This window comes from Hippoglossus hippoglossus, chromosome 7 (genome assembly GCF_009819705.1).
Source record: "Hippoglossus hippoglossus isolate fHipHip1 chromosome 7, fHipHip1.pri, whole genome shotgun sequence".
NCBI classification, from domain to species: domain Eukaryota; kingdom Metazoa; phylum Chordata; class Actinopteri; order Pleuronectiformes; family Pleuronectidae; genus Hippoglossus; species Hippoglossus hippoglossus.
In genome coordinates, this window is record NC_047157.1 from 7775126 (window position 1) to 7982076 (window position 206951).

Consider the following 206951-nt stretch of genomic DNA (forward strand, 5'->3'; position numbering starts at 1 on the left):
CTAATGGGGACCAAAGCCTGGTCCCTAAGGAGACAAAACTTAATAAGCGAGGTCCTGGTTAAGGTTAGTGGTAATATATGAACTGTGGCTAGGTTCAGGTTAGAGTTAGGTATGAATTGGTCATGGTTAAGGTATTGGTTATAGGCTGTCCACAATCAATCAACATTCAAGTCCTAATAAGGGTAGCTCCGAAAACTTCTGTGTGTGTTCGTATGTGTGTGTCAGTGTGTGTGTGTGTGTGTGTGTGTGTGTGTGTGTTGACAGGTGACAGGTCTTCTGGGCCAGTGAACTTGTTTTTGTTACCTCCTTTGGACCTTTTCCAGCTTAAACCTCATGGGGACCAAAGCCTGGTCCCTAAAGAGGCAAAACTTAATAAGTGAGGTCCTGGTTAAGGTTAGTGGTAATATATGAACTGTGGCTAGGTTCAGGTTAGAGTTAGGTATGAGTTGGTCATGGTTAAGGTATTGTTTATAGGCTGTCCACAATCAATCAACATTCAAGTCCTAATAAGGGCAGCTGCCCAAACCTCTGTGTGTGTTCGTATCTGTGTGCGCATGTGTTTGTGTGTGTGTGTTTGTTGACAGGTGACAGGTCTTCTGGGCCAGTGAACTTGACAGACAAGAACACATCACTGTCACCTCACGGCTGGTCTGACAGGCAGCCAGGGCGGCCATGGCAGGCGTAAGTAACACGTTATAGCCTGGATGCTAACACACTGTGACATATGCTCCCGAACACACAGGCTGCCCACTCACCACTCACAGTTATTATCCTAATTATAGGCACCACACAGTGTTTTTCAGTGACATGCCAGCGATTTGGATGAAACTCGGTGGTGAAGCAGGATTGATTGGAAGCTTCTAATGTGTTTACTAAGATGACAAATGAAGAATAAGAGGCAAAAAGATCTTACAAGTCATTGGTTTCTGTTAATCAAGTTTCAATTTCGGGAAGAATAGGCCTACGTGCTTTTATTGTCGGTAACCCAATCAACAAGCATAATGAGAGCTAATGAGCCTATCATCATGCAAATGCAAAATAAGGCGATTGGAAAACACAAACAAAACTTCCGCCGTCACATTGTTTTATTCACTTCTGGGCATCATCAATCTATGGTGTTTAAAATGTGCACAGAGTAATTTACCAATACTGTTCGTTCGGATCGTACCCGCTTTCCTTAACCTGCCTTGTTATTCTCCGACTTCACCCACATTTCCCAGAATAACTTTTATTGACGAACATATATCAAACGCAGGCTTTCCATCTTTTTTATAGGAGCATGTAATTTATGTGTGTATAGTCGTAACCCATCCATCAATCATTGAACAAGGTCCCTGTACATACACAGCAACACAATGTAGCAACACAATTCATGCAATACAAGTATGATCAAAACTGAAAAGAAATATTAGTAAACCTCATTTTGCCTGAAAAACCTGTAGCAGCAACAGTCATTAAAATGGGCCGAGGAGTGTGAGGAATATTTCTAGTATAGCTGAAAGCGTTGACTTCTATTACTCATCAAAGGTTTTGACTGAGTCAACAGCACATCTCAGGGACAGATGTGCTCGCTCAGCCTCTAAACTCTAGTAATTCATTCATTACTTGGCCATTGTTTGTCCGCGTTCGCAAGCTGTTTCAGTGCCTCGAGCGCGCACCGAATCCTATTCTGCACAAGTTATTTATTTGATGCCATAAAATATAATTTTTTTCCCCTAGAGCATAAACAATACCATCGCAGCCATCTCAGCCACTCATCTTCGAAGCATCCCACACACTGTTTATGTCAGAATTAAGCTATTCTTTACTAAAATGTACACATCTGAAGTGTTTGACAACGAGGAGATGATACCTGCATTTAAACAATAAGGGCCAACAGTTAAATAGTTACATTTTCAGTTTTGTACAACCAAGAAGGCCACTGTGAAGAAAATGTCTCCATTCGATTTTACAGAAATTAAGTATTCTGGATAGGATCATTTGCGATAATTGTGAGTGAAAAATGTTGTACGATTGTAGCTTGTAAAACCAATTTCAAGTGAAAACACTGACTCATGCATACACAAGAGGCATCCTGCTGTCTGTAAAGAAGTGTGTACAAATACATAAACACACATGGGATTGTTACGAGTAAACATGAGGTAAAATGGAAACACACACACACACATACAGTACACACTGTGGATACTGTGTTTCCCATCTGCTTGTGAAGCTGTTCTTCCTACAAAAAAATAAATGCAGACTTTAAAAAATGTTTGTTTTGTTTGTGATGAGACTAAATGAGCTGTACAGCTACAAACTATGATAATTATTTGAAGAGTGCTGTTCCCGTGGGTTTATTGTGGGTCTGATTATTTCCATTAGTCACAAACTAGAGTGGCACTCAGCACAGTGCATATCTGCTCTGAGGCTGAACAATCCTAAACATGAACATTATTCTTGTCGTGGAAATTTAAAAGAAGATAGGAAGTAGTAAAATAACCTTAATTATATATTTGTCTAATAACATATTTAAATAGACTGACAAAATGTATCTGCCCATTAATATGCATCTGCACAGAAAAAAAAACACAGGTTAGTGTAAACTAACCAGCTTACCTGACAGTTCTGTGTGTATTTAGGTTACATTTCTATCTTTATCCATTTGTCTGAATTATGGTTATTGGTCCCAGTTGAGCTTCAGTCTGGTCTGCCATCCTGCTGTCAGCCATTTTCTCTGTATGAAAAACAACTGTTGAGGAAACAAAAAAGATAACTGTCAAAGACTGTTGACAGCAACGCTACACAACATGGCAGATACCAGATAGCATCCTGTTCTCTTACTGATGGTGTCTTCTGTGATAAAATATAATGTGACTCGGAGGTGACACAATATAATCAGCAGGAAATCTTGTCATGAGCATGTGACAGGGAAAGTCAACCTCATTCAGCTGATCATTTTACACTATCACCTAGTTATATTCTTTACCCTTCATTACATAAATTTACTTTATTATTTATTCATTTAGAGTCTTAAAACCCTTTTTTTCAAATGCAAATGTAGCCTGGAAATAATGGAGTCAGCTACCTTTGGTGGAAACAGGAAGTGCAGCAGGTGGGGACAGGAAGCAACCATCATAAATAGGGAAAAGTACCGGAAACATAGGCTAGACTTTATAGACATCCCCTAACTTTCCCAACGTAAAAAGAACCAAAATAGAAAAGGACGAATGTGGACTCCGCAAGATTCACCACAAAAAAGAAGGATCTTCTTCAGTGTGCTTCGGACAGGCTCGGGTTTGTTTGAACCTAAAAATCGTTTGTACTGTAGAGGACTCCAGTGGCTTTCTTTGAGTACTTCTTGGTCTCCAGTGGATACTGAAACAGCAGTACTTTCACACAGTGCAGGGGGAGGACTCAGGTGCTCATTGGCCCAGCCCTGGAACTCTACGACCCAACACTTTTCTAATATGAATATATGTTTTTTTTTAGTGGTATTTCAGGCCATAATCTTACAATCATTAATGTTGATAATGACACAATGTTGATTTGTGGCTGCTATTTTATCCCATCAGACTTTATAGCACTCTCACCCTTTTCCAGATCTCAGCAGTTTGTTTGTTGATTGCAACATTATTATATCTGGTAAGAATAAAGACCAAACTGTTAAGATAAGACCCACATTGGCAATAAACCTCAAATATTCTTTAAGGTAAGTGAGTTATATCTTTAGCCCTTACCAGGCCTTTTGTCTGATCACACCCAGACTAACTTTCAGTTCCTTTCCCTGCTCGGAGGATCATATGAAGACTGTTGTCTAGTTGTGTTTTCCATAACTTTACTTTATTACATTTTCTGTCCATGACTCACTGCTAAAAAGTGCAACCCTATGCTTCTCCTTCATTAAGCCTCCCTGGAAAGCTGTAAAGCGCAGCAGATTATATCCAGATTACAGTTTGTTCAGGATTCTGCAGCCACTTTCCATGATGGCGGCTAAGGGGAGAAGACAGCCTCATACCCCAATTAAGCTTCACTTCATTGGTTACCAGGGCAATTTAGGATTGGCCGTAAAATTTTATTGATCAGCACTTGCTGCACTTTTCTCCTCTTAGAGTAGCAAAATAAAACCACACACACACACACACACACACACACACACACAAAGTTCAATGGTTGTTGTCTAAAATCACCATTTAAGCTGCATTGTACAGACAAACAGACACATTTTGCAGATATGATCTACTGTCTGATTGTGTCCTCTCACTCACATGGCTCTGTAACCTCTGACACACAATTTGGGTCGTCATTCTCACAAATGAATACACCAGCCTGGCTAACGCTCATTATTATCTCCTTCTTCCTCAGTCTCACACTCACGAATGAAAAGCCAATGTCCTGAATATTTTATAAGACCTGCCTTGTGCCATTATGCTGTGGGTCACCCCAGTTTTAGCCTCCAATTGCCCATTATTGCCGAAAAAGTCCAGAAATGCAGCGATTACCCTCCATGTGTACTATTAGGACTGGCCAGCTTTGCTAGCAGACAAACAATGGTAAAAGTGAGGTTTGTCATGTGCTGGCCAGCAAGCATCCTTAATGAGTGGATGAGATGAAACGTGGCACAATGACTTGCATTCCTCTGAGGCTCGGCAAAGTGGTACCACGGGGACCCTCCGTACTGTCATCGCCCGGGCAGCCTCATCCGAGACGGTAATCGCTGTTTGGATGAGCACTGGAGTGTTACCTATTGTGAGCATTGTTTGTGTACATGTGCGTGCATTACCCATCTGTTTACCAAATGTTGATCAGTGACAAAATAAAAGCAACATCTGCAACACTCTGAGAGGTATTTTAACGAATGTACTTTCCTCTTCATCCTCATTAGGATCTGACCTGATGCTGGGTCAGATGGAAGGAGAACCAGGTGGCCGTCTGAATGTAATAGACGTATTTGGGATCGTAAACCATCAGTGATCAGAGTCCGGATCATCAGAGGAGATGATGTGACTTCAGTGAAAGCTGTCTGCTCACTCGGCTCCACATCATTGAGGGGGGAAATGACCATGTATCTTACATGATAAAGTCAGGGGGCAAGTAAAACTACTAATGATGGACTTCAAATTAATGTGAGCCAACATTTTGAGAGGATCAGTCAGAGTCCAGACTTCAAACCAAAAAAGGTAAAAGATTATTGCAGCTTTAAATGTCTTAAAAGTAACTTAGCTAATGCCCCATTTTAGCTAAAGCATGCCCCCTTTATAGAAATTTTAAAAAAGCTTCAAAAATGTTCAAAACCAAACCATGAAAACCCTTAGTTTAAATAAAATAAAACAAAAATGGAATATGTAGTGTTATTCTCTGTATTTAAACACCTGTTCTCAGAGAGATAACATGTTTCAATCATTGTAAGGTTTGTTGATGAGGCTGTTCTTTTTGTTTGAATTGGGATCAGGGACTTTGCCTTTAATACAATAAGATAAGATCTTGGTTTTTCAAGGTGATGCAGGTCTGCAGTATTTTCATTGATTTTAAAATTAAAATTTGACAGTGTTGCAGTGAGTTATAGTTGAATGAGCAGGACAGGTAAGGAAATGAGAGAGATGACTTATGTTCTTTCAATGAAGCATGAAAAGGTTTTGCAGAAGTCTTTCTGTTACTGTTTATTAATTCATGTTGAATTATTTTAGCCTCTGCATTAGAGGGGGGTTAAATAACATTCAATCTAAAACTAACACAAATTAAGTAAAAAAACATATTTTTTGTCATTATGTTTATCTCCTCGTGGCATTGCCGTATCAGCTGTATTTCTACTTATTGGACATTATTGGGGTCACCAGACACAGTTACTTATATCCTGTCTAGTTTTATCTCAGCTCCTCTATACCATCTTTGTCTCTTTGTGTAGTTAAAAAAAATAAAGCTGCATAAAATAAAAGCATTAAACATCCAGCGATTTTCTCAAAGCATTCCCTGCAGCATAACTCAAGGGTTCTGCACCTCATTATCTCCTGTACATTCTCACACTATGTGCTGGAACTGATGCAGTGCTTTCCACATGTTGACTCTACATGTACAAATATGAAATGTGTGCATGTCCAAATATACTGCAACTGATTAAACAGCTAACGCTTTAGCATAATATAAAAATGTACAGTATATACTGTAGAAGTAGTATAAATAGCAACTACAAACATGTTTATTTGCTTCACAGACAGGTTCCATGCCTCGTTGGCGAGTCTCTTCCATGTGGAAAACTCGGTTCCTCCCTCTTGTTTTCCAGTGTGAAGAATGGATGTAGCCTACATGCTTGACTGGTCCCGTTCTAGTGGGAATGCTACCAATATGAAAATGTTAATGCCATGCTCTAACATTCTCTAACTCAGGCCCATGGGACAAAGTATGGAAATTTCTCAGCAGAAGACTTTGGGCACCCATTAATATCATTATCATCACCACGACATCCATTTGCATGCTGGGACGGTGCGCTACAGCTTTTATGGAATAATATCAGTTCACCATACTTAGCGATGATGATGATAGTCTGTCGTGTGTCAGAAACTGGTGAATATATGAGCGAAGAGTCTCAGTTGTGACTTCCTCTGACAATAGTTTCAGAGGTTTTTGGATCAACAACACCACCCAGTGCGTCATGGCGAAGGTTGTGTGTGTGTGCATGTGTGTTTTGCTGCATTTGGATGCTGAGTGTATGGGTGTTCCAACCAGCCGTCCCTCCCCGGAGGTCACTTTGAAATGGAATAGATTTTTCTAGATCTCAGCCAAGGCTGTATGGTAGGTCACTTCATTAATCACAGCTAAATGCCACTGTCTGCCCATCTCCCTTCTGAACCAAGTAACACCCACAGATAACATCATTGATTAATACTAATAATTAATTCTCCTTCGGTACAGAACGACAGAGAGTATCATTCAGTGGGGAACCTTTAATTACTATGTAAAGACTCATTAGGTTAATGCCATCGTCTGCTCCGGTGGCATAGGGGGCAAATGGATGTCTTCCTCCAGCCGTGGCCTTTTGTGAGACAAGCTGCTCTCCCCCTTTCTCTCCTCCTCTCACTTCCTGTGTCTCATCAGCAGCGTCCATACGTGCCAACCTACTTTCTCTGCTGATTCAGTGTTGGAAAATGTCAACTCAGATTTTGCTTGAGAGGATTTTGGCAGATGGGTTGAAACACAAATGATGGGGGGGGGGGGGGGGGGGGGGGGGGGTGCAGTGAACAGACATGCAGCCACAGACCATGTGACTGCAAGACTGTTGGTGTGTATTCTGCAATTATGTGTAAATATGTACATGTGTTTGCCTTTGTCTGGAGTCACATTAGTGCCACAAGTCATGCCAGCCTATCTGCATCACAAGCAAGAATAGAGGACATGCCATCTTGTTTCATCATCTACCAATCCATGCTGTGTATGCTGATGCATGGTACCACCCAAAGGCTTGTACTTAAAAAAAAAAGAAAGTGACATGTTCACATAAATAAATGTGTCATGCGCTACTATCTCATTCAGTCTCTTTGTTTCAGTTTCATTATTAAAGCAGAGTATTGATTTGACCTATGAAGGCTTTTACATTTTGCTGTTTGCAGCCGTCAGTGCCTGAAAGATCTTCCCTGGGATGAATCCTCCTGCCCACAGGAAGGGATGCATTTTTCATGTCTGATTCATTATAAATAAAACAACTTGGTAGTTAGTATAAGCAGTGATAGTCATCGTTCCTGTAAGAGAAGAGCAGCAACTCCAAAAACTCAAAATGCATTCAAATAAAATACCAGGAAAAGATGGACTTCAGGATCAGCACCATAGTCAGACACAAGAGTCAGACATGCTTTGCAACGTTAAAAACCCAAACATGAAGATTATTTTATTTTCTGAACTGTTAACACATGAAGGAATAGGTTCACATGTGCACATAACCAGGCCTGCACAAAGCTGCAGTGGTCCCTGATCTGATTAAATAGCCTGACTGCACCACTCAGCTCATCGGGAAGCTCTCTGCAGGACGTCAGTGCCATCTTGTGGGCCGCATTTCATCTTTTACAGAAAATGTTAAGCTGCAGCATCAAAGCAACAACCTTCACGTTTCCACATTCATCGCTTTTGTTCACATGGCCATGGTCAGCTTGCGTTGGATTGTGTGTAGTAGGATCAGGAGCGGCTGAAGGCATCAATCTGCTATATTTTTGCAAAAGTAGCATTTCAGCACAGGCTTAAAGCTCAAAGCACATGTGGTGGGGCTTAGCAGGCTTTAAGAATATGTGATGACAGTTTTGAAAATGGGATCATCATCTCATTGTTTAAGCAAAACATAAGTCCACCTAGATGCTGCTGTTTAGAATACAGACTGTTTATTTCAATCACTGTGTGGGTAATACTAAACACGCATAAGCACATCATCATTTCACTGAATCTATTTTGCTTTACATGATTGGCAAATGGCATGAAAATCTATTATTTAATATAATTGTATAATAATATATGGTTAGCACAGTTCCCTCACAGCAAGAAGGCTCCTGGTTCAAATTCTTGTTTCTTTGTGGGGTTTGCATGTTCTGTGTTTGCCTGGGACTTCTACGTTTCCTCTGGCTTCCTCCCAGACATGCTGATTGGAGTTATGTTGTCCCTGTGATGGGCTGGCGACCTGACCAAGTTGTACACCACCTTTCACCTAATGTCAGCTGGGATTAGCTCCACCCCCTTCGACCTTCAAAGGATAAGTGTTATAGATAGAATAATATATAGATAATAGATTGATGGAAATGTTATGTTGTGAAGAAAAGGCAAATTCATTCAATTCAGGTAAGTCTGTCATACTCTCTACAGCAAGATGGATACTTACATGATGAAGTCAGATAAACTGAAGTAATTAATTAATCTGAACGTAATCCAAATCATTTATGTTCATGTTCTGGGTTTCTCACATTTGGCATTTTACTGATATTTACCCAGATGGAGCGAGTGACAGTTTTTTATTTGCCTGGAGGTACAGCGGGGTCCAGAAGTCTGAGACCACTTTTCCTCTCACTTGAAATGTAAAAGTAGTCTTGACCTTTTGGAAAATTCTGACCGAGAGTATGTAAAATAATGGTATAGAATAATATAGAAATAATCTGCTTGAGTTGTACAGAGAAGCATAAATCAAATGCACGTCTCCCAAACTCCACGGGACAGAGGGGCAGTGTGGCTGCCAGAATATACTTAAAACTCTCCAGCTTCTGGTCAAGGCGAAGGAAACTTTTAGCTCATTCAGCTCATTTTATAGTGAGACCATTAAAGTAAACCAGTGCCAGGTGATAAAATGTACTGGAGTGGGTTGTGTGCCATGAGTGGATTGTTATTCTAAATGTTACTCTGCAGGAGAAATTCCATCGTAAAAACACAGGCACAGGGATATATCGTGACACTTGGCGTTAACATGCTTTATACTGAGGTGCGTCTGTTGGGTAATGGTTTTTTAAAGTACTGAAGCTGTACGGTACTGTACTATAATGTGCTCTACTGTACCTTACTGTGACTCAACAGTTACAGCAGTAAGGTCCATAGGGTTTGAATGTCAGATGAGAACTTTAAATTTGGAAATCTGTTTTTTGTGCTGGGGTTTCCTCAGGGAGCCTCAGCTTCATCCCACATCCCTTATGTGGCTGCCTGTATGTATTAGGAATAGCTTTACTATAGAGTGAATATACCACCAGAGGTTGGATAGATTTTGTAATGTTTATACAGATCATTGGTGTATTTGTGTTCTTGTAAGTATGTTCTTCAGTGTGGAGGTGCATGTATGTTAAATAGTTAGTCCTCCAAAGATCTGATACACATAGATATTCCTCCAGACAGATTTCTCCTTTTGCAGACAAAGTCAAACTTGTGCTGCGGCTACAGACTCAGACTGGACTCACTGCACACTATTTTTAGCCTTGCTAGCTGTGTGGCTCCAGGGCCCCTGGTCAGACGGTGCATAGGATTCTTCAGACTGAAATATCAATATATATATCTATGGATGTAGTTCAAAGAAACTAGCATTCATTGTCCCCAGAGGGATTACATTGGTGATTCCTAACCTTTCCCTCTAGAGCCTGCAGCAGGTCAATCCTGTGAAGAATCTCAAAATCTACTGATGACCCAAAAGTCTGTGTTAATCCATGCATGAATAACAGTGAGGGTCTTTGCAAACCAGAGATGTTATTGAGACATAGTGGCACAATTTAACCAAGCTGCTGTGACAGCTACATCTGCAAATGAAGACCTCCAGTTTGAGTGACAGATCCGCAGGTTGTAAGGGCTGTCAGATGCAAACAATACACAGCAGGTTATAATAATCACAGACAGAGCTCAGAATTTAGACAAGTTATAATGGTGCCAAAAAGTTATCTCTCTTTAAAATGACTACAAGATAAAGTACGCTGTTTATGACACAAGCAGCAATAATGTGTGTATCCAAGTATTTAACTGGCCAATGCAGTGCTGTGTTGCTGGACCAGCCCATTTCAAACTAATGAGGGGGCTGAGGTTTTTTTTTTACACAGAGCTGCCATTTCAAATGCAGCCAATTTGGATCAGAAATAGATAAACACAAACACACACACACACACACACACACACACACACACACACCGCCCACTGACCAATCAATTCCTTAGAAACATGACATCACCATTCGAGGATCCCGCAGAGCAAAATAAATTATAATATGGAGCTGGGTGTTTATTATTAGAAGGTCTCTGAGGAGGACTAGTGTCTTCAGAGATGATGAGTATCTTAATAGAAGATATGGATCTACAGAGGGAATGATAAACCTTTGACAGCTGCTGGAGCCGAACTGAACCAACCTGACACCTATAGAGCAATGTGCTCACAGTAACACAGACTGTCTGCATTGATCTACATTTCTTTACTTGTGGGAGTCACTGATATTGATGTCGTGTTAGCGGCTGGATAACCAGACATAGTTTTATACTTTTATCCTTCACGTCAAATAGGTTTATCCTATGAAATTAAATATATATTTAATGGAATGACATGGAGGATGGCCATGGCGCACAACAATAGGTCCATATGTGTATATTGACTGCAAACGTTTCCCCCACAGTGTGTCCTCAGAGTCAGTGCAGACAGTGTGTGTCAAACTAAAGCTCATTATAGAGGATACATCATGTTAATAAGTGAAACATTTCATCTCTAATCCAAGAGGCTTCAGTTTAGTTCCACAGGTCTTGTTAGTAAAGAACAGAGTTATTTATCTCGTTCCCACCCGTTATTATGTCTAGTAACGTAATATATTTTTTCCCCAAAATGTCACCAGGGGGCTCCATAACTTACACATTCACACAATTCAACAATGTGTGACTTAAGCTATAGAGCTAACAGTAAACAAGGACAGACTTAAACATGTACCTTACTGAATCAGGAACTGTGCATGGATGTTTCACATACAATTGGCCCCTCTGTGTAAATTGTGACTCCTTTATGGCCCCACTGATTTAGAAAAATCTTAGATCCACCCCTGTTATACTTTTGTGTTCAGTGCTAATTAGCAAAAACTAGCAAAATAACAGGCTAAAACGCGAACATGGTAAACATCATATCTGCCAAATACCAACATGGTCACAGTTCTTTTTGGTGCTGTTGGATTCAAACCTAGCTCAGATGTACATCTGCCAGTTCTACCTGTCTAAGGTCTGATGTTTACAATCTGCTGTTGAGTGGGAAAGTTCGTGCTTGACCTTAGAGGCAGTTCTCTGATAAAACCAAGGTCCACTTGTTCTTTTTTCTGAGGCTTTCAGGCATCTCTCTTTGCTCAACCAAACAATCTCTAGCCACTGATTAAGTCTGTGACATGTAGGAGGGGAAACTATAGGGGAAAAAAACTGAGACTAAGCTTCAGCTGAGATAATTCTACAAACAAGTTATTCGTAGTGAGTCCTCCTTGTCACACAGCCCGTTTTCTTCTTCCTTAAGGCTAGCCCACTAATCACCTGACGAAACCGAGACTAGATTACGTCTTGAAACTCCAGGTGGGGTGAGGGCTGTTATCTCTCCACAACAGAGGACAGGATGGAAAGTGATTTCCAGCAAGTTCAGCAGCTGGCCAAGTAAAGGCTGAGTCATTGCTATTGATCCATGACCCTTTCAACCCTCACAGATATATAATGGTCATTTTGTGCCATCAGGCAGTAAAGATCGTACTTATTGCACACTTAAAAAATAGTCACCTCATCCTTTTCTTTTTACTTTAAGTGCTGCCACCAAAATATGGAGCCTGCATTGACTCAACTCACAAACAGCCATTACACATCAGTAACATAATGGGATTTTTGTATTGTTTTACTGTATAATCATTTAATTGGATTTGGACTTTTGTTGTTAATATCTTCCTTACGATCTCCTGTTACACATAAGTCTGTTCCGAAACGCACAGACTTATAGTCTCCTCCTCATCTAACTACGTATTTCATATTATTATCAGGTTGCATTTTGTATAGTTATTGATGGATCTTGCCAAAGATAGATATAGGTATAGATATGTATATATCCATAGGCCTACATGTATTGCACGGACATTGATAAATGCAGTCCTGATAACGGCACTACCTGATAGTTTGTATCATTGAAACAGGACACTCTTTCAGATGGAGAGGAAACAAACAAAAAACTAAATGCAGCTCACAAGGTCAGTCTTTTATCAGCTGTCATGGGAGCAGCACCTGAGAATGTATCATGATGACAGTGTTGATTGTAGTGTTGATTTGATTTTCTGTCTTCTCAAGGGAAACCCGTTGTTGTGGTTTACACAAGCGAGCAAAAATCTGTGAAAGATATTTATAACATCTAATTATATAGATATTTAAACATTTGATAATGGGTGTAGTACATGTTTTTGCTCCTCTCCTGTAACTGTGAATGTCTTGCAGTAGACTGTCGTGATTCATAAACTCCAGGCAATGTACAGTAATTATTCATCGCAAGTAACACCTACTGTGTGTGGGTGGGAGCAAATGGAGTCATTGACATGTTGGAGCAGGCAATTCGTCAGATTTTTCACACCAGGGATTTCATGGTTCGTTAGGTGTTTACGTCATTTATTTATTTTCCACTTGGTGGATAAAGCTTTTTTTTAAGTGGAATGTGTTTCTGAAAACTGAGTCCTGTATTGTACTACATGCTGATTGGTCCTCAAGCTGCTACAGACAACATGTTGTCTGCTGGAATAGACTAACTGTAGTTTACAACAGTACAACACTGTGACGATTATACCGGACGTTTTCTTTTTTTCTTTTCAAAATAAAGGCTAGTGCCATGACTAATAAAGCTATTGGCCCAGTAACAAGAACATTTAAAACTTAGTATTCAGGTCCATTTTATTCCAATAAAGTCAAATCATATCAGAAGCTATCTTGGGGCCTTGTCATATAGAGCAAGTCTGCACCATATTCGGTATTATAAGGTGAAGAAGAAGACTATTGATAAAACTACTAGTAATAACTGCATCAGTGTGTGTTTAGCAGGATCATGGGGAGAGTGGATTGTTTGCAGCTCTAGAGGCAGAAACACCTGCAGAAAACAACAGGAGGTGGCAGATGAGTAAGCTATGAGAAAGATACTGGCGCGAGAGGACGTGGAGTTAGTATTGTGTATCAATGGAATATGAATATGCATCAAGGGAAGTGTGCAATGAGCTCTTTCAGACATGATGGTGCCTGACCTTTAAGGGTATTGCGTCTGAGGAGAAGGGATTTAAATTCTATTCTGAAATTCAGGATGCCAGTGTGGATACACTACCCTTATACCACAGCCTGTTTGCTCGCTTTTTGTTGACAATTCAGTCCCAGCTGAGGATCAGAGGTTAACCCTAACCCCACATTTGTATAGGTGTGCTTTCTCCTAGTTCTGAGCTTACCTTCTATTTTAATTGTTGTTTTATTTTTACCTTGTTTTTTACTCTTTTCTTATGTATAACACTTTTTCGTGGTTGGCTTTCACTTTTTCAATTTCAACTTGTATAGCACCTTGCGCCTGTGTTTTGAAAGGGGCCATATAAATAAAGTGCATTATTACTTATCATTACACGTCTCGCGGACATGATTTTGAAAAGCCACAGCGGAAGTGACATGTGCTGTTCATCACCTGGCGCTTGAGCCGTGTTTTGCTTCATGGTTTTTGCTGAACGTCGTGAACGAGCGATCAGGAGGAGAGAGGAGAAGTTTTCTTCTTCGCGCGCCACCTTCTCACCTTCGCCATGGAGGCTCACTTCGTCCGGGAGGAGATCAACAGCACGGTGTGGGAAGTACCGGAGAGATTCACGCGGCTCAAACAGATAGGCACCGGGGCGTACGGCACAGTGTGGTGAGTGTTACAGCCTTTACTCTACAGTGTGTTTGTGTGTGTGTGTGTGGGGGGGGGTCTGTGTGTCTGTGTGTGTCTGTGTGTGTGTGTCTGTGTGTGTGTGTGTGTGTGTGTCTGTGTGTGTGTGTGTGTGTCTGTGTGTGTGTGTGTGTCTGTGTGTGTGTGTGTGTGTGTTTGTGTGTCTGTGTGTGTGTGTGTTTGTGTGTGTGTCTGTGTGGGTGGGTGTGTGCGTGTGGCTGCTGCTGAGCCTGAGGTGGGCCCAGGTTACATCCTGGACTCCAACACACTGTCAACACTCATGACACTGTAGTAAGACGTAGAACAAGTTATTACACGTTCTTATTACACAGGCCAGCAGCGTGTCACAGCCTCATAGCATGTAGCTCTCATACATGCTTTATGTACCATAACAGGGGATGTAGCTGTGTGTTAAAGATGGCCTCTATGCACTTACATCTCCACATGCTGTTATATACAAGCTCCGATGGTGAGAGCCACAGAATCAGATCATATATATATCTATAATGATAATAAACTTTAATAATCTAGCACCTGTGCTTCACAACTTAAAAATGAAATGAAAGCAATCTGTAGATCACACAGCAGCAGAGCACAGATACAGAAAGTAAAGTTACACACGAGGAAATAGTAAAACAAAGACCAAATAAAACATAATAGAATGATTAAAATAGATGATTAGGTCAAAAATGTGTCTCGTAACACCTATGCACATATATTTGTACGTGAACACATATAACATCATGTATATTTTACACACTATGTCTCTACATGTATTTGCTTGTATTTAGTTACATGAAATTAAACATAATTCATATTACATGATATAAGTGATCTATTCATGCAAAGACAGCATCACTCAGCGATATTGGTTTACAGGTGCCATGTTGTTAGATAAATAAAATCAGTGTGGGACGAAAGTTGGCATTCACACAACTCTGCAGTCGATTCATATTAACATTATCCAAATGCACCTCCATCCTATAACCTATCCACGAGCGTATGACTACATGCCCCCCCCCCCCCCCCCCCCCCCAACAGAACCCTACCAACCAAAGGGCCAATCTCTGTAAAACTATAACTTTCTCTGTTTCCTTAATTAATTCATATTAATTTGCATTCAAAGCTGTCCTCATTCTTTCAAGTATGTTTTTATAGTGGAGGGAAAATGAAACCTTCTTGTTTCAATTGGGATTTGCCTAAAAATAGAAAAGTCTAAAAGAACATTCGGAGAAACGTGGTGAAAGGGAGAAGTTAGTTTTTTTTTTCAAAATATTGAAATGGTGCAAGATCTATCATCGTGGACTCAGACCAGCAGATAATGACTCGCTGACTTTGGTTACCAGGGTTTTCAGCTTTGTAATGTGGGGGTTATGGTCGGTTTCTCAGCTTTAAATGTCTGACCTTTAAAAGATGCACCATCTGAAGAACTGGGATCATGCCACCACCACCATTATCTGTAATTTTGCCAAATTGCACATCTCTCATAGAAACATCTAGTGAGAAACTGCAGATGCAGGAGGAGAAGGAAGTAACACACAGACACGTATTTGACCATTTCATTGTCCACTGTATGCGTGAAATGCACTGTGTTTGTTTTAGATGTTTATCTGACGTGGATCATCTGTTGCATGTAAAACTGAATGTTGTATCCTATGAATGTGTCAGTGTTGTCAACAGCGCTGTGCATAAGTGATGTGTGTACAGTGTGTTGGTGGATGCGGCTCCAAATAGCCTAACAAGCCTTTCCTCCTACGATGTGATGCCCTGCAGATCACTGCAAACATCATCAGCTGCCAAACATTTACATGTTGACACTCAATAAACCACAGACCCACACACACTCACACACATAATCAGTTAGCCAATGAGTCCCACATACAGTAGCTCTATCTGAGAGCATCTTTTCTGTGTCATATGAATTCATGCAGAGCTTCTTCTTACCAAGAGTGAAATCTGAAAAAACGGCCTCTGTCATTTCCCCCCACTGCTGCGACTTCAAACGAGTGGAATCACAGTGAAAGTAGCAAACGCATGCAGACTCAGCCTGCAGAGCCTGACTTATTTCATTATTCACCACAGCTCAGCAATAAATGAGAAGACTACAGAGAAAGTGGCCATCAAGAAACTCCACAGGCCCTTCCAGTCAGAGATCTTTGCAAAGAGGGCCTACAGAGAGCTGCGGCTGCTCAAACACATGAAGCATGAAAATGTGAGTAGAACGAACCATATTTCCACCTTATTTCCTATTTCTGTTCACAGAGTGGCAGTTCTTGGGGGTTTGTTTTTGGCCTCACGATTGCACAATCATTGTGAGTTTTAGATCCAATAATCTGTTCTACGTTCATACAAGCCTGCTCCCACGTCTCTGTAACTGTCACGTCTCTTTTTCATTCCAACCAGGTGATAGGACTTCTCAATGTGTTTACATCTGCCCCAGGCTTCAATGACTTCCAAGACTTGTGAGTATCTTTCAGCATATTAGCACACCCCCCTCAGGCAGAGTCAGACAACGCCCCTCTGATGCATAGTGTTCACATTCAGCATTGCCGACAGGACTGGGAACAATGGTTGTTCTCTGTTTTGGGCTTAGCTTAACAATAAGTGAGTCTCTGATAAGAGAAAAACTGACTTGGGCATTGTCATTTGAAAGAAGAACTGGCTTTACCTAAACTGTTGCCACATGGAATCACTCTAAACTATCACTGTATAGCATTGAGAACTAGTAGAGCGCATACCTCCACCAAGACCCAACAGTCCCCCTAAGAAACCACATTTAAATTCACTAGATCCAGATTTTTTTTTATTTTAGTCCCCTAAACATGGCTGATACACATGAATTTTTCTCTGAGAAATCAACAATCAACATCTCATATTGATAAAGGATAATGGGTTTGTCCCTGACCCATACAACATCCTTCCACCAAGTTTTGTGGTAATCTGTCCAGTAGCTTTTGCTTAGTCCTGTAAACCAACAGACAAACAAACGCAGACGAAAATACAACCTACTTGGCGGAGGTAAACATCCTCGTAGCTTTGAGAATTCCTCAACAGGAGGTAAAGGGCCCAACAGCCTTAAAACCGAAGCAATGAATACAATCCGCATACTTAAGACCCTATAGCGCAACTGAAAGTGTCAAACTGCATAAGAATGAATCACTATAGAGGGAACAAAATCCATTAAATACCTAAAATCAGGATAGAACTTTGTGTCTTGATGTTGGAACTTCAGGAAGTCCAATCACAAAACTCTATGGTCAGTCAGGAGCTTGCCAAGAAACTGACCAGTGTGTGTGTTCAGTCAGGATTTCTCAACAAATGTGTCATGGTTGTCATGGTGGTACAATCTTATCTTACTAGTATTGAACAATAAGCTTTAGGTTCACTGGGGAATTTTGATGTGTGCTTCCTGACATAGCACACACTCTGTCAAATTATACAACATAACAGACAATTATTGAACTGAATGATTACTTTAAATGTATTACATTTTTTAAAGTTTAGTGAGTTAATAAGACATATGCATAGAGCTTCAAATGTGGACTGAAGCACATTAAGAGAATACAATAATTTGGAAGAATCCTGTATATTGAGGCCTACATAAACATACACAAGCACCCTAAGCTCATTCAATGAAAGTATGAAAACACATGGATTACAGCATTAATGGTGTGTAAAATAACAGTGGGACGACTCACTGGGTAAAGGATAGCTTCGTTTTATGCTTAGTTGTGATCTTTGACTTGACGAATGTGAATTATCGTGTTTGGAGTTTTTCGGCAGAGGTGATAATTTTAATCTCTTAATGCTCTACCTCTCTCTCTCACTCTTTTTCCTCAGCTACCTGGTGATGCCTTACATGTTTACTGACCTGTCAAAGGTGCGAGGTCACCTCACAGAGGACAAAGTCAAGTTCCTCGTCTACCAGATGCTCTGTGGACTCAGGGTAAGCGAAGGAAGCCAACCTTTCAAAAAGTTTTTGAAAGGTTTTTATTGCGAAGGTATCAAAGGCCTTGTTCAGACCTGGTAATAAGATCCTGATCTTAGAGATCCGATCACAAGTTCACAGCGATAAGTTCGTCGTGTTTCTTCTGTGACCATTTGCGACCCGATCCCTTTGCTGCTCTATATGCAATAATCTCGTAGGTCATTTATGTTTGTGAACCAGTTTGTAGATGGGTCAGATGTCCTTGTGTGTGTGTGTCTGTTGGTGCGAGCGGTAGAGAGAGGGATCAGGATGGACTGAAAGAATGTTGTGCAGCTATGAAGACAGATTTGAGCAATATAAGAAAAGTATCAATCATTATGTGGTGATTTGTGTTGATACTGTGGCCAAAGAAATCAATGCATGGTCACTGAGAATCGTAAAAATATGTTTGACTCATTGTGAAACAGTAGTGGGTCAGAGGACGTCAGCTGAGTAGGTCCTTTATATGTGGCTCACGATCCATTTGTGTACATACAATGAAAAGAATGTGGCCACATGTGTCCCAGACCAACTCAGCATTAGGTGCGTTCCGACCAGAGCTGGTCACTCAGGATGTTAATACCAGGTCTCAAAGCTGGCTGATTATGTTTTATGGTAATCATGTCACACATATATATATAATGAGAGGTACAGGTACTTCTTGTGCCTTGTAAGACAAAATCATAGTGAATGCTATATAACTATAGCAATTATAAGTTATTTAAGAAAGGAAAGAAGTATAGATGTATTCTTAAGAACAATAGTTTATTTTCTACATGTCATGAGCCATAAAAATTCTCTAAATGAAACTCCACTCTGTGCGAGTTTGTTGTCAGGAACTTACTTTGGTGAACTTATGCATTCAGCCATTCTACTAAAACCAGCCTTATTAAAAATACACCAAATGATAAATCATAGCATTACATTTGGATGTGAATGCAATATTAATCAATGTCTGCCTGCGTTGTCTCTCCCTGTCTGCAGTACATCCACAAGGCTGGAATCATCCACAGGGTAAGTACACGTCAATATGCCAATGAGCAGAGCTGACGTTAGAGCTTAGAGAAAACTAGAGTGGCACTCAGTAGAGCAGATTCCCCAGCCAAGGTCCAACAGTCTGCTTAAATTCAATCATACACACTCGTAGATAACAGTCCACTAAACACGCCTGATTGTGTTAAAAATTTAGATCCATGAACTATTCACTTGGCAATTGGTAAAAAGAAAAGAAAATGTTAAATAAAGTGAAATAAAATTCCTGGCCCACAATTGCTTCTTTCTTGGCCCATGTCCCCTTCTTCCACTAAGTTCCGTGGATAGAGTAGTTATTGTGTAATTCTTCGCCTGTGCACATATTCACGTACCTAAGAAGGACATGCAAGAGTAATGTTGATCTAATTCATCATCACTATCAATGTGAGAATAAACCCTGCCCCAACAGGTAAGATGAGTTGACTCACCTCTGATGTCTGACTGCATGTCTGGAGCTGTCCTCACACCCTGCTGCACCAATGCCAACAGCTGTGGGTGTGTGTGGAGCAGGGAAAGTAGAGCTACTCCAATGAAGCACGAACATAACATCTTAGGCAGCGCCGTTAATACAACAACAAAGAAATCATATCCCACCTCCAAGACAAACGTTGTTATTTAATGCAGGAAAATAATCAATTCAAATGTGCATAAAATAATAAGTGGTAGATGCAAGAAAATAGTAAATTAATATTCCCTCTGTTACAAATACTTGACAGTAAATGAGCAGTGTTGCGTTCTTAGCTTTTTAATCTCAACATATTTATCAGCTAAACTTAATTCTCATTGAGCTGCTCGTGTGTGCACTTGTTAGTGATCAGGTCATTGTGTGTTTGTGTTTCGTCTGCAGAAAGCATGGTTGTGCACACCCTGGCTCGGTCCTCTGTTTGAAGTGTTATCCTGCTATTAACAGCAGGGATTCCTAAAGCAGTGAAGGTGTTATCAACACTCACTAACAGTCCAATACTTATCACACATTATGTCACAGGGTTGTGTGACTGAATCTGCACAAATGCCACAGCAGGACTGAGACAAAGAGCTGAGCCGTGTGAGGCTACAGGAACTACAAGCGCTAAAGCTCTTCCCTTGGCGTAGTTCTGAATCTGCACAGTGCCAGAGCTGTAATTTTCTGTTAATCACTATGTGCAACAAGTAACCAACACTCAGCTCATTCTGTTTTACAGGACCTTAAGCCTGGAAACTTGGCAGTGAACCAAGACTGCGAACTGAAGGTTGGTACTTTGAAGGATTGGACAAGAAAAACATAAACAACATGAACACATTTAAATGACGGTGCAGCTGCAATAAAAGAATGTGATAAAATACATAATATATCATATGAACACATTGCACCTGTTTTATTGTTTTCACACTGGCTCCCAATTTGTTTTACGTTTGATTTAAAAATGTTATTGGTTGATTTTATTGGTCTTCATGGTCTGGCCCCAGGCTGTATCTCTGATCTTTTAAATCCTTATTTACCTCAGTGCAGCTTGTGGTCTTTGGGGTCTGCTGTCGGTTCCTCAATCTAGGCTGAAAACTAGGGGGGGGCAGAGGGTTTGCCATCAGGGTCCCAAGGCTCTGGAATTAATTGCCTGAGGAAATAAGGCTGTCTGAGACAATGTCTTCTTTCAAGTCTCAGCTAAAAACACACGTTTTTCAGAAGGCAAATTCCTGAATTTACTAGGCTATTATTGTTTCTTTTACCTCTATTGTTATTATATCACCAGTATTATTCATGTACTTCCTCCACTTTTTTAACCTTTTTTCCTGTTGTGCAGCACTTTGTATTAGCCATTGTTTTCTTGTTGTGCAGCACTTTGTATTTTAACCAAGAATCGAACACGTTGTCTAGCGGTTTATAAACTTAACAGATACCTACTTTACACTACTTTATTCAGGGTTTTTGTGCCGGTGGTGATCAGAGTTTGTTTCTACTGCAGATCCTGGACTTTGGTCTGGCTCGCGGGGCTGATGCTGAGATGACAGGCTACGTGGTGACCCGTTGGTACCGGGCCCCTGAGGTCATTCTGAACTGGATGCACTACACCCAGACTGGCAAGACAATCATAGCTGTTACATATTCTCACCCGCGTCCTCCCCACTGTCGTCTCAGTGTTCAGTTGGTCTGTCGGTGCAGTGACTGCAACTGTTTCCACTGTGTCACATGGGGATTTCTGTCTTTTATTTTTGGCTTTTATGTTACTTTAGAGATCAGCAGTTTTTTAATATTAATGTCACTGGTGCATGAAATCCATCTGACGTCGCATGGGTGTCCTTCTGACAATAAATCTTATTTTTTCCATTGGGTCTGACAGCAGCCTGATAGACTGAACGACTGAACTGTCACTGAGATGAAAGTGACTTTCCCAGGATTTATGTTTATTTAGGGGATGTTATAGGAGGTTTCTCATTTTGTAAACTATATCTACAGGATGGAATGTGGCACAGAGAGCCTCTCTGGCAAGTTTACACCCTTCATAGGATTGTATTACCTACTGAGTGTTCCCAGTGTAAACAGCACAATAGATTCTGCGCTCTGTTGAGAATAGGAACTTTGCTCTACCATTTAAATGCCACCTTCCTCATTTCTGCTCCACTGAGCTAAACTGAAAACACTCTTGTGTTGATGTGACGTGGTTCCTGCTTGGATTTTCACTGATGTTTTTTTTCTTTGGTGTTTATTCTAGTGGACATCTGGTCTGTGGGCTGTATCATGGCAGAAATGATCAATGGAAAAACTTTTTTCAAAGGAAAAGACTGTATCCTTTCACCTTTGACTGGACATGAACTTTTGAAGCTGATCTCATGTTAAGTAATGACAAGTTTCAGTGAACGCCAAAATAACCTCACATAAAGATCCATCAAATCATTGTGATAATAAATGAGATTGAAAGCCTCTTGATTAAACAGCGACAGCTTTATTTGATGGTGAGCATCATAAATCAGGTGCAACATGGAAGGAAAAGGAGTTACAGTGAATTACATGCAGCAAAAGCAACAAATTTCCTCAGGCAGCCTCCTGTGCTGCTTTTACTGCACTATTACAAACTTCTTCTGCATGTTTTATGTTTGCTTTTTATGTTCTATTTGGCACCTTTTGCACTTCACTGATTTATAGCACCGGTTCGCAAATAAAGCTGCCACTGTCTTATCAAATGACTTTAATTTTGCTGCTTTATGGACCTGCTTGGAAGCCCATACTTCCCACTGAATCTGTGTGGACACACACTTACTGAAGCACCAGAACTCGCCAGGTTTTTAAAATCCTTGATCGTAACCCCAGACATGGACCAGCTGACTCAGATCATGAAGGCGACTGGAGTGCCGGGACCAGAGTTTATCCAGAAGCTGGACAGTCCAGAGGTAGGATAAATTACTGCATGTGTTCATATATCTCAAATACAGCATGTCATGAAACTGCAGTATCACTCAGATGTGTTTTCAAATTATGCTTTTTATTGTTTCCATACAAAATAAAACAACCTCAATCAAAGCCGGCATGATTAAGTGTACGTATAAAAACACAGAGTCAAATACAGGGTGTACAGGATAATGAAAGTCAAAGTATTCCAAAAACAGAACAAACAAGCAAAGGGAAATGAATGTATACATACATACATGTACACATTTAAGGCACATTAAAAATAATAATAATATAAATACGAATAAAATATAAGATAAATTATATAAATATTGCAACCATAATCCTCAGGAAAGAGTACTTTGCCATTACTCACTCAGACAGGTTTTTAAATCCCTGTAGTGAATAATATTTTGTTAATATTCATCACATTTAAGATGAGATTAATGTCAAACAGAATTAGATAAATGCTAAGGACTCATTTACAAATCATACTTTTCACTAAATCCTTCCTCAAGACCCATGAAAACTACATTAACAAGAATAAAGTCTCACTAGCAGCCCTTAGAGGCTGCAGTATATATTTCATACCAAAATACTGGCATGCTGAAGATTTAGAATTTGTCCTGAGGGTGGCACTAGAGAAAAGGCAGTGCATCAACAAAACATGAAGGAGGATGTGTTCTATAAGGTTAAAGTTAAGATGTGTAAATAATTTTAAAATTAGGAGTTTTATCTACCAGGTACCACCAGTAACACGTCTTCACCACTCACTCTACCAAACTCAATAATAACAACCTATCTACTTATTGTTACATTTTAGGCTCATGAGTTGCTTTGTGTTAAATTCTGTGGATTGCAAAAAAAAAGGTATATTTTTATCTTTCTCAAGATAACTCACTCTAAATAAGCTGTTTTTGATTTGTGTTTTTTTTTTTTTCTCTATCAGGCTAAAAGTTATATTAAGGCTCTTCCCCGCTATCCCAGAAAAGACTTCTCAACATTGTTCCCCAGAGCCAGTGCAAACGGTAAGTTGAAATACATCGACTGGCACCACACGACTCATCCACAAATGTTTGTATTTACCCTTTACCGCACACAGAGACTCGACATGACCAGAGTCTTCCACCAGCGCTGGCCCACCAAAGGAGGTCAGGGTCGGGAGTTTGTTTTCACAGTAATCGTGTGTTTCGTTTGCTTATTACGTCTGTTTAGCTTCTCTCTGTCTCTGAGTGATGTAGCGAAATAATGACTCCCCCTGCACGGACTGTCAGTGTGAGGCAGATAGAGCACAGGAGAAAATCTATAAGTGAGATATTTTACGTCTCTAGCAGCAGAAAAATAGTGTGTGTTTTGCTCTGTGTGTTTTGTCTGTATTATTTAATCTTCATCTTCTGGAAAGCTGCAGCAATCTGGCATGTGGCTAATGTCAATAAAAACGTTTTACACATTCACTGACATCTACAGTTTGATGATTTTTATGTTCAGACTGTTTTTGTTCCTCTGACCATTTGCAGGTATCGACCTGCTGGAGAAGATGCTGGTTCTCGATGGAGATGAGAGGCTTACAGCAGAGCTGGCTCTGGAGCACCCGTACTTCGACGGCCTGAGGGACCCAGACGACTTTCCTGAGCCTATGCCTTATGATGACAGCCATGACAACGCTATATTGTCCCTGGAGGAGTGGAAGCGTAAGTGAACAAACTATAATTTAGCATTTATTAGAAAGAAATAACCATCATGTAACAATTTAATAAAATTACTTTTTGGGGTTATATGGCGTTAAATGAGAAAGATGTGAGCAGAATTAATATGCTTGTGTCTCATAAGCTGTTTTCAGACATGAACTCTGGAAAATTGGGTTGGGTGTTTGCATTTTACACTTGAAGAATGCAGCAGGAGATTGTCCGAGTCGGACACGTTCACAACAAGGCTGTTGAAATCACTGTTTTGGTTTACAGCACATCAACGCTGCAGTCGGCCCTTATGGCCAAAAGCTCTGTAGTATCGTTGTGTTTCCAAGTTCACATCTTGTTCGGCGTGATTTCTGTGTATGGCACCTCTTTTTCATCCTGAGATATTCACCTCCACCAAGGATGTTTTTGTTTTCACACACCCCCTCACCGTTTTCATCATATTCCCAGGGAATAATTCAAGGATCTTGCTGTGAATTCTTCTGGACATTTTCACCCTTGGTCTTAGTCTGACTTATTCATGACATTTTACTTGGCTGTTTGCAGGAAATTTCTGAAAAATGTCCTGAGCAACAGATTCGAACATTGGCTTTCCCCTCTGGGGGGGGCTCTACGTCTGAAAGCAGCTATAGTGGACACAGTAAACAGTGGAACAGTATTACCAATGTGCTTTTCAAATGGTCCAAGTGGACATTTTCTTTTAAGTGTCTACCATGTTGGCCACGTTGAATTATTTACACCTATACAAACATTCTAATGCAGGGCTTCTGTTTATGTGGTAATGAATAATTAATGTTAAAACACCATGCAATATGTCCTCAACTTATTTTTCAGTTTTAATCATTGTGGACATGCAGAAAGCAAATGGTTTTCCCCTTATTGTCCACAGGGTTATGTTTCAAAGAGGTGAAAAGCTTCGTGCCGATCCCACGGAGGGACTCCAAGAGGAAAAACACCCTGACCATGTCTCCGTGACCTGATGAATTCTCAGCCACTACCAACACAGAATACAGCCACCGGTGCCCTTGTACATTCTCACCATGGATTCACTCTGTACCTTCTGGCCTGGATATGTTTAGATTCATGAACGAGAGTTTACATTTTTTCTTTTTGTAATGTGCAATTATTTCCTGAATGTAAATTGCTCTCTGTGTCACATCAGTGAAGTGTCTTGCAAATGTATTGTGACTGAACGTCACAGGGTTTACTGTAAGATTTACTGTAATATTGTTTTCGGATTAAAGTATAAGACTCATAACCAACTCAAATGTTGTGTCATTCAAATTAATGCTGTCATGTGTAATATCGCATCTCTGTATGTTAATTAGCAGCCATGGGGGTTTATGTAGCACATTGAAGTCACATGTAACGAGTGTGATCATGACAGTGTGTGTGTACGATGCTGAGAGCCACTACACTCCTTTGATTCATGACTCTGTTTTGATGACTGGTGATTTCATTCTTCAATGCTGTAGTGTCTGCCATATCAATGTGACACACACAAATTTAAACTCAACCCATGTGGGTCTTCTCAATGTTTAGCAGCATTTGAACATATCATTCAATGGGCTGGTACATTTAGAGGCCGCTGTGTGATGTTAGATATAATATTGTGCAGAAGTCATTCTTAGTGTTAAAAGGTCATTTTAATTTACTGTGTCATCTGTTTAAATGATGATCCAGGTCAAGACATCTTTCTGCCAGAGAGACTGACTTTAACCATGTGATGCTTGTCTGGCACCTTTCCCTGAATAAGTGGCGTGTGTGTGCGTGCATGTATGCAAATAGAATAAACATGAGCATGCATGTGTGCACAGATGTTTTGTGTACATATGGATGACACAGGACAGGTGTCAGGTTTCCAGAGCGAGTTAATAGCACCGTGCTGAAACCACGTGTTCAGAGTACACGGAGCTGTTAATGAGATCGATAGAAACTATACGATGTGTTAAATAGCTTGCGCGCGAAACATTATGACCGTGTGACGTCACGAGGGCGGGCTAAACTTCTATTAGTCCGCTGTCGTCAAGGTAGCCCACGGGCGACCACACAAGCGGAACAGAAGCATTTCCTCATCAGAATAAAATTCAATAATGTAAACATGAATAGCAAAACTGATTTTCACAACTCAATCGATCACTCAGGATTGAAAATCAAGGTTCAAAACCTATATGTTATTTTAAAATAATGTATCACTCATGTCCAATGAACAGAGATAATCAGCTGAATTTAAACCTATAGTTGTTCCATCACTTCAAAACAAATCTCATATTTTGAAAGGCTGACCATTACACATACTGTGTGAGGGGGACGTTGGATGTAAGAGGATCAAACATAACATTAAATGTTACAAATGCTAATTGCCACATTAAATCATATGAATTGAAAACTACAGGACGGCATGGACTGAATGGTAACAGAAAACTGCAAAACAAATAATTATTTGCTAGATGTGATTAAAATCGGCCTCACGTTAAACGTAACCACTTTGAAACACATTATACGACAGTGGGGCTTTTATTGTGAAAGCAGTTTTCGGAGGTCCCGTGTTTTCTCTTCGGCTAACATCCATGTAGAACTCACTCCAAACAGCTAACCTGCTAGCCAGCTAGCCGAGGGAGGCAAGTAATTCTGCTTCTCGTAAAATTGGGTCGACAGTAAGTTGTTTCTCGGGCTATTGATGCAGAAATGCTGCTCGTGTTCTCGGTACATTTTCGGGGTTGACCGCTTGCCCCCCTAACGCAGTGTCGTGAAGAAACGGATGCGTTATAAAATGACGAAATATACCGGCTGTACCAGCGAAGTGTAGCAGGCTAACGCTGTTAGCTGTTAGCTTCCAGAGTGCAGCCAGTGGAGCGGCTGGCTGGGCAACCATTACTGTAGAGGCGGCTTCACACCGCCGGCTGACGAGCTCCGTGGGTCAGTCCGTCGCAATAATAGGTAAGATGGCTTCTGTTTGACATCTTTTCTTGTGAAGTGGGTTTAAACTATGTTCTCGTTGTTAACCAGCACTGACACAAGTCTCTTCTTCGTCTTGTCAACGTTGTAAAATTAGCAATCGTCAGTACTGTCAGTCTGTTAAAGTTAGCAGGCTAGCTAGCTGATATCTTCACTTTGATGTCCGATTCCCGGGTAAGTGTCAAAATACTGCGCCTTTCTCAAACCACGCGGACAAGATACTTCAGCGTGACACATTAATACTGTGATTAAAAGTGTAGAAGAGCCTTTCACAGCGTTTTGAAACTGTAAATATGGCTGACATTTTGCTCTCGAAATAAGGGCACTGATCTGCTGAGACCGTGGTGTTCTTGATGCTGATTGGCTCTGCTGTGGATCAGTCAACCTTCCCTGAGAGCGGATTGGATGTCCCCGCTGTGTTGTGGTTAGCCCTGAGAGTAGTTGTCAACAGTTAAATGAGATAAAGTCGAGAATAATCAAAGTCTTCATAACGTCTCTGTAATAAACTGCACACAGTTTTTCTTCTTAACTCGTGTGTAGACAGGGAAGAGCAAAGCTTGGCAGCTGATTCACTGGCAACATACGTAGTAATGATGTGTATAGTAATGACGTTGAGAGTTGTGTGAAGGAATGTTTACGCTGCATGTGATAGCCCTGCCTAAGAACACTGGACAGTACACTACAATGCATGACATTTAAGATTGACTTAGCATGTTTGTCATTTTGGCTTTGGTTGTAACAGTAGTGGCAGTAGTTTGCTTAGTTTAACATTTTTTATATAATGATCACAAGAAAAGTTGAGAATAAATACAAATACAATAGATTTATGTTTGATGATTTCCTCTAGTCTTGCTTTAGTTCAAAAGAATACCAATCCATGTATGTTCAGCTTCAACTGTCACTTCAGAGGTCTGGTTAGATATTGCTGTCTGTTCTCTTAAGTGCCCCGAAAATGACACTGTTCGTTCATGACATGTACGCCACAGCCAAGGTTTACTCAATGTGATTTTAGTAAGTTTAAAAGGGGAAATAATGGCATAATAATATTTTCATATTCTGTTGTTGCATCATCAAATGATCAATCTTGTGCGATATACAGTATAAATTTTGTGCTGCCTATTATTTACAGTCTTATTTTCTATTTCACCAACAGAAGGGAAAGTCTAATCAGTGGCCAATGAGGAAGCCACGTCGAAAAGCCCAGGTGGCGGCAGGAGGTGAAGGAGATGTCAAGAAGTCCAACGGGACAGTTGGTGGGCGGGGGCGTGGGCGTGGCGGTGCCCGACAGCGATCGCCGTCCCCTTACAGCCTCAAAGCATCTCCAAGCCGAGAAACCCTGACCTATGCCCAGTCTCAGAAGGTGGTGGAGGTGGAACTGGATGGTAGGCTTCACCGCATTTCGATTCATGACCCCCTGGAGGTCATTACTGAAGATGAGATGATGGCTCAGGACATTAGTGAGTGTAACAGTAACAAGGAGAACAGTGAACAGTCATCACCTCCCGCCAGCAGTGCCCAAACAGTCCGCAAAGCAATCACACCCAGAGGCCGCAGAAAAGACTCCAAATGCCCCTCTATCAAATCGCCACCTCCTTCTAAGAACCACTGCTCTAATTCCCACCCGCAAACACCTGAAAAGCAACACACAACAAACCATCACCACATAACGCTCCCCGAGCCTACGTTTCGTGTGCTAGAAACCTTCACACCGGTCGAGGCAGCTCCTCTGCCCGCGGCCTATTACCGTTACATGGAACGCTCAGCTGAGGAGCAGGAAGCTGAGGCAGAATATGATATGGACGAAGAGGACACTGCCTGGCTGGAGATGGTCAATGCTGGCCGGACATCAGAGAGTTACTCGGCTGTCTCACAAGACACCTTTGAGCTGATGGTGGACCGGATGGAGGAGGAAGCTTACCGGGAAGCCCGCAGCCGGGCGCCCTCTCAGAGTACTGTTGACGATGATGCCTTCTGCTGCGTATGCCTAGATGACGAGTGCCTCAACAGCAACGTCATCCTCTTCTGTGACTCCTGCAACCTGGCTGTGCACCAGGAGTGTTATGGAGTTCCCTATATCCCAGAGGGCCAGTGGCTGTGCCGCTGCTGCCTTCAGTCCCCTCAGAGACCTGTTGACTGTATTCTGTGTCCAAACCGTGGTGGTGCCTTCAAGCAAACGAGTGATGGCCGCTGGGCGCATGTAGTCTGTGCCATCTGGATCCCTGAAGTCTGTTTTGCCAACACAGTGTTTCTGGAGCCAGTGGAAGGGGTCAGTAACATTCCCCCAGCACGCTGGAAATTGACCTGCTACCTGTGCAAGCAGAAGGGCCGTGGTGCATCTATTCAGTGCCACAAGGCCAACTGCTACACTGCATTTCACGTCACATGTGCTCAGCGCGCTGGCCTGTTTATGAAGATAGACCCTGTGCGAGAGACGAATGTCAACGGGACCATGTTCTCCGTTAAGAAGACGGCATTCTGTGAGGCGCATTCACCTCCAGGACAAGAAACTGCATCAGATGAGGAGGGTGAAGGAAGAGTGGTGGGCAGCAGAGGGAGGGCTAGTAGAGGACGGAGTGCCTACACAGCGGGTCCAACAACACCAAAAAAAGGCAGAAAGTCTGATGATGATGTTAAATCGGACAAAAAGAAAGGGAAGAAGAGCCCAGACTCAACAGCTCAACAAACTGCTTCACCACAAGTGACAGTGCATCAGATACCCACAAGCAGGTCAGATTCTCGTATTTTGAAGAAGCTAACATGTTGTGCTTCTGTTGCTCATGAAAATTCAACTGCAACTCTTTTTTGAAAAACAATTTACAGATAGTTTTTATCATATGTCAGTAATGTTCACAGATCAACCAACGTTTATCCTTCACTTTTACAGGTTGAACATCATCTGCAAAGGCATCATTTTCCAGAGGAAAAGCCAGTTCATGCAAAGGCTGCACAGCTACTGGTTACTGAAGCGTCAGGCGAGAAACGGTGTGCCGCTAGTCCGGCGTTTGCACTCTAACATCCCAACCCAGAGGAATACTGAACAGGTCAGGGAAGGAAAAAGAATGGCAGCCCCTGTGTTTTTTTGTGCTATTATTCTGTGTATGTGCTTGGTAATTGTCTCACCAAGCTATTGCTAAAAATCATTGATTTGCTTTCGATACATATCTGGTACCGTGTACGTACAGTGGATTTCTAAAGAAATATGTTGTACTTTGTAGCCTCCGGTGGATGAGAAGGTTTCTGCAGCAAGAGAAGCACTGAGATATTGGCAGAAGCTTCGGCATGACCTTGAAAAGGCCAGGCTGCTGGTGGAGCTCATCCGCAAGAGGGAGAAACTCAAACGAGAACAGGTAACAAACAAAGAGTGTCGAATGCTCACAGGAATTTTAGCCTAACTGGGTGTCCTATTCAGGCTAATCCATTTTACGTCTTTGAATGCACAAAGACTCTCACTTTCCTTAGCTCTTCTTCTACATCAAGATCTTGGAGGCATTACCAGGATGAAAACACACTAATAGCTTTGAAAATCCATCAGGATTGACAGTTGTCCTTATGATCGACAGGACAACCAGTGGTCTGTGGATGTTAATATCTGACCAGATGAGGACTGAAAAATTATATTCTGGTTATCCATGGACATCTTTGTAGACTGATTTAGATATTAAAGTGTTCTCATGTTCTCTGCATATTATTAGTTACACATCACACAGCCCCTCATTAAAAAAAACTTAGTGTTCCTTCACCTCATTTGAACCTTCTAACTTGTCTGAAATCTTAATGGATTCACGTATGTTGACATCACACGTGTATCATTTAACAATCACAGGTCAAAGTTCACCAGGAGGCTTTGGAGATGCAGTTGACCCCAATGTTGATGCTGCTCCGCTCCACTATGGACCAACTACAGGAGAAGGACACAGCCCAGATCTTTGCAGAGCCAGTAGACATCAAGGAGGTCAGACATGTGACTGTTCATATAAAGATGATTGGAAGAGCCTGCAGATTTATTCAAATATTTCTTTCAATGACATGCACATTGTTATTAAATAGAAAAACACAGGATTGTTCCAGATAATGTAATGACTCTACAGGTTTATGTTCATACCACCAGTTTCAAGTATTTAAATTTTCTTTTTGGTGAAGCAGAGGATTCACACACAGAACAAACACATTTTCAGACTGTAGTCTGGATTTCACATTTTCCCTGTCTGCACAGCTCTGCAATATGTTTATAATACTATTTACAAGACATTGTTGTTATGTTGCAGCACAATTTTCAACAATTTCACAAATTTGCATTTATTGTTTCCATTCTTGTCGTTAACATTTGGAGCTTTGTCTTGTCTTCAGGTCCCGGATTATCTGGAGTTCATCAGCCAGCCCATAGACTTTTCCACTATGCGCTTGAAGCTGGACAGTCACATCTACCGCTCAGTGGCTGACCTGGAGGCCGACTTCAACCTTATGGTGTCCAACTGCCTCCTCTACAACTCCAAGGAGACATTCTTCCACCGGGCAGCACTGCGTCTTCGAGATTTAGGAGGGGCTATACTCCGCCATGCACAACGACAAGCCACCAACACCGGCCTGGACCTGGACACTGGCATGCACCTCCCAGTGTCGCCACAGAAAAGAGACTTTTACAGCTGCACCTGGGATGATGGTAAGACACAGTGTTGGTGCTCTAAAGGAAAATATGATCACAGAAATGCCCTTAGTTTTTTAGTTTGCAGGATGGTGCTGCTGCTGGTCACTGTCTTACTATCTTATTTTTCATATGTGACTCAAGATTCCGTGTGTGTGCTGTGTGTGTGTAGTTCAGACATGTGTGTTTTGGGATTTGAGAGGTAACAGATATCCGTTCCTTCAACCTTCTCTCCCTCCCCCTATACTGCTTATCCTTTTAAGGGGTGACTTTTTAAGAATGTGTTTGAATCTTGACAAATTTGTTGTAGTCTGACTCGTATTAACTTGGCGGCTGAGGTGGTGAAGTTGGTGGTTCGATCTCGGTCCACATTTGAAAGTGTCCTTGGGCAAGATACCGAACCCCAAATTGCTTCTGATGACTGTATCGACAGTGTGATAGAAGGAAGGGCTGCCTATAGGAACACTGTATGGGTGAATGGGTGAATGCGAATTGTACAGTAAAGGTTTTTGAGTAATCAAAAAATACTGGAAAAGTGCTATATAAATGGGTTGCTGCTCAATCACCCTTGTAATGTATGTGTTAGCTTTGTTGAAGGTAGCTACAGTAGACTGTTGAAAGTGCAGATGGCTGTGCAATACTTATGGATCTCATTTGCAAGTACATTGCATGTCAGCTAACATAAGCTTCAGTTTAAAAAATTCTGTTTTAAACTCTAATTTGTCCTACTATGTGGAACATGCATGTATACGTTGTGTTCGGCTAACTCCTTTCTGTTGTGTCCAGTTGACAGTGTGCTGGATCCGGACAACCGGCTCCATATGTCAGTGGAGGAACAGCTAAAGGAGCTGCTAGAGAAGCTGGACTTTGTCACCTCCATGCGATGCAGCGGCGCCCGAACTCGCCGCATGCGCCTGCTTCGCCGCGAGATCAACAACATCCGCTACAAGCAGGGCCAGCACCCCCGCAACAGCCTTCACAACGGACATCTGAAAGAAGAGGACGACGAGGATGACGACGAGGAGGAGGAAGACGATGACAAAGAGACCAAGGCAGATAACGGCATTTCGTCTTCGGGCAAAGGTGGGCGATGAAAAGCACTGACGCTCCTACAGTATGAAATTGCCAATGCATGTACCTTTATTTAAAAGCCACTTTTTTAACGATGAGACCAGTTGTGAACATGAGCTAATGAAACATTGTCCTCAGGTTATTGAGCCAGGGTCCCCCCCACGCACCAACCCCAACCACCCCACTGTCTCCAGTCTAGTAAGTAGGGGCCCACAGAGTCTCGTTAGCCATGGCTGCCTCACAACTCCTCTCTCCCAGTGCACTCTATGTCTGCACCTCTTCAGTACATCACTCATGGACTCACCACTCTCCATTGGCCACGTACTGTCATGCCATATCATCCCACCTACTGCAGGGCAGTCCAGTCCAGTCAAGCAGTTTCCTGCCACTGTAGTGGGGGCAGCGGAACACCTGGGATTTGTGTCAGTTCAGTCATAAAATGCTGCCATGTTACCATGTTGCTGGTTCACAGTTGTGAGATCAAAGTTATTGATTCACTCGTCTTGACAAGGTCGTCCATGTCTGCAGAATGGTTCAACTCCCTTTGGACTGTGGTTAGACTGTAAGAATGAAATGTCAATCATTTTCCAGTGTGACTACTACACCACCACATCACGCTACATACTCAATGGGCATTCATTTCAAATCAATGGTAAATCAAACAGAATTTCATTTTTCCCCTCTCATCTTCCAGAAGACCTCAAATCCACTTCGCCACCAACACTGGAACCTACAGGGCCGGCTCCTCCTCCACGACGGGGGGATGCACAACTGGAGCCTCCCACCCTGCGGCCAATCACAGGGGAGCCGCTGTCCCCCAGCTGGCCCTGCAAGCGCTTAAAGATGGACAGTGACCTCTCAGACAGCGCCACAGAGAACATTAATTGCACTAAAACACAGGAACGGCAAGCTTTGTCGCCGCCTGTTTTGCACAGTGAACGGCAGGCGGTGGCCAATGGTCTGCCAGAGCCCGGCGCCCCCCCACGGCCCACCACCGGGGGAGTGGGACGACGAACCTCTGTGTTGTTCAAGAAGGCAAAAAATGGAGCAAAGCTTTTCAGAGACAGAGAAAATACCTTGCTGAATGGAAAGGGGCTGCAGGACGACAAGGCAAGCAACAGCCCCACAGCACCCACCTCTGCAGCCAGCACCCCATCCTCCACACCTTTTTCTACTCCTTCCAAAACACCACAGAAGAGCCCAGGACCCCCCACCCTGAATGAACCGTGGACCCCAAGTCGAGACATGTGCACAGATAGTGAGCTAGAGAGAACACCAAATCATACACTGGAAAGTGGTGAGTAATTTCACATGGTTACTAACAACAGACACATCTTTACCTCAAGTTTCAGGGCCTCCACTCTGGCTGGTGTTTCAGAGCCGTCTACTCTTGGCAGTGAAGACGCTGACTAAGATGTGATCACACAGGGTGCAGTCTGGAATCAGAAATGAACTACCAGTTGACAATAGTCATGTCACAAATTCACAAATAATGACAATGTCAGACAAAATGATTTGAAGGAATATAAAGGTTGGAGTGGAGTTACAGATGTTGTGATGTCGTTATCCTATTCTTTAAAAACAAAAGAACAGTCAAAACTACAGATCTAAATGTATTGTCACTTGGTGGAATGGTGGGGTATGAGCCAAGGAAGAAACCATTAACATTGTGAAAAGGGGTGTTTTTTTATCACTGATTTAACCTAGAAAATAATTCATGGATCTTGATTTAAAAAATCTGGTAAATGTTGGCAACTGAGATCTATGAGTGTGTGTGAAATTTGTTGCAGTTTGATTGAATTTAAAGAGACAACGCCATTCTAGTCCAGTTTGTTTCCAGCTCTATCTGTTTATCTCTTCAGGTTAGTGAGGTAACACAGATTCCATATTCTAAACATTTCAAACTATTTAATTTAGCTTTCATATATTCTTTTCGGTTAAATAAGGAAAACGGCTCATGAGCTTGTTTCTTCCTATTTCAGTCTATAAATCAAACAATGCCTCAGCTACCCTCTACTCTTATTATCTATGTCTATTAATGGGTGCTGTACTCCTTTGCACAGAATATGATCATAGCACTGCATTGATTTGCTGTTTTTCGTTGTGACTGAGATGAGACTAAATATAGATATCCTTTTTTTTAGCTCTTTTACATATTTTCTCTCTAGTCTTGCTCTGGGTCTTGTCATTCAAGCAGGAACTGTTCTGAGATTTATGTCATTTGATTTCAGGACTCACCAACGGCTTCAACAAGCATAAAGACGGTGGCTCTGACTCTGAGTACAGCCCCTGCCCTGTCCTCCAAAAAGAAATGTAAGACATGGTGTCTCTGTGGTCGTCGCTTGTCTGCCTTTAGTCATGATGCACAATACACTGACAAAACCACGTGTTGTCTTACAGCAGCTCGCCGCCCAAACGAAGCCTCGGGAAACCAGCTCTTTCCAAAGTTCCCTACTTGGAGATACTCAATGGAGACTCAGATTACACTGGTATGTCTCTGTTTTTGACAGAAAATGTAATTTAATGTTTTTTCCCCTTCAGCATAAACAGCAATCTGATTATCTATAGGAAAATTATATTTGTATATTTGTTGGTCACATGAATGCTCCCTCTGTCTGAGCATTAAACCAGTCAGCATGTGATTCATTACCTGTCCGTGCAGATAAAGAACATGTCTGCATTCAGCCAATACATTTTTCCTGGAAGATGAGGAAGCAAACCAATGATTTTAAGAGTCTGCTGATGTCTTGCAGGGAACGTCAGCCAAAAATCCGAGGAAGTGGCAGAGCTGGAGCCTCTAGATCTGGTTTGGGCAAAGTGTCGTGGATATCCCTCCTATCCTGCTCTGGTAACCCCCTATTTCATCTAACACTTGGGCTGTCAACAGGTGGTGGAGCTTTTAAATAGGCAGCTTTCACCAAACCATTTTTTAAGAACTACTAATGATACGATTTCCTGAGATTATATTACAACAGTATGAGAGTACAAAGCTAAGAACAAACCTTAAGTCCCTCTTTGACTGACTGTGTTTGTACCAGATCATTGACCCAGAGATGCCTGAGGAGGGCCTGCTGCACAACGGGGTGCCCATCCCCATCCCACCCAAAGACGTCCTACACCTGGGGGAGCAGAGACAGGAGGAGGCCAACGAGAGGCTCTACCTGGTGCTTTTCTTTGACAACAAGCGAACATGGTGAGTTTCACACAGTGTGTGTTCACGACACTTCAGCTGCCTGAATTAAAACCAGTAGGCGATGAGTTAAATTTTAAAAATCCAATTCAGTTTCAATTAAAATGACCACCCTGCAATCCACTCTCAGCCTAATCCCATCCCCTATGAGAGAGAGCTGCATGTGCAGATAGAGTTTGGGTTTGCAGGTGAACATCCATCCTATAGTTAATGTTACTAAAGTAAATCACTGGATCCGCAGTTTATTTTAAACCCTGAAATCAAATGGCATTATAAAAAAACAGGAGGACGGCTCTCTTAGTGACCATCAGCAGCACCCGGAGTTAAAACATCTGTAAAGATTTTACCGTCTTCGGCCGACAGGATTCAGCATTAACTTGGTAGATACCACTTTTGCGTTCAGGACTATACAGTTCTCTACAGCAAGGGTATTGTCCCCCACACATCCAACACCCAACCGATCAGCTCCAAAAGTTATTCATATTGAGATACCAGGTAATATTCATACCAAGTCGGTGAAGATCCGTCAATGCATTGTTGAGTTATTTTACTCAACAATATCACAAAAATCTTCCTAAACACAGTCTGCATGTGTGTCTGGTTTTGCAGGCAGTGGCTCCCCCGTGAAAAGGTGACACCCTTGGGTGTCGACGACACAGGGGACAAGCTGCGTATAATGGAGGGCCGCAAGTCCAGCATCCGCAAGTCTGTCCAGGTGGCGTACGACCGGGCTATGATCCACCAGAGCAGAGTCAGCCACAGCCAAGGCTTCGTGGCCTCCAACTTCCTGTAGAGGGCGACAGTGAGCCCCCCTGTGCACCCCCACCATCAGCCACTATGCATCCATCGTTGGTCTTAAAGCAGCGGCTGGGGCGAGTCCCACTGCGGGTTGAATTTATATTCACACTGTGCTCTGAAGAGGTTGCCATGGCAGCACAGAATCCCGACTGTAGTAGATTACCAAACCACTAGTGTCAGACACGGAGAGTGGTTGTGTTTGCCTTGTGTTGAGGATGTGGAGCTTCAGATGATGAGGATGATGGATGAAGTCACCTTCAGGTCCCAGGTCTCTGAGGGTGTGGAGGTTTCTTCTCTCTCCACCTCTGTTTGATGAGGACTGTGTGTCTGGATCAAATGTAAAAAAAGTTCCCTCTATTTTGTTAAATGCTACTGCCAAGGAATCAAATTGTCAGAAAAGAGATTTGACATATTTATATGAACCACAGAAGACAAATGAATGGATCACTGCCATCTTTTATACAATAGCTTTTTACATTTTAAACTTTTACAAAGACACTTGTATATTATAAAGGCACACTTTGTGTACATATGTATGTGTATTATCAAAACTCAATTTTAATTTAACGTTGCCGTTTTTAAAATTGCGTATTTCAATCAACCCACGAGGGGCAAAGTGAGGCTGTGTATATTTGTGGAGATGAAATAATTCCTGACTTGCTGCAGTGTACTTAGGTTGTTTGATGTAATGTAATTTTGTTGTGTGTGTATGTGTGCGTGTCTGCGTGTGTCCGTGTGCGTGCGTGCGTGTGTGTACATTGAGAGCATACAACAAAATGAACTGTTCTTTATATTTGAATTCTCTTTTTTAATACTGAGAGAAATAATTTATTTATGGAAGACAGAACTATAGAAATAAAGCTATATTGGTTAAAAGTTGAGAATTAAATTTTATTTAAAACAAATGGAGTGAGGTTTTAAAAAATAAAACATACAGCAAACATTTGAACAGATTAATTCATGTTTGGTTGATGATTTGACTCAATCGCCATCATTCATTCACCGCCCCCCCAAAGTGTCTATTTATTGATGAGAGCCCCATTTTGTCAAATGGACAAATACACCTTCATAAGCTTGTACTACCTGCATATTTTACCTGCTCTCCAAATATTTTGTCTGAACCGGTATTTCCTCCTTTTGGAAAATAAATGCTGAATTAAAAACATTTTGTGATACTTTAACTGCAGTTTTGTGTTTTTCTAGGGAAAGTTCAGTAAAAATTACATTTTAGTTTTATTCTAACCACACTGAGCGAAGTGAGAAGTACATGTCGGCTAAAAACAGTTGTAAAAAGACGTATAAACATTTCTTTGGTCAAAAAACTAGAGCAGTCCACAAGCACATTCAGTCCCACACTGGGCTAAGATTCAATATTGACTGTTTGACTGAAATCATGTGAGAAATCAATAGAAGTCATCAATATCAGATGAAAGCTTTTCCAAAATATCACATCCTCCGAGGCAGTTTTTGTCCAATTCCTCAGCTCAGACGTGAGCACTAAGTGCTTTTAACTCATGAAACTCTCCAGAGGTGACGAGGGGAGGGTGACGAGGGGAGGGTGGGGGGGGTCGTCTCTCCGTCAGGGTCCAGGCTGCTGTCTGGTCAGCAGGAGGTAATTGTGACGGAGGGTGCGGAGCTCCGTCAGTCTGCCCAGCAGGCGGCCAAACCGCTGTGGTCCCCCTCGCGTGGCTCCGGCCTGGGCCCCACACACCCTGGACAGCAGGTCCAGGATCAGCTCCTGCATTTTCTCAACACAGCTGGTGATGTGCAGGGACGCCCGGTCTGTAGGACAGGGACACATGAGCGCTGACTCTTAGCGTTCATATCGTAACACTGATCTGACAAATCAAACTTGCCGAACAGCCACAGTCGTCTGTTCCAGCTCTGATAAAATCTACAGGCACACTCTGAGTGAATCATTGAGGCTTGTATTTGACTATCTGGACCTGCTGAAGAGCTGCAGATAGGTTTATACTGATTATTTACACTTAAACAGAGAACTTCCATGTCCTCACTTGATTGGATTAGTTCAAACCAAACACATTTTTCCTGCTCTGACCTGAGCAGAGCAGAGCTGTAGCAGTGAGCAGGCTGTACTCCGCCTCCGTCACCCGCAGAGTTTTCATGCTGTGGAAGAAGGTGGGCACCGGGCCGAAGAGATCCTCGCTGCTTCCTGTTCGCACAAACAAATGGGAAATGCCAAAATGTTCATTTTCATTTGTCTGTCAGCATAGAAATTACTGAACCAAACTTGGTGGAGGGATGGGGGTATGGAGCAGGAGGGACTTGTTAAAGTTTGTCTAAAAACATGGATCCAGGAATTGCAAGTTATTGTCTGAGGGAGTGTATTTCTGAACTTACCTGAATCGACCAGCGTCCTACTCTGGAGGTTTTCCTTCGATTCTACATTTCTCAGCCAGTTGTGTGTTGATGTACTGAAAACCTGCAGGGCTGATAAGAAAAAGAAAAAAAAATTTGACTCACTGACTCAACTTTAAGTCATAAATGTTGATTTTCTGAAATGCCATGTGTGATATGTTTTCTGATTTTGTCTCCTGACTGTGTATTTACCTGGACTGGGGCTTGTTGGGTTATTGGAGAACTGCTGAGCTGAGAGCAGGAACATGACCTCCAGCGAGGAGACAGACAACAGAGAGCTTTGGTCGGAAAAATCCAGGAGCTCAAAACCTGGAACAAAAACAACACAACTTTACTGCTTCTGATATAAACATAATGTTAGCATCACACGCTACACACAATGGTTATGACAACAGGTGGCACTGCATTCAAATATACTGCATTTCTGTGTCCCTTTTGTTATCAATGTTTTGGTAGAAAATTTAAGTTTCTAAAATGTTGAAATAGCTTAGGTTGGTTAAATTGGCACAACCGTCCTCAAAAAAAGAAAAACGCATTTTTAAAGGTCACTGGTCTTTCTTTTTTTTTTTACAAGTGAAAATCACCAGGGCTTTATTTCACAAGGGCTTTTTATTTTCATGAAGCTCATAGGTTCTCTCATCTCTTTTATCTTCTTTAAATATTAAAATCTCACCCTTAATAGGGTAATAAACCAAATATAATAGAATTTGAGGGTCAGATATTATTGTCTGTCGTACCTGGTACTGTCCTGGCAAACTGCAGCAGTCTGTCCAGGTGTGGTGACACCACATGAGACAGACCCTCCACTTCTTCTGTGTAAGGCCACTCGAACAACTGAGCACATACACACAAGAAATCATGAGGACAACATGAAAGCTGTTGATTTGGAAGCGTTAGTTCCCACACTGTGACCTACCCTGCTGTGGCTGCTGCTCTGAGCTCTGTACAGGCGATGGGCCTCCACCATCCGGTCCACTATGTATTTCTGTTCCTGGGTTAAACTGGTGGACAGAGTCTGATGGAAGTTAACACAACATGAGATTAAACCAGTGTCTTTAATCTGACATCACATCTCTATGGTAAATCTGAGAGGTAGGAAGATTTGAGATGGCAGATCATTGCTGTCATGTCAATTTGACACCGGCCTGGGGGAGAAGAGTTTACTCTTGTTTCGTTGAATCGTCCAACAGGCTGACAATCGCTAACTTATATCAACCATCCAATGAAGCAAAACATAAACTAACAAATGACCATACATCACATGAATCACCCAGTGATTTCACTCACCAAGCACCAAAACAACATGTTGACCGAGCTCATATGGTCAATGGTTTGTATTTATATAGAGGTTTTCCAGTCTTATCGACCGCTCCATAATTTCTATAGAAAGCGCTTTAACGCACACTGGATGAGCCGGGGATCGAACCTTGACACTCTGTATTTCCTGAGTCACACGTATGTGCCCTCAACCATTGAGCTAATCAACCACATGATCCCCAGCAACAACCATTCAACAAACAAACAAACCAAGGTTATCAGCGATTCTGCCATTAAAGGGTCAGTGTGTGGCATTTAGTGACATCTAGTGGTGAATTTGCATGTTGCAGCTGAACACCCCTCGCCTCAACCCCCCCCCCCCCCCCCCCCCCCCCCCCCCTCCAAACATGAAAGAGAACCTGTGGTAGCCTTCATTTGTCATAAAAACTCAAAAGGTTTTAAGTTTGTCCAGCGACTGTAAAAAACATGATGGCCTCTCCTGATGTAAATATAATGTATTTAAATAAAGGTTAAAATGTCACAAGGATTATTTCATATACGATTTCTGCCAATAGATCCCTTTCACCTAAATCGTACACACTGGGCCTTTAATGTTCAAGCCATGGTACATTCATTTAATTCTGTATTAGGGAATTGTGGGCAAATACTGGATATTCAATTAGATTGGCTTAAAAGAAGAATTTATTAGCAGATTTTTGAAAGTTAACCACCCATAAAATAATGCTTAGATTTAAAGGGCCACGCCAACGTCCTTCAAACCAATATTCAACGACAACATGACTAACAATGCTAAATGCTACTGTAAGCATGCTAATAATGACAGTGCTAGCCTGCAGATGTTTAGTTTAAGCTTTTAAAATGCTAAAATGAGCTAACTAAGACTTATTCATAAAGAAAAGCTGAGGCTGATGGGAATGTGTCTTAAATGATGCCTCTAGTTGTTGAGATAGCTCAGTCTACAAATGACCAACAGCGCCACCTCCTGAACTATCATGTCATGACCATGGCTACATCCTCTCAGACAAGCAACCAGTCACAGACAGTGGTTCCTGCTGCACCTGTCCAGGTAGTCTGCTGGTGGAGCTGACCCTCCTGCTGTCTGTCAGCTCCTCCTCCTCCTGTCCTCTGCCTTTACCTCCTTTCCTCAGTCGCTTGGACTGACACTGCACCTCGGTCAGAAGGCCTGGGGAGAGATATATACATATACAAATCATTCAAATACATTTTGTTTCAGGAGATTCTCCACCAATCTTTTGCTTCTATCATGTTAAGTTAAACATTTAATTTGATGTAGCTCAACATGTGATAATAATAACAAACTGTATTAGTATAGCATCTTATAAAGCCAGAGTTACAAGGTGCAAATATAGCAAATCATAGAAAAGCCAGATCATACTCAACAATAAAATTAAACAAAACAGGTAAAAGAACAACAATAACACAGTCAAATAAAAATAATAAATAATATGTTTAAATAATATAAAAACTATTCACAATAAAAAGTCTATACATGTGTTTTTAACTAGTTTTTAAAATGACAGTGATTCTGCTGATCTGATGTTGAGTGTGTTTCACAGCACAGGAGTTAAAACCATAAAAGCATATGATTCTTACACTCAGCCAGCATTCCCACAGCGCGGCATTTCCTCAGCCGGCAGTCTTGACACTTCCTCCTCATGTACATGTCCATCTCACAGGCCCCCCCACTCTTACAGTGGTACACAGCCTTTTTAGTGACACTACGCCTGAAGAAACCTGCGACGAAAAGGACAGAGGGACCCGGTGAGGTTGAAACAAAGAGTAAATGACTCTGAAGGCAAAGACGTTGAGGTGAGGAATACCTTTGCATCCCTCACAGGTGAGGGCGTTGTAGTGATACCCCGATGCTTTATCTCCACACACCACACACAGCTCGTCCTGACCTCTGCACTTCCCCACCGACCCAACCCGCGTCCTCCGCCCCAGAGGCAGCCCGACTGCTCCGAGTCCCTGAACCAGGCCCCCACAGTAGGACTCGGGGCTGGGGTCACAGGGGACCTCCAGGCAGTGAGAGCTGTAGTGGTACGGGGGATGGCAGAGCTGCGAGGAAGAAGTGGAGGACGGTGAGGAGGTGGAGGAGGGCGGCGAGCCGTAGAGGGAGAAGGGCAGGTTTGCAGAGGCGTACTGTTGTTGGCTGTAAGGGAGCAACTGGAGGTCAGGGTCCTGCAGGGGGTAGCCCAGAGGGTCAGCCAGCATGTCTGAGATGGAAAAGGATAGAGCAAATCTGTGTTAATCTGCAGCTGAAAATAATATTAACATCTGTTTGAGTCACGTTTGCTAAAAACTCCAGTTTCCAGGTGTTTCAAGAAAATACTGAGCCTGTCTCTTTAAAAAAAATGAAACAGTATATGTGTGGGACCTGTATTTAAAAATGTACTTCTTCAATAGGAACAACTGCAATTGGAGCTGGGACACACAAACTTGTATGTTAGTAAAAAATGACAGACTATTATGCTGTTGGTTTAAAGAAATAGAGTTATCCTTTAAGATTGATATAACACCATATCGTGTTTTTTTTTCTTTATGTACATCCTGATTTAAAAGAACATACAACAACTGTATTTAGGAACTATTATCATAACTTCATAATTTAATCAAGCTGTTATTAACCTAAACTCTCATTTATTGTGTCCCACAGGAACTGTGAACAAGCAGCCGTGGTATGTAACAAAGTACATTTACTTTGTCACTGTACTTACCGTATACTTTCATGTATCTATACTTTACTTAAGTAGTAACATTCATAAATATCGGTACTTTCTCCTCCACTACATTTTTAGAAAGAATTGTGTTGCGTCGTTTCTATCTTTTCAAAAGTAATAATGAGAGGGAATTGGTTCACTGATCCTATCAGAGCAGTTAGGTAATATTAGACCCCGCCTCCTTCGAAGAGAGCAAAGTGTACCTGCTGGAGCTGAAGAAGAAACACTGCCGGGAATCAGCCAGAATGATGTAGTAGACATTGCATACAGGCTACACTCAACAAGTATTTTAAATTTTAACATTTTAAGTATATTCAAAAGCAAGTACTTTTTTTTTTAATGGGGTACTTTTACTTTCACTCTCGTACATTTCTGTCTATTCATTTGTACATAAACTTCAGTCAAATGTTTGAGTACTTCCTCCACCACTGTAAACAAGTGCATAACTGTCATCTTAGAAAGTTGCGGTATAGGAAGTATCCCTGGTAGTGAATCCTGTCATTATTTGAGCTACAGGAGGAAAAAATAAGAATGGAGGGAGACATTGACAGAAATGTGAATTCATATTTGAAGTCAAAGAGCATGACGGGAATGTGGTGTGACTTGACTCGTGTGACTTTGGTGCCTTTCAGAACTCTTGGGGGATACAATAAAAAGCCAAGAGCAGAGTGAGACCTTGTGAACTGGTCCAGAAACAGGATGCAGCTGAGAGCTCCCACTGCCATTAAAAAAAAAATTTCAATAATTTTTTTTCCTGGGCTCGTCATTGGGTCTGTACTGGTCGTTAAGTGTTGTGACAGCATTAAAACATCTGAGTCCCGTCTCTGCTGAGAAAACATGTTTGACCACTGGCAGCTTTCTAATGTACAGCTGGGAATGTTGTGGGATCTGTTGTGTAAAAGGAGAGCCCCCCCAATTGTCTTTGTGAAGAGTAAAACAGTTTATAACATGAAGGTGAGGGCTGATAATAATACTCTATCAGTTATTATCTGCAAAATGTATGTTACTGCATTTTACAAGGTCGAAGAATTCCTTTAAAGCTAGGGTTGGTAATCCTGGAAAAGCTTCACTTTGAAAAAATGCAACCGATTCCACCACCCCCCATCGGCGCTCTTGTCAAAGCCACGCCTCCAAAACACATGAATGAGCAATGACTGACCCCTGCCACAAGCCGACTTCTCGTGACTCGCTCGCTAACTTGTGACTATCTGTCATATAGGTCTCTCTGGGATTGGTGGCTATCGGGTTGTGAAGAGGATTTCTCAACAAATAAAAATAAAACATCTTACCAACTTTACCTTTAAGCTCAACTTTCTTGTGTGATTTGATAATTTATGTCCATAAAGTCAGGGGAATCATGACTTTGAGTCAGGATTCAAAAACACTGTATCCTACTCTTCCCATGATGCAACTCAACACCAGTTTTAGCTCAGATCTGCCCATCTAATAAGTGCCCAGGTACTTGAGCCTCTACACCCGTCGTTCATAAGACTGCTTTCTGGTAGAAAGTCACAAAGCCCAGGTGGAGTAATGGTGGAGTAATGACCACTGATGGATTACTTAATGTTGTTGTTATGAAGCTTCCTCTCTCTCTCGTCACCTTTAAGATTTGCCTGTATTTGACCATCAGCAGTGGTTTCAGGGGATGCTGCGTCTGTGAGGTGAGGCTCTGCACCTAGACTGCTGCCTTTTATATAAGGTATATACTGTATATATATATATATGATCTTTTATAATAACGGTGGAGAAATGGCTGAAATGTTCTCCGCTGTGACTTTCGGGTAAAATAAAAAAGAATCTAAATCATAATGCTGAAGTGACCTTTAAAGTGTCTGTGCACGCCACTGTCACGATGAATCAATCATTAATGACTGTTACAGTAAATAATCATTAAAAACAGATACATTTGATTCCAGAGTGCCGAACTTTAGAGGATTTTGATGATGGACAAATTGATGTGGATTGACAACCCTGCTCTCATCCAGAAAATAATCATGGAAACGTGTTTAAATGTCACTCATTAACCTTTCTTTTGTCTCCTCTCTTTGGTTTTCTCTCCAGATGTTTCCCGTCCTCACCAGACTGTGACAGTGATTATTTGGTGGGAGGAGGAGGAGGAGGCAGGAGGGGGGGTCCTTGCTTCCTCGGCGTGTGACAGAGCTGTGGCTCGTACTGTTTGTAAACCATTCGAACGCTGTCTAAACACTCCTCAGCCTCCCCTCCATCCCACGCACGCAAGGAAGCCAAACAACACCCGCAAACCACCCCTCATAGCCCCCCCCCCACGCCTCACCCCACCCCTAGAGGCCAAGAGGGGAGACAACAGGGGGGGGATTTGTTGATGATGTACATCAGTATCCTCCCATCTATGAATGCTGCGAGCCGGCTCAAGAAATATTTTCTCCATGACATGAAGTTCTCAAAGGTGGTAAGAAAAACTTTTGGCAATCATATTTAGTCCCAGCAGGTCTGTTTACCAGATTTATTACAGATTCATGTTTTATTAATAAAAAAATATTTTCTCTCTTAACACCAGCGGTATCTAACATACCTATAGCATATGCAGTCCTGTTGCCCAGGTAACCCAGGTAAAAACTGTCACCAGTTTTAATTGTGTCTGCTGTGGATTTATTATAAATTACAGAGACACAGATTCTAGAAAGAGATGTTTGCTTTTGAATGTTTTAGATGCGATGCGTTGAAGTTGAGAGCTCTATGACAGAAATGTAAAAAAGTTAACAAGCTCCGAGCTGTTGCTTTGTATTTTCTGTTCATTTGTTGTATTGGAATAGAGTTAGAAACTAGAATAAGGACTTTATTAGAATATCTTGAAGAACGTGGACAGATTCAAATGAGGCCAAGTGAAGTAAGTGAGAAAACTGTGATTTTAATTTGGGTGAACGAGCCCTTTACCACAGTAGCAAACATGAGCAAGAAATATCAACCTGCCAGTGAAACCAATAAAGTTACACAGAATCATTTGAAGTCATTCACCACAGATCTATGCACGAGCTACATCCCGAATACCCAGTCTTTCATTGAATTTAAATATAACTGTCTGTTAACATTGCTATCACAACACTCCAGTAAAGACAGAGCATCATTCATTCTCATGTCAGTCGTTAATGTGTCTGTAACTGACGTCACAGCAGAGAAGTGAGAACAGAAGGATGAGGAATATTAAAAAGCACAAGAGAGAGAGAAGTGGACTCACCGTAGTACTGGAGCTGCTCGCTGGAGCAGTAACCATCCGAGGTGGAGAGAAACCCCCCTGCTGAAAAGCTCATCTCCAACTCTGTCCACTCTCTCATCTGGACACAAGATCCTCTCTTCAGCTACTAATACGGGATCTATCTCTTTACAGACACACACACACACACACACACACACACACACATACACATACACAGAGACAATTACTCACACACATTCACACAGATATGAAGGATCTGGGAAGTGCAGAGACATTCCTTAATCCCCAAGATGCGTGCAGGTCTCTTAGCTGTCCAGCCTGATATCCCAGCCTATTTTTAAAAAAGCAGAGAGGAAAGAGTGCAGCTGAGGCTCTTGGTCAGTGGTGGACGATGCGCTGGAGGAGGTCTCAACAGTCCCCCGGGGGGGGGCGAAAGGGAAAGCAGGGACACCCAGGAAGGACAGGGATGGGACTGTGGTCCAAACAGCTGGACCTGGCAGGGCCTTCACAGATCATGAAGACAATGGGGATGGATGGAGTGTGTGTGTGTGTGTGTGTGTGTGTGTGTGTGTGTGTGTGTGTGTGTGTGTGTGTGTGTGTGTGTGTGTGTGTGTGTGTGTGTGTGTGTGTGTGTGTGTGCGCGCGCGTGTGCGCGCGCGTGTGCGTGTGCGTAACATCCTGGGCAAAAGACACATTTTTTCAATTTAATCTGATGAGTTGTACCATAAAAAAATCTTATCATGAAGTGAATTGAAATAATTTTTATGAGCATTTAATTCATTACATGCTGCTTGTAAAGTTTTTTTTTTAACTTTCTGGCGTGTTCAGTCCAGTTGAACAAACTGTATGACTTCTAATGAGCTATTTTCTATACATGTGTGTGTCTGTCCGTTTGCCCACCAAGCCTTGGGAGTGTGTTTACTCTGCCTTTTGTTTACCACTGGTCTGTTTGTGCTGCAGTTAATATTGGACAGCGGTTAGATTTAAGGGGCCCGGGGACCTCGGCCTCCCCCACAGACGGTTAACCAGGCCGGGCAAAGAGCGAGAGGAGTCGAGGCTCAGAGGATTGACCTCAACACTGGCCCGTGCATCTCTGAGCGGGGTCGTCCCACATGCAGCATGCTCGCTGAGGATTAACTGCGTCCTCCCACCCGCACACCATCGCTTTCACTGGCTCATTATGGGAACCAGTGCTGACCCGTGGATAGCAAAGTCATGGTCACTGAAGCTGTAGCCTTAACTGAGTGATAGCGATCGATCGTGATGACAAATAAAACAGGAATTTAGTTGCTAGCTGCACTGTGTGTGTGTGTGTGCGTGTGCATGGTGCATGCGTGTGTGTGTTCTAGATAATGTCCAAAAGGTAAACTGGTGCAAGTGTGGCCACAGTTCACAATGACAACTCTGCTTCAAGTCACTATAGAAGAGGAAGAAGCAGAAACCAAAAGATGGTATCTCAACTTAAAACCACACATTTGCAAAAGAAAAAAAGAATAGAAAATGAATTTCACACATACATATATATATATATATATGCAATACCCTTATGTTGAATGAACAGCCCAGTATCATCTGCGTAGAGCATGATTGCATCACGATTGCATCACAAACAAATGCTGCTATAATAGATTGATCGTTTTGTGAAGAATGGCAGGAATCCACTGAAGTCTGCTGTTGTTTCTCAGTTAACAGCCACAGGTCTCGTAACCCGTCACCACACATGTGGCAAAACGAGCCATCGGCCATTCCTCCGACTCTCTCTGACCCCCGAGGAATGGAAGGAGAGCAGAGAGCAGGCAGCAGCACTGAGAGTGACACTAAACGATGGGGACAATATCTGAGAGCATGCAGATGTCACCATGGATCTTCTGGAGGTGTCACACTGTTGGACACGGGCCTGGCTGCGAGGGCTCGCTACGGGGGGGGGGGGGGGGGGGGGGGGGGGGGGAATGAGTGTCATAAAAGAACGATGGGGAGGAGGGGGAGGTTTTTGAGCACATTCACATAAAACATGGTTACTTCAACTGGACTCTGGTTCCCTGAATCCGTTCTCTTTGCACCAAGAGGCCTGATGATATGTGCTTTAAAAAGAGACTCAGTACGATGAGGTGAACACAGGGGAAACAGTCAAATCTGGTGTTTCCACTCAACACAAACCTAAACAAACCAAACTTAAACACACAACTAAGTCAACTTTTCCTATGTGGATCAGACCAAAAAAAGCCAAACTGGTGGCATGTTCAAGCTCTTGGACCCATTAGTCCTGAATCACTCACAGAACAAAGCCTGGAGATAAATTCAGCACATCATAAATCCCTTCAGGACGCCGTCTCCGTGTGGCCAGCTCCTCTCTGTTATCAGGGAGCTGCTGGCTGGTAGCTGCAGCTCGATAATGGCCCACACTGTTTACTGATCCTCGCAGGAAACTGACGCTCACATTAAAGTGGCCTCGGGATTTTGTGAGTAAAGTCCACAGTTCATTTCTGAGCATATGCGGATGAGTGCAGTCACGGGGTATCTGGCTATCATGAGAAGGAATGTAAATATCCAGTGTTAGTTATGTCCACTTAAAGAATTTGTTCTGTCGGGGGTTATTGAGACATTGGAATTTCAAATTACATTGTTTGGCCATTTTCTTCTCTGTTTATACATATATAGATATATACATGTAGGTTATGTGTGATTGATTTATACAAATACTTTAAATTCTCGAGAAAAAACATTACTGGATTGCAATGCAGCATGTAAAAGGTGTATAGTAGTTCTTGTAACCTTATTCAGCTGGTGTGAATTGCATTTAAAATAAGCCCTATAAGTGGTATATAAGTAGTATAAGGTGGATATTATCCCTTTTGAGTCACGTCTTTACTAATTTTCCATTTGTAATTGTTTGACAGTTTATTGTTGCAGTTGTTGTGTGTCTGATTGTTTTCTCTCTGTATGTCGATATCAAATACAAAAGTATATATAAATAAAAGTAATACTTTTCCCTTGATCAGTTTTGTCTTTAGGTTTCTTTTCTAATTGAAATTCCTAACAGCTAAATTGCAATGTCAGTTAAGTGTTGAGGATCCACACCAACATTCTGAGACAGAAAAATGACAAAAGGTTACATTCAACACCCTTTTGTTTTTTTAAACGTCTCTTGGTTTGATCAATTACTCCCAATGGAACATTGGTTCAGAGTTCATCTTTATCATGATCTTTGAGTCAGCATCACTTAACAACACCTTCAGCTGTGTTAAGTGAGGAACAGAGGCTGTGGACTCACCGCTGACGAGCCTTCCCGCTGTGCAGAGCGTCTGGACGTCCTCTCACGTTGTCCAACTCTCACTTTTTGTAACGTTGACTGCGGACCAGCCTCCATTCTCTCTCTCTCTCACACACACACACACACACACAAAGTAAACAGAACCTTTCAAATGAGACAGTTGCTCCTCATGTGTGTTTAGTGGGGCATGCAGCACCGAGACCAAAGATCTTCTACTTTTCCTGTAAATGTTCACATGTTCTCGTGCGGGACAAAAATGTTTCAGTGAGAAAAAAAGAGATAATTCATGGACATTTTATGGGAATGAATTGGAGAAACGATTAATAAAAAAAACAGCAGGGGGACAAAAGCAATGTGTGTCACCACATATGTAAATGATGGAAAACTGCACATAACACAAATCTACCATCAATATTCCCAGTATGGGGCCCTTTAGTTGCACCAGGGATTTGAACCATCAACTTTTGAGGATGCCCTTGCCTCCCCCACTAGAAGAAACTGGAATCATCTCATTAAGACATTCCCAGTATAGAGTGTTTATAAACAGGCTCTTGTTCATCCCTGGTGATGGATGTGTGCTCCCTATCACAAGCTCTTCCCCCTGACTCCCCAAATCCTCTTTAACAATCTCACTGCCACTGTTTCACAACCACACACTGCAACACACATACACACACTTACTGAACCCTCCATATTTTCAGCATTGACCTTTCTTCCTCTGTGGGTGGGCCCTTGAGTTTATGTGATTGCATTATTTTTAATAGTGAGAGAAAATGTGTGTGTGTGTGTTATGAGGGAGGAGGGTGCATCTGAGAGGCCAGTGTGAGTCTGCTAATGAAGAAAAACAACATGGCTGTCAAGGCCTCCCACGAGCAGGTCAAACACAGTAGCTGGAGGGGTCGAGGTCAGAGGGGGGCACAAGGTCAAAGGTCAACCTCAAGGCCAAGAGTAGGCCACGACCTCTGCTGAGTTGCAAAAAACGTGGGAGGTGCAGAGTAAACTTTTGTGGAGGGAAAGTGTCTTTCTTCTCAAGAGGAGCCATCAGATCAAATTCATAAGTCAGCTGAAGTCAACGAAGGGAGCTGGTAACGACTGAGACAGATGAAAAGTGTTGTTTATTTGTTTGTTTTAATGTTTACAGTACACTGACCCACCGCACATATTTAACATTTCTCAAAGTACAAAATAAACCATCAAAATGGCAAAAATTGTGAAAATGAAAATGTGTAAATTAAACTAAGTTGTTTGTATTTTAAAAACAATAAAAGATTAAAAAAATAAAACAAAATGAGATTGTATGATTACAATTAAAAACAGCAATAAAATGCACAAAAAACATAAATTCTCAGAAATACTTTTGGATCATGGCTGGTATATGTATTTACACGTCTGTTTTACGAAGTTACAAAAAAAATATTCCCCCCCCCCAATATGACGTGATATTTCGTGCATTTGTCGGAGAGCCCCCGAAAAACACCAGATAAAACCCTGTAAATAAAATCTGTCACAGCTTCATACAAATGTATATTTCATAAGGGTCCGAGTTTTTGGCAACTTTAAAAATAAAATACTCTAATAAAAACCTCTGTGTGGACTGTTCGCTCTCAACAGCAGGTTTCTGACATCAGGTCTTTTATCCAACTGATGTTGACCTAAAATCAAGAGGAGAGGAGGCTGACAGGAGTTTATATCAACGTCTGACACCTCAATCGTCCCTTTTAAAACTAATATTGAAGCAGCAATCTCAAAGATGTTCATTTAAATCGATGTCAGTTACGTCTCTATCTAACACTGAATGAGGTAACACACGGTGACTGAGCCTATTGCCATGTTCATATATCTACATCTATTGGAAACTATAAGAGCAGTGTGAGTCACATCACTGCAGCTGAACCCAAGTGAAGAATCTGTGGCTTCACTTAGCTGATAAAAACACATACTGTAAACTTTGTAATAAAAGAGCATAATAAATAAAAACAATGAAATTAAACTAAAATGTACAGTTTGGTTCTCCTCTTGATTTTGTGCTGTAAATGTGATTTGGAGGGTTCTCGGGGAGAGCGAGTGCTCGTGTCCCTCCGGTTCACCCTTTGTTTGTCCATTCAGCTCCCGATCAGAGGCGACGTCTCGTCATAGCCGCCGTCCAGCTGCCCTGGAGCCTTGCGGTAAATGATGAACTGGAAGGAGATCTGAACCAGAGTGTCAAGGAAATCAATAGAAATCCTGGGAAAGAGTCTGTTGAATGCAAGAACAGTTATTGACTGGACAAAGTGGGAAAACTGCCAAGGGGCCTCACCTTCGTCAGAGTTCATTGTTTTTTGTAACTTAATTTGTATATTATCTTCTAAGTTGTATCCTGCATTGTAGCCACACCTCAGCTTTATCTCACCAAGGGGACTTGTGCAGAGGTGGAAAGTAACTAAGTACAAATACTTTGATAATGTACTTCAACTGATTTTTCAGATATCTGTAATTTACTTAAGTATTTATTTTTCTGTTGCCTTCTTACTTATACTCGCTACATTTTAACACAAATATCAAAACAGGCTTGTTACTTTCGTTTCACTGCATTTAAGGGGAATTATGAATTTATTATCAATGCATAGTAGTTTTTGGTGCTCACAAATATTTTCTAGCTTTAACCCCTCGGTTAAATATTCTTCAAACTATATTAATGTGACATGAGTCTCAAATTGTTTTGCACGGATACAGTCGGTAGAAACGACCTTCAGAGGGGAAATTCTTACTTTTGTACTTTGAGTAAATTTCAGAGCCTGTGCTTCTAATGTTTACTCGATTAAAGCAGATGAATGTGTACTTTTACTTGAGTTGACTTTAAAACAAGAATATGTACTTCTACTTGAGTAAAGATTGTGTGTAAGTTTGTTACCGCTGGATCTTTGTCAAAATTAGGTCATAACACCTTTGTTATTTCAGTTTCTGTTGTGCTCGCATGGTGCATATTTCTTGATAAAGTTGCGTTTGGGAATATTCTGCTGGTGAGCACTGTGCTTAACATTTTGGGAAAAAGGCTTATTTACCTACTGACAGAGTTAGATGAGAAGACTGACACAAGACCACTCTTGTGTTTGTACAGTAAATATGAAGCTGCAGCCAGGAGCTGATTATTTTAGCTAATCTGGAAACAGGGAAAGCAGCTCTAGACTCTGTCCAAAGGTACAGCAGCGCTGAGGCTTAATACTGAACACGTCCCTCTTTTAGTTTAATTCACATACCATCAGGGTTTTCGAGGCCCTGTGTGCTGGATTTCTTTGCTAAGAATAGTGATTTCCTGGCAGCTCAGTTACTGGTTAGCACAGCTGAAACTTCATTGATGTGTAAGTAATTTTTAAGTGTATTTTAAAAAAATTCTATTACATTGAGCTATTCCTTTGATAAGTACCAGGGACAGGTGGGTTTTACCCCAGGGCCTGCTGGTGGGTCATGTAAACAGTGGACAATCTGATGTACTGGACGAGGAAAAAACACACAACCCGACATCATCGAGTCACAGGCATCTGCATCATCTACATCTTCACTGAAAACAATGAGGGACGCAACTTTAGTCCACCACTAGCGTTTGAGGAGACACATGTCCTCCAGGGGCCACTGATCTAAGTTTTATAGTCTTGTTTCTTTCCTGACAACGAGCTAGATTCCCCGTGAGGACCTTTGAGACTGTATATTAAGTTTTTACACACACAGGCACGAGATCATAACCATCTGAGGAACCTCCCTCTGTCAAAGCTCTGCACTGGCTGATATGTATCATGTACATGGGATTAAGGAGAAACAGGCAGCAGGCCCCATGCCTGTTTAAAGAGAGTTGTTTAAAGGATACAAGGACATCTAGAGAGAGGGTGCCGAGGCTGCCGATGAGCCAGGGCAGGTGATGGATCATGTAGCTTTTCTCGCCTTGGCCGTCGTCTGGGTTCTTAAGTAGGACACTCAGGCCGTATGTGGTGTTTCCCAGGATGACCAGCGCGAACAGGAAGTAGGACACTCCCTCTGTCGACTTCCTCTTGAACTGTGGGGAGGTTAAGTGGCAAGAACAGAAACTTTATTTTAAAAAAGCAATAGAAGCTGTTTACAGCTGCCACATATTTTCCACCAGACTGATGCATTCATGTATATGTGAAAGTGCAGAAGCAAAAAAAACTCCACTTTATCAGCATGTTAGTTTCAATAGAGTTTCACCCGCTCAGTTTTCAGGTACATTGAATTTTTGGCTTTGGCTTACATTTTTTAGTTTGTGCATTTTTAAATATACAAAAAACTTGTAATGCCTTAACAGCTTTTTTATATTAAAGGGATAGTTCACTTAAAAAAGGAAAATGTACTCTATTTACTCACCACTATGCCGATGGAGGGGTGGGTGAAGTGTTGGAGTCCACAAAACACTTCTGGAGTCTCAGAATTAAACCTTGTTGCAGCAGAATCTGATACAATTGAAGTCAATGGTGACCTACACTTCAGATGTAATAAAACAACAGAAAAAACATAACATGCCTCCATATTCTTCGTGTGGTGTCATCCCAGTGTCCGCAAGCCCCGACATTCACATTCGACTCGAAACAGGGTCATTGTCACTGTGTTTTAAACCTAAAAGTCTGCGGATATATTCCTACGAGGTGCATTCACGGACCCTCTGAAAAACTACATCTGCTAGTTTAGCCACTTCCAGTGGACATTTAGGTTCAAAACACAGAGAAAATGACGCCATTTCGAGTCGAATATGAATGTCGGGCTTGCGGACGCTTGGATGACACCACACGAGCAGTATGGAGGATTTTCTGTTGTTTTATTATGTCTGAAGTCTAGGTAACCATTGACTTCAATTGTATCGGATTTGGATGCTACAAAGTTTACTTCTGTAGACTCCAGAAATGTTTTGTGGACTCAAACACTTCACCCAGCCCTCCCTCAACACAGTGGTCAGTGGACGATGAGTGCATTTTCATTTTTCAGTGAACTATCTTTTAATGATTAATATACTTTAATATTATTCTTAAATGTGTCACCTCTTACATTAATTTATCCTTATCCATACTCATAAATATCGACATTGTTAACTTGTAACCCATCGGGTAACCATGGATACCTGACCCAATATAAGACTCTACCGCCACACAAAACTATCTGAACCTCATTATTTCCATTGGATGTGGTTTAAACAATATAAGTGTGATAATAAAACAGGTGTAACCAGTTATAAAAGGTAAACATAAAATATTAAACTTTGCATGACACAGTTATGCAGAAGTAATATTGTAATTATTATAATTGCTCTAATTATCATTATTAATGTTATTAGTATCAGTCAATGTCTGTCTACAGTTTGCAGCAGTTTGTAGCAGAGTCTGCTTTGTCATACTTACATTAGTGTACATCTGAGGAAGTCTAGAACACAGGTAGAGCACCGATGACACTGAGCCAATGGAGAAACCAATGATCTCTTTGGGGGTAAAAGCCTGAAGCGACAGAGACACAAAATTATTAGGGGAACAAATCCTAACTAATTCACATTCCTTGGGTTCCTTATTAAACAAATGAATAGGACGCACCTTGACGTGGCTAAGGGTAGAGGTCGAGAGCAAGGTGCGACTTCTGAACCCAGAGGAGATAACTTCCTGTTGGGCAGCCAGCCCTGGGAGGTGGATGAGGTTTGCTGTGAAGCCCAGGGCGCAGGCTACACCCACCACGTTCAAAACCCTCCTTCCTGGAGAAGAGACGGCACCTGAGTTTATTTGTTAATACTGAGAAAGATCTCTCAGCACATTCCCACAGTCCTCCAGACAGGGGTTACTGTGTCAAAGGTGGTGAAGGCAACAAACACCACAGCGACATGAGACATGTGATGACATCATCACAGGGAACAGGAGATTACACTCTTCCTCTCTCTGGACTGGTGCTGGACCATTGTTCATCAGCATTTATGTGAGATGTGTAAGATAAAAGAACTGAAATAATCAGTGCTGTGATGGTGGCTGGATCAGTAAAGAATGTGGCTGCAGTTTTAGCATTGAGGGTGAAATACAAGTCGTGGGGTTTTTCATGTCTTTACCACATTTTAACAAAGAGCAGGATACCACGCAAGGAGCTAGAATCCAAATAAGGCAAATAAACAAATACAAATTAACAAAGCAAAACACTCACTGTCATTCACTCTGTTGTTTAACTTGTAGTAAAAGTACATGGCCAGCATCAGTAAGTCAGCAAACACGTAATAAACGGCCGTGTATGTCTGAAAGAGAAGAAGAAAGATGTGTTATCAGATGTGTTATCAGAACATGTTATCAGAGAAGAAGGAAACATTGGATTTTCTTCACAAAGTCTTTGTCATGGAAAAGATGTTTGTATCAATTGGGGCCCATTGTAATGTTGACACACTTTGTCAAGTCATCGACATTTATCATCTTAGTCATTTACCAACACATGAACTCTAATTAGCAGGTAAAGGCTCTGATAATACGACAATGTGGTTTCCTCTTTACTGATAACATAAAATACACACATTTGTTTCTTTAAAACTGTCTTAAGATATAATTTCTGCTTTAAAGAACTTCTGATGAGTACTTTTCATTGCTTTTGGCACTTTACAGATCAATCAATTGATTAAAAAAAAAAGTTATAGATTGACTCGCAGCTCTACTTCACGATGGTGAAAACCCTGAGGCAAACATTTTATCACAAGTCACCTGAAGTGGAAGCTGGTCTGCCAGGAAGGAGCCCACCAGATTACACATGTCACCTCCCAACCACAGCAACAGGAACCAAATGGAAAGGGCGCTGTCCATATTCCCCGTTTTGCACGAGCTGTAGTACTGTCTGCAAATGCAACAACACACAAATTACACACTTAGACATACGTTTAGATTTTAAAAAATCATTACCCTTGAGAAACAGATGCCAACACATACGGAAGTGAAGACACCATGAAGCAAAGGATGGACAGGAGGCCTAGGTAGATGCTGGCCATGTCCCTTGCATCCTGGGCACATTCTCCAAGACCATTCCAAACCCACTGGGAGCCATTAGGGCACAAAGAGCTGAAGTTTCCTTGACCGGCCGATCCAAAGGGACCCCGTGTGAGGGCTGCCTTTGTCCCCATACTCTGCTGGAGAAAAAAAACATCGGTAAATATCCACTTCTCTTTTTGCATTAATGTTTCAAACATTGATACTAATGAATGTTCCAAATGTTGTTCTCTCTCTCGCTCTGTTACAAGCAATATCTCTTGCACTGCTGTACATGCTGAGAGAGGGATCCTCATCTGTTACTTTCTTTCTTTAAATTCAGATTTCTGCGTTTAACTTTTCCCCTGTTAAAGGGTTTTGGGAAGTTTTCCTCACACTGATCGAGGGTTAAGGGCAGAGACATTGTTAAGACATATGAGGCAAACTGATTTGTGAATATGGGCTATACAAATAACATTTGATTTTATCTGTTATTATTATTATTATGACAACAAAACATGTCTAGTCGCACATATGCCGACATGGCGCAGTTCACACGGTTGAAACGAGGTCAAAGGTTGTTGTGGACAACAACAGAACAGCCGGTTTCTGTCCAGACTCGGATATTGAGCCGCTGATTAGATCAAGACAGGGTTGTTTGAATAAAGTCGCTTTAAGAGTGGCTGCATTTCTACACAGGCCGACACAGGAAAACATATGGTTTCACCCAGGGACAATAAAGTCAACAGAAAGCAAGGGACGAATAAATCAAATGAATGCAGTAGAAGCTAGTTACGACAACAGAATAAAACATGTCCGGAGCTCGACAGGACAAACACGTAGAAAGCAGCACACAGGAGAAGAGGAGAGCGTCGTGTTTATCTTGCCTGAATATCTGCTGACATGTCGGTGAACTCCTCAGCACAACAACGGAGGAGCAGCCGCAGACTCTACACAGGAACAACACGGAAGCTGCAGATAAACAAGTCTGATCTGGGGCTGCGAGCTGATTGGTCGCTGCGCTGAAACGTCACTAAAGGAAAACAGAGTCGCCTTCAAAATAAAAGCTTCACGTCCAAACGGCTAGTGATACATTTATACTGTAAAAAAAAAAATTGAAAATTACAATGTAAATTTAATGAGATTCAATAAGACGGTCTATGGCGTGAGAAAAACTTTATTTTACTTTTGCAATCTAATGGTAATTAAGAGAGTTTTATTATTCCATCATACAGGAACTGTAATGATGAAACTATGAATTAATATATGTTATATATGATTAATACATGTGACAACTATTTACTTTATACTTGAATTGCTGCAGGATCTTGTGAATTCTCCATCCATTGCAGTTTTTATTACAAGGTCATTATTCTATTTTAATTTTATAATTTTAAACATTTCTACTCTACCATCTTATTTGTATTACTTTTCTTCCTTCAACTTATTTTTAAAGATTTTTATACAGATGTCTTATTTTTATTTCTTTGACCTGTTTTAATCTCTCAACCTCTCCTTTTTAATCTATTTTACTTTGCCTTATGAAATGTGCTTTAAAAATAGAACTGCCTTGCCTAGTAATAGATTGATCGCTCAGTCAGATACAATGGTACAAATTAGGGAAAAGCATCGCTTATTACCGAAAGGCGCAAGAGATGTGAACTGGTAGGTTTCTGGGAGCCTGGGAAAATAATGAAACTGCCAAGTTTAGTATAGGAGTCAATAACAGCCTATAACCCCGAGGTTAAAGCTGCCATGACATCATGATCATTAGAAAAATAATATTTTTGAAACATGTAATTCATCACAGCCCTGTCTTTCCCTCGGATGACTTGTTCAGACTGTGAAGGTTGAGAAGAAAATTCTTCTTCTCCTCTACACAGTCGAGGATCTAAATAAACACTATTCCATGGTGGAAACTGTCCAATAGTAGAATATTTATTAAGGCTGAGAACAAGCTCGTAATATGCTTTCACATTAACGCTACTTTTTTTAAGCAATGAAAAAGGTTAGTGGTGCAGATCTGATTCTCCAGCTTGCAGACATTTTCACATTCTCTCATCACATATCAACAAGCCTTGCTAAATCTGGTTATTTCACTCTCCGGGGTAAATCAGTCATTAGTCCCGAGGCCCCCTGCATTCTTCAACAAGCTTTGCATTTTAGTGAGCAGCCGTGAAAAACAATATGATATCCAGGTCCATAAGGGTTAAAACCACAGACTCGTATGCAAATGTACTTACCCAGAGATGTTGTAGACAACTGTTCCTTTCTTTAGTTATAGGCGGAGATGAGGAGATGTCTCTATTTCCCCAGAAGAAAAAGTTTATGAAGTCAGTCTTCTTTGTTGAAAGCTACACAGGATTCCATTACTGCCAAAGAACAATTATCAAGAGTAAACATCCTACCTGGAGAAGACAATCAAATCCAATGTCAGACTTTAGATGAAAGGGAAAGAGAGAGAAGACTTCACTCAATAAATGATCTGAGGTGATTAACAAACTGTGTCAGCTGACCATCGGTCAGACTGACGACTCAGCACCTCAACACGCTGACGTCAGCTCCTGCAGTTTTATTTCCGTGTCTGCTGCAAGTTTCCACTGTTGTCACGTGATTGTGGTCAAGTAAGCAAAATTTAAGTCAGCTGACATCTGGATTTTGTTGTACATTTCCTCGTGCACTTACGGTACTGGTGCTGAAAGGTGAATGTGAACAAAGCACAAACAGTGCACGGCATATATGTTTACACAGAATGAAGTGGAATATACAGTATGTTCTTTAACCAGGGACATGGTTATTATTTGTGACATTATAATAACAATTCCCCGCAACTATAGTTGCATTAAACTAGAATAGCTGTCAGCAGTGTCTACTTCTGCCAAGGTCTAAAATTCCCACATCTAAAAACCACATTTAAATTCACTAGATCCAGATTTTCATTTGGATCTGCACAAAATTGTAAACACTCATTAATATCAGTCGCCCTAAATATACCAGTTTTATTTTAATCAAGATCCATGATTCTCCTTAGAAACAATCCCATCTTGCAATGCTAAAGAAAGTGAAACGAATTCCTGGATCCACACCAAAATTCAATGGGTTTTTCCGTGATCTGTCTGTCTGCCAAGTTTCGTGGTAATCCCTCCAGTAGTTTTTGTGGGATCTTGCTAACTAACAGAAAAAACAGAACCTCCTTGGTGGAGGTAACATGCAGTAATCCGCATACCTCCACCAAGGCCCAACAGTCCCCTCATTTAATCAAGCTGCACCAAATTCTACACACTCGCATATTAGTCCCCCTAAATATGCCTGATTAGATACAGTTATTCCCTGGGAAACTGGTGAAAATGTGAAAGTCCTATTTTGCATTGTTAAAGAAAGTAAAAAAAAAAAAATCCTGATACGCCCCTTTATCTTCATCTGTGTCAAAAAAGTATTGGGTTATTTCTTGTCACATGTTCCATCCTTACACAATGTATCCTGGAACTCTAAAACAAACAAAAAACAAACTGACAAAGACATTTCTTCAATACTTTGTATAAACCGTTAAATAGATACCTGTTCAGAATGAGCATTACCTTTTCCAAACAAACACATTTTAATGAATTAAACTATACAAAGTTTGGAAGACTTAAACCTTAAATCAAAATGCATCTTAATATTTGGATAGTTTGATTCCTCATATTAAAACACACCACTTTCTTTAGGGTTTGCTGGTATATTCACTGGATTCTTGCTCAGTGAGACTATTACCATATTAAATCTTAAGTGGACTGAATGGTTCTAAAGTAAATTTAAGGAAAAATCACTCCCAAAATCAAACTGTATTCAAGTGCTTGGATAATTTCGCCATATTCAAACGAAATAAACAAATCAATTTATAGGTTTGTTGATATTTCAGACAGACTGATCGATCAGAGCTTTCCACATGGTCAGATACCATGAGGAACGTGTGAGAACATGTTTTTTGAGGGGACCTGCTCCCTGGAAACCCCAAACCTACTTCACGCCACACATTTTCTTTGATATATTTCAAGAACAGGTTTTATTGATGACGCACCCAAACATCTATACTGTAGCTTCAGTGGGCTAGATTCTCTTATTTACATCATTCTTCCACAAAGTCATACAAATACTCAATAGGTTTCATGTCAAAGGATATATATAATACATTAAACAGAACACAGGGTTTCAATTTTTCATAAAGCAATTGTCACAACAAATCTACAAATGAAATGGATGATAGAAAAGAAAAAGGACAAATCGTTAACTACTGCAAAACAAGTCCTACTTCAAAATCTGTACAGGTGAGTCAAGAGTCCATGAAATAAGGAGGGAATGCAGCTCCTCTATGTTTTTGTCCTTAAGAGTTCTGATGAAGGCAGACTTCATACGTAGTTGATATTTCTTTCAAAAGGCAAGGATCAGATAAACCAAGCAGCTTATACAGCGAATCGTCCTTTTTGTTTGCTGCATCAAACAATGGAAAAGTGGGAGGACACGAGGAAGACAGTTTTTCACCTCTCGTTTTTTGAATTGGTTGGTTCTCACTTGATGTGGACCACTTTCTCATCAGTTTTTAATCGCTTGCGTCTGGGCTGTATGAAGTCCTCATCATTGTCGTCTGTGTCATTGTCCTCTTTCTCCTTCTCTTTCTCTTTCTCCTTTTCTTTCTCTTTCTCTTTCTCCTTTTCCTTCTCTTTCTCCTTCTCCTTCTCCTTTTCATCTTGGGGATCTGGCTCGGGCACTTCTGGGAAGCTCTCCCCCGGAAACATCTCTTGTAGCTTCTCCTCAAAGTACAGACCCACCGCCTTCCCGGAGATCGCCATCTCTGATCCCACCTGCCAGATGAGGAGGAGATGGGAGAGCAATATGGAGGGAGCAGGTGTGAGAGCATGATATAGTGGGAGGAGGAAGGAATGGGGGGGAAGCAGGGAGGATGAACAGGACAATGAGGAGACAAATTAGATGTGGTTAAGACTCCTGGCAGCAGGGTGGCCCCGGCTCAACCTTGTTGTACAGAGCAGAGATATCCTGCCTCCCTGTCCCACTGTGGTTCCAGGAAGCATTTACACAGTTCACAGTTAAGTGGCAAAATGTCAGTGAGGCTGGTTTATGATACTGAGAACAAATTTCAGGTTTCAGGGAAGAAATGAATTATGTGCAAAGCTTTAATGCTACTCAGAATATTCGAATACCACTGACATTAAAACACTCCTGTGTAGAAAAACCTAAAAGCCCATCCAACGCCCACTGACTTCCCTAGTTTCTAGAAAGCAATTAACTAAAAACTCTGAATTTAAACATATTTTCTGTTGTCAGATTAACTCGGTGATTCAACACCCACCACCCTCGCTATAAGAGGATGACCCGTCTTAACTCTACTGGCACTAAATGATTTCAGAGCTAATTTCCTGAAAGGAAGATTTTAACCAGCCGGAAACAAGCCCCAAACCCAGGAGTTCACTTGTATGAAGAGAAACTTAGTCTTGAAAAACATGTTACATCAAAACAAAGTCTACACTGAGGCCACTGTGCAGCTGTTTGCTTATAACTCTCTGAACTTAAATGAACAAAATACTGTGAGAGGTTGTAAAAATAGAATCCTGCATCGCTAATAATTTACCAAATCAATTAATTTCCAAATCACAAGGTCTCGATTCAATTTCCAATTTGATTCAATATTGATTTGCTTTGGGATATTTGAGCTACAATACAATTTTGCTTGGATATGAAAGATATTTGCAGAAAACTTGTGACCCAGTGCTCTTGTATACCTGGTGTATTATTAATAATAATATCATGGATTTAATCAGGAACTGAGCACAAAGCCATAACATTAATGTACTGTTTATCTAAATTGATCAACTAGTGACAAAAAGATCAATATCTGGATCTATGAATTGATAATGGCTCATTCAATTGAATGAAGAAGAAAAAACTACCCTGAAGATTTTACTTGATAGGAAAGTTGTTTATGCTTTTCTCCCTAGTGTCTTCAGCAAGATAGACAATAACATTGTTGAGCTATTTGAACTGATATAACTTTTCCCGCAGATGTGATCACTTCAACATGAACATTGACAAAAAAATAGGTGTGTATGTATATGTAATATTGTGTGTATGTAATATTTACTTTGTATAAAGCTTGCTGTGACAGTTGAATAAGAAAAAGGGAAATAAAAAATATGTTTGTTATAATAGTAAAGAAATGAGAGCTCAACAGACTGCATCTTTAAGAGTGGCTGCGAGTTGGGGTATCGTGCTTCCGTCTTGTTGCAGTTTCAGTCTTTGATACAGAATTGATAAATCCCTAATAGCTCATGTGATCCCTCCCTCACAATGAATCTGATTAATTTTCTTCTCAAGTAAATTTAACCAAATGAGACATTATGATGGAGACATTTAAGGCTATTCCAGAATCTCTAAACCCCTGTAATCTGTCATTCTTTCATTTAAAACTAAATGAAAATAATCTGATCCATATTTTCAGCCAGTTTTGTAAATATATTTTTTCAGTTTGAAACCGTTTGAGTGCCCAAATCTGAAGCTCGTGGATTCTCTATTCTCTCTGGGATGAAGACTAAAATGCTTCTTGGAGCCTCAGTGGGAGGAGACAATGCATCTGTACTCTATTTGAAACGGCTTACCTGTGTATTAATCTGTTTCTCCTCATCATAAACCTGGATTATTCGAGACATCTAAAAAGGGGCAATAACATTACAACAAAGACAGTGAAGCAGCAGGGGGAAGAAAAGAGTTCACAGCACAGGCAGGTTATTTGATAAGATCAGAAATCTGCTTACAGCCTACTGTGCTCGGGCCTACGATGTGTGAATCACCAAGTCGTTACTGCACAAATTAACAGCAAGTAAAGGTCCATACAGTCCCGCAGGCTGTGGGACACTACAGGCTCTAATGTAATAATTTCAGGTCATCAAGAGTTTATAAGACTATAATATAATTATTCTGCAGTACATTTACTACAGCACCCTCTCTATGATGGTTCATTTAGTGCACTTTCTGGAAGGGACACATTCCCTGTTTGACCACAAGTCACTCTTTCATGCTTATTTATTATTTGATATTAAGGATTTAGAATGTTATCTTTGCAAGTGATATAATAACCGGAATTTATCATGGATTATTTAATCATATCGGAGTTTATTCAATCTGCCTCTGCTTTTTGTGCTCTTCTACAACACTCTGCATCCTTACTTCTTCACCCTTAGAAAAACATTCTTATATGTATAATGCATATAATTTAGTGCCATCTAGTGGTACGGATTCATATTGCAACCAACTGAACACCCCTTCCCTCACCCTCTCTTTCCATGTGTGATGTAAAAAGGTGAAAGGGCCTCTCTAGAGACAGTATTTGGTTTGTCCTATCAGGGCTACTGTAGAAACATGGCAGTGGAATTCAGATGAAGGAGCAATCACTCTCTGTATAGATATGAAGGGCTCATTCTTAGGTAACACTACTCTACAGTTTGTTGGTAGCTTTCTCTAATGCAGATATTTAGAAAATATGGATCTTCACATATTCAATGCGTATAAAAGTTCTCATTTGAAATATATATATATATATCTTATAATGCCACTTTTTGTTATAGATTAAATAATTATGTAATCCTACAAATTCAGCATAATGTGACAAGAATAAATCCAAAGAGCTTAAATCGATCTTAAAAATCTGGACATGTGTTGCCATGGGCTGTGCTCTAAATTACTACCTAGAAACTACTACTACTACTACTCAGCCAGTCATGACTAACTACTTACTTTGAAGTTCATGTAATCTAATCACATTACAATGACAATGTGCAGCTGAAGAGTCTTTCACTATATTGTTTACTCATGCAAATTAAATTGATATATCTTACATTACTAACATCCCTGTCAAGTGGAGACCCTACTTGCTGTTAATTTGGTTTGCATGACAACAACATATGTAAAGTGAGGGGATCCTTTGAGGCTCTGTTCCTTTACGATCACTATCAGCCGAAAGAAGTCACTGGGTCTTTAGGACTGTAAATCTTCTTGATAAGATAGCAGCTCCCCCATGTGGTTTTCAAGTATGATACATGTGCATACACAGTGAACATATGTGTGGGTACATGGTATCACAAGCACTTTAACTGATACCCATACAGCAGCAACCCAATGTGAAGAGTCAACAAAAATAACAACTTCAAAATAAGCGACAACAGCCATCCATTAAAAACAAACTTGTGATATATCACAGTGATGCTGACAGTGTTAACAGGGTTCAGACAGTGTTCCTGAAGCCAGTGTAAGAAAACATCCTCCAACAGCCAGTGTTAATAAAAGAAACAACGCACAATGCAGGCTGAATGCACAACTTCCCAGTTCCCTTTTCCAATCTTCACATTAAGGTTAGACAAATGTATTGGACAACTTTGACTTTACTGAGAATATAAATAATACCTAACGGTAATGTGTTTTTGTCAATGATTTATCAACTAAAGAGCTTATGTATTAGTCTTTTTGTTCTTGGATAAGATAATGGTCAAATTATTCAGTCTATACGTTTGAATATGCTGGACGCTGTTTAAAATTCAACCCATACCAGTCTAACCATTGACAACATGCACACACACAAGCAGATGTCATTCCCCGAAGCAGGCTAAACACTCATGCTGCTCACCTCATTGTACTTTGCACAGTTGTTGAAGATAAGGCGCATATCGGACACAAACTCCAGAATGGAATTGTAGTACTCGGAGCTCCGTAACTGCAGCTTCTTCTTCACCTTCTTCAGGTCCATGGGATGCTTGATAATCTTGTAGTAATTGGGCACCTACGTTAAACAAAAGTGGGTTAGACAACAACTTTAACCATTTCAGAGGATTTTTAAAAAGTTTGTATTTGCTGTGAACATGAGAGGTGGAGGGAAGTGGAGCTTGTAGTTTGTGAAAAACAACAGAAACAAAGAAAGCATGGATCAGCTCTAAAGGAAAACCTGAAAAATAGAACATCTTTTTGGTCCCTATCAGGACACCACATGTGGTGGTATGCATTACTCACTGGTTGTAAAAAGGATAAATAGCTATTAAATCTGGCTGAGGCTCTAGTGTTGACGGGTCTCTCAGACAGCTGGTAACTGGTTAGACCAGTTACAGTCCCTTAAAAAAAAATAGCATTTAAAGCTACAACAGGCACTTGAACAGCATCCACAACAAAAATACACCCAGATTAATTAAGTCCATCTGTCAGAACTTATTCGATGAAGGCTACAGCATCATGATGTGCAACTGAGCTGTATAATTACTTGTTATTGTGCAACCATGAATTCAACTTTTAGTGTTGTCAAGAAGTAATGGGGGAAATCTGAACTTATCTGCCTTGGGGAAGATCTTTAAGTTTGGGAGTTTTGGAGATCCTGGTAATATTAGAGCTGGAGAAAAGAAATATGACCCACAACAGTTTCTAACATCAGCAGAGTGAGGTGACCCCGGAAGAGTCACTTATTGTTAAGCTGATTTCTCTTTGGCATTTCTGCCCTCTTTTGGTAGCTTGATATTTGTGACATAAAGATGAGGGGAGAGTAAAAAAAATAGCTCCCAGGTGTAACTGAAGTGGAAAAGGTGCAGCCACATGGCGTGTGCCCCCACACCATGAAGTCACAAGGACTCTACCCTACTGAAACCTCATTAACGTGATTGTGATTGACAGCTAACTAATTTGTCAACGTGCAAGCTTATATGAAGTTATGTTCACTTGTATTGCGTTTCATTAAAAGCATGTCTCGGGGATGTTATGAGCTCATAAAATAAATGAGCCTACCGAGAGCTAACTAATAAATTATTAATCACATAGAAAATTACACATTATGCAATAAAACAAATGAAACAATATCAGCGCATAGGATGCAAATGAGGTACTTTCAGTTTTATTCCAGTGTATTTCACATTTATTTCTGGTTTGCAAAATGTATGAACTACAATAAAACTAAATTCAAAAGTTGCTGTGTGGTCTAAAATAAGTTTAATTTCTTACCTCCACCAATAAGATTATGTTTTCTTCAGTGTTTGTTTGTTTGTCTGTTACTTAGCAGCATTACCCAAAAACTCTTGGACGGGGAATGAGTACCATTCTAGTTTTTGGTTTGAGATGCCAAATTTTTGGTTTGAGATGCCAAATAAAGCCTACTAAATGATGCCTACTAAAGCCCAAAGTGGAAAGACGAAACTCTGAAAACAGGAAAGGATATCTTTTCATACAATCAGGAATGAGAAAGTGGAATGATGGTCAGTCAACTGATAGTGAAACAGGCTGAACTGTGCACACGAGTGTGTGGTGATGAGTCACTTACAGAGCTAGGAACAGGTTCCCTAAAGCCAACGCTGAGCTCATGACAGAAGATGTACAGCAGGAGGCGCTCACATCTCTGCACAGAGAGGAAGAGAGAGAATTAGCTGCTGTGTACATATCACAATGAGGTTCTCTGAGGAAATGGTGGATGTACTGACCCTTTGGTCCTGGGGATTCAGGTTCTGCTCCCCTTTAATTTTCTTACTGTCATCACAGTAGTCAATCTCAGGGCTGGATAGGCTCCGGCAAAAAGTGCAGAGGAAGTCGCCCCTGAGACACAAAAATCACAGGAGGACATTGTGTCACAATCACATTTTCTCGAACCTTTAATATGCTGTGTCAATCATCAGCAGCCAAGGCTAAATGTTTCGAGGAACATTCAGAATAAAAGAGTGTGTTGTCTAGACCCCGACTCCCAAATTTATTTTAAAAATGCAATTTGTTTGATGTCACAAGTTTGACATCATCATTGACTTCAATGAAATCACAGTGACATCACAGGGTATAGAGAATCCAATATGCCCATCAGGAAATGTTTTGTTACAATGCCACACACCTTTGGGAATAATGTTGAACAGGCACTGAAGAAGAACTGCACTGCAAGTTGTTCTCCAAAGAAGGGATCAACTTTGTCTATTGTTTAAAACATGTTCTGGTTTTACTCGTTTCTGTCTTTCTCAATGTGTGTGAGTTTTACGAGAGTTCCACAGACAGGTTTTACTACCATTAGAAGAAAAAAAATAAGCTGCTCGGAGCACTTACTTTGGGAAGATTTTTATGGTGGGTACATGGCATTTCATGTGAAACACTTTGGGACAGTGGTCGCAGCACAGCAGGTCACCACCGTTGATACAAACAGCACACCAGTCTTCATTGGGATCATCCTCTTTCCCAGCAGGATTGCCTGTTCCAGCAGACGCTGTGCTCTCTTTGCTCTCCGTTATCTTGTCTACATTTCCATTAGTGAGCGGAAGGCCTGTCGTGCTGCTGTTGTTCTCAGGGAATGAGGTAGTGGAGGTCATAGTGGAAGTGGAAGATGATGATGTGGCTGCATAGGAGCCATTCGTTTCAGAACAAGCTGTCTCAGACTGGGGTTCTGTTTTGATGAGGTCCGCCAGCGACTTGAAGGTATCTTGGACTGCGAGTCCTAATGGAGGGAGGGGGCTGTTCTCAGGACTGCTCATCTGGGGAAAACACACAAAAATATTAACTAATTTTAATTTGGTGTGATAATCTTTCCATTGTATTCTTATTTTCACACATTTTACTTAGTCAAAAGTCGAACTGAATGCAATGATAAATCTCAATAAATTGAACTTATTCACGTCAATTTCACTATTCCATCATCCATATACTCTTATTAAAAGGGGCAATATTGTAACAAAGTGTATATACAAATAATCTGTGTCCTTAAAATAATCTGCAAATATGAAAGTCTTCACTTAAATCTCAGACAAGCTTCACTATTGTATTAAATGCTAACCCTAACCTGCTTTGGCAGAGATCTGTATATACTTCGAGGTAATGCCTTATTTTGAAAAACAGATACAGCATTGTGTATGTCATGAAAGTCAAATGTAAAAAGAAGACATTGGAGCCAAATGCTGACTTTTATAGGTATTTAAAGATCTACTGTAATTATGCATTTACGACCATTCAAGGCGTGTCACCCTGTGACAGGGTGAAACATTTTGTTATAAAAATCTGACCATCAGCACCATGTAGTACAGATAACCAGCTGCAGGCAGATAATGACATCTTTCCAGTTTTAAACTACTGGATGAAGAATAGTGCTCATACCATGCAGGCACTCCTCCCGCTATCTTTGCTGCGCTCTGTTTTCAGAGAAGAAGATGAACAGCTGTAGCTTTCTTCGGTACCCGGCTCCTGCTTCACCCTCACCTGGTCCGCAGCAGCTCCGGTGCCTGGCCCTGCCCTCCCTGCAGAGCTACAGCTTAAATAGACGCAAAAACAAATAATGGAGAAAATCATCAATCATTAAATTAACATTAAACCAATTAACTGCTTATCATGATTTAGTTCAGTAAGACGGCAGTGACTCCAGTCCCTATATCAAGCACAGGGCAAACATCTCTATTCTAAGCTAAAAGATTTTGACTAATGTGTTAGTGGACTCTAAAAATAAACAGGGAGTTTTGCTTCCATCTTATATTCTTACCTGCCTCTGCTCCCTGTGCTGGATGTACTTGAAGGTCGTGCTGGTGTGTGGGCATTGGACAGACCTGCAAACCGAGATGAGACAGGAAACAGATCATACAGCAGCAGTAATCACTTCCAATTGATCCCTATCGCGACAGTGGATAGTCTGAAAAAACCCTGTCATAACATCACTGATGATGTCACCCCATCATAAGGGTTTCATAATAAATGGGGGTTAGGGTCAGGTTCTCAAAAACCGCTCATCCAAAGCACTTCATAGTAAACACTGCCCTTCCTGGCTTCCACAAAATACACCCACCATGTTTGAAATCGATCATAGGAGCGGTTGACAGACAGAAAGAAAGAAAGAGACATTAAGAAAGAAAACTAGAAATTTCCTAATTTATTAGTAGAGTGACAGTATTTTACAGTCAGAGCCATCAGCTACGCAGAGCACTGAGAGTGACTGAGTGAGACTGAGAAGGCTTTGTGACATGGCTACATAAAGCCTGTGATGTTATCAGGAATCTGATTAGGACACCTTTAGTAAGCCGAAAAAATAATAGAACGATTTTAGATGAGAATATGAGTGTACCTGAAGATCCAGGAGAGTGTGTAGACAGTCCAGGTGAGGGATTCATGTCTACTGAGCCCAGCTGATGCTGTGTGCTGGCTGTGATGTAGCGAGACAGGAGGTTTCCAAGGTTGCTAGAACCTGCATCCTCTAGCTAATAGAGCCAGAGAAGAAAAGTGATGGGGACAATATCAGCTGTGACTCAAGGTGGTCAAAGGGAATTACAGATTCAATAAAGACTTGATTCTCAGCCAAGGTAAGTATAAACAGCAACAGACAAAGAGTGGCAGTTGTGGTTGTGTGACTCAAGACTTCTGAGTAGATCTTGTAGAGACTTGTAGATCTTTCCTCATAACTATGGCACATTTTAGACATTTCTATAAAATCACAGTTTCTTTTTCATTCACGTTTTAATTCACTTTCATTCATCTACATTACATATATATATATTTCAAATTTCACTAAATATTCTTCTTCCCAAACTGTTCAGTTATTCATTATAACACCACCTTTTTTTTGGCAGATATTTTGACATGACACAGTAGGAATAGCACAGGTGTAAATATCAAACAAATGCAGGCTGAATTACATTTTAGGTCCTGGTATTTCACTTGCTGGTTCACTGTCACAGTTACGTCACGGTTATGTCTTCTACTTGAACTGAACAGAGCTATGGTTAATATTATCAGTAACACCAGTTTATGTCATATTGTCTGATGTGAAAAAGGAATGACTATGTAATATTTTGAAGAAATACAGTTAAAGTTTATAATTTTTTTTTAGATATATTGATCATTTTAAATGTCTGGCTTTCACTGACATTTAAAGATTGATTTGGCCGATAAAATACTAAAAAATGAAGAATTGTGGTTGAAACAAACATGGTAAGAATGTGCGCACCTGAATGGGTGGGATCTCAGGTAGGCAGGGCAGGTTCTCAGGATTTGTAACGGAGGGGATGAGCTCGATGGGACCTATGACGGGGCTGGCAGGCCCTCGGTGAGCATGGGCACCCGCCATACTGGCACTGGTCGGACTTGTGGGGTTGGCATTATGGAGGGACGCCACCGGGAAAGGTCCTGCGTGCCCTGGGTTGGAATGCTGCACAGAAAAAGGGAGTGAGGGATGAAGGAAGAAAGGGGGGAAGGAAAGATAAAGACAGAAGAGAAGAAAGAAAAAGAAAGGGTATAAAGGAAGGAAGGACAGGAAACAATGAGGTAGGTCACTCACTCAATTGAAAAACTGAAAAAACTTTGTTGTGAAAACAACATTTTTGCATGATCATGCATTTGGGTGACAACACATGCTGCACAAGACACAAAAATGACAAGGTAGGAAAAAAGGTGCCAAACCCCTGATTGTAGTAAGAAACGAAACCTTGGGTGGCTCATCTCAGATTCTATAGACATCTGGACACAAAGAAAAAGGGGCTGGATATCTGGAGTTTCTCTTACCTAGTCTTACATGCAGGCAATGAATGCACATGTTAATACTGTACACAATACTTGACTTGAGAAAAAATAACCAGATGTACTGCATGTCTAGCTACGTTGGTGACGCAGTGTTAAGATAAACCAAGGAAACCGTAAACAAATCAGCATCTGTTCTGGGAAAAGTAAAAACAGGTCTGTTAAGGTTAAACATCGTTGCATTAGTTCGCTCACCTGCATTTTGTTTATGGAAGTTCAGATAAGCTAAACTGCCATTTGTAAATTTCAATTTACTCATGGTCCAAATAATATCAGTGCAGTCCCAAGTACAATCCTGCCATAATTATAATGAATAAAATGAAGAATGCATTTACTCTTTCAACTGACATTATTCTACCAAAACCTGAAAATGAACAAACAAACTGGACCACAGCATTTACATTTAAATCAAGTTGAAGTTGAAGCTCAGAGAATGAAGGCAGCCTGAAGATCAAGTACTTCTAACAATATTTGTCATCCAGCAGAAATGAAGATGAAGACACAACAACAATGCAAATTGTTTCATCACATTTTTTATTTTTGTAGACAGGCTAATTCTGGAAAGATTAGCACATATTTGTAGTTGTGCTTTTTTTACTCTGAAGTGAATTAAAGTCTAACTTTCACTCTATTGTCTCTACCAGCCTCAGAGATATGTTTTGAGCAGTTAAAAGCCTCCACTATCTATAAATGAAAATGAGTTGAAACTTGCTATAAAACCCTACTAAGCCGAAGGAGCATCTGACTCATGTGATAAATCTATGAGCGACCATTTCACATTGTTGCACTGTTTTCACATTGTCATCATTGTCATGAAAAAAGTGATAAACCATGAGTAATTTCCAGTGGTGGAAAAGGACAATAACTGGCAGAAATTGACCCATCAAGAAAGCTCATAGGCCTCTGATCAAAGTCAACACCTGGACAGAAAAAGGTCAATTCCACTGTCAATTTCATTGGTTATTTTTGTTTTTAATTTCATTTGGTCAAGTATTTTTGTTGTATTTGTATATGATGCACATACAAATAACTTTCACTATAATTCAATGTTTTGATTGTGATACTGGCACCTCTGACCTAAGTACTATGAAAAGTCAGAATCAGCACCAACCTTTTTAAGAACATACATCTTCTCATTTCACATACAGTCGTCTATATTACTCTAATTCACTTCAATGTAATAAATATAGTCTTAAATTAAAAATTAACTGCTTAGTGTTCTCTGTTGGATCAAATATTGGCCTCAACATTATATTTGGCATTCCTGTACTCCTGTCTGTAATACTTCAACTGCTTCCACACTTGAAATTACATTTTGGGTTTAACAACCTTTTAACAAATCAACACGGTTTCAGTTAATCCAACAGTTGCAGCATTGAACGTGTTACAAACACACAAAGGCATTCCTTATAAACCAGTCACAATATGCTATAAAAGTTACATAATTTCCACATTGTGAGATCAGGGTGATTGTACTGACCTGTCGCTGTAGCTGAGGCTGCATCATGGGGGGATACTGCTGTCCGTTGAGTCTCGGCTGGGCTGTGGGCATTCGGCCCTGTGGTGGACCCGGTAGGCGCATGTGGTGGGAGGAAGGGTACATTGGGGAACCTGGTCCACCGTTCATACCCCCGGGCCCTCTTGGTAGCTGCTGCATACTAATGAGCCTTGGAGGCTGTTCAAAAATCATACATACAAGCAGTGGGTAAAAATCAAAAAGTGTGATACAAACATGGGAACAAAATATATAAATTATGTTTATTCAAAGATTTGTTGATTGAAAACCTATGCACTAAATATCTGCTAATATGAGAGGAACAGGAATTCAAGGAGACCATGACATTAAAACCATGACATATACATGGTCGTCCATGATATGTAAATAAACACATGTTCCAAGTGTATGTTCATCATGGATTAAGTCTATCACCAAATCATCTCACTGCTCCTTTAGTAATAATTCTAATCTTGTACAAGGTAATTTCCATGTCAAACCTTCACACTTATACACCATAGGACTCACTAATCACAAGGAATAATTCTTAACTAGCTCAAGAGCCTTTACACAGACCAAGCAAAAAAAACATTCCAAACGGGCAGGTTTACAATGGGTACTGCACTATTTAAAATAATACTACTCATAATATTAACCATAGCAATAATAATCATAATAATAGTCAGTAGAATTAAGACTAATATTAAGGTAAGCTTCAATAAGCCTCAGTCACAGAAGACATTTTAACATGTCATGACAGTAGGAAAAGCACAGATGAAAATAATGAAATGAATTACTGGGATCCAATATTATCAGTAAGCCCTGTGCTTCCCCCACTGTGACATGTCAATATGGCCCATCACTTGTGTTATCGATTGGAGGACAGATCATCACTTTCTTTCTTGGTTCGTACCTGCTGCTGAGCCATGGGTGGACCGGCCTGTCTGGCGTGCTGCTGGGACATTTGGGAGGCGATGCGCATCTGTTGTTGGATCTGCTGTTGGTGCTGCTGCTGCTGCTGCTGTTGCTGTTGCTGTTGCTGTTGCTGTTGTTGGTGCTGCTGTGGGTGCTGCTGTTGGTGTTGCTGTTGGTGTTGCTGTTGGTGCTGGTGGTGCTGCTTCTGCTGTGCATAGGCTGCCTGCTGCATGTGCTGCAACCGGAGCTGGGCCAGGTTGATCTGTCCTGGGTGTTTGCTGGGATGAACCTGGCCTGGTGAAATAGGCGGTGCTCCTACCAACACATTGGGCGGTTGCGCTGCTGGAGGTGGTTTCTCAATGACCAAATTACCTAAAGTTAGAAGAAGGTATGAATTATTCCTTTTTCTTTTGGTTTGTCCCACAGCTTCTAGTTTTATCACTAGTTGCTATTTTGTGGAGAAGAAAGTTGCTAAAAGGGGTCTGAAAAGCAACTGTGTCTGTAATCGATATTCAGTTATGGACATTTGTATTTCTTGAGTCAGTCTCATGGTTGCAATCTCACCTAGATTCACCACATTTTTGGCCCAGAAGGTGGGGTCACAGAAGAAGCGCACAACTCCATTGGCCTGTGGTGCTGGCTCCAGTCTAGCTTTGAAGAGCTGTCGAAGCTGGAACAGTATCTACATACACACAAAAACATATACATGTTCTTAGGTTAGTATGCCTGGCTACATCAGGGCGACAAAATGCCCATTTGTCAACTTGCCCTTTAAAAAAACATTACAATCCAAAAATAAAGTTATCTCAGTTATCTAATTTGCTGCCTGTCTTGTGGTAAGTAGTTGAATACACGTGGCAGAAGCATCCCTTGTTTGTGCCAATGTCCACATAATGTGGGGGGAAAAGCTGGTTTTGCAACTGTTCCAATAAATCTCAAAAAGGTTGGGCCAGCAGAATACTCCAAACAAAATGCTGTGTGCTTTGCAGCTAAAAGCAAACCTACAAGGCAGAATAATACTATCCACGCCACATCTCACAGATAGGTCGCAAGCAGTTAAAACTCCAATCACTTCTTGTTTAATATTCTAATTAAATAATAAAACACATACAATAACATTTGTAGCCGAACTATCAGCATTCCCACAACCTCCTAAACATTGACTTCAAGGACTTTGAGGATTTTTCAGACCCAATCTGCTACAATTCAAGGATCCAAAGCAGAATAGTTTGAAACAGGGATCAAGATTTATTACTTTTACAACACTAAGAATTTGAACATCGAGAATTACTTGACAGACGCTAAAAAGGGAGAGCCTTGAATGTTTTGTAATGTTACTTTGATGTACTCCTACAAGTTGAAGAGAAACAGCATGAGACCTATTTTCAAACGTTTTGTAAAAAAAGGTTTAAAAGATTCAAACGCTTTTCAATTCAAGCTTTGATTAACCTTTCAAATCCACACATGTTCAAGGACTTTGAGGAGCCATGGGAACCCTCAACTACGGCCAAATGCAGTGCTTCTTTGGTCGCAAACCAATCTTCTTGTATCTGTGATGCAAACGCCGTTTTGAGTACACTGGAGGCTTTCGCCCCTCAAACTGCTGAACATCCAGAGCTAATGTGAAACCTACCAGCCTCTTGCTGTAAAGCAGAGCTGTGCTGCTGCCAGTTGTGATCGCCCAGTGGCAAAAGGTGAGCACATGGTGGATCTGTTGGGCAAGCTGTGTGGTATCCTTATGCTGACCCATAAGCCTCATAGTGCGCTCTTTGGATACACTCTAGACAGAAAAGGAGAATATTTTTGGTTAGGAGTCTGCTACTGAAAGAACTTGAACACCAGTGTTAAACAGTTTGACAAAAATGTTGGCATATGTTAAATACAAGATGTATTAGATAATTTGGGGAATATTCAATGATTCTGATGGGAGTTTGGGTTACTACAGAAGTCCATATAGATTGCAGCAAACAATAATAAATGAATAGGATTACATCGAATGGGAAGCAAGAGACGTATACAACATTATATGAACTGGTTTCAGAGATTGCAGGTACAAGCAGTAGTTGAAAAGCAGGAGACATCGTGATAATTATGTCTCATGGTATTTGTATGTATAGATACATTCAAGAGACACCAGACACAAGAACTATACAAAACATTTTTGTTAGAGATATATATATATATATATATATATATATATATATATATATATCAGTCAATTATCTTCTTACAGTGACCTTGTAGGACAGTATGAGATTCTTGGTGAAGCTGACTATCATGAATATTCTCTTACCTCCAGCTGCTGCAGCAAGGACTTGCCCTTCTTGTTGATCTCATTTATAAGAGTAAACACTGCAATTTTGATTTCATGCTCCACCTTCCTGTGTGTCTCATTCAGCTCTTTTAACCTGGATGAAAAAAAACAGAGTGTACTAAGATACAGAAACTGTCTCAGAGAGTTGCACTGGAGAAAAATGTGGAGATGACAAAGTCGCACCTGCTTTGCACCTGAGAAACAGAGTAATGGACGTAGTTTTTCTTTTCCTGGAGCTTGGCTATACTGGTCTCAATGATGCCTTTCTGGTTCTGGAAAGCTTCCTCCAGGAACTGGTACCTGAGAACAGAAGAGACACTCTAATAGACTTCAACAATATTCAACAAACTGACAAACCATGATTTTTCTTATGCTAAACAAAACTTAAAACTAAATACTGTTTCTACGGGCCATTAACAGTTCACAAATTTGACACGAGACCCTTTCAATTGCACTTTTAATCAATCAGTACTTAAGAAACATGAACAAAGGCAACTGCAGTCACTCTATCTATTTGTGTGAGTCTCTCAGTAGGCAACTTCTTTTGTATTTTATGGTGGGGAAAAACAAGTATTCGTTTTCAGTGCTACCAGGTATTATAAAAATAATCGATATTCAAATGTGTATTTTCATTTATTCTATGAATGTGTCTGCTCGGTGGCACTGGGTGAGAGAAAACTGGCCATCAACTGATGTTTTCATGTCTCTAGGGCTGTGACAGTATGTATTTTTTCTCAGTGTACCGCCAATCCCCCCTTAAAGAAATAGTTCATCCATAAATGAAAATTCACTCATTATATACTCACCCCTATGCCGATGGAGGGGTGGGTGAAATGTTTGAGTCCACAAAACACTTCTGAAGTCTCAGTGGTAAACTTTACAAGAGCAAAATCTAATACAATTGAAGTCAATGGTGAGTCCTTCTTCAGATGTAATAAAACAAAAAAACATAACTTGCCTCCATACTGCTCATGTGGTTTCATCCAAGTGTCTTCAAGCCCCGACATTCATCTTCGACTCGAAACGGCATCATTTACACCGTGTTTTAAGCCTTAAAGTCCGCTGATATCTTGTGAAGAGGTGCATTCAGGGACCGTTGGAAATGTCCGCTAGCTTAGCCACCTCTGGTGGACATTTAGACTTAAAACACAGGGAAAATGACCTCGTTTCGAGTCGAATATGACTGTCGGGGCTTGTGGACACTTGGATGACACCACACGAGCAGTATGGAGGCATATGGCATTTGGCTGCTACACTGTTTACCCCTGAAACTCCAAAAGTGTTTTGTGGACTCAAACACTTCATCCACCCCCCCCCCCCCCCCCCCCCCCCATCGGCATAGGAGTGAGTAGATAATGAGTGAATTTTCATTTCTGGGTGAACTAATCCTTTAATAAACTAAACATTCTCTATCTCACACACACACACACACACACACACACACACACACACACACACACACACACACACACACACACACACACACACACACACACACACACACACACACACACACACACACACACACACACACACACACACACACACACACTTTTGTTAAATGAGTAAAATCTTTCTAGCTGTGCACACTCTGCTCGCTCTCTTTCTTTCGCCTCTCTCTCTTCTCTCACTAACACCCACTCAGCTGATGTCTCAGACCCACTACACTTTAAACGTAGATTTGTTTGAAATGACACAACAATATCAACACTGATCATCACATAATGATCGATACATTTCTTAAATCCGACACTAGCACAAACAAACACTGTCATCGGACACGTGTAAACTCCAACAGGGTAAAAACCACAGAATTTGCGAATTAGGCCATGTATGGAGAGCTGGAGGAGATGGCAGGGCACGCTCTGTTTGACTCGATTTGGTTGGCAGTGTGCAGTGTGAATGATAGAGACACCAAGTAGTGCAGTAAATCACTGACAGAGCTGTTACAAACGTTAAAAATAACTTTTTAACGGTTTAAACATGTGTGAAAAGAACCAAAATAAACACTGTTAACAGACTTAGTGGAGCTGTGCAGGGCTCCCTGGGTGTCTATGCTGGGCTTGGTGGCGCTGAGGCTGGGCTGTGCGCCCTCTGGCTTTGGCAGTGGAGCTGTCCTGGGTCACGGGGTCCCTGGGTCCGTGCCATGGTAGGACTGGGACAATAAGAAATTTGACTCCTTTTCAGGCAACCCTTTTCACGCAAAGCACCAGACCTCTAATTTTGTAGGCTAACCCAATTTGTTGATGTAACGGTTTTCAGACTAGTAAACAAGCAGGCAGCGCAGTAACTCACTGCCCTTTGCCGTCTTTTGAATGACAACAATCTCAGGTGGTGAACTTTGTGAAGTGAAATTAGTCTGTGGAAAGTCTCTGTTATTTTGTTGCTTGAATTAAAGTTTTTCTTCATTATAGGTTTTGACATATTAGTCACACAGTGGTAATGAGAAATTTGGACAATTTTTTGACCATCTGTTTCGGAAGTGGAGGCTGGCTTGACCACAGTCCTTTACTGCTGTACAGTGCGAGTGTCACTTGACTGACCTGGTCCCTTCTTGGTGAACAGGTTTTCTCTTCCTAATTCTGTCCCTCTCTGCTCCGCCTTTTCTTTTCTTCTGACCACAATCTTCTATTTTGCCGGGGACTTGTTATAATACTTTAAGAAGGGGGAGCATGGCTGCTACACCGATTTAAGATAGCAGAGATGTAATATCATTCGGCTGCTATGCACGTCGCCTAGAGATATGTCACGTCCTGCCTGGGGCATTGGAGCTGTGGGGCATTGGAGCTGTGCATTGTCTAAATTATATATATATATATATATATATACTAAGGAATAGTCTTACTCCATGTGATCATGAGCCACACAATTATTATCAGTAAAGTTGCTGACCTTTTATAACCTTTACCAAAGAGATGACTAATGTTACCTGTGTAAAGCTGTTTTAATGATATGTATGGCAGGTTGAAATTTGATGCATGTTTCAAAACACGACAACTTATAATATATATATCATCATAATATATATCATCATCATCATGTCATCATCTGTACTGTAATGAGCTGAGCTTAACAGGTGCCTTAGTGGTAGGCAATCAATTCAAATCTTATTGTGTGATACTGGGATACTGTCACCAGAAATGTAAAGTCTATGCTAACTGTAGATAAAGGCTTCATTACCTGTGCTCCTTGTGCTCTTGCAGCTGGCAGTCCCTACAGGTTAAAGTGTCACAGGTCTCACAGTAAAGCTTCAATGGCTCCTGCTTGTGAATGGGACAGAAAACAGGCCTCTGTCCTGACATACAAACAGACTCTGTGAAAACACATCAAACAAAGTTGAGTTTTAAGTAGTTAGGACAGTTTGCAAACAGACAGAAAAAAAGGACTAAAAAACCCTGGTAATAGCTGCAGGGTGCATGGTCTCCCTAGCTGAAGGTACCATCTAAGCAACAAGACTCTGCAGCATTGTTACCATGGCAACAGCCTATCAGCAGCACTCCATGCACAGTACTTCAACTACATTTTGTCCTATTCAGGCTTTTGCAGTCTTTTCTACAGTAAATATTGTCCTGCCCTTCACTTTGAAGGTCACCCATCTTACCAGAGGAGGCATCAGCATCCTCCTTTGTGCGAATCTTGTGGTCCTTGGTAATTTTGACCCTCTGGTGGGCCTCCACGCAGGTCTTACAAAGCCATTCTCCACATTCCATACAGAAGCCTATAGTTCCTGCGTTGTCCTCGCAACTTGTGCACACCTAGAGAAGATAACATTATTTAATATCTGAAAGAACTCTGGAGTGAGTCACAAGTCTGCTCACAGTCATCAATCATCAAGAAATGTTGCGTTGATAATGACACTGTCCTTTGCAGCATATTGAGACAGAAAAAAAACATTTTGTTTTTTTGACAGTAATATTTTGAGAGATTTTTCTGTAACTGTTCAAAGCATGATGTTAGTTTGGGCATATTTAGTTTCACATACATCATTGCTGAAATGCTTTTACATCATGCAAGATGATTTAAGTGTAAAGTGTCATGGTCAATGGTAACATACAGCCACTAACATCTGGCTTTTGTCTGCAAATGGAATTGATACAAATGGATACAATAGGCATTCATTCGCAGTTCAAATGACTCAGCAGTAGACACAGATTTAATTGGCTTTGATCAACAGTGGTGGAAACGTGACACCTGGGTGAATGCACTAATTTGGCGAGACAACGAGATGAGAGAGTGCCTCGTTTGTGAAGTTGAACATAACACTCAGAGACAAACTTCTCTACTGACACTGGGAAAAGGAGTCTATCACCTTAAAACAGGTTCTACCCACATTTAAAAAACCATTTGTAGTGGAAAAATAACTAAGTGTGGTTGAAACCTATTTTGTAGTTGAAAAGTAAGTCTTTGCAGACCTGTCTAATTACTTTTATGACCTGCAACCTGTATGACCTTTTTATTACTTATTTACACTCCAAAGAACTGAATTTCTGTCTGCTTTATCTCCAAAGGAAACATATGTAAATCAGTTTACTGTGTCTTGATTCCTGTCTCAAACTGCGCCTACAGAACCAGTCTGAACTGGCTCAGACAAACAGCCTTAGTTCTCCTATATAAGATCCTTGCATTTGACTGTTCTGCATCTTCACTTTGAGATCCATGTGACTCTCTGTGTTGATCCTTTCTGCAGAAAGCCCCTATTAAAATACACAGACAAATTTGGTGTTCCAACCTCTTGTATTTTCAGATTTCCATCACACCTGCTGATGATCAGTACTCTAGTATACTCTCCCATCTGTATGAAGTCCCAAAATTGTCATCCTATCAACACAACATTTGGTACACCGCATAGTGAGACAGAAATACACATTTCTCTTATAAATGAGCTGAATCGGTCAAAAAACTGCAATTAACCAACACATTTTTGAAAGGGGAGAGGCTTAACAGGTCATTGGCCATAACTCATCAACATTTGGTCCAATCATCATCATCAAACTTGGTAGATATGTTTGTGTCGTGTACAGGAACAGGCGGAGCAAAGCATTTAGAGTTTTGCCCATAGGGGGTTCTAAAATCTCCCAAAATCTATAGCGCAGTAACCACTAAACCATATTCACCAAATTTGAAAGGGATGCTCTAGGGGCAACTAGAAATGTACATATAAAGTGCCGAATTGATTGGCGGAAGTGGGCCTATCCAAAATTTACATATTTTGGGTGGTTTCTTCGATAAATTTTAGGCTAGAAACATAAAAATTGGTACATCCATTGGGAATGTTGTACAAGTAATGCACAATAAAATTGAGCCCAATCAGCCACATGGTGGTGCTATTACATTTGACAGGCCACACGCCTCACACAGTTTGTCCGATTGACCTAAAATTTCACATACAAGCCCAGCTCAATGTGTTCTACAAAAAAGCCTCCTGGACCATAACTGTCCGCCATTATGAATTTTTGCTAATTTGCATAAATTAAAAAGCAGTAATGTCAAATCTCCTTTTTGTTTTTTCAACCAATCAACACTAAATTTAGTATAGAGCATTGTGAGACTGAGATACAAATTTCTATTAAAAATTATCACGATTGGTCAACAATCACAGCTGTTAACAACCATAAACTTTTGCCAAGGGCAGGGCTTAGAGGGAAATTGGCCATAACTCTTGATTGACATAAATATTGACATATTTGTCCAATCACCGTGAAAATATTGAAATAGGTTTATATCGTATGGTAAAATAGGGGTGTTTAAGAATTTTGCGTTTTGCCCATAGGGTGCACAAAAAATACCAAAAACCTTCCTATTGCGCAGCTTCCTCTTATTGAGCTACTTCTTCCTATTGAGCTGCTTCCTCTTATTGAGCCGCTTTTCCCCCATTGAGCTACTTCTTCCTATTGAGTTACTTCCTCTTATTGAGCTGCTGCTTCCTCCTATTGAGCGAATTAAGGCTCGAACCTGCTCATTGCCGTTTGCCTCTATATTTTTTTATTCAATTTCTGCTAATAGATCCCTTCACCTAAATCTTACACAATGAACCTTTAAGTTATATTGGTGCCACATCCATAGTATGGGTTAAATACTTTGTGTTCGATGATCTGAGACTGTCTCGATCCAGCACTGTCATTAAAACTGCAAACCATCCATCTCACATGTCTGAATTCAACCGTCCTCATTAAGATGCGCCTCCATCATTATATAAAGAAATAACTCGGGCTATCACATTTCCAGCCTCAAGAAAAATGTGCGACATGAAGAGCTAACCTACTAATAATTGTAGTTCAATAGCACCTATTCGTTATTACAAGTGTACTGTATGAGGTAATTACCATTATAGTATATTTAAGTATAAATTGCCTATTTATTAAAGTCTCATAATGCTAAGAAAACAATATAACACTTAAAATAGTCCATGGAGTGCAGTCCACTAAGATCTATTAGTATAGCTGTGTTTTCACAGTCAACACTTTACCTTGTACATGTACTTAGCGAGTTTTGTTTGTATTGTATTATTTCAGGGGTCGGGAGTTACAGTCTTTAGTATGGAGTTTCTATTCTATTTTTATTAAAAGAAAGTCAACTTAAATTTTGAGATTGCCATCTTCACGTTAGATTCTTTAATGCTTTTGCCACAAAACCTGAGCGCACACCAACATGACTCAAAGTGAAACACAGGACGTTTATGCAGTGGCAGTTAATCTATGTATTATCTGTGTATAAGTGTAGACAAACAGTTTTGAACAGGAGCATAGAAAATGTGTACATGAGCAGGAGCTATGCGAAAGAGAGGGCAGAGGTGTAAAGAGAAAACATGAAAATAAATCTCATTGTGAACTGAAGAAATAGTGCTGTTAAAATGAAAGATCACGATCTTCAGGACAGACCCTATCTCCATATGAGTGAGACTAAATAAATGGCCATGGGTTTTCTCAACAACTCAATTGGGTCTGAGGAATGGGTCAAAAGATACATGGTCAGGGTTTATTAGTGCCGCTAGAGAAAAGCCTTTGAAATCAAAATAAAAAAAGCTTCTTTCTCTGGACGGCGTAGGTATGCAACTATGCATTTACAATTCAATTCATTTTGTGGATCCTTTGAAGTAAAGGAGCAATCTTCTTATAAACAAGACAAACAAGATCTATGACTGAACAACCACAATGCTTTCTCTATGTTTTAATCTGTTTTAGCCACAGGTTTTTAGGCGGAATTTGTAATGTAGGTGCTGTGTCTATCTTTGCCATTGAAACATATAAAAAAAAAGTATTTCTTCACTATATCGAGGTCAGAGATTGTTCTGATAAAAGGTTTATCAGTTCAAAAGTCTACAAACTTAAACTATTTCAACAAGAAATGGGAGAGTGAAATGTCTGAAGATGACTTGAATAATATGAATAAGAGAGACAACTTTTAATGCAACAGAGAATCCTTTTCGAACCTATTCAAGACAGATAATAGCTCTCCAGGACAGACCTATTGCTATTGGCAGGATGGTAAAATTGCAATAAAAATGATTGCTATGGTGTTCCAGACATTTTCCCTGAGCATAGACCAAGACAATGACTTGTGACACAAAATGGACATCTTTCTTAGTATACTCTGTTGCAGCTATCAATAACGTTTGCCCTCCCACCAAGACTGGCTGGACAACATTTATGAAATACTGAAAAAGAATATGTTTTATTTAAATACAAACATTGAAACACGTATGTACGTTGCCACTGGGTTCACCATTATGACATACCTGTGCAGACTTTTCATCAGATGTGCTGGTTGCTTCTGTGGTATCTTTGACAAAGTAGTTTTCAACAATGTCACTCTGTTTGTAGTCCTGGTGGCACACTGTACACCGCATGACATTCACTGAAGACAGAAGAGACAGAACATGAGTCAAACATGGTGCAAAGGAAAATGGAAACAAAGCCAAATAAACCAGCACTGTGGAGAAAAAGCACAATTTTAAACTACAATTTGAAGGCCTCTAACGCCTGAAGCTAAGAAGTGTCCTGTTTCAAATAAAAGATAATTAATAAAAGGCCTTCAGCAAGATCTTCAGCTCATTTCCATAATTTCCTTTAGGTCAATTCCTGTTATTAAAAATTCCTGGGACACCAGCCGCCTATTCGTGGTGGCTAATTGATTTAGCACTTATTTCCAGAAGATTCAATCTTGTCATCCCTGGCATTTTTATTAGAATATTAAATCACACAGCCAAACAACGACGACTGTTTCACTTAATCACTTTAGTTGGGACTTTTTAAATGGAATTACCGCTGTAATCATACAACCCGACCAATAATGAGTTCAGTGAATTAAATTTGCCACTTGTTTCCTAAAGTCTTAATATGAGGCACAAGATTAAACTTCACATAAATATTTTAGTCAGCATTATATGTTGCCCCTCTGGTAACTCATAAAGCCATAAATTCAAGCCAGCCAGCGGAGGTAAAAACCAGTGTAAGCTGGTTTTAGCCAGTCTACACTGACTCAAGCAGCACACAGCCGGTTTGTGTGAGCTCCAGCTGCTACACACACACACCAAAAAAATGGATCGCACATCTGTCACTTTGAACCCCCAACCCCACCCCCCAACAAACACCTACAAAAAAATGCATCATACAGCTGTCACCACACACACACACACACACACACACACACACACACACACACACACACACACACACACACACACACACACACACACACACACACACACACACACACACACACACACACACACACACACACACACACACACACACACACACACACACACACTTTAAATTAGGTTATTGCTTTTCCAAATATTCACTATCACTCATTATAATATGAAAACCACAATCAAGCTTTGGCTTTAATAAATATGCCTAAATATATATATGTACATTTAAAATGAAATGGCAATTTGGGGATAGCAGAATATATCTCTTGGTTACATTTAATTGCCCTTACACAATAAAGTCACAAATAATGCTAAAATAAAAAAAGACTTGTATTTTTCAGGTTAACACACACATGTCTAACACGTGTGCTGCAGATGAAACATTCTTAAGACACATGTGACTTATATTTAAGAAGAACAACGTGTTGCACTAGAAGCTGCCACAAATGAAAAGTAGAGAGGAGGAATGAATGAATTATGAATTTCGTCAGTCTGAGAAGGAAACAACAAAGTTGTTTCATGTGACGGTTAAGAACTCAACAAACTCACCAGGATTTTAAATTTTCATAATTTAACAGCACTCAAACTGATCATCTATTCTGTGTAATTAGCATTGTTTCAGATAACATTATTAGACAGCCTTCCTTTGACCAGGTAGAGCACAGGGCTTGACACTATACCCTGGCTAAATTGTGACAGGGGTCAAGATGACATCATTTGTAATCCTTTATGAAAATCAATGATACAAATCTAGTTACTAACAAACCTTTTGGAGGATATAAGTGTTGACGTAGAGGTGGTAGATTTAAAAAAAATATTTAGTTTAAAAAACTGAGGAGAGTCATGTGGAAAATATGTTGAGCAGTTCATTATTACAAGAACCGAGAGGCACCCTCTACCAACAACTACTCATTTATTAAAGGTAAATTGAAAAATCCCCCTAGAACAGAATATATTCCAGTTTTACCCCAAAAACTATAAAAGTTATCTAAATACAATTCAGACCATGTGACACTGAATCTCTTCTGAGACCAAAACTAATGCGGTTCCTGAAAATAGCTTTGAGAGCATGTGTAGTAAAACTGTATATTAAGCTTTGTGGCAGGTACTTCAAGGAGGAAAAACTCTACACAAGTAGCTAAAAACTGGAGAAACAAGGGGTAATATGAGACGTCACCACGAGAGCCCCTTCTTTGAACTTGAAATACGACACAGATTTGTAGACTGATAGACTGCAAGTACTCAGGTCAGTTTTCAAAGGATTTTGTGGTGCAGCCCGCAGTAAAATTATTCTGCTGTTGTGGGTCACATAAACATGAAATTAGTCCAGACACCTTCCAGTATATCATCAGTAGAGCTCTTGCCAGGTATCTGACAATTAGGCTTTCCAAAACTGTACTTACATAACAGCGCCTACTTGGCAGACTGTGTGATATGTGCATCGTTTAAAGAATTTGAGGTAGCCAACATATTGGTAAGACAGGTTTATGTATCCACTTTCACAGTGTTGGAAATTATACTGATTGGCATTCACAAAAAACCTAAGAACTTTAGATCATATCTTGGATTATTACTTTCATATCCCATAGTTATCACTTTTGTTATTAATTTCGCTGTAATGGAATTTGAAGATCAGGATTTTATACGTACAAGAAAAGATCCCCTAATAACAAGAAAATCTCTAAAAATAATTAGGACAGCAACATCCCAGAATTGTATTTTAGTGCCATATAGACACATGAACAACATGCTGTTAACCATTATTTTTTATATTTCCATGTGTTTATATTTTATGTTTACATTTCTTTTACCGATGTGTATGTTTATTATATCCCTCTTGTTATTGTAACACTGCAGATTTCCCCATCGTGAGACAAACTTGCACATTATCTGTGTAACGTATACCAATCATATAATTCCACAAGTATGCCTCTAATTGTGAATTCTACCCATTTATACATATGCTTACAAACCATCTTCAAATTCATATCATACCGAATACTAATGTGAATTAGTCCCTTTTTATGTATAGATACATTTTTATATAGTTATATTGAGTATACTGCTTTCTTTAAACAACACTGAATTCCTACCCATTTATGTATATGTATATAAAATAGCATTTTATACTCGTTCATTTTGCATATCATACCTACCGATATACTTTAAAAAGTATATATATATATATATATATATATATACACATACATATATATATATATACACATATATATATACACACATATATATATATATGTCTATTTCACTATCTCCTTATACCAATGCACAAACACAGTATGCATCATTGTGTGATCATCCTGTGCCTATGCATTTTACTCAAGCAAGTACATTTTCTCTACAAATAATATTTAAAACCGTAGTGACAGGTGTATATTATGTACATATTCTCTGCATTTTTCCTTGATTTCATTTTGTATTTAATTTGATTGGCTATCTTATTCTCTTATCTACCTCATTCTTACTATCTTCTGCTGTAACAAGTGAACGTCCCCTGCGTGGGATCCATGACGTTTATCTTACCTTACCTTATCGTAAAGGATCTACTTTTCTTATCTTACGACATGTGGATCCATTTGGAATACTGAATTACTTTGTGTCTCCATCAATAATTACTTTCTACAACAGTCTAGCTTTTCAGGGGGTTCATAGTATCTTTGCAATATGCAGAGGTGTATTATCAGTTTGACTAGTTTTATGAGCAACCATTCATGTTCATGTCATATAGTTGATAATTTACTGATATGTGTTAAAGATAATTACAAGACATATAATACTATATATCTTAGTGTGAGACCCAGATGGACAAATTTAGAAGGCACTGAAAGTCTGTCAATTTAATATTGGCTGCCTATATTGACCATGGCAACTATGATAAATTACAATGTGATGTCTGTTACAAATGGTTTTGACCTATCATTGCTCAGTTTTTATACATTTCACATTACCAATAAAGGGAGCATGGCCACTTAACACATTTGCTAGTAATAAAGCTCTACATTTGCATTTAATTTAGAACATCTACACATATATATATTTAAAGTTAGATTTATATTCATATATTCATTCATACATAAGATAATATATGAATTTGTGCTACTGCAGAAAACTACTCTTGGAAATGTAATGAATTATTTAACATGAAAGTTTGAAAGACTGACCATTGAAAATTGTTTTGTTACATTTTGCAATTACATGTGTAGAAACTGAGCAGGATAAAGACCATACAACGTTTTACAAAGCGCGCTCCAAACCCCAGCAGTCCTTTTCCCAATCTAACCTAAGCAGATAGAACTGGTATAGGGTGCCAAATGTGGGGGGATTGTGTGCCCTGTGGTTGTGGGCTATCTGCATATTACCCAAATATTTAGCTTTACATTCAGGGAGACATTTACATTTATATTTAACATTTACATTTATATTTAGATTTAGATTTCATATTTAGATTTAGATTTCATATTTAGATGTAAAATTTTACATTTACATATAGATATAACATTTAACTTATATACAACATGAATTTCTGTCTTAACTATGAGGAGAATTAGCTAAATGTGAAGAAAGTGATCTAAATATTTGAAATATACCAGCGAAATAAATTGTGGATTAATATTTACATTTGCCCCCCCCCCCCATCGTGTGGATGCTGTTAGTCTCTGTTTATGTGCATTGGGGAAGAAGTGATAAACAGCAGCACCAATGGCGGCTTACAGGGGGAGGTGGGAGTGTACAGACACCTTCCTCTGTGCGATGCTTCCTTGTCGGTAAGCAAGTGTGTTTAGATTCTAATATCAACACCTCCAAGTGTCACCAGTTCCCTGAAGTCATCTCTGCGCCCATTAAGTCAACTCTGACCTGATCACACTAATTGATGCAGACTAACATGGGGTGACAGAGCAGAGTTCCTGCTCACAGGTGGATCCAGCTCTTAAAAACTCACCTATGTGCGTGTCTGTTTGCCCGTGCGGACCAGGGACCTGCACGCTGATCTGTCTCTCCGGTTGCGGGATACATTTTAGGCAAAACGAGTGAAGACAAGGCAGAAGTTTGGGTTCACAGTCTCGGCTCTGGAGACTTTGTTTACACACTGCGCACGTATCCAGCAGATTAATGGGAGTGGATACCGGCGTGGCCGCTGGAGCGGTCGGAGGGGGGGACATTTCTGTAGCGAGTCCGCCGGAGGAAGCATCCCCGGCGGTCGGAGCTTCAGCTGCCGATGGCTCTGCGCTGGAACCGTTGGTCCCCGTTGGACTCGCGGCGTTGCTAGCGCGACCGTTTGATTCGGCTCCAGCACTAGCGCCGCTGCTAGCGTCTCCCCCGTCGCTGGTGGGTGTCGGTGCCTCCTTAATGTTTTCATTGGGCTCTGTTTCCTCGCTGCCCTTTACGTCCGCCTCTATGACTATCACCGCGTTCTCCTCCTTTGTCTCCGGCTGCTCGTTGTCCTGGGCTGAAGGCACTGAGTCCGAATTACTGGAGGGTTTCATATCCTCCTCGTCTTTGTTGTCCGCCATCTTCCTTCCTCTTTGAACCGCTGCACGTCCTGCGTAACTTCTCGAGCCAGGAGTACGTAGGCTTACGTCGTGACGTCAGCTATGACGTCACTTTGTTTATTTGCTCTGCTTGGTCGTTTTTTAGTTGTTTTTTTCTTTTCTCTCCTCTTATGTTTATTTTATACATTCTTTTTGACATTAAATATAAAGTTACTATTTTTTAAGAAAATTGTATTTCACTGTACTATTGTATTTAACTGTAGTCACCATAGCTGGTTATTTTCTGTGTTGAGCCCATATCTGCAATGTTTGTTTCACATGATTCAGCTAAAAGCTAATGTATTCTTAAATAAGACTGAATTATACGTTCAGTTTGTGTTGACATTACACAAGTGTTGAGTTGTATCAATTTTTTTCCCAATTTACTATACCAGAGATGTTAAAATACATATTTATCTATGTTATAGGATAATTGGTCCATGCATGAAGTGTAATATTTCATTTGTCATGAAGAATGAAGATGTGTGATGCAATTCAGCACAACTCCGAGTCAGTTTGTGTAGCCTGGTGGTGGGTGTTTATTGATTTTGAATCAATCAATCAATCAATCAACAAATCACTCAAATTGTATTTGTATAGCCCATATTCAATGGCTCCACATTGTAAGGAGGTGTCTGTATGGAAGTGTCTGGACAAGTAAAATAACACATTTTGGGACTTCATACAGATGGGTGTACTAGAGTACTGATCATCAGCAGGTGTGATGGAAATCTGAAAATACAAGAGGCTGGAACACCAAATTTGTCTTTGTGTATTTTAATAGGGGCTTTCTGCAGAAAGGATCAACACAGACAGTCACGGGGATCTCAGAGTGAAGATGCAGAACAGTCAAATACAAGGATCTTATATAGGAGAACTAAAGCTGTTTGTCTGAGCCAGTTCAGACTGGTTCTGTAGGCGCAGTTTAAGACAGGAATCAAGACACAGAAAACTGATTTACATATGTTTCCTTTGGAGATAAAGCAGACATAAATTCAGTTATTTGGGGAGTAAATAAGTAATAAAAAGGTCATAAAGGTTTCAGGTCATAAAAGTTCAGATCATAAACAGTTCAGGTCATAAAAGTATTTAGCCAAGTTATATATGTATTTAGACAGGTCTGCAACCTTTCAACTACATAATAGGTTTCAACCACATTTAGTTTTTTTTCCACTACACAGGTTACTGTGTGGTTTGGATGGACATGAAGAGAATAATAAAGATGATACTATCTATAACAGAAGTTAAGAGTGTCTGTCTTTCATATGAGTCAGTTCATGAAAGAGGATTAAATTAGATAATACCCTCTTAAAGTGAAAAACAACTTGAACAAGTCGAGATGTATTATACTTCATGCATGAACTGCATGACTTTTAATGCTATATTGGAAAGACTGTCTGGTGAACAATATTGCAAAGTGTCAAGGACAATACAGTTCAACTGCGAATTGAGAGAAAAAATTCATTAAATAAAATATAATGAATAAACCGAGAAACCATTGAAAAGACCTGACAGGTATATGGGATAAAGCTGAATTAGCATTTAGATTTAACATTTAGATTTAGCATTTAGATTTTAATATTTAGGTTTAACATTTAACATTTAGATATGACATTTAACATTTGGATTTAGAGCAAAAAAAATATCTGAGTCCACATGCACACTTTGAGCACATGCAGAGGCATCTAAGCACAAGTGGGGGCTATTTGAGTATGAGTGCGGTGAAAGCTTATGTTCAGATCGTTATATCTGAACATGAAATCAATAAGTCCTGTTTTCAAACTGAAAGACCAAACTCTCGAATAAATATAAGGAAAAACATAGGGGTGTAGTCTTAAACAAACAGGGCAGAAATATGCTGTGAGCAAAGAGAGCACAGAGAGGCAACATGATTCTGCCAAATGTGAAGAAATTCCCTAAGGCTGTTTCTGAGATATCCAATCCAAGAAAGGCATGGATGTGAGGTCACTGTTAACTTGACCTTTGACTTCTGCCGCCCATTTCCTAATCAGTTCTTCCTTCAGTCCACGTAAATGTTTGTGTCAGATGAAACTCCCTCAAGGTGTTCCTGACATATTGCATTCACAATGATATGAGGTCACCCTGACCTAACCTTTGACCCCTGGAATCTAATCTCTTCATCTTTGAATCTAAGCGAAGACTGGTCAGAATTTGAAGAAATTCCCTAAAGGCAGATTTGAGATATCATGTTCAAGAGACCAAAGACATTTGTGTCTGGACTTACAACCCTTAACATAATCTCTCTGGCCATTGGCTGCTGCTGGCTTAGAGGCATAAAAACTAATATAATGCAGTAGAGAAAAGGGAATAACTGAAAAAGCACAATGTTTTTCCTATAAAGTACCCACCAGTGTATGATTGACGGAGTAAAAGGTTAAAGATGAGCCCAATACAACCAACTACAACATACAGAACCACTTTATACATCCATTATAATAATCCAATGACTGCATTTACTTTTGATACATTGGCTACGGTTTGTTGCTCATACTTCTGTATTTTTTCTTAAGTAAAATATTGAATGTATTACTGAATGGAGTGGTTTTATACTATGATATTACTACTTTATTCAAGTAAATTATTTAAATGCTTACAGTTTAAGCAAACATTTTTGTGAAATAGAAAAAGAGGGAAAAAGATTAGCAGCTAAATGCAGCAGAGGAAACTGCTGACAACACAGCAGCCAGTCGTAACACCATGAATTACCATAATGAAAGCTGACTGGTTGAGAGGGAGAGCTCACAGTCCAATAGTGAATATTGGCCTTGGTGCCCTCGCACTGTGTTTTTTTGCCACATGTGCACTTTTTGTAGTGATGTCAACAATGGTGCATTACGGTGCACGAGACTTCAAGGATGCATGGATTTCAAATTTAACCTTTTGACCCCCCCAAAATGGGAGCAATAAAAAACAATGAAGAATTTGCTACAGGAACTGATGATGTCCACATGCTACCCACCCAAAAAGACTTGTCAAACACAGATGAGTCTTTTAAAATATCCATCCATTAACCTAAGAGGTACATCAGGTCAGTCTAACTACTGTTTTATTTTCTCTCTTTAAGCTCAAATGTCATAATATTAAGAGTTATATGAATACGTTAGATAATATATCATCCCTATAGACCTGGACACAGCTGAAATAGAAACATTTGTTGAAGGTGCACATGCATTAATACATTATTTTCCTTCGATTTACAATTCCAACACAAAATACAAGTTCTAGTCTGTAAAGAAACATAGCGTCTGCACATTTCATGATCAAAAAGGATCAGGGAGATGAGGAATTTTACATTACCGATTCCATTTCATCATAAATCCCACTGGTTTACCACATATAGTCTTCTAGTGCTTTTAACTGCCTTCTGTGTGTGCTTCTATGCAAACATAAACACACACAAACAGCCTATACAACAAATGAAAAATACTAAAAAATAAACAGCACTCATTAAGCTCATATCATTCAATGTTTTGGTCTTTATTTATTAATTAATTAATTAAACAACATTTAAAATGATTCCCAGAGAATTCCACAGTTTGATTGCAAATATGGTGTTTATGTTGCTTTAATGTTTATCGACATTTAAGAATAATGCAACTTAGTACAAAGCAAATACCTTCACCACAGTATCTATATCTACACTGTAAACTAATTTTCAACCCATTTAACTATGCAATTACTCTTTGGTGTCTGTGAAATTCAATGGTTCATGTGCCATCCATCATGTTCATTCTGTTTCACAATATTTAATCATGTTTATTCATTATTACTTCTACTGATGTCTATTTTTCTGTCGTCTTTGCTACTGCAACACAGCAAATAGCACAATCGTGGTATAAATAAAAGGATCATTTTATTTTATCTTATCTTATCTACCTAATTGGTTATTTTCAGCTTTGCACCTGACTGCACTTCCATTCCACGCCACTAGATGTCACGAGTAAAAATCTCAAGGCCTTTTCAAATACGGATTTTATTTTGAAGGTCGGACCGGAAATCCTGGCTGTTGTTAGTTAGCTGTTAGGGGAAGTGTCTCAGCTAAGAGACGTTTTATAAGTTCAATAAACTCTACAATATAGACTAATTGGTAATGGCCGGGACGGCGTCAGTCGCTGGTGAAGTGTTTGTCGATGCTTTGCCATATTTTGACCAAGGTTACGATGCAGCAGGTGTCCGGGAAGCGGTGAGTAAACCGGGACTTCCTTTGAATCAGACCGGGAATCTGCTCTATGCTAACCGCAGCATGTTAGCTTAGCCAAGCATGCTATACCCACAGATGGAAATGACACACTGAAATTTAACTTTTTAATGTGTCATTCTGCAAATAAAAACACATTTAAATAAGTACTATGTTTTATATATTGGATCTATTCCGGCTAGTAGTGTTTCACTGAAGCTTACAGCTCACTGGCACCAGGAGTGGAGATATATATATATATAAAAATATAAAGTGAGTACAGTCAGTGAAGAAGAAAACTCATTAGAAATAATGACATAATAACAGTTAGTTAGTCAGGTTCCTTTTTATGATAGAAATCAACGTGGTATTGATTCTTATTTGCTTTTGTAATGTTTCATGTACTAGTAAATAGAGGATGCTTTCAAACACTGAGCCATGAAGAGTTTTAATGTATTACTCAATTTCAACCTGAGCAAACATAGACAAATCTCATAATAAACTAATACTCTGCACATGTTTTATTATCCCAGAATGATCTGACTCCAGACTCCTGTTGAGATCAGGGCTCTGTGGGGTCAGATCATCTGCTGCAGGACTCCTTGTTCTTCTCCCTGTAGATAGTTCTGTATGGGTATGGGAGACCAATCAGATCCCTCCGGCCATGACTGTATGGTGTGATAGACGAGAACCTAAGTTTTGACACTGCACTGTAAACTAGGGCTGAACGATATGGCCATAACTGATAAAGATAGAAACGTTCATATCAGTTCAAAGCAATAATTATCATGATAAATTCCACATTATTATTTATTTTAGGTTTAAATACCGATTTTTGCTCCTAAGTGTAGGAGTGAAGGTTTTGGTTTTAAAATTCTTTACGACCAGAGACAGCCAAACATTTCTCACATCTGAGGTAGATCAATAATGTGTTATAACTCCTCACTGTGCTTGCACGCTGCATAAGCAATATATCATTGTATATTGAAAGTTCTGTTATATTCCTATAGATGAAAATGATATAGGGGTAATTATTGATATTGTTTTGTTGTCCAGCCCTACTGTAAACACAGTGTCTTTGGCTTTTGTTAGGCACCGGCCCTCACACAGATCTTTTTCACAGCAGACATCCTTTATTACCTTTGCACATAAAGCATTTGTGTTGTTAATAACATTAATGAAGGCTTTTGGATTTATAAGGAGGCACACTGCATTCAACAAAGGGGAAGAAATTAAACTCTTATCTCGGAATTATGACTTTTATATCCTAATCATGTATCATGGTAATGCATCCTAATAGGCCCGCATGCTAAGAAACAGAGCCTAGGCACCTCTACGAATGCAGCAACCAATAATTTTATGTTACTAATGTTAATTTTGTTTTTTCTGCCATGACATGGCAAAAATGTTTGGCTATGAAAAAAGGCCCATCAACTCCATTCAGATATTTGTCAAATTAATGTGATTTTAGTTCCTACCAGACAGTCACCTCAGAAAAGGACTTCAGAACTTTTATTAATGCTCAAGTGCACCTACGATAGACAATTCTTTTTCTACTCCAAATAAGTAATGTAGACTTCAATCATTGACACATTTTGATGTGCGAGCTGAAATACTGCAGGTTCCTTTTCGATGTGTCAATAGACTACACTATTCCGCTAGCTTCTTCAAAAGCAGTGAGCTGGTGTTGATGAAAGAATGATGTTCACATTATGCAAATATTTATGCGTTGCTGCACACATATCAGTTCCTTGTCACATTGATATAATTTAAATTTATTTAAATTATCTCACTAGAGACCAGATCCCTTCAACAGAGTTTACTATCACCCAACATTATATGCCGTAAAAGAACAACATAGACTTCAAAAAGAGCACCAGAATTGGGTATTAAGATAGTTGACTTTATTTGAGATACCACTAAACTCCTATGACACTCCCACAGCAATGCAGAGCACAGTATACAATGTCTGTGAAGATTTCTTCTGTCTTAAAAACAGAATGTGTCCGAGTCTTTCGGTTCATGATCAGGCTTGTTAAGTTTGGATGCCTGTGTTAGGCGGAGGTGATTGAGTCGCATCATTTGAAAAGGGTTTACTGAAGCAGCACATTGACGCTCTGCAGTAAGCTGTTTCACTACCAATTGAAAACAGTGGGTGCATTTGTCAATTTAGTGTGACGCACATCATATTCCCTCTTTATTCCTCTGCTCCTCATTACTCCCTTCGCCTACAAAAATGATAATAAAAATGAAGTCCCTCACTCCTGACACCTCCAATAGACATCAACATCATCAATGACAGCGAATTAAAATTGTCTTGAAAACTCCATAAATAATCCAGGTTTATTATTTCAATACCACATGTATCATCATGTCATAAATCTGTCATGGTAATAGCCTCAGGCTGCATCTTCCCTTATGTCAATAAGAGTGTATAAAAACCAAAAGTTAGGTGAAATACACACTCTAGGCTGTCGTATATTACCTTCTGTGGTCTTAGTCAGGTGAAAGAAGTTATGTGTGCTAAAAGAGTCCCTTTTCCCAATTAAAGATGACATGACTGTGATGAGTGTACTTTCAGTCAGACAGATATAAAACCACGAGTAAAATTAGCTTGTGAAGCCTTTTTATAATCCACTGACCATAGGCTCTATATAAAGATGGACGACAGGGCTGCTACCCAAAAGTGTAATCAAATCGTCTGGATTGGTGGCTGGCTGCAGTATAGGTCATGAATCTTGCCTCCTCTATGTTGACAGATGGGACATGGAGCAAAAGGTCAAAGTACACATCAAATACATTCTTTTTAAAGATGATATCTGTCATTTTATGTAGTTCTTATCACATGGATGTGATTGGGTTTAATTAGTTGTGATACAAATAGGATGAAACGTCATGATTGACAGCTGAGAGAGACTGACTTGCGATTGGTTGATTGGGTTTATCTTTATATATGCCACAGACTCTCAGGACTGCTTGACACATCACATCATTGCCTGTGTTAGGCCTTAATGCTGTTTCAGAGAATTTGCCAGTCTGCCAAAATATAAGATTATGGAAAATGTTAAAAATCGATTGGTAGTTAACCAATTCATTATCTGCCCTTCAGCTTAAAGGGATAGTTCACTGAAAAATGAAAATTCACTCATTATCTACTCACCACTATGCCGATGGAGGGGTGGGTGAAGTGTTTTGAGTCCACAAAACACTTTTGGAGTTTCAGGGTTTCAGTGTTGCAGCCAAATCCAATACAATTAAAGTAACTGGGAACTCCTTCTTCAAACAGAAAAAAACATAAACCGCACCTGTCCTTTTAAGTTTGAAAATCAGCTGTACCAGTCAATGTTGAGTTTTGGTACAAAGGGAAAAAGTTAATTTTCTGGAAGCGCCAGTGCTTTTCCTGTGCACAGTCTTGATTCTCCTTTGGCCTCTAGGCTGCAGCGTTGGTTGAGGAGGAGACCAGAAGATACCGACCTACCAAGAACTACCTGAGCTACCTGTCCACCCCTGACTTCTCTACTTTTGAGGTGACAAGTCCTCAGACCTCCCAAACCTTCTCCATGGCTTTGGTCAGTGCTTCGACAGAAATAAACAGCCTTTCTTTTGTCTTGTCACCCTTCAGACAGAAATCATGAGGAATGAATTTGAGCGACTTTCGGCTCGACAGCCCATGGATCTCCTGAGCATGAAGAGGTAAACCTTACACACTGCAGGGGCCTGTGCTGGGGCCTCTTTATAGTTTGGACAAGAGCTGTGCTTTTTCCTTTTGACATACAAACAAATTATATGTGCACTACATTGAAATATACTACTTATTGAGTTGCTGCAATGTTTTTACTGACATATTTTCAGGGTTTCTGTTGGGTTATAAAAAGTCTAATTTGAATAAAAAAAAGTTGTAGATCTGTTAAAATATTACGTACTAAGTATAGGTAGGTTTATGTTAATGTTCATATCATGCTATTTCCATTGCCCTCAAATGTTTTAGTTGCGTGCATAGTTTGAAATGTATCTGTGTGTTCTTTCTCAAGGATACAGATATACTAGCACGCTGTAATCAACTACAAAAAAAGACCTATATGGAACTGAGTCTATGGATTCTTACCGTCTGCCTGTAGTTTGACAGATTGTTTATTGTTATTGTTTTGAGGGTTATTCTCTGCTTGGCTACTTCATTTTGTAATTCAAATTTTTTGTGGTAAATCTTCTCTGTGGTTGTGGAAGTGATTTCCTGCCAGTGCTCATTGTAAAAAAACAATATTTGAATACAACTTTAAGTGACACATTATATGATTTCAACAATAATTGATCGATTACAGCTTCAAGTATAACTCCACTGTATTGTAAAGCAAAGAATAGGTCTCTTTTTCTATCTCATTCACAATTTTTTTGCTCTGTGGCTCCAGATGTTGATGATTTCATGACTTTTTTCTTCCCTGTGTAGATATGAGCTGCCAGCGCCCTCCGCAGGACAGAAAAACGACATTACAGCGTGGCAGGAGTGCGTCAACAACTCGATGGCTCAGCTTGAGCACCAGGCCGTCCGCATTGAGAACCTGGAGCTCATGTCACAATATGGAACCAACGCATGGAAAGTCTACAATGAGTATGTGACAGCGGCTTTTTATCACAGACTGTATCTCTGTTTAGAATTAGTCTAAATCTGCTCATGTGTTATTTTATCTTTCCCCTGCAGTAACCTGGCCTTCATGATTGAGATGGCACAAAAGGAGCTTCAGAAATTCAGGTTAATGATGACGGGAACATGTTTTGCATGTTAAAAATAGAATAAAACACATTTATTCACATTTTGCAGGATTTAAATTAGTTTTTTGGTCCACAGGAAGCAAATTCAGGATATGAACTGGCAGCGTAAGAATGATCAGTTGGCAGGAGGAGCCAAACTGCGAGAGCTCGAGTCCAAGTATGTTTTTCGAAGAGCTCACATGGTTGTATCGCTCTATGTAGAGAATACGCAGGTTGGATTTCCTTCTGTAAGAACATCTGTATCTGTCCCTCAACAGCTGGGTGTCTCTGGTCAGCAAGAACTACGAGATCGAGCGGGCCATCATCCAGCTGGAGAACGAAGTCACTCAGCTCAGACAACAGCAGGGGGATGAGAATAAGGAGAACATCCGACAGGACTTCTAGAGTGGCTGGAGCAGCTTGCATCTCCATCAGTCGCACAGATTTCCCCTGGTTTTATGAGGCTCACTGGACTGAGAACACAGAGGAGGGAACGTTACCTGTATGGAGGAGATCTAATGTGAAACCTCACCATCTAATAACTTCAACACTCAGAAGGATCTGCCCCGAAACCTTAGTGACAACACACATTTTACAAGACCTCACACTTTGTATTCCACCTTAAAAACAGTGATGGGATATGGTATAATGCAGCTTCTTTTTTCCAAGAAACACAGCTGTTCAAAGGGAGATTATATCTCACATCAATACACTCTGGTTTTGCTGCTACAGTACAGCCAGTAGCTTATCGAGGCTAATGTTCTTTTCTTTGTGTGTTACTGTTGCAGCATTAGCATTTATGTGTGTAACAGTTCAGTAAAAGTTACATAGTCTCTCTTTAAAATGTAATTTATACAAACATGTAGGTTTCAAATATTGTACATAGTTTCTGAATCAAATCTCAGTGAGCCCCACCTTGACTTCAATTTATGTATTTTTTTATGCTGTTTAATAAAGTGAACATTTCTTAATATGTCTTAGTCTGTGAATTGGATTTTTTCTCAAATAAGAAGTCATACTTCAACTATACATACTATAACCCACCTTCAGTGTATATATGTAATTCTGTTTATGCAGAATCAGGGGCTGGAGTCAGGCTTTTTTTAAATCACTTTCTGCAACGTGAGATAGGGCATTTTTACACTTGATTCCTGAGGGATTCATTCATGGATCCTGATGGAAAAGAGTCACATTTAGGGAACTGATATCTATGAGTGTGAGAAATTTGGTGCAGCTGTTGGGCCTTGGTGGAGGTATGTGCTCTCTGAGGGCCACTCTGTTTATGTCAAATCCTCATCAAGACATGGATTACAATTGTTTAACATTTTTACTGTTCTTATTTTAAAGGAGCTAAATCAAGCATGAAAGTGCAGTACATTCAAAATAACATCCTATTTATGATAAATAGCCTCTTATTCATTGGACTGAGATATAACACTCGCTAAACTCACCTACTGGCAGTGACCTACAGCACAATGCCTGGTGACCTGTTAGGAAAAACACTACTCACGAACTCTGCTGTTAAATCATCAGCATCATTCTCCAGTGACACAGCTACCAGACCCACTACACTGGTGAGAGTCCCAATGGTGACGTTTTCTGTTAACTAATTACACATCTACAGTCAGTTTGACCACAGCCAGTTGAATATTAGATTGTATGTTCATTGATTATAAGAGTAGATGATCTGTGTAATCTGTAACTCATCAACTACAGTAAGTGAGTGGTTCTTTTGTATAAAGAGGCAAAATAATATGAACTACTTCCAATTATTCAGTCTTACACAACAGCAGAGCCTCAGCTGCTGTTTGATCAGGAACTGGAATCAACACGTCTCTGCAGGAATAACAACACCTGAGCTTCACAACACAACTGTGGGCAGAGATATATTGGATCATACTAACATCCAATGGACAGGGATTTTTTCTTTTCTCAATGCTCAAGTTTCAAACATATATACGATTTGCTAACTGTTTCTGATTCATACCCATTAATGGTATATTACAGGACAAGCTCATGACACCGTCATTATCCTTAAAAGGTCACCATGCTCATGTCCTTCTTAACATAGACTGACAATAGGATAACTCATTACACAAGTAAACATGTAAATGACTAACATCATAAGTAACCTATAATGCATGTGTGTGGAGTCCATGTTTTTTGCTGTGTTTGTGTTGTTGTTTTGTGAGTACATATGTTGATGATTATAGGTCAATTGCTGGAATTTCACCCTTGTGACATAGGGAGGGGAGGGGGGGGTGAGCTTGTGTTTTTGTTTGTTTGTCTATTACTTAGCAGGATTATGCAAAAACTACTCAACCGATTTCAATAACATTTTGTGGAAGAACCCATTAAACCTTGGTGTGGATCCAGGTCACAGGGTGGATCGGGGAGTTTATTTTTCAATTTCCTTTTTTTTTCTCCACTTTCTTTTTGACATAGGGCATTTTTTCCTCCCATTTTGTTGATTTCTCAGAAATAATTAATGGATCTTGACAACAATCATGCATGTTTAGGGGACTGATATTTATGAGTTTATGAATTTGATGCAGATCCATATAAAAAAAACAGATCTATTGAATTAAAAGGTGGTTTCATGAGAGTTGGGCCTTGGCAGAGGTATAATAATAATTACTTCATTTGTATAGCACTTATCTTAACAAGGTTACAATGTGCTTCACAAAAATCCAGGGCAAAAAGATGAATGAACTATAATAAAAGGAATTCAATTCAGTTAAATTTTAAGATGCAAATCATGACATAATAAGGTCAAGACCTTAAAAATAATAGAGAAACCCAACAGTTCCCACAATGAGCAGCACTTTGGCAACTGTGGAGGGACAAAGCTCCCTCATTAACTGGAAGAAACCTCTAGCAGAACCAGACTCAGTGCTGGCGGCCATCTGCCTCGACCGGTTGGGGGAGCATAGAAAATTGGGAAGAGAGGAGAAAAGAGAGAGAGGGATCGGGGGAGGAGAGAGGCCAGGAACAGTTGTGTAAAGCCATGTGGCTCGCTCAGTAGATCAGACGTCATTACCTCTATGCCTTTTTAAACTAAACTAATACCTACTCTAATAGGCAGCAGAGTCAAGAGCTGTGAAATGAAAGTAGGAGCCAGCCCATGTTGAGCTTTGAAAGTTATTAAAGAATCTTAAAATCAATCCTGAATTTAACAGGCAACCAGTGAAGGGATGCAAGGATGGGTGTGATATGAGACCTACGGTTTGTTTTAGTTAAACTATGAGCAGCAGCATTTTGAACAAGCTGCAAACGAGTTACTAAGGTATAAAGTGCATTGCAATTCAGTTGGGAATCGAATGTGACACTGTTAAGACTACAATCTATGTTCTATGTGTGTGTCTGTGAAGATGGCAATGAAACTGAACTCTAAACAAATGCAGTATGTTAGACAGGGGTGGGGGCAGGGGCAGTTTGGGCTGAATATGTGGAGAATGTGTGGCCTTCACATAGTGACTTTTAGTAGCCATTGCTGGCTGGTTTTAATCTTGAAGTTGGTTAGTGTGTGTGTGTGTGCGTCACATCGCAGTTCAGTCTCGCACCTGTCTGATAATGCCTGTTGTGGAGACTACATCTGTGGCATACAATACACTGTACTTTAACTTGTTCTCATACCTAACTTACTATATTACAGCCTAAACTCCATTAGTTTTTTTCAACATCACACATACATGAATGCACTGTGCTCATTAAGAAACTGTGACCTACCCTTAGAAAGAATTCAAGCAGCTGCCACTAGGTTCTGAAGGACAGATAGGAAAGGCGTTGTTTTGTCGAGAAAATGCGCATGCTTACGCACACAGAACATACAGCCGATAACGCAGGAACGCATGGTTTCTCACTCCAATGAACAACAACACCATATCTGCAAAAATACTGAAGACCCACAAGGCTTCAGCTGAAGGCCTGTCTGTAAAACATGAAACCAAACACTGTCAGAATGTGAAGATTTTCCCAGCTACTGTCAAAAGAGGGGCGAACCTGGGAGCGGCTCCTCATCATTCACGGATTCCAGTGCCAATAGGCTGGGGACCACGCCTGCGCACCAGCAAGGGATAGCCAAGGTCTAAACCACGGTGACTCCCCCTCATTATAAATATTGCACCCGCCGTCCGTTCGGCGCGACTCTAGACTACCCCGTGCTATTAGACGGCCGGGGCTGTGCGTTGAGTGCCCATAGCTATGTTGTAGCTTTTCATTGCTTTTAAATAAATACCGAAACCGGCTCTTCTCATACCTCGGAACAAAAGAACACGACAAAAATTGGTGACCCCGACGTGATCCTGAAGAGAAGTTTTGACCAGAAAGACCGGAGACCCAAAGGTCCAGGCCGCTCCGATCAATTCTCCACATACTCACAAGGCGCCAAACTAAAAGGTAAGCAGAAACCTGTTAAAACAAATTCTGCATTAGTTATATAGGCATTGATATAGATTGTGAGTGTGCGGAGAGGAGAAAGGAGGTAAAATAATAACATTCTGTGTTTTTTTGGAAGCAATGAAAGGCTATGTGAAATAAAGGGAATGAGAAAAGGTTGTTAAACCCTGTGAGAGATCTGGGACCCTATGAGAGGTCTGGGACCCTGTGAGGGGTCTGGGACCCTGTCTTGGCGCAACAGAAACAAGGTAAAAAGTGAGGTCTGGGTCCTGCGCGGGACGGGCGCCACACTTAAAGTCTATGACGCACGAACCCTTAAGACTAATTCAGATTGGAGAAAAGACAGACGATTCATGCAATAGATTGCATCCGTGCAACCTAATCTGGGATTAGGGTGTGAACCTGGAGGAAGGGGCGACCTGCACTGACGAGTGAGGAGCTTAACTAGCCAGACACACCGTTGCTTGAATCGGGCACAAATTAAAAGACGCCGAGGCCATAAGAATTCTGTTTTCACCAAGGGTGAATGGAAGGCTGTTACGAATAAGACTGACGGAGATAAAAAAGACTGACTGAGATAAAAAAGACTGACAAAGACCAAAAAAGACTGACAGAGAAGAAAAAAAGAGAAAAATATACGATTTTAAGAGGTCTGAATGTGTGAATATTACTAAGTTTCCTATTTGCTCCTTACGATAGAGTTTTGGAGATTGATTGAAGACTTAAGGTAACTAATATTTAAAATAAAAACTTGAAATTCTTAAATGAAAAACGTGATGATTTTGGGTAATGGAACTGATCTGAGTAGTCCTAATATGAACTTCATGTGAAGGAACTATGGTGACACAACACTAAGTCTGATACAAGTGTGAAAGAAAGAGTGTGTGTGGAAAACGAGAGAGAAGGTAATTAGGAGGAGATAAAAAGAGGAAGGTCACCCGGCTGACAGAGACAGAATAAACAAGGAAGTGATAAGAAAGAAAAAGTCAGGCCAGAAAAGTATGAGGAAGTAAGAAAAATAGAGCGAGGATAAAAATTTATCCGCCATCTGGTGGCGGATAAAAGAAAGTACAACTAGCGGTGTACGCCGGCCATCTGGGGGCTGATAAAGGGTATTACAGCTAGGGATAAAACAAGGACGCCACCTGGGGGAGACCAAAGGACATTACACCTCGGGTTACAACTGGTTTGACATCATTGGATTGTGTTTTTTATTTATTTATTTATTTTTTTCCACTAAGAGACATTGGGGGAACTTTTTCCGTATATCACCCCCAGTCGCAAGGATTGGTAGAAAGAGCAAACCAGACATTAAAAAGGAAGATAGCCAAAGCATGTCACAACACCTCACTCACGTGGGTTGAAGCACTGCCCTTGGCGCTCATGTCAATGAGAAGTTCATCCAATGGTGTCACCCATCTGTCCCCACATGAGCTTCTCACAGGACGGCCCATGCCAGGGCCTCCTCGAGACCCTGGGTATGGACCCAGGTTGGATGTATGTCAGGAGAAATTGACTGACTACATGAAAGCTTTAACTAACCTTACCGAAGTCTTGTCTGCACAGGTCCAGGCGGCCGCCAGACGTTCTGACGAGACCCCCAAGGAGACTCCTGTTCCAGTAAAACCGGGTGATTGGGTGAGGGTCAAAGTTCACAAGAGAAAGTGGCCCGACCCTAGCTGGACAGGACCTTGGGAGGTAACAGAGTGTACCTCACATGCGATCCGAGTAAAAGGAAAAACAGGAGCAATTTGGCACCACCTCACACATTGTGTACCCACTGACCCACCTTCTCGGTCTTTACGAGAAGTAGCTACTGATTTGGCCGACTCCTCCTCAAAATCTTAAAGTAATACTTTGACCACAAAAGGAGGGTCTATCTGTATGTCTTGTCTTGATTATTTCCAAATATAAGCTTGTATACTCTACTTTAAACTCTCCCCCTGAATCCACCTCACCACTACCATCCCCACCCAGCTCCCCTGTATTACGACAGCAGTACAGTATTACGACGCAAGTACCGTTGAAGATGTGGTAGAAATAGAGACTGGATACACTGATGAAAACATATGGCTAAAATGGGTCCACTTTACCGCCCGTTCCCAAAACCTCACTAATTGTATAGTCTGCAGTCAGCCCCGGCCCCCCTACTGATAGACTCGGATCGACCCAGTTTTGATTGCATGTATGGCTTACACATGGAAGCCAGTCCCGCCAACTGTTCTACTCTCAGTCATCTCTTTCCCCCGGCGCCAAACAACACGCTGCCCCCTATATTTACTCCAGTAAAGGGAAATTACACGTGTCTGACTAAAGAAGGTAACTCATCTCACAGAGAGATGGGTTCAATACCGTCCTCCTGGTGTTCTAGAAACATCAATGTTACCGACTGGCACAACGCCACACAGCTGGAGTGGGCCCGCAGTGACCTCTTCTGGTACTGTGGAGGGAAACGCTTGAGGAACCGCTTTCCTTCAAACTGGAAGGGTTCCTGCACACTTGTTCAATTGGCCATGCCCCTGACTATCTTCTCTCCCCGCTCAGCACAACCCACTAGCACCCGCCGACGAAGAACTACGCACTTTGACTTAAATAAGGACTCACCCACATACATAGACGCCATAGGGATTCCTCGGGGTGTTCCAGACCAATATAAATTAGCGGATCAAGTTGCAGCGGGATTTGAGTCTATCTGGATATGGGTAACTCCCAACAAAAACGTGGATCGGATTAACTACGTCCATTTCAATTTCCAACGCCTCACCAACCTTACTCGAGACGCCATAACAGGCCTATCCGAACAGCTCGCCCCTACGTCCCTTATGGTCACACAGAACCGAATGGCCCTAGACCTCCTACTGGCAGAAAAGGGTGGTGTGTGCACTATGATAGGAAGTTCTTGTTGTACATTTATCCCCAGCAATACCGCCCCTGATGGCTCGGTGACCAGGGCCCTCTCCGCCTTACGCACCATGGCACAGAACATGGCCGCAGACTCTGGAATTAACAACCCCCTAGGTAGCTGGATGAACACTGCATTCGGCAAATGGAAAGGGCTAATTGCATCCTGCCTCCTCTCCCTAGCTATCTTTCCAGCTATCCTAGTCACCTGTGGCTACTGCTGCATCCCTTGCTTTAGGACCTTGCTCAACAGACTCATCACCACGGCTCTGACCAAGGAAAACATGCCCCATCGCCCACCCTATCAGTTGCCTTTGTTGAGTGGTGATGATGATGAAAAGGATGAGGGGTTTGCATTGGATGAGATGGAGGTTGGGGAGTTCGTGGATGATCCCCAGTAAGTTGTTCACACCATGAAATGGTGTGAAAGGAGGGATTTGTTAAGACTAAAATCTATGTTTTTCTTTGTGTGTGTGTCTGTGAAGATGGCAATGAAACTGAACTCTAAACAAATGCAGTATGTTAGACAGGGGTGGGGGCAGGGGCAGTTTGGGCTGAATATGTGGAGAATGTCTGGCCTTCACATAGTGACTTTTAGTAGCCGTTGCTGGTTGGTTTTAATCTTGAAGTTGGTTAGTGTGTGTGTGTGTGTGCGTCACATCGCAGTTCAGTCTCGCACCTGTCTGATAATGCCTGTTGTGGAGACTGTACATCTGTGGCATACAATACACTGTACTTTAACTTGTTCTCATACCTAACTTACTATATTACAGCCTAAACTCCATTAGTTTTTTTCAACATCACACATACATGAATGCACTGTGCTCATTAAGAAACTGTGACCTACCCTTAGAAAGAATTCAAGCAGCTGCCACTAGGTTCTGAAGGACAGATAGGAAAGGCGCTGTTTTCTCTAGAAAATGCGCATGCTTACGCACACAGAACATACAGCCGATAACGCAGGAACGCAAGGTTTCTCACTGCAATGAACAGCAACACCATATCTGCAAAAATACTGAAGACCCACAAGGCTTCAGCTGAAGGCCTGTCTGTAAAACATGAAACCAAACACTGTCAGAATGTGAAGATTTTCCCAGCTACTGTCAAAGGAGGGGTGAACCTGGGAGCGGCTCCTCATCATTCGCGGATTCCAGTGCCAATAGGCTGGGGACCACGCCTGCGCACCAGCAAGGGATAGCCAAGGTCTAAACCACGGTGACTCCCCCTCATTATAAATATTGCACCCGCCGTCCGTTCGGCGCGACTCTAGACTACCCCGTGCTATTAGACGGCCGGGGCTGTGCGTTGAGTGCCCATAGCTATGTTGTAGCTTTTCATTGCTTCTAAATAAATACTTGTTGAACCAAACCGAGACCGGCTCTTCTCATACCTCGGGACAAAAGAACACGACAACACCTATATTTTTAGCTGTTGTTTTAATAATGGTTGCCAGGGGACCGAGAAATGGTATGAGTTTGCCTGCTAGCTGATCGGGACGGAAGATGATTATTTTTGTTGAAGGAAGTTAATTGACATCCATTGCTTAGGCACTCTGTTAGGACACTCACACAGCTGACGTTGTCTGACTTACAAGACAGGTCGATTTGGGTGTCATTGGCATAGGAATTACATTACATTTCATTTATCTGACGCTTTTATCCAAAGCGACTTACAATAAGTGCATTCAACCACAAGGGTACAAACCCAGAACAACAAGAATAAAGTAAGTACAATTTGCTTCAAAAAAGCCAAACTACAAAGTGCTATATGTTATATGCGATATTTCTTATTTTTATCCAAGTTGTGGTTGGAAGAGATGTGTTTTTAGTCTGCGGCGGAAGATGTGTAGACTTTCTGCTGTCCTGATGTCATTTAGGAGCCAGGACAGCAAACAGTTGTGATTTTGTTGAGTGGCTAGCTCGCAGTGAGGGAGTAGCAAGCCGATTGGCAGATGCAGAGCAGAGTGGACGGGCTGGGGTGTAAGGTTTGACCATATCCTGGATGTAGACTTGACCCGATCCGTTCACAGCACGGTACACACTGGCAGCCACTGGTAACCAGTGAAGGGAGCGGAGGAGCGGAGTAGTGTGAGTGAATTTAGGTTGAAGACCAGTCGAGCTGCTGCATTCTGGATGAGCTGTAGAGGTCAGATGGCACTAGCAGGCAGACCAGCCAGGAGGGAGTTGCAGTAGTCTAGGCGAGAGATGACAAGAGCCTGGACCAGAACCTGCGCGGCCTCCTGAGTGAGAAGGGGACGTATTCTCCTGATGTTGTGCAGCATGTATCTACACGAGTGGGTTGTTGCAGTAATGTTGGCAGTAAGGGAGAGTTGACTGTAGAGTGTCACACCCAGGTTCCTAGAGGTCTGGGTGTGGGCTACCTCGGAGTTGTCAAAGGTAATAGTCAGGTCGTGGGTGGGAGAGCCTTTCCCTGGGAGGAATGATAGGATGGAATGATAGGATATCCCATTAAAACGGCTGATGACGTGTCCTAATGGGAGCATGTACAGCAAAGAATAGAACCTTGTGGTACCCCGAACATCAGTGGAGCTGACGATGAGATGTTATTTCCAATGGAAACAGAAATGTCTCTATCTGAGAGATAAGACTTGAGCAATCTGAGGGCAATTCAAGATATGCCGACGCGCTGTGTCAGTCTATTGATGAAAAGGTTTTCATCAATGGTGTCAAATGCGGCAGTGAGGTCAAGGAGCAGTAATATGCACTCTGTGAGGTCCATTCTGGTTCTGAATATGCGGTAGCCATCTTTGTTTTGTATAAAGTGAAACCTCAGTCTCTCCAAAATGTGACTTATGTCTGTTTATGTTCAATGTGCTGTATTGAGGTTATTTTCTCCAACACCAAGGGAAATAAGTCAAGAGGAACTATCACTCTAGATAATATGAAATACATAATCTGATGCACATGACCAGCAATTTTATAATTTATTTAAGTTTTATTGCCACATTCCTTACACAGTGTGCATGAACATAATTCAACTTTCGCCCCTTACGTTATTTTATACTTTGGTCAGATCATACAAACTGAATGATCTGAACATCTGAACAAACGTTAACCCAAATCTGTGGCAAAACCAAAAGGCCCGGCTGCATGAAATTATCTGTATGGTTGCCGTGGAAAGCCAGAATTCCAGCATAGAGAGAGAGGGGATAGGTAGCGTGGAAGGTAGAACAGCTCTGAGGAGTTCCAACATAAACCAACACCAACCAGGTATTGAACCTAGCAGAAACACTGATTGTTCCTCTTTCACTTTTACATCCTTCACACACAAACACACACACGCACACACGCACACAGATACACACACACAAGTTTGCAGGCACCGTTATACTGTTTGCAAAGAAACTATAGGGTTCTCTTTAGGAAAAGTCATCCACTGTGACAATCAACTCTGACTCTATGTGCAAAACTTTGTGGACAGCGTCAGCCACCAATAGCTAGAGTAGCAGTAGGTAATTTTGGCGATGCTCCAGTCTATATACTGAGAGTGTTGAGAGCTGGTACTAAAGTAACAGATTCCGGCAGGTTCTGGTTCTGATCCTGGCTTCCATTGCTCTGGAGAAACTTTTGCCGATGCCTGTCCTCCTGACGCTTCTTCTTCTCTTGCCTCTGCTGCTCCTTCCTCTGCTTGTTTGATACCTGGGGACAATGAAAACAGAATTGTGTTTTTAAATATGTAACTTCAGCCACTAGGGGTCTCTCAATCAAAATGATAACAAAAGACCTATTTTGATGATGCGTGAAGCAGTTTGGGATCATGGGAGTTTTTCTCTTTACTACCACGCCACGACTAAGGCACGAATCATGTTCACGGCTGAGGCAATGCATCAAAGTTATATTCACGTTACACAGCAAACGGCAATGAATAATCGCGATTCATTTTGAGTGACAAGTACAAACAGAGGTAGGAAATAAAACGCCAACAGGCTAAAGGCTAGCATTGTGTTTTGCCTTCTTTATACTTCGTTAGCAGAGTGGGACAAAGCCAGGGGTCAAGTGGATATGACACAATTAAAAGGTGACCTAAATGAAACGTCCTGTTACCGTGATTTAATTGTGGATTTCTCTGGGTTTGAACGTTGTTGGAAACATTTTGGATAATGTTAGTACACAAGTCAGCAAAAATGTATAACATAGGTATTGTTTTTAGACATCTTAATGAAGATATATCTTCACTGAGGTGTTTTATTAAAAACAATCAGTCTAGACAGGCTGTGAAAGTAAAATGGTAATCCACAGGAATTTCCAAAAGAGAAATATTTTATGTCAGTTGGCAAATCCCTCTTGTAACTCCACCTTAGGTTTTTGTAGGTTGCTGCCCTCTGCTGACTGCTTGTGCTCGCTGCAGTCTGTGGCTGTAGCTCTGCAGGCTGAGCAGGATCCTGAGGAGCATTGGCCCTGGCAGGACTGACCCAGCACCGAGCCGACAAGCCATTCAGCATTGATGGTGGCTGCACTCAGCTGGAGAAGGTTCTCCTCATCAACTGAGGAAGAAAACACACATAAACACTCAAATAGTAAAGAGTCAATGTGATGCAATGGTCACTGTTAAGATAGAGAAAACTGTCTACTGAAAAACAGGCTGATGTCTGTATAATATTGATGGAGGAAATGAAGCAGAAGAGATAAGCTTGAATGCACCATAGTTATGAAGTCTGTAGGGAAGTTTGATGCCTCGTTGTTCTCTTTTGCTCTGACAGTCTAATTCTTCCTGCAGCTAATGAGTCAAATGTAACTTCTGACCCTGGATTCCTCGATTCTTGATGGAGCTCAGGATCACGTTGTCCTCCTCGAAGGCTGTGGGGGAAGGGTTTTTGTGTCGCTCCCTCTGACCGTCCCCAAACTCACGCTGCTGGCCTGGCGAATTCTGCATATTCTGATGATAGCAAAGCGAGAAATTATACAAACACATCGGTAAACGTAGTATTACAATACTTGAGCTGGGAATGTTAAACACGACATGATGCATTCTTTACATCTAAAGAGGCAGGTGTGAAAAATACTACATGATTTCAGCTATTGTAGGATGAAAGGGATAGCAGCGATTCTTCCTTAATACTTGATGCTCTTTGTATATGACAGTATTTACCTCTATGCGGAGCTGAGCAGGACTTTCAGAGTTGTCTCCGACCCGCCTGACACTGTCATAATGATCTCCATAGCGGTAGGCAATGTGTAGCTCTCTGCACACCTGCTTCTCTGCACCATTTATCTACAAAGAAAATACAACATATAATGTGTGCAAAGTAGCAGAAGGATGTTAGCTATCACAGATCAACAGCACGTTACATTACATTGGAAATCCTTTGTCTGTCCCTACCTCCCACAGTGGTGTGTTCAGCTGATGGATGACCACTTTCACCTGTTGACTGCGAGCAAAGGCTACAATAGCGTCATTGCCAGCAAATGTACCGGGCTGAGAGAGGCTCGACACTGGGTGGAGAGAAACAAAAAGATATTTTTTCCTATTTTTTTCCAAGCTCCAGAGAAGCAAAGAATGGAGTCAAGTCTGAAAAACTAAATAATCTTTGTTGCATCAATATGTCTTGATGATCTTCTTTATTTACTTATCTATTGCAAGCAGAAGTGGGGACCACCATGGGTCAGTGCCTAGTTCCTGGTTGCTGCATAGAGAAACTACCATGTAGAGTGCCATCACTAATCAGTTCACTGTGAATGAGGCACTGGCTAAAGTTACTATTTCCGTGGTCAAGTTAGTCCATGTCTCATACTGGGTAGCTTTCTTACAGTGCTGTGTGAAGGGCACATCATCTTCGACGAAGGGTTCAAAGTCTTGTCGATAGGACGTCATATACTGGACAGTCTCCTGGCGAAGCCGCAGGTGACCCCGGGAGTGACCCTCTAACTGGTCGCCTAAAGCTCTGAACAGGCAGTTTCTACAGGGAGAAAAAATGAATGTTTCTCAGTGGCAATGTTGTCAGTAAGTTTGAATCAACGCCTTGATATTTCTCAAGAGTCTTTGTTAGAGTTGGTATAAGCTGGCAAAGTCCTGGGTTTCGGACAATAACAATGACTTAAGTCCTGCAAGACACAAAATTCCTAGATCTGCAGCCATGTAGTAAAACATGATTGATGAAGAGCGACAAATTTTGCTTTTACTACGTAGCAGCCATGCAGCTTTAAAAACCTTGTAGTTTAGACAAAAATACATTTTAACTGACTGTGAGAGAAATGAACACAGAGGCTGGAGTGTTCCTCCTGGTTAGTAAGATTTCTTTATATTAATATTGTTTAAAAGACGTGTAAAAGACAAATGTGAAAAGAATCAGCGATGGTAAAGAACAACAGAGAGGGAGACAAAGCACAACTAGACGCCACAATCTCTTTCTGGCTCTTACCCATCCCCGGGGACTTCTCTCAGCTTAAGTCCCAGTGCCTGGAGCTGAATGGAGAAACTGGCAAACTCTGCTCCTTCATCACCATCCTGAGGCCGGTTCTTGCGGTCTTTCACAATGGCCCGGCGAGCTGCCCGGTCATCCCTCTTGCGTTCCAGTTCGCTCTTTTTATTGCTCCGCACAGGTTTTGATGTCTGTTTCCTTGACATGCTGGCTGCAGTCGTGCCTCCAGGCCTACGACACCGAAGTATGTCTTCTTACAGTACTGAGCATCAAGCACTGCCACACATCAGGAACCTGATTAACAATACACAGGAGCAGAGGTGAGTGTGCGTACGTGCACACCAGGGTTGTTTATCCAGCGTGTATTCTGTAACTTTGCACAAGAACGGCCTCCATGGTCTGTCCCAGATGAAGACATTATAAATTATGATAGGAAATTTGGCAGGCATTTTTAAGAGGGGATTCTCAGACCATCAATATGAACAATATGGAGGAAACCTTGAGCTACAACTTCTGTCTGATTCTCTGATTCATTGTGGCAAACTGTAAATATAAATAACGTATTGAGCAACATTTTAATCCACTGTCACTGTCAGAATAACTCTGTGATCTCTTGAATGAAATGGTGTTTGGAGTAAATCTTGACCAAAGTGAAGACTGACTACAAAATAAAAGGAAAACGGTGTTAAATCTTTCACTTTCATTTTTTAAATAAATGTGATATAACGGTTTTTGCTGAATATGAATTCGCCCAGTTTCGTTATAAAGCTAGTCAACAGTGCTAAACTTACGTTAACTAACTACAACTAGTTTGCACTGTCTTGTAACTAGTATAGGTTAGTACTAGGTAATGTTACTTTAGCGGACTCAAACGGAATATTATCCGCGTCAGGTTTGCCAACATGAAGTTCATCAGCTAGCAGCTAGTTTGCTAGCGAGCTAACATTCACAGCTGAATATTACGTAACGCATCATATACTCTCGCTTGTAGCACTGGATACAAATCGAGTAAGTGAAGAATTAGACGTAGTTAAAACAGTAATACTTACGTTTAACAAGATATACTCCAAGAGATGTGTATTTATTTCGTTTTGAATTGTCTCTGAGGAGAAATTATGTGATTGTCGTTTTTGTTTACAAATGAACTTCCGCATACGTACGTCAGTGTACGTCAAATCCTACGGAAGGGGGAATGGGCCATGCATAGGGCTGAAAGTGATGGTAGGTTTATTTAACGAATCCACAAAACTACATTATATTATATTATATTATATTATATCATATTATATTATATTATATTATATTATATTATATTATATTATATTATATTATATGTAATTATATGTAATTGTGGGTCAAGGATTTCTGAAGTATAAATAAAGCTTGTAAATGCAAACAAAAAATCCATGTGACTTAATTCATTAGTGTGTTTATGAGTGTTTATTCAAGTATTATAGTATTATATTATTTTATCTATCTATCTATCTATCTATCTATCTATCTATCTATCTATCTATCTATCTATCTATCTATCTATCTATCTATCTATCTATCTCTCTGATAATTGCATGAGTAGAGGTGTATGAGTCATATTATTTTGCAGACTGTGAGTCAGGACAAAGTAGGAGGTTACAGTTACAACTCTGAAAGAAATGTTTGCATCTCCACCTCTCCCCAAATCGGAGGAAATCTACTCACCACCACCAACTCCTCCTGATGACTCCACACAGTTGGTGCGTGTGGGGGATGAGTGGGCTGAGAAGCAATAAACAGGATGTTTGCAATGTAAAATAAACCAGCAGACGCACTGATACAAAAAGAAAATAGCCCGAAGACATAAAACTGCATCAGAAAACAGGAGGACGTCGTAAGAGTATTCCATTTCCTATAAAACCAAATACACATTTGCACCACGCCAGCTGGTGTAAAAGAAAGAGGACACACATCTGCAGATGTGTGTTGGCATGTGGTTCATTATAGACCTTGGTGAGTAATGGCATTGTGTGTGAGCAGATGTAATGGCCCGGAGGTCATCCATGCATGTGCTGCAATCAGCGTCAGTCACCTGAGTGGAACACAGAAATCAGCCAAGCATGAACGACATATCATTTATACTGTACATGTACAATATGTTTGTGGGTGAATGAGAGTCGAACAAGGTACTTCAAATCATTATGCTATAGGAAGGGCCTGAGGCTAAAATAGACACTAATATAGCGGAAAGTCCTTTACTGAGGTTGCATATGTTTATACTGACATACTTTTTTATAAGAAACTACTTTGCATCTTAACTGACATGCTCATATATTTTCTTTGCCATGGCACAAGGTTATTTGTATACCATCTGCAAAACTGTGGTTATTAATCATACCTAATTTCCTGATTTGTGCTTATATCCAGCATGAGGAAATATCATGGTACACTGAGAAACCTGAGGGCATTTACTGCAAATACCCACATGAAAAAAATACTTTAAAGGGTTAGTTCACCTTATTTAAAGTGAAGCATTTTCTCATTTCCTGATATCTATCCATGAAGGTAGTTACAGTACATGTTTCATCAGATATCTAAAAAAAATCCTGTCGAGATTAAGTAAACTTCAGTTCTCAAATTAAATTAAAATATTTCAAAAAACTCAAAGTGTCTCTCCAACAACAAATCTCTGAGTTACTGTCAATAATTGACAAACCTCATCACGTTTTCTCTCGGACTATTTCCTAAAGTAGTTCCATGGAAACTGTTCATGTGGTTTATTCCAGAGTATACAGAACAGTTTTTGAAAAGAAAACTTGCACCTGATTTTTCAAAAACGTCTAATATTTCAGTCAATCATATTGAGTGGCAGCAGCAATATAAGAGACAAATATCTGGCTATCTCGAAAAATAAACCTGCATGTTTAGATACAATCCAGTAAATAAACCTGCCCTTTTAATGTAAACCTAATTATTATTGCAAGCATTGCCACAAAAGTAGCCTTATCAGCTTAGATACCCTTTTCTGTTTGATTGTTTGTGCAGCTACTTGGAGCGCTGGCCACTTTCATAACTGAGAAACACTGTAAACCCACTATCAACCCTGTGTCTGTAGCTGCATGTTATTGCTCTGGTTTAAAGTCCCTTTATTACAATCAAACATTTGCGTTAGGTTCATTCTACCCCCTTTCGATTTGTAATGAAATTCTGTTACACTGGTGCCGAGCTTGGCTGTGTTTTCTTTACTGGAGGAGGTAAGAACAACTATAGGGGGTCTGTGGGTTGCAACAGCAGATGTTTTAGAATTCTGCAACCCCCTCCCGCCACAAAAATAAAGAATAGAATTTGAGTGGTTATTGAGTTTGTTTGTTAAAATGTTTCCATGTTGATAGTTGCAAGTGAAATGTTATGGATTTGAAAGAGAGTCAGAAAATGTGTTCCACATTAGCAGGCTGGTTTATGGGTGCTGTCCATGGTGCTGAGACATATGTAAATCACTGTTCATGTCAGAAATATCGTGAATTAACGTGAATTAACAAGTACTTCCATGTGTTTAAACCAATGTTTATTTGTGAAAAAGTTTACCGAGGCTGATTAGTTTGCTTACTTCAGGAAGTTTCCGATGCTTGTGGGAACTGTGGGCCTGAATTTGATCTTGACTGGCAGGTTCACAGTTTATAGGATATTTATTTATTGTTAAAATGCAGAAAAAGAATCCCCAGACACCCATGGCACTGGGTAATCCCTTCAGCCAGGGTTTTGGGACCATTATCTCCAAAAAAGTTGACCTGCCTCAGTGAGCTTTGTTGTCTAATTATCATGATTTTCAGGTTTGATTGGGGAATTTCTGCCTGACAACACCAGTTTCAAAGTCTTCACCTCTGTCTCTGCTTATTTAAAGAAACAACTCATGTGGGTTATATTTGAAAAAGAAGAAGGGGCATGGAATTGCGCAGAATCAGAAGGTAGAATCGGAGGTACTGCAGGGGGGTTGCAAAATGTTTGGTTGATTAGACAATTTTTTTAATTTTTTTAATTTAAATTTGTTTTTTCCAACCAATTTTATTTCCACAAATTTAAATGTCTTTAAATACACATTAACATGAATCCAACATATTGTAGCGAACAGATAAATGGAGGCAGAAGACGCTATCTTTCAGTTAGCAATGCACACATTCAGCGACACACAGGAGCTCTCTCAAGCAGGGCACCGGTTCACTCACAGCACGAGACTAGCCTAGACCTCCAAGCCTCCTGTACACAAAGTACAAATTGTGTATAAAAACACAATTTTATACAATATATAGTAGGGGGTCCCTGCTCAATCTCTCCATCAGTTTGAGGGTCCTTGGCCTGAAAAACGTTGAAGACCCCTTCTATAGACCTTACAGAGTGAGGACATTTTGACATTTTTATTACTGACCCACTTTCAATTGGCAGATTTTAGGGTTAGGTATATATTGGTAAATGTTAAGGTTGGGGTAAGGGGCGAGGGAATGCATTTTGCCAATTGGGTGTCTTCACTAGGATAAAAGAACAAGGTTGTGTGTAACTGGGGGATAAAAGGGGTTAAGTCACTGCACAAAGGAGGTTGGATCATCATGAGTAGTACCATTCATGAAGCCTGCTCCAGTGTATCTACAGGTATCCACTATAAATAATGAGCCTATAGGCCAGTGCCCCTCCCTCTCTCTCACACACGCACACACACACACACACACACACACTTTCTCCCTCCCTCCTTCTCTCTGACACACACGCACGCGCAGACACACGCACGTGCACCAGGGGTGGGAGTGGATGCTTGTGTAGCTGCTGGGAGCCAGGATGGGATAATCATGCGTGTCTGGCTTCGGGCATTGATGCAGCTGGATCCGGAGTGGACTCGGAGCGAAGGGTGGGTCTAGTTCTGGAGCGATCCGGACCTCAGGTCGATGTTAACGAGGGCGATTGCCGAGAGAGGAGTTGGTGCCGCTGTGTGAGACGTCCGGCCCGAGAGAAATCCACCGTGTTCGCCCATGGAGGAGGAGAGAAATCGCCGGTACGAATAAAAGCGCAGCCCCGGTGTGGAATAACTTGGAGCAGGACGGAGAGGATACCGAGGGGAGCCTTTTAGAGGATATATAGAAGGAGCTAATCTCTTTTTTTCTTCATGGGTTTTTAACCGGGATAGAGATCACAAGGCGCCTGGAAGAACGGATCACTTTTGCATCGGTAATTAGAGGACTGCCTCCTCGGAGCGAGCGGCAGCCGCAGCCGACACACCGCGGGGTGGGTGGGGGGAACCCTTGGATGGAGAGGGCGCAGTGAGGGGCTGAGAGAACGGCTCGATCGCGGAGGGACGGAGGGGGAGCGGGCGGTTCGAAGGGACCCGGGGAGCCAGGAGCGGTGCAGCGGCTCCATGAGCGGCTCCTGCCGGGACAGAGAGCCCAGAGGAGCCCTGCAGCCGGAGCGTCTCCGCCGCCGCGGGTAAAAAAAACCCGGGCCAAAGGACGGCGGCCAGTTTGGAAGTTTTGATGCATATGATCACAACCACCATGATTTTTATGATTCTTGGTGCTTCAGTTGTAATGGTAAGACACGTTCACCACCTCCCTCGGCCACAGTGTGCTTTTTCTAATTCACATCACTGAGGCTAATATTTAATCCGATTGATACAAATGTGCCATAAATGCATCACATTTTGGCGACACACCGCCTTCCAGCAGGCCTATCAATGACATGTGGAAGTAGGTTAGCTCACCTATAATTACCTGCTGTCATCAATAAATAATCTAATTCCGTTTTGAGGCAAAAGTCCCCCCTCTTAGAATCGGGAGGATCTAACCCAGGATGTGTTTTTCTGTCCCTTTCTTTATGATTTTCCCTCCCTGTTGTTGTGTATCTTGATAATCCTGAGAAGAAGATTGATTCGCTGTCTGTAGGAACATAGCCTTGCATATTGCTTGACATGTCCCAGCTGACTGGCATGGTTCTTTGCAGGCGATAGCCTGTTTAATGGACATGAACGCACTACTGGACCGCTTTCACAACTACATCCTACCGCATCTACGAGGGGAGGACCGCGTCTGTCACTGCAACTGTGGAAGGTAAATGCCATCATCCTCGAGCAATATTTGGATAAACATGGTGGTGGTGTGTGTGTATCTGTGTGTGTGTGTGTGTGTTTTTCCCCGCTTTCCCCGTCAATTCTTAATTGCTGAAGAGGCCTGGACGATTTGTGGCGGTGAAGCCCCGCAGAGGCTGAGCCTTTACAGCGACTCGTGTTTTTATCATCGGCTCCAACACACGGTCCGATGGCTCGTTTGATCGCCCTGTGTATTTTTATATATGAAATATATATATTCGTAGCAATGTGTCGGCTGCGAGGGCTTCGGCTTCTGCAGCATCCAGCCTGCGAAGGTGTGTGTCGGAGCCATAAATAGGTAATGAACTATGAGCGATACGAGGCCGTTCAACAACAATCTGAGCATCAAGTGTGCGATTCATACAGGTTTACAGTGTGTCGATGGGAATTGAAACCAATGTTGCTCAAATGAGAGCCGGAGCGAGGTGGTGGTGTGGCTGGAGAGGTGCTACGGGGCTGAGGTACAGTCAGCAGCCTACCTGCTGTTTGCTGTCACGGTGAGAGCAGGTTTGAAGTGGAGGGCCAAAACAGCAGCAAGACCCTCATTAATACATTAATTCTGATTCAATTTGCATTATTATGCATTTTCCCATCAACAGTTTGTAGAATACAGCAGGCTGCAGGGTGTGTGGATGAGCACTGATGCAAGCGGGCCTCCTTTCTCCACAGTGCCTGAGGGTATGGCGACAATGTTGGGAGAAGATTTAAAGTAAGAGCCCTTTTAGCCAATAGATTCACCCTCTATATTGTCCTCAGATGTTGGATCCTGATTGGCCCTTGTCCTACAGGCAACCTAGCTACAGCCACCAGAACAGATCAGTGGTTCAGGGAAGGGAAATGTCACTATACCCGTGCTGGTGCAAAAGCTGGAGAGATGCACATGAAACCAAAACAGCAGCCTGTGGTGTGCTTACTGCAGTGTGGGGGTAGATGAAGCCTGCTAGCAGTTCATTAGCAGCATTAACAGGCCAGTTCCACTGTGGGTCTTTTAAGCCTTAAAATCCAGAAATCCTTCATCATCGGGTGCTGTTAGATTATCAGCGAGGGGGAGGTAATCTAAATTAAAGTTTGAAAAGGCCTATTGTACACCTGTATGTACCTGATGTACTAATCAAGACCAAAATAAAAGCATGTTTGGAGAGGGCGGTTATGATGAGAGCAGGCATCACTGATATTGTGATATTGTGATAGTCATTGTCACGCTGCTGATGAAAGAGCCTTGATTGGGAATATGTTCGGAATTTTGAAAATGCAAACAAGTTTAGTAATATCAGACTCATTAAGCAGTGATTATTTTATTGATAATGAAGTAATGATCATTTGTCTCCTATATAAGCATTTGTTTGATCAAATTAAAACATCCCACTGGAGAGTATGCACAGTTCAACCTCTGCTCAGCTTCCTAGTCTTTAGGTTACTGTATAACCACATTGTCTTTCACTGACCTTAAAACACTCCTGAATAAGTGTTAGTTATAAGTCTTCACATAAGCAGCGGAAACGCAGGATAGTAGGATGAATAGAGCAAAGCTTGGCCTTGACACGTGTAGTCTTTCCATCCCTGAGACATGGAGGTGTCATGACGCCCACAGCGCTCACCTTATCAGCCTTGAGGACACAGCCAGTGTCGTTTTATTTGGCAGCCTCGACACTCTGATTTGGATGCAGTTGTGGCTTCTCTGAAAGGCGAAAGCCTGACCTGCAATATCTGCCTCTGTGGCAGAGAGGAGATCAAGAAATGGACACAGTGTGTTGGTGTCATGGTGTTGATTTGAGGCAGCATGAGAGTTATCAGAAGATGGTCTAAATGCTCCTATTGAGGCATTTCCATCCCAATATTCTTGCAGAATGATTCTCTTTTTTTTTTTTTATTGAAAAGAAGACACACATTCAAAGATTTGTAGGGCACAGGTGAACAGGACTTAAGTCAGTTTAAAGATAGACAGTCAGGCAGCATTAAATAATCCTTTACTTTATTTACTGGTTTAGGTGCAAGAGCCTACCTCAGGGAAAAAGAAAGAAATCCCGAGGAAGATTTTGTCTTATCTTGTCACATAGCTTTGCTTTATTGTGAAAAATGTTTTGGCGTTAATGGACCTCAGTGGCAGCGTAGCTCAGGTCAGTCAGGTTTAATAGAGGGGTTTGATCCCCCATGTGGCCATACTTCTTCAGTAAGATGCTCAGTTTTTTTCTCCACATTAATACAAAGTGCTGCTATCTACATTTTCCAGAGATCATCTGTCATTCAAACAATGTACTTGGATTTTCTGTTTATGAAGTTGCATTTTTGTAGGGGGAGATTGACTCTTTGTTTACAGCTGGTCATGATTCTAACTTCCTACTCACTTCAAAACGGAAGCATTTACACATACTTCCAGGTAGCACGGGTGAAGATAAGCAACACAGACAATTTGAATAGATTTGAAATGTGTATGATAAACTTGAGGTGTGGAGTTTTTGAGCTGTGAAGGCTGGGAATGTCTAATGAAAGACGCTATCATGTTGCATTACAGAAATTAAATTCCGAGCATACATTTGTTCTAATCTGTCTCCTGCAAGGCCTTCAATTTTCAGAAGTGCAATACTCGATTGCTTGAGTACTCTTTCATTATGAAAAGTTTTGGTAATGGCCTTCGAAAACCTGCATCAGTCCAAACCTGTCAAAGTAATAACCCAAAGTGTGTGTGTGTTCCCTCACAGACAACTGCCTGTGTTGTAGTTTTTGTTAAAAGCTCTCAAAGCTCTTTGAGGAGAGCAGGTTATACCAATAAAGTGAGACTTTTATATCAACAGCATGTATTTGTTTTTACATTGGAGCTGAGTCAGTAATCGACAACATGAACAAAGTGAATGTAAGTTGAGCAGTGGCAACAGTGGATACTAAAAGCTGCATGTCATGATATCATGCATGTTGTACGTGAGCTGTAACACAGCCAACCAGCATATTTTCTGATACACTGAAAAAAACAGGTGTCTTTAAATTGAAATAAATTCACCACAGTACTTTTTCCTCATGTATGGTAAGTCACAATCACACACCCTGTGGATTTGAGGAAAACAATTAAAATTGGCTTCATATTGATTCCTTTCACATTTCTCCTATTTTGAGCCAATCCAACACGACTATCTATTCTTATTTCTTATTTAAAGGAGACATATTATGCTCATGTTATGATTCATAATTTGAATTTGGGGTATTGCATTCTCTATTGTTCAGAAAAGGCATCACTTTCATTAAAATGTCCATTGCTGCAGCTCTTCTTTTAAGCCTCTGTCTGAAACACTCGGGGGAAGCTCCTGTCTCTTTAAGGCCCCCCTCCCGATAAAGCCCGGTCTGCTCTAATTGGCCAGCTGGTTCACTCTGTCGTTATTGGCCAACTGCTTCTGGCATGTGTAGGAAAAGTCGGCCATAATTCCATAATGACATGAGGAAGATGAACGCCACTCTGACAAAAAACCTGTGAGCTATAAGACAACTTGAAATATACTTTCACACTTAGTGCATTTAAGATATATTTTGTTTCTATTGAGAGAGTCCCTGTTTGATATGGTTAATGTTTAATCATTTCTTTGCTGAAAGGCCCCTCAACAGGATCTACCAAAGGAGGTAGCAAACTATCACTCAATCTCTTTTCAGGCCATGAGCTTTTCCACAAGTAGACCATAAACTTCTCTGCCTAAAGTGCAGCCTGGAGACCCCCATGGGTCCTTGAGAGGGCTTCAGGGCGTTTCCGGCAAAGTGTGGATTAGTGCAATCTGATTAAAATGTCTATATTTTCAGGTACCATCTGAGGGAGAGGGAGTGTGTAAAATACTATAGAGTATCTAGTCCAATGCTGTCCATGGTACTCATGGTTAAAGAAATTTGGAAAAGCCCCTTTTCAAAGTAAGGATATAAAGACAAGTGGTAAATTAAAGGAAACACCTGAATAAATGAATGGAGAGACGTAACAAATGCAGATGCTTTTGAGATGGATTAGTCAGTAAGATTAAGTGAGTAAGAAAATGATGTGAATCATACGTTACAGCCTTCACATTCACCAGATCTCGATGAAACCAAACTCTTTGAGAGGATTCTGGAGGAAGTGCTAAACAGAGCTCTCCACCAGCATCGTCAAAACACCAAACGTGGGAAAATATTCTGTAACAATCCTCGTCATCTCACCAGGAAAGATCAGAGAACAATGTGCACAGAAGCTGTTGGTTTTTCCTTTGATTCGTTCACCTTAGAGATGTCCATGGAATGTTAATGTGTAGCTTTAATTCAGATAATTAAATAATGCTTTAAGGACACAAAATGGATTTAGATCTTTGCATTTATACAAACAGTATATCTAACTCACCCATCACCTCTCCCTATCTGTCCTCCCTCCAGACATCATGTCCACTATGTAATCCCATATGATGGGGACCATTCCTTGGTGGACTCATCAGAGAACTACTTTGTGAGTGACAGCGTGACCAAGCAGGAGATGGACTTGATGCTGGGGCTGCTGCTGGGCTTCTGCATTAGCTGGCTGCTGCTGTGGCTGGACGGAGTCCTACACTGTGCCGTCAGGGCCTGGAGGGCGAGCCGCTACTACGGTAAGCTGGACATCACTGCAGATACGCAAACTCTAAAATATCACAAATCTTTCTCTGTTGATTTCAGTTTGAACAATCTTAATTTGTATGAGAGAGATAAAGTTTAATTCAGAGGAAGATTTGCGGGGACACATCTTAATAGCAAAATGCTTGCATGCAGAAAGCCATTGCCTGTTGACACAGCAGTTGGTGGAACTCAGGTCAATGACCTTCACCCCTTCGCTTGGCCCATTTTTGGCTTTTCTCACTTATTTATTTACTCTTTATTTAAGACTGTGACTTAAAACTTCAAAACCTATTTCCCTGATAATCCTCTTTATTTGAGTTAGGGAAATATCCATGTTCATAAAACGACAATCGGTGTAGTTACAATCTGAATATATTAAACAAAAAATTATCTTCTCAGAAAAATAAAATCCTACATTAATGAAAGCGACAATAGTGCAGACCCCCAAAAGACGTGTTATAAAACAAACTTGATTGTAAAGATCCTTTTAGGGTAGAACATACGATGCTAAAATCAATAACAGATAGAACTACTTCAGTACATTGTTAAATAAACTGTGATACAACACTTAAAGGTCCAGTGTGTAAGATTCAGGTGAAAGGGATCTATTGGCAGAAATTGAATACAAAATTATCCTACTGATGTTTTCACTAGTATGTTTCATATAAATTGTATGAATTGTTGTTTTCTTCACCCTAGAATGAGCCCTTTATATTTAAATACTTTATATTTACATCAGGAGCGGGTCCTCTCTTTTACAGTAGCCCAAACTGGATAAACTAAACATCTTTTTAGTTTTTATGACAACTGAAGGTTACCACAGGTTCTCTTTCATGTTTGGAAGGGGAGGGTCATTTGAGGGATGTGTAGCTGCAACATGCAACTTCACCACTAGATGTCACTAAATTCTACACACTGAACCTTTAAGTGTTATCGATGTACTTTACTGCTGCACTGGCAGCTTTTTTCGGGATGAGCTAAAATAGTGTGTTAGCAACAGAAAAGTAGGTATCCTCATGATTTGTTGTCAATCACAATCACTTCCTGGCATGTTTCGGTTGATTCACCTGTCAGCAATGGTTTATTATCATCCTTAAATTTTTCATGCTTGATCTGACACAGTTCTCTGCTGGCTTCTGTGCACCGCTATGCTAAATACCAAGTCAAAGCTTTAACAGTCTCACTGGGGACACTGCAAAAGAGCAGAGCAACGCAGGAAAGTGAAATACAAATATATATATAGGAACTGAAACAGAGGAGATTTTATAACCTTCAATTAATACTTGGTTGAGTCAAACCTTAGCCTACAAGTTAGCTTACAATCCCTTCAATTTACATTTGTAATCGTAGCGTTTATTATTGGACGCCTGTCTCGGCTAGTAATATTACGAATTTTGAAGTTCTGTTATGCATGAGTGTATGTGAAGAATCAACTTTTATATTGCACTGCATAAAAAAATCTGTAAAGTAATTAACTTTATTTCTAAAATGAAAGTAGGAGAATGCAGATGATAAAAGTTAGTTTTGAGGAAGGATTTTTTTTTTAAACAAACACAGTCTATGAAAGCCTAAAAGCCTTGAGTAAGGACTTTCTCGGCTAATGGGCCTGGAGTTAACAGGTCTCCCATGGTGACGAGGAGATGGATCATTTGAAGGGCCTCTGAAAGAGGATCTCAAGCAGCAGTCAGGCTTACATGGGGTTGACAAATCACACAAAATCTGTTCTAAAATTGGCAGGCAGGCTGTGGAGGGGAGGATTTAAATGATTTGGCCACTTCTCTCAGTCAGACAGTGATTAGCCTCTGTGCAGAGTTTTGAATTAACTGTAGTATGTTGATATTTCTCTTGCAAAGACCACAAGTACGTCACAGCAATCAAGCCTGGAGGAGACAAAAGCATGAATGACCTTCTCCAGGGTACCAAGGAAAAGAAGAAAATCTCCTCCTAATGATTCGCCTAATTTAACGAAGCATAAATTCGGGTGAATTCGGGTAATCAGGGATTTTTCTTTTCAATTTCGATTATGGCAATTTATTCCGATATCTGTTTTACACCTGAGATCAACATATTATACCTTTCTGTAGTCCTTAAGGTGTTTTCTCACCATACATGAAGAAAGATTGGAGATATCATATTCACAGGATAAATGGCACAGCTCTTAGTGTTCTTTGTGCCAAAAAAGACAATTCTGCAGGAATTTGATAATCTGGGACAGGTCACTTTGTATCTGGCACACTTGTACCTAAATCGCATTTCTTAATGCATGTCAAGGTCAATATGAGCAATTTTTTAAAAATAAATGGAAAAAATTACTAAGAAAATTAAGAAGAAAATGTATGTTATTCATAGAAATTTCATTAATTCATATTACCATGCAAACGTCATATTCTTTTCATAAAGAACCCAAACCTAAATAAAGAAACTATGATATCCATTGAAAACTTTCTATTAAAGGTGTATCACATTTAAAAAAAAATCTATCAACAGCAAGTAAAAATACAAATTGCAGAGTATTCATTCTGTAATTTGCTGTGTATTTTAGTGCAATTCAGGGACAAACAGTCCTTCAGTGGAGAGTCATAATCATTGATCACCGCTATCTTTTCATGGTTCCATGGTGTAATGGTCAGCACTCTGGACTTTGAATCCAGTAATCCGAGTTCAAGTCTCGGTGGAACCTGACTTTCACTTTGCTCTTTTTTCTATTGCACAACATTGAACAGATATTCAACTTCTCCATCTGTTTGGTGAAACCAATGGCTGCAGACCATAAGACGGACTCTTCTGTGCTTTTTGGATCATCTCTGTCCTAGAGAGCAAACTAAATATGTGCTAGTTAGATAACCAGACAATCAGTATAGGGACAGACTGTAGTTTCCATTAATTCCTGTCTGACAACTGCAGATCTTTTCTTTTCTATCTAAAGCAGGCTGTCCCACATTATCAATCATGTTTGATAAAGTGGCTAAAAACTAACTTTAAAAAAACTAAAACACATTTTAAACAACTAAAACACATTTTAAACAACTCAATGCATATTTTGTTGCTTGAATACATCACAAAAAATGTGATAACAATTTGGGACATTGTCTTATTTATGACAGATTTATATCCTTAACATTAATCTTTTTGAGTTTTGGACAGAGAGTCCAAAACTCTTTTTTAGAAAACAATTAAGCATATTGACAAAAATGTCCACCCATATTCATATACTTATTTCAGAAACCGGTTTTGATCATTGGGCAGTAGAGCTGAGGAGTGTAAAACGTGCACTGAAGACGAGGAGCCAGGACGATGTGCTGACCCAATTTTACACAGACAGCTAACTTGGATTTTGAGCCCTTGCTTAAGTCAGAGATCGTCTTATATAGTGTGTTACACATAACCTTTTCACAGGAGACATTTTGGACTTGTCATGGTATGAAGAGCTCAGGTGTTACAGACACTCACCCTGAATCTCTTCTAGTAGTTCTATAACTGTTGCAGTGTGTCCTGACAGTGACATGGAACATCAGGACCCTGAAACTGAGTCAGCCAAATGGAATTCAGCCGTAATTAATTGTATTATTTACGCCTGTGGTTTTTATACTGTGACATGTCAAAATATCTTTTTGGGGGGAAAAAAGCCTTTTCTCTGACACAGCTTGCACATCATCACTCGTGCCGATTAGACCTCCTCTCAGGTTGACGGTGGGTGGAGCCATGTTAGGATTTAAACTTTAATCACAGTGTTTGTAGAAAACCAGAGCCACTGATACATGAAGTGTCTTAGTGTGTAGATGTATTTAAATATAAATGTATATTACCACAGTGCAAATCCTGTAACTGAAAATTAGTCGTCGGATTGGGAAACTCTGGTCAAGCTGTCAGTTGTACAAAACAAACATTGCTTTTGTGTGATAGTAGCAGTTACTGAGACTTGTTCAAAACCAAGCCTGAGACACAGAGATTGAGAAATGACTGCACTGCCACCATCTGCTGTGCTCTAGTGAAAGCTACATTCCCACATACCATGTGTTTAAATCCAACTGAGTGTGAAAGTTGCTCCTTCATTTCCTGTCTATTGTCAGCAACCTCTCTCTCTGAAATATCTTTTTCATTTCTCGTACCATCTCCTCCTGACAGATGAAGGATGCATGTTACTCTTGTACCAAAGAAAGGGCTCCCAGCAGATTTAATGAGGCAGAACAAAGGGTGTAATGTTCACACGTGTCTTTGGCTTGTGTGGCTGTTGCGGACGAAAGAAAAGTAAATACATTAAATGTGAGATTAAAAGTGACATCTACCTAGCAATTCCACACTCACTTGGTATGTCTATTCTGAATTGCCTGAGAAAGTGTAGCGCAGAGTTTGGCGTGATTTGGACATGCTGTTCAATAATAATTGTATAAACAGGCGACCAGCGCTCTGTAGCAGTCAGTGTGGGCAGGACAGTGCATGATTTCAGTCTGTGGACCGAGTTGGACATGTCTTCTACGTCCTCAGATAAACCACAGCAGCGATCACCAACTGGGTCAAACCGTAGGTCAAAATCCTCGCCACATCATTTCAATATATATATATTTTTTTACCATATCAAACTGGCACTGAGAGACACAGGTGTCGATGGTGCTGATCTCTGTCATAGCAACAACATTCATAGCATCATTACCTCTTTAGAGAATAATCTTTAAAGTAAAAACACATTGTACATTTTTTTGCAGTACAGTTTTATATTTAGCGGAATTATAGAGCAAGTTAAGCAAATCGATCAAGCTTGTATATAAGCTAAACACGTAAACAGTAATAAAGAAAATTCTCTTTCATTTTATGACTAACATTAACTATAAAAGGTTCACTGCAGACAAACCAGGTAGGATGAACCCAACGTTTTCTAACTTCCCTCTGCACCACAGACTGTGGATAAAACAGTCAGGTTTAGAACTGCCACTGCACAAGTTCAAGCTAATCAGATAATAGATGCATGTGCTGAAGAGACACCAACTTCAGACAATGCAGAGGATTGGCAAGATGCTCTTTGATGAATTGAGTATGAGCATCATGGATTTCACTGTTTTAGTGCCACAGGCCTCTTGACCCTGTCAGCATTAAATTCTAGAAGTTTGTTTGTTTCTGCTGACACAAATGAGCTAAATTCAGAGATACTGAATAGAAGCAAATAATTTAATAAGTGGATTTGGAGGCTGAATATTGTATGCTCTAGGCTGTTAGGTGCTCAGTGTCGGGCCCGTATTGCGGTGGTGGCCTGGATCCTCAGTTTTTAAAGAGCGAAAGTAGGTGATATGTGACCTGGATACTTGGAGTGCCATGGAAAAGCTCCTCAGGCAAGGATGGGAAAGTCTCAAGCAGCAATCAGAGAATGATGGTTATTATTTCTACATCATCTGAAGGTTCACAAACATGGGTTTGTCAGAGCAGGAAAGATATCAGTGTTTTGGCATTTTTCAGGGTGTTTTTTTTAGATGCTGCTACAATAAACAAGGTGCCGAAAATGTAGAAGCTTTGATAGCTGCAGGCATCTGCTTTGCACAGAGGTGTGGAAGGTTTTTGCAGCAGCGGGTGAGACACTGCTGTTTTCTCCAGTGCTTTAGTATAACAGTGTAAAATGCATCATCATAAAAAAAAAACTCAGAGAGGAGGTAACATCCATATTCATTAGCAGCAGCTATAGAGCAGGGGATATAGGCTTATTCTTTTGTACTGTGAGGGAATATCCCCCGTTTGTGTGTGTGTGTGTGTGTGTGTCAGATCTGACGATGCTAGGTCAGAGTCGTTTAGCCTACCCGAGATGAGGAGTGAAGGTGAGGCTGACAGAGCAAGAGGAAGGGTGTGTGTGTGTGTGTGTGTGTGTGTGTGTGTGTGTGTGTGTGTGTGTGTGTGTGTGTGTGTGTGTGTGTTGGGGGTGCAGGGTGGAGATGCTGTCATATCCCCACCCCCCACTTACACACATTCTCCTCACCAGAGCTATAAATAGATTGAGAGAGAGCAGCTGGAATGGCAAGTGAGAAACCCACACACACACACAGATACACACACACATTGAGATGTACGTTTATGCCTTTTTTCCCCCTCCTAATTTCATCTCAAGCGCCCCCTCTCTCACTTATTGAATCTACCCTGGTCATTTCCTTCACAGTGCTTCCTGTTGTGACTCCCACATCTCCCATTTAGCAAAGACACATTGGAAACGTAAAGGAATAAAGTGTGTCAAAAAAATGGAGAAAATGATGACTTGGCGTTCAGCATTAAGCCCCGCCTCTCCTTTCCCTCATCTCTAAACAGTTGCGTCTTCGCCTCCGATTTTCTGCCGCTCATTATCATTTCTTCCGACTTCATCTCCATCCTTTTATTCAAATGAGAGAAACCTGTCTTCATTGCCCCCTTTCCTTTGGATACCCTTCAGAGCAGTCCTTGTGGACAGCATACTCACTCACAGCTATAAATAACTCTGTCTCTCCTCCCCTCCACCCAACATCTCGCCCCCTCTTCCACTACCACCACCAACACCACCACACCTCCACGCAGGGGCCATTTGCCACTGGGTTTTGCCGCTGGGGCTCTCCCCTCATTTCTATCTCTCTCTCTCTCTCTCTCTCTCTCTCTCTCTCTCTCTCTCTCTCTCTCTCTCTTTCTCTGCTGTCTCTGTGGACCTCGCTCCGCCTCGCCGGCTCCAGTTTATAACCCAACAAGCACGAATGTCTGCTCTTCCGTTCCCCCTCTTCACACTATATGCCACACATTCATGAAAGGCCACTTCGTTTCCAGACGGCCACTGATTTCCGAGCAGGCCGGCCTTTCTATTGTGTAGTCTGTATGAATACAAAATTAAACACTCTTAAAAATGAATGTTCAGCCTTAATCTCACCTCCGTTTGACTGTACAGAAATAATGTGTAGTCACATGTGCAACAGCTAAACATGAATGTAGAAGAATCAAGGGCAAGGCCGCAGTGCACTTGAAGAGATTGGTGTCATCAACCATTATCATTCAATATTTCAACGTCCTGAGCTTTTATGTCGTCTCTGTCACTCTGTCCTTACTGTAAAAAGTTACCCCTACTTCCCAGGATTAAAGGTTGTCTCATCTATGATAGAGCTGGTGGCTAAAATAAATATTAAACATCAGCTTGATTCAATCTGGAGTTTGTATGGAGCCCACAACTCACTTTTATGCAGTGAACCATAGAATACAAAACAATTAAGGCATCTGATTCTGGACCATTTTTTGGTCTTTGTGTTGGAAAAATAAGATACCCAACCCAACTGGATGGCAAAAATAAGAGTATCAACATTTCAAAAATTAAAAAAGCCTTAATTAAATATTACTTGAATATTGAGAGGAAAATGTCAGAGGACAGCAACAAAGGAAAACTATTTCAAGTTTTGTTGCACAATCTGCAAAGCTTGGGAGCATAGAAAGAACTGCAAATTCACCCAGCATTCATAAACTGTAAGGAAAACTTTATCTGCAAAGGGACTTTGTTGTGTGCACGAGATAAGTGTGTACATGTGTGAGGCAGGAGATGCAACATTACCTGTGAACACAACTGCAAGTAAATTATGGTTGAGTAACTTAAATAGTTTAAATCATCTTTTTTTTTCTTTCCATGATTTTCTTTAAGATTATGTGACATGATGAAATTTGGTTTCTTTTGCTTTTTTCACACTCAAGAAAATATTGAGTGTTGCATGGAAATGACTTGCATTTATAAATTTACACATTCTGCATTTTTGCTCAGAACCCTTGTTAAAGTAGAAACTTGGTATTTAGGCCGTCATGAAATTGTTCATCTCTCCACTGAAACAGAGCATATCATATAAAAAGCATCATATCAGAGAATGATAAACCAATATCTGCGTAGCTCTAAATTATTCATTCATATTCCAAAATAAACTGAGCCAAAAAGGGGTTTTGGGGCTTGGAAAAGTGCAGTTCAGAGCGCAGACATTATTTGTTGCCGTCTCTTTGTTACTTTAACTGGATTTAGATGTATAAAGCCAGACTAAGAAGGATTTTACTCTATTGTGTTTCCTGATCTCATGAGTGTGTTTTAAAGCTGCTCTACTCTTGTGTCTGTGAAAGCCTGCGTTCAGTTGACTTTGCTCATCTGCACAAGTGAGACAAGATTGTTAAACAGTAAATACATACTGTGGTGGCACATCCTCGTGTTTAGTTGTGAGTAGAAGTAGGGAAACAGAAAAAGAAATAATCAATAGTGTTATGTGTTTTGATTTTGATAAAATATCGATACCCACAATTCTTTTGCAACAGACATTTGAAGTCTGAAATTCTGCTTTCTGCTAGTTTAGTGTGAAATACCGTCAATATGGGATAATACTGTCCCATGACATCCCCAGTTTGTTGGTTGGGATGAAGGCAGGAGGCCAAAAATAACAAGCTCATCACCTCATCAGGGCCGTAGCTATGCATTTCTTTATACTTTCAAGGCTTATGCTTGCACTTTTTATAACATTAAAAATATTAAAACATATTATATATTCAGGAAACTCTGTGTTTTTATAATCATGCTACAACCCTGGCACTTTTAAATCACAATTGTCTTTTTTAAATTGGAATAAACACACTACAGGTCTGATTCCTGGAAGGAGGGACATTTTTATTGTGTATATCTTTCTGTTCAGGCTCATTTATAGTGTGTTTGAAGAAGCTAAATGGTGTGGGGGGTTTTCCTATCTTTATTCAAGAGTGTGGTCTTTCAGTTTGTGAGCAGGACTTTTGGATTTCCCCTTCAGATTTTGTAATGCTCTCACTCAAAACCCTGCGCTTGCACTCAATCATACCCTGCTTATGCTTGGCTATCATGTGCTCCAGCTTCATAAGAAAAAAAAACCAAAATCCAATACCAGAAAATAAAATCAAAGAGCAGAGGAGAGGAGAAATCCGAGAGCAGATGTTTCACGAGTGCGAGGAGAACAGCTGAAGTTGGAGTGCAGCAAATCTAAGTACAAGCAGGGTGTATGTGAGTGCGAGCTCAGGGCTTGGAGTGAAAGCATTACAAAATCTGAATGTGAAAGCAAGTTCTGGTCTCAAACTGAAAGACCACGCTCTATGAAAAAAACAACATTTAAATGTGTATTATCCAAGGCTGGCAAGTGAAAATGTAAAGTGTAACAAAATATAATTTTAATATCTTAAATATTATTTATTTTTCAGTAGATTTTTTGGAAGCTTTGTGCAGATTCTTCAGTTTATCGACGAAACAAGTTTGGAAACAATGGGCTGGGGTCACCTCATTTTTGCCTGGAGTTACCTTGTGATTCTTTACCTTATTTTGAAGAATCTTATTGTATTTATTTTAAACGTACAGCAAATTATTGTAACATCTGCCTCCTCTTGACAGCTATTTTGCCTTTCAACCTTTTCCTCCAGATACCCCGTCCTGGTCATGGCTGCCTCAGTTCTGCAACCTCCGAGACCTCCGTCGCCGGGCCCAGCTCCGGAATATGGAGGACTCCAGTGGCAACATGGTCCACATCAAGCAGAAGCTCTACCACAACGGCCACCCCAGTCCCCGCCACCTTTGAATCTGAAAAACTGAACAACAAAACCAACAAAAAAAAAATTAAACTAGATCCTTTTTCCCCAGCACACCTTCTCCCTTTCCCCTCCGACACCCCTCACCTCCCTTCCCCAAACAGCCTATTGGCCAGCTATTGCCTCAGAGACATCTGGAAAACTGCCCTCCCACTGTTCATAACATGGCCCCCTTAAACCCCCATGACAGGACTTTCTTAGGACTAAACCTGGCCCCTGTCGGCACTCAAAAAATCCCCAAATGGAGCAAGATGACGATTTATTTGTTGCCACTGAAATCTTGTCTTATGTCCATGTCCACCATTGTGGGAGGAGGAAGGAAGAAAAAAAACATTTTTAAGGGTGTTTTTTCTGTATAGAGACATTTTCTGTGTTCATTGTTAAACTTGGCATGCTCTTTTAGAACAGGGTAAGATGTGGGCAGTGTATGGAACCGGGTGGCGAGACTGGTGTCATGATATTTTTTTTCTGATGGGTGGGATGGGGACTTTGTTGGTGTGGGGAGGGGCGAATGCGACTGACGGGTGGGCGGGTTTTTGTGATAGTTAGATTGCTGCTTCTGTAAATAGTTATAAATAATGGGGAAAAAAAGGGGGATTTGACAGTCTTTATGAAGGGGGTGGGGGGTGGGCGTTTGTGTGAGTCGGTCATCAGTAGAAGACCTTTGCGTGGGTAAAGATTGTAGAAATGGGACAGAAAGACAGAGTCTGTTTGGGAACTTGGATGTGAAACATGTGATTTCTGCTAAAAACACAGATTAATTAGCTTTGTTACTTAGTGAATTAACTGAATGTATTAATTTTTTCTGTAAATATGTGAGGGGGAGGGGAGTGTGTACAGTTGTGGTCAGGGTTCTCTTCGCTGTATTACCATGCTATGGAAGACAGGAGGGAGAAATAAATGCCAGCCAAGATGAGTCAGTTCAACACACACGCACACACGCACGCACTCACACAAACACACAGACAGCCCTCTCCATCTTCCCCCACACTGAGCTCAGCAGCACAGTTCAATTTTCTTTATCCAATTCCCTCTCACTTATCAGGAGCAACCAGCCTATCAGCAGAGGGAACCCTCACCAGCCCCCCCTCTCCCTCTCTGTCCAGACATTGCTGTTGTGAGGATGAAATGTCTGTTTTATTAAAAGTGCCATTGAAGCACAACAGTGACCTCTGATGTTTGATTGTGTCATTCCAGTCACATGAGCGAAGATGAGAGCACATTCTCATAGCGAAGGGTTGTTTCAGAGCATCGACAACAGACGGATTATACAGCGAGGTCCTGCCGACAACTCCTGCTCTGTTTGTTATACATTCAAATTGAAATTTCATGAGCGCTGAGTAATGACACTTCTGAAATGACTAACAATGCCAATGACATTCTAATGCTGCTGAGTAAAGCCCTCTACTGTTATCACCCAGTGGTGACATGTTCCAGAGGCAGAGAGGCCATTTCAAAGAAATCTTCCACCATGGTTGGAAAATGTTATTCTTTTGATATGTAAGCTACAGCTGAAACTATTTCATATTTTCATTACCGATAAAGAGCGATTAGTAAAAAGCCTTTTTGATCTATAAAATGAGGTGACAGCTTTGAATTGCTTCTCTTGTCAAACCATCAGTGTGAAAGCCATATATAACATTTAAGAGAGTTTTTGTTTTTAAATCTTGACCTTTGACGAGATGAAACCAGTGAATATTTGTTAATTTGAGCATGAAAATTTACTTCAGGGAATAATTGACAACCAAAATAATTGACAAACAAAATACCTTAAAACTGAAAAAGTAAAAAAGAAAACACTTTGACAAATACATTTCATCAAAATCCTGAGTGAAATTTGTTTTGGATGAGACTTGGCTTGAGGTTTGTAGTTGGCATCACTACAGATTATTTATTGAAAGAGGCATTTGATTTTGACTTCCTCAGCTTCTTCAGTCTTGGGAGTCTGACACCCTGTTCAGACCTGGAATTAACATCCGTCCTGAGAGATCCAATCACAAGTGGACAGAGTTAAGTTTGTCTTTTTGCCTTTTTTCACCTCTGATGTTTCAGACTCACTTTTCACTACAGCCTCATTTATGTCTTCACTTTCCATCACTTCAACCATGACTGCTCGTCCTCCATCTCCTCTGCGATGGTTGCTACGCCACCGTAGTCACATCAGCTGCTTTTGTTTATCTTCTTTTACAACCTTTATCAATGACTCATCTCAGCTTCATTGCTTGCGGTTTCCACCATCTATGCAGCATTACTTGCTACTTCTTCTACAGTCTTCAGCTTCTACAAAATCAACAGAGGCTGCTGCTGACTCATTTTCCTGGACAACAGTTTCCTGGGGAGTCTGACTAGAGTCTGACCCCACAACCACGTCTCTTATTCCTTCTCTGGGACAGCAGCAGAGACTTTCTTATCTAAGTGGGCCACCTAAATTTCCTTCTTGACTACTTCTATTGCCTATGTCTCTTGCATTAGTTTCTTGTGTTTCTTCTGTGGTGGTATTCTGGTATCCCCTCAGCAGGCTAAACAGTATCCTGTTAACCAGTAGCGGTGTGATGCAACAAACGCAACGCAGGAGCCTTGTAGCAATGCCCTTGGCAAGGAGCAAGTTCATTTACCTTGACAGGCATGTTAAAAATATTCTTCAGGTTGGTCTCAACAGTACAACAGTTCCCTATAGCTCACTGCTGTGCCTAGAGTCTTCACAGTTGTGTCCTTGATGGCCTCAACCTCCGGCACCAACGGGACAATCATCTCAATGATGGTTCTGTTGAAGGTTGAACTTCCTACAGCTTCTCTTGAAAGCAGCAGCCTCTTTGTGAATAACATCTGTCCCTACATCTCTGCTGCTTTTGCCCAGGCAGCATTGCTCTGAGCTGGGGAAGGACTTATAGTTTCCTGGGCTATGACTCCTGCAGCCATTTCCTTAGGGAGGAGCACTGACCTTGTCAACCTCCTTACACCTGCTTCCATCATCTATTTTCTGTGCATGCTGCTTGATGGCATCATCAGCTCTTGAGTCGATCAAAACTCCACATTTGGTGGAGTAGAGTAGATTCATATTTTGATTCAACAGGCTGTTCTACTTCACCTGTCATTCCACACCATATTTGATATTTCATGACCAACTATTCACTCAACTTGTTTTTCAATTTCTACACACCTCTGTCCAGTCTCCAGCCTGGTCTGTACAGTAAGTGAGCCTTCTGCTTAAATCGCTTCCTATCATTGATTATCTGGTTTGAACTCGTCGGTGCACTCTGCTTGGGTGTGCACTACTTCATTAGGACTAAAAGACCATTTCATGAAAGCAATAGGTTATACAGATATCAATTTGGTTTCAGGACTGAAGACATTAAACACACAATTATGCAACTTGAGCTTGCAAGGCAACCTCTTAGGACGAATGCTCTCCTGTGCAGTGGTAATTCACCTCTGCTATGGCGCAGAAACAGTAGACGTTATTTAAATAATATCCGTATACTCACTGTCTCCCTGTAGTGGTAGGACCCAGCACAAGTTTGCAAATTTGTGCAACAATGTTTCCCCTCTTCTCCAGACCTGGTAATGCATAGTTTTATATGTCATTAATGCCATTTTAATGGTACAGTTGAACTTTTCTGGCTGGTTACTGGCCAAAATCAGCATGAGACTACTAGGACCTGGCCAGTGACCTTTTCAGTCATGGCGATGATCTTTTCAAGCGCAGCCATGCACAGTGAATAATGAAAGACATCAACTTGTTGCTCTCCTCCCCGGAGCAGTAGAGGACTGCATCGAAGGTAGCTCCGAGGTCCTCGCAGACTTTCTCCTGCAATGCAAAACTCATGACTCATGGATATGTGATGAAACCACAGGGCATCATCACCATATGTATGGCAATGCAGCTGAACTCACTGAACGCAGTGGCTCCATCTGCAAACTGCAAGAGGCTGCAGTTGAAAAGAGCAAAGCCAATTACCTTAAAAACTGCCTTTTTATCTGAGGCCAATAATGTAAGGGTTAAGTGAAATTATTTGCTGTATGTAACATGTCTACATTACTGAACGGTCAGAGTCAACATTTAATAGCTAGAATTAGAGTGCTAATTCAGTGAGTGTTAAAGCAGCAATTTAAAGTGCCCTGGACCCTCGCCTGCTGGAGCTAGCCCACTCAAACAGATTGTGCATCGCAGTAACAGCATAATGCCCCATGGGTGCCACATCTCCACCTGTCATGATGACATAGTCCATCCCTGAATGAACAGGGAGAGTTTCTGAAAGGTAATGGGAAAAGACCTGTTCAGAAAAGAAAAGAAACAAAGAATATAAAAAGGAAATGCACAAATGTTAAGGAGGAACACAAGAGGGGCAGTCCATAAGATGCTCAAAAGATTCAGTGAATGTCCCTTGTTTATTGTTTTGTTGTCTGAGCCATAAAATGTTTTGCAAAGTTTTTTATGATTTAGCTATTTTATGTTATTCTGAAATTCTCTCCAATGCAGTTCATTTGGCAGGATTATCAGTATGTGTTGTAGATGGTGCACTGTAAATACACATATACTTAAATACATGCTATTTCTTGTCAGAAAATAAATACATTTAATGCATTCTTGCTTCACTTCTCTTTAAAGCATTTTTATATTTACATCAAAAACTACCTCATTATTATTCAAGCATATCTCATTCCAGTGTGAATGATGTGAGCTGGATTTTTAAAGAACACACAATAAATAATAAAATATGAAAATTTGGATCTAGGTTGACCAGTGGCAGATTGAGGACTTTTCTAAATCAGGGGCCATAAAATGGCCACAGTAACATGCACAATTACTGTAAGTCATTCCTTGTTTAGGCCTACTGTTAACTCTATAGTTTTGAGCAAAGACACACATAATTTAATAGATTTTGAAAATTGTTCCTTGTTCAATCCCATTGTTTACTGCAAATAGCTTCGAAAAAGAATTCTTAACAAATTGTCATATTTATTATAAGGACAGGGCAAAAACCCCAGCTCCATGCTTGGATCTGCCCCTTAGGTGGACCTTGATTGGCTGTTTCATGGCCTTTGCAGCTGTTAACCACCTGGAGGCCGCTCAGACTGGTGTGGGCTTACAGAGACGAGCCTTGAAGTAGCGCCCTGTCTCCGCTGTGGCCTTCCTGGCAGAGTACACTCCTACTGTCAACAGGGCCAACCCTGTGACCTGTGTGGAAAAAAGCAAACCCACATTTTCAAACATAATGTACATTATATCAATTATGAAGACGACCATCTCCCACAATCCTCTGCATTTCTCCTGTGGTCAAAGTGTGACAACCCGTGATAGGTCTGACATGGGTTTACCTGTGGCTGTGAGTTTGATCCAGTCAGGGATGAAAGCTCAGAATCCTTCCCCAAACACTGCTCCTGCCTACCTGCCAGGAAAATAAAAACACAATTAACACCTCGACTGCCTCCACTGTGGCAGCGACACTCACTGCCGCCCTCTGGGGTTTTTGTTTAACAGCTACTTACAGCTAAGAGCGATCGCAGACAATAACATACCAGTTACCCTGAGGATTAAGGAGAGTGGAAAGTCATTCCGCCTTCACCTTATAGATTCAAGGAAAGTTCGTCTGTGTTCAGCAGCTTTCAGGCAGATCTGTTTCAGGATCAGGTTCACATCCTCCTCCTCCAAACGAGTCACGAACTTTGGCCTCTGCGTCAATACAATCACTAATCTTCACATCTCCGTTTCATGTTCAGTTGTAGCTGGGAGGAAAAGAAGCAGATATTAATAACTATGTGGTTATTATCACGCCTGACAGCACTGTGGATTTGGCCTACTTTAAATCAGCTTGGTTTATTATCACACCAAGCTAAAACTGGATTCAACTGATTCAAAGATACAGTTCCTTTGTAATTATGTAAACCCTATAAATTAATGCGTAACAATGTAGTTATAGACAACATTTTTTCTATAGAGATACATATTAATCAAATGAATGAGTCATTTGTAATTGTACCTTGTTAATTGTCTCATATGTAAATTCTTGAGCAGATGGTGATAGTCACTTGCCAAAGGCTTGAGCCACTGTTGCCTTTACAATATTAAAGGTTACAATGTTCCCTCTGTGCACTTCACCTTCAGGGTAAACTGGACACCCCAATTGGAAAGTGATGAGATGACTGGGCCGGGGCTAGCCAGTTAGCATGCTAAATTTAGTTGGAGGAAAGAAGAAGCAACCCAAGGGTGAACACTGTTGCTGCTTTCCAACCCTGTAAAAAATCTTTAAAGTAAAAGAATGAAATTTGATTTGATGCTGGATTCCTAAAAAAACAGCTATTAAACAGCTACGTTGGTAGTGTCGCAATAGCAAAAACGTACATGTAGCCCCTTCAATGTTTTTGCATCTGCTCCTGTTTTTTCCTCTATTTTTCCTCTGTGTAACTGCAGAGTGTTGTTAAGCACATTCTGTGTACTTATACTGTCTATCTTAAGGTAGCATTTATATTCTTTGCCATTTTTGTGGAGTAGAAAAATGTAACAATAAACTCCACTTTCTCACTTTCTAGCCCTACCACACACAGCCTGATTGAATAGCCTCACTATGAAATTTTAATAGAAATAAAATAGACTATCGAAGATGTCACCTTGGGCTGCGGAAAACGTTTGCACCATTTCTTATATTTTATAGACAAAATGAATAATTGATTAATCAAGAAATAATTGATAACTGATATTCATTGATAATGAATTGATATTTACAATAATTGTTATATGCAGCCCTGAGAACAATAACATTATTATTTTCTGAATGTCTTGAAACTCCGCTGGGTTGGGCCTCTGTGCTGTGGGCCACAAATCTCCCAGAGAGTCATGTAATCACTGAGTCACTGGTACTGGTCAGCAACCTTATTGATCCCTGCAGATATATAGCGGTCATTCTTTACTATGGAGCAGCACAAATCCTACTGCATCTTTAAGTAGGATAATAAAAGAGTTTTTACATGACATCATGAGTGGACGGGTAATGTGTACACAAGGGTGCATTTGGGTTTATTTTTACTTTTCCTCACAGCCTTTTTCTTCAGAGCAGATTCCTCGTTTGTCCTCATGGAGGAATTGTTTATTATTAAAAACATTTGATAAACGCTCAATTCAGATACGAGTGATACTCAGTTTCAGGTGTTTGTTCAAAGGGTTTATCTGTTACTTGGGTTCATCATCACATATCTATCTGGCAAGTTTGTCTGAACACAGCAGCAGAGGATCATAAAATCCCATCAGAGACCTGTCACTTGGACCAACGCTTATAAGTGAAATGAGAAGATGAATGAAGAAATTATGACTGATTTTGAAAAAGATTATACTACTACTACTACTAGTACCAAACATAATCAGAATCTGAATTTCTTAGGCTCAAAGGGATAGTTCACCCCCCCCAAAAAAATTCAGTCAATATCTACTCACCACTGTGCTGATGAAGGGGTGGGTGGAGTGTTTGAGTAGATACTGAGTTAATCTTCATTCTTGGCTGAATTATCCCTTTAAACAAGAAGGGCTTTCCAAAGAAATGAGAGTAAAATTTTAACTCAGAGGTCATTGTAGAGCATATACAAATCTGGAACATGCCAGCATATTATTATTGTTATCGTTATCTATTAAGTTCTGTCATCAAATAAGAACAACTGGGAAATAAGAAAGAATTTGTATGATCATTTCCCAGCTACTGAATCACACTTACAGCATGGTACTGTATGTTAAGTGATGTATATGTGTATGTAACTGACCCTGGTTCACAGCAATGAGAGTTGTGAAAGAGACTCTTACATATGGTGCCTTCAAGTGCTGTCGGACAGCAGACACTATGCGCGTATAGACGACGTATTCATTTACAACCTAGTTCTATAAAAATAGTGATAAAACAAATGACTGGTTCCATATTAATGACCAGATTTAATTTAGCTGTCGCTCCACTCCGGCGGCAGAACTGTTGTTTACAGGCTACATGTGTGTTAGCTGTGAGCTCAGCGGTAGATCGTGAAGGCAACGTTGGTGACGCAGGCAGAGGGCGGGGCTTCACGTCACAGAGGTTAGTATAGACAACAGGCAGCTGAGTGTGTGAGTGTGTGTGTGTGTCTGTATTGTGTTCCTGTGGCAGTGTTAGTGACACAAACACATCCAGTCTCCAACATGTCGGCGATCTGTGTTTCCCTGAGTCGAAATCTTCTGGTTGCCAGGAGCTGTGGCTTCATGGTGGTGAGTACAACATCATTCACAACAAACTCATACCTGATGGCAACTCTGAGAAATGTTGTGTTAACAACTGGTGTTCTAGTGTTAATGTATGGACCATCTATCTTATTGTAGGCTACACTGCACTGTATCATCATCTAAAAGAGTGTGTGACACTGTGAACGACCTGTGGTAACACACCCTGCTCCCACACCCCGTGTGTGTGTGCGTGTGTGTGTGTGTGTGTGTGTGCGTGTGTGTGTGAATGCCAGAGGACATACAGCAAACACACTGATCTGTGAAGTAATTTAATAGAAGTGTTCGTTTACATTCCACAATGAATACATCACAATGCTTGTTGAATAGCTAACCTCTCCATTGGGTATGAGCTGAGCTGTGGTGCAGCGCCTCCCTCATGTTAAAGACTGATGAAGCAGATCTGGATCTTTTATTTAAGCAGTTAAGCTTCCTAAATATCTTTATACTTCTTTCATTTTAGCAGAAATATCGATCTTATTGTGTTAAAGTACGTCTTTCATTGTCCTGTAAAGTCAGTTAGGTAATCAGAGATATCACAGTGATGTAACACTGTCATGCCAGTTCATCCAACCTACCACTAGGGGGAGACTCAATACCGTCTTATGCAAACAGAGTACACAGTATTTATATACACTAGGACGCAGTGTATATAAATTGTCTATGATTCTACTCAATAACTGGCCATATAATAACGTGTAATAATACTTAGTAATGTCATCACAGTGAGCCTCCATTATTCTGTTTTATTTTCAGACGTTTTAAACATCATGATTTTTAATAATGATTGTATGTGTTTTTTTGTAAAGCTTTCAAAAGAAAGCTTTTATTAATTGGGTATTCGGATCTCATGCTGTTCTTTTGTGTTTGTCACTTCATTGTGGGTTCTTTTAGAAATGAGCAATAGAAATTAAGTGTCATTGGTCTTTATATAATTTGAAGTAACACTACAAGTAAAATAGTCTAGTGTGACAGGATATGTGCTTAATTTTAGCCTTAAGATAAGATATGATAAGATATAATGTAGCTTTATTTATCCTCCATAGAGGAAGCAATTTACACAGCAGCACAAGGAAGTAGCAGGGAAAGGAGAAAAATGAAGTAGAGTGATAATAAGGAAATACACACAATATTATAAATAATTGCATATTTATAGTAATAAAAGCTACAATAAAATCTCATAATATATTTATACTATATAAAATAAAAATGGAAGTTCTTTTTACAAGACTGTTAATGATAAAGGTTGTGCAATTTGTCCAAATTCTTACATTATACAACATGTGCAGCCGTATAGAGTATATGGATATTTGTGTTTGACTGTAGGTGCTGTGTCGATGTGCAGTTAAATTGTATGACCTGCAGCGTGGTAACATTGTGATGTTTTTTGTACATAACTCTTAATTGATACTTGGGTTTGAGTCTTATGTACGGCTTCTGTTCATTATCTGTGATCTAGATGGGGCGGTGCGTTCAGACAGCAGCTGCTCCGGCTACTGAACCCAGAATCAAGAAGTTCCAGATTTACCGCTGGGACCCCGACAGCGCCGGAGACAAACCCCGAATGCAGACTTATGAAATTGATCTAAACAGGTAAATCATGACCAGGTCTATTATTAGAACATTACTAAGCTGGATTTTAGTTTTTTAATGATAGTGTAGCACATGTCATAACTTATTGACGTCTTCCTCTTAATACAGATGTGGCCCAATGGTTCTGGATGCCCTCATTAAGATTAAGAATGAGATGGACCCCACGCTCACATTCAGACGCTCGTGCCGTGAGGGTAAGAAACTAAAATCACCTGCATTCAACTTTTAAAAAAGCAAATGAAACATGGAGACATGACCCTTTGTTTCAGATGTCAGTGACCCACTGACTGTGTGTTTCCTCAGGTATTTGCGGCTCATGTGCCATGAACATTAATGGAGGCAACACGCTGGCGTGTCTTAATAAGATCGACACAAACACAAGCAAACCAACCAAGATTTACCCACTTCCACACATGTATGTGGTCAAAGATCTGGTGCCTGTAAGTACTGCAAGAGGAGAAACAGAGTTATATTCAATGGGCATATTTGAAATTGCTCTAGCAGATTGTCAGAGCATAATGACGACTGACGTGTAAAAATGTCATGAATTTTAAAAGGAATATTTCATATTTAGAACATTGTATGTTTGAATGTCGGTCATGACTTTTTTTGTAAAATTCCCACCAGGATATGAGCAACTTTTATGCACAATACAAATCCATTGAGCCCTACCTGAAAAAGAAGGATGAAGCTCAAGAAGGGAAGGAGCAGTATTTCCAGTCGGTGGAGGACAGACAAAAACTGGTAAATAAACCAGCTTTTCTACTGTGAGAAAGACAGAAGGTTACACGGCCCTGGGCAGCCATTGTGCAGGTTGTCATATCTTGGCCCTGGCAGATAACAGATGTGCTGACCTGTCTTTCATTCACTTGTCTGGTGTGTTACATTCACAAGGAAATGTAGCAGAACCACATTTGTTACGATCGCATTATGGCGTGTTGTAAAACACCACAGAGACTCAGAGTAAGCTGTGGTACTTTACCCAACAGGACGGCCTCTATGAATGCATCCTCTGTGCTTGCTGCAGCACCAGCTGTCCCAGCTACTGGTGGAACGGAGACAAATACCTGGGACCTGCCGTCCTGATGCAGGTGGGTTGAAGAGAGTCTCAGAACATCTATCTTTTCAGACACTAACTCCGGAAAATGTGCAACAATTGACAATTCTCCGGACTTTACATTTCACACACTCTTTTACATCCTGTTTGTTTTGTAAGGTCATTTGTTAGGTTTTTGGGGCTTTTTATTTCAGTTTTGCATCTTATCATGTGTTGGAAACATCATCAACCACTCGCCCAAAGTGAATTCTTCCCATTTTCCTGCTGTATTCTAACAGGGGCTCACTCGGACATTCTCCGGACATTTTACTAGGGAGCTGGCACAAAAATCTCCGGAGAATGGCCTGAGCAACCGACTCTGGATAATTTCAGTGCATGTCAGAAAGCAGCATAAGACACATTTAACTATGAGATTTGTGTCCCAATAATAGACTATTTAAACGTGTTTACAAGAATAAAATACCAGTTTAGAAAAACTAACACTCAGCTTTCATTAGTTTTACCAGTTCTGACCTAGAATTGTTATGTTCATATCAAATATTGGAAGGTAACATTGGCAATATTCCACAATTTACAGTCCAGGCAAACACAACTTTAGTAACGAGTTTAACATGATATTGTGTCATGAACTGAATATTAGATATGTGGTTAATTTAAATTGATAATGGACAAAGTTTCTTTCTTTTTTTTCTAGTTTACCAGCATTTCTATCGCTGTGAACATTAATATTTTCCCGATGGAGTAAACAACACACTGTTACTGTCCCACAGGCGTATCGTTGGATGATTGACTCCCGTGATGAATTCACTGAGGAACGTCTGTCTAAACTTCAGGACCCCTTCTCTCTCTACCGCTGCCACACCATCATGAACTGCACTAAGACTTGTCCCAAGGTATATATATACACACACACACACATACAGTAATACAGAGTTAATATAATTTCTGTTTCTCACAGTCTGTTTGACACACTGCTCCACAGGGACTCAACCCAGGAAAGGCCATTGCAGAGATCAAGAAAATGATGGCGACTTACAAAGAGAAGAAAGCAGCAGCATTGTGAAAACCATGCTCACTAAAGATCCACGAAGAATACCTCAATATAAGTTAACAAGAGAAGAGCAGAAAAGCACCTTTCATCATTTTAATGAGTGTGATTGTGAGGCAGAAGGAAACAGGAAAGTGTTAGTGTTAGAAAAAGGTGATGGAGTCTCAAGCTAAATATTTTGAGTGATGGAACATGGACCACATATCTGCTATTTGTGTGCATTGGGGGAAAAAAAGATCTGTTATTACTCACAAATATCTTATTCAGGCTGTAAATATTTGTATATGTGTTCATTAAAGATGTGCTGAGCTCATTATGGAAGTCCAACCTATGTTTTTGAATGAGGAAAGAACACAGTACACTTTGTCAATTGTCTTTGCAAATTACATTACAATAAACAAAATACTGAAGGATGTAATGAGACAGTTTCTATGTCCAAAAGGCCCCACTAATGTACCAATTCTTCTATAAACCAACCCTCACCTATGGTCATGAGCTGTGATGGAATGGGATTGTGAATACATACAGCAGAAATCAGTTTCCTCTGTAAATTGGCTGGGTTTACACTTAAAATAGATAGAGGAGTAAATAAATTAGGAGCTCTGCAGGTTGAGCTGATTTTCCTATTGGAGGTTTTCTGGGCACAGCCACCAGGTGAGAGGCCCTTGGAACGCCCTGGGATCCCAGAGGGGAAAGATGTTGCTGGAGAGAGTTGTCTGGATTACCCTGCTTCAACCTGCCACCACTGCAAACTGACTCTGGGTAGAAAGGATTAAATGGATCCACATGAAAATGAACAGCTATCATAACAAGACACTAACGTATCTCAAAGATTATGAATGGGCTGTCTAATTACAACATCATACCACAAACCTTACTTTGTCATTGCAAGACAATTTGAATGTTGTCAGAGCAATAATGTTGTCACAATAAGAACAAGGTACGATCATATAGCCTTGAGAGAAGATGTAGTTGTGTGCTTACATACCAGGCTGCCTTCCCAGTGGGAATTATAGTTTTAACAGTGGAGAAAAAATACAGGCATTGCTAATAACGTCAATAATTGTTAAGTTCAAGTGTGACATTAAGCCAGAGCAGCTAAATTTAATTTAGCTATCAATTACTTTATATGCGTGTCTTTTTAGTGTGACATGACAAAATGTCTTCTGTGAAAAGAGCCCTCTTCCCCCAGCCTGTGAATGCATAACATGTTTTGTAAGCAAGAAAAGCACAACAAAACAACAATGATGGCTGCATTCCATTCAGGTGAGCTGGTCCTAAGATAATGTTTCTAATCTTTTTCTTAAATATACTGAATCGGTAATAGAGCCTCCATTTGAGACATAATATCCGGCATACAACAAAAAAGTCTTCCCAACTTCCTACAGAAATTTCCAAGATGTAAACACAAAGGCAGGTTTGCTTGACTGGATTAAGTAGCAAAGAGACATCTGATCACCTCATCCTGAATTCCTGAGTATTAACATGCAATAGTAACATAAAAAATATGGTAGGTTCAAAAAACATATACATGGTAGTGTTGTGTTAAAAAATTACTGACATCCAGGTTAATGTCAAATAAGGACCCTTTGGCATGCAGATGGGGAAGACTGGGATTGCTATTGCTTTTCGTTTGATTATTCAGGAAAATTAATCGCATTATTGACGGCTTGAATATACTCGAAAACTCATCAAACTTCGCTGGTGCGTCAAGCCCAATGAAAATGTACGTATTCTGGAGTAATTCGAAATGGGCGTGGCAAAATGGCTCAACAGCGCCCCCTAAAACGCAGCAATTCCGTCTGGTTTAACCCATCTTCACGAAATTTGATTAATGCAACAGGAAGTTGGCCATTTTGGATTTTGTGGCCATTTTGGCCGTTTTACACGTTGTGTATTTTAACAAACTCCTCATAGAGCTTTTATCAGATCAACTTCAAATTCAGTGAGTGTCATCTTGACTCCTTGGAGATTAAAACTAACTCAAATTTTCGGTTTTCGTCGCACAGTGTGATCGTGGCGTGGCCTCAAATTTGGATGAATCACCATCAAAACACAAGGTCGTTGTATGTCGGACATATATGGTCCAATTGACTCCAAACTGGACATACATGACAAGAGTTCCAGCCTGATGACATCTACTCAGAAATCATGACTTAAAATCACAGCGCCCTGGTTTTTTGGACTTCTTCCACTTTAAAGTACACCTCCTCGTCCTTTGACTACAACCATCTCAAATGTTGTCAGAAGGGCCTCAAGACATTGATGATGAAGTCTTATGGAAACTGTGAGTTTTTGTCGAACAACGTTTTAGTGGCGTGGCTTCAACTTTCAACAAAGACATTCATATGGTTTTAAGGAAGAGGCATGGCAAAATAGCTGAATAGCGCCCCCTAAATAGCAGCCCTAGCACCATGATTGACCGACATGTACAAAAATCGGTAGTGTCATTTCATTACGAACCAAAAACCCACTTGGATCGATATGCTAGACCGAACAGGAAGTCGGCTATTTTGAATTAAGTGGCCATTTTTGGGTCCTCCTAGAGCTTTCATCAGATCAACTTTAAGGAGATTAAAAGTTATTAAAAATGTGTGTCATGGAAGTGATATGTTTTATACTTTGATGCTAATTTGCTTTAATGTCACAGTGTCAGTGCTCACAGATTCCTTCGATGTCTTCGACTGTTGCAAAGGTAAAAGATGTATACGGTCCGAAGAGAGACAAGAGAGTGTTTTTAACCTGAACAGATCTATTAGTCTGTATGTAGTGATAGTGATAGCACCACCTACTGCCAAAAGGAGGTAAACCTCGTCTTACAACTTTAATTCGATTTACATTAAATTTTCCCCTAGTGGTCTACACTTGATGGCATGGACCGTACTGTGTGACTAGTGGGGGTGGTCCAGCGCCGCGTGACAGACGCAGGAAGTGACATGTTTATCCTTCCCGTGATGCACAAAACGCATGCAACACGGAGCTGTTTCGCCCAGTCCCTGTTCGCCCTCCCCGGTGGCCGCATCAGGTCCCGATATCGCAAGTGCTCGGGTCTGCATAGTGCTCCTAGGTTTTTTAAATCTCACTTAATTTTACCTCCAGCCAATTTTATGTTGTGTGTATTTTCCTAAGGCTTTTACTTTTGCGCTTGTTTTGCTATTTGGCAAATTATACTTTTTCTTCATGTGTTCACTTCTTAATTTCTTGTGTATTTTCTGTACTTGGCTATATTGTAAATGCGTTCTCTACCTACAGGCATTCTTTGAGGTAAAATAAATGGATACATTTCAGATCCAATTATGGATGTGAATTTTACCATCCAGAATAATTGGGTTCATGATAAAGTCAATGCTATAATTCGCAAACATACATTTTTTAATGATTACAGTCATATCTAACACTAAGATTCGATTTACACAACATATAATCCTTGGACACAGTTCAAAAAGCAGCTGAATGGATCAGTGACAAAATGTTGGATCAGCCTGGTGGTGTCTCCACACGTGGGCGCGCTTGTGACTGTTTTGGTCTCCTTGGCTTTCCGTAGAAAGGAGTACTTCACAGACCGGGACAGATACATGTTTCTCAGAAGCTCAGTGTGAAGAAGAAGCTTCTCATTCACACAACAGGATAATGTGGAGGCTGCCGTCGTGACCACAAACATGGACAGACGTGGTAAGATCATTCAAATCTCTGCTCACGAGCCGTTTCATCCACAAAAACGCGAAATAACCTTTGAGCTACACAGATGTGTTTGCTAACATTTGGCTAAAAAAGGCTCTGAACAACCTGTCCTGTGTTCGAGTTGATAACAGTTCACAGAGGGAAATTAAAACTTCCACTTCCTCTTACTACTCTTCTTTATAACTCAGCAACCTCCAGTGTTAACATATATATAAAGGTTTGTTTAAGAGCTGAGGGTGAACTGATGCTTCAAACCCTTCACAACACATCAGGCTGTCCATACACAGTCATGTGATATATTCTCAATATAGAAGTATTGACAGGAGAGCAGATCTCAAATGTTTTTACGTGAGTATATCTGTCTGAGAAGTGTCCAGGATCTATCAGTCTGCAGTCAGTACATGTATGTTGCAGCTGTCACTACTTGTTTAAGTGCTTCTGTTATTTATCTTTACTTTTGCTGCCATGACAAATGTAACACAGTCACACACAGTAGGATTTAACAGAGCCACACAGCAAACAGATGAGTGTGTAGGGGACATGTTTTTTGCATCCTCAGCTCAGATGACTAGCTTGTGTCTTCGTATCTGTTCTAAGTCATTTCCCTTTTTTGACGACACAGAAAGTTTTATTTGGTTTAATAGTGTTATATTTAGGATGAAACTGAAACAGATTTTCTCCAGCTTGATCAGATCTGCTCATTGAACAGAGCAGGGCTCATAAAGTCTTATTTTGAAATGCATGATAATTGCTTGTGGATTTCAACAGGGGTATTGATTGATGCCTGGGACAACGGGTAACTTAAAGCTCCATTATGCTGATGTCCGGACTCTGGGTCTATTTAGGTGTGGTATGTGAATGAACTGGTTACTCGAAACCAGTTGAAATTTAAAATACATTAACAATACACTTGCTGCTGTGCATGGGGTGGATTACTGTCAAATACAAGTGGTTTCAAATAAGTCATTTAGATTTTTTTTTTATTTAAAACCAATTAAATAAAAAAACACAGAAAAATGACAAATAATAATAAATAGTGCAGGGGGAGGCAGAAAACCCAGTAGGCTTATTTTGCAGCCTATTTCTAAATTTTGTTGAAAAGAAAATAATATGACTACCTATGAGTGTCATCATATTAACAATAACGTGTTAAGCCAAATAATAATAACAAGAACAAAAAAGCAACAGTAGTATCAATACAAAAGCAAAAGATGTGTGCATGTCATGTGGACCAGTGAGCAGATTCATGTGTGTTTTGGTGTGTTCCAAATAATCTGGCACAGCAAATGGCGAACGTATTAATCAACATTTTATAGGGATTACCAATAATATGCTGTAGAAAATTGCATTCAAGTGATGTTGGCATAATCTGAAAAGTAAAATAATTCACACGAACAACCCCTCAAATCGTAACAACCTGGAAAGTCAAAAGTAGTTTTTTTTTACCTCATATATGCAGAAAATGGCAGACAAAAGTAAATGTTGGATATTGTTAGCTAATTGTGTTTAATTTAATTAATTAAACGTGGTTTCTTAGAAAATTTTAACCAACATTTAATTTCTAATGATAGGATGGAACGGTTTATCGCTGTCCAGAGTATTTATTCACTCTGATAACAAGTCATATAAAAAAATATATCATCTTTTTATTTTGTAGCCTCCGTGTCATTTCCACTAAAAGCACATGAACATCACCCAAGTCTGAGGAACAACCTCCCAGTTCGGGGAATAGTAGAGTCAAAGGAGCATGTGAATGCAGCATTACTCAGCCTCCATAAACCTCCACTTGACTCGGTTCAATCATGTGCACAATAACAAAACAGATGAAACAGTTAATGTACTGTGTGGCTTCATGTCTATCTAGCACAACAAGTACCAGCAGGTTATGACGTAAATACAAAAATTAAGCATATGAACAGACATTGTGTCCTTTACAAAAAATAGAGCTTTTATATTACAATATTTATTGATGATAAGGAGTGTATTGAACTATACTAAGTGGCTACCTCTCCTGTCAGATTAAACAAACTGACATGGATCTTATACCATCACCATCCATCTCTGTTTTTATACACCCTGTACATTTTAGGACAGTAAATGCCTTTTCTTTCCACATTTCTTTGTTGACAAGCTGTGTACGTTGGTTTATTCATTGTCAGAGCTGGTTGTGTTACTTGTGTTTACAAAAAAAGTGATAGTGCAGTGTTTTAAAGATGCATTACACAGTTTGTATATACAGTATATACAGTCTACAGCTGATTTACCTGTATCACAACTTGTACACACACTGAACTTTATGTCGGTGGTTATTATAAATCCATGTGTTTGTGAAATTGTAATGTTGTTGGCGAACAATCACATAATCACAAAGGAGTGTTTGAGACATTTAAACTACTTGATTATAAGCAATCTTGTTGTTTCTGATTTGTGTCTATATCTAATAATACTTTTTAATATTTGGATGTTAGACTGTAATCTTAAGAAAGTATGACTTTCCAAATATGCATTATCATAACGTTGCCTCATTTCCTAGATTGTATCCAATCCAGGCCCTTCCATCAGTTTAAAAGTCTTTAAGGTGACATCGCAGCTCACTGAAGTCAGTTTTCAGTTAGTGGTGGAGCACTATTTGGCAGGTACTCATCAGGCGTGTGTCAGGCATGAGACGCAGGGGGCGCTGTTCTCAGGTGAGAGACAGAAGTTGGAGGAGCAGTAGAAGAACCGCAGGTTGAGTCTCAGCCGCAGCGGCGGCTCCAGTGACTGTAGATACAAAGTTCTGCCCTGACATTTATCCTCCAGATAACTTCAACCTTTCTGGAATATATTTATTTTAAACCGGTGGTGTCGTGTTGATGTTGAGTTCAGGTTTTTCCTCCTGAGTGTTCGGACATTAACGAAGTGGGTTTTGTGCAGTGTCTGTACTTTCTTTGGAACCGGAAGTGCGTATTAGATTAAGGTGAACAACGAGCTTTACCACCGGACTTCACTTCATTTTATGACATATATATATATATACTGTCCTTATAACCCTGATAATGTTTTATTGGAGCTGAAAGTGTATGTGTTGTAAACAGCTGTGTTTAGTGACTGTGTTTGTGTGTGTGTGTGTGTCTGTGTGTCTGTGTCTGTGTGTGTGTTGTCCTCTTTAAATCCACCAGTTACTCTGGACATTTCTGTATGAGCTCACTTGACCTGCATCACAAGCAGATAGATGAAGACACAGTTTTTTTTACCTACTTTAGTCTTTATGGCTTTTATTTATATATTAAAAATAAACCAACCAGATAAAAACTAATAATATGCAATGAAAAGAATCACTTGTTGTTCAAGGTTTAGAGATAAAGACATCAGCTCTGCATAACACTATTATCAATTTGATAAAAGTGAATTATACTAAAAACTCGAAATGCGAACCATCTGTACAGCAGTACATACTTTCATTGCATTTGTTTCTTTTACATGAAGTTTTTCAATGAAACTACTACTGTTTTAACCACACTGACCTAGAGCATCAATGTAGTGCTGTAAAGTTAAATGGTTGTCTGACAACACAGACGACAAAGAATGAGTTCACCTCCATTTTCCTTTATCATAAAGTTCATATATGAGACATGATCTGAAACAGCTTGCAGCTTTGATAAAACTAGAGCTTAGCCATCCGTTTCAATATTGACTCAGTAGGTGTGTTGTGCTTCCTGGTTTATGTAAGTGTTGTATCAGAGGGACGGTTGATGTTAACGACCCTTAAACTTGTTTTGTAGGTAGTGTGGTGGAGCCGCAGACCGGACTCCCCTCACCCAGTCCACGAGACCGCCTTCTCTCCCCTGACGACATGGTAAGTTGAGATGGGAGATTTGGCTCTTTGAAAGGAGTTGCATCCTATGGCTCCATTCCTTTCCAAGAGCCGCTCAAAAGAACGGCTCATCGTTCTTTTTGTAGGGGGCTGTTTTATGTGTGAAATAATCTCTTTCATGATGATGTGATAGGGTAAGATTTGGATGAGAATCATTTTTGTTAAAGGAGTCTATTGACTTTTTCTTTTTGTGGGTTTAACTGCATTTATAAAACTTGCACGTCTAATTTTGGTGTTAAGAGATGTTAGATATCCGATCAATCTTTTTGCATGTGTGGACTAGGTTCAACAGCACACAGTTACTTTCATTACTAGACCGAATGTCAATTATGTGCATTGTAAACATTACACAGGGTGATGCCATATCAGTGTAATTAATGAGAAGTCCTCCGTTCCCTTCTCAGCGACAGAAACCTTGGTTCTCACTGTTCACGTCAGAGGCAGTGGCGTGGCTTTAGGGCAGCAGAATGTTTGCACAGTTATAAAGGGAACGGCTGAAGTAATTCTAAGCTGTTAAACTGTTATTTATTGAAGACAAAAAAATTGTCAAAAGGCAAGACAAACGGAGAGATACAGAAAATGCAATTGAAGAATCACAGCTGACAGATGGAAATGAAAAAAAAACCCCAGTTATGGTGATGTGTTTGTCTGATGTGGTGTGAAAGCTTCCACTGACACCCATCACCTGCAGATCTATAGAGAAGTATACATAACCTTGTTATATATAAAGACACAAGAACCAGTGGTTTTAAACGTTAGGTGTCTTACTGTTAAAAGCAAACAAGCCACTGCTCAAATCTGGCTTGAGGCAGTAGTTTTTTTTTATCATGTAACATGTGAGCTGATATGCTAACAGGTCTATGGAAATAACCTTTTAACTCTGAACTGAAACACTGTTTGAATCTGAATGGACTGTCTGACTCCTTTTCCTCACTAGGACGTCCAGGGGTATAAGTTTGTGCGCTGGCGGGTGTGGATGTGTCACCTGGCTGCCATGCTGTCCTTGGGTGTCCTCTTAATAGTGATCCACTGGCGCCCACGGCTCGGCGTCCTCGCACGCTGCAGCTCCTGCCCTCTGGCTTTAGCTCATGTTCTGCTAATAAGAGTGAGAAAATATAATACTTCTGTTATTACCACAGATCCTACGTTTGTCTAGATTTGACTTGCACCTCACCTGCGAGTCACATTGTCCCACATTTTCCTGCATTAAGGCCCCTAATAGATGAAGCCTGGTCATAAATGATTAGACTGAGCAGTCCTATCTGTTATAAAACATGCTCTGAATTGTTAGTTTCTCAGTCCAGTCTGTGTAGTAATACTGTATATTTAAATGTTGTGGGTGAATGTCATCTTCATTTTAAGTACTGCTCCAACCTTGAAAGAAGAAGATGATGAGTTTTAGTTTCCAGTAATGCTGTTGCAGATTTCTTTCCACACTGGCAACATATAAATTACACAGAAAACACTGTGTACTTGTAGTTTTTGTATGAAGAAAAGAACTTGGGAAATTACCAGCTTCAATTTGAAAGGTTTGCGTTCAAAATATATTACATATCTCATATGTAGTGTTATTATATTTATTTGCCTACCATCTGTTTGATTTATACGTGTTCATGGAAATGAGGATTCAAATCTTCCTCCGAATATGAAGAATATATTTTATCTGTGACTTGGTTTTACACTTTGCTTTAAATCTCTCTCTTTCTAATGACGTCTAATCACCCAACATAGATGTTAGTACCAGAAGGAAAAAGGGACTGTGTCTGTAGCATGTTTTTTCTGCTTGCTATCTTGGTTGGTCAGTGCCTTGTTTCCAGCTCTCACAGACACATTTATATACTCTTCACCCTCAGGACATTTTTGGTCAGCAGCATGTCGTGGATGTCCTTACAGAGGAGATGGAGGATGACAGGTTAGCTTCATGTTTCTATTCTCTGACAGCATCATCTTCAGCCTCTCATCACAATGCATTGACTGAATCTGAGTAACAGGTTTAACTGTTAATTACGTCATGTTTTTCCCATTTAGTTTGGAGTTGTTGGGAGAGCACGAGGTCACTGAGTGGAGAGATACAGCTCAGCTGTACCAGGAGAAGGTAAGGAACAAGCGTGTGTTTTTCAGAATAAAGTGGAGCGTGTTCTTCTCTCCCAGACTGATATTTCCCTCTATCATGTTACAGAAAACGCTGCTACGCTACTACCTGTTTGAAGGGCTGCGCTACGTCTGGCTGGACAGGAAGGGAGCTTTCTTTCATGTTAGGTATTGAAACAGGAAAAGCAGAAACACAGAGAGAAAGGGAAACTGGATTCATGCTGCATATTTGGGTGGAAATTCTCAGATGCTTGACATTGACGATTTCAGTTAAATTCAACTCTAGAAAATAGTAAACATAGACAATTTTTGCTTCAGCCATTGTTGTTTTTCCACAACAATGTTGAGCATTTCCATCTTTGTCTGCAGTGTCCTCAATGAGGACTGGACCTGCAAGGACCTGTATGACTTCCAAAAGGGCCTGAGCCACCTGGAGCAGAGCTTCAGGTAGGTAGAGCTGCACAAATGGAGAAATGAGCAGGTTGTTTAATCTCATTGGAAACTGCTGACTAGTGACACAACATGAATTCTTTCAGGAGACTCATTTATGGGTCCAACCTTATTGATGTGCCTGTGAAACCTTATATAAAATTGCTGTTTGAGGAGGTGAGATGGAAATCCCTTCTTTTTCAGATGGTTTGAAAAAGTATTTTATTCAAAATATAAATATTGTCTCTTGCTCTCTATCTGCTTCTTTAGGTCCTCAACCCTTTCTATGTGTTCCAATTCTTCAGTATCACCCTGTGGATGATTGACAATTATTATTACTACGCCATGTGTATTTTATTGTTATCCATTCTCTCTATCAGCATCTCTCTTTATGAGACGCGTAAGGTGAGTCTCTAGTGGAATACTTAATATGATTATTATTTATATGTTTTTAATGCTAATATGAAGTATATGAATGTTATGCTACCTTACCCCACAGCAAAGCATCACTCTTCACAACATGGCCCAGTTAGTCACAAATGTTACGATACGCAGAAACTCCGGAGGTGAGTGTAAATTTTGCATGTCAAATTCTTGTTTCAAAAAATGATGCGTGTGGATATGGCTGTTTATTTAGGGTCATTGTGTTATCGTCCATAAAGTTACTTGGCATGCAGACAGTCAGACCTCAGTTTCAGCTGCAGTGCGAACCTGCAAGAGGTATCAATGTAGTTTTCTCTCTTGTGCGAGAACTTGTCTTTCACTCTCTAGTCTGTGTACCTGTCCCTCCAAATCTATTGCACATGAGGGTGACCTTTGTATGTGCGCACATACACCCTTGCTACTACCAAAGACTTAAGGAATTCTGTTGGAAACGCTGGCTTCATATAATAATAATAATAACGATAATTTGCTTTGATTTGTTAACTGACACTGTTCCAGGTGTTGTTTTAGATGTTAGACAGTAATAGCTGGTATGTAGTTGCACCTTGAACCACTAATGTTTTAGTTCCCCCTTTCCTCAGTACTGAAAGTTTGAAGTAGAATTTCAGGTGTTCTATCAGAATTATCTCTGAGATTCAGTTGTCAGTTTCTATATGAGATATGTTTTAACATGCTGCTTTACAGTTCAACAGCACGACAAACTTTATCCTCCAAAACAAACATACAGTCATATCAACACATCCATATTTGTTCTAGCTCTCTTTTTAACATGAGCTGAGCCAGGGGGTGAATCAGGTTTCTGCCCAGTCATTCTGTATTAAATCCAGAACTCTCTAAAAGGACATTAATTCTAAGTTGTATGTTTCTCAGTGGAGGAGTGTGTGAGCTCAGTGGAGCTGGTCCCCGGCGACTGTTTAATCATCCCTCAGGAAGGTTTGCTGCTTCCATGTGATGCTGCCCTGCTGGCTGGGGAGTGTCTGGTGAACGAGAGCATGCTCACAGGTGATCATCAACCCTCAACGCCAGCACCAGGCACAATATAACTGGAGCCACTATGTTTTATAACTTCAGATATAAGATCATTTTCTCCTCTTTGTGTTCATTTTCTCCTCTAACCACTAGGCCCCTGACACTCTTTCAGAAATCACACAGTAACTAAACAAATATAAATTCTGTTATTGAGGAGAAAATTGCTTTATAAAATAGTTTCACCTGACTTTTTTTTTTTTACTTTGCTTGAGTGTTGCAGTTTTCGTTCTGTGCTTGGGATTTATTTAGAAATGTCTTGTTCTTTTCTGCAACAAAAGTAAAAGCATACAGTAACTGTTGCAAAATCAACTGGTCATGTTACTGGTGTATGAACCTGTCATCTGTCTCTGTGTCAAGGTGAAAGTGTCCCGGTGCTAAAAACCCCACTGCCGGCTGGTGAGGGAAGGTACAGCTCAGAGACTGAGCGCAGACACACACTCTTCTGTGGTACCCAGCTCATTCAGGCCAAAGGTGGCAGGGCGGGAAGTGGAGGTGCTATTGCTGTGGTGACGAGCACTGGTGAGTAGTGAAACTGATGACCTGAGGCAGTAACGTTTTAGTGAGATATCAGTTACCGGTTAAACCGTATATAATTTAGTGGCCATTGTTTTTTAGGTTAAATGAGCTTTAGTGAGTGTTTGGCCACTAGTAATGCTATGGAGCAATGTTTTTATGAGTGGGGCATTATTTTGTCGTCTCTTACACACACATGAAGTCAGACATGCTCGCGGATCATGCTTTATACATGCCTGCTGCTGCTTTCTTGTTCTACTTATCAACAGGTGGCAGTAATATGCCAAAAAAAGTCAGGAAACAAGGAGATATTGATTAAAGAAGCATTAATGAGAACAATTGTTGTTTCAAAATGTTCAAAGAAATCAGCTTTGCAAATGAGTTATGAGGAAGGAACTATAATCAAAATGGTTGTCAGAACTCTATATTACACACTTTAAGCTCTGGAGGCGCAAATCAGACCTGCTATTAACAGCTGTCCTCTGAGATCAGATTACAAAAAAGTAGTTAGTTCACACTTGGCAATAAATTGTGTCTGTTGTGACCACTTCTCACTTTCCCCCCTTTCTGTATGCAAACAATCACACATGTCATTTGGGTTCACGCAGACCAAATGTTGTTTTCACCCAGTCTGAGTTCACTGGTGTGTCAGCTGACAATGTTTAGGTGTCAGCATGAGTGAGAGAGTGAGAAATACACAGCATGCAGTTCTGCTAAGAATTAGAATAAAGTATCAATCCTTATGTGGGGATCAGTGTTGATATTGTGGCAACAAACAATATAACGATGGACTCTGAGAAGCGTAAAACTGTTTTAATTGATTGTGAGCCTGTACTGGGTCAGAGGTCACCAGCTGGGTAGGCTGTTCCTCATATTTGCCCAGGACACATTTGCATTCATACAGTGAAAAGAATGTGGCCACATGTGTCCCAGGACATCTGAGAACATCTGAGACCTGTACTTAGCGCTGACCACTTGTGATCGGATTACTCAGGACAGATGTCAATACCAGGTCTGCTGACCTCTCGATGATTAGACTCAAGTTTCTCAATAGGTTCTGACAGAAGAGACTATCAATCTTAGTTTCAACTTTCAGAAAAGCTGTTGAATCCTTCCCATGGGAGACTTCATTTAATATAGTATCACTTCCTCTCCACTCAAATTTCCCTCATGTTTCTTTACAGTAGTCTCAGGCAGTTTCACATCTTCTGTGGCCACGGCCCCAGCCTCCTTGTTTGGTAGGACCTCTTCTAGAGGTAACATTTGTCTGTCTTCTCTCTCATCCTCAGGGTTTTTCACAGCCAAGGGAAACCTGGTCAGCTCCATTTTGTATCCTCAGCCAATCAACTTCCGCTTCTACCAAGATGCTATTAAATTCCTGCTCATTTTGGGCTTTTTGGGTAAGAACTTTAATAGCAACTTGATTAATTTTGTTTCAAGAATGAAGGAAAGAGTTAAAGGTAACTGTAATAACATGTGCAATTAAAAGAACAAGCAACTCTGCAGCTGAATTTCCCAGTTTATTTATTTCAAGCCTTTGACCAAACGTTTATTGAACATTTAATTAAAAAAAATCAACATTGTTCTCCTCTGTTTCAGCTTTTATTGGCACCATTTACAACTTCGTGGTCCTCTTCAGAGCCAATGTAAGTGTGAGCTACAATGGACTGTAAACAGTTTTCTTGTCTGTCTTTATTTGACAGTAAATTGTGATAATTTTTTTACTGGACGAGAACAACAAATAATGTGATGTCACTGACTTGTGATCCGTGTTTAGGTGTCTTGGGGGTATTTAGTGATCAGGTGCCTGGATATCGTGACCATTGCAGTGCCTCCTGCTCTGCCTGCAGCCATCACCGCTGGCACCATCTACGCCCAGCAAAGACTGAAGAAACAGGGCATCTTCTGCATTAGTCCACCTCGCATTAATGTCTGTGGCAAGGTCTCCATCTTTTGCTTTGACAAGGTGAGGATGAATCCATCAACTAATGTTTACTGTGTATGTTGAGAACAGTCATGGCATCAGTGTGATTTTTTTTTTTTTTCTTTTTATCAGACAGGAACTCTCACGGAGGAGGGCCTGGATGTGTGGGGAGTGATGGAGGGGGGACCATCCGGTTTCTCAGAGCTGGTCCCAGAACCCAGATTCCTGGCCCCAGGGCCCATGCTCTCAGGCCTGGCCTGCTGTCATACTGTGACGCTGATGCAAGGTCAGCCCATTGGAGACCCTCTGGAGCTCAAGATGGTTGAGTCCACTGGTTGGGTATGATAGGGCAAAGCTCATATTATTTACTGGATATCATTTGAAGGCTTTAGATAACAGTTTGCATACAATAACTGTCTTTGCTAGTAATACTCCAGTAATGAACTATACATTTTGGTTACAATTACAAAATAAAAGTTTCATTTAGTGAAACGAATTCATCATTTAATGAAAGAAGCAAACGTTAGGGTCTAAAGATGAGGAGCAGTTCAAGAATGTTGCCTAAATGTATAACTGGAAAACCATTAAGTGACCATGAAGACATTGAATCTAACCAGACATTTAAAGAAACACTATGTAAACTCTTACTGAGCAACATGCCCTCTGCAGCCACACATTGTGATTGATTCTGTCAGGCTCCGTGTCTGATAATGTAGTTTTTACATAGAGAAAAAACACAATCTGTGTCCTGGAGCTCTAACTGTGTATAGTCCCACTGGACTACTTCTTGCTGGAGATTGTACCTGATTGCTAAAGTTACATAAACATGCAAGAACAAGCGTTTAGGGTGAGGAGCTGGTTTTTAAGCAGCACCATTCACCCTATTTTAAGTCGATGTACCATTAAACTAATATTGAAGCTGCTATTTTAAGGTAAAAAAAACAATGCATAGTGTTTCTTTAATGCCAGCTTTTGCGCAATTGTTCATTTTGGATAGTCGGTGCTACAAACACATTTTGTCAGTACTACAACAGAATTGAGGTTTGACAATTAACAAAAATTGAAATCTCACAAAAAAATGTAAAAACACGATTTCCTTTTTCCGTTTAAACATAATAAAGCTTTTAAAGTTTCCCTCTTGTTCACACCTCTGGGACATAATAAAAAACACTTCATGATTTTGCACTCTTCAAACGGTTCATTTTCTTATTGTGAAATCTCTTCTCACAGCCAATTTCCATTATAACATTATTAAACATCAGTATTTTTGTATAATTTCCAGACCCACCAGGAGCCTGAGGGAGATGGGAAGGTGCTGGATGCAGAGTTTGGAGGCTACAAAGTTTTGGCTGTTATGAGACCTCCGACTCAACAGCTCCAAGCTCAAGGAACAGTGAGTGTCCCCAGCAACAGTCCCCTATAAACTCAACAATTGGGAGTTATGTGTTACTCAAGTGAACAAACACATATCTCAATAACTGTTCATTTTTTCAGCTTCACACTTGTATTGTTAATAGTCCAAGGAAATATTTAAAACTAAAAGTTTTCAGTTATGCAAAGCTTTTTCTCTTCTCTTTCCTTTTTATTGTTCATTTTTCAGTCCACCAGCGAGGCGGTGGCTCTTGTTCAGAGATTTCCCTTCTCCTCGGCCCAGCAGAGGATGAGTGTGGTCACTGTGGTCGGCGGGGGTCACTCAGCCCTCGCTTTCATTAAAGGATCCCCTGAGATGGTGGCGAGCCTCTGTCGAGCAGAAACAGGTCAGACACTTTATAATAATAATAACTAAATAAGCTTTAAGTGAGATCCTTACTAAATGTTTTACTTCTCATGTTTAAGTGAACTAGTCCTTTTAAAGCTTAAATATATATAGAAGACTAGTACAACATTTTAATCATTTATCATCAATAGCAAACAAGCTTTCTCTAAATGTAGAGTATAGCAATATATTTTCTTTGTGTCTTTATTTTTCTGTGACATTTATATGCAATAAGATTCTTTCTGTTTATAGTGCCGGCACAGTTCTCCAGCAAACTACGCAGCTTCTCCAGTGAAGGCCTCAGGGTTCTTGCACTTGGCTATAAACCCTTAGATAACAACACTGACCCGAGGACCATTAAACGGTGAGAACCCAGTCTGTATCTCTGGCTTCTTCATAGACATTTTAATTTGCTTTCTTTAAGCAATAAAAGATGAGCTGTGTGTTGATGCTCTTGTGTCTCTCCACAGAGAGGAGGTAGAGAAGGACATGCAGTTCTTGGGTTTGCTAATGATGAAGAACTTGGTGAAGCCAGATAGTGCCGATGTTATCAACATCCTGAGACAGGCACAACTTCGCAGCGTCATGGTCACTGGTGAGAGAAATTCTGTTACTCAGAGTATACTCATTTTTAAGATATGAAGTTATTACTATACATATTTACTATTGTTTCCTCAATTACATATGATTTCTTTTGTATTGATCATTATGTTTTGTCCACACAGGTGACAATATTTTAACAGCAGTAAATGTAGCAAAAAGCTGCCGGATGGTGGGATCTGACGACAGGGTGATATTCGTCAATGCCACCCCCCAAACTGCCCAGTCCATGCCCACCCTAAGGTTCACCCTGGAAGACGATGTGACAACTGCTGCACAAATCTCAGTAGAGATCAACACGTGGGTTAGTCCTGCTCAGACACAACACTGTGATGCACTGGTCCTCACGCTGTTTAAGACAGTTGTCAGCATCTGGGAAGAATCACTGTTCATGGGACTTTCTTGAGACTTTCTGTCCCTGACTGTAGCCATAACTATGCTTCTCTGTGATGAATGTTAGAGTGGATGACCTTCATCATGTCAGACTGAGTAGGAATCAAGGTCTTTTCCTCAGTGGCCAAACTCTGGAAATCAGTTTTTACTAATCTGCTTTTTCATATTTGATAATTAAGGAGTTGTCTCATTAGCACATAAAACCACAATCATAACTTGTGTTTTTATACTGTCAGGATGAATTTTAGTTGCTGTTACTGATATTCTTCCCTCTCCTCTCAGGGCCTGTACCAAGGGGGGTCTGGTTATCACTTGGCAATTAATGGCAAGTCCTTTGCTGCGCTTTGTGACCACTTCCCGGAGTATTTGCCAAAGGTAATGTAAAATGTGTAATCCTAGCAGAAATATTCTGAGAATGGGCCGTGCTAAGCATTGGCCAAGCTGTGACCTGAAGAAGGATTAAATTACATTATAGTTTGGTCAAAACAAAGACATTACTCTACTTTGTCTTGATGTGCCGGCTTTTCAGGTTTTGATGCGAACCACAGTATTTGCACGCATGACTCCTGACCAGAAAACCCAGCTGGTGAAGGAGCTGCAGAATCTAGAGTGAGTTCAAACATCATGAACAGTTTACTCCAATCAAGTCATAGACAACCCCTAAGAGTAATTAAAGCTAGCAGGATGCAGATGATCACAAGTTATTGCAGTAATTATTAATGATTTTTTTTTATAAAAAAAGAAAATGTAAAAACATGTTTTTACTCTGTCATGTTTATTAGGTGTTGATTGATGAGCAAAAAAATGCAATTGTATTCATTTAAAACTGAATTTACAACACAGCATGTACACATTTCTGTTGTCTGAATACTAAAGCCACTGTAGAAAAACAATCATACTCCATTATGTCAGTGACATGCCACTGTGGCAAACACTAATTCGCTATTACCCGACTTTAAATAAGACACCAGCTCTTACTGAATTTATAATGCTCCTCTTCTGTTACTGCAGCTACCGGGTGGGCATGTGTGGGGACGGGGCCAATGACTGTGGAGCCCTGAGAGCTGCTGATGTGGGGGTTTCCTTGTCTGAAGCCGAAGCTTCGATTGCTTCACCTTTCACTTCCAGAAACGAAAACATCAGCTGTGTGCCGCTGCTCATCAGGTGAGGAAGTGTTGCTGATGACTTCTTTGAAAACCAACATAACTCGTGATGTTTGTGGTACAGTATCTTTAGTGTAAGAAATAACAACACATTTTGGCTTCTTGTCTCTGCAGAGAGGGCCGGTGTTCTCTGGTCACCTCCTTCGGTCTCTTCAGATACATGGCCCTGTACAGCCTCATTCAGTTCTGCTCCGTCCTCATCCTTCACACAGTGAGTAGCAGCAATCCTCACTGTCGAAGCAGCCATGTTTCTCTGCTCAGGTCCTGGTGGGTCCACCACAACTTGGATCAGCAGATTACTGATCTGACACAAAACACTGAAAAAACATCGCACTACAAGAAAAATTCTGTTTTGGCCTGCGAAAAAACAACAACACACATAACAAATACAGCCCCACTAGACAGTTTAGTGTGTTGGATCACTGCCCAGTTTGATACTCGGGAGGAATGGAACTACCAAAGGTGATGACTTGTTCGAGCAAGTTGTTTTGGCTGACAGATTTTTGATGAAGACGCCACCTACTGGTCTGGCATGCTTGCCGGAGCGTTTGTAGTAATTTTTGTGTTCTTGTCTCGACATAAATATTTCGTAAATCAAAGGTTGTGTGGGCAGAGAAAACTTTTTTGAAAACTGAGGGGAAAATACCTGTTCAGACAAATATCAGCAGCCGTGTAGACAAGGCCACATTTTTCCATCAGACCTTGTCATAATATCAGTGATTTCAGCTGTAACTGTGCGCGTTCCCGCGACAGGCATGCAGTTCTCAGCAGGCAGGGTTAGCGGACCTTGTAACATGTAACTTCTTACTGTGTTTGTCCAGATGAACACATCTGTGGCTGACCTGCAGTTCCTGTACTTTGACATTGCTCTGGTGACCACTCTGGCCATCGTGATGGGAAAAGGGGGCCCCAGCAACCAGCTGCATCCCTGCAGACCCCCAGCCAACCTTATGGCCATGCCCGTCCTCGGCAGCCTCTTCATCCACAGCTGCATGATCATCCTGGGCCAGCTGGCTGCACTCTTCATCACCACCACACAGGACTGGTCAGTTGAAAAAAGTTGTTTTTATTTCCCATCAGAACATTCAAACAAAACATGTTTCCTTATCAACCGTCTCAGATTTAGGAAAAAATGAGAATCCTGTTCACAAATTATGTTTATACAAATCTGTACACAAATCTGTTTAGGTATATCCCACTCAACTCAACAGTGTTCGGAATAGACAATCTACCCAACATGGAGGACACCAGTGTGTTTGCTTTGTCTGGTTTCCAGTACATCATCATGGCTGTGGTGGTCACAAAGGGCTACCCCCACAAAAAACCTCTCTACTACAATGGTGAGTCATCAGTAATGAGCAAACAGGAGGGTTTGGGGGGGTTGGAAGGGTGTGTGTTCAGAGCAGTGCCAAAAAATTGGATAATCAAATATAATGTGAATATAATGAAAAACGAATAGATTTTTTTTTCATCTCATATTCCCAGTGATCTTCCTCTGTCTGCTCATCACCCTCTTCTCCGTGATGACTTGGCTGGTGTTGCACCCTGGGCCTTGGGTTGGCCACCTACTGTCACTGTACGACATCTCTGATATGAACTACAAAATGCTTATCGTCGCTGTGGCTGCTCTCAACTTCCTCGTCTGTTTTGTTGTGGAGGTGAGTGTGGTCGTGAAACTTTTGACGATTGTTGTCTTCAACACCATGTCTCCCACTGTAGTCTGCTTCCCCCAGTTAGAACTTCCTCAGAGTTCATCATTCCAGATTCACATTTATAGATACCATTATAAGGTTAAGGTGCTCCTTGCTTTTTCCATGAGTGATCTTCTATCCTCCTGAACATTAGGATCTATGACACTTTTTGTTGTAATTGTTACTTGATACACACTAAGGTTCATGTTTGTTCAGTGTTTAGAGATTTAGAGTTTCTGTTTAGAGATAGGTAGCGTACCTGGCAACAAAACACTTTTAATTTTTAAACTTAAATAATTAACTGGAGAATTTCCTGAACCTCTTTAAGCGGAAAGGGGGTGGTGATGGCCTATGGGTCAATAAAGTGTCATTCCTGGACTCACAACATGCCCTCCTCTTTTTCTAATAAAATTGTGTCTTGGCCGGATTCAGTGTTTCAGGCCTGGTCGTGTCTTTTCTGTGTAAGGAATTTCTACCTTTTTAAAAAAGTGTATTTATGTGATGGAGCCCAGTTTGTGTTGGGGTAACATCACTTGCATACAAATGTTCCTATGGTCACATTATGTTTCATATAGAAACCCCCCACCCACGCCATGTTCCACTGGTTTGTCTTGTGTGAGTGTATAAGCTATTTCCTTGTACCGTCATACTCCTTTTCTTGTGTGTCATGGAAAATCTGTAATATAATTTATATATAAAAGAAAATGATTAGATTAGTTTTCCCCGCGCAAACGTCTGAGTTTTCCAGCACCACCTAAAAGAGCAGAGCCTTTTTATGAAAATCTGTTTATGGCTAAACTATAAAATATCAAGCCTCAATTACATTTCTTAGTCATTAAGGTTACATAGCGACATCTTAGGAAACATTTCCTAACATTTGTTTGAATATTTATTGGTATCAAACATGTTTTACTCCTGTTTTACATTGGTATCGGCTCCATAAGTCCAGGCTCTGACAAGTTAAAATATCTGTAGTAAAAAGAAGGTTCATTGTTTATTTGCACCAGTAACAAATAAACTCTTGATGGATTGTCTCTATGGTACCGAAGCCCTTAACTGTACATTTACTGTTTTATCTTCATCCAGGTGCTGATTGACTTGGGTCTCCTGAACTGTCTTCGGTTGCTGCGTGGGTGGCGTCCGTCCAAGAAACATTACAAACGTCTGCACATCCTCCTGTCTAACTCGCCATCATGGCCGCCCCTCAATCAGACACAGTTTCCCACAGATGACACACTCATCCGCTTGTCCTAGCATCCGCTTCCCCTCTGATGGACACTTGACAGTCAATAAATTTGTACATTACATTTCATTTACCTGATGCTTGTATCCAAAGCGACTTACAATAAGTGCATTCAACCATGAGAGTACAAACCCAGAACAACAAAATACAAATTTCTTCAAGGTATAGTCGGAAGAGACTTTAGTCTCCAGCAGAAGATCTGTAGACTTTCTGCTGTCCTGATGTCAATGGGGAGCTCGTTCCGCCATTAAGGAGCCAGGACAGCAAACAGCTGTGATTTTGTTGAGTGGCTAGCTCGCAGTGAGGGAGCAACAAGCCGATTGGCAGATGCAGAGCGGAGTGGACGGGCTGGGGTGTAAGGTTTGACCATGTCCTGGATGTAGACTGGACCCGAAACACTAGTACTTGTGTACCGTTCACAGCACGGTACACTAGTACTTGTGTACCGTTCACAGCACGGTACACAAGTACTAGTGTTTTGAAATGGATGCAGGCAGCCACTGGTAACCAGTGAAGGGAGCGGAGGAACATGAGTGAATTTAAGTAGGTTAAAGACCAGAAGCTGCTGCATTCTGGATGAGCTGCAGAGGTCGGATGGCACTAGCAGGCAGACCAGCCAGGAGGGAGTTGCAGGTGTGAGATGACCAGAGCCTGGACCAGAACCTACGCCGCCTCCTGAGTGAGAAGGGGACGTATTCTCCTGATGCATCTACAGGAGCGAGTTGTTGCAGTAATGTTGGCAGCAAGAGAGAGTTGACTGTCGGTCAGCAGAGTCGATCAACGGTGCAGAGGTCTGAGCTGCAACCACAATTTGACCAACACTGCAAAGTTGTGTTTACCTCTATTAATAAAAACTATTTTTATGTATTTATACCACAGTGTGTCTTGAATTTTGTTAATATTTCCAATCAATGATCGTTGTGATTATTAGTAGACTTTAATGGTTGGTTTGCATGTTGTGTATATAAAAGGGTCATGCTACCCAAACCATATATATTTTCTCTCACCTCCTGTCCGGGTATAGTTCTGGTTTTAGTTGTGTGGGTTGAGATTTCTGTTTTATTCCCAGAGTAGTTGGTGAGTAGTTTTTCAAAAGATTTTCTAAATATCAGCAGTAACACCAGACATGGATCCACTGGCACTACTTTCAACTACAGAAATGAAACTCCTTTAAAGAGCAAGCATCACAACATGCAGCAGATAGCTTTTTGGCAAATCATTTTATTAAATCAGTATTTACAGGCAGTTTGTGTTCTCACTCAGAGCTCAGCCGGACCAGTCTGTCTCCTGCTAGACTTCCTCAACTAAAAATCTCTTAACCAGGATCGTGAAATCTCCCTCAAATATATTCACTTTCTTGAACTACCCTAATAAAAATCAACAACCGCAAAGTAAAGACATGATACAGGAGGCACACGCTGAATTCAACCATTCTTATTACTTTTCTACTGATGATGTGCATCGCTGAATATGGCTTTATAGAGATCTCTCCATTTGAACAAGTAAATGTGGAAAATCTAGTCATGTCTATCGGGGCACAGCGGAAAGTGATCTAACTGCTACTTCTCTGGTTCACATTTCAGGAGTGGACCATCAGGTGCTGAACACGAGAGCAAAGTGGGTGTTACCGTTTCATATTGTGACCAAGTTGCCAACACTTAAGACAAAAATAAAACATATTCATCTTGGGACGTGAACACTGTTTCAAGTTCACAGAGCACTTCTTCGAACAAAGTGCAGACCCAAACTCAAATATGGACATTTGCTTTTTGCGCAATCAAACCTGCTGGAAAAATACAATCTTCGTTCATTTCATTCATTCAGTCTCAATCACTTGCACCTGAGTTCCTACATACTGTACGTCAGCGAGGGACGCGATCAGACGAGCGCGCCGACGACAAGGTTCAGACGCAATGAATCGGCCATTGAAGTACAGCAGTGAATTAATTTCCCCCGCCTGAACCTCCCTTGACTTGCTGCCAACAACACCTTCAAATAATGACATCCGATTTACCTGAAACATGTACAGGTTGATTTTTAAATGGGCTTTTGGTTCATTTTGATTAAAATACTGCTGACATTGCTGCAATCTCATACAAAAGGGCAGAAAAGCTACTTAAAAATGGACCTAGATCCACAATCTTTTTTTTTTTTGCTTTTACTTTTAAATAGAAATAATGAAGTGACAGTCAAAAGAAGACAGCTGTAAAGCTTAATTAAAAAACAAAAACCGTAAACATAACATGTCAGACATACAACTAGACACACATGACCCTTACAGTCAGTTTTTTAAAAAACAAATGGCAATATACACATTAAGGGGTGCACTGATAATGCTAACAGCTCAGTTACTGAATAGGTAGCAATTAAATACTCAGCATTCGGGGTGAGTTCACTGTGGGAGATCTGACACCACAAGCTGCAGCCCTGGAGTCTGCATTCAAACTGTGTAAAAACCTAAATGTGGCATTTTACAATCATTTTAACACAAATTGCGAAACTTTGAATGCTATCTATATCTATATGTCTATTCAATACAAACTGCAGCTACTCCTGTTTATTTAAAAAATTCTTCATAATTGCTGTTTTTGTGGTGAATAATAATTAAATACTTTAATCTGCACTTGGTCATCCTTAAAAAGATAAAAAATAAATGTGAACCAACATCTGAAAAACTAAAAACCATGAATAGTTTGAGATGGGATGTGTGGTATTATTGCTGGGGAGAAGCTGCTGCACAAGCACCAGCTCATCTCATTTTGCTATGGCCCATCACGTCTCCTGTAAAGTCTTTGCTTCTGCCTTGCAGGCATCCTGAGAAGGAGCCGCCGGGCACTGAAGGAGGAGCGAGATGGAGGTGAGAGGCGTCTCTTAAAGGGATCATCACAGTGAGTCCAGAATATGTCCATAATCACAGTGTCAAACAGACGGGATTGGGAGAGAGAAAAGAGCATGTTTGACTTCGTCCTGGAGTTCCTCGCTCCCTGGCAGTTCCACACGACTGCTGGTGGGAGGAGTGGAGCAGCAGTGCCCCTCTGTAATTCACTGCTCCTCTGATATCATAGAACTGAAGGAAGTTTAAGAATACAATGTGTCTTTGCTCGCAGGAGGCCCCTGAACTCTCTCCTCTCGATGGCTGAGGCCCACTTATCTGTGCTGTCGGAAGCCATGGGTGCCGTCTGGACCGGCTGGCTGTCGGACAGTGTGATTGGTTGATCGGGTGTCCTCTAAAGGCATTGTAGAGTTATTGCGTCCTGGCCTGTCAGAAAGAGAGGAAAGAGGAATAAATTAGTGACAGCAGTCTTTTCCAAATGCCAGCAGCCAGAGAGAAAGTGCTCACGAGTCCCGTTGGCAGGTTTCAGCAGCATGTTTGTGTTCCATGAGTCTTTCTCCTGAACTGTCCTAATTAAAGGATCCCTGCAGTCTCTCATTAGTTACAGAGCTCCATCTTGGTTTTAGGACAGTTAGCTTCAGAACTGCATTTAAACACATTTTAAAGAGTTTTAGCTGATTGTTAGCATGTGTTGCTAACATAATTGGCCTTATTTAAGCCCATAGGTGTTTACATACAGTTCTTTCACTTAGGAAACAGCTGTTTTGTTTCTAGGAGTCTAATTGTATTATAAATGTTATCATGGAGTTAAAAAAAATTGTATAAAATGCCAAATCTAATGGTAAATACAAAAAAACTGCTATGAAATCAGAGTATAGGATGGCATTGTGTTTTGGAGATAAAAACATTTAAATACTTAACCACAGGTGTTTACTGCTGTCAACTAGCAAACAGTTCTCAGCCTGTCAATATTTGTGGAATGTTACCTGTCAGTGTTGGGCTTGTCTTGAGGCGTCTCCTCTGGGCAGGCGCTGCCCAGGATTCTCTTCCTTGCCTCTGCGTACTCCGCCTCTCGCTGAGCCAGAGACTTGACCTGCGGTGTAGGTCTGTTCTGATTCAAGGGGGATCCCAGTGCCCCGTTATTCGTCGGCCGCTTCAAAATGCGTATCTGAGGTGGGGGCCCCGCTGGTAGAGAGTCGTCCTGTATCATCATGGTTGTCTTTGGCGGAGAATTGTTACTGGACTCCCTGGAGGGAGGACAAGGCCACATGATTAAAGACGGGGAGTCAGTAGCTTAGAAGATACATACATGACCAAAAGACATGTGAAAGAAACCCCAACACATTCAGGACTGATTCAGTTTTTTCTTGCTCATCAATATAACATGTGGTAAAGGAATAGTTAGTATGTGTTCTTCAGGTAAGCTTAGTTTAACAATTGACAAAAATATTTTTATGAAGAATTGGGATGCAACAATCCAATTTATTCCCCTCCTAATAGCAATACCTCAACTAAAGGTACAGTATCAATACAGAATCATTTGCCAGTGTTTCCATTGTGAAAAAAACTGCATATTACTCGGCATGAAACGTTTTTGTGTACATTTTTAAGTTATGAGGACAGGAATTACTGCGAGGCTAAAACTGGGAATGCATGAATGTAACTGGAGACTGTTACATCCATCAGTCAAGTCAGACCAGTATCCAATCTACCTAATAAAGCCAGTATCAGCCACCATATGAACGAACCAGTGCATTATTAGTTCTTCAGAGATCACATGCATAGTGAACTGAAGAGTGGCTCATAGTAGTTTGTAAAAACTCTCAGTGTGTGGTCAGGTAGGTACGTAAAAAGACAAGTACGAATTATTTTATGGAATGGGCCGAGGGAAGAAATCAAACAGAGGAAAACCCAGTTTGATAAGATGTACAAAGACATCTTTTATGAGAGGTACAGAAAACCAGAAGATGAATTGAAAGCATTATGATGCACATAAGAAGACACGGAGACTACAGCGATGAAGTGGCTGGATGGACACAAGGGGGAGAGTGGAGTTATATGATTTTGTGTGATGATTTAATAAAGAATAGGGTTAGACGTGTTTTTTCCTAACACGTATGTTGCGGATTATCTATCTACCTAAAAAATTGTATCATTTAAAAACTTGAGAAATAAACTAAACTAATCATAAGCAACACATTAGTTTTGAAAGAAAGGTGAAATAACCCTTTAAAAAAGTATTAGAAATGTGGGTTTACCTTTCTTTCTGGTTGATCCTGAGCTTCTCTTCCAACCGTTTTTCCATTTCCTGTGGGAGTGAGAAAATAACTCAGACATGTATTCGTGGAAACAAACAACCAGCTCACGTTGAGTGTGGATGCGAAGAAAAGTTCTGCAGGTATGAAGCAAGTAGTTGAGCGGCTGGAAGAGCAGGATTCAGTTACGAGCTATTTATACATGTGTCGGGGAGCTGCCAAGTCAGAAGAGACCCGCTCAGCTAGCCAACATTAGCCGGCAGATGTTGACACAGAAACTTTCTAAGAAGGGGTTCGCTGCCGTTGCTTTTTATTCACGTTTCACACCAACTAACCAAAGTCACAGATCAGTGATCTGGACCTCGAGGGGGACTAGCTGATGACGTTCACTTCTTCTCAGAGCCACGTTGTTGTCGTCGTGAGCTGGTGATGGTCCGCCAGACCACCGCCATGACTGCTAGTGTCTAAAGGAATGTTACCTGGAGGGTAACAGCTTGCCTGTGTGGCCAGAGAACTACCTCGCTGCTCTGCTACGAGTTGGTAACATGGCCGATAATGTTGCCCACCAACTACATGGCCTTGTAACCTAACAGGAAGCCAACAAGTTAGTTCAGCACGCCGGCATCCCGCCTGCTAGCATTTCGATACGAGCAGGTTAAATCAGGGTCCATGTTAAAATCTGATACGTGAAGGCCGACGATCCTGTGAAGTTACTCATCTTCTTCACAAAATGTGGACATCGCAAAGTGATCCGCGGTGCGAAGAGTCGCCGTCAGCCGCCTGGTCGGATTTCTAGGAAACAGTGTTCCAGTTGACATTTTCTTCAAATAACAGTTCTACATCTTAATGTTTTCACAACCGAATGAGACTATAGTGGATGATCTCGTGTGGGGGGGTTAGAAAATCAATATCCAATTGACAGTTTTTCCACGTTAGCCATGTACTCCACAGTTAGCCTAGCATTAGCTGACGCCTTAGCATTGCCACTAGCTGGTCGTTAACTTCACTTGGCTCAGCTCGAGTGTGTTGTTCAGCCAGTAAACGGGCACATTAACGCCACTTCGTGTGAAGTCGGGGAGAAATAACAATCGTCCCGCAGCTTGTTTGTGTTGAACCCGTCTCGCTCGCCAGCTACTTGACGTTAGCTCCCCAAGTTTCGCAGAGCTAGCGCGTTAGCATTAGCCACATTGTTGGCCCGTGGGAGTCGTGAACGCGGAAAATCAACTTAACGCGAACTTCTGAACGCGCCAGAGTGGAAACAAAGTGGACAGCAACGCGATCGGCAGCTCCGCGGTGGAGCTGCACGGGGCGCCTCGGTATTTACCCCACTGTCCGCCGCTTCCTCCCAACTTTCTGCGACCTCCTCATCCATGTTTCATTTTGCTCAGACACGCTGTGGTGGAAGAGGCGGCCGTTCCCCCCTGACTCCTCCCGAGTCCCCCTCACTCCTCCCGGGCTGCTCCTGCTCGCAGCGACCCGCCCCCCGGCTGTCTGCGGCCCGTGACGTCACACGGACGGATCCCCCCCCCCACCCCCACAGCTGATCACGGAGGGAACTCACGTGCACATCACGGAACCAGCGGAGTGATCTGCAACACAGCAAGAAGGGATTTATTTTTGACCCAACATCACGACACAAATAATTATTATAAAATAATCCAATTAGATGAATGAAGAAAAAGCATTGCAAAAGTAATGTGTCACTTTAAGATTTTACCTTAACTGGGCAGAGCAGATGTAGGAGATATTTATTAGTTTGTGTTCATTTTCATGATTTGTTTTCAATATTTGATTATTATAGGTGTTAACTTTATATGGTTCATATATGTTTATTTTATACGTATATTTTTGGTTTAGGGTTATGGCTCAGCTTTATAGAGAAAGTGCATAAGGATTATCAGTCATTTCTGTGTGTGTGTGTGTGTGTGTGTGTGTGTGTGTGTGTGTGTGTGTGCGTGCGTGTGCGTGTGTGTGTGTGTGTGTGTGTGTGTGTGTGTGTGTGTGTGTGCGTGTGTGTGTTTTGTTACAAAAACAAAATAACAGATTTCCATGAAACTTGATGAAGGATGCAGTATGGGTACATTTAAGGGCAGATCCAGGATTTTTTGTTCACTTTCTTTGACATTGAGAGATTTTTCAACCTTAGCACCGTGTTACCAGATAACAATATTTTGATCTTGAAAAGAAAACAGGCATGTTTAGGGAGCTGTTGTCTGTGAGTGTGTGAAATGCAGCTCAATTGAATCCAAGGAGGACACTGTTGTTCCTTTGCGGAGCTATAAACTCCACTAGTGCTACTGTAGTCTTTAGTACTGAGAACTTATTCATCTTAGCTTGGGTTGAGCTTTATGGATTTTTATGTTTGTTAAGTCATTTTCAGGATGACAATATTAAGTTCAAGGCAGGAATTATACAGAATTGGGTACGGTATAAATAAGTGTCCGTTTTACATTAGGTTTATTTATTTCTAAACTTTCTTCTCAGTTTTACAACAGTAGATAAATGTCTGAAAGGGCATACAGAAGCTCTTCAAACTACACATGTGCCTTTGGTGCTTATTATGGGTTTTATTAGACAGTCTGCAAAATCATCATGAATCCAGTGCTGTGTTTGAAAATATGTTTTATTTGTTTACAGTACATGGAAGATGATCCTGTGAGTGTACATAGTGTGGCAAGTTAACGTTCTCTCACTTTTTACAGTAACCACCATATCAGTGATCTGCAGACGACGCACCAGGAGCAGCAGCAGAGAACCACACACACTCTGAGGCATCTTCACTGATTTGTGTGTGATGTGCTGTAACAGACGGCAGCTTCAGGAGCATCACTGCCGTATGTTGTCTCAAGCAGTTTCTGTGTTAACTCTGTTGAGGACAGACTTTTTTCTGTTTGGACACATGAGGGCAGCACAGTATGGCTCCGTCAGACTTTATTACTATTGGAATTATGTCTGCCTCAAATTAAACCTTCTCATGCAGATTTGATTCCATGTGTTTGGGAGCAAGATTACACAAAAACAAAAGAACAGATTTCATGCAACTTGATGGAAGGATGCAGTATGGGTAAATTAAGATGCATGGGGCAGATCCAGGATTTGTTTTTCACTTTCTTTAACATTGGGAGACAGGGTGGTAAAGAATAGGTTTAGAACAAGACAAGACAAGCATGTTGAATCTAACTACTCCTTTTGGGACGGAAAATTCAATGTTAATCTATGTTTCTGAATATTTATGTTGTTATGTTTTTTCCTTTCACGTATGTTGCAAATTATCTATTTAGATTTATTTTTTCTACAAATATATATTATCCTATCTTTTAAAAAGTTGAGAAATAAACAAAAAAAATATCTCATTGAGATTTGGACCGGACACAGGAGCTGATGCTGACTGATATCAAAATGTACTCAAAGACCTAAGTGATATACATGTCCGAGATGATTCTGTTTCATTATTGAATGTAGATATTAATGTTAATGTTTTCATGATCAACTGGTTACACTGTACAGATCAGAGAGATGACCAGAGATCCGTTTTTTGAATTGAACCTGCTTGCTGGTCTTTAAAGAAGACATGGACACTGATCATAGTAAGCTTCACCTCCACTCTCTTTCCTCTGCCATCCTGGAATAGACCTTAGTCTTACCTGTACAAAATAACGTACATGAAAACACCACGTCTGTTAGATGTTCAGTGACTGCTAGAAAGACTATTTCTACAATGAATATATCATTTGCCTATAGGCACATTGCCAGTAGGATTAATAACACTTGCATTTCTTGTATAATTTCCTATCTTACATAAAACAAGGGTCGGCATGGTATTGGACTGTTGCATCACAGAAAGAAGGTTCCCGATGGAGTTGTCATGTCACTCCAGCTTCCTCCCACAGTCCAAAGACATGCAGATTGGGGTTGGCTTATTTGGGACACTAAATGGACCATAGGTGTTAAAGTGTGAATGTGTGTCTCTTTGTATCAGGGGTGTACCCTGTCTCTCACCCAATATCAGCTGGGATTGGCACCCGCTCCCCAGTGACCCATCAAAGGATATAGATACGTTAGGCAAGTTAAGGCGATTATAAGGATACTATTGTATTACTGTGGTACATATTGGTGATTGGTGTTGGTAAAGAATCAGGACTCAGCTAATGAGATATCTGGTGTGTAGCTGACCTTTTCTCCTAATGACAAAAATAGAAATACTTGGATTCATCTGCAGAGAATGAATGTTAATTTTAGTTTGAATGGAAGTGTGTGCAGCAGTTTTTATAGGACACAGTTCTGCTTTCAGGGTGCACAGAGACAGGAAATCATCCTCACAGGTCCAAGGTCCATTACATAGAACATTTTAATTATCCTTTAAAATTTCCTTTGTAATACATTTTATAAAGACTCAGATTAAGGCCATAAGGTAAAGAACAAACTCTGAAGATCCAACTCCATTTGTCCACAATGTCAGTGGACACCCTTAGTGGCAAATATAGATCAGACTCTGCTGTGGAAAAATAAAATGCATCAAAGAAAAGTAGTAGATTTATTTGAAATCCAAAAGTGAGCTTTCATTGCAGAACAAATCAGTTTCATCAATCAGACGTGTTGGCATCACTCTCTGAGCAGCAGAGGATTTGTCTGACGAAAGAAAAAGAGAGTTTGGAAAAGTAGATTGATGAACTTTTAATGACCTGGATTCAGAGCCTCAGAAAACTGAAGAAGTTAATAAATAACTAGGGAATTACTCCAAGCCCCTAAACCAGGGTAATCTATGTCTTCGGCCAGCAGCTACATCCTTCCACCAGTTATCAGTGGATGAAGAGGCTTCTCAGAGGGATATCATTTGGAGGGGAATAAAATCAAATAAAGAGTTTCATGTAATAGTTACATAATGGGAAGAAGCAAATCAGAGGTCGTACAGCCAAATCAGATTCTCCTCCGCCATCACTGTTGCTGTCACTGCACTGACTCTTTGTGAACCAGATAATACAACATATCCCCTGAATGCAATTCAATTATGACACAAAACCAGAAAGACACAATTTGATTTTGATTTGACAGTTCGTGGATTCATGGTTGCAGCACTGCAGCTTAATTAATAAACATATTTTTTCAGATTAGACATTATTACAAAAATAATGTTTACATTACTTTAACTGTATTAAAAAAATGACATGAGGATAATGAATGACAAAAACTAGACTGAACTGATGAAGATTTACTTGCAGAGTTCTGTGTGACTTGAGTTTGTGTATTAACAATAAGACTGAAATGATCACTGACTTTTGAACACACTTGGATTGATTGCTTTTTTGAATAAAGATGCCTTATCGTCATCGTGGTCTTCTTAAATTTGTGGTTTAATCTACAATGTGCGAGTGCTTTTCTCTCCTTGCTGGGCTCCGCCATCAGCACCTATGGACGTAGTACCCTGTCGCGTATCCTATGATGTAGATGGACACCAGTGCAGCCAGAGCTCCTGCTGTCTTCACTGCTACTCCAGTGCTGCCGACACACAGTCTGTTGTAGATCCTGTGAGTGTAAGAGAAGTGGAGGAAGAGTCACAGAGTAAAATTGACTTTTCTGACTTAAGTTTGACTATAAAGGTTTTCCAGAACCCCACCCAGCCAGTTAAGTCCTGACTTGTCTCAGTATCTGATTTATCTCACACACATCTTCCTATAACTGTATATATTGATTCCTCAATGGCATCAGAATATTCTCTCTGATATATAAACTTTTGGATCTTTATGTCAGACGTCCTCATGTTTCACCTCATCCCAGTGGACTGTGATGCCTCCACATTCATGTTGACGTTGTCCTCGTTCCAGCGATCATACTGCACACTGCCGGCTCTGTTGGGTTCCATGTCGGACATCCTTCCTCTCCTCAGAGTTTTATGCTGGAATCACTGTTCACTCACTGCTTCACTGCTCAGCCTGGACACATGAACTCTGACACAGTGAGGATGACGAGTCGACTGTGTGCAACAAAACATGGACAACTCTGCAGAACATAAAGTGTTTTTAAGGCATCGTTACAACAAGGAAAGCTGAATATTTAATTATAATATTAAGTAATTTTACAAAATAAAGGCAACATATGACAACTTTTACAAGTGTATTAATAATCTTCTTAATACACATCATATTGTATTTAAAGTTCTATCACATGTGTTTATTACCTTTTACATTTAAAATATTTAGAGAAAATCAATTGTTTAATCAGACCATGTGACGGAAATAATCAGATTCAAAAGGCAGTGATTTGATGATTCCCACTCAAAGAAGAATTCAGTTCATGTCCCCACATGAAAATAAACTGAGTTTGTACTCACCTGAGTCAGAAACAGTCCACGCTCTGCACACAAAGCTCTGGTCTCCAGCTCTTTTAATACCACGACGGACACTGAGACTGTTGGAGCCATTCCTCCAGCTCGGTAAGAGACCTTGGCCTCAGTACATGTGTTTACTGAGGTCACTCTGTCATAAATTCATTGGTTGTTTTCCAACTGTTGACATTCACCGGCTTATATGACTCCTACTCAGTGATAAAGAGCAATTCAATCAGTGGATAGTCTCCGGTTTCATCACATCCTGGGCAGATAGTGGACTGTAAAGCAAATTCATACATTTCCTGGTTCTCCTTCCTCTGCACCATAATATGTTTAAAAGTACTGCCAAGAATATGAAGCGATAAACTGACTTCTGACTTTTTATTTTAACTATCAGGGCAAAATAATTACTGTGATAAGCATCAAGCATACAGTTGCAGTTTACATATTAACTTTTCCACCAGTGTTAGGGGAGTAGGAAGCTGCCTCCAGGGCTTAGGGCCTCACATGGAACATTCTGTGAGACCCATAGACCTCAGCACTGGTCTGTGTGTGTGTTTGGGTTTTGCTGCACAGTTGTAACTCTGACTAACTCTGGAAGGATCTGTGGAGCTTATGGCTCAACATCATTGTTGGACACTGCTGCCCCCTCATGGACAGGTAGACACTGCACTGAGATTTTGAGAGTTGCTATATATAATATAATATAGACAAAGAATAAAATAACAATAACTCTTTTTGTATAGCACTTATCTAAACAAGGTTACAAAGGGCTTCACAAAACCTGTGGCAAAAAATGAATGAACTAAAATAAAGGGTATTAAGAATGACAGAAAAAATATCCTGTGGAACTCTGCGGCATCATTATCCCACATCACCATGGAAACAGGGTTGGGAATACATGGTAGTTAAGAAGTAATCAGAAGTGTTCAGAGCCAAGGGTTTTCCTGAGTGTTGCTGTGACAGTGATTAGTTCACAGCAGATAAAATGTCTCCTGCCAAATCAAAATACTTCAATTTAAATTAGCAATGCCTTTGAACGTAAAATAACAATTTTGGTTATACAATATAACATATTTGGTAATAAAATTATATTATATCATATTATAGGACGTCGTTGTTTCACACCGGACGTTTTCCAAACGTTACCATCGCATAAACACTTCCGGTGTGTGCCATAATACCGCTGCGCATACTTCAGGTTTGTTGAACCGTTTTCAATGCGCCGTGGATAACTTCACCTTTTACTGTATCTGGGCTTTTAATGAGCCTTTCGGAAACGGATAGATGTTCTGTAGTTCATTCCCCAAACCGCTACTCTAATGATTCTTTTTAAACCCGTCTAGTTAGCTGCGGGAGTTGTTTAGCAACTGTACCCCGTGCTAGTTTTAGCCGCTCGTTAGCTAATACGTTAGCATCACGTTGGACTTAACAACACACAGCGGGTTTAAAAGTAGCTACCGACCATTTTGCTTCATGTGCTGGTTTAAACTCAACCATTACGTAATTAACAGATGTATAACGTTAGCAGGCTCTACGTGTCTCATTGATTAGCCTGTCAGCTAACACGCGCTGTAGTCTTTTGCTGCACTGCAGCTAAACACAAATGACCGCCAGAATCACGTCGTAATGTAAACACGGTGAGCTTCGAGCCCCAGTTCGTTGTCGGTGCAACGATGCATTGGTGAAACTGTGATATAATTAAGACATAAATATGTGAGTAGAAGTGACGTTTTAATAAATCGTTTTGCTGTCGTCGGGACTGGTTGTCTGCGGCGTGTGCATCTGTTTTAAATGATCTTATGTCACTGTGGTTTTTGTCCGTAAAGGTGTTTGGAACATGCACGACTAACAGAAAAAGTGAAATGGAATATAAACAGTTGATCTAGTTAGTAAAAAAGATCCAAGTACACCAGGTGAAAAGAAAAACATAGCAATGACTGACAGGTAGATGCTTCTTCTCTGTCCTCGATCTGTTATAACCACATTTCTTTATTTACTATTCACATGTGACTGAGCTGAGACCACATGTAAAGAACACCTGTGTTGTGTTTGTGTGTTTTGATGTGGACCAGGCGGTGCAGAGTGGATGCTGATGGGGGACGAAAAGGAGACCTGGAAAGTTAAAACTCTTGACGAAATCCTACTTGAGAAGAAACGTAGAAGAGAATTAGAAGAGAAAACAGACCCCAAGCGCCAGAAAAATGTAAAGTATTTCAAAGTTAATCTAAGATCCATATGACACGTACACGTTGAGTCAATATTAAAAATGATCTTTTATCATAGCTGTGACTTATAATTATTGTAATTTAATGATACAGGTCAATGTGATGAGTTATTAATATAAATGATTACAAATAGCATATTGGATAATTAACTTAGCTTTTGCACCATAATCATTATCTGAGGATATATTTAATAATTAACTGTAGCTGCAGCCTAAACTTCTGCTCTTTTTGTTTCGCACAGTTCACACAGAGCCTTGTTCCACAGGCGGATGATCGGGAATCCAAACGAGACACTCCGGAGGAAGGAGAACTACAGGATCAAAGAATGGAAATAACAATTCGTAATTCCCCGTACACACGGGAAGACTCGACAGAGGACAGGTGCTAGGAATCTTTTGAAAACTTAACCTGAGTAAACTTATTGTTGTTGAATGAAAAGTCAGGAAATTGTATTTTTATGGTGTAGGCAAGTATACATGTAATAATTAAACGTAATAATTTAATGTTTTGTCATCCTTTGGAAATGATATACAAGACAGTACCACTGGCTTGTCAGAGTCTCACAGTATTTCATTTATTTGCAGAGGAGAGGAAGATGACTCATTAGCTATCAAGCCTCCACAGCAGATAGCGAGGAAAGACAAATCTCACCACAGAAAGGAGGAAAAGAGAAAAGATAAGAGACGTCACCGTAGTCACTCTGATGAAGGAGGTATGAGATATAGTTTAATAAAAACACATTGTTTTGAAGCTGAATGAAACACATTTTGAACTGTTTTTGGGGGTGTTTTTCGACTCATGATTTTTGCTTCTACAGTAGTTAAACATGTCCGACCGAAAGACAAAGAAAAAGAGCGAGAGAGTGAGCGCAGGAAGCGTCTGTGGGAGGAGGACAAAGCCCGGCGAGACTGGGAGAGACAGAAACGAAGGGAACAGGCCAGAGCTCATTCTCGAAGAGAGAGGTGAGTGTTGACCCTAGAGAGGAACCACAAATTCAGATGGGACAATATGTCAATCACTGAGTATAGCTGTGAAGCCATCAGAGCAATTTCACGACCATAAACTAATTGTGTCAAATTTTATCAACCCAAACAAAAAATACAGCAAACAATGACAAAACTGGACCTTTGGTTATCTGAACAGACCTCGAGTGGAATCTCCTGGGTTTTTTTTGGACCACAGGGACCGCCTGGAGCAGCAGGAGCGCCAGCGTGAACGGGATAGAAAGCTGCGAGAACAGCAGAAAGAGCAACGAGAGCTCAAGGAACGAGAGAGGAGGGCAGAGGAGCGACGCAAAGAAAGAGGGGGTCGACGAGAAGGTCAGTGAGCTAACCCAGACACGTGCTGGACAACAGGGGCTTTTTACACTTTGCATAGAGCCAAGCTAGCTGTCATCAGTCTTTATCTAAAAACACTTCCTGACTCCAACTCTGTAGCTAATGCACACACTCAAGAATACATATAAGACAACATATTTCCCAAAATGTGGAAAAGTTCATTTAAGCACAAAATCCACAGCATTCATTGTCAGTTTACTGAACACCTAACACATGGACTCTAAGGTGGTGTCTACAGCAGTGAATAATAGAGACTTTCATTTCCACAGTGCCGTCTCACCACAGGATGCTCCCTGATGACTATGATGATAAGACAAAACAAACTCACCGCAGCCGCAGTCCCACCCGCCTTCCCCAAAACAGAACAGAACACAGTGAACAACGGACGAGTGCAAGTGAGTTTACCATTATATCTCAGTCTGTTAAAAAAATCTCTATTTCCTCATATTTCTTAGCTCTAAATGTACCCTTTCGTTGTTTTTTGGTATGATTCTCTGAGATCACATTTCAGCATAGCTCACACTACCTTTTCTCTGCAGCATTGAAGGATGAGAAGCCGGATGGCAAAGACCTGCTCGCAGACCTTCAGGACATCAGTGACAGTGAAAGGAAGACCAGCAGTGCAGAATCCTCCATAGGTAATGGACCATCTAATCTACACTTACAGCAAACAAATGACAGCACATGCAAAGACCAATTTGCGCTCTACAGCAATCTCACAGTAATTTATGTTCAATATCTGTAGTGACATCGCTACTTCTTTAGAATGTTGACAGCAAAGCTTTTAACTGTACAAGAAGGTGTCGATACATAACCACCAGAACCAATATCATGATGACATGACAGATTATTTAACAAAGTTGTGGTCCAATCATCTCATTCTTGTTTAGCGTCAGGATCAGGCTCTGAGGAAGAGGATGACGAAGATGAAGAGGAGTCCAGCAGCCAGAGTGAGGGTGCGGAAGAAGAGGGGGATGAAGGGGAGTCAGTCACAGGCTCAGAAAGGTCTGAGCAGAGTGCAGGTAAAACATTTTTAAACTGCTCCACTATTATGACTTCTGTTACTTTGACAGTATCTCAGGTTTAACACAGCAGCTTCCTCCTTTACAGAGGATGTGAGTGAGGACGAGCAGTCGGAGGAAGACTTTGAAGAGGAGAGGGAAAATGGAAATCACATCCCTGCAGGTGGGTCTGAAGCTGAGAAATGATTCTGTGGCTGAAACGGCGATGTCCACAACTTTCTGTAATTTGCCCAATGTCTTCTGTGGGGAAGACATGTTGACGGGTCTTTTAATTTTGGGGTTTACACTAGAAAACCCAAAATATTTTTGGATTACAACCGTGAAATGTACAGGATTACTAAGGTATCCATATTGTGACATTTTTGTTTGTTATTGTTAGGTTTTACAGTCACACTTACATTTTGAATTGTGATTAGTGGCTAAAGACACAAAATGCTAAGCTTTCAGAATATTATTAATATTTATAAGCTTTATATCACTAAGTGAAAAAAAAACTAACTAACTTAAGCCTTCACCTTGCAGTGCCTGAGTCCCGTTTCGACCACGACTCAGAGGAAAGTGGAGAAGACATGGAGGATGATGATGAGGAGGAGGATGAGGATGAAGCAGGTGACGGTGACCCCACTCCTCAGTCTCAGACTCACTCACGCTCCCCCACTCCCGAAGAGAATTACATCCCAGACTCTCCCCCAATTTCACCTGTGGAGCTGAAGAAGGAGCTGCCAAAGTATCTGCCTGCTTTACAGGTCAGCACCAAATTAGCACAAACTACATCCCCCATGTGTATGTAATCCCCTAATACAAGTGAGTGTATGTAGAAGTCTTCAGTCAGTTATATTGTTGGTTTGTTTGTTTTCAGGGTTGTCGCAGTGTTGAGGAGTTCCAGTGTCTGAATCGAATAGAGGAGGGAACCTATGGTGTAGTGTACAGAGCCAAGGACAAAAAGACAGGTATGAGAATAACTGAGCAGATAGATTTGCATTGACGATTATCAGTCTTGTTGTTTGAAGAGACAGTAAATGCGGTCTAATGTTTGCAGATGAGATTGTGGCCCTGAAAAGGCTGAAGATGGAGAAGGAGAAGGAGGGCTTCCCCATAACCTCTTTAAGAGAAATCAATACCATTCTGAAAGCTCAACACCCAAACATCGTCACCGTGAGGGTGAGAAGACTTAGAAAATTCTTATATAGGCACCAATGCTTTTATTGATGCTGTTCCAGAAAATAATCGTATCTACTCTTTCCCTACACCAGGAAATAGTTGTTGGAAGCAATATGGACAAGATCTACATCGTGATGAACTATGTAGAACATGACCTGAAGAGTCTGATGGAAACCATGAAGCAACCCTTCCTACCAGGTGATTTTAGACGTGATTGAGCTGTGGTCCATCTGATAGAAATACAGTATGTTCTCTCTTGCAGATGTAGATGTGACCTTTAGCAGTGAAGGTCTCTCTTGCATCTCAAAAAAGTTATTTTAAATCATGACCCTTTTTTTAGGTGAAGTAAAGACTCTGATGATTCAGCTACTTCGAGGAGTCCGACATCTCCATGACAACTGGATTCTGCACCGTGACCTGAAGACGTCCAATCTGCTGCTGAGCCACAAGGGAATCCTCAAGGTATGTTTAGGACTGTGGATCCCATTGTTATGGTTTAATTAGATCTCTGTTAGTTGTTACCTTGTCAACAGATACTTTTCCTGAGATCCTAGAGAGAAACTAAAGGGTCTGTAGCAAAATATAATTCTGCAATTATGTAATTTAAAGTGAAGTAGTTCTACATTCACTGCCGATTTTCTTTTAGTTCACGTTTACATCATTGGTTTTAGTCTTTCTCACAGATATATGGGACAATTAGGTTCTGAACATAGAATCATATGTCCACTCCTCCACGTTTGATTAGACTGATTTCAAATTTCCTATGGCTTTCTGGGAAATGTAGGAAATTGTGGGAGATCAGGCAGACCACGGGTTGCCTTGGAATACAGTACATTACAGATTAATATACTGTGTAAAGCATGAATAAGTTCATCTACCCTGAGTTTAGACATATAGTTACATTTCTTAATCCTCACTATTGCAATTAATAGACGACAAATTAAAATGTATGAGACATGTACTTTACACCTACTGTATACTAACTGTAGAATAAGTTCATCAGGAAACCTTGAGTAGGTCTAGGGTTGCAGATAAAACACCTCTACTAATATGTTCTAGTGCTTTGGATGCCCTCTGTAACTTACAAGTACTGTGCTAATCCTTCTTGATATCAAATGTTACAGTTTTCCTTTTCCACTTCAGGAGGACGACCTAAACGGTCTTAAAGTTTGATGTGGAGTTTTGGTGTTTCCAATATCTGTTATTGTAGTCCTAACTTTTTTTCATTCTTGGCTTCAGCAGTCAATGTAAAACTTAAAGCATCAACATGATTTTAGGTTCATGATCATAAAACGAAGTGGACTTTCCTACACAAACACATATTTTAGTTTATATATTGCTGTGAAAGGGCAGTATGTAAGTCTGAAAATGAAATTTGCAGTTGGAGTATTTAATCCTACAGTATTAAATAGAGATATAGATAGAATTGTTTTACAAGCACTGGGGTAGTTAGGAAACTTCCCCGCGTCCAGCAAGGGAATTATAATATATATAGATGTACCAATACACAAACTCAAAAAAAGGGTTTCATTTACTTCGTCTGTCGATGATGCACAACTTTCCTCCAAGCTAGTCGCGGCACAGTCCAGTTGCACAAACAGCCTATGATTACTAAAAGTCAATTAGAGCATGAACTTCTGACAAAATGTCCAACAGGCTGGGTCCATGTGTAAATAAACTAGGTTCAGACAGACATTTATTAGTGTGAATTTAATGGTAGATGACAGTAGCAAATAAAAATCACAATCCATCATACATCTTTTCAAATTAAAGATGTATCCTGTGTGGTGCTGTCATTTCATTTTCTATGAAAGCTCAAGGGCTCAAAGGTCCACCGAAAAATAAGAAATTCACTCATCTACTCACTACTATGCCGATGGAGGGGTGGGTGAAGTGTTTGAGTCCACAAAACACTTCTGGAGTCTCAGAAGTAAACTTTGTTACAGCAGAATCCAATACAATTGAATTCAATGGTGACCTACACTTCAGACGTAATAAAACGACAGAAAAAACACAACATGCCTCCATACTGCTCATGTGGTGTCATCCAAGGGTCTGCAAGCCCCGACATTCATATTCGACCCGAAACGAGGTAATTTACTCCATGCTTTTAGCCTCTGAGAATCCTAATGTGTTTTGTGGACTCAAACACTTCACCCACCCCTCCATCGGCATAGTGGTGAGTAGATAATGAGTACATTTTTTGGTGAAGTCTCCCTTTAACAAAATACTCCCCTCTAGAGGAACATCAATAAAGCAGAGGCCTTGATCTTCTACTCAACACAAATTGTCTTAAAAGTAATTTTTTCCCTCCATCTGTCTTCTCCTGTAGATTGGCGACTTTGGTTTGGCGCGGGAGTACGGTTCCCCCCTGAAGCCGTACACGCCTGTAGTGGTGACCCTGTGGTACCGGTCGCCAGATTTGCTGCTCGGAGCCAAGGTGAGAATTCAAGTTCACACTACCTCCCCACATCACAGGAGCAGATGAAATACCTATGCATTGGTTTAAGCTAGAGACATTAAGCATTTGATTTAAAGATGCCAAATACAGAGAAACACCATTTGAGTTTTATAGTGTATCATTTACAAACCCAGGTGACAGATGTCCAGCAGCCTGTCAGGGCACATTCAGTTTTACATGCAAGACGATCTCAAACATAGAAATCTGCCAGGAAGACTGACGATTTTATGTTTCTGTGGACTGCCACTGTGTTTGTTCTTCTCTCCGCAGGAGTACTCCACAGCTGTGGACATGTGGTCAGTGGGCTGCATATTTGGCGAGCTCCTGACCCAGAAGCCTCTGTTCCCTGGAAAATCTGAAATTGACCAAATTAACAAGATTTTTAAGGTAAATGCCGTCATTTTCCGTCATAAAATGAAATATATCCTCACCATAAAGTATATGCAGCTCTTCTGTTAACTGCCTGTTGAACTTTTGTGTGTCCTATGTCTGCATACCAACCTGCAGTTCTGCAATGCACCACAGGGTAGAGCTGTTGGTAAATGTCAGTGCAGCTGATGAAGTTATTTAACCCAGAAGCTCATCAGTTAGCTGAATAATTTTCAGTAGGTGATCTGCATTAGGCGTGACAGCCCTGTGTGTGGACTGATGTCACTGCGACTATGTCATCCTACAGTCGTCACCAGTGATGAATTAACGTATTGAAATGTACTTGGGACTGGTAGATTACCACATGTCTGTGGTTGATGAACTACTCAGCCAAAATGGAAATATCTCAAATGCATGTGTCCTCGCACTCATAGTTTGTCTGCTGGCTCGTCTATGTTGCCTGTAGGATTTGGGGTCACCGAGTGAGAAGATCTGGCCCGGCTACAACGAGCTGCCCGCTGTGAAGAAGATGACTTTCACAGAGTATCCCTACAACAACCTGCGAAAGCGATTTGGAGCACTGCTCTCAGACCAGGGCTTTGACCTCATGAACAAGTAGGTTCTTAAAGACTGTCTTATTCCACACAACACTGCCTCTTTACTGCACCACAATGAGGCTCAGCATGGTATTCCAGCTGTGTGCCAGTTGCTGCCGGTGTTGACCCAACTGACCCCAACTACTGACAGATTTGGATTTTTAACTAATTAAGGCCGGATGCGACATGTGTGTGTATATACCTTTAAGACGGTTGTGACGTTTGCGTGCTTGTCCCTTACGAGCCGGATGAAACGTTTGTCTCATCATAATGTCATCGTTTTTAAGAAATGTGACTAATGAAATGCATCTTGATTTGTTGAAATACTCGTAGGAAAGGCAAAATGCATGATGAGTAATGTAGTTTGTTTGTTAGCGCTCCTAGCCTGCAAAAAGTTTTTAAAGTCGCGTTTTAGATAAAACCGTTTTTAGACATGATTTGTGGGTAAAGTCTGGAGAATTGGGTCTGGACTTTACCTGCAGTTTGCCTTTCTCACACACAACACAGCGGGAGGTTCTCTGCACAGACGCGATCACAACAGCAACAAATCCTCTGCATTATAAAGTTGAGAGGTGGAACAGTCAGGTGCAGCAGGCAGAGCCAGGACCTAACACCAGGAGGCTCTCACTCTGACATTTGCGTTCACACATGCACCTCCTCTGGAGAAAGTGCAGAGAATCTCCAGAGTTTCAGTGCATGTCTGAAAGCAGCTTAGGAGACTGGTTTGAGGTAGAGGAAGAAAGGGAGTGGGGTCTTTGCAAGTTTATAGACTGTTGGTTTTAAAAAAGAATTCCAAGGAGTTTAGGGTTCTTAATGCGTTAAGAGTCTGGTCTATCAAGGATCAATAATGAAAAAAAAATATCCATGTATGCATTATATAAAAAATATTTTATGGCAGTATTTTCAGTCCATTAGAATCTAATATCACAGGTCAGTGAAAAGCAAATATCAAACACTAATATCCGTAACAATCAGCATCATGCCTACACCGCGGTGCTACTCTGTCGCATTCTCTGTCTTTCCAGAGCTTCTTATTCAGTCAGTGCATTTCTGGCAAGTTGACTTCAAACATGACAATGGTAGTGGACTGGTAATTCATCAGCATACCATAGCAGCAGTCCCTTTCCATCCTCCTGTTCTGTTTCTCCAACACGCACACACATACACACTCACCATGGTGATGCTCCACGCTACAGGAAAATGTTTTAGAAAGCTCACATTTAATGGGGAAAATCATTTTTAAACATAGAGAATAACAGCTTTATAATTCTATCTTGCACATTCCAGAGATCAGAATAGTTTAACAGCTCCAAAGAGCAGAGGCGCGTTTCTCCACATTTGCCTCTCTCAGATCTTAACCCACCCACAGAGCCTTTTCTGCCTGCACCTGTAAATGACAAAACCATACCACTGGCTTCTCCTCACAGCTGCAGAGGACGGTAACAACATGTCCACTGTGCTGCCAGAGGGATCATGGTTCAGTGGAAGTTTGGCACATGGCCAACGCTGCTGAAGCTTTCCAGCTGTCAGAAGACTCATGAAGCATTTACTCAGGGACACATTCACACTGCAGGAGGTCAACACGTAAAATTACTCTTTGAAAAACCTCAGACAACTGTGTAAAAGACGCTTGGAGGGTTAGGTTGGCAGGTAGACATCACAGAGCTGTTTGGAATATCACACCCCTCTGTGTAGCAAAGTGTTTGAAGGTCAAGGCATTGAGTATCCTGCCTGAGCCCTTCTGATCTTCTTCAAACTCTAATAAGATTTGATAGAAAAGAGATTTAGATTTTAATCCTGAGCCTAAAGATGCGGAATATTACTGGTTTTCCCTTCTACTAAGTGATTCATCGCCTTTTTCTAGGTATAAACAAGTCTGTATGCTTCAGATAAAAATCAGCAGAGCTCTGGGGAGGATCAAACCCACAGGTGCAGGAAGAAGCAGACATTCTTGGAATTTCAAAACAAACAATAAGTCAGACACAAGTGGTAGATTATCCCCTTCAAATGCCAGCATCGGCCCCATGTGCCCCCTGGCCCGGATAGACATCACCTCCGCGCTTGAGCCCACCTACAATGTGCAGACAGTCTGAGCTTCCTGGTGGCATGTGATTCTTTACTGAAATGTTTCTTCAGTGTATTAGAATCTCAAAAGGAACCTGATCACCGACTGTTTTCCAGATTTCTTACTTACTGCCCCAGTAAGAGGATTGTGTCCGATGAGGCACTGAAGCACGAGTACTTCAGAGAGACGCCACTGCCCATTGAACCGTCCATGTTCCCCACCTGGCCGGCCAAGAGCGAGCAGCAGAGGGTGAAGAGAGGCACCAGTCCCCGTCCACCCGAGGGAGGCCTGGGCTATGCTCAACTGGTAAGGACATTAGGCTCCACTTTCTCCATTACATACAGCTACCAGGCTTTCCGAACGCCGCCTGTGTTAAATAGATTACAGACCTACAGGCTTCTGCTTTGTGTCCGCGTATTTCCTCCTTGTGTTTTCCATGATGAGCACACTTTAGATCTTAATGTTTTCAGCAGTGGTCCTACCCACCCTGAAGTTTATTTTTATAAAGGCTGATGATGCTGATATTTTTTTCAGTGGAAGTTACAGGTGATATTTTTTGTCTTATCAATAAATTTGCCAAAGTTTCTCATGTTTAACCTCAGTTTTATTCTCATCAGAGTGGAACAGCTTGTGTAAGAGACCATCAACACTCAAAACCAAGGAAGAATAATAACAATATTAATGATAAACATGTTCGTGCATACAATGGAATACAATCAAAATGTCTAAATAGGGTCTATTCCGGTTTTCCAAAGTTAATCAGTATTGTATTTATCAGTTGAACAACACACGTGAGAAATGAGACTATGATGAAAGTTAACTTTGTTTCCACTTTGTCTTCAGGGTGACGATGACCTAAAAGACACAGGCTTTCACCTGACAACCAGCAACCAGGGAGTGTCGGCAGTCGGTCCAGGATTCAGCCTCAAATTCTGAGCCCAGGATTGCACGACACCTGGCTGTCGAACTGAGGAAGAGGGGGAGCAAAGAGTTCTGGGACTTTTTGGATTAATGTCTGATCCATTACAACTCTCACCAAAGAGTCAGGACTGTCTCACAGCAAGACTGGTGGCTCGAAAAATATAGAATTTTCCCCTCCACTTTTAAGCCACTTCTCTGTATTTTCAAGCCATTTTACCATTTCACAAATGGTCATTTTAGCTCATAAACAGAAGACAACGGTAAATCTGTCAGAACTTCAGCTCTCATGTTTGACTTTTATTTTTATTTTCCCTTTTATACTTCATGAGAGAGGAGCTGATTTTATAAATGGTTGGCATTTCCTGGCTGCCTGAGCTACTGTATAATGATGCAGAATTGGCTGTGTTTTCCCTCCAGCATAATGTTAAAAATTTACTTGGGCCTGTCAGCTCACTTGATGACAGCGGGACGATGTTTTTGTTAGAAATAAAGCTTGAAACTTTGTTTGGTCTGCCATTTTCCCCGTATTTATAAACTCTCTACAAGCTATGTAAACACAACCGCACACTGCCACGGGAGGAAAAAAAATCCAGGGAAGTCGAGCTTTAAAAAAAAAGAAAGAAGCCTTGAACCCAATTTAATAGTCGCTGTCCAAAAGTGATGTCATTCTTTGCACTGCACACTTTGTCTCAGTACTTTGTTCTTTCAGGGGAAAAGAGGCCCAGAATTTGCTCTGCCTTTGTTTTTAAATGGCTCTGCAGCTTCAGTATTAAACCAATAAATTCTTTGATTTCGAGCCGAAGAAAAATAAACAGCACAGTTTCATTGCCTGCAAGACTGCTCGCTGCCTTCGCTGGAATACACGCGCAACAATACCCTGGTCTTTGGACTTCTAGAGCCAGCACTGAATGGAAATGTTCATTAATCAGTTTTATCTATCCCCAGACCCCAGCGGAGCCCTTCTGCAGATTATTACACCTGATGTGTTGAATAAGCTCGGAAGGAGAGCTGCTAGTGGAGCTGACTGCTGGGCCTCTGGAGACAGACTGCTGGCTTCACTGTGAGGCTAGTAAAGTAAGCTAGACGTCTGAGGTGTTCCATATGCGGTCGAAGGTCCAAATTGTTCTAAAGGCTGTAGACAACATTGCTTATTCTGGCTTTATTAGCTTAGTTTGGTTAGTGTGTAAATTACTCAAATGGCATGCATCGACGCAAAGGGCTTCTGTAAAGCTGAAAAGAAACACATTAGGGACATGGGCACTTTTATAGTTTGTTTTTTCTTAGAACCTATTTCTAGAATCTGATCTTGATTTAAATTAAGCTCTATCCAGCAAATTAGCCCCCTTTTCTTAAGGGAGACCCTTGAACCCCTGGGTGACTTTGCACGCCATGACTGTCTTAGCAGGAAGATCTTTGAAGAGGTCCAGGCTCGATGAAGGCAGAGCGGACATCGTCCCAAACAGCTGACGAGGGCCGCAAGTATTATTCATCCCCAAATAAAAGGTCTGTCATCACTGGCTTTTCACTGTCAGGTAGTATTTTCACAAAAAGACTACAGGTCACGGATCATTTATTATTTGAACATATGAAAACACATTTACACAATGACAAGACAGTTGTGTTTGTGTGTGGTAGATTCAGGAAAACATTTTCTTAAAAAATAAAAAGAACTATGTGCCCTAGAGAATGAGGTCTCCTGGTGACCACGTATGTGAATGTGTCCTGTTCAACGTGGGCGCGGCTTTCAGAAGCGCACGCGTACCCTCCAGGAGTAGTTAGTGAGGACTTTGTCTTTTTTCTTCACAATGCAGGTGTATGTGCCTTCGTTGATGGCGTTGGCCACTATGGTGATGTGGTCGTCTGTCAGCGAGATGTAGTTTGGGTGAGAGAATTCCAGCAGCTCCCCGTCTTTGTACCAGCTGGAAGGAGGGTTTGAGACAGTATCAGACAGTGCAAAGAGAAATTGTACTGTAGCATTGCTGCAAGTAGGCGAAGATCCCAGAGGAATACTCACTATACTTTGCCTTTCTTTGATGCTATTTTCTTCCCACAACGAAAAGTCAGCTTCTTGCCTTCAACAACTAACTTGTGTTTGGTCCTTGGTGGAGTCGGTGTGGGAGCCACTGTGGGGAACGGGAATTCTGGAAGAAGATTGAGAGGAAATCCTCAAAAAATACAAAAAAATTCATAACTTTATTGATCTAACAATTTTCCTGTCCATGCATTGATCATCTAAGACTACTGTGCTGAAGTAAAAGAGCTAAGAGAGATATTTTACAATATATCTCAGTGCATCTCATAATCTGGAATTGTCACGCTGAAAAACACCACTGAAATCGATTACGGTCAAAATTTCGATGCAAACCTTATCACGTTTACTTTTCACAACCCCTGACCTGCTGGTGCCGTGACTGCCTTATTGTCATAATCTCTCCCATCTGGTCCCTGACAAACACAACAGTCTGCTTTCTGATCAAGTCAAATTCTGCTTAAAAACAGTCGCTCTCGTTAATGCCACAAAAATCCAAATTGACCTTGTGTGTCTCTAACCCTCAAGCCACAGTCTGAAATTCCAGCGGGTTTGGACTGACTCAGGAATTTTCCACAGCCGTACAACATCTCCCAATCAACAATGAGGAACAGATTACTGCGAGCCAGGAATCGTATCCTCTTGCCTCTCTCCACACTGTCCCTTGTTGCTGACAAAAATCTCAGACGGCCACAACAATCCGCGAGCTGTGACAGTTTAAAGGAGCCACTTCCTGTTGTGCAGCAGAGGGCTCAGCACCAGAACACCACAAATAAGCCTGAAGAGGCTTAGGCTGTTAAATTGCAGATGTGTTATCAGTACTCATAGAGACACAGGAAACAACAGGTACCCTCTCTGCTCTGTTTGTGTTCTGGGATGCTGCTATTCTCCAGAACTAAACGCACACTCCTTCAGTAGTAAGAGCAATTTCCTTTCAAATGAAATTCTTGAAAGCCCCCATCACATCTCTGCATGGCTGGACCTGTTGGCTCCCGTTGCTCCATTGGCAAACGGTTCACAGCAGCTCCTTGTGCTGCTCAATTGAGAGAAAACTTTCTCTTTTTTTCCCCTTGGACCGCTGCTGGTTTTTGCTGCTGCTGTGTCTTACCGTAACAGAAATCACAGCTGGAGGGGCAGTGCTTCTGCATCAGCTTGCGCTTGCTGTCGCAATAGCCTTTCCGAGCCCAGGCTGGACAGATAAATAACCGGTCCAAACATCCTGGAAGAGAGGAGGAGATTGACTGAGGAGGAGGAGGATCAGACAGCAGCTCTCAGTAAGCAGCTAAAGAATCTGGATCCCTGTTCTGCTTTTTATTCCAATGAAAATGACTCACTATTAATACACAAATCATGACTCATGAGTAGTTTATATAGTATTCATTAATGCCACGTTGGCTTTAAGTGTCAGTCGTCAAAGACTGTGGTCTACATTCTGGTCGGTTGTGACCAAAGATGGATCGCTGGTTTTGTACCACTAGTTCGTCATAAGAGGATCTAGATGAATTCTTTCAATGTTGGGACCAGACTTTGCTGAATACATGATGGACTCTGACTTATCCTAGCTTGAAATCTTTTATGACAAACTCAGGTGAAGATGGTGTAAAGGGTCCTTCGTGACAGCACCAACGTTCTTCTATTGATTTGCTCTGTTGAACTGTTGTAGACGTTGTCACACTGGGCACTGGTTCTTTTAGTCCGAATGGGATGAAGCTTCCCTGGTGCTGCATCGATACCAGACTCCTCTGGATAAAACAAGCAGTCGCTGTCAGGTCGGCCCATCAGTCCTATCACTTGGTATTATGAGGTTTTAGTTATTCACCTTTTGGAGGAATTGCTTAATATATTAAGAGACCCAATAAGTTTGCCTTTGACTGACTACCTCTAGATCTTTGTCTTGGATGACTGACTACGGCCTAAGAGTTATTTACAATTGTCTACAAAGAACTTCCTCATTTGTCTTCTGTAAGAAACATCGGATATATGAACATACCGTAGAGACGGTGCACACCCCACACCTCATCCTGTGTGATTAGCTTGCGCCCTGTCAGAGTTGCATTCAGGTGCATTATCGCTTTCGGGTCCAAGGAGTGCATGAGTCCCAGGGCATGTCCAATTTCATGACTTGCCACGTGGACAAGATCTGTGAGCCAGACTCCTGCAACAGAGATATGTGATTATTTTCTCTTTATGTTGACCCATCCCCCCCACGAGTTGTCCAGTTCAGGGTCTGCTGCCTCCATCACCTTCTGGATTAAATATCAGCGGTTTCGACAAACATGATAAAGACACATACCTTTCTTCCAGCTGAAGCGCATGTTTCCAAGAATCCAGTATTCATGGTCGTCAAAGTGGATCTCGCCTGTTGGCGGGAAGAATGCGTGAGCCAATTCTCCCGTGATGCCGTCGAAACAATGGTGCAAATAGGACTGCAGACAGTCTGTGTGGTTGACGGGGTAGAAGCCTGCCAAAACAGAGACAGACGCATACCTCAGAGCCGTGGAGGGAAACCCTCACTCCATTACTTCTGCCGTGTGTGGACTACAGCAGGGGGATGATGAATTACTAAAGACAGAGGTTTATGACGACCATTCCTTTCACTGTCGCTGAGAATTTATGCAGGACTACAGCGTTAGCACCCAACGGGACAGATTAACTTAATTTAGACGTCTTCACCATGGGTTGACATGCATAGAAGTTGTTAAGCTTTTATTTTTTTTCATTTAGAATAATGAATCATGCTAAATATAAGCTTGGTAATATAGTTGCGGTGGCGTGATTTAATGAATTTTGAGGCCAAGGCATTTCAGCGACGACAGCGCAGACAGAAAAACAGTAACGACAAAGCAGAAGTCTGGAACTCGAAGCCAAGGAACATCTGTTGCGGGCTGATACAGCCACATGCGGAGTACCCACCAATCTTAATGTCTGCTTCTTGGTCAGCTGGCACCTCTCTGAAGCTGAACGGCGAGACGTCACTCCACATGCCAAAAGCCCTTGCGATCCCTCGGCGCGTGTCGCTGGCATTTATCAGGTTTGTTGGGAAGGAGAGCAACCTGCTCAGACACAACAGCATTGGGTAGTTAATACTGGTCTCGACACACATCCCTCTACAGCAGAGCAATCTGCCAAAACTCAACGGCTACTGTTCAGACAGACCAGAAATCCCACAAGCACGTACAGCTCCATTTGTGTGACTTCATACTCACTGATGTATCAGCTAGAGTTAGACTAATATGGATTTGTTTGTAATATGGAAGAGATGAAGACGACTAATTCAGGATCGATTTACTTTTTATCTGCTGACCTGTCAGTTGAATCTTCCATTAAGATTGCAGGACATCATGATCAAAACTCTCTAGCTCAGTCTAAACTCTTCTAAAGGACTTTTAGGTTTGTAAGATCCTCTTTTTACAGCTCCAGAAAGAATTAAATGTCACTGGAACTTCTCCAAACAGCTAGTGCACCATCCAAAGGTTGGGCTTTATAATTCCCCCTCTTTCAAATGCAAGTAGGGTTCTGTCAGAAGATGCACTATGAACTTGTGGTGGTCGGACAACCTTCAGTGGAACTTTTTGTTTGTTTGTTTTTTCCCAGAAGTATTTGTCTACCTTTTGTTCCCCTCTCCCTAAAGCTGCACTTTCCTGCTTTGCTGACTACAGAAAGAGTTTCAAACCAATACTTGTATGTCAGCTTAAACTTGTCCCATTTGAGCTGCTCCGGCGTGAGGGTGTAGCGCTTGTTCCTGGAGAGGTGAAGCACTTGTGACCGGGCCTCTTTGCGGATCCCGATGAGCAAGGCAGTGGTGTAAGCTTCTTCCTTGGACAAAGAAAAACCTTTAATTAATCAGCTCGCACCGTAAAGTGAAGTTTAGGAACTGAACATCTGTGACATCTGAAACTGGTTCTGTGCTCTAATTGAAAGAGGATGCAGTCTCACTCCTCGGTTAGGCTTTTGCAAGGAATCCAATGAGATACGTTAAATTCTTTGCTTATTACATGTCTTGGAAAAAGTTTGACTTTTGTAGCTGCAGGCATTAGACTACATTTGTTATCTTGACAGCTAAAACTGTGCTCAACTGCTATAATTTCAGCATTTTGCTTGTGAAAGTTATTTTCATGCAAGGGCATTCCATCTCTTGGAAAAGGGAAGTGATCAGCAGTAAAAGTACTTTCCAAACATTAAATACGATCCTTTTCACGGATAGGTTGTACCGGATGACCCTTTGGGGATGGGCGACAGTGACTCAAAATAATCACACCTGGATTCTGCACTATTTTCATAGCTTTGAAAGGCTTTCATAAATATTCTGTGACTGAAGTATAGTTGTGGTTTGTCTTGGCTGCAGAACTCCATAATAGTGCTTGCACCAGTTGATAAAATCTATAACTCTTTATGGAGATGGGTTTAAGTAGTAAATCCACTTTCCAACACTTGAAGTCGAGCCGTGATTCAAACCAAGGAGCCCATTGTGTGCTCGTGCAGGAAGACCGTCTGTCCTCAGTGGTGAATTCAAAGACAAATCCATCAAAAGTGAAAAACTGCTACATGCAACCGTCCACATACCCTGAATCTAGATTTCTCTGAAATGAGCACTTTTCCTACTTCAACCCTAACATCATGTACTTGAGACTGATGAGAATACATGTCTATACAGAGCCTGCCAATGACACACAGGGTTCAGTAAGAGTAAAAGCCTCAATATGCTTCAAACTACACTTGCTGAATTGTCTTAACAGTGTTGGAAATGTCCTTTTTAGAATTCAGGACACATCCAAGAGTTGGCCATGCTTCAGAAAAGTATGTGTCAGACTTCACAACAGCATCTAAAACGTCCTCCCCAAACCCATTTGGACAGTGGATTTGTGAGGGTCATGTCCCACAATGTTTTCCGTGATGAAAAAAAAAATCCCCCCCCAGTGTACAGAGCTTTTGCTCAGGTGTATTGGTGCACTTTTCAGTCTGACTAATACACTGGGATGAAAAGCAATGCAGTGGTACTTTTAAGGCAGTGGTTCAGAGCCTAGGCGTCGTAAGATAAATCTGATAAACAGGAGAAGAAGCAGAGCCTTTAAAACCCACGCCCCAGCATTTTCCTACTGCATGGGGGGAAAAGATCCTGTAGACGTAGAGAAAATATCAAAGCCACCCCAACCACTTTGTATTCTACACCATATCCTGGTATGGTTCCTGATCCTGCTTTGCCCAGTCAAGACAAGTAGATGCCGTACTTCCTTCATTTCCTTACCAAAATAGAGAAGCAGGGGCCGGCCGTCTGGCAGACGCTCCGACACTGCTGCTGCACTGGATGACGTCTCTTGCCTCTCTTGCTGACATAATGCTTCTATATTGCATTGTACGTACAGGTCATTATTTTAGACAGAGGTTGCTTTCCTGACCTCAGCTGCCACTGTTTTGTGTGCAGTGATTCATGAGGTGTTTACTGCAGTAAAGCCAGCTCAGTTCTTCCTGTGTCTTTGCCTGCAAGTCTCATCTCACACTGTGGCACAAATACAGATGAATAAGCCATGAAGGCAGAAACAGGGGTGTTAAACCAAACTTTAAAGCCAGTAAGTGCTGACCCTGAGGATTCCTATATATCAGTGCATTAGTTTCAGTACAGATACAAGAGAACTCATTAAAATGCTCTTTGGCTGCATTTTGACCTCTTTATTCACCAGCCTGCCACAAGCTTATCTAAGTCAGTTATATAATCCTCACAAGCAGCCTGGCTTGATTGACATATAATGTGAGAGAGTGGTGGGTGGCAGTGATTGAAGTCGTGTGGAGTTAACGCGCTTATCCAATTCACTGAAGATATCAGTGCACCGGGATCCATTCCATTCCTAACCTAATTATATGATTCATCCAACTTCTAAAAGAGAACCAACATTAATTGAATGTAATGCGTTTGCTCAAGTGTAAGTGATTGAATCTGATAATACGTTTAAGGAAACCAGAGAAGTGATGTAAGTTGCATAGTAAGTGGGTTCTTATTAAAAGTCTTTAAAAGCTAAAGACGTTTACTCAATAACAGCAAAAGAAAATAATGTGAGTAAATTTATTATTCTCGTTTTACCTGTGAATATCCTGAAACCTGTTTATCTCTATACTGAAGATCACACTTGCATATGATGAAGCAGGTTATTAATCCGTGCATACTTGGGAGAATTTGGGGTATAAAGGATCCACTACCTTTTTCTTACATACAACTTAAATTATATAGTATACTATTGGTGTCTTAGTGAGGGATAGTGGACAGGAAGTTATTAACTTTATACATAGTTTTCAATTACAAGTTTATATTATATTGCTATTATAATCATACTGAGTATAAACTAGTAATTAAAAAAACGTAATTAACTCGTACATTTACAAATCATTTACCCTTTTAGATAAGGGTTGCCTCATGAGATAACAATACTGTCTATGCCGAATTTGAAAGTGGCCTTTGGTTATTCAAAAGCATTTCAACCAGAAGCATTCCTGGTGTGTCGTTTTGCAGAAAAGAAATAATAAATCATAAGTCATAACATTTTGAATGGAGTTTGGTGTTGAACTTTCCTGAGATGATCAAGAAAACGGCAGCTCACCTACACAACTTGATGATAAGAAAGCGCACATTGTGGTGTTGGAGCTGCGGTGACATGCATGTGATGGAGTGGTCATACCTCGAACCTCCGGGAGGGAAACGCTGTGGTTTGTTGCATCCCTGCGGACAGAAGAGTGAGCAGCGCCGCGGCCAGCACAGGAGCGAAGCCCCGGCCGCCTCTGCGTAAACTTCTGGGAGTCTGACAGCTCCCCATGGCTGCGATATCACACCTCCAGGAAAAGTAATAACAATAAAAAAAAAAAAGATCTCCTCAGCGAAGACTGCACAGGTTCAGCATGTAGGAACACTACTTCTCTGCCATCGCACGTTTCGGCAGTGTGTCGCTGCGCGGACCAATGTGCGGGGCTCTGCGGCAGCGGCGCAGCCTGCGGACCGGGTGGTGGAGGCAGCGCAGTCTGCAGCAGCTCCGCTCGGCTCCTTTCCGGCCGCACAGCGCGTCTGCCAGAGGGCTGGTTTCACATTACTCCAGAGGGGGCAGGGGGTCAGCGTCGAGACGATCTAATGAAAACCAAACGCGCTCTGTCGATCAAAAACCACTTGCTGCAACCGCTGGAGAAGAGCTAAAGCGGAATCAGATGGTTCATTTTGAACATGGCTTTCAGAGGTTTATGTAATAGCGCTGCTGCGGGAAAGGGAAAGGTACTTCAGTATATGGCATGCACACACATTTTCTGCAGGAGGGAAGAACACAGACAAAGAGGCCTTTGGATGGAGGGAGAATGGTCAGGGTGTGAACCATCTCCCCAAACTCCAAACAACCCAGGGCTCCAAACAAAATCCACTTTTTACATTCCAGGTCTTCAACTAAATGGAAATTCAGCTTCAGCGTTTTTCCAAACAATTTATTGTTTAGAGTTTTGTAAAATGTCAAAGCGCTCGAGTTGCATAGCCTCCCTCTGTGATTTGTTAGTGTTTATTTTGTTCAGTGAGGACAGGGTGACAGGAACATTGCAGGTGAGTATACACATGACGCTCTCTGGAATGGAAAAGCTGAATTATAGTTTGGAGTTATGCCATATGCAGAAGTGACACTGGGGCCCATGGTTGGGTGATGGATTGTACAAAGTACAAACAGTAAACATTTCATACTGAAAGCATCTTGTCTTTTGCACAAATTTGGTATTTTAGGTGCAGTCTTTTTCTGCAATTGATGCATGCAAAGACAAGTGTTTCCATTTACCATTTCATTAATTAACTTTGATAATAAACTTTTATTTATGTGGCACTTTTGTTAACAATGTTACAGACTGCTTTACAAGGACGAAAAAATGAATTCAATCTGTGGATCTTAGTGGTCAAGAAGGCAGGTCAATAGGTCTGAAAGGTCTGAAAGGTATCGTGGTGCAAGGACATTTAAGGCCTTAAAAGGGAGCAGTTGTAATTTAAAATCATTATGAAATTTAACAGGGAGCCAGTGTGGAGAAGAAAGCACATATGTAATGTGGTCATGTCTTTTTGTCTCAGTGAAAAGCTGGGCAGCAGTGTTTTGTATTAATTGAAGATATAGGGAGCTCTGGCTGAAACCGGAGTAAAGTGCATTACAGCAATCAAGGCGAGATGATACAAAAGCAGATACAAGTTTGAGAATCAGCAATTGATAATAACGACTTGAATTTAGAGATTGTCTGGTGGTGAAAGTACAACATTCTTCACTAGGGCATCAAAACAGAATTTGAAGTGAAAATTATCCCAGCATGCTGCTTAACATTATTCAAGGTGCAGGTGGAATTAAAGGTTCAATGTGTAGAATTTAGTGACATCTAGTGGTGAAGTTGCATATAGATGTATTAAAATATTGCCTGCACAGATTAATTCTGATTATTAAGAATGCAGTAGTGTGAAGTAGTCATGCTGTCATGATGCATCAGAACAAGTCATAGAAAACGTTCTCAGTAACACAAGTCCTTTCCTACTATGACTATGGAGTCAAAATGTTTGCTGTAAAAATAGATCATTAGCTCTAGCTACATTTTCAAAATGGGTGGTTTCATGTTAATTTAAAGCATCCCAGAAGAACTGTTGCATGGTTTAATAAAACTTCTAAACTTCTGGCATCAAACGGCATGTTTTCAAGCGAAGCAATTCTGCCTCAGACACTCTCAACAGATTCACTTTTGGTAGCCACGTGGTTGTGTTATGGTTCAGCTTTGGCCAAATACATTTATTCTCAATTCTGGTCAATAGCTTGTTTAATTACTGGCAAAGGAAATTAGGTTGTATCCAGAACTGTGTCCTAATCCCAACCAGTCCTCTCTGTTCCCATGATGCTATGCAGCTCTTCTTGGAAGGTCCAGATCATCTTTTAAATTACATAGCTGTATTCCACCATTGTCCACAACAACATACATCATCTGTCCACTGACCCTGCCACCCTCAACCCTACGTTGGACTATGAACAATGTGGAAAACTAGATTTAATTATAAGCTGATTTCACAGGGCCCTTGTCATTATTTTACTTGACTCCTTATATTGGATTTACTACAGCGGGATTTTTGTTAGATTAAACTCCTATTGTAAGGCAAGATGAGGTAAGTTTATTTGTATAGCAAATTTCAACAACCAGGCAATTCTTAATACTTTACATAATATCTAAAAGGCATCATAACAAATTGTAAAATTAACATAAGACAATACATGAATGCATTTGAATATAAATAAAATAGAGTTGTACGTAGAATAACAATAACTAAAATAATAAAAGTATTTGTGGAGTGTAAGTAATAAGTAAATACTTGATTCAATAAAAAGAAAAAGAGGTTCCACGTGTGGAGCCTTGAGGAACCCCACATGTTATTTCTCTCCACTCCAATGTTTAATTACAAAATAATAGCAAGAAATATTATATTCAGTCTGTAAGCCATCAACTCCACCGTGCTTTGGTAAGTGGCTGCATGAATGTGTCTCAGTCATGCACATTGGGAAACTGAAACCAAATAACGTCAATGCAAATGTGAGGAATCTTGGGGTACTCTAATTTACCTCATTTCTATTTATATATTGTTTTTTATTTGTTTTTCCATCTCTTTTTTTTGTTGCTTTGTGTTCCTGTACTTGACTGGATTTACCAATTGCATGTTGATGATGTGCATTACTTTTTTGTATTTGTAGCAAGTGTTACAACTGACCAGTTCGCCCACTTCTTTATATTCCGTGTCCTGTGGTGTATTTAATTTTGCCTTCATTTTATGGTTCTGTGGTCTATAAAGTCCAATGTGGTATGAAAAATTACTCTTCTCTGAGATTTAATGTTTTCTTGTTTAGTACTTTTTATTTACCGGAGTAAAACACAAGCCGGAACCTTGTGCGAGCGATGATGCGTTTCCTTCGAACCTGTGTGCGACGGTGCACTTGCAGCGGAGGAAATGGCGCCCGTCATGTACAGCAGTGGCCAGCCAGTCAAGTATCCTCCAAGTTGACACGTACGCTGAGACACGGAGCGGACTCTGCGGGCCACAGAAACATGTTTGCAAGCAGAGAGGAGCCCGGGTGGTGTCGGACACGGAGGACATAGCTGGTAAGTAGCTGCTGTCCCCGCACACAGAACATTAGCTCTGCGGCTAGCGTGTTAGCTCTAATCCCATAATCTCAACAGCTAGCCAGGGGTTGTTTGCACCTCCCGCGGATCGGTGTCCTTATCTGGTGCCTCCACCTTGTATTTCCCTCTGTGTGAGAGCGGGAGATGTGTAATAGTTTAATCCCACGTGTGTTATAATAAGATCACCAACGAGCCAATGTCAGTTCAGCTCAGAAACCACCCACATGACTTTTACTGTTAGAAACGGTCTCGCTCTCTGTAACCCCTGGGTCTGCTGGGGACCACCTGATTACCACTTCTGCTGCAGCAATTGGACATGTAACTATTAAACTGTGTGCACTTTGTGTTTGAGTGAATTGGTCAGTGGCCAAAAACAAACGTCCTCTCTTAAATGGTCAGACTATGTGCAGTAAGAGTTTGTGTGGCATACTTTGTGTTTCCAATGCACTGTCAACCATCTCGTGTTTCTTCTGATTAAATAATAACAATGATAACTTTATTTATAGGGAGGACTTTTCAGCTCAAAGTACCAAGTGCTGTACCACAGGGAAACAAATGGTTAAAATTCAGAAGGAATAATAAAATAATAAGAGAGACCAATAATAGCCGGGCATCCCAAGTAAATAAGGAACATTTCGTCTGAAAATATTTTGTTTTTAGAAAAGACTGAAAAGAACACACCCTCTCAGACGGCTTTGTTTCCTTAGGGAATTTCTGATTGGGGCTGTCCCACTAGTTTTCAGCCTAGAAAAGGCTTAAAAGTTATCAATACAATCTTAAAATCCATCCCAAAAATAAACTGGGGGCCAATGTGAAAATGATAAAACAGGTATGATGTGATCATATGTCTTAATTCTAGTTCCTAACCTAGCTGCTGTAATTTGTTTTTATTCCTGCAGGAACATCAAACTCTGGCATCTGGGAACATCACTGCTTCTGTAGACACCTTGCACAGAAATGGCCAAAGAGCCGATACAAAGCAGGGCAGAGACATTATCTCTGGCTGGATCTAATGGTCACAGTGACCTACAATGGCAGACTGGCATGAATAACATGACCAATCACCCTCCAGGAGCCACAAACCACAAGTCGAAGATGGCCCGCGTCGCCTCACATGTCAGGCTTAAGTGTGCCGCATACGTGCTGGCGCTGAGACCGTGGAGTTTCAGTGCCTCGCTCACGCCAGTGGCCCTCGGCAGCGCCCTGGCCTACAAACTTGATGGCTCTGTGGACTTGGTCATCCTGATGGTGTGTGCGGTGGCCGTCCTCGTAGTCCACGGGGCAGGCAACCTTGTGAACACCTACTATGACTTCTCCAAAGGGATTGACCACAAGAAGAGTGACGATAGGACTCTAGTGGATGAAATTCTGGCACCGCAGGATGTTGTCATGTTTGGAGCGTTGTTATATTCTTTGGGGTGTCTGTGTGCCACCCTGCTCTACTTCCTGTCCACACTCAGACTGGAACATCTAGCTCTTATTTACTTTGGGGGACTATCCAGCTCATTTTTATACACTGGAGGTGAGTAAATCAAAACTTGTATCTCTTGGATTGCTGCCTCAGTTGATAAGCCACCTCAGTCACCAAAAGCACACACACATTCACTCACACATGGAGAGGCATACATATTTTATTTAAAATACACTCTGCAATATTGCATGTTAATGGCTCCTTTTGCCAGAAAAATGTTGCTCTTTGAAAAACACCAACTTGAGTTTGATGCTCAAAAAGTTCATATTTTTCTTGCATGTGTGACGTACACAAAATGTGTGGGTACAAAAATGCAATGTATACAAAAGATGGTCTAGTTTTGACCCTTTGATTTGAAATGTCAATACACTTAGCTCAGAGGTGTATAGTGCACACCTTCCATCAGCGTCAACATTTATTTAACAAAATACAGAACTGTGCTTCTTGTTTTAATGCTCACTTCGTGATTCACATGACAGTTTACTAGATTTCATCCAAGAAGTGAAACAAATGTTGGTTTAGTTCTCATGGGAAGTAATACTCACCCTATGAAAACACTTGTATAGTTGTCTATTGTAGCCCTGGAGGAGCTTTTGCAAGTCTGAGTAAATAACCCTGATGACATCATTTTATCATCATCATCCGATGACGTCAGATGCTAATCAATAATTTGTAAAAACAGATGCGACCCTTCTACCCCTCTTTGGTATTTGATGATAAGGTGTGGACGACCACTAATGAACTAGTCAAATATCGCCTCTGTTTGCTCTTTTCCCCAGGCATCGGCCTCAAGTACGTGGCACTTGGGGACGTGGTAATCCTCATCACCTTCGGCCCTCTGGCAGTCATGTTTGCCCACGCAGTACAGGTCGGATACCTTTCAGTGCTGCCGCTAGTGTACGCCGTCCCGCTGGCGCTCAACACAGAAGCCATCCTCCATAGCAACAACACCAGAGACATGGACTCTGACAAGCAGGCAGGCATCGTCACCCTGGCCATCCTCATAGGTCCTACGCTCTCCTATGTCCTCTACAACCTCCTGCTCTTCGTCCCCTATGTGCTTTTCTGCATCCTCGCCACCCGTTACACCATCAGCATGGCGCTGCCTCTGCTCACGCTGCCAATGGCCTTCCCCTTGGAGAGGCAGTTCCGCAGCCGATACTACGCCAAGATCCCCCAGAAGACGGCCAAGCTCAACCTCCTCATGGGACTTTTCTATGTGTTTGGAATCATCCTGGCACCTCCTGGTAGCTTGCCATTACTGTGATTCTCTAGGTTTGATATTTCAATTTTGTTGTTTTAACACAGACTAGTTTATGTCTCTCCTTGTATTTGTACAAAGCTATCTGAAGACTTTCACTGGCTTTAATTTATTGTCTAATTTATACGTTGAGCAGAGATTTAGTTTAGGTCCTCGTCTGTGACACTGAAAGCCTAATCCTTTTTTTTTTTTTTCAGTATTAAGCCACATGTTGGTAAAATTAAGAAATGTTGGTGTTATTTGTAGAGGTGGACAACATTTTCATAGGTAAGGACAGACAATAAACCAACAGTTGCCATAATTTTAAAGACACAATATGTAACATTGATACTTCCTCAATAAAACGTTATTTTTAACATTGTACTCTGTACGGTACATACTGTTCATTGACATTTTCTTTCTTTCTGAGCCAAATATACCTTTATGAGATTGTAATAAAACTCACTGCTGCTGATGTTCCATGTCATCATTCTGGATCAAGGAAGATAGTGTTTCTTTAAAACAAAACACATATGACAGTTTCTTTGGAATATTGACATATGAGGTTACATTCGAGAAGACCAGAATACATATCTTAAAGCTATAGAATTGTTATATTACAACATCTCCATTCAAAATGTTTGATGGAATATGGATTGCAGGGTGAACTCCATTAATGTGGAGAACTGTATCATTGTAACAAAAATTAAGGCCAGGTCATCGAGTTACTACCTGCAGCTGTGGACACTCAGAGCAGCATACATTCTCCTATAGAAACATTCCTCTTGTATGTGAAATGAGAAATACAAAGTTGGCTTTGACCATTGACAGAATACATAGTTACGACATATTGCTACAGAAAACACTTCATAGTTTCATGTGTGTCCAGACACCAAGAGCAAACACTACAGATATAGTAGTAGAATACAGCAGATACAATAGTATTTTATTTTTTTATTACAAGTTCCTTGTAAGTTGACAAGCAGCATTACTCCTTCACCTAATATTTTTTAATATTATATAGATAATTTGTTATTCATATATTAAAAATATTATTCATTTTGCACTGAAAAGTTTTGTCTTTAATTGACTTTCTATGGATGACATGGTCTGTATTGCTAGGATATGTCAAATATCTCATGAGATAAATATCCATCAAAGTTGCAGCATTTATAATTTCTAATTATAAATTATATCAAAAATTGAATATGCATAGTGGTGTTTTTGTCAGCAGGAGGCGATATTTGACAACCGTTAAATCAACATGGACAGCTGTTATGTGCTTTGTGGAATTATTGTTAACGTCCCTATTTATGCACCCTAATGTAACTGGTGGGTTTGATGTGGATTTATTCGAACCTCCACTGTCTTGTCTGTGTCTCTGTCAGGCTGTTGCCAGTATTTTGATCAAGCTGGTTTTCTCTACTATATCACAACATCCATTAGACCACAAGATTGATTTTGTCATTTTGTTAACATACGCCCAAAACCCTCCAAAGAAATACAACAAAGCATAGATGCCACATCTTTTGCAGCATCCAGATTTAACCCTTTTTATAGATGTTTATACATTCCTTGCAGTTTGTCCCATTCTTCTATGTAGGTGCAGAGAAAACATTTTAGCCTTTGGACATTTCGAATTAGTTACAGTGTTTGAGTGTGTAGACTTTAATTGAATTTTACTAATAAGTTGCCCCCCAGGCGTCATAATTATCTGACCCCCCTCTGCATATCTGTGGCTGGTCTTTGGTTTCCACCCACAGCTCTAAGACATGTCGGGAGGATGACTTGGTAACAGGAGCCTGCCACTCCCACCTCGTATGTTCTGTAAATACTGAATCAAAATTCGAATGAGTTCATACTCAGCCTTTGTCTGTGTATTCAGAATATAGATGTGATATTAATATGATCATGCTATGAAATAGTATTGTTACCACAGCTGTTAATAGAATAGTAGTTTAGTTGTTAAACCCTGTTACACTTTATTTATTATAAATCTTTGTTTGTTTTTTTAAACATATTTCTTATTATGAGATATAAGATAGAGAGGGACACATAGAGGAGGTTTGGGCCTAGGTCAGAGTAGACCCCTGTGGAACAAGGCAAGTCCTTCAGAGTGGCCAAAATTGGAAGTCCTGGAAATCCGGCTTCAGGAAGAGGCAGCAAGATGTGCAAAGGGTCAAGCCAGACAGGGACAGTGGATGAAATGGGAGAGCATAACAAATAAGAAAGATCAGCTGGAAGGACCTGTGGGGAATGGAAGCAAGCTGGATTAGCTTCCTGCTTAGAGCAATCTATGACGTCCTTCCCTCACCCAAAAACCTACAGCAGTGGCTGAACGAAGATCCATCCTGCCCACTATGCTCAACTGAAGCTACCCTCAGGCACATCTTCACTGGTTGTAAAATAAGTCTCTCCCAAGGTAGGTATACATGGAGACACAACCAGGTACTCATGCCTTGCAGCAACAATAGAAACAAAGAGAACTGCTACCACTGCTTTGCCATCAAAAACATCAAACGAAGTTCAAAGGACAACATTTGTCCGTGTGGGGGAACAGGGACAGAGAGGGCCTCCTCCACTGACCAGCGGCTTACAGTCCCATCACATATTGCCACTACCACCTTAAGACCTGAGCTGGTACTCTGGTCCAACACCCTGGACGTTGTCTACTTCATAGAGTTGACAGTACCCTGGGAGGATAATGTTGATGAAGCGAATGAGCGGAGAAGGCTGCTGTATGCAGACATGGCATTTGAGGCAGCGCAACATGGCTGGAAAGCATTAGTTTGCCCTGTGGAGGTTGGCTGCAGGGGTTTCTTTGCAACATCCACCATCAGGTTAATCAAAGATCTGGGGATCCATGGACAAACCCTGATTGCTGAGCCAATGGCTCTGGATCAGGAGGAAAGATCCCAAGTGGTCCCCAAGATGCAAGGGACATGCACCCAGGTCGGATCAACCGGTGGTGGGCCTGCCTTAGAAGAGGGTGTCTTGTGATTAAAAGGCTGACACACCTGATGACACTAAGGTACACAACTGAAGACTTGTCCCTGACACCGCTGGTGGTCTCTGACATCCGATAACATCAAGTGGTGGTTGGCATTAATTAGTGCGATAGAACCTACAAGGGATATTCTCCATCTTGTCCTATGTTCTAAAATGGGAAAGAGTTTAGTTTAAAAAGGCATAGAGGTAATGATGTCTGATCTACTGAGCGGGCCACATGGCTTTTATAGTACTGCCATATACAAGCCAGTCAGTTTAAAAAAAAAAAATCCCACTTGTGCTATGACACAAGTAGATAGTTGACTGTTGCGCCACCATGGGTCCAACAAAGACCTTAATACAAGTGGGGAAAAGTGAGAAATTGTCACACGTCTGTTTGCTGTTTTTGAAAAGAAAAACACTGCTGAACTGGTGATTATTATTTTGCATACTTTTTGATCAAATATTTAAGGGGTATTCATTTCTTCTTCCTTTTCTTCTTCTTATTATTATTTAAAAAATTATCTAAAATTTGAATTCAACGGAAATTA

General features: G+C 40.9%; 15 protein-coding genes, 1 long non-coding RNA gene and 1 other non-coding gene across 33 annotated transcripts; 9 read left to right on the forward strand and 8 right to left on the reverse strand.

Moving 5' to 3' along the window:
- The first annotated feature begins 14105 nt into the window (after positions 1 to 14105).
- Positions 14106 to 25663, forward strand: mapk13 (mitogen-activated protein kinase 13). The gene is made up of 12 exons (XM_034589714.1): positions 14106 to 14334; positions 16435 to 16564; positions 16756 to 16814; positions 18193 to 18298; positions 19304 to 19333; positions 20533 to 20580; positions 21292 to 21406; positions 22039 to 22110; positions 22635 to 22714; positions 23662 to 23740; positions 24230 to 24403; positions 25296 to 25663. Exons 1-12 carry the CDS (start codon positions 14228 to 14230, stop codon positions 25379 to 25381), a joined length of 1086 nt encoding a protein of 361 aa, XP_034445605.1. The 5' UTR covers positions 14106 to 14227; the 3' UTR covers positions 25382 to 25663.
- A 1316-nt stretch (positions 25664 to 26979) lies between these two features.
- On the forward strand, positions 26980 to 38230 carry brpf3b (bromodomain and PHD finger containing, 3b). 3 transcript variants are annotated; one of them, XM_034589712.1, is made up of 13 exons: positions 26980 to 27346; positions 28518 to 30091; positions 30249 to 30405; positions 30580 to 30711; positions 31188 to 31316; positions 31712 to 32024; positions 32793 to 33089; positions 33772 to 34374; positions 35309 to 35390; positions 35481 to 35566; positions 35831 to 35925; positions 36116 to 36270; positions 36877 to 38230. In XM_034589712.1, exons 2-13 carry the CDS (start codon positions 28542 to 28544, stop codon positions 37058 to 37060), a joined length of 3783 nt encoding a protein of 1260 aa, XP_034445603.1. In that variant the 5' UTR covers positions 26980 to 27346; positions 28518 to 28541; the 3' UTR covers positions 37061 to 38230. The 3 variants fall into 3 exon arrangements, with proteins under 3 accessions (XP_034445603.1, XP_034445602.1, XP_034445601.1); XM_034589711.1 differs by having other exon boundaries at positions 33775 to 34374; positions 35478 to 35566; XM_034589710.1 differs by having other exon boundaries at positions 26981 to 27346; positions 35478 to 35566.
- Positions 37860 to 47278, reverse strand: nr1h5 (nuclear receptor subfamily 1, group H, member 5). Its single transcript, XM_034589713.1, has 11 exons — positions 46678 to 47278; positions 42564 to 42959; positions 42337 to 42477; positions 41781 to 41905; positions 40361 to 40459; positions 40182 to 40278; positions 39637 to 39753; positions 39427 to 39516; positions 39125 to 39238; positions 38639 to 38847; positions 37860 to 38423 (listed from the first exon to the last, which is right to left on the reverse strand). The coding sequence occupies exons 1-10, from the start codon at positions 46772 to 46774 to the stop codon at positions 38645 to 38647; spliced, it is 1479 nt and encodes a 492-aa protein (XP_034445604.1). The 5' UTR covers positions 46775 to 47278; the 3' UTR covers positions 37860 to 38423; positions 38639 to 38644.
- A 3746-nt stretch (positions 47279 to 51024) lies between these two features.
- slc66a1 (solute carrier family 66 member 1) lies at positions 51025 to 59417 on the reverse strand. Of its 5 annotated transcripts, none has more exons than XM_034589715.1 (10): positions 59292 to 59417; positions 59127 to 59187; positions 57771 to 57833; positions 56848 to 57044; positions 56626 to 56755; positions 56084 to 56171; positions 55492 to 55646; positions 55306 to 55398; positions 53769 to 53954; positions 51025 to 52116 (listed from the first exon to the last, which is right to left on the reverse strand). In XM_034589715.1, the coding sequence occupies exons 3-10, from the start codon at positions 57786 to 57788 to the stop codon at positions 52030 to 52032; spliced, it is 954 nt and encodes a 317-aa protein (XP_034445606.1). In that variant the 5' UTR covers positions 57789 to 57833; positions 59127 to 59187; positions 59292 to 59417; the 3' UTR covers positions 51025 to 52029. The 5 variants fall into 5 exon arrangements, with proteins under 5 accessions (XP_034445606.1, XP_034445611.1, XP_034445610.1 ...); XM_034589717.1 differs by having other exon boundaries at positions 51352 to 52116; positions 56848 to 57041; XM_034589720.1 differs by lacking the exon at positions 59127 to 59187 and having other exon boundaries at positions 59292 to 59384.
- A 1492-nt stretch (positions 59418 to 60909) lies between these two features.
- Positions 60910 to 89365, reverse strand: trim33 (tripartite motif containing 33). 4 transcript variants are annotated; one of them, XM_034590030.1, is made up of 21 exons: positions 88760 to 89365; positions 83884 to 84002; positions 79750 to 79903; positions 79329 to 79461; positions 76332 to 76448; positions 76128 to 76242; positions 75468 to 75614; positions 74399 to 74516; positions 73833 to 74206; positions 72905 to 73099; positions 71308 to 71364; positions 70856 to 71056; positions 69977 to 70109; positions 69401 to 69464; positions 69022 to 69175; positions 67984 to 68405; positions 67380 to 67491; positions 67223 to 67297; positions 65555 to 65707; positions 63534 to 63584; positions 60910 to 61724 (listed from the first exon to the last, which is right to left on the reverse strand). In XM_034590030.1, exons 1-21 carry the CDS (start codon positions 89328 to 89330, stop codon positions 61431 to 61433), a joined length of 3759 nt encoding a protein of 1252 aa, XP_034445921.1. In that variant the 5' UTR covers positions 89331 to 89365; the 3' UTR covers positions 60910 to 61430. The 4 variants fall into 4 exon arrangements, with proteins under 4 accessions (XP_034445921.1, XP_034445923.1, XP_034445922.1 ...); XM_034590032.1 differs by lacking the exon at positions 71308 to 71364 and having other exon boundaries at positions 88760 to 89364; XM_034590031.1 differs by lacking the exon at positions 63534 to 63584 and having other exon boundaries at positions 88760 to 89364.
- Positions 89366 to 93357: 3992 nt separating this feature from the next.
- bcas2 (BCAS2 pre-mRNA processing factor) lies at positions 93358 to 99265 on the forward strand. The gene is made up of 7 exons (XM_034590035.1): positions 93358 to 93552; positions 96981 to 97073; positions 97169 to 97239; positions 97991 to 98152; positions 98243 to 98293; positions 98390 to 98470; positions 98571 to 99265. The coding sequence occupies exons 1-7, from the start codon at positions 93460 to 93462 to the stop codon at positions 98695 to 98697; spliced, it is 678 nt and encodes a 225-aa protein (XP_034445926.1). The 5' UTR covers positions 93358 to 93459; the 3' UTR covers positions 98698 to 99265.
- A 9272-nt stretch (positions 99266 to 108537) lies between these two features.
- otud3 (OTU deubiquitinase 3) lies at positions 108538 to 113175 on the reverse strand. Its single transcript, XM_034590034.1, has 8 exons — positions 113020 to 113175; positions 111971 to 112264; positions 111360 to 111508; positions 110932 to 111044; positions 110701 to 110823; positions 110355 to 110487; positions 109908 to 110095; positions 108538 to 109250 (listed from the first exon to the last, which is right to left on the reverse strand). The coding sequence occupies exons 2-8, from the start codon at positions 112174 to 112176 to the stop codon at positions 109086 to 109088; spliced, it is 1077 nt and encodes a 358-aa protein (XP_034445925.1). The 5' UTR covers positions 112177 to 112264; positions 113020 to 113175; the 3' UTR covers positions 108538 to 109085.
- A 4284-nt stretch (positions 113176 to 117459) lies between these two features.
- tmem240a (transmembrane protein 240a) lies at positions 117460 to 133384 on the forward strand. The gene is made up of 4 exons (XM_034590994.1): positions 117460 to 117516; positions 117926 to 118032; positions 122445 to 122653; positions 132051 to 133384. The coding sequence occupies exons 1-4, from the start codon at positions 117460 to 117462 to the stop codon at positions 132203 to 132205; spliced, it is 528 nt and encodes a 175-aa protein (XP_034446885.1). The 3' UTR covers positions 132206 to 133384.
- Positions 125269 to 125340, forward strand: trnaq-uug. The gene has a single exon. It is a non-coding gene; the product is annotated as a tRNA-Gln (tRNA).
- Positions 133385 to 140242: 6858 nt separating the features above from the next.
- Positions 140243 to 144284, forward strand: LOC117764440 (succinate dehydrogenase [ubiquinone] iron-sulfur subunit, mitochondrial-like). Its single transcript, XM_034590215.1, has 8 exons — positions 140243 to 140433; positions 141905 to 142038; positions 142147 to 142232; positions 142342 to 142478; positions 142666 to 142782; positions 143028 to 143129; positions 143866 to 143988; positions 144078 to 144284. The coding sequence occupies exons 1-8, from the start codon at positions 140368 to 140370 to the stop codon at positions 144156 to 144158; spliced, it is 846 nt and encodes a 281-aa protein (XP_034446106.1). The 5' UTR covers positions 140243 to 140367; the 3' UTR covers positions 144159 to 144284.
- Positions 144285 to 147687: 3403 nt separating this feature from the next.
- On the forward strand, positions 147688 to 165826 carry atp13a2 (ATPase cation transporting 13A2). Of its 2 annotated transcripts, none has more exons than XM_034590213.1 (29): positions 147688 to 147815; positions 151586 to 151659; positions 152615 to 152782; positions 153531 to 153589; positions 153706 to 153772; positions 153857 to 153936; positions 154138 to 154215; positions 154305 to 154374; positions 154468 to 154602; positions 154697 to 154763; positions 155512 to 155643; positions 156028 to 156189; positions 157473 to 157583; positions 157783 to 157829; positions 157961 to 158149; positions 158240 to 158446; positions 159390 to 159500; positions 159708 to 159864; positions 160116 to 160227; positions 160334 to 160458; positions 160589 to 160767; positions 161139 to 161231; positions 161386 to 161465; positions 161868 to 162020; positions 162134 to 162230; positions 162841 to 163064; positions 163208 to 163359; positions 163505 to 163677; positions 164797 to 165826. In XM_034590213.1, the coding sequence occupies exons 1-29, from the start codon at positions 147803 to 147805 to the stop codon at positions 164962 to 164964; spliced, it is 3483 nt and encodes a 1160-aa protein (XP_034446104.1). In that variant the 5' UTR covers positions 147688 to 147802; the 3' UTR covers positions 164965 to 165826. The 2 variants fall into 2 exon arrangements, with proteins under 2 accessions (XP_034446104.1, XP_034446105.1); XM_034590214.1 differs by lacking the exon at positions 147688 to 147815 and adding an exon at positions 150494 to 150763 and having other exon boundaries at positions 164797 to 165021.
- Positions 165827 to 166158: 332 nt separating this feature from the next.
- On the reverse strand, positions 166159 to 171529 carry szrd1 (SUZ RNA binding domain containing 1). Its single transcript, XM_034590216.1, has 4 exons — positions 171366 to 171529; positions 170045 to 170094; positions 168773 to 169033; positions 166159 to 168212 (listed from the first exon to the last, which is right to left on the reverse strand). Exons 1-4 carry the CDS (start codon positions 171411 to 171413, stop codon positions 168101 to 168103), a joined length of 471 nt encoding a protein of 156 aa, XP_034446107.1. The 5' UTR covers positions 171414 to 171529; the 3' UTR covers positions 166159 to 168100.
- Positions 171530 to 175331: 3802 nt separating this feature from the next.
- Positions 175332 to 176621, reverse strand: smim1 (small integral membrane protein 1). Of its 3 annotated transcripts, none has more exons than XM_034590421.1 (3): positions 176370 to 176620; positions 175807 to 175971; positions 175332 to 175564 (listed from the first exon to the last, which is right to left on the reverse strand). In XM_034590421.1, the coding sequence occupies exons 2-3, from the start codon at positions 175908 to 175910 to the stop codon at positions 175441 to 175443; spliced, it is 228 nt and encodes a 75-aa protein (XP_034446312.1). In that variant the 5' UTR covers positions 175911 to 175971; positions 176370 to 176620; the 3' UTR covers positions 175332 to 175440. The 3 variants fall into 3 exon arrangements, with proteins under 3 accessions (XP_034446312.1, XP_034446310.1, XP_034446309.1); XM_034590419.1 differs by having other exon boundaries at positions 175375 to 175564; positions 175807 to 175986; positions 176370 to 176621; XM_034590418.1 differs by having other exon boundaries at positions 175375 to 175564; positions 175807 to 176038; positions 176370 to 176621.
- An 875-nt stretch (positions 176622 to 177496) lies between these two features.
- cdk11b (cyclin-dependent kinase 11B) lies at positions 177497 to 188722 on the forward strand. 4 transcript variants are annotated; one of them, XM_034590227.1, is made up of 20 exons: positions 177497 to 177567; positions 178442 to 178572; positions 178836 to 178975; positions 179179 to 179306; positions 179412 to 179556; positions 179738 to 179913; positions 180201 to 180326; positions 180471 to 180569; positions 180822 to 180953; positions 181042 to 181116; positions 181476 to 181699; positions 181813 to 181903; positions 181993 to 182114; positions 182207 to 182312; positions 182455 to 182576; positions 184447 to 184554; positions 184846 to 184962; positions 185411 to 185559; positions 187722 to 187911; positions 188449 to 188722. In XM_034590227.1, exons 2-20 carry the CDS (start codon positions 178456 to 178458, stop codon positions 188539 to 188541), a joined length of 2460 nt encoding a protein of 819 aa, XP_034446118.1. In that variant the 5' UTR covers positions 177497 to 177567; positions 178442 to 178455; the 3' UTR covers positions 188542 to 188722. The 4 variants fall into 4 exon arrangements, with proteins under 4 accessions (XP_034446118.1, XP_034446120.1, XP_034446122.1 ...); XM_034590229.1 differs by having other exon boundaries at positions 177499 to 177567; positions 179777 to 179913; XM_034590231.1 differs by lacking the exon at positions 177497 to 177567 and adding an exon at positions 178093 to 178313 and having other exon boundaries at positions 179777 to 179913.
- LOC117764452 lies at positions 188590 to 189011 on the reverse strand. The gene is made up of 2 exons (XR_004614391.1): positions 188786 to 189011; positions 188590 to 188721 (listed from the first exon to the last, which is right to left on the reverse strand). It is a non-coding gene; the product is annotated as an uncharacterized LOC117764452 (long non-coding RNA).
- Positions 189012 to 189799: 788 nt separating this feature from the next.
- On the reverse strand, positions 189800 to 197777 carry mmp23ba (matrix metallopeptidase 23ba). 2 transcript variants are annotated; one of them, XM_034590232.1, is made up of 8 exons: positions 197224 to 197777; positions 194235 to 194371; positions 193469 to 193608; positions 192849 to 193016; positions 192546 to 192710; positions 191664 to 191774; positions 190541 to 190667; positions 189800 to 190445 (listed from the first exon to the last, which is right to left on the reverse strand). In XM_034590232.1, the coding sequence occupies exons 1-8, from the start codon at positions 197356 to 197358 to the stop codon at positions 190271 to 190273; spliced, it is 1158 nt and encodes a 385-aa protein (XP_034446123.1). In that variant the 5' UTR covers positions 197359 to 197777; the 3' UTR covers positions 189800 to 190270. The 2 variants fall into 2 exon arrangements, with proteins under 2 accessions (XP_034446123.1, XP_034446124.1); XM_034590233.1 differs by having other exon boundaries at positions 193469 to 194367; positions 197224 to 197776.
- A 2698-nt stretch (positions 197778 to 200475) lies between these two features.
- ubiad1 (UbiA prenyltransferase domain containing 1) lies at positions 200476 to 203887 on the forward strand. Its single transcript, XM_034590234.1, has 3 exons — positions 200476 to 200680; positions 201601 to 202223; positions 202952 to 203887. Exons 2-3 carry the CDS (start codon positions 201659 to 201661, stop codon positions 203437 to 203439), a joined length of 1053 nt encoding a protein of 350 aa, XP_034446125.1. The 5' UTR covers positions 200476 to 200680; positions 201601 to 201658; the 3' UTR covers positions 203440 to 203887.
- The last annotated feature ends 3064 nt before the right edge of the window (positions 203888 to 206951 follow it).

Bases quoted from the DNA above. Each gene is read 5' to 3' on its own strand.
- mmp23ba (XM_034590232.1), bottom strand. From the start codon at position 197,358: ATGGGGAGCTGTCAGACTCCCAGAAGTTTACGCAGAGGCGGCCGGGGC. The intron at 193,017-193,468 runs GTGGGTACTCCG...CTGTTTTGGCAG, and splicing joins AGAAGCAGACATTAAGATTG to GCTTCTACCCCGTCAACCAC. The intron at 192,711-192,848 runs GTATGTGTCTTT...TCTCTGTTGCAG, and splicing joins GCGCTTCAGCTGGAAGAAAG to GAGTCTGGCTCACAGATCTT.
- brpf3b (XM_034589710.1), top strand. From the start codon at position 28,542: ATGAGGAAGCCACGTCGAAAAGCCCAGGTGGCGGCAGGAGGTGAAGGA. The intron at 35,391-35,477 runs GTAAGACATGGT...GTTGTCTTACAG, and splicing joins CCTGTCCTCCAAAAAGAAAT to CAGCTCGCCGCCCAAACGAA. The intron at 36,271-36,876 runs GTGAGTTTCACA...CTGGTTTTGCAG, and splicing joins TTTGACAACAAGCGAACATG to GCAGTGGCTCCCCCGTGAAA.
- nr1h5 (XM_034589713.1), bottom strand. From the start codon at position 46,774: ATGAGAGAGTGGACAGAGTTGGAGATGAGCTTTTCAGCAGGGGGGTTT. The intron at 42,960-46,677 runs GTGAGTCCACTT...TTTCCATCTCAG, and splicing joins CGAGCAGCTCCAGTACTACG to ACATGCTGGCTGACCCTCTG. The intron at 39,239-39,426 runs GTAAGTTCAGAA...TTGTGCGAACAG, and splicing joins TAGGACGCTGGTCGATTCAG to GAAGCAGCGAGGATCTCTTC.
- bcas2 (XM_034590035.1), top strand. From the start codon at position 93,460: ATGGCCGGGACGGCGTCAGTCGCTGGTGAAGTGTTTGTCGATGCTTTG. The intron at 97,074-97,168 runs GTGACAAGTCCT...GTCACCCTTCAG, and splicing joins CTGACTTCTCTACTTTTGAG to ACAGAAATCATGAGGAATGA. The intron at 97,240-97,990 runs GTAAACCTTACA...TTCCCTGTGTAG, and splicing joins GATCTCCTGAGCATGAAGAG to ATATGAGCTGCCAGCGCCCT.
- mapk13 (XM_034589714.1), top strand. From the start codon at position 14,228: ATGGAGGCTCACTTCGTCCGGGAGGAGATCAACAGCACGGTGTGGGAA. The intron at 16,565-16,755 runs GTGAGTAGAACG...CATTCCAACCAG, and splicing joins AACACATGAAGCATGAAAAT to GTGATAGGACTTCTCAATGT. The intron at 21,407-22,038 runs GCAAGACAATCA...TGTTTATTCTAG, and splicing joins GATGCACTACACCCAGACTG to TGGACATCTGGTCTGTGGGC.
- szrd1 (XM_034590216.1), bottom strand. From the start codon at position 171,413: ATGGATGAGGAGGTCGCAGAAAGTTGGGAGGAAGCGGCGGACAGTGGG. The intron at 169,034-170,044 runs GTAAACCCACAT...TCCTCCCTCCAG, and splicing joins AGGATCAACCAGAAAGAAAG to GGAGTCCAGTAACAATTCTC. The intron at 168,213-168,772 runs GTAACATTCCAC...TCTTTCTGACAG, and splicing joins GACAAGCCCAACACTGACAG to GCCAGGACGCAATAACTCTA.
- ubiad1 (XM_034590234.1), top strand. From the start codon at position 201,659: ATGGCCAAAGAGCCGATACAAAGCAGGGCAGAGACATTATCTCTGGCT. The intron at 202,224-202,951 runs GTGAGTAAATCA...TCTTTTCCCCAG, and splicing joins CTCATTTTTATACACTGGAG to GCATCGGCCTCAAGTACGTG.
- LOC117764440 (XM_034590215.1), top strand. From the start codon at position 140,368: ATGTCGGCGATCTGTGTTTCCCTGAGTCGAAATCTTCTGGTTGCCAGG. The intron at 142,039-142,146 runs GTAAATCATGAC...CTCTTAATACAG, and splicing joins TATGAAATTGATCTAAACAG to ATGTGGCCCAATGGTTCTGG. The intron at 142,233-142,341 runs GTAAGAAACTAA...GTGTTTCCTCAG, and splicing joins CAGACGCTCGTGCCGTGAGG to GTATTTGCGGCTCATGTGCC.
- cdk11b (XM_034590227.1), top strand. From the start codon at position 178,456: ATGCTGATGGGGGACGAAAAGGAGACCTGGAAAGTTAAAACTCTTGAC. The intron at 181,700-181,812 runs GTCAGCACCAAA...GTTTGTTTTCAG, and splicing joins AGTATCTGCCTGCTTTACAG to GGTTGTCGCAGTGTTGAGGA. The intron at 182,313-182,454 runs GTGATTTTAGAC...CCCTTTTTTTAG, and splicing joins GAAGCAACCCTTCCTACCAG to GTGAAGTAAAGACTCTGATG.
- tmem240a (XM_034590994.1), top strand. From the start codon at position 117,460: ATGCATATGATCACAACCACCATGATTTTTATGATTCTTGGTGCTTCA. The intron at 117,517-117,925 runs GTAAGACACGTT...GGTTCTTTGCAG, and splicing joins TTGGTGCTTCAGTTGTAATG to GCGATAGCCTGTTTAATGGA. The intron at 118,033-122,444 runs GTAAATGCCATC...TCCTCCCTCCAG, and splicing joins TGTCACTGCAACTGTGGAAG to ACATCATGTCCACTATGTAA.
- atp13a2 (XM_034590213.1), top strand. The intron at 157,830-157,960 runs GTAAGTGTGAGC...ATCCGTGTTTAG, and splicing joins TGGTCCTCTTCAGAGCCAAT to GTGTCTTGGGGGTATTTAGT. The intron at 162,021-162,133 runs GTGAGGAAGTGT...TTGTCTCTGCAG, and splicing joins TGTGTGCCGCTGCTCATCAG to AGAGGGCCGGTGTTCTCTGG.
- slc66a1 (XM_034589715.1), bottom strand. The intron at 56,172-56,625 runs GTGACTTGTGAT...CTTCTCTTTCAG, and splicing joins CAGACCAGCTTCCACTTCAG to ACATACACGGCCGTTTATTA. The intron at 52,117-53,768 runs GTATCCTTTAAA...ACTCTGGTTCAG, and splicing joins CCCTCTCTCTAGATGTCCTT to ATCTCCTTCCAGTTCATCAT.
- trim33 (XM_034590030.1), bottom strand. From the start codon at position 89,330: ATGGCGGACAACAAAGACGAGGAGGATATGAAACCCTCCAGTAATTCG. The intron at 84,003-88,759 runs GTGAGTTTTTAA...TTCTGTCTTCAG, and splicing joins GCAAACAGACACGCACATAG to TGAATGTCATGCGGTGTACA. The intron at 79,462-79,749 runs GTAAGATGGGTG...GTGTTTTCACAG, and splicing joins GGATGCTGATGCCTCCTCTG to AGTCTGTTTGTATGTCAGGA.
- smim1 (XM_034590421.1), bottom strand. From the start codon at position 175,910: ATGTCCGACATGGAACCCAACAGAGCCGGCAGTGTGCAGTATGATCGC. The intron at 175,565-175,806 runs GTGAAACATGAG...TTACACTCACAG, and splicing joins TCACAGTCCACTGGGATGAG to GATCTACAACAGACTGTGTG.
- otud3 (XM_034590034.1), bottom strand. From the start codon at position 112,176: ATGTCAAGGAAACAGACATCAAAACCTGTGCGGAGCAATAAAAAGAGC. The intron at 110,488-110,700 runs GTAAATACTGTC...TGCTATCATCAG, and splicing joins CTGCTCAGCTCCGCATAGAG to AATATGCAGAATTCGCCAGG. The intron at 110,096-110,354 runs GTCAGAAGTTAC...TTTCTTCCTCAG, and splicing joins CAAGAATCGAGGAATCCAGG to TTGATGAGGAGAACCTTCTC.